Source organism: Hippocampus guttulatus, chromosome 11 (assembly GCF_054856545.1).
Source record: "Hippocampus guttulatus isolate MCC_2025c chromosome 11, RoL_Hgut_1.0, whole genome shotgun sequence".
NCBI lineage: Eukaryota > Metazoa > Chordata > Actinopteri > Syngnathiformes > Syngnathidae > Hippocampus > Hippocampus guttulatus.
This window is the reverse complement of record NC_141271.1, coordinates 6,332,550-6,547,461: the sequence shown is the minus strand read 5'-3', so window position 1 is coordinate 6,547,461 and position 214,912 is coordinate 6,332,550. Positions and strand designations below refer to the sequence as shown.

The 214,912-nt window shown below is 42.6% G+C and overlaps 16 protein-coding genes and 1 long non-coding RNA gene across 33 annotated transcripts; 8 read left to right on the top strand and 9 right to left on the bottom strand.

Moving 5' to 3' along the window:
• Nucleotides 1–4,373: 4,373 nt before the first annotated feature.
• nyx (nyctalopin) lies at nt 4,374–8,353 on the bottom strand. Of its 2 annotated transcripts, none has more exons than XM_086123863.1 (5): nt 8,100–8,353; nt 7,941–8,005; nt 6,428–6,714; nt 5,893–6,197; nt 4,374–5,402 (listed from the first exon to the last, which is right to left on the bottom strand). In XM_086123863.1, the coding sequence occupies exons 2-5, from the start codon at nt 7,960–7,962 to the stop codon at nt 4,595–4,597; spliced, it is 1,422 nt and encodes a 473-aa protein (XP_085979989.1). In that variant the 5' UTR covers nt 7,963–8,005; nt 8,100–8,353; the 3' UTR covers nt 4,374–4,594. The 2 variants fall into 2 exon arrangements, with proteins under 2 accessions (XP_085979989.1, XP_085979988.1); XM_086123862.1 differs by having other exon boundaries at nt 8,163–8,353.
• A 1,928-nt stretch (nt 8,354–10,281) lies between these two features.
• Nucleotides 10,282–33,971, bottom strand: ddx3xa (DEAD-box helicase 3 X-linked a). 3 transcript variants are annotated; one of them, XM_086124561.1, is made up of 22 exons: nt 33,653–33,971; nt 32,947–32,998; nt 32,650–32,697; nt 32,097–32,156; nt 31,147–31,230; nt 30,975–31,046; nt 21,387–21,494; nt 20,157–20,292; nt 19,745–19,846; nt 19,552–19,651; nt 19,344–19,479; nt 19,159–19,256; nt 18,624–18,722; nt 18,381–18,541; nt 18,128–18,272; nt 16,781–16,925; nt 16,535–16,585; nt 15,847–16,028; nt 15,655–15,772; nt 15,194–15,347; nt 13,957–14,078; nt 10,282–13,194 (listed from the first exon to the last, which is right to left on the bottom strand). In XM_086124561.1, exons 1-22 carry the CDS (start codon nt 33,695–33,697, stop codon nt 13,109–13,111), a joined length of 2,304 nt encoding a protein of 767 aa, XP_085980687.1. In that variant the 5' UTR covers nt 33,698–33,971; the 3' UTR covers nt 10,282–13,108. The 3 variants fall into 3 exon arrangements, with proteins under 3 accessions (XP_085980687.1, XP_085980685.1, XP_085980686.1); XM_086124559.1 differs by lacking the exons at nt 30,975–31,046; nt 31,147–31,230; XM_086124560.1 differs by lacking the exons at nt 16,535–16,585; nt 30,975–31,046; nt 31,147–31,230.
• Nucleotides 33,972–38,719: 4,748 nt separating this feature from the next.
• On the bottom strand, nt 38,720–44,057 carry LOC147197909 (uncharacterized). The gene is made up of 2 exons (XM_086124391.1): nt 42,632–44,057; nt 38,720–40,170 (listed from the first exon to the last, which is right to left on the bottom strand). The coding sequence occupies exons 1-2, from the start codon at nt 44,055–44,057 to the stop codon at nt 39,968–39,970; spliced, it is 1,629 nt and encodes a 542-aa protein (XP_085980517.1). The 3' UTR covers nt 38,720–39,967.
• Nucleotides 44,058–45,399: 1,342 nt separating this feature from the next.
• LOC147197908 (uncharacterized) lies at nt 45,400–46,140 on the top strand. The gene is made up of 3 exons (XR_015102343.1): nt 45,400–45,461; nt 45,711–45,725; nt 46,028–46,140. It is a non-coding gene; the product is annotated as an uncharacterized LOC147197908 (long non-coding RNA).
• A 6,662-nt stretch (nt 46,141–52,802) lies between these two features.
• On the top strand, nt 52,803–70,809 carry sf3b1 (splicing factor 3b, subunit 1). Of its 2 annotated transcripts, XM_086123990.1 has the most exons (24): nt 52,803–52,956; nt 53,461–53,636; nt 53,776–53,877; nt 56,220–56,334; nt 59,661–59,740; nt 59,817–60,029; nt 60,107–60,569; nt 60,928–61,049; nt 61,204–61,401; nt 61,487–61,588; nt 62,393–62,572; nt 62,661–62,747; nt 63,366–63,636; nt 63,729–63,874; nt 64,003–64,149; nt 64,382–64,507; nt 65,735–65,956; nt 66,030–66,212; nt 66,289–66,400; nt 66,519–66,639; nt 66,722–66,853; nt 67,542–67,814; nt 68,612–68,828; nt 70,258–70,809. In XM_086123990.1, exons 1-24 carry the CDS (start codon nt 52,929–52,931, stop codon nt 70,414–70,416), a joined length of 3,975 nt encoding a protein of 1,324 aa, XP_085980116.1. In that variant the 5' UTR covers nt 52,803–52,928; the 3' UTR covers nt 70,417–70,809. The 2 variants fall into 2 exon arrangements, with proteins under 2 accessions (XP_085980116.1, XP_085980117.1); XM_086123991.1 differs by lacking the exons at nt 52,803–52,956; nt 53,461–53,636 and having other exon boundaries at nt 53,835–53,877; nt 56,220–59,322.
• Nucleotides 70,810–72,784: 1,975 nt separating this feature from the next.
• On the top strand, nt 72,785–102,737 carry ankrd44 (ankyrin repeat domain 44). Of its 3 annotated transcripts, none has more exons than XM_086123994.1 (28): nt 72,785–73,258; nt 80,298–80,381; nt 80,816–80,894; nt 80,970–81,040; nt 83,516–83,716; nt 84,372–84,459; nt 85,556–85,698; nt 85,774–85,986; nt 86,651–86,729; nt 87,987–88,101; nt 88,187–88,269; nt 90,024–90,087; nt 91,946–92,014; nt 92,309–92,449; nt 93,395–93,460; nt 93,642–93,753; nt 93,873–93,944; nt 94,106–94,307; nt 94,388–94,475; nt 94,540–94,657; nt 95,362–95,584; nt 95,654–95,741; nt 96,481–96,564; nt 96,729–96,874; nt 96,964–97,046; nt 97,587–97,669; nt 97,751–97,842; nt 98,828–102,737. In XM_086123994.1, exons 1-28 carry the CDS (start codon nt 73,232–73,234, stop codon nt 99,091–99,093), a joined length of 3,180 nt encoding a protein of 1,059 aa, XP_085980120.1. In that variant the 5' UTR covers nt 72,785–73,231; the 3' UTR covers nt 99,094–102,737. The 3 variants fall into 3 exon arrangements, with proteins under 3 accessions (XP_085980120.1, XP_085980121.1, XP_085980119.1); XM_086123995.1 differs by having other exon boundaries at nt 89,979–90,087; nt 98,925–102,737; XM_086123993.1 differs by having other exon boundaries at nt 89,979–90,087.
• A 1,796-nt stretch (nt 102,738–104,533) lies between these two features.
• On the bottom strand, nt 104,534–134,757 carry pikfyve (phosphoinositide kinase, FYVE finger containing). Of its 3 annotated transcripts, none has more exons than XM_086123631.1 (43): nt 134,611–134,757; nt 131,602–131,798; nt 129,121–129,288; nt 127,637–127,746; nt 125,683–125,854; nt 125,398–125,605; nt 124,199–124,225; nt 123,851–123,940; nt 123,103–123,256; nt 122,865–123,022; nt 121,760–121,871; nt 121,543–121,690; nt 121,295–121,459; nt 121,102–121,164; nt 120,872–121,001; nt 120,560–120,740; nt 120,395–120,469; nt 119,736–119,843; nt 119,516–119,656; nt 118,190–118,316; nt 117,266–118,101; nt 116,143–116,556; nt 115,968–116,068; nt 115,807–115,878; nt 113,991–114,162; nt 113,738–113,916; nt 113,551–113,664; nt 112,205–112,313; nt 111,970–112,124; nt 111,795–111,891; nt 111,665–111,722; nt 111,462–111,596; nt 111,254–111,374; nt 110,670–110,765; nt 110,518–110,598; nt 110,334–110,419; nt 110,195–110,254; nt 109,927–110,103; nt 107,556–107,659; nt 107,362–107,490; nt 106,091–106,352; nt 105,942–106,016; nt 104,534–104,935 (listed from the first exon to the last, which is right to left on the bottom strand). In XM_086123631.1, the coding sequence occupies exons 2-43, from the start codon at nt 131,783–131,785 to the stop codon at nt 104,820–104,822; spliced, it is 6,270 nt and encodes a 2,089-aa protein (XP_085979757.1). In that variant the 5' UTR covers nt 131,786–131,798; nt 134,611–134,757; the 3' UTR covers nt 104,534–104,819. The 3 variants fall into 3 exon arrangements, with proteins under 3 accessions (XP_085979757.1, XP_085979755.1, XP_085979756.1); XM_086123629.1 differs by lacking the exon at nt 134,611–134,757 and adding an exon at nt 134,117–134,256; XM_086123630.1 differs by lacking the exons at nt 124,199–124,225; nt 134,611–134,757 and adding an exon at nt 134,117–134,256.
• A 471-nt stretch (nt 134,758–135,228) lies between these two features.
• On the top strand, nt 135,229–144,697 carry LOC147197904 (uncharacterized). 2 transcript variants are annotated; one of them, XM_086123184.1, is made up of 9 exons: nt 135,229–135,369; nt 135,868–135,996; nt 136,099–136,274; nt 136,766–136,840; nt 139,179–139,246; nt 139,330–139,460; nt 140,890–142,359; nt 143,947–144,061; nt 144,149–144,697. In XM_086123184.1, the coding sequence occupies exons 2-9, from the start codon at nt 135,912–135,914 to the stop codon at nt 144,270–144,272; spliced, it is 2,244 nt and encodes a 747-aa protein (XP_085979310.1). In that variant the 5' UTR covers nt 135,229–135,369; nt 135,868–135,911; the 3' UTR covers nt 144,273–144,697. The 2 variants fall into 2 exon arrangements, with proteins under 2 accessions (XP_085979310.1, XP_085979309.1); XM_086123183.1 differs by having other exon boundaries at nt 143,947–144,697.
• A 165-nt stretch (nt 144,698–144,862) lies between these two features.
• On the top strand, nt 144,863–152,739 carry LOC147197903 (gamma-crystallin B-like). 2 transcript variants are annotated; one of them, XM_086123186.1, is made up of 4 exons: nt 144,863–147,610; nt 147,684–147,895; nt 147,979–148,221; nt 152,380–152,739. In XM_086123186.1, the coding sequence occupies exons 2-4, from the start codon at nt 147,887–147,889 to the stop codon at nt 152,650–152,652; spliced, it is 525 nt and encodes a 174-aa protein (XP_085979312.1). In that variant the 5' UTR covers nt 144,863–147,610; nt 147,684–147,886; the 3' UTR covers nt 152,653–152,739. The 2 variants fall into 2 exon arrangements, with proteins under 2 accessions (XP_085979312.1, XP_085979311.1); XM_086123185.1 differs by lacking the exons at nt 144,863–147,610; nt 147,684–147,895 and having other exon boundaries at nt 147,961–148,221.
• Nucleotides 152,740–157,263: 4,524 nt separating this feature from the next.
• On the top strand, nt 157,264–158,820 carry LOC147197902 (gamma-crystallin M2-like). The gene is made up of 3 exons (XM_086123187.1): nt 157,264–157,391; nt 157,469–157,711; nt 158,483–158,820. Exons 1-3 carry the CDS (start codon nt 157,383–157,385, stop codon nt 158,753–158,755), a joined length of 525 nt encoding a protein of 174 aa, XP_085979313.1. The 5' UTR covers nt 157,264–157,382; the 3' UTR covers nt 158,756–158,820.
• Nucleotides 158,821–160,633: 1,813 nt separating this feature from the next.
• Nucleotides 160,634–161,428, top strand: LOC147197901 (gamma-crystallin M1-like). Its single transcript, XM_086123468.1, has 3 exons — nt 160,634–160,704; nt 160,770–161,021; nt 161,106–161,428. The coding sequence occupies exons 1-3, from the start codon at nt 160,696–160,698 to the stop codon at nt 161,379–161,381; spliced, it is 537 nt and encodes a 178-aa protein (XP_085979594.1). The 5' UTR covers nt 160,634–160,695; the 3' UTR covers nt 161,382–161,428.
• A 2,175-nt stretch (nt 161,429–163,603) lies between these two features.
• LOC147197900 (gamma-crystallin M3-like) lies at nt 163,604–164,771 on the bottom strand. 2 transcript variants are annotated; one of them, XM_086123463.1, is made up of 3 exons: nt 164,727–164,771; nt 164,399–164,638; nt 163,604–163,934 (listed from the first exon to the last, which is right to left on the bottom strand). In XM_086123463.1, the coding sequence occupies exons 1-3, from the start codon at nt 164,739–164,741 to the stop codon at nt 163,656–163,658; spliced, it is 534 nt and encodes a 177-aa protein (XP_085979589.1). In that variant the 5' UTR covers nt 164,742–164,771; the 3' UTR covers nt 163,604–163,655. The 2 variants fall into 2 exon arrangements, with proteins under 2 accessions (XP_085979589.1, XP_085979588.1); XM_086123462.1 differs by having other exon boundaries at nt 164,399–164,659; nt 164,727–164,765.
• Nucleotides 164,772–167,529: 2,758 nt separating this feature from the next.
• Nucleotides 167,530–170,974, bottom strand: LOC147197899 (gamma-crystallin M3-like). Its single transcript, XM_086123465.1, has 3 exons — nt 170,885–170,974; nt 168,724–168,966; nt 167,530–167,849 (listed from the first exon to the last, which is right to left on the bottom strand). Exons 1-3 carry the CDS (start codon nt 170,912–170,914, stop codon nt 167,574–167,576), a joined length of 549 nt encoding a protein of 182 aa, XP_085979591.1. The 5' UTR covers nt 170,915–170,974; the 3' UTR covers nt 167,530–167,573.
• Nucleotides 170,975–175,241: 4,267 nt separating this feature from the next.
• On the bottom strand, nt 175,242–176,056 carry LOC147197898 (gamma-crystallin M2-like). The gene is made up of 3 exons (XM_086123470.1): nt 175,917–176,056; nt 175,601–175,843; nt 175,242–175,517 (listed from the first exon to the last, which is right to left on the bottom strand). The coding sequence occupies exons 1-3, from the start codon at nt 175,923–175,925 to the stop codon at nt 175,242–175,244; spliced, it is 528 nt and encodes a 175-aa protein (XP_085979596.1). The 5' UTR covers nt 175,926–176,056.
• A 2,946-nt stretch (nt 176,057–179,002) lies between these two features.
• Nucleotides 179,003–179,744, bottom strand: LOC147197897 (gamma-crystallin M3-like). Its single transcript, XM_086123469.1, has 3 exons — nt 179,695–179,744; nt 179,376–179,618; nt 179,003–179,285 (listed from the first exon to the last, which is right to left on the bottom strand). The coding sequence occupies exons 1-3, from the start codon at nt 179,701–179,703 to the stop codon at nt 179,007–179,009; spliced, it is 531 nt and encodes a 176-aa protein (XP_085979595.1). The 5' UTR covers nt 179,704–179,744; the 3' UTR covers nt 179,003–179,006.
• Nucleotides 179,745–185,162: 5,418 nt separating this feature from the next.
• LOC147197896 (gamma-crystallin M3-like) lies at nt 185,163–185,932 on the bottom strand. Of its 2 annotated transcripts, XM_086123467.1 has the most exons (3): nt 185,906–185,932; nt 185,577–185,825; nt 185,163–185,458 (listed from the first exon to the last, which is right to left on the bottom strand). In XM_086123467.1, exons 1-3 carry the CDS (start codon nt 185,912–185,914, stop codon nt 185,177–185,179), a joined length of 540 nt encoding a protein of 179 aa, XP_085979593.1. In that variant the 5' UTR covers nt 185,915–185,932; the 3' UTR covers nt 185,163–185,176. The 2 variants fall into 2 exon arrangements, with proteins under 2 accessions (XP_085979593.1, XP_085979592.1); XM_086123466.1 differs by lacking the exon at nt 185,906–185,932 and having other exon boundaries at nt 185,577–185,837.
• A 10,416-nt stretch (nt 185,933–196,348) lies between these two features.
• Nucleotides 196,349–208,309, top strand: LOC147197895 (gamma-crystallin M2-like). Of its 5 annotated transcripts, none has more exons than XR_015102229.1 (4): nt 196,349–196,428; nt 205,250–206,366; nt 207,381–207,487; nt 207,636–208,309. XR_015102229.1 is itself a non-coding variant. In XM_086123460.1 (4 exons), exons 1-3 carry the CDS (start codon nt 203,939–203,941, stop codon nt 207,446–207,448), a joined length of 639 nt encoding a protein of 212 aa, XP_085979586.1. In that variant the 5' UTR covers nt 202,155–203,938; the 3' UTR covers nt 207,449–207,487; nt 207,636–208,309. The 5 variants fall into 5 exon arrangements, 3 of the variants coding, with proteins under 3 accessions (XP_085979586.1, XP_085979585.1, XP_085979587.1); XM_086123460.1 differs by lacking the exon at nt 196,349–196,428 and adding an exon at nt 202,155–204,295 and having other exon boundaries at nt 206,153–206,366; XR_015102228.1 differs by lacking the exon at nt 196,349–196,428 and having other exon boundaries at nt 204,153–205,375; nt 206,153–206,366.
• The last annotated feature ends 6,603 nt before the right edge of the window (nt 208,310–214,912 follow it).

The window sequence follows — 214,912 nt, the reverse complement described above, 5'->3', positions numbered from 1 at the left end:
GAAGGGCCTATTTTTTTAAATGACAGTTTCAAATTACGGTATTAAAAGAATTAACGTAATGGGCCGGAAAAATCCAGAAAAAAAAGGTTGACCGTGTTTATTAAATCTTTGCACAACTATGTTCAAATACCAGGTTTTGGGGATATGAAAAATTTGGCTGATGATTACAAAACTTTTTCCACCAATAATGTGACCTAAAATGTGTTTTTCTGTAATCTATTTTTTGGCGCGGGCGTCAGGAAGAATATATGAATTTAAAGTAACTGGATAATGTACGAAACTGATGAACTTTATTTGGATTAATCAAAGGCACTAAAAAAATAGTGTGTTGACTTGCATTTAACATGAGTTTGATTAATTATAAGCACAGCCACACGCACGCAGGCCTAGTTACGGGAGGGAGTGCACACTTGTGCAACCACATTATGTCAGATTAGTTTTACTCCCCTTCTCGTGTTTTTATTGAGTTGTACAAGTTGTATGTTGCTTTTATGGTGGAACATGTTTCCACTTATCTCGATCACATTGTTAATATAAGAAAAACCTGGCATTTGAACAGGGGTGTGTACACTTTTTATTGCCACTGTACAAGTGAATTAAAAGCATTTTTTGAGAGAAAAGTAACTTTAAGAATAAGTTTTGAAACCGTATTATAAAGGGCAAAAATGGGAGGGGGGGGGGTATTTCTTTCCCCAAATAAATATTTTTTTTTTAAATCGCATGAATAATAATAATGACAGTGTTTTATACAGTGCGTTTCTGGACACAAACAAACTTGATAAGACAAAGGTCGCATGCATCCATATTCTGGTGTGCTTTTCTTCATGAGGTTGACGAATGTGGAGTAGCCTCACCCAGCTGACTTTCATCAACAGTCAGAGTACGCCAAAGACTGGAAGCCAGCCAATCAATCACAAGCCACATAATGACAGGTCTCGGCTGGCACCAAAAAAAAAAAAATTGCCCTACCATTTTCACTTTAGAGCAAAAAAGATGGAACGAATATCAGAATTGGAATTGTAAATGGAGGTCAGTACTTCTGATGATCTTCAGGCCAGTGAGATAAGGCCTTGGCAATCCCGTTCTGTGATAACTGCAATGAGAAGGTAAACAGCCTGCGCTGTGCTGGGAAGATTGGTTGCGGTTAAGCTCAATGACACACACGGGTAACTCTGCAGTGTTGCATCACTGCATGCAACTGATGTAACATGGCGGATGATATCCTGCCTTTACCGTGGATGCTCTTAGTCCCGTTCTAATCCCTCATTAAAAGGGGTCAGCGTGCAGATTTGTCCACCCGTGAAGGTCAAGTCGTCAAGCAGCCGCATGAAACATCCCCCTTTTTTTTTAATTATTATAATTACTGTATTTTCGGAAAAATATGTCAAGTGAGAGCACAGATGAAGTAGATCACATGACATGAGGAGGAACTAGCTAATGAGCTCAAAAACAGCAAGCAAGCTATCAAGTTGTAATCTGAGAAAAAAAAAAGCAATAGAGTCCCTGATGTTATCAATCAAGCAGTATGACACACCCATGCCAAGGTTCAATGAAAAAGTCAAATCAAATAAATTCAAAGATGAATACAAGGATAAAGTCACATTGCCATAAAAGATGTTACTTGACTTACTTTTTGGTTCTTCTGTTCCTTCTTTTTACTGTTGCAATGTGAATTTTTATTTTTTGTGAATAAAGTCATAATATGAGGAATAATTAAATATTTTTCAAGAATACAGTTTTAATATGAGAAAACAAATGTAAATCTTATGACTAACTTTCAGGTTTTAAAAAGGTAACTACATTTTTTTCTTCCTATGCATTATTAGCACAAAGAAATAATTACAATGCAATCAGTCGTCATTTTACAAAAATAAAAGTCTAGCATTAGCTACAAGAAACACTATTTTAAAAAATAATTTTAGGACTATAAAGTTGTAGTTGTACACCAATGAACGTTTTGTTGTAATATATTGAGAGAGAAAAAAGTCAAAAATCAAGTCAAATTGTTACAATCACATTTTATGAGGAAAACATAATGTATTACGATTATTACTATTTTACTGAATAAAATTGTAATATAAGAAAAGCCTGAATTTTATGTGAATACATTTGACTAATGCGAATGTTCGGGGGTAAAAATGCAATTTTATGACAGTAGAGACTATATGACTATTCCAAGAATGAATGAGAATGAAGTCCGAATCTAACAGGTATGAAATTAATATGGTATTATTAAATAAATTAAGTGGTTATACTTTGAGCAAAAGAAAAAATGTACAACTTGTTTTATTATTTTAATATGACAGGGGAGAAATATGACATTTCCATGGAAAGAAAGTTGTAATACAAGACGGTCAGTCAGCAATATATAATAAGAAAATACAAAATGTATTGTTTCAAATATGTGTAACTAAGGCAATAAATTCAAAATAAGAGTATAAAAAGTTGTGACCAAATGGCGCAAAAAACACTGACCTATTATGATGAAAAAACAATATTGTATGAAAAGTGACAAGAAGAATAAAATTGTACAATTTGTTACCAAGAAAATTATTCTATTCGTAATAACAGTGAAAATAATGTGCTTATATTAAATTTACTCCAAGACTATCGTATGAATGTAAATTAAAAATGCGATATCACGAGAAAATGTAATATTATGATGTTATAGCATATGTTGACATAAAAGCTACAGGAAAACAACAAAGAAGCACTTACCTTCCAACAGTCGCAATATTACGAGAACAAAACATCTAATAAATGTAATCAAAAAGAAAAAAAAATCAAAATTCTACTGTTGTAATTTTAATAGGAGGTGGTGTGAAAAAAAATCATATGTATCATTTTTACAAGAATGACATTGTTATGAAAAAACAAATTTAATTTGCTGACTATAAAGCCACACTATGGGTCCTGTGATTTTTCAAAATAAATGGCATTATGAGAATAAACAAGCGGCACACCACAGTCAGTGTCTTTGAGTTTATTAGGAGAGCGGCAAAGGAATATTCAGCGGTCTTTCCACGCGATTCCCCCGAATTCTCATTCATAATCATGTGCCAGTGACATTCGGCGGGGTCGTGTGTAGCGTGATCCCATCCATGCGTGGTGAAATCGGTAAGGGTCCACCCATAGGAGGAGGCACAGGCAAGTTGTCAACGACTCACAAGCGAAAAGAGGATTAATGCATTTCTGCAGAGAGAAAAAACGCGACAGAGAAATGGACATCTGTTTCACTTCATCAGCCTTTAACCTACAAAAAGAGCACTTGTAGGGTGCTATGAATATTACGTCATGTTCATTGAAATGCCGCAATTTTGCAACGAAATGTGTTCATTCTGATCAACATCTACACCGCGGCTTTAAAGTGAGAACGGATTATTTGATGTAATGACGTCATCTATCGCTGTAGATTATGATACGTGAAGCCGTCGTGCCGATCAGTTGTCAAACGTTTGAAAAATTTTCACGCGTTTGTGAATCTCATGTGTACGGAGCCCCTAAGGGGACATGGAAGGAAAAAAAAAAACTTTGCGAGATCTCGCAATACTTTGGAAGACTTTGCGAGATCTCGCATTACTTTGTGAGGTCTCGCAAAGTTTTTTTTTTCCTTCCATGTCCCCTTAGGGGCTCCGTACATGTGCAACACAGTTTGCCATTTGTCTCAGAGCAAGCCACAAGGAAATAGAGAACCCTAAGCAGAACGAGGATGATAAAACTGACCCTCACCATAAAGTGCCTATCCCATATTGCAGTATAACCCCCAGCCCAAACTATAAACTTGATCTTCGAGCCTTTAGCGCTAACACTGACATTTAGAAGATCTTGATTTCATTAGCTGCGATTGGCTGGCAACTGATTCAGGGTGTCCCCCGCCTGCTGCCCGGAGATGGCTGGGATAGGCTCCAGCACCCCCCGCGACCCTAGTGAGGATCAAGCGGTTCGGAAAATGGATGGATGGATGATTTCATTAGTAGGATTAAACCCTAATCCTACTAATGAAATCAAGATCTTCCTCGTGGCTTTTAGAGGACGACTTCCCTTGTGTAAAGAGTTTATCTATCCTATAGACCGCCGAGCCACGGAAAAAAAAATGAGTAAAAACAAACGTTTTGGGGAAAGGGAAAAGGCCCAGCCAGGAGACAGAAGAGAAGCCCAAGTCTTTCATGAAAAAGAAGGCTACATTTAATAGACAGTATCAGGGATCCTACTTAAAATACGGATTTATCTCAATGGGAGATTCCCACGCACCAAGCCGATGGTGAGTCGTATTATTCATGCACTTTGTATTTGCAGTGTATCTTATTTTGAAGGCACGTTTAAACGTTACCATCGCGACCAGAGAGCATTGCGTTCAGATAGGACGTTCCTCGTGTCATGATTCGTGTTTATTATTATGTTATGAAAATACCACAGTTTCCATGCAGGTCATATCATATTATTTTGTTGTATTTATCCGTCACACCTTAAAGGCCAGTCCCTGAAAATATTGTCTGACATTAAACCGTAGGGCAAAAAAACATTGGGGACCACTGATATAGATTATGATACATGAAGCTTCGTGTCAATTGCAGTTACAAAAGCTTCCACCCGTTCATGTAAAATAACATTCATCCAAACTGAAAATGAGCCAAGCCACAAGAAAATAGAAAGCCGGTATCTGCGTTTGACAGTGTTGCCCTCTGACCCCGGCACTGAGCTGTCCGTCCTCGGCTTCCGGCAGCGTCCCGTTGCGAGCACCGTCCGTCCCGTTGACCGCCTCTTCCCGGAGTTCCTGCTGCAGCAGTCTGGAAATGAGGCTGTTGAAGCGGTTCTCTGTGGTGGAGGCCACCTCTGAGGACACCGTGGTCAAGTTCAGTTCGGCGGGGTCTACGCACGTGCCGTTCACTTTGGCAAAGAGCACCTCGCCCAGATCAAGTCCTGCCACCGACGACGGTGACGAGCACGGGATGTCCCGCACCAGGTTGTAGTTCTCCATCCACTCCTTCAGCCATTCCAAGGAGCAGTCACATTCCCAGGGGTTCCTAAAGAGGTAGAGGCGACCCAGGAAGTAGATAGGCTGGAACACCGGGAAGGGGAGAGTGCTGAGGTTGTTGCTGTTCAAATGGAGCGTGATCAGGCTGGTTAAGTTCTCGAAGGTTCCTTCTTCAATGTACACCAGCTGGTTCCTGTCCAGGTACAGGATCTCCAGCTCCACCAGGTCGCTGAACCAGGTTTTGGAGACATTGGTCAGCTGGTTCCCACCGAGGTTGAGCATCTTGAGGCGGCTGAGGCCCTTGAAGGCGAGCCGCGGCAGATCGGACAGCAGGTTGTCGTTGAGGTAGAAGTTCTCCAGCCGCACAAGGTCCTGGAAGGCCTGGTCGTGGATGACATTGATGCGGTTCTCTTGGAGGTTCAAGTACCTGCAATGACAGGGGAACATAAGTCAAAAACTTCAAGGACTAAAAGAGTCACACCCCATGTCTGAGGTCATACACAAATATGGGGAAAATTGTTACAAAATTCAGAACGTGTGCAAAAAATACAAGATCTGCATGAGTTTCAAGAAAAATTAATTTGTAGAAATCAGAATGGTTCGCGTGACTTTTATATCCACCCAGTTAGGTTCGGATCTGAAGTTTAGTTTAGAATCCCCAAATGTCCAATCGCAATTCATTAGTGGGAAACACCCTCAACCATAATCCAGGGGTCTCCGGGTCTGGTCCTCGTGAACCCCTACCCAGCTGCTTCTCATTCAGAATTCTGCAGCTGAAGCCAAATGGTGGAAGAGGTTTTTAATTCCTCGACCTGGATTTGCCACGTCCGACTATGGCGAAGTCAAGACAGTTGGTAAAGTAGTTGCACTGTTTGTGATCCCAACCATGACATGAGCCTGTTCCAAGCCAGACTTACTTGAGGCTGCCCAGGCCCAGCAGTGAATTGTAGGCCACCGCCTCGATCTTGCTCCTCTCCAGGTAGATGTGGGTCAGGTTTTCCATACCCCGGATGGCGCCGGGGATCCTGCGGAACTTGTTGTGGAAGCACAGCAACTCCTTGAGCGCCGTCTGCTCGATGAAGATGCGGTCCGGGATGTTGAAGAGGTTGCAGTCGGACAGGTCAAGGCGCACCAGCTTCTTGAGGCCTGTGAAGGTCCGAGTGTGAAGGTAGCTGATGTACTCGTTGTGCGCCATTTTCAGTTCCACCAGGTTGGAGAGACCCTGAGCAAAAAAAGGTTTGGAATCGTTCCACAACGATTGAGAGCAGGCCCAAGGCAAAATTTAATTAGGGACCCTGTGACCGCAATAGGAGGTCTTCAAGAGCAATTAACAGTCAAATGAGTCTGGAGTAGTATGTTTTGTGAGGCAGAGCTGTGCTAAGTAAGCTAGCTGATGACAGGGTTTCATACTGCAAAGTGGGCAAATAATCATTTTGAACGGTCCATGCTGACCTTGAAGGCTCCAGGGGTGATGAAGGAGATGTTGTTGTGGTCCAGCGAGAGGGACTTGAGGGATGGAAGGGTACCAAAGGCCCGTTCCGACAGGAACTTGAGTCTGTTCTTGTCCAGGTTGATGGCTGAGGCCTCGCAGGGAAACTCTCTGGGCAGCTCAGAGAGGCCCGAGCGGTCGCACAGCACGCTGCAGCTCTTCTCTTGTGTGCAGGAACAGGACTGCGGACAGGCTCGAGGGCACGCCCAGCGGGTCAGTGCCGCCGGAGGCAGCAGGATCAGCAGTGAGACTGAGGATGACACCAATGTCAAATCCGCAATGTTACCTCAAATGCTGCACACATAAAATTACTTTTAGTATGAAAGTCTTAACTTCTAAGAAAAATGACACTGTTAAAAACATGGTCTGTGTTTTATGGAAATTTGTGGAATTAGTGGCCAGAATGTTCCACTGGATCAATAGTAGCTAGCGGCCTACATGCAGTAGGTAGGTTTAAGGAAGTCCTCTGCGATTGGCTGGCAACCAGTTCAGGGCATACCCCGCCTACACTGCCCGAAGACAGCTGGGATAGGCTGCAGCGCGCCCGCGACCCTCGCGAAGATAAAGCCAATCAGATCATGGATGGATGGACAAGTAAGTGAGAATTCTGACCTGCATTTACAATAAGTCACCCATATACAAGATTGTAGAAAACACTGCAGTTCCCTGCTCTATAAAATGTTAAGCGAATTACAAAACCCTCAAAGCAATTCTTATTGATGTTTTTAAGTACCGGTAAATCTTCCCTCCATCCATTTTCTGAACCGCTTTATCCGCACAAGGGTCGCAGGGGGTGCTGGAGCCTATTCCAGCCGTCTTCGGGCAGTAGGTGTGGGACACCCTGAATCGGTTGCCAGCCAATCACAGGGCACACAGAGACGAACAACCATACACGCCCTCACTCACACCGAGGGACAATTTCGAGTGCTCCATCAGCCTGTCATGCATGTTTTTGGAATGTGGGAGGAAACCGGAGCACCCAGAGAAAACCCACGCAGGCCCGGGGAGAAAATGCAAACTCCACACAGGGAGGCCAGAGCTGGAATTGAACCTCCGCACTGTGAGGTTGACGCGCTAACCACTGGACCAATGGGCCGCCCTCTGTAAATCTTTTACCCTTGAAAAGTCTAAAAAGTGCAAATGATGTCACTGACAGCTCTCTCGTGTCCAAAAGTGTGTTGATGTAATGGTGACGGTTATTAAAAACAAAAATCTGAGTTTGATATTAGCCACACCACAATAGCGACTGTCACTGTATGTATCAACGGGGATTTCATTCTGTTCCACCTCTTAGCTTAATCACGCGCTGTGGAATGAAGGCAAACGTTCTTCATCACTGGTGGGAAACCTACAGCCCGTGGGCCAAATGCGGCCCGCCATGCAATTTCAAAAACAAATCAAGCCTCGAAAAATATAGAACCCCATAAATGTGTAAAATTCTGTGCACTATAAATGAATCATTTTCATTAAACTGACCAGTGAAAGCAATGAACGTCATTACTGTTGGCTGTCATCAGGGAGATGCCAGGATTAATGCAGCTCTGAAATCACATGGAAGAAAGACAACAATCAACTGGAATGACCACAAATTAAAAACAAAAAAAACAAAAACAATGACAACAAAAGTAGCTGCACCTTCCTACTTTGCAGGAAAAATCTGACATCATGAAGGATTTCAAGACACGCAGGCGATGCTACCTGTAGATCTTTTCTGACGGTTGCATCCATGTCGCCATCCATACAAACATCTGCGCTTCCATGTTGTGCATCCCTTGTGCATCTTCAGCTTGCCGGTCTGCCGCCAGCCTCTGTCAATTTCCCAGTAAAAGCCTTTCAGCATTCTGAGCCTCCCACTCTTGCAATGTGTGTCTGGGACACACATACACACACACACACACACACAACAAAAAGCCATCTCTTAATGGCAACCAAATCCCCCTGGATGTTCTGATGCAGAGAGATGGAGATGGGAGGCTGGCAGCGGGATTAACCAAGTAAAGCTAGCTAGGCAGAACGATAACTTTAGGAACATGCGCGCACGCACGCGCGCGCACACACACACACACATGCACTAAATAAACAAAAAATATATATTCAAAGCATAATATGAGATGGAAGGGGCGGTGCCCACAAAGCTAGAAGGACAACACACGTGTACACAAGTGGGTGAAGTTGGAAACCTAAAAGGCACAGATGCTAAAAGTGGATTCAAGGGTGAGCATTGCAGATGTGTGGGAACTGATGGGAACGGTAATCAATAGTTCAAAATGAGGGTATGTCAGTGTGTGTACATAGAGTCTATTTATCTATCAACGGTATCTATGGGAGATCAACAGGGGGATCAGTGCAGCATCTGCTGTGTGTGAGATAGGGTGAGATGTTGGGTCATCCGGGAGGGACTCAAGAGTTGAGCCACTGCCTCCATGTTGAGAAGACCCAGGTGGGGTGGCTTGAGCATCTGGTTCCTGGACGCCTCCATGGTGAGGTGTTCTGGGCATGTCCCACCGGCAGAAGGCTCCCGGGAATGTCCGAGGACATGCTGGAGAGACAAAGTCTCGCGGCTAGCCTGGGAACGCCTCTGGAAGAGTTAGAATTGGCTGGGGAGATGGAAGTATGGACTTCCCTACTGAAGCTGCCGCATGTGACCTCTCTTCTCGCACTCCCCTGCCCCCAGAGTGAAACCAATAAAAGCTGCCAAAATTGGGGCAGGCCGGGTGTAACACAAGTGGATGTACCCTGTTTAATGTGCCGTGCTTTGCTGCCCTAAAAAGCTGCCGCAGGTCCTACACTGCGAAGGCAAATGCAGGTCAGCTTGAGGGGTGGGGGGGATTTGAGATTTGCGGCTTACTGCTCATGTGCTTTCCCACGGCAATAAACAAGACTAACTGGGACAAGGGTAGGACAGGCTTCGTGTCATTGATTTTTCACTTTCATTTTCCAGATGAGTGTCTTCCTTTACAACTGAAAAATGTCACTCACATATCCCATACTCAACTTTTGTCATTGCAACCGAAATCTGCTCCACGCTCCGTTGAAAGTTATTTCACATGGGAAAAGATTGCAGCATAATGAATCTCCAAATGAGCAAATTGTGAAGTTAGTTTGAGTTAAAAGGAAATCTGTGTGTGAATATTTGTTTTTAGGGAATTTCTTTGTGACCATGGGAAGGTTTTGTGCAAATTTCAACTTTGCAGTAGCCTATGAAGTAACATTTAACCATGTCATGGGTACATCAGTGCCAACATTTTCTTTATGCTCTATGCATAGAATTGTTTGTGGAATATGATTAAGCAGCAGAAGCCATCCATTTTAATCAATCTCAGGGTCAGCCATTTTGCTATTTGTTAAGGGGCTCAGGTAATGACCCCATCATGGCTTACCTGTTTTCCAAGTTTGCCTTTGTGAAGTTGGCAAGCTGAGCCATGATTGCTCATTACCCGTGTCCATCGCAACTGCGATTTCATTTTTAAACTTACAATTTTGTGTGTTCAGTTTTACAGTTATCTCCAATTGGGGTGTCCAACTGTGTAAAAGCTCAGGGAGGGCACAATCACACACACTGCACGCTTGAAGCTTGAGCAGCGTAGTACATTCAGGGTGCGTTTCGAAAATGGGAACTTTGTTCAGCACAATCGTTTCTCTTCGTTTTCAAGGTCGTGAGCAGCCAACACTGAAATCACAATTAAATTACAATTACGTTCCCAGCACTACAGGGGCGTGAATAACAAGAGTCGTAATGGCAAATGGTGAGGGTGCAACATTCAAAGGAAATGAGTGAAATTCCGTTTTAGGGAAATGAGACCAGACACAGAAGCGATTACAAATGAAATCTTTATAGAATTTCCTCAAAAGAAATGAAGCCCATCCAATCAATACCAATTACAAAGTTGGCTTGCCCCCATTGGCAAGGGGCAGCATTGCTACAGGCAACTCTCACACCCTTACTACTACAGTAAACGTGCTGGAAATTTGCTTTCCAGAAACTTTTGCATTCAAACATATTTATTCTGATAAAATCATACAAATGTGCAGCAGTTATTTCCCAAGCTGCGCATTAGCCTGGAAGCTAATACAGAAAACAAAGTCTACATCTAAAGAGCTCTGCGGTTCGACAGTTGGAAGGTAGAAACACGACCGGAAGCTTCCGGCGCATGATGTTTTCCACTTCCATGGAACTAGAGAGCAGTAATATATAATGCAAATACAACAATGACAATAAACCACATGTTCGTTTCTTTAAGGATTGCCATGTGCCAGACATTCACTGGAGAAAAAGAATCGGACCAAATCAAGAGTTATGCACACAGTAGGAGAATCAGAACACTTCAACGCTACGCTTAGGAAATAGATTTGCTCTTTGACAGCTTAATTCCAAACCTTGGCATGTTTTTTTTTCTTCAATTACATTTGCAATTTTTATTATTTTTTTTCTTTTGCAGACCAATAGGGAGAATTTTAATAAATCAGATGACCGGCCCCGCAGAGGCCCTGAACACAGCTGTGGATTTTGTTATCAAGTAGGTACTGAGTCAGATGTATCGAACATTAAAAAGCTCACACTACCCGGAATATAGAAATTTCACGCATACAGGTGACATTCAACATTCAAGTGCCAGTGTTTTTTTTTTGTACTGTCTTTTGGTCAAGTTTTCTTAAACTTTCAAAGAATCACTTTTGAGGCTTACAAAAATAAATATTTGTCAAAAATGCTTAATAAATTACACAAAAACTAGCAGCAAAAGTAGAATCTAGAAATCTGTGCAAATGGCTAAATTTCCCACCCGCCGACTGCTAAATCCACCCCCCCCCCCCACTGGTCCCAAATAAATCCTGGTTTTTAACATTGAGAACCCACACCCCTTTGTAAACAAGCTGCGTTTTTTGTGTGCGTTTGTTTTACTCTCCAACCCCCACCGATCTCCTCACACACCGTAGTTGGAAGCCTAAGGACACATAAGCCAGACATCTATATAAAACTCTGGATGTGCAATAAAAGAATGTTAGTAAAACTTGATGGGCACAAACATGCAAGCGCGCACGCACACGCGAGGGTCTCGACGCGGCGAAATCAAGTAGCACCATTCGACGTCGGCTTCTCAACGCGATCAGTGCATCTGCTTTAATTCGCAGAAGTAGTTTTATTAGAAAACGTTTTCAAGGCACAACACACCTGATGAGAGCATCCGTGCATGGCCACACATGTGTGGCCATGCAGACAGTACTTTAAATGACCCCCTCCACAGGGGAGGACACGAATCCCTCCCCCATCCAGTGGTTACACCAATGACAACCGCGCCCCGTTTCACTTAGCCCCGGCCTCCTCACTTCCTGGTTAAATTGATACCCCGTCATCTTTTAAAGCAAGGGTGGGGAACCTTTTTCTAATCCTCAGCGAGCACACGTGAGGTAACGACTGAAAAATTTGTTTGCTTCTTAAGTGTTGCCCTGTTGGCCAACCCCTGCTTTAAAGCGATGAAAGGTGGCCCCCAACCCCCAAAACGCAGCTTGAAAAAAAGAAAATGTTGAAGCCTGCGACTCACGTGACCTTTCACCTTGACCAAAAAACATAACACTTGCACATGCGGACCGTCGCAGTGCGAGATGGGGTCGACGCTGAAATACGCCCTCCCGATGCGGTGGTCCTTTTAATGCAGCCTACTTTCACGATTTACGCAGGTGTTTTTTGTTTAGATGCGAACGCAAACCAAAAAACGGACTCAGTTTTTTTTCTTCTACAATTTGCACATCGAAAAAAAAGTGAACCACAAACACACGGTCCACTTTGTGTAGCTAGCGCTCGGTAACGTGGTAGCTGCCGTAACACTGTCAAGTCAATTGAAATAAGAAGGAAAACAAAATGGTGGAGTAACAAGTTCGTTGAAACATTCGCCATTGTTGGCACTGAACTGGATGACGTGCATTTAACGGGCGTGGTTAATTCAAAGAACAACCACTGACTTCACGGTAAAATCAAAAGGAGCCAGTTCAGGATAGAGTGAGCAAAAAATACAAAAAAATTCAAATGCGGATAATTCAGAGCGGCACAGTGGGCCCGTCAGCTGTTTGGTAGAGAATTTGAGGTTCAAATGGAATCGTGACTAAAGGAGCCACAACACTCCAGTTTTTGCCAAGGTTTGATTACATATGAGCTTTTCTCTCTCTTTTTTTTTTCTTTTTCTGATATTAGCCACCAACCTTAACAGTCAAAACTAAAATTTGAGCTCTTGGCCATTTGTCAGGAGAAATAAGAACACAGATTTAACCTGTTTCAATTCCAAAAGGCAGAGAAGATGAATACACAAGTGCTCCTCCGGTTGTTGGTTTGGCTATTTCAGGGGCGGTGAGGGGTTTCTCCCCCAAAATGCTTCTAATAACTGTGCATATGTCAGCGTCCATGCTCACACTCAGAGGTGCGCTCGTCGCTGCAGTGCACATGCGTGTGCACGTGCTGCTGCCGACTTTCCTTAGCGTCACGCTGCGCTCGTGTGATTGTTTTGAGACGAGCGCCCGGCCGAGAACCAGGCTGGCTAATGTACTGTGTCCGTGAAGCTACACAGGGAGGGTTGTTACGGTCTGGCGTTTTTTTTTCTTTTGAAACATGTGGTTTCCCATCAGGGTGGCATGGCAACCTACTCCTCTAGCGACTAGTTGCCCCACCAGTCCACACTTCCCGAGTGGCTGTAGTTTCCTCCGTAGCCGTCGTTGCCGTAAAAGTTGCCTCCGAAGCCACCTGGAGGAAGGACGGCAAACACACTTTGGATCAGCTCGTGACCACCAAAATGTATCTCAACAGGTATACTCCAAGTATTTGAAACAAAGCAGTACAATAAATGGTAAAGTGTTGCAACAAAAGCATGCTAATTAGTGGGTTTAAAAGCAAACAACTTTCCGGGGAAGCAAATTGAGCGCATCTTCAATAGAAACTGCAATACGTTAAATGTTTTTGTAAATAGCTTGCAATGCCAGGCTTTGCTGAAGGTCTCTTGACTTTCATTTGAACATGTCCACAACTTATTAGTGTCCGGTAAAAGTTCATAAATTCAACCCTGAACCGACCCTATCATGGAATGGGCTAAAATGTTAGCAGGCTGCTGAATTCAATTTCAACAAAGGCTGTTTTGACCGTTTTTTTTAAATTCCTGCCTTAAGTTTTGGGAAAAACAAGTTTGAACAGAAATGTATAATATTTCTTTTATTTTTGTTTGATATCACCTAACTGGAAATTTTTCTAGAAAATAAAACCCTTTTCTAATGTGCAGATGCATTTAAGAAAACCAAAAACCATAAAAAGGAAATCCAAAGCAAAATTATTACTTTAACCAAATACTTGATTTATTGATTGAATTTTCCATATTTTTGAATACTAAAATATTTCCTTAGCTGTGGGCCGAATGTGGTTGTATGTTTTTAGGCTAGTGAAAATTTCCCCTCTTTTACATCAATCAATTCAAAAAGTTTGGATGTTAAAAAACAGAAGAGGCACACGACCAACCTCCACCGAAGCCACGGTTCCCTCCATGTCCACCAGAAGTTCGGCCTGTGCGGTTGCCACCAAAGCCTCCAGATCCTCCTGGTGTCTGTCGGTAATCGCGAGCGCCAAAACCACCAGAAAACCTATAGGAGATTCGAGGTGTCAAAATTAATCCCCTAATCAATCATCAAATAATCAACACATCTTTAATCGGTATTTTTTTTAATAATTTGATGAATCTTTTAAAGCCGTTCGGTTTTCCCAGTCACTTATCCTCGCAAGGCCTCACAGGGGTGCTGGAGCTCTTTAATTTAAAATGAACCACATCCCCTGATTTCAACTTCTCAAAAGTAAATGCGCATCAACGCTAATTGAAGGTTAACTTTAAGGCTAATATATATCAATTTTGAAGATATTTATAAGTTATTTTATAAGTATGATTTCACCAATTTGGTGGAATTGCTCATGTAAGCTTTCACATGTAACGAGGGCATCCTCTTAGAGTGCATTTGATTTGTTCGATGCCAAACAATACACTTCCATCCATCCATTTTCCGAACCGCTTGATCCTCACTAGGGCCGCGGGGGGTGCTGGAGCCCATCCCAGCCGTCTTCGGGCAGTAGGCGGGGGACACCCTGAATCAGTTGCCAGCCAATCGCAGGGCACACAGAGACGAACAACCATCCACGCCCACACTCACACCGAGGGACAATTTAGAGCGCCCAATCAGCCTGCCATGCATGTTTTTGGAATGTGGGAGGAAACCGGAGCACCCGGAGAAAACCCACGCAGGCCCGGGGAGAACATGCAAACTCCACACAGGGAGGCCGGAGCTGGAATCGAACCCGGTACCTCTGCACTGTGAAGCCGACGTGCTAACCACTGGACTACCGGGCTGCAACAATACACTTAATATGGTTATTTATAGGCTTAAAAGGCACACATTAAGAGTCCACACAGCTAGTTGTTGGGTATGTGGTTGACTTCTGTCATCTCGAAACAACATTATTGATTAGTAACCTTTTTTAAAATACAACCAGTGGGGTACAAGCCTACTCGTCACCAAATCATTTGCACTCAGTTGGACGCGACACACCTGTCACTAACGCGTCTGACGCTTTCTCAACTCCATTTGAAGAGGAGGCTTTCTTTATTTCAAGCAATGTATTTAGGAGAATCTTTTGTCTTGCCTCTTATAGTATGGGATGGACTTTTTGGGGATTGTCGTTATGCTCCTTTCAGATCTGTGCGATTTACCTCTTGGAGCGGCCGCGACTACTGCTCTTGTGCTGGTGCTCGTAGGCCAGGCTCTCCAGCCAGGACGGGACCTCCTGCTTGGCCTCCACCAAAATGTCCAGTAAGTCTTTGGTTATGTTGCTGTTTTTGTCGTTAAAGAACGACGTGGCCAGACCTGTGGGTGAAAAAGCCAATACAAACGTGACAGAACCTGCAATGTTGGTGTGCAAAGGAAGCAAAAGATAATCCAACAATTCAAAATGGATTTCATCATCGATTTGTCGTGTCATACAATCATGTCAGTCACCCCCCCGCATCGCGCAATGCGCTGCGCCTTTTACAATACACAGATAGCATGAGTATTGTGCAACAGGTAGTGGTGATGTTTAACACTTAAGCGCAGTCCCCCTCCCCCCAACAAATCGCACCCATTCATACACAGCCCTATTATGTATATGTGAATATAATCAATTGATTCATACCAAGGTTGCCCACACGTCCCGTACGGCCGATACGGTGAACGTATTCTTCAATGTCACTGGGCAGGTCGAAGTTAATGACATGCTTCACATTGGAGATGTCCAGACCTCTTGCAGCCACCTTGTAAACCAAGACCACCATTTTGTCATCTACTTGACATCGAGCATTTAAGTTTTTTTTCATGCATGACTTACAGCTGTGGCCACCAAGATTGGGCAGCGCCCTGAGCGGAATTGGTGGAGAGCTTCCTCGCGGTCTCTCTGAGACCGATCACCGTGGATGCTGGTGCAGGCGTAGCCCTCATGATACAGGAAGTCCTCCAAAGCATCCGCACCTTTCTTGGTCTCCACAAAGACAAGAGTCAGCGAGTCTTTGCCTGCATTAAGAGCGGGGGAGAGGGGGGAGGTTGAACGACAATGTACGAACAGAACTAGTTGTATGAACTCTTCTCGGTCATGACAAAAGAAAATTAAAATGACAACATTGAAAGAATAAAAGGGCTATCACTTAATTTGCATTTATTTTGAGTTAAAGAAAAAAATAACAGATGGGAGCAATAATGGCTTTTGGGGTAAAATCTTTGAATACAAGTACAATGGCAGGGTTTGATGGAAAGGAAAGGTCATTCCACATCACATTTACAGCCAACCTCCACTGCGACAGAAGGGAGAACAAAAACCTTGCCATTCCTCAAGCATGAGCAGATTTTAATTAACAGGACCTCGTCAGCCATAACGACTGGCAGGAAACATTGAGCGTAAAAGCTATTTGAAACAGTTTACATCCACACTGCAAAGGGCCCCCCAAAAACCCCAGGGATGGGGGGGTGGGGGGGTGTGATCTGTGAGATGTCATGTTTCTTTTTTTGGTTCTCATACTCACCTGGCTTTTCTGGGGCATCTGTCCCACTTTCCTGAATCTCATTTGGAATAACTAAGATAAAAACCAAAAGCAGGCCAGAGTGTAAGCCTGCGTGGTACACAGCATTCAGACTTTATCCAGACTCCCCACTAAACACTAAACAAATTCTACAGCCGCCGTTTAGCTCGGCATGGGGGTACCACACAAAGCACCATAAGAATTTACACCAGTGAGGAAAAAAACTAAAACAAAGGGGTCCTCTCTCACCTGTGGCATTAAGAAGGTCTAAGAGGAAGGACCTCTTGTCGGTGTCCTCGACCCAGACCACCTTCTGGGTGATGTTTTCTGAGGTGGACCCAACGCGGCCGACTGCCAGGAAAATGTAGTCCTCAAGGAAATCGCGCGCCAGGATCTGAATGAAAGAAAACCACAGTTGTTGCGACTTGCAAACTCTCGAGGTAGTAGGGCTGAACTATTAATCAAAATGTAATCGTGATTTCTCACGATCACAAAAAGGTTATAATCCAGGAAAATCACTGCGCCGAATGCACCCTTGCTTGCAGCAAGCTTGTGACGCGTGTTACTCTGCCATTCTTCAGCGTGCATTTCAGTTTTTCGGGTGGCCAAATGTTACCAATCGCCCGTATTTTGTTGCAGAAATGATTGACCGTTAACTTGTTTCACGCGCAACGCTGATTGTTGGCGGGATGCGAGCATGGCTCAATATGATGCAGTGCTCCGGGAACTAATCATTTGCTTTCCTTTCAGTTCACACAGCGCAATGAATTAATTATCACCGACACTGCAGCGAAACAGCAGTGAACAGTTTTGATTCATAGTGTTCAATCCATATGTGTTGCACTAAGGCAGTGGGATTCAGGAGTGTTTATTCCAACTCTGTTGTGTCGTCGTGTGCCCCTGCCAAGCTGCCCCCCCCCCCCTCCAGCAGTCAATAGAAAACATCACATGAGAGGCTAACAAAAGTAGCATTAAAAGTTACACACTGCCTCTCAAAGGCCATGGATTGCACAGCAGAGACGGTAGTTGTATTGGTTTCATATTTCCATTATTTAAGCATCATGGATTTGCTAAAAATTCATTTTGTCGTTATTTTTTTAAGTTTCTGTACATTTTAATTAAGGTTTTAGAAGTTGAATAAATACTAAGTTTTGAACTCAATGAATCACATTTATTAATGCTGATTTCACAATGAAAATATTGCTTAGCACATCCGCCTCACAGTGCAGAGGTCATGGGTTTCAATTCGACCCAAGCCTTCCTGTGTGGAGTTTTCATGTTCTCCCCACACTTGCGTAGAGTTTCTCCAGGTACTTTGGTTTCCTCCCCCATTCCTAGAACATGCATTGCAGGTTGATTGGAAATTCGAAATTGTCCATTGGTGTGACTGTGTATGGACGGTTGTTTGTCTATTCGCGCCCCGAGATTGACTGGTGACCAGTTCAGGATGAATCTTGCCTCTCGCCCGAAAGAAAGCTGCTGTAGGCTCCAGCATGTTTGCAACCCAAGTGAGGAGAAGCGGGTCAAAGAATGAAGACATGGATAATATTGTTCTGATAACCAAACAGCCCTATGAGGTTGTATTGTTATACAGACCTGGATCTCCTTGGGGAAGGTGGCGCTAAACATCATGGTCTGACGGATGCCTTTTGGCGGCATGGTGTCTTGCTCCACAATACGTCTTATCTGTGGCTCAAAGCCCATGTCTAACATGCGGTCAGCCTCATCCAGCACCAAGTAGCTACACATTTTAATAAATAAAGAGATAAACACATAAATACACATCTTTTTTAAGACACATATCCCAGGAGCGCTCCCAGGTCAAAGTGCACCACAATGCGATACCGACTTGCAGTAATCAAGACCAATCTTGCCCCTCTCCATCATGTCAACCAGGCGGCCTGGAGTGGCAACCAGCAAGTGACAGCCTCTCTCCAATTCCCTGATTTGCTGGCCAATGTCAGCGCCGCCGTATACCACACAGGGGCGCACACGTGAGCGATAGGCAAACTGGAACGGGAGACGGAAACACATTCTTATTATTGTTACTAATACTATTTAAATCGTCACAGTGCTGTGCTTAGAAGCTCACCTTTCTGGCCTCATCATAGATCTGAAGTGCCAGCTCTCTGGTAGGAGCAAGGACGAGGGAGATTGGGTACTGCTTACGACGCCCGTATCTTCCATTCTCCTATTGGATTCATACAAATATGAGACTGAATATATTTTTCGAAGCAGGAAGCAAAGATACAGTGCCGAGAAAAAGTATTTGCCCTCTTCCTCTGAAAGATTCTATTTGTGATTTCTTGATTCAACAAATGTGGTCGTAATGAGGTTGGGTGTTGCTCATGAAATTCAACTCAGCTTTGCCAAAACTGTCGCGAGTCACAGTTACTTTGTGATTTAACAAAGACGGGGCAATTTTTCCACAAAGGGCCAGATAGGTTATAATAGAATAAATTAAATCGTCATATTGAAACGGTATTTTATATTTCCTTGGGTTGTGTCTGTGTGATATTAAAATTGGTTTGATGAACTGAAACGTGTGTGTGATAAATAAGCAGAACACAGAAATCCGTGAGTGGGCAAAGACTTTCACAGCACTGTATGTTTTCTCCAGGGGTTACCTGTCCACCATTCTTGGCTGCCTGCAGAGCGTCTCCTGGCCCCTCTGTGTAGATCTGGCTCAGCACAGGAAGCAGGAAAGCCGCAGTCTTTCCGGATCCTAAAATACAGCACATTGCAAAGATTATGAAACACTGCATCAAATGATCCAGCCATTCTCTGCCTGTGTGAGTTGAACAAATCTTACCAGTCTGGGCACAGGCCATGAGGTCTCTCTTGGACTTGATAATAGGAATGGCATGCTTCTGGACTGGAGTGGGACGGGTGTAGCGAGTCAGGGTGATGTTGCCCATGATAATCTCCCCCATGTCCACGTCATGGAACTACAACAAATGAATCAAGTCATTCGTGCAAGAACATGAGCGGATCCATACAACTGTTGATGACAAACTCACGCTTTCAATGTGAGGTGGGCAGTTGCTTCCCGTGGCCTCTACGGGGATATCATCATACTTCTCAAAATTAATCCCCGTATTGCTGCCGGAGAAGAGCTCACTAGACAGAAAATGAGATAAATACATGTTTAAGAAGGGCACAGACACGAGCTGACAGCATGTTGTTTGCTATTTCAGTTCATATGTGGCTTACTGTTCCAGACGCTCATTCGGGGCAGTAGGCTTGGACCAATCCTCGTCTCTGGATTCTTCGGCCCAACGACTGTTTCCACCAGAAAAGCCGCCACGTTCGTACCTGAACACACCGAACACTTAAATACTGTGCTCTAAACAACTTTTTACTCAAATACAATGAATACAGCAAGGTCGTTTAATGGTGGCAATCAGGCCCTTGGAAGAGCAGATTAAAGATTACTATAACTAAAGCCTTCATTTTGAAAAGTCTCATTTTGAATACATTTCTTTTTTAAAGCCATGTGCAGGTTAATTCAAGTTTGAGGTTTTATCTTGTTTCCCCAAAATGCATTGTGGGCCAAATCAAATGCTCTCACTATTGATAACCCTATAAAAAGACCAAACGGGGAGTCAAAATGCACAAGTCTCACCTTCCCCTTGAGCCTGCTCCGCGGTCATTAAAGAAGGCAGACTTTGACCGGTCATTACGTCCTCCAAAGCTGTTGAAAGCATTGTCTCTTGCCTGTCCACCCCAATTGCCATCCTTGCTCTCGTAACCGCCAAATCCTAGAAGGAGCAAACAAAGAATCTATCGGACATTTCCTGAAAATCTGCTTTCCAGCAGGTGGCCTCCACTTATTGCTCAAGTATATCCCTTCATGATATCCATCTATCCATTATCCAAACCACTGTTCCTCACAAGGGTCACGGACATCCTCATGCTGGAGGCTATCCCTGAACTTGTTGCCACCTTTGATTAAAATTTTAATCCAACTACTAACTGGTAATAGTTTAGAAAGGTTAGTGTGAGGTTTCAGGGCTCATCTTTCAAAGTAAACCAGATTTTGCCTACCTAAGAGTGAATTCACATCAGAAAAGTTCCAATGTCTGCTTGTTGGTCCAAACAAAAAGCAGACCTTTTTTTTTTTGTTTGTTTAGTGCGGTTCACATTTGCACAGTACCTTTTGCATGTGAGCTCTATTCTATAAACACATCACTACGTGTGACGATTTGTGCTCCCATAGGACAGCAACGAGGGCTGCACACAAACCTAAAATTTCTACATGCTGCAGTCTTGCTCTGCATATTTGTGTTGTGATTAGAGCTGCTAAATAATTTGGAGTGTCAAGAGTAGCTCATTCAACGCAGGTTTCGCGACACTAAATTTCGGAACGGTGTCAAGCGAATGTGTGCAGTATCCCACAAGACTGATGTGCTCTGACCCATAATATGCTGGGAGCAAAGAAGCTAAAGACGAAGGATCATCTTTGATCAACATTAACGAAGAGCTCCTATTTCCCACACTGCCATGCAAAGTTGGCTTGTTAAGCCCCAAAAGTCACACAAATCCAGTGCTTGGTTTGTATTCAGACCTGAAGAAAACGCTACCATTTGCGTTCAGAAGTGCACAGAGACCACCAAAAATATAAATGGGTCTCCACCCGGTTGTTTTATCGAAGCCAGGATTTATGTGTGTGAATTCACACCTGCATAAAAGGTCCGGACCACCTAGTGTGTTCCAAGTGGACCAAACACTACAGTTGAATGCAGTGAATACTTAATTCTATTTGGAACATGATAATGAGACATTTGTTATGGTAAAATGCGGTCCCCCAATCCGCATAAAGTAATGGCTAATTTAAGGGAGTCATCATACCCACCTCTATCATGGCGAGGAGGTCCACGCCCCCCAAATCCCCCGTTTGAGCGGTTGTCATGGTAACCATTCACAAATCCATTACTGCGGCCACCATCCCACCCAGAGGAATCTTGGGAGGTACAAAAACATAAAAACACTGGATTAACCTTGCTCAGAGCCAACTACAATGTTGCAAATTTTGATTTGCAAAGAACTAACATTCAGCCCCTCTATAATTTAACATTCAAAAGACAGATGGATACCGGCAACTATTCAGAAAACTGGCAGAATTCACAGAAGTTTTTTTAAGCAGGAAAAAAGGCAAGCATTGTCTAGAGTAGTGGGTTTCAAATGGAGGTACATGAAGGCACTTCAGGAGGTACTGTATGTGAGCTACAGATAATTGTGTTCCCACCATTATTAAAACCGTTATCTACCTATGCCACTAGCATAGTGGTAGGCATTTCCTGTTCGTAATTCCGTTAAAGGGCCAATTTGTCCGTCAAAATTGCCCCCCCCCCCCCCCCAAGACCCCATCAAAAGTCATGGCTACACAGTACAAATGTCCGTACGCAAATGCCATATTTTAGTTTGCGGCCAGTTTCATAGTTATTAACATAACATCCAAGCATCACCAAAGCCGCTTATCCTTACACTGCTTGACATATAAAGTTTTTAAAAAATTTATAATTTGTCAATCTGATGACGCAATGTTTACATATGCGGGCAGCGGGCCCACGGCATAGGAGCAAGGGCTAGCAAGCCAGCCAATGAGGTGGGACCCTTCCGGACGGCTTGAAGGAAATTCTGGTCCACGCTCTGGTGTTTCAGGAGGGGAAACCTCGACACAGGAGGTTGTGGATCAATGGGGAAAATACTTCGAACACCTCAATTCCACCAACACGCATTCCACCGAGGAAGCAGAGTTTGAAGACCCTGAGAAGGGCTCTCTCCCACCACTGAGATTGAAGTCATCAAGGTGGTTAAAAAGTTCCTGGAGGTCGATAAGATCCTCTCGGAGTTCTTGAGGCTCTGGATGTTGTTGGACTGTCCTGGTTGATAAGATTTTACAACATGCTGTGGACTTGGAAAAACAGCTCAACCATGTCCCTCTGAGTTCTGTGGGGGGGGGGGGGGGGGGGGGGGGGGGGGGATACTTTGGCCGTGCAGGGAACCGAAAACCCTGATATGGGCAATGCGGTCCCTGTGCCACTGATGCCATAGTTTGGTCCACATTGCAGGCAGTAAGTAGGATTTGTCTCCATTGGGGGTTGGAGTCACCGGTTCTGTTCACAATTTATGGACAGGATTTGTAGGCGGGATGAAAATCAGCACCTCCTAATCTGAGACCATGGTCCTCAGTCAGAAAAGGGTAGAATGCCCTCTCCATGTCAGGTATTCCCCCCCATGCAGAGGAGTTAAAGTATCTTTTGGACTTGTTCACGTGTGATGGCAGGATGGAGTTATCTTAAGTCAACAGTCTCAAACTTGGGCCTTAACTCATTTACACCCTTTGACGTATAAATACGTCAATTAGCGCATAGCCGCTCACTCCCCATGACGTGAAAATACGTCAATCACGTTTTTTCATGGGGGAGGGTGCAAGAGAGTCTGATGCAACTTCTCACCAAAGGATTAGGCTTGACGGCAATGTGAAATAGCAAAAAAATGGCCATCGGGTGGCAGTGGTGCAAAAGTCCACCGAGATCACGCTGCAGAAGTAGTAGAAAGGGCGTATCGTGGAATAGGGGCGTATGTGGATAGTGGATTGGAACATTAGCACTAGCAACGATGGAGAAAAGGAAACAACTAACACTTGGGGATTGTTTTTTTTTCGGTATAAAAGCGCCCCCGAAACAAAACAAAGGAGATGGTGTTTGTGTGGAAGAGAAGATGACGCTTCGGTCACGTAATCAAAAGCAGCACCCGTCAAACGAACGTCAGCCTGCGCAAACATCGCGTGCTACACGCGGCCCGCATAGCTCACGCCGAGTTTCGAGTTCATCTGATGAAGATGAACATGCTCCATGTCCCGGACCATCGCTTGGCAGAGCATTTTGTGCCTCCCGTGGCGCACATCGCCCACAAATCGTCTCCCCAGCGACTTCCAGCGATGACGGCAAAAAGGCTGCATTGCTTCGCATGGCCGACGCCGGGCACACGTCAGCGATTCGGTGGAATAGTCTCGTAATGACGACGGCGAAGACAATGAATTGGATCCCGATCTGTCGAACGAATACGTGCCTTCGGACATAACGGAAAGCAGCTGAGAGTTCTCGCCAGAGCCGCTGGAACGAGGAGGTAACTGCTGACTAGCTTGCAAGTTCCCATTCAAAACTTCATCACTTCTTATGCCTCATCAGTGACTTTTATGCACCGCTACATTCCCCGCTATACTAAAAGGTTGCCAGTAACACTAATCATTTATGTACGGTTGATGCGTCTCGTAGATGTGGATGATTTATGCGCCATAAATGTGCTGACTTGCGAGTCGCCAAAGGTTTTAAAAAAACAAAACAAAAAAAAACAGGACACACTTGGTCCGCTCAGGTAAAACCACTAGTGTTAAATTCATATTCCATTTCAAATTGGATGCTGAGCAACGTGCAATGAATGGTATAAATAGCAGTGTGCGAGCATGTATGCATGTGTCAAATGTAAGTGGAAAGAAACAATAAAAAAATAGAAAAATAAAAGTGTGGTAATTGTACAGGTACATACTTCTATAAATTACAGAGATGAAAGTGGACTTTTCTGAAAATTCCGGAAATGTATATATACTGTTTATATATATTATATGTACACACACACGCACGCGCACACACACCTGGCCGATCACGCATGAATTAGTTTACACAAAACGCTATTCAAATACTCGACATTCAATGATTAATCTTCCTTTTGTGTGCACACGTGTACCCTTTGTGGCTTACGTTCTCAACGAAATTTCGAAATCTCCGAGATATAGCGAGGCCATGAGAATGCGAGGCGAGGGTATTATTGTTGTGGCGACGTCACTCAAGCTAAGCGAGCCCCAGCAGTAGATAGTCCGCTGCTCTCTGCTGTGCGTGCTTCAGCGCGAACATGTACGCAAGCGCGTCTTGATTTCAACCAATCAGCGCCGACGCAACGACGTCACACAAGACAACAGCTAAGCTAGCCTAGACGACACTCGAAGTCGGACGGCCACGTTTTTCTGCCAATCTGTGCGTTTCCCTTTTTGTCCAAATATATTTTTTACGACAACTGTCTTGTCCACGGTGTCTTTTATTCGTTCCACTGGGGTTTAGCAAGTGCATTTATAAAGAGACAAAAATCTCTTTACTGTTACTTGTATTAGTGTCTCAACATGGCTACGCTCGTGAAAGCAAAACAACGAACACAAACGCGTCTTCGTTCAATGTTTTCAACTAATATCCGGATGAAATTTTTGGCAAATTTTCCTCAATTCTCCGGAGAGATTTTCATAAAAATGTGAAAAACCCGGAATTCCGGAGGACTTTCATCTCTGAAATTACAGATTGTCCAGCCAGAAGCCAAAAGATGATGACTCCTTGCTTTGGTGGTGGAAAGAAAGGTAAATAAAATTGTTGTACCTCACTCTGCAATACATATTTGCAACGTTTTATGTTTCTATTTGTAGGTCGTGCATCTGGACGTGGTGGGATGAATCGATGTGGTGACAAACTGGATGGAAGCCAAAAAGCATCCTCTTGACAGCTGCACTTTCGTTCATTTTGCACTTTTGTTCATAGTTCAATAGTTTTGTTGTGTGCAAATCAATTATTTTGCTATAAAAACATTTGTAATGTTCTTCTGTAGGAGGAACACATTATTGAGGTATTTGAGCTGTCACAAAAGCAAAAAATAGTGTCAAACTTGAAATGATCCTTGAAATGCATGCTTTTACAAAAAGCTAATTTTCTCTGGATTTCTGCAGAAAATTGGCCTTTTCCATAAAACTTAGCAGTTTTCTAATGCTGATTGCCAACGAACGGAGAAAGAAACAAACTTTTTTTCTGCTGAAAGAGAGTCACCTTTGTTTTGACAGGTTGCATGTTTATATAGCCATAGAACAGAAAATTCTGTGGGCCTTGCAAATCAGTCAAAATTCTGTAAAATGTGAGGGATTGAGGGGGTTGCTCCAGTGAAAAGGGGTGGTATTCAATGAGTTAAACTGGACAGTGATTTCAAACTTGACCGGCAAATTGGTGCCGTTGTTAAATCCAGCTTCTGTCACCTGAGACAACTGGCCAAAGTAAAACCTCTCCTCTCTCATGAACACTTTGAGCTGGGATGTGACAAAGGCATGACTTACTGTCTCAATTACTGCAATGCCCTTTTACTTTGGAGTCAACCAGTCCTCCATTAAGCGTCGCCAGCTGGTCCAGAATGCCGCTGCTCGCCTCTTGACTGGTACTCGTAAGAGGGAGCACATAATTCCTACTCTGGCATCCCTTCACTGGCTCCCCATACATTTTGGAGTTATTTTCAAGATCCTCTTATTTGTTTTCAAATCTCTAAATGACCTCGCGCCACCTTACTTCTCTGAGCTCATTCGCCCCTACACACCATCAGATTTACCGGTCAATCTATAGGGGTGTTCACACGGCACACATTTGCTCCGGCGCTGCACCGATGTATTTTGTTGCGATATATTTTGCACCGCAGCAAATTGTGTGGAGCATTCACACGTACAAAGCCGCTGAGCGTGTCTGCACCGGCAGCGTCGGTGCAGCCCCACTTGCGTTCACACGGCAGTTTCTGCAGCGGAGCAAAACGACAGAAAACAAATGAGCTGTCGTGTTGGTTCTTTTTAAAACGTATACACAACTCAAGCGACTACTGGACAGGCACGTCCTTCTCCTTCTCGGTCTGCGTGCCTTCTGCTCGAGAGTGACCGCCCCCGAAAACGTAAATCAACGATGACTTCAATGACACTCAGAAAAGCAAACACGTAATGCGTCAAACAGAAAATCAAGAGAGGAAATCACAAAATAAATTATATTGGGGGGGGGGGGGGGGGGGGGTTGTGAACACACAACAAAGGAACAAACTACACAAACAACTCCGAGACTCAGTCTCCTACAAAAGGAAAGATGTTACCAGCCAAGTCCAGCCAAAATTAAACAAACACATGACGGAAGTCCGACAGAGCGCGAAAGCAACGCATTCTCGCCGTACGTAAACTCTTCACAAGCATTTGCTCTGGAGCAAATTTAACCCAGTTGCGTTCACACGTGCAAATTTACACCGGTGCTGCTTCACAAACAAGCATTTGCTCCGGAGCAAATTTTTAAACCACCTCCCTGAGGTGGATCAAATTTGGTCCGGTGTAAGCTGTTTTCCGGGGCTACGCCGGGGCTAATTTGCATGTGTGAACGCTCTACTGGGGCAGCCCCGGCGTAGCACCGGACCAAATCTTGCCGTGTGAACACCCCTTATGTTTCTACCCTCACCATGGTCATGAGCTGTGGGTGATTGCTAGAACATGATCCTGGATACAAGCAGCCAAAATGAGTTTCCTTTGCAAGCTGTCCGGGCTCTACCTTTTGGGATAGGGTGAGATGCTGGGTCATTGGGAGTCACTCAAAGTTGAGTCACTGCTGCACCACATTGAGAGGAGACAAACTAGTTCTTCTGCTGACAACAGTCATACGTCTCGCAGCAGTATGTGTGTGTTTCCACAAAACCAGCAAGCCTTTGGTCACTTTATCTTTACAGTTTACAACAGCGCTTAAGTAAGCCGTTACAGTCAGTGGTTTGATCAAAGGTCTGAATATACTCATGTTATGTTTTTTCAAAAGCAAACTTGTGTACGTGGAAGTTTCCAAGACCCCGGAACTATGCTAATTAGGTTTCATGAATGCAAAATATGTAATTACAGTATTATGTCATGCTATGCCTCGGCATGGGCTCATAACCGGTTTGACAATCTAACCGTGGTTTAAAGAACTTCTATTCAACCACGAATGATATTTTGGATTACACAACTTCCGAACTCCACTATTCCCGCTAAAGATAAGTAAAGCTGAGAAAGACACTCATAAAACGCTCGCCAAGTTCGGAAAACATGCACTTCCACACTCGTACTACGCATCATCGCTCCATTTGCGACCATAGCACATGTGTAGTATGTGCAGGAACATTTCGGACAGTGTTTGTCAAAAGATCACAGCTGCATTTTTTTCAAATGTATATGCAATAACGGCGCAAACAGCTCTACCTACCATGTGTGTTAAGGACCATCCAGAAAATCACATTGAATTATTGCAAATTATGGTGGAAAATGATTTTGGTCAACCTCAAACAAGCAAGACTTCAGACACTCACAAGAGCTGTAAGTTGTGTGAGAGGCTCCTTCGTCCTCCACTTTTTACCCGTCTTAATTACACCTGTTTGAACTTGTTTAACAGTATGAAAGACACCTATCCACAACCCCAAAACAGTCACACTCTACTCCACTATGGCCAAAACCAGAGAGTTGTCAAAGGACATCAGAAACAAAAGTAGAGACTTGAACCAGGCTGGGAGGACTGACTCCACAATAGGTCAGCAGCTTGGTGTGAAGAAATTAACTGTGGGCACAAGTTTTAGAAAATTCAAGACATACAAGACCGCCGGTAAGCTCCCTCGAACTGGGGCTCCGTGCAAGATCTCAGCCCAAAATGTTCACAAGAACATTGAGCAAAAATCCCAGAATCACATGAGGGATCTAGTAATTGACCTGCAGAGAGCTGGGACCAAAGTAACAAAGGCCATCATCGGCAACACAGTACGCCACCAGGACCTCAAATCTCTGCAGTCCCAGACGTGCCCCCCCCCCCAACCCCTGCTTAAGACAGTACATGTCCAGGACGGTTGAAGTTTGCAATAGAGCATTTGGGTTTCTGCAGTTAGCCTAACAGCAGATATGTGGACATCCATGAACACAGACTCATGATTGGCTGTGACCTGCCATTTTATTGATGAACATACATCATTGCGCAGTGTTGTTATGGGGATAGTCCATTTCCATGAGACGCATACTGGTAAATATCTTGTTCGGGTAAAAACTGCACTCATGTCTGACTGGAGATTCAGTGACAAGGTTACTTGCCTTGTGGAGCAGCTGACACGGGTGCAATGGGCTGGCCAGCACTAAAAAGCTCATTCAAGTAGTCGAGACAAGAGGGAACAGCACGTTTTTAATGTGCCCTGTGAAAGAATATTTTCTAAAGCTGGTGAAATGCTTTCCAAAAAAACAAACTGTTTAAAGCCAAACACTGTGGGAAAGCTATTATTTCTAAATAAAAATGAACAACAAATTATCCTTATAGCACTTGTTGCATTTTGTTCATATAGTAGCACAAGCACATTCATATCATTTTCTTAAACAAACACCCATAGAATTCTCAACACTGTTGACCTCTTGTGCTTCTAGATGGCGCCATAGAGCAAATGAAGCACTGTGAAGCTTTGAACCATGTGCACCCTTAAGGGGGACCAACTCCCATCATACTACCGGAGACAAATTCCTTGTGTGTTATACATACTTGGCCAATAAAGATGATTCTGATCACACATGGTTAATGAGAACACAATGTAGAATGAGTAGAAGCAACACACACCAATGCTTAGAAAATTGAGACTTTCCCGTTGGGCACTCATTGTCTGATGGCTGCAGACTGCATGGCACTCTGCCCGTATTACCACGACTTTCAGACCTTTATCTCTGTATTTGACTATTTAACCAAGTGGTCCCCAAACTACGGCCCATGGGCCGCACCCGACCCGCCTCCACATTTGGTCCGGCCCCCCTGAACAACACCAGACAGTATTTTGATTTATTTCTCATCTGTGTATTTGTATTTGATCATAAAGTTGGGCTTTTGCAATAAACTGTTCCTTAGTTCTGAACTATTTTCACTATTAACTATTATTTAGTAACTATTTCATAAACACATATAATGCAACATTTGTTCATCCATCTGCGGTCTGTGCCTTTTAACTGGCAACCGCCCCAAAAACAAAATCCAAAACCCGCCCCCCTCAAAGAGAACGTAATCATGGCGAAACGGTTAGGTAAGAGAAAAAATTATTCAGAATGCAGGGTATTTAACCAAAAGGGAACAAAATATTTTTTTAAATGCCAAGAAAAGGCTGTCTGTCATCTGTCAAGAGGCGGTATCCAAAGAATACAATGTGCGGAGACACTATGAATCCCGTCACAAAGACAATTATGATAGCTTGCATGGCCAGATGTGAGCAGACAAACTGTCAAAGCTAAAAAGTGGAATGTTAGCCGAGCAAAATACATTCGTACGCCAAGCTCAGCCAAACCAGCAATCTGTTCAGGCTAGCTTTCGAGTTGCTCGACTAATAGCAAGCAGCGGTAAACCTTTTACTGATGGAGAGTTTGCCAAGAAATGCATGAATGCTGTCGCGGAGGAGGTGTGTCCTGAGAAGAAAGACGTCTAATACCGCAAGTCTATCAGCAAGTACAATCACCAGATGTAAAGAAGAAATCGCGGGTAATGTATATGCCCGGCTGCAGCGGAAGATGAAAGAATTTGAATTATTTTCATGAGCACGGGATGAGATCACGGATGTGCAGGACACAGCGCAACTGCTAACTTTTATTGGTGGAGTTAGTGAAAACTGAGATGTGCGAGGAGCTGGCAGCCCTCCAAAGTCTCAAAGGGACGACGATGGTGGAGGATATTTTTCAGCTAAGTGCACTAAACTATTGTAAGAGTTAGACCTGGACTAGTCAAAGCTAGCTCTGAGTATGGTGGGCGCATCTCTCGGGGGTCTAATAGGACGCATGAAGCGGGAGATGGAAGAACTCTGTTTCAAATTGACTGTCTAATTCACCAGCAAGCACCGTGCTGCAAAATACTGACGTGGGATTCTGTCATGAAGGTTGTAGTGTCGTGCATAAACTTCATCAGAGCAAAGTTGATTATTATTTATTTCATAAATGGTATAATTTATTTCCTGGCTTTTTTTTCCCTGTAAGAACTCGGAGAGGGTTATTTCATTAACAGTGTTATTTATTTCCTGACTTTTGTTCTGTGAAGAATGTAGAAAAGGTTATTTGATTTTGTGTGGGTTTCTGGAAAATATATATATATTTTTGTTTAGGTACTCTTGCAGTCACACTTTCTGTTACAAACTGACGCCCATCGGAGAAGCGAAAAGTTATATGGACCTCACAGGAAAAGGTTTGGGGACCACTGATTTAGCCTATGCTTGTGTTCAAATTAAGTAAAAAATAGAACTAAAATACAGCAAAGGTACTGTTTATCCAGCACCTAATCAAATCAAAGCTTTGAGCCTAAATCTTTTGTCTACGCATGATCAGGATTGTTTTTGCCACGCAATTATGTGAAAGCCAAGGCTACCATTTGTGAAAAAAAGTAATTATTTTATATTCAAGTCTTGATTGTGCTAAAGGTGGGATCATATAAAGGATTATGCTTGAGGGCTTTATATCACGTATTAGTAGGAACAGCCAGTGATGCAGTGCATTCATTTATCAAAAGCACCAGCACCATGCTCCTGTGGTTTTTGCTCAAAAGGCCAAGACACACCGACTATAGAGTCGAGAGGGCATGCCAGGGTGTACCACATGTGTTTCTCCAGCCCCCGCTGTAGGCATGGTAAAGGGCAACCTCTTCAGAGGCCAGTCTTGGGTAACCTGAGCAAAGGTAGGGAAGCAGGCTATAAAATGACTCACGTGGAGTGACCGACTCATGTGATACGAGCGGGTGAGGCCTCGACTCAGCACTAATAGTTACCAATCTCGGGGTCAGCCCATCCTGACGCAGAGGAGTTATTTCTTTGGGTCGCTTGGCTCTCTGCCTGCCATGGCTTTGGGGGAACTTGGGAAACATTGCAAGTGACAAATGGCCTTGAGGGTAGAATGGAATAACTAGGGAGTTCGACCATATCATCTGGGAAAATGCCCCAAAGAAAACACTCTGTGATTAGTTGCAAGAGAGTTTTTTTCAATTTTGAGATACTACCGCAGGAAGGTACCAGTGATTGAAGCAGGAAATTGTGGTCAACCACACAAATGGTAATGGTAACTCATGAAGATGTCCGGCTGCTTTGTGCTTTTAACATTTCAATTAACACACAATTTTGAACTACTAGTTGGACAATTTTGTACCAAAAAATAGTCAACTTTAATTTTGTGTTTAATTGGAATAACTAATACAATTCAATTCCGATTGCATCCACACTTTTAAAAGGTTTGACAATGCAAATTGTATTTTGCAGAAGGTGTAATGGCTAATGATAAGCAAGAAAAGGACGAGTGAAGGTTTAAAAGTCTGGTAAAACTAATGTAGTCTTCAAATGGTGGGAGTTTCACTTTAATACCACAGTTTACTATGCATAAAACGTAACGAGTAATCACTTGCAAATAGCCTCTTTCAAGCAGATGCTAATATATGCAATATGATTAGATTATTGTAAAAAAAAAATTGCCACGCAGATGCTAATAAATTATCATGGCTAATACCATTGGCATGGGGAAAAAGAATACACGAGAATATTCTAAGTGCTTTTGCATGATTGGGAAAGATGCAGAAATAAGGAATATCCCATGGTTAAAATTAAAGTGAAGAGCACCCATCTTCACCAAAGCTTGCCCCACCCCCCTTCACACTGGCTTTGCTACGGCTACTTCATGCATGTGGATATGCAGATTTGCCCTCAGCAAAAGCAGACAGAAGGGACTTACAGAGATTTACTGGTGCCACTGAATAACCGCACTGTCTAGCAGCGGAATAAGCATTTCCTGCTGTGGAATAAGAGCACAGTAAAAAAACGGGGGGGGGGGGGGGGGGTCGTCAAGCGTGTTACACAAGAAGACTTCAAAGATGCAGTCAAGTGTAAAATGAAGTGAACTAGCTGTGCCTGGCACATGACGTCATTAAGGCCACCGTTGCAGCTGGGGAAATTGAACACCTTTGTGCAAATGAACATGTATGGGTGAAAAATTTATCAAATGTGTGCAAAATTGAATCCATTGAGACACTGTGGAAGTTCGGGGTGAAAATTTGATCCCAATTACATTTTGTGACTCATTAGCGTAACTGTACCCAATATCAAATGACACAGTGGTCACTTCTTCGCAAAACAAACTACCATAGTGAAAATTGTCACAGTATAACTGAATGTTTAGGAAACAATCAAGTAGACGGCTATAAGCCTCAGTGTGTTTTCCATCATTTTGGCTCTCTTCACCATGATTTCGGTAACTTAAAACGGAGAGTGCATGGCTGAAAACTCACCATTTTTGGGACCATCTTTGTTCCTCAAGTGAGGTGGAATGTAACGTCCTGGAAAAGGGAGAGTAAGAGAGCCCGTTTCAAAATTCAAAAGGTAACTATTGATCAATAAAAGTTGAAGAGCAATTTACAGAAAGGACAACATGTGAATAAACCACATCAAGTAGATACACCCACAAATTCAGTCATAGGGGGATCACAGTGTACCCCACCACTCACATCCTTCAAATCTGTCTCATCATTCCACCTCATGTTGCATTTAAAAGACAGAAGAAATCAAATGGTGAATCAAATACTTACTGCCAGTTCCTCCGCCTTGTCCCTCAACAGAGTTCAAGTCTAGGGCAGCAAGCTACAAAGAAAATAGAAATGAGATTACGTAATGAAATGTGACGGAAAATAATTGCATGTAAACTTGAATGGATGACAATGTGCAAGTATTTAATGTTAAGATGCGATTGAGACGTAACTATGTGATAATATTCGTCCGAACTAAAAAAAGTAATATTGCGACACGTACTTTGAGTTAAGTATTCGCGACACTATTCGAGTACCAACTGTGAATGTTAGTGTCGTAAGACTGGTTAGTGTGTGCCTTTTAGACCCGCTGCCAACGGTTCTCTTTTTTTTTTCCTCCTGCGCCACGTTTCAGGTCGAGAAGGCCCAATGTTAGCTAGCCCACTATACCGGCCGGTAAATGGTTTTAAATAGCCGTACACCGCAGATGGACGCTTGACAGCCTGCGTATGATGATTCATAAGATTTTTTTTAAAACACCTAAAGACGTTAAACCGAGTGGTTTGGAGAAGAACTGATGGCACCGGGTTATTAAGAGGGATCCGCCATCACAACTTTCCTTAACAAGCGAAATCGTCGCCTCCATTTTGCTAGTCGCCATATTAGCTTTAGCCCGAGCTAGCGAATAGGCTCGACACCAGACGCACTTGACGGCAAACCGCGACATAACACAAAAACTCGGAAGTACACAACGGGAAAACAGACTTACCTGCTGATCTAGACCGTGTGGATTGTCAACGACCACATGACTCATAACTAGAGAGTAGTGGGGGATTCTTTTTTTTAGGAGAAAGGATTTTTTTCTTTGTTAGCGCGACCGGGCTACACAGCAAGCAACTTTGTTTCCTCGTCTGTTTCGACAAAATTAGAGTAGAGCTGGTTTAAAGGGATGACGAGACAAAAAATGTTCACTTAAAAATAAATAAAAGTGCCGACACTTATGTTTAAATCTAAACTTAAGTTTCGAAAAGAAGCGGCCGCTGTTGCTGCTGCCGGCGGGGTTGACCGTGCTGGAATGAGACGCTCGACGTTCAGGTACCGCGAGATATCGCCTCTACTGACTGTCGAAGGGGGACGGCAATATCGCGAGACTCTTCTTACATCTCATCGGTGGAATTACAGCGTTGTGTAATTCGATCAAAATGAATACCGTAATATGATCGGCGTTTCTGTGTCATGGAAAAAAAACGACGTTTATTACGCAATATAAAACATTTCACAATCCATGAACCATGCCTTTGAAACCTTAAAAATAACTACAATGTTCCATCCATCCATCTTCAACACTGCTTGTCCTGAACAGGGTCGCGGGGAGTTGCTGGAGCCTATCCAAGGAAGGCAGTACATCGAACTGGTCGCCAATCAGTTACATAGAGAGACAAACGAACATTCACACCACCAACAAAAATGTTAATTTTGTTAAATGATCATCACCCACGGTGTCAAATATGGCACCTAGAAATTCTGCTACTCAAATGCCACCCTTAAATCCCAAAGGGTCAAATTTGGCCCTAATCCCAAATTAGGATTAAAGCATTGAATATTTGAAAAAACATATATTTCGGTGTTCAGTGAGCATATAGCAGTCATTTAATGTCTAATTCATCATTTTCCAAGGAAGAAAAGGGTTCTTGGGTTCTCCAGGGTTTTAATATTGACTCAGGATTATTTAATCACAATTATTCCTCATGTTAAAAAAAAAAACATCAGTATTTTTAATGTACTCCGTCCTCCGCAGATTACACACAGTGAGTCGGGTGCCACCGTTGGTGGCCCAATTTCCGCGACAGGGGCGACACATCCCGGTCAGATTCATGACTATGTGCCCCTTATTTTCGTCATGTTATAATGTACAGGTGCCTGCCAAAAATTTGAATATCGAGGGAGAGGTCAATTTATTTTAATATTGTAATTTTAGATCACACCTTTTAAATATTTCAAGCATTTATGTTTCAATTTTGATAGGTATAGCAGAAAGTCACACAAATTAAAAATAAATAAATTTTAAAAAACAATGTTTCACAAAATATCATGACAAAGTTCAACATTGTAGGCTCCCTGAACAGGTATCCCAATCTTATCAGCGAGTTAACGCAACACAACTACACACGTTTTTGTCAGCCTTTAAATGGTCTCAGTCAGGTTTAGTTTAGGGAAGACTGCTGACTTGAAAACTATTAATGACACGCTACATAAGAAGAAAAAAGAAATTGCAAAAGAAGCTGGATACTGCAAGAGCACTGTATCAAAGAGCATGAACAGAATGTTAAAACATAGAAGAAAAATTGGCCAGAAGGTGTGGGGATTATGTCAAGCAATGGCAATCCAAAAATCTGGGGTGCTTCATAGTAGACTGAGGCTGGTGTCAGTGCAACAAAAACCACCACAAATGTCTGTATGACATCGGCTACATCTGAAAAATGTAGCCGATGAAAAAAAAAATGTAGAATCGCCTGAGGTACGTTGAGGAAAAAAAGTACAGGTCTGTTGCCAAGTGGTCTACCCAAGTCTTTTCAGATAGGAGTCAATTTTGCATTTCATTTGAAAATGAAGGTCTCAGAGTGTAAACAAAAATCAAACTGTTGAAAACCCACTGTGAAGTTTCCAGGAATGGAATTGGGAACCATAATATTTGCTGGTGTGGATCGATTGTCTTTTGTAAAGTCAGCACAGCTTTCTATCAGGAAATTTTACAGCACTCAATGCTTCCAACTGCCACCGATCTTCATAGAAACTCATGGGAATCATTTTTGCATAAAAACATGACTGTTTAGATATGCAGCAATGCTCACATTTTAAATGTAAACACAGAAGATGAATTGTGATCACAATTATCCATCCAACCATCTATTTTCTGATCCGATTTATCTTCACAAGGGTCGCAGGGCGTGCTGAAGCCTATCCCAGCTGTCTTCAGGCATGTTTTGGAATGTGCGAGGAAACTGGAGTACTCAGAGAAAACCCATGCAGGCACAGGGAGAACATGCAAACTCCACATAGGAAGGGCGCAGCTGGAATTGAACCCGGAACCTCTGTACTGTGAGGTCGACGCGCTAACCACTCGACTCCTGGGCCGCCCATGATCCCAATTAAAATGTGATTAATTGTGCAGCTCTATGACATCTCCAATGAAGTTGGATGATTCGATGTGTTTAAAGTGCTTTTAAAATGTAGTGTTTTTTTATACATTTATTTATATGGGCTGACAGACAGACAAATTCAAACCAGTAATCAATGTAGAGATTTTTCTTGTCCTATCAGTTATCTTTCTGTTCAGAGTTAAAGCTGGCTGATATAACTTGAACTGCATGAGCAATGGGTCTGGGTTTTTTTTATATGTAGATTTCAAATTTGTGTGTTGTATATACAGTACATATATTCAAATGTAATTTTAGAGTTTTAAGTGCATAGCACTTTGAGTTGTATTTTTATGTATGAAAAGTGCTATATAAAGTTTGATTGATTTATTGATAGATATTGAGTTGAAAAGAAATTCCAAATCGTTGTATTCTGTTTAAATTTAAATTTTAAACAAAGTCCCAAAGCTTTGCATGTTCTCCTCCATGATCTATGAATGGACTTTGAGAGCTCATGTACGAAGTATGATATGATGATATTAATTGACAGACAGAAACAAAGGACATTTTTGCTGTAATTATAGCTAGTTTTAGAAAGGAAGTTGGGCCTTGTTTAGTTTTCAGCAATCTTTGTTTTTATTTCATTTGGTTAACTAAAGTGTTGTTGTTTTAGGTTTTGCTTTCCATTTTCGTGTTAGTTCTTTCATTCGTTTTTGATTAGTGAATGGCAATATTACCAACAATTATTCAGGAATGTTGAAAGCAACATCCAAGAAATCTGGAATGTCATAACGAAGATGTTTACGGACCAGCATAGTTGGGGAAATGTCTAACAATCTGTTAACCGAACAATATGGTCAGAAATACCCTGAGATTGAATTCTCTCTCATTTAATTACAGGGGAGATACTAATTCATCCATCCATTATCTGAACCACTTATCCTCATGAGGATTGCGGCTGTGTTGGAGCCTATCCCAGCCATACATGGACAGTAAGAGACATATACCCTGAACTGGATGCCATGCAATCACAGGGCACGCACATAGACGACCAACCATCCGAACTCACAATCACACCTCGGGACAATTTCAATTGTCCTGAGGTGTGATTGTGTTCAATTAACCTATCAGGCATGTTTTTGGAATGTGGGAAGAAACCGGAATACCCAGAGAAAACCCACCCAGGCACGAGGACAACATAAAAAGTCCACTCAGGAAGGCCGGAGCCCGAATTCCAACCCTTGACTTCTGCACTGTGAGGCGGATGTATGGGATACTAATTGATCTTGAAAAATCATTTGATCCAGTCTAGTACACAATGATATCTTGCCTCAAGAGTTGGAGCATTTTGGAATTAGCCAATGGTGGGATTAGAAGGAACCGGACTCAGTATTTAGAAGTAACACTGATTTCAATAAATTACCAATGGATCACCATCTTTCGGAGTTAAAGATTTTGTAGGGAGTGTAGCAACAGCAATGGATGAGAGGGAGAATTCTATTGGTGTATTATTGTCTTACGGGAAACATTTGATACCATTAAACACTTGTTGTAATTACAAATTTGTGGGAAATGTGGAATAAGAGGTCTGTTACTGTGTTGGTAACAATAGATTTAAACATTACATTACAACATGTGGAAATTCATTTATTGAACACATCAATGATGTTGATTTGTGGACTTCCACCAAGGCTCAGTTTTTGTGGCCGAAATTATTTATCATTTCTTTAAATGATATCTGCAATGTGTCATGCATTCCGAAGCTTTTCTGATAGTTCAAATACTTCACTGCTCTGGTCATGATAGTATTAACTTAATCTTAATAGTGGGGAATGAATTGAATAAATGGTTTTATGAAAGTAAACTTTCACTAAATGAGGAGGCATGAGAATGGATTTGTTGTGGATCTGACATATTAATTAGCTATGTAGAATTGTGTTCTTATGCGGTTGGAATTCAGGTCTTTGGAACTATATTCTTTGGCTTTAACATATAGGCAGTGAACTTTGTTGGAGGACTGAGAAAGAAAATACGAAGAAATAGAACGTGCCAGAAACTATTGTAGACCTATTAATTACAGCAGTGTTGAGTTGAGACACTGTGAAGGTAGAATGAGAATGATGTGTAACATGGATTTTTTGAAGATCAACTTTTATTAGATCTGGCATTAATATTAACTAACATACACATGGAAACTATGGATATGTTGTTGTACTTTCGTAATTGGATTAACAGTGTGAACAGCAGGATTAGCAACAAAACAAATATCAAGACGAGACGTTTTACTGTTTTTGGAGTTAATACCGTCTCTCCATATTTCAGACATTCAGAATCAAAATTTACTTCCCAGTTACAAGCCGTTCAGAGGAACATAAAGAAGACAGCAATTACCAACAGCGCCCCAATACTTTACATGTGAAAGGAAAACAGTCGGCAAGAGGAGGGCGAATAAACCAATAGACTCCAACCATTCTCTTGAAATGGTCGGGGAAAAAAAACTCAGCACATGTCGCGTACATTTAAAAACATAGCACAACAATTCCTGAAACTTATGTTGGAGGATGATCAAACAGGTCGAAGCGTGTTGTTGTCGACACGGCGGGATCCCTTGACCGTTCTCCACTTCCCCAGGTCCTCCGCGTGTTCGTTTGATTCGGGCTGAGTTGATGTGCAAAAGTCAGAGGCTGGAAATGGAGAAGTTCTTGCAAGATGTTTTACTGAACGTTCAGGGCACAACACGAATCGATTCGGGCTCCTGTGAGTCTCAGATTTCATCAGGAAGCCCCGAGCAACTACAGTCACACGTACATATAGGCATAGTATGTTAATTATATTAATTAGGGGCGGGCAGTCCTTCCCCTCATGTAAAAATCAGAAACAAAGAAAGGTCAATGCAGTTCGATCTTGGCATTTTGACAAAGTACAGACCATATCTGCTGGTCCACAAATCTTGAGATTAGGGTTCCTCTTCGAAGGCACTTGACAGCCTTCAGGGACTTTTACGAGGTGGAGGAGGCAAGAAAACCCTCGGGGGGCTGTTAATTAATCAAGTGAAAATAGAATCTAAACTTCACACTACATTCTTTGTTTCAAGTACTTCAGCAGATGTTCAGGACAGAGACTAGTGTCAAAGTCGACCTGTCTATGATACAAAGTTTTAAGCTAAACATATAACATATATAGGTGATATCTTCAATCCCTCTCTCGGGCTTGAAAGAGTCCGAAAACTTGCTCGAAAAAGCTTTCCCTCTCTCGGACTCGTAAGAGTCCGAAAACTTGTTCGAAAAAGCTTTCCCTCTCTCGGACTCGTAAGAGTCCGAAACCCTTAAATGCATCTGAAAACATTATGTAAAGGTGATGTTTCAACAGCAAATACATTGGTGAGATAAATTCAAAACGATATGAAATGTGATAATAATAACGTAAACGTCAAAAATACTAATGTGTAATTCCAGCATGCAAAAATGGCGGTGATCATGAAAACATGGTGCATGCCTCAAATTCAAAAGTCATTTGGGTGTTTCCTATCATATGCAAGCAGATGCCCTCTCTGGTGGAGGCTGAGGAGGAGAGTATTCCTCCGTATGCCAAGGTGGTGTGAGTGGTAGCTTTGGGAGTGGGGCAGCGTTCGTTCGACGAGAGGGGAGTTTCTCGCCTGGTGGATGCGAGTTGCACAAGCAACAAACCGATCAAATACTTGGCGATCATCGTCGGTGGATACTTTGAGTGTGATGACAATTTTAGGGCAGACTACTTGAATTCAGGGTGAGTCGCTGGGATTGCTGTGTGTGTTTTTTTTTTATTTTTATTTTTCCAAAGATGTGAGCTCAGCTGCTGTTGGATTGCAGTTTTCCTGGGTGGAAGTTGCTCCTGCGTTGTCTGTTGCCGGGTTCAATCTGGAATCGTCTGGCTCTGTTCGGGATTCGTCGAGCGTTGTTTCGAAGTCGTCAGGCGTTGTAGTCGTCCCAGGCTGGTCTCCCTGGCTGTTGATGTGATGGAAGCTGATCCCTGTGGGGCCTCGAGCTGGTCTGGTAGACGTCAAGTGGAACCACGTGTCTCCCTTTCCTTGCAGGCGAACCGCAGATGAAGTCCTCTCCGTCACCTTGTATGGACCCGTCCACCTGGGTTCCGACCACTTCCTTTTCAGAACCTTTAACCACAAAAGTTCACAAACATTCATTAGCGGTGGAGCATCGGCCTGTTTTTCGGTCAGGCTGGAGAACGTAAAGGTCAACTGTCGCAGCCCAGGCGGTCCCTCCACCTGCGATTCCTCCAGTGGAGCTGTTGGTGCCGGAAACGGTCTGTTGGTAAGACATTCAAATGGTGTCCACCCTTTGGCTGAATTTAGTGACATCCTTACATTCATTAAGGCAATTGGGAGAGCCTGTACCCAATTTAGCTTAGACGATGCTAATGCTTTTGCTAATTTTTCTTTGATGTTCCTGTTCATTCTTTCAACTTGACCTTGGGACTGTGGGTGGTACACTGAACCAAAAGAGTGTTTTAAACCCAGGGCCTTCTCTACTTCTTGTAGATGTTTGTTTTTGAAATGAGTTCCGTTATCGGACCTGATTTTCTTTGGGAACCCATGAGTTGGAATGTAATGATTGATCAAGTGTTTAGCCACAACGTTCGCTGTTTCCGTTTTGCATGGATAGGCTTCTGGCCATCCTGAAAAAGAATCCACCATTACCAACAAATACCTGTATCCTGACACTGGTTTGATCATGTCAGTGAAATCCATCGAAACCACTTGACCAGGAGCAGTCACGTCCGGATCGTGAGTGCCCTGTGGTGGCTTCGTCGTAGGCATGCTGTTGTACCTGCTACAAACACTACAGTCCTGTAGTTCACTTTTTACAATCGTTCTCATGAAAGGGTGCCACCAGGTGTGGAGTCGTCTCAGTGTTTCATCCACGCCTACATGGCACACTCCATGGGCTTCACTTATCAACTGTTTCAACTGTTTTTGTGGTGGGATGCATCTCCCATCCTTTTTCCATATTCCATTATCACTCTTTGCACCCCCTTTCGACTTCCACACACTCTTTTCTTCTGGACTGGCTTGCTCTTGCCACAACTTGACTGTATCCTCATTCACCTCTTCCCTATCGGTTGATTCATTCTCACTGATCATTAGGTGCAATGTGGGAAGATGATAGCCTGCTGCCTCTTTTGCCGCCTTATCAGCCGAATCATTTCCTTTTGCTACAAAGTCTGAGCGTTTGGAATGTCCTTTGCATTTAATGATGGCCACTGCTTTGGGCAGCATTAAGGCATCTCGCAATGCTAGAATGTCTTGATGATGCTTAATTGGCGTTCCTACAGCAGTCACAAAATCATTTCGTTGCCACTCAGCCAGAGCCGTGTGTATTACCACGTGCACATATGCTGAGTCAGTGTAAATGTTGGCAGTTTTTCCCTGGGCTAGCATTAAAGCTGTTTGAACCGCAATCAGTTCAGCTCTCTGTGCTGATTGAGGACCTGTTAGTCTTTTTGCTACTACCGTCGTGAAGTCGTCATCCGTCATTCGTGTCACAGCGAATCCCGACTGGAGTCCTTTTTCTCCTTTGAAGCAACAGCCATCTGTAAACAGTATCATGTCTGGATTATTCAATGGTGTCTCATACAGTTCTTCTCTGAGCGTGTTTTCGTCCACTATCCGCTGTGTGCAGCAGTGTGGTTTTCCTTCCATCATTCCTTCCGCCATGTTGACGCCTTCGTGCGTAAACAAGATGTGGGGTTGGGTTAGTATTGTCTCGATTTTTCTTTGTCTCCCTCCTGTCATGGTGAATGCCTGGCTTGTGACATATTGTACAGTGCTGTGCGGATAGTGAGTGGATGATGTAAAACTATGTGCGATGTTTTCTGAACGAGCCGAGCAAGAGCTGAGGCAAAAGCCGCACATAAAGGATGTCGTTGTTCATATTTGTCAAGTGGAGTGGATGCATACAAGCAAGTGTATCGTTTACCAACTCCCCATTTCTGAAAAAGCACAGCAGACACACTGCTTGATTTTTCAGACACATCAAGAAAGAACATTTTGGTGTAGTCTGGAATGGCCAATGAGGCCGCAGAGGAAAGAAACTGTTTCAAGCTGATAAACGATTGGTCTGCATCAGAAGTCCAGGTAAGAGAGTGAGTTAAGTTTTGCATGCCTTGGTCATTAACCATGGCGCGCAAAGGACGTGTGAGTTCAGCGAAGTCTGGAACATGGTGTCGAGAATAATTACAAAGTCCCAGGAAGGCAAGCATTTGCTTGACATTGGTGGGTTTGGGATGGTGCAAGATGTCATCCTTGTGTGAAGGTGACATGCCTGTCCCGTGTATCGAAATGAGCCACCCAAGGAACGAAACTTGAGGGCGTGCGATTTGAAGTTTGCTCTTCGAGCATTTCAAGCCAATCGTTGCCAAGTGAGCAAGCAGAGATCGTGTGGCTTCAACACACACAGTTTCAGAAGGAGCAGCCAGCAGAATGTCATCAACATATTGGATCAATAGTACTCCGGCTGGGAGAATTAGTGGCGCCAAAAGTTGCTTCAAATAGGCATTGAACAGGCCTGGAGAGAGAACAAAGCCTTGTGGCAGTCGGTTGTACGAATAGCACTCACCATTCCATGTGAATGCGAAATACTCCATCATGGAGTCATCAAGCGGGATGCAAAAGAAAGCATTCGCCAAGTCTATACAAGCGAAATGAGTGTGGGATGGTGCAAGTTGAGATAAGGTAGAATGCGGGTTGGGAACAGGCAAGGTAGGTGTCAAGACAGCAGCATTGATGGCGCGTAGATCGTGAACCATGCGGTATTTTCCGGTATTCTTTTTTTCTACGGGTAGGATGGGAGTGTTATATCGCGAACGCGGAATTTTGCATAGAACACCCGCTTTCAGCAACCCATTTATTGTGTCTGTTATACCGAGACGCCCCGATTCTTTAGTTGGATACTGTGGAATATAAATCGGCTCGGGTTTTATTTGAAAAATGACTGGAGTGACGTCGCATCGTCCCACGTCTGTTGAGTCGGTGGCCCACAAGTGCTGTGGAAGTTGTTCGAGCATGGATGCAGCGAGATCACTATCGGTCATTTCTCTGCCATGATGCCTGTCCAAAAGATTATGTTCAAGAACTGAAAAGGGATAAAATGCATCAGATTGGATCCAGTAGGCATCGAGAGATTTGGAATACAACAAGTTTTCGTGTATTGTTTCATACCAATCAGTCGCCGTTGTACACTCCCTCACGAATGGACCAAGATCCTTGGCTGTGCGTTGTGGAGAAACCATCAGCGAGACATGTGGATGGCAGGGTGGCATATACGGGTCGGATGGATCTGCCATCATGTACCATTTTTGTTGTTCGTCTGTTAGAGAAACCGAAAAGGCTACTCCTGGCTTTCCTACAAACAAATCGCCCATGTTCAATTGCCACGTGTTTCCCTCAACTTCCTTAAATGCTTCACTGTACACTTCATCACTTTTTCTGTCATAGTAGAGTGTGCAATGCATGCAGTCCGACACCATATCATAAGTGCGAAGGTTGCGAACCCAAGGCGACCATTTCGTCCAGAAACTCTCCGCCTTCCTCCAATCAGTTGAATCTGTGTCCACTCTCGCCCAGTAGACGTCAGCTGTGGCACAGGCAACTGCAGGTGAGGTGACTTGTCCCTCGAATATCTGTAATAGTTGAGCGTCCGTGTAGACAGATTGAGTAGAGCAGTGGCAGGAGTTCCCATCAGGGAACTCCAAAGTGAGTCCATCAGGGCTGCATTTTATGATCGGGGCCGTCTTGATGAGGAGCTCACGACCCAACAGGTTCACTGGACAATTTGGTGCAAAGACAAAAGAGTGCATCAACGTTTGTGAGTAACATTGAGTGCGGACAGGGGTAGTCATGTGCAGGGTGGTTTCCTCTCCCTTGAATCCAACTAATGAGATGCCGCCGGTAGTAAGGGAACTTTCTGGTGGTAAGGTCATGACGGTGGAATGACGCGCTCCAGTGTCGACCCTGAAAGGTAGTCCTATCGTCAAGTTGATCATCGGTTCCTGCAGACCGCGGCTAGTGGATCCAGGGCCCCATCATTGCGAATATTGACCGGCAGTCGGTGGCAGGTATTGTTGGTTTGGTGGTTGAGGAGGGCCAGGTCGCAGAGGTGGCATGACAGTCTGTTGTGGTGGCTCGTTATAGGATTGTTGGTTGTAGTCTCCCCTGCCACGTGACTGTGCGTAGCCTCCTCTGTCGTAGCTCCTTTGTTGTCCTCTGCCTCTGCCCCCCCCCATCTTTGTCCTTGTGGTCTGGCTCGGCAGTCACGTGCCCAGTGGCCCATTTTGCCACAGTTAAAACATTGTCCTTGGTCACCAGGGGGCGCTCTCCGACCCCTGAATCCATCCATCCATTTTCCGAACCGCTTGATCCTCACTAGGGTCGCGGGGGGTGCTGGAGCCCATCCCAGCCATCTCCGGGCAGTAGGCGGGGGACACCCTGAATCAGTTGCCAGCCAATCGCAGGGCACACAGAGACGAACAACCATCCACGCCCACACTCACACCTAGGGACAATTTCGAGCATCCAATCAACCTGCCATGCACGTTTTTGGAATGTGGGAGGAAACCGGAGCACCCGGAGAAAACCCACGCAGGCCCGGGGAGAACATGCAAACTCCACACAGGGAGGCCGGAGCTGGAATCGAACCCGGTACCTCTGCACTGTGAAGCCGACATGCTAACCACTGGACTACCGGGCCGCCGACCCCTGAATGGTCCCGACTGATACATCATGCACTCAGAAAAGACAGAAGGTGATGAGGTGTTAGCAGCTGGTGGAGTCACGGGCTCCTCCTTTTTCTGCAAGCTTTGGAGCTGCATTATAGTCAATTGGGATTCAACGTTCTTTCGCTTTTCATTTTTTGTTTCGTTATCTTTACTATGTCTCCGTAGATGGTGCTTCAGGTGAGACAGCCAGCGAGCGTGGTCAGCGCCAGGGAGATCAGGGTTTGATTCCATGGACTGGACTACGGATTTGGGAACCCCTTTTAGCACAGCCGCCCGAAATACTTGGGAATAAAGAGAGGAGTCAGTGGGTTGATGACCTGTTTTTAGCGCAAAATCGACTTGAGCGCGATCAATAAATACTGCTGCATCCTCATCCGACTTTGGAGCAAACATCAAGTCAGAGATAACGACCTCGGGTATGGGGAACAAAGCATCTAATGCTGTCAGTATTTTCATAAACTGTGTGCTAGTAAGTGCGATGTTGTCCATAATGTCTGTAAGTCCCGATTGTTTCAAAAGAGTCTCTAACTGAGACAGCGGGCACGATTGCGTCATCAATGCTCTTACGTCACCTGCTGTGAGAATTTGACCTGTCGTGGCGCGCTGGACAGCTTTCAGCCAGCTCTCTCCACCATTCTGCATGGGAGGAAGTTTCTGCAACATCAGACTGAGGTCAGAGGGGGTGAATGGTTTATAATACATTGCTTGACATCCCGACACAGGGTCCACCTTGGATATCATGGGAGCTTGGAAAGCAATCCCTCCCATAGAACGAGTGTACATGCCTCGCGGGCTCTGTGAAGCATCTGCATGTAATTAGGTGTCGATTTCAGTGTGTCGCGATGTACTCAGTGGTGAGTCTGGATGTGTATCTTTAAGGCTCTGTAACTCGCTTTTCATGTCAGTCATCTCCTTCTGCAGCTGGGACATGTATAGGTGTGTATTCACAGTCGCCATATCCTGTCGTCGTTCCCCCTCCTCTATCTCCTTCTGTCTCTCTTCAAAAATAACATCTCTAGCCTCACGGCTGCGTCTCACCTCTTCCTCTTCCTGTCTGTGTGCTTTCTCCTCTGCTTCTTTTAAGAGTGCGAGTAGCTTGTCACTAACATTCCTCGGCACTTCCTGATGTCTTGTCAACAAACTTTTAAATTTTATAGCTCTGTCTAGCAATTGTCGCGGCTCACGCCTGTATTTCATTAGTTCGTCAAATTCTTTTTGTATCATGTCGATTGAAGCAGTGACTCCTGCAGCCAGCGAGTCCGCAGCTGTCTGTCTGGTCGGATCAGAAGGTGGTCGACCCGCAGCGCCAACTCCATCCCAGTCCACTTGTAGGCTGCCTCCATAAACTGACAAAATAGGACAAACTGGTACAGATGTATCTTTAAGCATTTGTTTTACGTTTGCATAAGGTGAGTCGGTGAAAGGGTTAATAGGCACGCTCTGTCGCCCCACGGCAGACTCACAATAGGATGGCGGCGCAGAGGGCAGCTGCTTGACTCCCACACTTTCTGTCTGAGATTCTTTTCTTGACTGTTTTACAGCATAGCCCATTGCCAACAGTCTGGCATTTTTTTTGTCCATTTTTCAACTTTCTTTAGACTTCCTCTCACCTTCCTGCCTCTCGGAGACAACTTGTTTGTTCTTTTCACATCTTCCTCCAATTTTTCCTTTTTATTCAAACATGCTTTTTCTACTTCTTTCATCAGAGTCACCAATCACACAGCCGAAGACATCGGCGGGAACCAGCCCTTGTCACAACATTCTCTCACCCACTCTCTCAGTTCATCCCTTTTTCCTTCTCTACTTTTCTCTGGCAAAGCGCCCACACACACACTACATGCACTTCTCACTTGATCACTTAGTAGCACACTACGGCCATGGTTTGGAATAACACGGGTATCGAACCACTCCAACTCCCTATCGAATTCCCCATCCATCTTTATACTTTAACAACACAAAACAAATTACAAACAAGGACACGACACACAGATTACAAATAAAGACACGACGCACAGATTACAAACTCCTCTTCTCCCCTCCTCTTTTTATTTTCTTAGCGGCCTTATTTATTTAATTAACGTCACACAAATTGAGGTCAATTCTTTCCCTATCAAGCTCGCCCTACCTTTTGCTGTAAATTGAAATGTGTGACTCCCTTTATTCTTTTTCCCGGGAACCCCTTTTATTCGCGAACTGCAGTATTTAATATCCGTGAACTTCGTTGTCCACAAACTTCTGACTCACGAACCTCTTTATTCGCGAACCTCTTTATTCGCGAATCTCTGTACAAGTGAATTCTCCTGTATTCTCTTTATGATCTTATTAAATTTGAGGAATTCCTGTTTCTAAGATTCTTGACAGAACGAAACAACCCCGCCTAAAATAAGATCAGTCTTAAAATCAACTCGTCTTCCTCGAGGAATTCTAGTCTCTAGGATTCTTAACAGAACGAGACAACCTCCCTGAAGACGAGTTTTTCCTTTCCCTTTTTCCTTATTCTCTTGTACTTCACTTGTATTTCTCTTATTCTCTTATTCTCTTGTACTTCACTTGTATTTCTCTTATTCTCTTATTCTCTTGTACTTCTCTTCTTTACCGATTATTTTAGGCCTTTGGTTTAAGCCGCAAAACGAGGAATTATTACTCCTATAACTCGATAATTCGAGCGGAGTACACCCAGTAATACGTTTAAACGGGTTTAAACCGTAAAACGAGGAATTATTATTTCTAGAACTCAGAATTAGAGCGAAATACACCTAGTAATACGTTTAAACAGGTTTTCTCAATTACCAGCCCCAAACTAATTTGGTCTCAAATCAAACGTGAATCATCACATCATATCAGTCAACAGGGCAGAAAATCAATCGAGAGGATAAATGTCCTCTTACCTTATCAATTATGGCGCGCCGAAATTCTGCCTGTTGACCGACAATCAGCTCGAATCACGTCGGGGTCACCAATTGTTGGAGGATGATCAAACAGGGGGAAGCGTGTTGTTGTCGACACGGCGGGATCCCTTGACCGTTCTCCACTTCCCCAGGTCCTCCGCGTGTTCGTTTGATTCGGGCTGAGTTGATGTGCAAAAGTCAGAGGCTGGAAATGGAGAAGTTCTTGCAAGATGTTTTACTGAACGTTCAGGGCACAACACGAATCGATTCGGGCTCCTGTGAGTCTCAGATTTCATCAGGAAGCCCCGAGCAACTACAGTCACACGTACATATAGGCATAGTATGTTAATTATATTAATTAGGGGCGGGCAGTCCTTCCCCTCATGTAAAAATCAGAAACAAAGAAAGGTCAATGCAGTTCGATCTTGGCATTTTGACAAAGTACAGACCATATCTGCTGGTCCACAAATCTTGAGATTAGGGTTCCTCTTCGAAGGCACTTGACAGCCTTCAGGGACTTTTACGAGGTGGAGGAGGCAAGAAAACCCTCGGGGGGCTGTTAATTAATCAAGTGAAAATAGAATCTAAACTTCACACTACATTCTTTGTTTCAAGTACTTCAGCAGATGTTCAGGACAGAGACTAGTGTCAAAGTCGACCTGTCTATGATACAAAGTTTTAAGCTAAACATATAACATATATAGGTGATATCTTCACTTAACATGGAATGAACAGGGTGGGGAGGGAGGGCAGGGTCATTATCTGTGAAACGAGCTGCACAAAGTCGCGCGCCAAGTCTTTCCAGTTGTGACGGGGGAGGGAGCGGAGTGAATAGGAATCCGGCGAAGATTTTGATGTTGCACCTGCAGCTGCAAGGCCAAGCAAGACCTTATCAGTCACAGGCTCGAGGAGGAGTTATGGAGAGGAGGAAATAGGAATAATACTTGTGTTTTTTCCCATCCAAATCATTAAGAGGGCAAATACTTAGCAATTATTGAGAGGTTTACCAAAAATAAAGCGCCATTTAAGTGTAAGTTGAGGGGTCCGTTGTTTTTCAGTGGATGGCTCTTCTTTACGAATGACAGATGGAGAGATGGAATCCTTTAATGCAGTTTATTAAAAAGGAGAAAGAAAAAAAAAAGTCTGCACCTCCGAACGGATGAACGAGAACACAACCCCCTTTCAGGAATGAAAACACTTCCTGCTTCTCTTTAGCCAATAAGACGCAAGCAACATAATAAATGTTTCAACAATTATTAAACAGAATATAATTTAGATAACTATAACATAAAAGAATATAATGTTCAAATATAAAATGAAAATAATTAATAATTTAACATTAGCTTACATTCTTCCCCCTCCCACTAGAGAAGTGTCCTCATTTCTAATTCGATTACTTAACTGTAAAATCCAGGTTATAACAAATGAACAACATTAGGGGGGGGGGCAGGGGGGGGGCATCAGGAACATGTCAGAACAAAGTCTTTGAAATTAACATGGCGGTGGCCTGGGCGTGTAAAGGAACTGGGACTTGAGGCCAATGCTGCAGGCAGAGCTGAAGACCTTCTGTCCACAGCAGCAGATCCGAAGGCAGATTGCAGCTTTTGGGTCACTTGTATTGTCTTGTCAGCTGGAGTGTGTGGAGATTGACGACTGGACTTTAGAGAGGAACAGGACATCAGCGGGCATCCGTGCCTCTCGACCATGTGTCAGGAAAAAGTGGGTGAATCCCGTGGAGGAGTGAGAGCTGGTGTTATAGGCCAGGGCCACCAGATTGAGGCAGTCGTCCCACTCTCCTTTAAAAACTGGTGATGAATCAACGTTGAGGCGTCCAGGTGGAGTAACATTTGCAGCAGCCACAGAAGTAGTAGCAGAATGAGCCATCTCAGTGGGTTGACAAATGGAAGCCCCAGTATCGGACATGGTGAGCTCAAAAAGGTTGAATAATGACGGTAATAATGTCCAAAAAGAAAGTCGGGAAAAAATAATAATAAAACTGCAGGAAACCTCAAAATCTCATCCAAAATCCTGACTAGCAGCAGCCATTCAGTAGAGCGCAAAAATCCACATGGCTAGCAAGATAACAATTAGCAACAAAAAAAAAATCGTTGCATAAAAAGAGTCAAAAAGCCACACAAAACATACCAACACCGTTGCCACCAATGTAAGTTGAGGGGTTCGTTGTTTTTCAGTGGATGGCTCTTCTTTATTAAACAGAATATAATTTAAATAACTATAACATAAAAGAATATAATGTTCAAATATAAAATGAAAATAAATAATAATTTAACATAAGCTTACATAAGTATTAATGGATTAAACAGTTATTTATTTATTTGTCAACTAATTTACTACTAAATGTAACTAGACTGGACTATAGATGCTTTGGGAATTTATGTCGACCCGGCTTGCAGCTCTGACTTGACCACCTTTAAGGAACAGCAAGATAACATTTCATAATATACCATATAGCGACCATCGTCATCTAGAAACAGTTTGACGTCACAGGTCAAGGATTGTCCACGTCCAAATACAGTACCAAAATACATCAGGCGAGGACCAGTAACGTGCATTTAAGTGCAGCAAGTGAGGCAGAGCCCCACTAGCACTAACTATTGGACGTTCTCTGCATGTGAATGGTTAAAAAAAAGTAAATTAAAATTTGATTAAATCATGTTCAATTTTAGTTATATGATCCATGCTTTTAATTTATCTTACTTTTCAATCGAATAATTGTCACTTATTTTTCCATTAAAATAGCATAACCAAACCAATGCATAGTAGGAGCCCATCGACATAGGTAACCACTAAAGCACACCTGGTTGGAGACGTGCAAACTTAGTCGCCAACATGAAGTCAGCGGCGGCGATCGCTTCCATTCGCGTATGCTAAGATGACTTGGGTCGTGTCCAAATTCACACATTTTTTTAAGTACCCCTAAATATTTTATTGTCTATAGTTCCCCTCCACGCCAGGGGGTTAAGAAATAACTTAAAATGTAAAGAGTTATTCTTATTTACTAAACAGGTCAAATCTGACTTTTGTTTTTAACCAGGAGTCCCATTAGCAGTGGAATCAATTTTGGGAGGAGTCATTCTGGAAATCGATTTGTGTTTTTTTTTTCACGGGACAGAAAGTGACACATTACACACAAAAACAGATTCAAATTGACATTTACTCTTTCAGATTGTGAGCTATATAAGAAATCTACAGTAATTATGACTGAATGTATGTGTACATTTATATTTCACAAAATGTTCAATTACTGCGATTGGCTGGCAACCGATTCAGGGTGTCCCCCGCCTACTGCCCGAAGACAGCTGGCATAGGCTCCAGCACCCCCCGTGACCCTAGTGAGGTTCAAGCGGTTTGGAAAATGAATGAATGAATGAATGTTCAATTATTCTTTGACATAGATATTATACTTTTGGTTATATTTGGTTATCTATATTTCCAAAACTCACAAATTATTGTTGGCGGGGATTTCAATGCAATTCGCAGTCCTACTGTTCACAGATGGCCACCTGCTATTAATAACAGAATCTCATATCTCAAGCTTTTTATGGAGAGATTTACCTGTTATCTAATACATATTTGAAGAGACAAATTCCCAGAGACCACAGCATTCACTTGGAGTAACCTCTCCTGTATAGACTTTTATGTTATCTCCAGTACTTTTAATAAGCAACACGTCTCACTTAGCATTTTTCCACACCACGCCACTGATCACAAAGCCACTTAAAAAACCCTAATTAATTACACATTATTATGTAAAGCAAAGATTAAAAAGTAATTTGGCCCATACTGGGAACTATTCAAACATGACTCAGGCAAGTATTTAATGAATTATAGAAACAAGCTTGCTAAAATTAGTATAATGGATTACAAAAAATACTATCTCCTTGCTCACTCAACATTCCCCCAATAAATGGACAGAAGATGATAAGACTAAAATGGCTGAGTTGCAAGAGAAATTAGGACTTATAAAAAGAGGGCAGGAGGACCTTTTGTTAGATAACATAAGCAAATGGGTATAAGAAGGAGAACAGAGCTCTTCTTACTTCTTTAAATTAGAAAAACATCACGCTAAAACTGTCACGTCCTGTGTTTTTGCTTGTTGTGTTCTCTCTGTCCACAGTCGATCTATGTGTTTCCTATAATTAATTTCTGTCAGGCGGCTCGATGATCAAGTAGTTAGTGCGTCGACCTCACAGTGCAGAGGTCGTGGGTTCAATCCCGGCTCTGGCCTTCCTGTGTGGAGTTTGCATGTTCTCCCGTGCCTGCGTGGATTTACTCCGGTTTCCGCCCATATTCCAAAAGCATGCATGGCAGGCTGATAGAACACTCTGAATTGTCCCTAGGTGTGAGTGTGAGCGTGGATGGTTGTTCATCTCTGTGTGCCCTGTTGTTGGCTGGCAACCGTTTCGGGGTGTCCCCTGCCTACTGCCCGAAGACAGCTGGGATAGGATTGGAAATTGGGTGGATGGATAGTCCATCCATCCATTTTCCGATCCGATTTATCATTACAAGGGTTGCGGGGCGGGTGCTGGAGCCAATCCCAGGTGTCTTCGGGCAGTAGGCGGGGGACACCCTGAACCAGTTGCCAGCCAATCGCAGGGCACACAGAGATGAACAACCATCCGCGCTCACATTCGCACCGAGGGACAATTTAAAGTGTTCAATCAGCCTGCCATGCATGTTTTTGGAATGTGTCATAATTCTTGTCTGCTCTGTCAGCTGAATTATTCAATAAAAAGACCATTCAGTATGAGGTCTGCGGCATGCTCCTTGTCACTGTTTTCATTTTGTATTTATGTGTTGTTCCACTGTTTGTAACGCTCAACAAAGCGTGTGACGGAAAAGTGGTCAGGACTGCACGACTGTCCGTGTTTTATGTTATGTGTTGTGTGTATTATTTTACTTTATGTTAACTGTTTTGTTAAGCGCTTTATTAAAGCTGCCGCTGTTGTGAAAGCGCTATATAAATCAGCATGTATTGTATTGTATTTAATAAAAAGGAAAAGTGCAAAAAAAGATGACAGGATCAAAACACGGCGCATGCCGGTGACGACATTCCATCCGATTGGTCAGCACAAAAGTTTGGTAGACTTGCAGAAGTCGCTATATCGCCCAACCAGCTCGAAGGATTGTACTGAATGTCCCGCCTTTCGTAAACAGTTTTCGTCGGAGCAGGACCGGATTGAGAGTGACCGACTTCCTGTTTCACTAACGAACAACCACCACCACCAAAATGGCGAAGATCGCCAAAACCCACGACGGTAAAATGTTTTTTAAAATTAATCTCTTCGCCGTAGTTTTGCAGATAACCAACAGCTTTATATTACGACAAATGTTCTGCATCGAATAATCCTTGTATTGTAGCATTTAAATGCACATGTTTTATATGTATAAAACGACAAAAGCAACGGGCCGGGATGCGACGCAACGCGGTCAGATTTAGATAATGGCGCTGGTTGCTGTCTTGTTAGCATGCTAGCCCTCACACCGTCCACATCATTCGGCGTTTATTATTGACAGTGTCGATCCGTCGACATTCAAGAAGCAAATCCTTTGGTTCAGCCCAAGTAGTTGAAAACAAAAGATCTTGTAGCTATTTTGAAGCGTTTAATACTAACTTTAACATCGAGGCTAACTAACGCAGCGCGACAGTTACCGCAACACGTTGTATGCAGTTCGTATCCTGCGACTAAAGAATAATTACTATTTGGTGCCACAATTTCCTGCACACATTTTCAATTCTGCATTTTATTTATTTTGTGTAGATATCGAGGCCCAGATCCTGGAGATCCAGGGGATGAAGGCCAATCTGGTGGAGGAAGGAGATGAGCAGGGAGTCGGGCTTGTTTCAACTGGCTTTTTTGATCAAGAAATCTACGGAGGAAGCGACAGCCGTTTTGCTGGCTATGTCACATCCATCGCCGCCAACGAGCAGGAAGACGTAAGATGCCCCCCCCCCCCCCCCCATTATATTTACACCCACAAATATGTTTCTACTTGCTGCGTTGTTTGGTTGTTAAGCTGCTTACCACATTGGCACGCTGTGTTTGCCAATGCCATTGTTTTTTTTCCGCCTTCAGGATGATGAAGAGGAAACTGCGACGAGTTTGTTGGGTCAGAAAAAGCAAGGGTACCACGCTCCAGTGGCCATTCTCAATGCCATTCCTCAGTCAGACGAACAAGTATGTGATAACTAATGATGTACACTGTGAAGCGGTGTAAGAATACCTTAGCACAAAAATACTCAGTCAGTTACCGTTATACTTACTGTTTTTCATTTGATTGTTTTATATTTATGGTCTACAAGTATTGTTCATACAAATGTTTAGGGCTGTGGCACATTATATTTAAAATATATCGGCATAGCAATAATGGCACATGAAATATCTGTACCACAAAGTAAATGGTAAATGGGCTGCCATTTTTATATCTTTTGTACTTGGAGTGCTTCACACTGTTACCTAATTTAGTTACTCATGAAAGCATCATCAGTGATTGGGGGTTTCAGTACCTTGGTCGGGGAGACTTTGACATGGTTGCAATGGGTGGGATTTAACCACCCCCAACCTCCGTGTTTGGAGACGACCACTCTGTCATTGAGCCATGGGATAAATTCATATGGAATTATAGGCTTTTACCAATCAAATGCAACCTTACATGAGCATGGCCATCTAATGAAAGAACAGCATCGAGAGGCATGACTAAGTCTAAATGGCCTAAGAGTTATTAATGAATTGCATAAGAATACATTGAGCCTGTTTATTTTTCCACATTATTGTTTTTCTTTCATTTGATAATAAAAATGTAATTTCTTTAGGTACATGTTAAATATCGCAGTAATATTGCTATTCCAATATTCAACATCCATATCATATATATCATGCTTTTCTAATAGTGCAGCCTTGCAAATGTTTACCATAAGCATGACTCAAGTACTGCATTTCTGTAGGTTACAAATAAGACTGTTTCATTTCAATGGTGATGGCCAAATTGAATTCTGTTGGAAATGAGTACCGTATTTTCACGACCATTCGACGCACCGTATGGTTGGGCGCAGTCTCATTAATGGGTGCTATTTCTGTATTTTACACATAGACAAAACGCACTGTATTATTGGGCGCAATTTTAAAGTGTTAAAACATACGCCAGCTTAAACATACGGCATGCATGCGCGCACGCTAAAAACACGTTAGCTTGTAGCATACGGTAGCATGCCAAGACATACAGATACAAGCTAAAAACACGTTTTTAAAAAGGCAACGGAAAACTGAGTTCCGTTGTATTTTATTTAGCCATCGTACAATGTACTCACGTTTTTCGATCAATCATCACCCAGAAATCCATCAAAGTCCTCATCCTCTGTATCAGAATTGAACAATTGTGCAAGTACCGGTAATCCATCAAAAACGCCGTGTTCCCTCTCGTTGTCAGTCACTCTCATTGCCATGTGGCTCCACAGAAATGATGCCGGCTTTGCCAAAAACTCGAACAACAGTGCAAGCAGACACGTTCGTCCAAGCAGCCACAATCCATTCGCAAATTGTGGCGTAACTCGCCCGGCGCTGCCTCTCACTCTTTGTAAAGTTGTGTTTGCCATCGATCATTCATTGTTCCCATGCCGCTCGCAACTTTACTTTGAACGCCCGGTTGATGCCGATGTCCAGCGGTTGGAGTTCTTTAGTCAAGCCTCCGGGAATAACGGCAAGCTCAGAGTTCATTTGCTTGACTTGGTTTTTCACCGCTGCTGTGAGATGGGCACGCATGCCAAAAGCATAACCGATGGCTTGAAGTTTGAACTGAGCTTCGTAGGCGTGTCTCTTTGTAGAATTTATTTTCGGGGGTTCTTAGAAACCAAAAACCGAAGTTGTTTTGCAACAATGCACATAGCCACACTCTATACAGGTGTTGGTACCTGCTTGTCGCGTCCCTTTAGCGTCCACTTACACGCCCACCCTTCACTGATTGGCGGACTTCTTCCCCGCATGCCTGTCACTCACGTCTGCCTTTTCTCGCTCTTTCTCTCCATATATGTATATATACACGCCCACCCTTCACTGATTGGCCGACTTCTTTGCCGCATGCCTGTCCACAGTCACTTCCGCCTTTTCTCTATATAAACAGCGTGTCGGCTGTCAGTCAGGTTTTGGAACTCAGCGCATAGACAAGACGCTCCGCATCATAAGGCGTCCTGTCCATTTTGGAGAAAATTTTAGACTTTTAATGGCGCCTTATAGTCGTGAAAATACGGTAACCCCCCGAAAATATACATATCCAGTTCAGATCCACATACGAAAGGGGCCTGGATCAGGTTAGAAGAAAATCTGAATTGTACTGTTCATATTGTAAGAAAAAAATTCAGATACATGTCATGTATGGGCAAAAAAATTGGAATTGACCTATAGTGTAGCTTAAGTGATTCTACTGTGTATCATAGAATGTCTGATCATTTTAGTCGATCAATATCATTGTTTTTGCTTTATCAAATATGAAAAATAGTCATGTATGCTGCATTTTGTTTTTACAGTATGATCCATTTGCGGAGCATCGTCCGCAGAAGATTGCAGACCGGGAGGACGAGTACAAAACTCGGCGCATGCAGATGATTATCTCGCCGGAGCGCCTCGACCCCTTTGCAGATGGTAAATTTGGCCTTTTTCCTCATCCCCGTTATTCCACGGTCCTTCATAATATTCCCCTGCCTTGGTTTTTTCTGTTTATCACGAAGTGTGGTAGCTGTTCAACCCTTCGACTACAATGCAGTTGCTTGCCTCCCAGACTCTATGCCTTCCCTGTGGTCAATCCTTTGTTGTCTTTTGTCTTTCTAAAATGCAATCATTTGGACAAGTGATATCAAGTTTTTTGGGGCGGGTAGGTGGGTGGATTAGGATCCCTGGTTTGCAAAGAAAAAAAAGAAGCTAAACAACGAATAGGATTACCATGCCTTTGAGTGGGAGAGGTGGTTAGGTGCCAGAATGCCGAATCAGATAACTTACCTAACAAACGTGGGTAGCAGATGGGTTGTGTGTGTGAGTCGAAGGGTTAACAATGCTGTGCGCCCGCCATGTACAGTATATTAAGTGCAGCGACCTTTGAGGTTCGTAATTCTCCTGAAGAATGTTCAGCCACTCCGCTCAAAGTAATGGATAGGCCGCTCTTCAGAAAGAGGGAACCGTCTGTGTAGGCCTCAGCAGTCGCCGGAGAACATCGGCACGTTTTTTATTTTTATTTTTTTGGTGCAAAACCAGTTTTAATTTCAATGGATTTATCGCCATTGATGGCGTTTTGGTCGTAGGAAATAGAGTAGCATAATGTTATTCTTAACCTCTGTGATGCATTTGACACTTCATTGTTTGCAGCTACTAGGGGTGGGCATTATAAACGTTTTTGTCTTGATCGACGAAGGGGAAATTAACATTTTCAATTTTTGTTTTGTTCATTTTTGATGGCCAAAATTGCCAAGGTACTAAAGGAAGCCTGTTTCAGCACGGTTATCATGTTTCCTCATATAGTGTGCTTGAGTGTATTTATCTACTCAAATACAGATCTACAGGTCAAACATAGGTAAATGATAATAATCAACATAGATGCACAAAGCATAGTGGAGTTGCTAGCTGTTACTCCAAGATAATGAATTGGTTTACATGAAATGTATTCTTCTTTTTTTTTTTTTTTTTTTGTCCATTTACATGCCTTGATTGGTGATGCTTTCTCGTTGTGCAACAGAGTGAAATGGGATTAGCAGTTTACTCTGCATTTTTATCCCCAGAGGCTAAAGAGGTCTTTATTTGCAGCAGGTTTATATTGGTCTTAAGTGGATCCCTCACCCGGGGGCGAGTTGAGGGACAGCCGTTATTTCAAAACAGACGAGTTTAGTTAAATTAACACTGGATTTGAACCCCTGCAGTGTACTTTATTCAAGATAAATCAGCCATTCATTCTATACAATCAATAGAATACTTACATTTAAATCGATCAGTTATGCCCATCCCTAGTAGCAACATGCAAGCAAAAATGGAATGCTTTCCAACCACAGAGCGAGTCGAACCGTTTCATAAAAGCATTGGCATTACCAATAGTGTGAGGGTGAGGCTTATTTGGAGCCTGCATGTAGAAAGAGCAAAGAGAGCTCTGTGTACAAACATTGTTGTTGTAAAAATATATTTTTATTTTACAAGGCTCTCTGTAAAATAGAAATATGTTCACAAAGCAAATTGTGTGCCACCATACCACAGGCCCATACTAACTGTCCTTAATTTCTCTCCTACAGCAGTACTGCTTTGCCAGTCCTGTACTGCACTCTGTTAAGGGCGCAGCAACTCATCCTGTGTAGGTTATGGGGGACACAGAGAGAACTGTGCACTTGTCAGTTTTGGTCAGGGTCCACTTACTCCTAGTCGTTGAACCCAGCTGAAGCTTGTTTTGATTCTCTAAAACGGGGGTCCCCAACCTTTTTTGCCCCACGGACCGGTTTATGTCAGACAATATTTTCAGGGACCGGCATTTAAGATGTGGCGGGTTAATACAACAAAATAATATGGTATGAGCTGCATGAAAACTGTGGTATTTTCGAAATATAATAATAAACACAAGGAGCGTCTAATCTGGCCGCAACACTGATTGCTATGGAAATGTTTAATGCCTTCAAAATACGATACAACGCAAATTCAAAGTGCATGAAAATGACAACTCACCACAGCCCCGAGCTTGATTTTCTGCAACTAGACGATCCCATCTTGTGGTAATAGGAGACAATGACACCTTAAGTGTGTGGTTTATGTCCAGTCTACTTCGAAATTTTGTTTTAGTCGCCGTTGCTGCAGAAACCCCCCACCTCACACAGGTAGGATGTCGGAAATAGCAACAGTGCTATTGTGGCGATCTCAGAGTATTCAGCCATAACTTTAATCCAGTTGTCTCGAACGTACTTTTAAGGCCGCCGTCATTTGCGATCTCCAGCAGTTTTTTAAACTCATTTTGCGACCTCCAGCGTTTTCTTTTTTTAGCGTAATCGGCCACGTGACGGAGAAGCGTGGCTTGACGTGAGTCAAGCGTGACACAGACGGATGTAACGGAGAATCCGGTAATTTTTCAAAATAAAACATCTTTCGTATTCCGAAATAAATAAAACGGAATTAAGGCAAGTTCTTTCTGTGCGGCCCGGTACGAAATGCCATGCGGTTGGGGACCCCTGCTCTAAAAGACCCTTAAATTTTTTATTGCCTACTAAATAAGCTCTGTGTCTTGGCTATAATATTTCACTTGCTAGCTTTTTATCAGAAAGGAAGTCAAGATGAAATTTTACTTGTATAAATACTGAAGTAAAGCAAACGTGGCTCCGGAAGTTGACCTCATTTTTTAGGCAAATTTAAGATAAGCTTCAAAATTAAGTCTTCATTTATATTGACTTCAGAATTTTTGTCCCCCTCGAAGATGCTTTGATTTCTTTTTTTTTTCTTTTTTTTTCCTTGTTTCTTTGAGTGTCACAAATCAATGCAAAACAGGTGGTATACTGTTGTGTGTGAGTTCAAACCCTTTTCCAAAGTGTTACTAATGGTAAAGAAAAATTTTCTAGGCTGCTTTTCTGCTGGTTGAAGTCTGACTGCAGAAGGACCCTTGGCACTGAAAGTGTACGTATTCTGAAGAGCGCAGCCCAGGACCCCCTCTGCATCAGTGATGGCTATATCTACTTAAAAGAAAGCACCACAAACTTAAGCTCTGCTCTCCATATATCTGCTTGTTTTTTTCCTATGATGCTATGTCTATGTAAGAGAGGGTAAACATGTATATTTCATATTAACTCAGTAGGATATGCAGTGATTTCACAGTTTTTAAAAAAAGGAACATAATTTGTAAAGAGAGCCAGGGTTAGCTGGCTATGTTTGTGCTTGGTGTGAATAACATAAGCAGGTCCCAAGAGCATGCACTAATGATTGTCCTTTTTTCTTGTTGGTGCTCTTTCGCGCAGGAGGCAAAACGCCGGATCCCAAGCTTCAGGTCAGGTCTTATGTGGACGTCATGAGAGAGCAGAATCTGTCCAAGGAAGAGGTATGGAAAAGAAATCCCCAATTTGCCAAGAAAATGCTTTTATTGGTTTAGCTTATTTGTTGCTTTGCATTTGCAGAGAGAGATTCGTCTGCAGCTCGCAGAGAAGGCCAAGTCAGGTGACCTGAAAGTTGTCAATGGGTCCGCTGCCAGCCAAGCTGCTGCTGCCGCCGCCGCCGCCGCCGCTGCTGCTAAACGCAAGCGCCGCTGGGACCAGACGGCTGACCAAACCCCTACCAATTCTACCCCCAAAAAGATGTCCAGCTGGGACCAGGCTGATGCCAATGCTGAGGTGTGTTTTGCCACACAAACATGATTGTTGGGTTGTCTCTGGAAAGTCACGTTATCGATGTTTTTCATGCTTTAAAGACTCCGGGACACACGCCAGCGCACACACCATCAAACAGCCGTTGGGACGAAACCCCCGGCCGTCCCAAAGGCAGCGAGACCCCCGGGGCAACACCCAGCTCGCGCATGTGGGACCCGACACCCAGTCACACGCCGGCCGGCGCAGCCACGCCAGGCAGGGACACACCAGGACATGCCACACCGGGCCACGGCGGAGCGACGGGAAGCGTCCGGAAGAACCGCTGGGACGAAACCCCAAAGACGGAAAGGGAGACGCCCGGACACGGGAGCGGCTGGGCTGAAACCCCGCGTACAGACAGGGGGGATGAGTCTGTGGGTGAGACTCCCACTCCAGGAGCCAGCAAGAGGAAATCTCGCTGGGATGAAACACCGGCTAGTCAAATGGGCTCCTCAACACCACTGCTGACTCCTGGAAAGACCCCTATTGGGACCCCTGCCATGAATATGGCAACTCCAACACCCGGTAAAGAGGCGTTGCGTTCTAAATGTCTAATATCTTGCTTTCCACTCATCTCTTGGGTGTAATATGAATAAGCTTATTCAGCCCCTTTTACAGGAAATTGTCACATTAGAGCTTAACATAAGATCCAATAGTATATACCGGTAATAAGTCTGAGACTCAAATCCACGCTAAGGGGAAATATTGCCATACCCGTGTACGCTTTCGCACGGCAACATGCTATATCGTAGTGAGATGATTTGCTGACGTCGGTGTCTGGTGTTCAATTTAAAGGACTTGTCAGACGACGACTATTGCTGTCAACACAATTGGGCGTGAAAAGTTGAGCCTTCAACTTCACACCGTTGTCCTGGCATTGCAGGTCACCTGATGAGCATGACTCCAGAGCAGCTGCAAGCGTGGAGGTGGGAGCGGGAGATCGACGAGAGAAACCGGCCTCTCACAGACGACGAGCTTGATGCCATGTTTCCTGAAGGATACAAGGTCCGTGCACCATTCGGCTGCGTGCAACATGCTATTTCATTTTTGTAAAATGAGCACATCCTTGCTCCTGCTCTTAATAATTTAGCCCCACGGCCAGTTTAGTACCGGTGCTCAATACCTGTTCCTCATGCTCCCTATTTGCCCTTCCATACAGGTGTTGCCTCCACCAGCTGGCTATGTGCCAATCCGCACGCCAGCCCGCAAGCTCTCGGCAACGCCTACCCCAATTGGTGGCATGACAGGCTTCCACATGCAAGTGGAGGACCGCACCACCAAGCAGATGAATGACCAACCCTCTGGAAACCTCCCCTTCCTCAAACCGGATGATATCCAGTATTTTGACAAACTGCTGGTGAGAACTGCGCCACATGCTCATAAAATGTAGTCCACCCGGGTTGTCTGATAATTCAACATTTGCGAATGTGTCTTTGTGTTAGGTTGAGGTGGATGAGTCCACATTGAGCCCTGAAGAACAGAAGGAAAGAAAGATCATGAAGCTGCTGTTGAAGATTAAAAATGGAACTCCACCCATGAGAAAGGTTGGTACCTGTCGCTTTCATCCCTCTCAAACTATTGAAGTGGATGACAACTAAAAAAGTGCTGTTCTTGTACAATTACCTACCAAGTTGACCACAAACCATTCTGTTATGCAAGTTGACTTGCATGTTGTTCAAATTTCAAAATGAGAACACATATTTGCATAAATGAAAAATGCTCCCAAAACATGGAATTAGAAACTCATCTTTACAACATTAGCCTTAAAACAAAAGGGCTGATAGATGACTTGATTTTGAAGATATTTACTCAGTGAGAGTAAAACAAAGTACTCACGTGCCACCTAAATAACACAGTCAAAATCGATCACTTCAACATGCTTCTTTGACAAAATTGCTACATTCCTACGAACAAGGGGTTTGGCGTCATCCCAGGGTATCTTGGGGCATTAGAGAGAGTGTCAAAACACCAACGCTGGAGTTTTCACCAAATAGCTGAGTTTAAGTTCTACAGGAAAACGCACAAATAGGTTAATTCTTTTGCACTTCAAATGATATCTTACAAATCCCGCTGGGTCCTCTTGTTTGCTCTCGCCCTCATTTTTTGAATCTCAGGGACAAGCTGCAAAAAGCATAAAGGAAGAGGTTGCAGGGTCAATACCTAGCTTTCCGCCCACATGTTGGGATGGTGTGAATGAGTTATGTAAAAGCCATCTGCTGTTTTCAGTGTTGGTGCCTGTGTGTGGACTGTCATGTTCTGCTCGGAGTAGCAGGCAATAATCGTGTCAGCTGTGAAGAAAACATCTCCTGACACAAACAGTCATTTGATCCCGTCTCCCTCTGTTTCAGGCGGCCCTTCGTCAGATCACTGACAAAGCTCGCGAGTTCGGAGCAGGACCTCTGTTCAACCAGATCCTCCCACTGCTCATGTCCCCCACCCTTGAGGACCAAGAACGCCACTTGCTGGTGAAAGTCATCGACCGTATTCTCTACAAACTTGACGACCTTGTTCGACCCTACGTACACAAGGTAGAGACACACACACACACACACACACACCAAGTGGCGTTCCCAGTAAATTATGCAAAAGTGATGAACTATCTCTTTTTGTGCCAAGATCCTAGTGGTGATTGAGCCCTTGCTCATTGATGAGGACTACTACGCCAGAGTTGAAGGCAGAGAGATCATTTCCAACTTGGCAAAGGTAACATGGAGCGTATTTTGGAACGTTTCGCCGCCTCCTGCGAACCATTCTCGCCTGTTCGACCTATCGGTGGTCAGATGAGGGCTAGCCGTTCGCTAGATTCACACCAGCACGAGAGCTAGCAGACCTGACTTCAATGCCTCGTCTGTTCTCACCCTGCTCCGCTGGATACAATCAAGCATTTTACGGATGCATGTTTACCTCCTTATGGAAACGTGTTTTTTTTCTTCTTTCTACCCACAATCTTGCTGCTGTAGACTGTAAATTTCCCCAGTGTGGGACAAATAAAGGATATCTTAATGTTGATGGACCGAAATCAGGCTTGGTCGAACATCGGAGATGAATTTTTCCTGCTTGATGTGTTGAAAACAATGCAAGCACACTTTATTGTGTTTATAGAGACTTGACTTTTATATGCAAGAGCGATACTATAAAATAGGTGGAAAATGGCTAATTTTGCAGTCAGTGAAGGGCTTTAGCAACTATGCCCTTTCTGGGAATTATTTCTTCAGGCCTGCAATAGGAAACAATTACTTATAGTTAAGGGTGTGTGAAAAAGATGCTTTTGATTGAGATCCTGAAGCCTTCCTGATTGCATAACCTCCCATGTGTTCCCAGGCGGCTGGATTGGCAACCATGATCTCCACCATGCGTCCCGACATCGACAACATGGATGAGTACGTGAGAAACACCACTGCAAGGGCCTTCGCCGTGGTGGCATCTGCCCTCGGCATCCCCTCCCTGCTGCCCTTCCTCAAAGCCGTGTGTAAAAGTAAGAAGTCTTGGCAGGCCCGGCACACGGGCATCAAGATCGTGCAACAGATCGCCATCCTAATGGGCTGCGCTATCCTGCCTCACCTGCGCAGTTTGGTTGAAATCATTGAGCACGGTCAGTGGCGTTAAAAAGCATGATTGGTGCTATTGCAGGACGCACTGCAGTGTTGCTCTTCTTGCCTAACTGCTTTGTCTGTGGTGATGCAGGTCTGGTGGATGAGCAACAGAAAGTGAGGACCATCAGCGCCTTGGCCATTGCTGCGTTGGCCGAAGCCGCTACACCCTATGGTATCGAATCCTTTGATTCAGTGCTCAAGCCTCTCTGGAAGGGTATCCGACAGCACAGAGGAAAGGTGCGCTATTTGGGTTGATTGCTACCAGCGATTTCTACACTGGCAGCCCGAGATGCCACTGACTAACAAATAAGTGCGAGTGAGTTAATTTTGAATTAATGATGATTGTCTTCTACTTTTGACGGCAGGGTTTGGCTGCCTTCCTCAAAGCTATTGGCTACCTGATCCCTTTGATGGATGCCGAGTACGCAAACTACTATACCCGAGAAGTGATGCTTATCCTCATCAGAGAGTTCCAATCACCAGATGAGGAAATGAAAAAGATTGTTCTAAAGGTAAGAGGCAAGAGTCTCAAAAATATTTCAGACCACCGTGCGACTAATTCTCGCCTGTTCTACCTGTGCGTGGTTGAATCGGGGCTAGTAGGTCGCTAGATGAACTCCCAACATGAGAACTAACAGAGTCGACATGTGTCCTCTCTTTTCTCACCCTGCAACCTGTTGGGGACAACCTCAAGTTTTCCCAAATGTTGCCCCTTCTGATCAGCGCCTCCGTCTCATCTTGTAGGTGGTCAAGCAATGCTGCGGCACCGATGGTGTGGAGGCCAACTACATCAAGACTGAGATCCTGCCCCCATTCTTCAAGCACTTCTGGCAGCACAGGATGGCTTTGGACAGACGCAACTACAGACAGGTTGGCACTCACATGAACATCCATCCATCCATTTTCCGAACCGCTTAATCCTCACGAGGGTCGCCTATCCCAGGCGTCATCGGGCAGTAAGCGGGGGACACCCTGAACCGGTTGCCAGCCAATCGCAGGGCACACAGAGACGAACAATCATGCGCGCTCACACACACACACACCTAGGGACAATTTAGTGTGTTCAATCAGCCTGCCATGCATGTTTTTGGAACGTGGGAGGAAACTGGAGCACCCGGAGAAAACCCACGCAGGCCCGGGAGAACATACAAACTTCACACAGGGAGGCCGGAGCTACCTCTGCACTGTGAAGTCGACGTGCTAACCACTGGACAACCGGCCTTCACATGAACATAAGCCATCAAGTAGTATTAAAGCCACGTTTGCACTGAGGCATGGCTGTGATAGAGTAACCTCAAGGCCTTTTCACATTGCACTTGGTTGTCTTGGTCTTCACACAGCACAGTGTGCAAGGACGACAACGACCTGGTGTGAGTTTACCCAAATTTGGAAGTACTAACGCAGTGGCCTGCCAGAAAGGGGCAGGGAATCTTTTCCTGATGGTCTAAATGAAAAGTAGACTGCACCTCAGCAATATGCATTTATCATTTGCTGAAATTGAGGAGGAGGAGGACATGAGCTGCACTACACCACCACATTTATTATTACTTCCTCCATTTTCCCAATGGCATTTACTGTACAGATCTGCAAAAATAATACTCCGAAATCACTCCACCAGTCTTTGGGTGCATTTTTGGATGACATCCTGACACCGCTCTAAATTAGAATTGTTTTTTGTTTTGGGGTGCGCTGCAATATGACCACATTGCATGTTGTACTGTGACGTGACGAGGGATTCTATCCTTGCACCCTTGAATCCCACACACAATGAATGAATTTGATGGCGGTGTCGCAAACTGCAGCATCAAAGGGCCTAATTTTCATCAAATACATTTTTTAAATACAGTAAACCACCACAATTCGCTGGATTAAGGGAAGAGCCCTGGTGCGAATGGTGAAAATCTGCAAATAACTAATGACCCTCCCTAAGAATTTGCAATTGGATATCGATGCCACAAGATAGCAGAAAGGCACTTAAAGTAGCAAATAAAGGAAAATCTGCAAATTCACTTGGGCTGAACCAACAGCATGCGGAGGTTCACTATCTCAACTAGCTTTCTAAAGCTAAACATAATCTAAACTTTGCACTCAACACAGTTGGTGGACACCACAGTAGAGCTGGCCAACAAGGTGGGAGCCGCAGAAATCATCTCTCGCATCGTGGATGACCTCAAAGACGAGGCGGAGCAGTATCGTAAAATGGTGATGGAAACAATCGAGAAGATTATGGGCAACTTGGGCGCCGCAGACATCGACCACAAGCTGGAGGAGCAGTTGATTGACGGCATCCTGTACGCCTTCCAGGAGCAGACCACAGAGGTCAGTGCAACAGTGATTTAGTATTTACTGACATGTATATAAATCTACTCAGGAAATATAATTTCCTTCTCAGGATTCTGTGATGCTAAACGGCTTTGGCACAGTGGTGAACGCCCTCGGCAAGCGCGTCAAGCCCTACCTGCCTCAGATCTGCGGTACGGTGCTGTGGCGTCTCAACAACAAGTCGGCCAAAGTGCGTCAGCAGGCTGCTGACCTCATCTCACGTACCGCTGTGGTCATGAAGACGTGTCAGGAGGTATGTTGAAAAGTCTCATAGATATTATTGTTTTCATGTCCCAAAAAGTCATTACTCCTTTATCTTACATCTACAGGAGAAGCTCATGGGTCACTTGGGTGTGGTGCTGTACGAATACCTCGGTGAAGAATACCCTGAAGTACTGGGCAGCATCTTGGGAGCACTGAAGGCTATTGTAAATGTTATTGGTATGTCACAACATGTTGGCCACAGTTACTCGTGTTTAAAAAAAAAAAAAAAAATCCTTCTCCCCTCATTTGTTGAAACCATGTACAAATTCACTATTATTATTCATCCTCTTTGCAGGTATGCACAAGATGACTCCACCCATCAAAGACCTGCTCCCTCGTTTGACTCCCATCTTAAAGAACAGACATGAGAAAGTGCAGGAGAATTGCATCGACCTGGTGGGCAGGATAGCAGACAGGTTAGCATTCTGTACCCCAAAAGTAAACACCCACGGCGACATGACTGCACATCATCTTGTGATTTCTATAAATTTATTCCAGGGGTGCCGAGTATGTGTCAGCCAGAGAGTGGATGAGGATTTGTTTTGAGTTGCTGGAGCTTCTCAAGGCTCACAAAAAGGCCATCCGCAGAGCCACTGTCAACACATTTGGCTACATCGCGAAGGCTATTGGGTGAGTGTCTACAAGTTAGGTCATTGTGTTCACTTTGTCCACACCGAAACATTGAAATAATGCTTGCACAACAAAACGCATGTTTTCAAACAAAGTATTTTCAAAGTATTCAAACACGCAAAAAAATAAGCGCAACATTTATAGAAAATACTATACAGTATTGAGAGGTGCTTTGAATGTCCTTAGGCCTGGGCGATATGGCTGATAACACGTTCATGGTGGAATTGGGAATGAATAGCACACGTGATTATAACGACCGAATCAACAAAATAACAACAAATACAAAACCTTTTCCCGGCTAAAACTAATCGAAAACGTTTTCCAAAAAATTTACAACACCTTAAAATGTACCGAGATGCTTAAAAATCTTGACTCTGTTAAGTTTGTTGCATTCAATTTGTTATAACAGTAACCCTTGGTAATGCTAGTTCTACCTATGCGTGATATACATTTTTTTTTCATGAATCGGTTACTGTAGCCCAACATTTATAACAGTCCCTGCTTAAGAACACAAGAGAATCTCATTGCTACAAAATGTCAAAAGTCATCATAGAGCATTTTAGCCATGCATATGTTCAGAGATAACATCCATATCAATTTTGACTCTTCTTATGGCTTGACATATTGAATGATCAAATATTTGACTAATTTGTTTGACTAATTGCGTTGCCATCCTTCCACTCCTTAGCCCACACGACGTCTTGGCCACTTTGCTCAACAACTTGAAGGTCCAGGAGCGTCAGAACCGCGTCTGCACTACGGTGGCCATCGCCATTGTGGCCGAGACATGTTCGCCCTTCACCGTCCTACCCGCGCTCATGAACGAGTACCGCGTGCCTGAGCTCAACGTCCAGAACGGCGTGCTCAAGTCGCTGTCCTTCCTGTTCGAGTACATCGGAGAAATGGGCAAAGACTATATCTATGCCGTCACGCCGCTCCTGGAGGACGCACTTATGGACAGGTAACTAGTAACCTTAACCCTAACATATGATCAGGGTCAAATTGGATCCATGTGTTAGAAGCTTTTTCTTAGATTTGCCAGTGTGTTAAGTAAAGGCAAATTAAATTGGACTTGCCATACATTTGTGTATTTTCTATGTGACAGAGTTCAAAAAGGAGCTTGAAACAGTCCAGACAACTGTTTGTGTTTAGGGATGATCATACTACACTACTGTAAACATAAATTTTTCCCCTATATGTTTTTTTTAAGAAACAGTGTTGTACAACTTGAAAAAAAATCCCCTTTTGGCTGAATCATTAATCTATTAATGTCACATAGGCTAGGAATATTTTGGGAGAAAGAGATTACCGTATTTTCACGACCATTCGACGCACCGTATGGTTGGGCGCAGTCTCATTAATGGGTGCTATTTCTGTATTTTACACATAGACAAAACGCACTGTATTATTGGGCGCAATTTTAAAGTGTTAAAACATACGCCAGCTTAAACATACGGCATGAATGCGCGCACGCTAAAAACACGTTAGCTTGTAGCATACGGTAGCATGCCAAGACATACAGATACAAGCGCATACACGCCTTATGATGCGGAGCGCATAGACAAGACGCTCCGCATCATAAGGCGTCCTGTCCATTTTGGAGAAAATTTTAGACTTTTAATGGCGCCTTATAGTCGTGAAAATACGGTACATACAGCTAATTATTGTGAGAATCTTCTTGGCGCCAGGTCATAATTGACCTGGAACATAGAAAATGAACAGTTTGTAAGGGTTAACCTGTGTACTGCATTCCTGCAGAGATCTGGTCCACAGGCAAACTGCCAGCGCCGTGGTCCAGCACATGTCCCTGGGCGTTTACGGATTTGGTTGCGAGGATTCCCTCAACCACTTGCTCAACTACGTGTGGCCCAACGTGTTTGAGACGTCGCCTCATGTCATCCAGGCTGTCATGGGCGCCCTGGAAGGCCTGAGGGTAGCCATCGGGCCCTGCCGCATGCTGCAGTACTGCTTACAGGTAAACAGCTTGACATTACAGTCAACCCCCATTTATGTTCCAGACTTAGCTGTCATAGGCCAAGATACCATATTTTAAAAAAAAAAGGGGGGGGGTTGACTTCTCTCACATGAAATAAACACATTTCAATGTATTCAGTCACACAAAGTGCGCTTGCTTCAAGCTGTTTTTGTCACTGTTCGTTGAAGTTTACAGTTTAATTGACACATTAAACAAAACTGATTAAAGCATTGTATATTTAAACACCAAAAATGTTCACCGTAACCGTGCAATTTGGTTTTAAGACCACCCTAGTGAGACATCAGCTAGCCTAATGCTAACATATGATGTGAATAGCGACAGACTGGCGAAATAAGATCAGATTTACAGGGATTCTAAACCTTCGGACACCTACTTAACATATACAGGGATGGCAATTTTCCGCGGAAATCCGCCGTTTTATTTCTTAAATTGATCATTTTTGTGAATCGTCTAAATCCGTTGAGAGAATTTTAGGGGGGATCAGGTACCTTATCGTTGAGTTTTCACAAGCTCTCCCGAACAGTCTTTCCATCTTCCGATTGTAAACAGCCCTGCGATTGGACGTGTATGATGTCTTACTTGTTATGATTGGTCGCCCCGTCCAGGCCACGCCCCTTTCCGCATTTTTTCATCACTAGCCATTGCCATCCCTGCATATATAGAGCAGCAACACATACAACAATAGTCATTGGCAAGCATTCTCTGATTTGTGAGAGAACAAGTAGTATTGAAACTATAGTGTTAGTTGGGGACTACATCTCTTTCAATAAAGTGCAGTGCTGCCTGGCAAGTTGTGGCACAACATGGTACTGCACTGAAGGCGCGCAAAAGGATATTCACACTTGACTATACTGTGTCAAAACCCACATATCTACGATATAATGAGTTCGCAAATGATAAACTGCAATATAGTATCCAAGGATTTAAATTAGGGTGGGATTTATATGTATGAGCCTCTTTTCCACAGATTCCTCAAAATAGAGGCATCGGAACCCAGCATGGATCCCAACAAAGCAGAATATTGTCTCAGTTGTGCACAGCGCTATCTGCTACCAACATGGCATTTTGCAATCTAACAATAAGATGACGTCAACGCCACTGTCTGATGTTACATCCCCTGTTTAAATATGGCCAAGTCGTCTTTGTTCCCCCACATTCCCTGTGACACAACAAAAGGCCGGGCAAAAATTATGGGCAGTTTGAAAGGGGTGAAGCGACGCTCGAACTACAACACCTTTTACACGACCCTGACAAAGGCGGATTTGTCACGGCCGCTGTTCTATTTGACCATGCCTACTAAACATGAGCTTATCTAACTGTTTACCAAATTCCTCATTCCTGACTAGCTAATTCTTAGATCCCGTTGATCAAGAAAAATCAAGCCTTCTCTCGTGTCCTATGGTTTCAGGGTCTGTTCCACCCGGCACGGAAGGTGCGCGACGTCTACTGGAAGATTTACAACTCCATCTATATCGGCTCCCAGGATGCCCTCATTGCCCACTACCCTCAAGTGTACAACGAGGAGAAGAACATGTACATCCGCTACGAGCTGGACTATGTCTTGTAAATACCCCCTCCTCATTCCCCTGCTTTTTTTGTTTTAGCTCGTGTTTGCTGCTCGAATTTTATTTTATCAGACCTTCTCTTGTCCTCGAAGCCCACACTTGCAGTGGAAACTGAGCATTGAAGTAGATAAAATCTGGCAAAGAACATTTAGAGTCTGTATGTACTTTTCCTATGATCCGCACGCCCACCCTCCTTTATTTTCCCCCATCAGTGTTCAAAATGAGTGAAAGCAATTGATCCTTGGAATTGTTTTAAATATTTGGATATTTCATATGCATTGATAGACATTGGGATTAGTCTTTCCCGCTTTGTACCTTTTCCCCCATTTCACATCTCCTCTGTTGTTACGATTTGATTGTTTTTATTTAACCAAATAAAAGATCTCTGTACACTTGTTTGCACATACACCTTGGGAATATGTATTCATGAAGGAAAAGTCATGGGAACTCTTAAAAAAAAAAAAAAAAAAAAAAAACTAATAGAAATCTGTGCCACAGTCAAACCATCCCAAGACTTTATAGCGCCTTCCCAAATGGGACATCAGGACATCTTTGCTGCATGAAGTTCATGCTGCTCAGACACAACAAGCAGACGAATGAAGTTCTGCAATGGGGGCTCTGCGGGCGACCTTTAGCGATGATGTCATCGCGCACAAGCCACACTCTCAAAAGCTTCTTTCTTGCAAGTTAAAATGAACTTATAATGGTTAAAATCCTCATTCCGCTCAAAAAAATTCAGCAGCTTCATTTCACGCAGTTTCTGCAACGATGGTGCGTCGCAGCTCAAACAGAAGACATGAAATTTATCTTCCTATACACGCAGTCCAGCAAGGGCACAATAATGCAGGGATTGCATCTGCTTATGCATCTCCGTGGTAGAGTGGTCGTTTCCATCCCCAGCCATTGCGACCATGTCAAAGTGTCTGAGCAAGATGGTGAACCCCCATTTGCTGAGGTAACACTAAAGTGCTTTGAGTACCCGAAGTAGAAAAGCACCAACACCCCATTTACCATTTTTAATTTTTTTAAATCGATATATTTCTGCACAACAGGTATATATATTTTTTAAACTGCCATGTTTGTGTCAGCGTTTGGCATTGGGTCAGAACACTAATGTGTAAACTGGCAAATGCATGAATGAACAATCACTAACACACAGCAAAAGGGTAAAAAAAAACCCCTCCCCCACTCCAACCCCTTGTTCCAGTTCACTTTTAATGTGACCCACATTCCTCCTGCAGCACACACACCATCCGATTCTGCTCAAGGGAGGAGGAGCGTTTGTTTTCCACGCTGTCCCCTTCCGAGTGCCAAGATGGTGCACTGTACTGTACTTGGATAAACTTCATGTTATAACACGCTTGGAACATTTGATTTGCTTTGAGGCTCATTTTTTTTGTAGCAAGTGGAAGCATGCTCTCATACACCGACAGGCCACAACATTAGGTGCACCCACACAATCGAATGCTAATATGACAAACCTGCCTTTATAAAGATACCAGTGCTCAGTTTTGATTGACACTTTCAACCGTCTCATATCACTGAATGAACATTTTTGGAACAGTTGTCATTATGATGCTCTGCACTGCACTCAACTCTGCTCGCATTATGTTAATGATTGCCTATGCAGTATAAGGGTTCGCAATGTGAGCATTTCGTTATTACAGCTGTTTATGACTAGTATCTAAATTACATTGCACATTTTTGGTTGTTGCATTGCCAAAACATAAAAAATGGTCAGTTATGAATACAAGAGGTTGGTAAGTCATCAATATTTACGCTCACTCACTGGGCCTCTGTACGAAGCACACTTGGATACATTAAAAAGGCACATTAAGATAGAGCATCTGATCGTAAAGTAGAATTTAAATCTACATAAAAAAAGATCCCCTATTGCCACAAATGTAATATTGGAATTGATTAATTAAACTTGTGGCTTTACAACTGAATCAGAGCTCTTCCTACTATTGTCGTTGATTTTTCCTTGCGTGCAATTAGAAGCACACAGAACATCTGTTAGTGAAGTAAAGAATATCTGTGACTCTTGAAACGCTTGAAAAAGAATCACCCTCCCCCCCTCAAATCATTCATAAAAAGCGGATAAACATCCAGTGCGTTTTCGACGGAAAACGTGGGTTGTTTCCCTAGTAAAACATTACAAAAAACCCCAATAAATACTGGAAATTGTTTTTTTAGAGTCCGTTAATAGTGCCGAACCGCGAGTGTATGTGTGTGTAGGGGGGGAGGGGGGGGGCACTGTTCCTAATAAAGTGGCCACTGTTCACTGTATTGAGTTCTTTTTCTTGCCGGTTGATGGCAGCAGCAAGAAGTGCGTGCGTTTGTGTACGCGTGTTTGTTATAGTGCATGCGCGCGTGCAGTAGGTTTGTCGATGCTGAGGGAGCCCCTCTTATAATGTACAGAGGAAGCAAGAGACAACCTCCAACTTCCTCCGCCTCGACTCGACTCGCCTGACCGCCTTGAGGTTCCTGCACGCCGGGGAGGAGCAAGGCTCTCCGGACGCACACACTCTCGAGCCCTCCGCCCTCCATGAGGATTGTTCCCGGTTGCTGCCTGCCTGGTGGAGCGAGCGAGAGTTTCGGGGGTTGCCGACGCCGGGCCTCGGCGGTGGCTTGCACCGGGTTCGGCCTTTTCCCATCACCGTCAACCCGGGAGACGGTTCGGTCGCGGAGAGGAGAAGGAGGAGGACGAGGAGGGGGAGGAGGAGGAGGAGGAGGAGCGGTCCTCGCAGCCGGCGTCGCCCCGAGGTTGCAGCGCTGTCTGAAGGCTTTGGATGAGCCGCCGTAGCCTCGGCAGAGATGGCTGTTCTCAAACTGGCCGACCAGGTAGAGCCGCTAGCCGCCGCTAGCTTTAGCATGCCCGCATCTCGCGAGCTCCGCGCTTCCCTTTAACACGCAACCGCAATGCAATTAGAATCACATTTGTATTTCGAACAATTCGGCGCTTCACGGTTGCGGTGGAAAGAACGACTGATGTCACATTTAACCAGCATTCTGCAAACGAATTACAAAAAGGGGGACCTGGAAGTGGAGGCGTTTATGTCCTGAATTGTCCATGGACTTCTTTAATGAAGTCCATTAAGAACCACATTAATACTGACACATCGAAACAAACCTTCGAAACAAGAATTCAATAATCCCCTTTTCTTATAACACGTAAAATTGTTTAGCTGAATATTCAGACTGTCTGTCTTAAACAATTCTTAAAAATATCAAAATTTTGTTAGAATGTCTGCGCAATTGCTCTATCTATAAAGGGTTTATTATTGGGAGAGACGTTTATTTAACTAATACATTTGTGTTACAAAATTCTTTACTATACAGTATATTGTCCTTTATAACAACGTTTTACAGAAATAAAATATATTATAAAAATATCTATTGAAAAATCACATGTATTACAGTATACTAAAAAGCCTACAGCAAATAAAATAATGATAGTTTTCCTTTATTATTTTCAAGAGGAGAAAACATTTTATTAAGTGGACAATGCACCTGCTGAACAATGACCAAAAATGTTTTCCTACAGTTTCTTGGAGTAGGACAAGAACACTTGTTTGTCGATGACCACATATAGCAGTCCCTTATACAATGCAAATATGCCTCTAGAGCAGTGGTTCTTAACCTGGGTTCGATCGAACCATAGGGGTTCGGTGAATCAGTCTCAGGGGTTCGACAGAGTCTCTGCAATGGAGGTTAAGACCACTGGACTCAACATGTCAATTACCGGTAGTTATGACACGCCCGCTTGGCCATCACTGATTTTGTGCACAATTAAAAAAATTGTACTTTATTCTTCTACTAGTTGTGTTTACTTTTTTTCTGTTTTTAATGAACGCGTTTGTAAAAAAATCTTATTTTTATTTTTCACGACTGAAGGGTTCGGTGAATGTGCATATGAACTGGTTGGGTTCAGTACCTCGAACAAGGTTAAGAACCACTGCTCAAGAGGCTGTGGGCAGTGTCAGGAAAAGATCAATAAGCAATCTGATTGGACACTTAGTAAATGCGCAGGACTTCTTGATTCAAATGAATTGTTATTCATCAATTTGTTGTAATAATCTTACCAATCCCACACTAGGCGGCCCGGTAGTCCGGTGGTTAGCACGTCGGCTTCACAGTGCAGGGGTACCGGGTTCAATTCCAGCTCCGGCCTCCCTGTGTGGAGTTTGCATGTTCTCCCCGGGCCTGTGTGGGTTTTCTCCGGGTGCTCCGGTTTCCTCCCGCGTTCCAAGAACATGCATGGCAGGCTGATTGAACACTCTAAATTGTCCCTAGGTGTGTGTGTGCGCGTGCATGGTTGTTCGTCTCTGTGTGCCCTGCGATTGGCTGGCAACTGGTTCAGGGTGTCCCCCGCCTACTGCCCGAAGACGGCTGGGATAGGCTCCAGCACCCCCCGCGACCCTAGTGAGGATTAAGCGGTTCGGAAAATGGATGGATGGAATCCCACACTAACTAAATATTGCTGTGAGGCATTGTTGCAAAGGCCTTTTAGCCTGTAATAATTTGTGTCTGTTGCCATCCAATTAAAAGCATTGTCACGATCCCCAACATTTTTGCGAGATAGTTCCTTTTAGGGTTGAATATTCAACATTGTAATTGCGATTTATGATGCAATAGATTAATCTGTATTTCATCCATCCATTATCCGTACCACTTAGCCTCACAAGGGTCACACTTGTGCTGAACTTTTGGCGGGCGGTAAGCGGGGGTACACCTTGAACTGGTCGCCAGCCAATCGCAGGGCACACACACGGACAATCGTGCTCGTTCACAATCACACCTGTGGACGTAAATGTGTTGGTATTTTAGGGTAATTAATATGACGGTAATTATAAGACGCTATTTCGATAAATAAATCAATAAAATGAAGCAGTGTGTCCAAAATTGCAGCCTTTGTGATATGAAAATTGCATTCCACTGCACTGCGATGTCCATTTGAATTCAATGATTCAGCCCTGTTTCCTTTCATCTGAAATGCATGTTCAAATGTCTCCCCCCCTGTTAAAGATAGAAAAAAACGATCACAATTGTGGAAATACGCACTTCTTACTGCCCAATGCATAAGTGTGAATCCGTAATACGCTCAGTAAATGTACAGAGATGTGTGTGAGGTTTGTTTTCACGTCATCACATGATTCTCTTTAGCACTTATAAGTACTTAAGCACCTTAAGACCCCCCACGCACCCCTTCAAAAAAAAAAAAAAAACCAACATCTTTCGAACATTATTTTGCACTCCAGAACAGAAGCTTGAGACCCCCAAACACTGCACAACAGGTTTTGGAATGATCTTCATCAAATTGGTTTCTTCAAGTCTCCTCTAGATTTGTTAAATATCTGCTGACACAGATTTTTTTTTCGCCCCCCTAAGCCGAGTGAGTATATCCGGCTTGCCTAAAAGAAATGTACTACCCAAAGCCTGGCTTATGCAGCACACAGCCCTTTCTTTTTCCACCTCCATATATATACTACATATGTCCACTGCCTATGTAATTAGCTACACCCGCACTTTCTAATAGCATTTCCAATGTGGTTATCATTGTACTTCCAGATATTTCAGCATTTTTTTTCCCTCGCTGATCACTATGATCATCGACAAATGGCTTGCTGCATGACAGTCACCCCGTTTTGGAACCCCTCACCCCCTCCCCCGAAGTAGTGCAATCATAATGTTACAATACCTGTAATACAAGTATTTTTTACAATCCTAATCAGATGTGCAACAATTATTGTATTAATAGGCAACACATCGCTACAGATGCTCCAGATAAATAAAATTGAAGTATGAGCAACATTATTTGGACCAATTATCCGTCCATTATTTAAAACCTCTTAATCCTCATGAGGGTCCCAGGTATGCTGGAGCCAGCTGACTTCGGGCAGTCGGCGGGGTACACCCTGAACTGGTCGCCAGCCAATTGCAGGGCACACATAAACGAACAACCATTCACGTTCACATTCATGGATGTTTTTGCAACGTGGGAGGAAACCAGAGTACCCAGAGAAAACCCACACAGGCACAGGAAGAACATGCAAACCTCCAAACGGGAAGGCCTGGGCTGGAATCAAACCCTGCACTTCTGCACTTGTGAAGTCGACGTGCTAACCAGCTAACCACCGTATCGCTCTATTTGGACAAATGAAAAAAACAGAATTATGATAATAATACATTCAATAAAAAAAGCAATGGCCTCCAAATAGGAGCAAAAGTATTTGGATTGTCAGATTAAAAAAAAAAAAAGATTTAAGAATGAGCAAAAAGTATTTGGACAACCAGATGCTAATAACTACAAATGATGCAAAACAAACAATGGCTTATACATAAAAATAAAAATGATTAGAAATACAGATGAATAGAAAGATCACTCTTACGGTGCAAGTGTACCTAATGAAGTGGCTGCTGTGTGTCATTCCCAAAAGGCTTCAGGCTCGTGTTTTCACGATAGCAGAAATTCCTGACGTGGTGTAGTGTCATCCTTCTGCAGCCGGGCAGGAATAACTTGATTTTTTTTTTCTTCTTTTACGTAACTCCAAGCTGTGGGACTTCCTGTTTTTTTACAAGACAAAGTTGCAGTCTCTGATAACGGGATTCCTCAGCTGGAAAGATTTTTCTGCGGTTTTATTGGTGGATTGACAGATAGATTCCTTCCATTGCAATATGATGATCCACGTTTAAAAAGTCAGGGTCAATGGTTTGTGCCAGCATTTTCCCATAATCGGGGCTATAGCAGGAAGCTCAGGAAATCATTGGCCCGAGAGCTGTGGAGAGACGAGGGCCAACACAAGTGTGTTGTTGACCCGAGGGGAGAAAAAAAAAATGCATGAGCCAGCTAGGCCCTTCCTCGGGGCCTTTGAAGAAATGTGGACTAGACGCTTTGTTTTATGTCGCAAAATGGGCCAGACTTTGTGAGCTGCGCAACCATTTCAGTGTTTGCATGCATGTTTACATTTTAAGACTTGTATAACTTTTGGAAGACAGCACCACAAAGTAACAGTTGGCACATCTGCCTCCCAGTCTTGAGGATCTCGGTTCAAATCTGGATGAAGTTTTCTTGTTCCGCCCAAAGTCAGTTGGGACAGACTCAAGTGAGGAGAAGTGCGACAGAAACCGGGTGGATGGAGAGCTCTTATAGAGTGCAGTGTGATTCGGCAAACGTAAAGTAATGTTACATGACGAGAAAGGTGACGATGATGATGATGGCGGTGGCAACGGGGAACGGCAGCGTAGAACAAGGTGAGGAGAAGAGGAAGCGGTTTGTTGTTGCGTTTGAAAGCAGAAGTGAAACGCTCCGCTGCGCTTCCTCTCTTTCGTTTCTCAGAAGGACGGGGTGAGCGAACAGGAAGTAAGGCAGGAAATACACTTTGGCTGCAAGATTATATTTCTTGCCTCCAGGTCAGGAGTCAACATTCATTTGGGTTATGAGTTAATATGCACTTGCACGGATTCAACATTTAATATTGTCAAAGTGAAAGACTGCAATTCCAAAAAACAAATGCAACCTTTGAAGACCAAATATAAATAATGTTTCAAATAGCAATAAAAACATGTTTAAATTGGAGATATGCCAGATTTTTAGAGGGTTAACATTTTTGAAGGATTTGTGAATTCGTGAAAAAAAAGAATGTTGGATTCTGTATATATAAATATTCACAGATATAGATATAGAGTCGGGTAGTATTTTGTATTATTATTATTATTATTATTATTATTGTTCAAGATTTATAAAAAGTACAATGTGAAAGATGGATTTTACTCCATAAATATATTTTTAAAATAGCTTAAAAAGAAATTCAGAAACCCCCTTTTAAAAATCGGCTTACAAAAATATAACCCTTTTATTAGCCACTCATTAAAATGCTTTTATTACCACCTACATTTGTGACTACTTACTCTTATTACTGTAATAAGTGTTTCAATGAGTCGGTATATTAGTATATTACTCTACTTTTGTATTGTACAATCATAATTAGGGCCTAACCAATATGGCCAATGCCAATTCCGATATTCGGCAAAAAAATAAAATTTGACTAACCGTTTAATCGGCTGATTCCATCCATCCATCCATGTTCCCATCCGCTTTATCCTCACAAGGGTCATGAGGGGATGCTGGAGCCTATCCCAGCCGTCTTTGGGCAGCGGGACACCCTGAACTGGTTGTCAGCCAATTGCAGGGCACACAGAGACGAACAACCATCCGCGCTCACACTCACACTTAGGGACAATTCGGAGTGTTCAATCAGCCTGCCATGCATGTTTTTGAAATGTGGGAGGAAACCGGAGTACCCGGAGTAAACCCACGCAGGCCCGGGGAGAACATGCAAACTCCACACAGGAAGACCGGAACTGGGATCGAACCCACAACCTCTGCACTATGAGGTCGACGCGCTAACCACTGGATCACCGGTCCGCCCTCAATCGGCTGATTTAAAAACAAAAAAAAAAATCAATAGTTTTCCATCGGTCTTGATCCCTCAGCGCTTACAACAATAAAGATATGCATTATGGGAAGAACATTAAACTGTTAAAATACTTTGTCCTTAGTATTTGTTCAACATTACAACAAAGGGAAAAATTCGCAGATTTATTTGAAGCCGATTTTTTTTTGGGGGGGGGGGGGGTGCAATGTTGGAATGACATTATCTTTGACTTACGGTATGTTCTAATGTGACCCTGCCACCACCACCACCACCACCACCCCCAAAAAAGGTAAAACATTTTTCTGTTGATTTGTGCCGATAGATACCAGTATATTCATTATTTATACATTAAAAAAAGAATTTAAAATAGATTTTTAAAAGAGCTAATATTGGCTGATTAACCCATTGGGTTACCACAGCGGTTTCTACAGCGGACAGCTTATCATGTTATCAGGTTACACGGTGCATGAAAGAATTAAATTCGCCAACTGTTTAATTGGCCCTAATCATAACACAGTGGAAGTGGAGCACAATTGCTGGTTGACTTCATATTTTGTTTCAAAATAATTTCTCTCATAGGAAATAAATAAATCAAATAAATACATCAAATATTCAATTTCAGAGTCACTATAGCCATCTTAAAGACTTTATTAACAGACATCAGAAGGCAATGTTTGAACAACAATTATAAAATATTCGTTTAACTTTCCTACAATTGCAAAAACAAATAAACAAAAAACACAACAACAGTGAATAATAAATTAAAATGTTAAAAAACTCCTTCCCTTAGCAGTGGAAAGTGAAGAAAAAGGTGTTTGCGAAAAGATACGTTACCTTCGTGGCATTATATACAGGAAGTATTGCTGGAATTAAAAGCCTTGTAATATTTATGACATAGTTGGTTTGCTCATCTTTACTGAGCAGTCAGACTCTTTCAAGATGTTTTAACTTTCCTGGTACCTGATGAAAAACGAACCGAAAAAGCAAACCACAGCTCCCAATCTTTCTGAGTCAAAGTCTCACAAGATTTGCTGAGATCATGCCTGATGAAGGTTCCAATTTGGTAACTTGCCCAATGACTTCCAGTATATGCGTGTCAGAAACATACTGAAAATGACACAAAAGACCATTGCAGTGCTAACAGCCACTATTTACTTCATATCTGACATCCAGGAACGAAAATAAGGGCTTCAGGGACAAAGGGCCCCCGTGACACGCACGCACCGACGTACACACGCACGATTGGGATTGACAAAAATGTGTCTCATTGCAAATATTCCCGACATGACAAGCTATCTGTTGTATCTGCGAAGGACATTTTCGACGTCCTGGAAGGTCACACACAGCACAATTTGTGGTTTCACTAATGTCGTCGCACTCTCTTTTGTCCTTCACGTGAACGTGTGCGCATGTCACGATATGTCCATTGTTTGTCATCTCCGCAGCCTCCTCTCATCCAGGCCATCTTCAGCGGAGATCCAGAGGAGATCCGAATGCTCATATACAAGTCTGAAGACATCAACGCTCTGGTGAGGACACTTAACGGTCTGCACTTTATCAATTAACTACTTCAACGGAGGTTGAACTAGATCTTTTCATTTGGCACAATTGTGTGCTGTCACTTTTTTGGTAACAGGTGAGGGGAAACCCTTCCAAAAATTCAACGTCATTGAAATGTTCATGTTTCGCATTTCTATTTGTTTAAAAAGAAAAAAAAAAACGTTTATCCCCGCAGCTACCGGGCCAGAGAAATGAACATCCATCAACACGGCTGTCACTTCTGTCCGTTGCTTTTTGTGGGTGTTCTGTCGTTCTTGTGTGATGTATATGCAGTGTGCTGTGGCAGCAGAAAAAGTGCCATTTTTGCTGAACTCCAAATGCTGTACCCTAATTAAATACTGGAAATCATTCATAAAAATCAATGTCATTGTGTTTTTGATGAATCTGCCTTGCGGGTCTCCAGGATGCTGAGAAGCGCACTCCGCTTCACGCGGCGGCTTTCCTTCGCGATGCCGAAATCACTGAGCTCCTCATCCTTTCTGGTACGAACGCACATTTCTCTCACCCTTCACCTCCACCTCACATTCACCCGTCACCTCTTTCCCCCATATGTGCAGGCGCCCGTGTCAACGCCAAGGACAACATGTGGCTCACACCGCTGCATCGCGCCGTGGCGTCACGCAGCGAGGTAACCATCCCCCCCTCACCCACACACACAAAACGCTTGGAGGCCTCGACCCCTCCAAGCAATTTCACCGCGGTGCACATGTGAAGTGAGGAACCGGTGCAACCAGTTCGTGGAGAGGATGTCTGAATCAATGACAGTATATTGACAAAGCTAATTAACCCCACGCATGGACTATTGTTTAAAAGGTGAGGTGCACTCTCGTTTGAAGTTTGGTGCGTACAACACAGCACGCGCGCTAAAGGAAGCCGTACTTGTGTCATGAATAGCTCCAAATAAGTAAATAATGATTCAATAAAAACTGGTCTTCCTATGTTCCTGCTCTATATTGGTTTTCTGTTTGATTTCAGTAATGTCGACGCTCCCTTGTCAAAATTGCTGAATTTGCATATTTCCTATTCAAATACATTGGCGAGCAGCTTCGAGCTCAGATTGCGCAGTCCCTCGCTCAGCTGGGTTGAGGCTTGTATTTGGCAAGTGCCTCTTTCCATTGCTCTTCATGTCTCCACTAAAAACAAAGGGGTTTCAGACATTTTTTAAATTCACTACGGTTTTTCCGTTCCCTCAACGATGTATTTATTTCTTCAAATATGTTAACAAGGTGTGAAGTTGCGCACAACCAAAACCTTATGCAATTCAACTCAAGTCATATAAAAGTAGGTAACCGTAATTCGTGAAACAGATTTTTGTAGATGTAGTTGTAGTGAAGAAATATCGATTTAGCCTACTCATGAGTCGAATTGGGATCAGGTTCGAATTACAACCACTCACGTCGCCCCCTCGTGGCCAACATAAAAAATGCAGGTTTCAGGTCTCCCAATGTGAGTGACTCAGGAACAAGGCCGGAATGTGACAAATATGTCACCCTGGCCTAACCCACTTTGGTCTTCGTGGCAACCTTTGTTTAAATGACACGTTGCACCAAGCATTCAATGATTTTTTGTTGTTTTTCACATTCTTATGTTAGCTTATCTGATGTGGCAGACAACTTTATCTGTGCTCACAAGGTGAATGTCACTGCAACGTGACATGGGACATAACTATTTTATTTAGGAAAGAGAGCGCAGTCCTCCACCAATACTTAAATACTTCAATAAAATTAAATACATGACTGAATGACTACATGTAATGAGATTATACATGCCATGCAAACATACATACAGGTTTGGGGAGTAAAGGTTGACGTCACGCATCGTCATAACCATCGTATCATAATGAGAGTGAATGTTCATTGCACCCGAAGCATCCTATCAGTTTCACTTTCACACAAACGTATTCAAAAAATAAAATAAAAAAAGCAGGTCACCTTTAACCTACGGTGGCGCGTGTCCTGCATCATCGGAAGTTGTTAGCGGTCAGCGGTCTACAATTGCAGCTTGCGATCAGAGCTGTTTCGATATGGTTCGCCGGGCCACCTAAATATATATACACGGTATCGAAATTCACAATCTGGATCAGATCCATATTCAAAATGATTTATAAATTTCACAAAAATTGAACAGGAACATCCAAGAAAGGCAATCTATTATTTTTTTGTAACCAGCATCTTTATTATTTCAACCACACATAGGACCATACAAATCTGAACATATGAATAACGAGGACGTCGTACATTTCCACCCGTGTTTAGTTTCCACAACAACGTCCATACATGGCTGTGACGGCTCTTTAACATAGGAAACAACAAATGACGTACAAACATATTTGGGGAAAAAAAGAAAAAGAAAGAAAAAAACAACACACCTACAAATAAAAATAGCAGAATATTGTGATCAACAGTGACAAGTGTCCCTTTTATTGGATTTATAACCGTAATCTATAGTGACCTCTCCCGATTTGTGGTGTCATTCCCTCTTTCATTTGTTTTTGTACTCCTCCCATTTTTCCCATCTCGTTTTAAACTTCCCTACTTGGACCCTTAATATGTATGTGAATCTTTCCAACTCAAATATTTCTCCCACTATTTCCAGCCATAGGTTCTTTGTTGGCGGGTCAGTTTTAAACCATGTTCTTGTTATGGCTTTCTTGCTGGCACCCAGCAACACTTTTACCAAGTACTCGTCACTCGTCAGTACATTTCCTTGATTTATATCGCCCAGATACATCACTAAGCCGGTCTTTGGTATTTCATAACCGATTATCTTCTTCAGTTCTCTCCAAACCTCTTCCCAATAACATTTCAGCCTTCGACATTTCCAAAATATGTGTGCATGATCTACAGATCTGTCCTGTCCACATAACCGCCAGCACTCACTCTGCCCTTGTTTGTATTTCCCGGTCATCTCTGGGGTTATAAAAAATCTCATGATATTTTTCCAACCAAACTCCCGCCAACGTCTCAAAGCGGTTGTTGATTGTTGTATCCTGCACATATTCAAGCATTCTTCTTCCGTTATCTCGAGGCAATCTATTATTATAATCATATAAGTGTCTTTCCACTTGAAAAAAATGAATAGCACGTTGGTGTTTTCCCTGCAGGAAGCAGTGCGAGTGTTGATCCGCCACTCGGCCGACGTCAACGCCCGCGACAAGAACTGGCAGACGCCGCTCCATGTGGCCGCTGCCAATAACGCGCTGCGCTGCGCTGAGATCATTATCCCAATGTTGAGCAGTGTGAACGTGTCGGACCGCGGTGGACGCACCGCTTTGCACCACGCTGCCCTCAATGGCCACATGGAGGTACTACACACTTGATCTGGTTTTGTTCTTCAGCCATTCAAATGCACCCAGGGCAGCCTTCAGCACACATATTTATGCATTTCATCAATTTTAAGAATAGGTTTACACACTGTACTTTCGACAAAAGGATGTACTGTATCTTATTTTTTACATTGTAGTGTTTCTTTAATTAAGCAACGAATGTACTTTTGGTGAAACATCAAAATCACATCAAAATAGCAGTCCACGCATGTTGTTGTCCACTGCCTACATATAATATATTCACCCAATTACAGATGGCAGAAGCAGCCTTCTGTCAATTGAAAACCCTCGCTGGTGACACCATGAGCAAGCACTCAAAAAATTATTTTAATAAAATGGACAAAATTTAAAAAAAAAAGCTTTTAAATAACTACGTGAGGTCCCACTTTATGATTTTTTGGGGACAGAAAATGTGGACATTTTTTTAAACCGCACATTGGTTAAAAAATATGTATCTATCACTTAGTTTTGGCCTGGAATGGATGAATTGGATTACCATTCATTTCAAAGGAAAACATGATCTTGATTTATGAACATTTGAGGTTACAAACGGGATCACAGAATCACCAATTAAGTTAATAACTTGAGGTTCCACTACAAAAAGAATGTGTGTGTGTGCGTGTCTGTGTTTCAGATGGTGAATCTCCTCCTTGCCAAAGGAGCCAACATCAACGCTTTTGACAAGAAGGATGGGCGAGCGCTGCACTGGGCAGCCTTTATGGGTAAGATATTACACTGCTCAAAACATTAAAGTTCCTTTCGAGTTTTGTTTCTCATTACATTATACGTTTTTGAGATAATTGCTGAAAATGTGCAAAGACTGAGGACTATGTTGTACTCACTTGTGGAGATATAGCATTACATTTTACCATTCGTTTTTCCTGATTTTTGCTGCTTGCTAAAATTGGTCTAGTAATGCACTTGAGCCCCAGCATGAGTCTCCCCTCTCCCACGATGTAAAGGTTTGAGCCCCTTGTTTCACACCAGCAGTTATCCGGCATAATTGTTAAGTGCCGTTAGCAAGCTAGCTATGCCTATAGGCTGAAAATGCATCTTCTATTGGCTCGTGCGCTGGCCTGGCTGCTTTAGAGCGCCCCATTGTCGAATGAGAGTGTGCGCACGTCATGCTGACACTGGTGGAAAGATTTTTATTTATTTTGAAGGCATAGTAGGTTACAGTGACAAAAGCATGGAGAAACACAACAAGACGCACAACGAAATACAGTTCAAAAAAACAACAACAACAGAACAAAACACATACACACAGCGTAGCGAAATAAAAGCAATATGGGGTAATGACTGTGGTCTGTGGGATCGAAAGATAGCCAGCCAGCTTCCTTCACCGCCCAGGACGACCTAAAATGAGCAAACTTGGAGAATGGGAATCGAGATTTAGCACTACCACAGGTCACAATGATGTTCAGGCTACTTTTTTTTCTGTCGGCGGATGGGGAGAACTTCCTCTGCCCGGTTCGAAACAAAGAATTTAGGTTGTAAATGTGGGCTTTTGGTAGTGTTAAGGCCAGAAGACTAGAGTGGTTAGCGCGTCGACCTCACAGTGCAGAGGTACCGGTTTCCTCCCACATTCCAAAAAGCATGCATGACAGGCTGATTGAACACTCCAAATTGTCCCGAGGTGTGAGTGTGAGCATGGATGGTTGTTCGTCTCTGTGTGTCCTGCGATTGGCTGGCAACCGGTTCAGGGTGTCCCCCGCCTACTGCCCGAAGACAGCTGGGATAGGCTCACCCTTGTGAGGATAAAGCGGATCAGAAAATGGATGGATGGATGGATTATTTATGTGTTGTGTTCCCCTGCAGGTCATTTGGATGTGGTGTCGCTGTTGGTGAGTCAGGGGGCGGAGCTCTGCTGTAAGGACAAACGAGGGTACACGCCCCTGCACACGGCGGCATCTAGTGGACAGATGGCAGTGGTGAAGCATTTGCTCAACCTCGCCGTGGAGGTACTGACCCTCTATTTCGGCAGTACTTATCATCAGGTCGGCTGAAATCATCTTTGTTTCTTTTGTTGGGGACAGATCGACGAGTCCAACGCCTTCGGCAACACGCCGCTGCATGTGGCATGTTTCAATGGCCAGGACGCTGTCGTCAGCGAGCTCATCGACTACGGCGCCAACGTCAGCCAGCCTAACAACAAAGGCTTCACGCCGCTGCACTTTGCGGCCGCTTCTACGCACGGAGCCCTCTGTCTGGAATTTCTAGTTAACAACGGCGCCGAAGTCAACGTGCAGGTACGACGGAAAAGCATACCTGTCAACTTGTACGTTTTGCCCGTATTTTATATGTTTTTTTTATCATTTCAAATCATGTACGGCGTATTACAACTTTTATACGGGGGGGGGGGGGACAATTGTGAACCAATCTCACAAAAACCATTTTGGCTCAAATCCAGATCGTCTCACCTGCTGGTAGCCAACGACAATGCCGTCGTCGATCCCTCCTATTGTCATGGCAAACCAGCAAAAGTAATCCTCAATCGTATATTTTTTTTCATCGCCGGGTACGGTCGGATTGATAAAGCATGATGTGCGCATGCGCGGTAAGCCGTTGGACGGGTTTTTGTTGCTTTGTAAGGGGAATCATAATCATTTATAAGGGCAGCTATTAGCCAAGGTTGACAGGTATGGAAAAGTAACTTTTTTTCCCTCCAATTTCTTTTCCAATGACTGTGCAGAGATGTGAATTTCACTTTAAGTTGATAAAAAAATATGTGGAGTATAATAGGAATAGAAAAACAACAACCCATCCCAAAGAAATATCTGGATTGATACAGACAACACACATGATTACGGGTTTCTCACAGGCGCACGCTAAAGTAGAACAGATTTTTTTTTCTAACATGATTATTTTTGACCTGTGGATGTTTTTCATGACGGGATTCTTTCCTTCCTACAGAGTCGAGACGGGAAGAGTCCTCTCCATATGACGGCAGTGCATGGTCGCTTTACTCGCTCTCAGACTCTCATCCAGAATGGTGAGTCGTCCGCTTGATGTGTGTGTGTTTTTTTTTTTTTTTCAGAGCAGAACACAGGTTGTATTTAAATTTGGATGGGGTTCAAATTTTTGTAACAGTGATTGATGTTTCAACCTGGTCAAAAAGTTTTCTCTTTCTTCAGTATTGTACCAGTACTGTGAATTTTAGAGGGCAAAAATTATGCAATACCATAATTTTCATCCATCCATTCTCTGATCCGCTTTATCCTCACAAGGGGTGCGGGGACTGCCGGAGCCTATCCAAGCAGTCTTCAGGCAGTAGGCGGGAGACACCCTGAACCGGTTGCCAGCCAATCGCGGGGCACACAGAGACGAACAACCATTTGCACACACACACTCACATCTGGGGCCAATTTAGAGTGTTCAATCAGCCTGCCATGCATGTTTTTGGAATGTGGGAGGAAACCGGAGTACCCGGAGAAAACCCACGCAGGCACAGGGAGAACATGCAAACTCTACTCAAATCCTGCACCTTGGCACTATGAGGCGGATGTGCTCACCAGTTAACCACCGTGCCGCCCACCATAATTTCCTAATCCTGATATTTAGAGGGAAAAAAAGGCAGTGAAACCGTGCCCAATTCTGTGCCAGATGGGGCTGGATGATTACTTTTCCACAATCTCGACCTTACGTTATAACTAAACGAGCACTATGTGTGTGCACATTTTGAGCCAGCATCCTTGATCACCCCTTTCACTGAAGTGTGGCTTGACCTGCTCGGTACGTTTTGCCAATGGAGATTGCGTGCTTATCTATTTCTTCCAGTGGTACATGTGAAGTTATAAATACTATTTGTTAAATACTATTTTCAAATACAGTATGTATTAGTTGGGTCTTGAACTAAAAAGCAATCGCACGCTTAAACCCACAAACATAGCATAATTGTTGTGTGTCTTAAAGCCAAAATCGGTATGTCACTCATGGGTCATCTTAATACACTCAACTTTTGTGGTTCATGGAAGTAAACAATGATGTCACTCATGTTTGGCACAAGACTGGATTCAAAGGCTGATTACACAGTAGGACATTTCAAACTCAGACGAACTAAACTCCATCAGTGCATAATGCGAAAACAGTATAGCTGATGATTATTATCGTTGGAGCAAGTGCTTAAGGCGCATGGAGCAACAACACACACAAACAGAGAAAACTACACCCTCAGGCAAAACAGGGTTCATTCCATGCCTTTCAAGTGTGCAATTTGATCTTCGCTAACGTCAGGCGTTGTGTGTGTCAGGCGGAGAGATCGACAGCGTGGACAAGGACGGCAACACGCCGCTGCACATCGCTGCTCGCTATGGCCACGAGCTGCTTATCAACACGCTCATTACCAGCGGAGCAGACTGTACCAGGTATTGCGTCGTCCCCGCTGACAAAAAGCAACAATTGCACCCAAGGTGAAACGTAGCTCACTGTTGTCCGTCTGCTTCCTGAAAGGCGAGGCGTCCACGGCATGTTCCCCCTGCACATGGCTGCCTTGAACGCTCACTCGGACTGCTGCCGCAAGTTACTATCCTCAGGTAATATGCGGGACGTTTTGTCATGTGACTTGAGTTGTGACATTGGCTGCTGTTGTGGCATTGTTTTAACCCTTGCATGCACCAATAATGATAACCTGATAACATGATAAGCTGTTCACTGTAATAACCGCTGTACCTGAAAGGGTTACCGGTAATTTAAATGGATGCATAGAAAAAGGGCTGATTTACTGTACTAAAGGCATGAGCGAAAACAAGCACTGGGCGCACCTTGGATTGCACCAAATAGTTGTGCTGTTCATTTTACAGATTCTGAGAGGCGTAGATACAAATCGTGCAGATGAATTTAGCATGTACAACATAATTTAACGAACCTAAGATGAAAGGAGATTGCTGAATTTTCATTTGTAAATAGCATGAGAGGTAGGCGCAAACGGCACTGCTCTGAGTCACCATGACAAGGAGGCCCAGGCAAAACCTGGGTCAACCTTTGAAATGCCAGAAACAAAAATTGTTGCCGCATGCCCCTCTATTTGACAAGGCAATTCGGGAGCTTCTGAATGATGAAAGTCTGATTATAGACAATCACAATTGGGAGTCATGCTAGATCACTAATGACAACACTCCTTTCAGGTCTGTGTTTTTCTTGCGCCTCTGATTTCAGAACACTGTAACAATTGTCTCCCTCTCCCAGAGCAGTTTTTGACCGCAGTGTTACGCAGACTGAGCACATACAGTCAATATTCATGCACTTGGGACAAGTTGAATCAGACAAAACATGACTTTCCCAAAAATGATCAGAATGCACGATTTCTATTCTGCTGCTTAGTAATTTACTTTTCCAGTTCTATCGCTTTAAATTTTATTTTGCGCTGTGAGGCTCTCATATTTTCCATGGTAAAAAAATGGCACAGCTGTCTCAAGAGCAAGCGGTTTTTGGATACTTTACAAGATAACAGCGTGCCTTTGGAAATTGTGTTGTTCCAAAATATTTCGGTTTCTAAGCCCAACTGAGAAAAACAACACTACATATTGAGAGCAGTCAGAGAGCTTCTAACTGTCGTTATTTCTGCCATCTGTTTTTTTAATCCCAGCAGGTATGGATTTTTTTTTCCATTTCCCAATATACATATGACACTTTGGCTACAACCAATTGTGAATATTTACATCCCAAACTAATTTAGACATACAGTGAAAATATTCTCTGTAAAAAAATGAGACTTGAACTCGTTCTACTAAATACCGGTACTTTCTGCACAAGAAACCCACTTTTTAGAACTTGACACCTCCAGTGAGAGTTGAAAGATCCTCCCCACTGCACATGTGAGAAGGAGAGGGAGAGGGATAGAGAGAGACAGAGAGCGACCCTACCCCCCGTCATGGAATACATTGAAATCATACAAATTTACCACAGTAGCTCACAAATCCTGAACATTTTGTTCTTTAAATTCGAAAATGGATGGCTGCATGCGTGGATGGATAGAATGGCGGCTAACTGTTAGCATTTTTTTCTTTTTTTTGTTATCTTTCAGTGTTTGTGCTTCGTTAAGTGATCCTGCACCCGAATGCACTCTCACCTAACCCGTTTCCTTACCACCTGTCTCACTAATTCCTGTCTCTCCTTCTCTGTCTCTCTTTGTCCCACCCCTTCCTGTCCCTTTCACTACCGCTTCCTGTCCTTCTCTCTTTGTGGCGGCCGCTGCTGTTTGTCCTGCCCCGCTCCTTCTGTGTCCCTGCGCCGCCCTCTTCAGGCCGGAGATTTAGCATAATGTGTAACGACTCGGTCCTGTGTGCAGGCTTTCAGATTGACACCCCCGACAGTCAGGGAAGGACGTGCCTGCACGCCGCCGCCGCCGGAGGGTGAGGGTTGTGTTACGAAAATGTCCACTTTCCAATAAAGTTTGAGGAATGTTGGCCAACAGAACACAAATGAATCCAAAAACGAAGCAAGGTTGGATTTATACTTTTGGTCCCAGTGCCCATGAGATTTTTTTCTTTGCATGCACATGTCAAAGTGAAACGTGTCCGCTACAGATGTGTAAAAAAACCAAAAGACATTTTAAATAATAATAATAATAATACATTTTATTCATAAGCGCCTTTCAAAATACCCAATGACACTTTACAATAAAAAAAAGAGCAATAAAACCACATGTCTTTAAATTTGAATGAAAAATGTAATTAAAATAATCTGCAGCTAATATGGCACAAACTTGTAAATCTTTACAGTACGTTGCCATATTGTTATTTTAGGCCTTTTATATGTTTGAGTGAACCAGCGAAACACGCTGTTTGCCCATCTTTGCAATAACAGGTTTTATGCGAGCCCATTAGTCTAAACACGTTTTTTATCCATCTCGGGGGGCTGAGATTTAGACACGACACCGCCCTGTGCTGTCGACTGAAATTTACATCAAATTGCCTAGGGCTGCAACTATCCACTATTTTGCTATTCGGATATCCTACTGAAAATTCTATTGAATAATTGGGTATTCGGATGAAGATAAAACAAAAAAAAATTTTTTTCTTTGTTATAAGTACTGAAGACAAAAGAACATATTTCCACTTAATGGTAAACATCTGCCTGGTTTTCATTTTTAGATTTGTAACATTTTATACTTAAATTTAAATTGTGCAGAGCAGCACACTATTTTCCTCTCATGAAACATGAGTGAGATATTAGACAAATCTCTCCCTATAGTTTTAGTGACGTCAGAAGCCCAAGAACAATTTTACAGGCTGAAACAGCGAGTGTTAGGTACTGGGTACTAGCAAGCGCCAACAGCGCCCAAGTCCTCCATATAAGAGAGCCGACGGATTATTTTTCAAAAGGAGTAGATATAAATGACTCCACACACTTGGATGCTGAGCCTGACACAGTAGCCATTCCAACTGATCACTTTTTAACAAACCAGGCATACGGTATTCAAGTGTGTTGTTTTAGCCGAGCAAAACCGCTTCTGACGTCACTTCGTCTTGCTAGCGCTAGCTAGCGCTGGACCCGTCACTCATCACTGGCAACAGGCGCCATACAATACAACGTCTGTAAAATCAAGTTGTTTTTATTAGAGCCCTTAATTGGAGATTGAACGTTATTTTAGGGAGCTGTTGCGTTGGTAACAACAGATTGTGATGGCAAATGCTCCAAATGCAGTTTGGAAGACAAGTCAAGTCAGCCATGACATGCTGCCGCGAACAACTTCAAACTAAAAGCATGCCTAGGCATGGGTGTCCACATATTATTGTTAAGATAAGGTTTATTTTGAAGTTGGCCTTATTACTGTGTTGGCAGCATGTTACTGTCATGTATACCATAAACAATTGTAGCTGGGGTGATCTTGGCTTCTTCTTGGCAATGTACACGTAAATAAGTGGATACCCGAAAATGCCTCAGGCCCGCATTACGAATGTCATGATTCACCTGTTTCTGGATTTGGTCACGTGACATTCGCACGAGTGCATTTTGACGTTAGTTTCCATTGACAGCAGGGGGTTAAAATGAGAGCCCCCTGTGATGAATGAAAACGGGTGGATTAATCAGCTTGATTCTTATTCCACAAACACAATATTAATTTGAATTATCTGTTTAAACGAGTGGGAGTACACGTAACATATTGCCAAAAAACACTTGAGTTCCCCTATAGGTAGTGAAAACGTGATCAAATAAATGTGTTGTTTTGTGCCTCATACGATGCTGGTGTTTCTTATATGAGTGCAGTAACGTGGAGTGTGTCAAGCTGCTCCTGACAAGTGGCGGTGACCACAACAGGAGAGACAACTGCGGCAGGTGGGGTGCTTTGTATGAACAAGAACAGAAACTAGAATCGGGAAATATTTTTGTTGGCTAAAATAAAGACAAAACCAAGAGTTAAAAAAAAAAAACTGCACAGTAAAGGCAAAACCATTTTTTTTCAACGATTATAACCGTAGTGTACACAAACTGCACATGTCAGTTATTTGAATTGGGTAGTTTGTTGTGCCTTGGCGGAGGTCTGCGCTCTACTGAGTAACATCCCAGCGACTGCTGTTGACATACAGTAGACCCATATTTGGGCATTTTCCACTTATGTGTCTCCTTCAGGACTTCTCTGCACTATGCTGCCGCCAGTCGACACTATCAGTGTCTGGAGACGCTGGTGGTTTGCGGGACGGCAATCAATGCCACCGACAAGTGGGGGCGCTCTGCTCTGCATTATGCTGCAGCTTCCGACTTGGACAGAAGGTAAGAGGACAACTGGACACTTCATTCATTGGTTACTCTTACTGTGCCATTTCATGAAATCTAAATAAAATAAAGTGGCAAAACACACTGAAAACCATCGGTGCTCAAGTCCCATCCTCGAAAGCCCCTTTCCATCCTGGTTTTGATGACTCATAACTGTCACGCTTGCAAGGTAGTGGTGGACCCCAAAAAGCAGGCAGGGGGAGGAGCAGGGTGTACTTGAAAGATTGAATTAAAACTCAGAAAACTAAATCCAAAACAAACAAAGTACAAAGTAACAAACAAAAAACCATGACTGAAACAAAAACTATCAATAACCAAAACACTACCAGAACAAACATGACAGCAGCATACAAACAACCACAAACAATGAGTAGTCGGCCGGGAGTCCTTTTATAGCCACTAGTTACCGAACAACCAACAGGTGTGCAGCTGCAGGGAAAAGCCCCACAGTGCCACCTGTTGGTCACAAACCAAAACATGACAATAACGTTCACATTCCTGTGACTGTCTCACAATGTTTCAGTTCATTGCCGTCTTTGTGTTTTTTTACAACATCTGCTTTGGCAATTTTAGTGCTTCTGCTTTCTTGTTTTGATAGGCGACTCTTGCGTAGTGAGATCTTACGTGTTACAAGAGTCACATGAATTTATGGCAAAACGATCTGTTAAAAGGACTGATTAATAGTTTCATGAATCGATATCAGGTGATGAAAAGGATACTCGATTCCATTCGATTAATCGATATTTTAAAAGCAGTCCTCTTTGAGAAATACCGATGCTATTACATGCTATCATAACGGTCAAAACACCCCCCATAATTCATTTTTGTGTCGCGCTCACAATCTAATAAATGGTAATAAAAGTTCAACCAGGACACATCTCATTCCTGCCTGTTGCATGAGTCAGTGTTGTGCAATAATGTGTTATTAATACTGTCTTTCAGGCGACGTGTTGCTCTGGAGCCTGAAAGTGAAGGAGTTCAGGCAGAGAGGGAGAAAGAAGCAGCACTGTAAGTTCGCTTTTCTGACTTTTTCTGTTTAAAAAAAAGCAAAAAAAAATAACCCTGCTACAGGATCAGGTGGGGGAACGCGTCACCTGGACAGATTCAGAGAAGCAAGATTCTTCTTTCAAAGAATTGTTTTGATGCCTCTTTTCCTCTGACTTTCTTCAGGCTTGTGATTGTTTTTCAGATGTTTGGAATTTCTGCTTCAGAGCGGAGCGACAGCCTCGCTCAAAGACAAACAAGGATATAGTCCTGTTCACTATGCCGCAGCCTACGGACACAAACACTGCCTGGAGCTGGTCAGTCCACACACATACACACACACACACGCACACACACAGACACACACGCACACACACACACACACAAAGTGTGCAGTTTGACAGGTTGCATGCACTGACAACATGTGACCTTGTAGCTCCTGGACAGAGATGACGGTTACCATGACGACCTTGAATCTCCCAATGCCAGGAGCCCCCTGCACCTCGCTGTGAGTCTAAATACAGAGCAACTTCCTGTCTACTCACTCACTCGAATGACTTCTTTTACATCATGTGAAATGAATACAACTCCATATGTATGACCTGTCGATAAAAAATTGCTCTTGAGAGATTGATGTCTTTTAAAAATGATTGTGTTGGCTGTGCGCAGGCGTACCACGGTCACTCCCAGGCCCTTGAGGTGCTCCTGCAGGGGGAGAGGGAGGTGGACCGGGCGGACGAAGCCGGCCGCACCCCCTTGGCCATGGCGGCGCTGCGGGGCCACGCCGACTGCGTTCACGTTCTCCTCGGGCAGGGGGCGTCGCCGCACACTTGTGACACGCGGCACAGGCGCACCCCCGTACACTTAGCAGGTGGGGGTAAACGTTTCATGTTGTAGTTAAGCGACGAGTTCACTGTGTGCTAACATTTATGTTTATGCGCCGTTGTGTAGTGATGAACGGTCATACGACATGTTTGCGCCTCCTGCTGGATGAATCGGGGAACGCGGAGCTAGCTGACATCGCCGACTGTCAGGGACAGTAAGTCACGTCTTTGTACGCACACCGATGCACACACGCATTCGCATGCTGTCTATGTGTGCAGGACACCTCTGATGCTCGCTGTGGCGGGGGGTCACGTCGACGCCGTCTCGTTGCTGCTTGAGCGGGAGGTGGATGTCAACATGGCCGACAAGCACGGCTTGACTGCGCTGCACCTCGGGGTGAGTGAGCTTCACATCACTTGATGAGTGGGAAATGGTCGAGGCCAGCAAATCCGATCAGAGGCACTGACCTAAATTTTCAACCTAAATTAGAATATTTGTTTCATGATTTTTTTATTATTTTTTTCCTAAAAGCTTTAAGTACCCTGTGTGGATTTAAAATGTTTTTTGTCTCATCAGATTTCAGCCTGGAAAAAAAAAATTGCCAACCCTCTTTTAATGAAAGAAAAACCCACGGCGGTCACAGAAATAACTTGAATCTGACAAAAGTAACAATAAATACAAATTTTATGAAAGTTAAAAAATGAAAATCAGACAGTGTTTATGGATTGAGGTTCAACGGAATGATTTTGAAAAACAAATTCAGGAAACAGGCCTGGACAAAAATGATGGTACCCTTAGAAATTAAATTGGCCTATTTAAAGGGTGACAAGTGGTCACCGTGCTCTTTGAAGTAGACCACACTCAACATGGACCAGAGGAAGCGGAGGAGAAAGTGCTCTCAAAGATTAGAAAGAAAACTTTAGATAAGCAGGGTAAAAGTAAAGGCGGTAAGACCATCTCCAAGCAGTTTATGTACAGTATGAGCTGCAATGTCAATCTAATCCTCCCAGGGCCTTGAGAATCAGTCGTGCTCGATTACATACAATCCGTTCAACTGCATTACATTTATTAGCGATGGGTTTTTACACCAATATTTGCAGCTACTATGTGGCCAGGAGGAGTGCGTCCAGTGCCTGCTGGAGCAAGAGGCGTCCATCTTGTTGGGCGATGCTCAGGGTCGCACTGCCATTCACCTCGCGGCGGCAAGAGGCCACGCCTCCTGGCTGAGCGAGCTGCTCGGCATGACCTGCCCCGAGCTCGATTCGATGCCTCCACTCAGAGACCACCAAGGCTATACGCCGCTGCACTGGGCCTGCTACCACGGTTGGTGTTTGGACGTCGAGGCCAGTGGGCGTAGCCGCATCTTTCTAATGTGCGTTTGTGTGTGATTAGGTCACGAGGGCTGTGTGGAGGTTCTTTTGGAGCAGAAAGGTTGTCGCTGCATTGATGGGAACCCTTTCACGCCTCTGCACTGCGCTGTGTAAGTACGCAGCAATTCAGGCACCGTTCTTATGTGAATCTTGATGTGTTCTCATATTTTTTTTCTTCATGGCTCTATAGGGTGACATTTAGAATGTGTTCCTGTAAAGGTTCCCAATTGTAACAGAAGAAAGAAACAGAAAAAGGCAAATAACGAAAGATTGACTTGGTGATTTCAATTTCACACTTGTGCCAGTAATTGTCGAAGTTTACATGCAGTCAGTACTCAGGCTAAGGTCAAAATGTCAGTTTCTGTTTTTTTGCACGCGTTCACACGGCCTTTCGAAATTGGTATACTGCCAGTATTCATTTTTTGAAAGCGTTATTGACAGGGTAGTCGCTGACGTCACCCCAAAAGTTTGCTTCTACGTAGTTGCCACAAGGGGAGTGGCAACGCACAAGTTCAGTCTCAATGAATCTCTTCAGCTCACTTCAGCATAGTTCCTTGAGACTGAGATGCCACAAGATGCCACCAAAGCACTAGTTTTGTCCAAATGAAAGTCTTGAACTCACTTCAACATAGTTCTTTTATACCAAGATAACACTAAATGGTGAAAGTATTACTTAGGTTTCTTTGGAAAGTACAAGGTAGGTGAGTTTTTCCCCAAAACTCTGCAACTAGGGGAATTTGTGAATACTGGACTGTGAATATGCGGGGGTTCACTGTACGCAAGTCGTAAAAAGTGATTCTTCTCATGTTTCCCATGAGGCCAAGTTCAACGAGTTTGCCGTCTTAACAGGCTGAATGACCATGAGGCTTGCGCATCATTGCTGCTGGAGGCAATGGGATCTGACATCGCCGGCTGCAAAGATGCTAAGGACAGGTGTGTGTGTGTGTGCGCGCGCGCGTGCATGTTCTTCTCCTCCAGTTTGCTTAGTGCAGTGCTCTTTTTCTTTATTAAAACACATAACAAAAATGTTTTTGTGGGTCCTGGAATAGATGAATATTAATGGAATTTCAATGGGCTCTTCCTCTTTCGTCCTTCAGGACACCTCTCCATGCGGCGGCCTTCTCGGGTCACGTAGACTGCGTCCAGCTGCTCCTTTCCCATGACGCGCCAGTTGACGCTGTGGACCAATTGGGTCGCACGGCGCTGATGATGGCGGCCGAGAAGGGTCGCGTCGGGGCCCTTGGTATGCGTTGGACTTCCCGTTGTGTTGGATGTGTTAACAAAAGCGCATTTTTTTTCTTGAATTGTTTTGCGTGTGTGTGTCCTGTCCAGAGGTTCTGTTGAACAGCACCAACAACTGCCTCCATTACACCGATAAAGACAGCAACACTGCCCTGCATCTAGCGTGTAAAAATGTAAGTGTCCACTAGGGGGTCTATCGGACACCTCATCAAAACACATTGAATTGCTAATCGACTTTATGAAACGTCATAGCTATAAATTACAACGCATGGTAATATCCACATGATGCAAATAGTATGGGTCAGAATTAAAACGAATGCATTAAAATCTCAAAAATATGATGTGCTCTAAAAAAACTAAAACAAAGACATTTCTTGAAATCAGCATAAACACTACATTCATGGATACATAAATAAGAATAATAATAAGAAAGTCTTTATTCATCTCACAATGGAGAAATTCCCAATTCACAGCAGCAAAGTTATGAAAGGAAGAATGTAGAAAAACAAAAAGTATAGGAGCTGCTGTAAATGCAGCCACTAAAGCTTGATAGTGGACATTTTTATCCCGTGTTTTGAACTCTTGTAAAGTGTCTTTGAGTACGATGAAAAGCGTTTTCAAAATTAAATGTATAATTATTTCTTATAAAGCCATCTGTGATTAAAATTTGCTCTTAACCTGTCTAACTCATTAGCGTATTTGATCACTTCTAGGGAAAGGAAGACTGTGTCCTGCTTATTCTGGAGAAATTGCCCGATTCTGCACAAATCAACGCCACAAACGCTGCGCTACAAACGTGAGTTTCTTGCGGGCGAAACGGGGGAAAACAGCCACACACAAAATTGACACTGCCTCTAACAGTATCAAACCTCATCAGGCCTCTCCACTTGGCGGCTCGGAGTGGACTAAAACAGGCAGTCCAGCAGCTTCTGTCCCGAGGAGCCAACATTCAGACGGTGGACGAAAATGGTAGGATGGACCTGGCTGGCCCGGCAAGACGCATCTGCCTTTGTGTGCCTGCTAGTTTCCCCGTCAATGTTCACTTTAGCTTTTACGCACGCATTTACTTTTTTTATGGGGGTCCCCACTCAGCTTTTCGGAATTGTTCACTCAAAGTACAGCTGTAGTCGCGCTCACGGTGTGGAGGTCGTGAGTTCGATTCTGGCTCGGGCCTCCCTGTGTGGAGTTTGCATGTTCTCCCCGGGCCAGCGTGGGTTTTCTCCGGGTATTCGGTTTCCTCCCGCATTCCAAAAAAACATGCATGGCAGGCTGATTGAACACTCTAAATTGTCCCTAGGCGTGAATGTGAGCGTGGATGAATATTTTTCTCTATGTGCCCGGCTGGCAACCGGTTCTGCCCGAAGACAGCTGGAATAGGCTCCAGCACGCCCCCGCGGCCCTTGTGAGAATAAAGCAGATTAGAAAATGGATGGATGGATGAAAAAAAAAAAATCTTGTTAATAATTATTAAATACACACCCTGCAATACGGTACTTGAATTATCACAAAAATGATTACTAATTGTAATGAATGCAAAATTATTCATGAGCCATTGTTGAAATCTTCAATGTCAATCGAGTCGAAGGTGCTGGTTTGCGTCTTTTGAGTTGACCAAGTGCAAGTTGCGTTACAAATGGTGGACAAAAGTTCTTCCACAGCAAACTCATCCAGGCGTGTCATTAAGGAGCGTCGCATAAAGTAGGACACATACAAACGTCTTGCTAAGATGATCAACTGGGAACTAAGCGGTCCTCGTTGATTAAGAAGTGACCTAATATTTTTGCCCATCTATTGCATGCCTGAACTGTGCAGCCCCACCTTTTTATGTTTGTGCGCCGCTGAAACACTAACACGAATGCCGCCTCGTCCCTCTTTTTGTCTCTCGCTTCGCCATCTCTGCTTCCCGGCCATTTTGTGCCCCCCCCCCCCCCCCCCTTCTGTCTCTGTGACGCAGGTTTGACCCCCGCTCTGGCTTGCGCGCCCAGCCGCGAGGTGGCCGACTGCCTGGCGCTCATTCTGGCTACCATGATGCCTTTCTGCTCCCCTTGCAGCTCCGGCGCCCCCTCCCCTGGCGCCCTACTGAGGCTGCTGCCCCCTAAGGTGCACAAAGACCGTGCCGCGGCCGCCGCCCCGCGGGACCAGCGCCGCGCCAGGAATCCCTCCGGACCTTCCAGTGAGGGCACCACAGAGAACGACTCTGAGGATTCGGAAACTTTCTGACCCTTGCCGGTTGGCGGGATTCTTCTCTTTGCCCACTTTCCGAGGAGAAGAAGTTGAGGCGTGTCATTTGCATGTTGCAGTTTCTCCTTTCTACACACGGGTGCTCAAATCCAAATTGACCTCGGTACTCGGCCCCGGGGCGGTGGCACGACTCGCCACCCGGTCGGTTCTGTCTTTACAAGCGAGAAGAAGCCATTTTTGATGGTCTTTATTTTGTACAAAACAAAGTGAAAAGGTCAATGTGATTTTAGCTGTTTTAGTTGATATTTTTGTTTCATGTGCTAAATAATCAGCTTTTTACACAATAATCATCATAATGTTGATACTTAATATTCACTGGAAAGACGTGGCGAAGGCACTGGGTCCATTAACGTTTTATTACAAAAAGAGGTTTAGTCGACTCGTTCCTTGAAACAAAAATCTGAGTGGTTATAATATTTCAAAACACAGAAAAGGTAGTGGTCATTTACCAAGAATATTTTTTTATGCAACAAGTTGGCGTATTATGCCAAAAGTCACAACTTCATGACAAAGTTGAAGATAATGAAGAACGTCAAAAATCACTTGCCAGAAGCAAGTCAAACAGTTCATCACTTTATAAGGTCATGAAATTATGAGGAGAAAAAAAATTGCTCATTATAATTGTTTTTATTAGATTCTACAAAGTCCTACTTTTACAGAAAGAAAAATCGTAACTCTGTAATTTTACAAACATTTGATTGGGATTTAAAAATTCACTCAAGTTGAAATATTACAACAAAAAAAAAAAGCAATCTTGATTTTGCAAGAATAAATGTAATTATAGTGAGAAAGCTGTCATTTACAAGAAAAAGTCTTACGCCAAAAAGAACAAAGTCATAATTTTACAAAAAGTTGAAAAATGAGAAAGTTAGAAATGGCGAGATAAAAAAACGTTGGCGGAAATATCGTTACGAGTGTACGTTGCTTTTATTTATTTTATTGTTACTTGAAGCACAAACGGTGACCGGTTGTGTCGGAAAGATTCCCAAAATGTGTGCACACATTCTTGCTTTGACATTTGCGAATCAGGGTTAGCCGAGGTTAGCCTCTTGAAACAAGACAAAAACTTTGCCGAAAAACATTCCCGACATCGCGCAGGTTCTCCTGACATTTCGAAATGCATTTCTTTTGACACGATGGTACACACAAATTGCCAGCACTTGAATGGAAAGCCTCCGCGTGACGACCTACCAGCAATGTGCCATTAAATGTGTGCCTTGATGTCTGCTTTTTTTTTTTTTTTTTAAATCAACAATTTTTACTGGAAAAAAAGATAAATAGTACATAAACGTTCAAATGTCACCCCAATCACAACTAGCACATTTCATTGTCGTTATTGATGTGATGGGTGTTGGGACTCTTACCAAGGAGCATTACGGACACACACACACAAAAAAAAAGCCGTAAAATCCTGTGAACGGCGCAGAGCAGTGAATAATGTGGCCCCTCCCCCAGTCACCCTAAAAAGATTTTTTTTTTCGAGTGAATAAGAATGATGAAAGATATACCAATCAAGTGTAATTGGTTGTCAATCCAGGTTAAAAACTCTCGTTTGCCATACCTCTGATTAAGGTCGTTCAAAAATCATGTTTTCGAAAATCTTGCACTTCACGCACTTTGGAGTAATTTAAGTAAGGTGTATTTTTAAAATGGCTTTACTTTGCTTTTCAGTCTGTTTAACGCTAGAACTGATTTTAAATGGACCGTATTTTCCGCACTAGAAGGTGCTTCGGAGTGTAAGGCGGACCTTCTTCAAAGAACGCCCAGTTTTAAAACTGTTTTCATATATAGGACGCAGGGCATTACAAGGTGCATAGAATAGAAGCTACAATAGTGGTTGCGGTTGCGCAGTGCTAAATACTTGATGGAGCTATGCTAAAGGGAATAGAATACAATACAGCTTTATTTATGTCGAGCTTTCACAACCGCTGCAGCTGTAACAAAGCCCTTTACATAACATTTAAAATACTAAAAAAATGTGAATATTTATCCATGTATAAGGCGCATCGGATTATAAGGTGCACCGTCGGCTTTTGAGAAAATTGAATGCCTTTAGGTGCGCCTTACAGTGCGCAAAATACGGTACTTTTAATTACAATATGTGAAGAAAATGTGTTTATATAATGCGCTATAAATCAGTGATTTTATTATTATTATTTTTTTTTAAACCCGAGGTACTGTCAAGCTTCTGTTCATTAATGTGAACATTTTTTATTTATACAGCACTGTATAATTACCCTCCAAATTTGGGATCTTTTTAAATTATTTTTAAATAAGTGTTATTCACAGGATTTTCTAGTAATTAAAAAAAATGTAATGTGAAAAAAAAGAGTCTGAATATTATACATAATATTTTTCCTTAGCGGCTAGGCAGTACCTGAGACATCTACCAGTAGCTAGGCTCTAGCTACTGGTAGATGTCTCGACAATGAGAACATTTTTCATTTATACAGGACTGTATAAATGTCGCGCTCTCGTTTACGCCAACATCATGGTTGGGATCAAATTTTTTGTGTTTTGTTTGCAAAAATAATATTTTATACATGCATGGCAGGCTGATTGAACACTCCAAATTGTCCCTAGGTGTGACTGTAAGCGCGAATGGTTGTTCGTCTCTGTGTGCCCTGCGATTGGCTGGCAACTAGTTCAGGGTGTCCCCCACCTACTGCCCGAAGACAGCTGGGATAGGCTCCAGCACCCCCCGCAAACCTAGTGAGGATTCAGCGGTTAGGAAGATGAATGATGAATTAATATATATACTGTATATATATATATAGATAGATAGATAGATAGATATTTTGTATGAGATTTTAATTCGTTAATTTTACCAAAACATTAGATTTTTGAACTGTTTTTTTTTTCTTTCCTTTTCAGTGTGGCCCTAATGCTCCTTCGTACACCTTCCAAATCTGTTACTGCAATTCCTTCTTGGAAAGTCTTGAGTATGATACTTGCGTGTGTTTTTGTCCATTGTTTTGACAAAGACGACAAACAGACTCAGCCTGACCCGCAGGGTTTCGAAAGCAAGCATTCGCTATCCGATCAAGTAAAGCCAAACAACTACTAGAATAAACCAAATGTTCCTTCCTTGGAGATTTGAACAGCAACATGATGTAAATGACTGTCGAAATAGCTCCAATTGTTGTGAGTTTTATCAGTCATTTTTATGTGAATTAAAAAACAACTCAATTGTCATTTGACAGTGACAATACAGTATTTCAATTTAAATTCAGAATTTTTTTTCTGGGCTATGAGCTGATGGACATATTTGTTGGTCGTAAAATTTGTGAAGGCGAAACTGCTGATATGAGTACTGCGCTCTTTTGTATCACGTTGATTTCCAAGCTTTGTATAACTCTTGGCCATACGGACACATTTGTTTTGTTTTTTTGAAGAAGAACCTAATTTAATGCATAATACATGTTGAAGTGTGTGAAATGTGTGGTTTTAATACAAATAGGAGCTTCACGAGTCGGGACAATCGTCACTCTGGGTGATTTTCAAAGCAGTTCCTGATGCAGTACGACCACCCTTCGCCATTTTTATATATGAATGGTACACTTTGGAAAAACAAATTAAATAAATGTGCTGCAGTTTTGCTTTTGTCTTTTTCTCACTTAAAATGTCTCTTTGTGATTTTTTTTCCATATATTTTAAAAGGATCTTTGTCCGCAATGGTAGTCTATTTTTAAAAAGTAGTTAAATCTTGCAAATTACTCTAGATTGATTTTCTTGTAATTTCCCGCTTAGTTGTAGAAATTTGTGAAACGTTATATACTCACTTATTCGCTGATTTATTTCAGTCACCAATAATTGTATTCAGTTTTTTTTGGGTGTGGGGGGGTTTATTTGTTTTTTTGTTTTTTTTTGGGGGGGTGTAACTTTTTTTTTCAAATGAATTTCAGTGGGCATACAATTTCATTATTTGCGGACCCTATCATTGTACAGTATATATTTTAAAATTACTTCTTTACTTCAGCTGTGAGTACTATTAAATTTATTATTATTATTACTATTTACTATTAAATTTACTATTTACTATTATATTTATCTTCAATTGTAATTGTCACACTCCAACTTTAACATTTTGAGGCTTTATTCGGTAATTTCAAATTTCAACTAGAAGTGTACATAAAACAGAAACTCATTTGGGTACCATTAAAAAAACGCATTTGGCAAAACATTTATTGTATTACTTTCCTCAATTAAATAGATATCCATCACTACTTTCTGAACTGTTTATTCTCACGAGGGTCGTGAGTATGCTGGAGCCTATTCCAGCTGTCTTTGGGCGGTAGGCTGAACTGGTCACCAGCCAATCGCCGTGGACAAATGTATAAATGAATCTAAATTTATGTACTCATTTTAGGAAAATATGATGCTTCATGCAGCATGTAAAAATATTTAATTGAAATACTTCCTGATTTTTCTAACTACATTTCAATTAGAATTTCTGAACCAATAATTAAAAAAACAAAAACAAACAAACAAACTTAAATGTACAGTCCTTGCCCAAAGTAAAGGAACAGACAATATTAAAAGAAGACTACTGCATTCTTCATTGGAAATACTTTTTTCCAGGCCTTTACTACAGCCTCTTTCAGTTCTTGTTTGTTTCTGGGGGGGGGGGGGGGGGGGGGGTTCCCTCTTCATTGTCCTCTTCAGGAGATTAAAAGTATGCTCTATAAGGTTCATGTTCAGTGATTGACTTGGCCAGTCTTGACCTTCCACTTTTGATGAAGTTCTTTGTTGTGTTGATAACGAGGGCCTTCACCGGCAGTGTCACTGACTTGTTGCATAATGAAACCTTTCCTGATTTGTTTGAATGCATTTTTCTGTAAATTGCCCGACAAAATGGGTTTGTCGACTTCAGAATTCATTCTGCTGCTATCATGATGAGTTACATCCTAAATAAAGACGAGTGAGCCCGTTCCAGAAGCAGCCATGCAAACCCAAGCCATGCCATGACCGCCATCATGCTTCACGGATGAGCTTGTGTGCTTTGAAGCCATTCATAGTTTGGCCTTTGCATCCATTTTGAAGCGGGTTAATCAGTCCATACAACTTTGGTACAAAACTTGTGTGGCTCATCTCTTCTTTGTAAAATCCAAGCTGGCATTCCGATTCTTCTTGCTGATGAGTGGTTTGCATCTTGTGGTATGGCCTCTATATTTTTTCTGCCCCAGGTCTGAATGTATATACTTAGCATTTTAATAAATCAATTTTAGGGGCGGGGGGGAACACTGCCTAATAAATGCGACAAATATTACAGGACACTTTATGTAAATGCTTGGTGGGCTGGATTAAAGAATGCAGTGTACCATTTTTATGTTCCTTTGGCCGTTCTTTGCCAAGACTGCTCAAACATAAATTATTGCCACCCCCCCCCCCCCCCAAAGAAATCATACGTACTTATAAATCAATGTTAACAATGTTTTAATAGTTACATCATCTCTGTACATATTCAAACTTTAAATTACAGTAGCAAACTATAATGACAGCATCATCAACGGTCCACAAGATAAAATAATGACTGATTTCCACAAAAGTGCACTCATAAAAAAAAAAAAAAAATCTGGAATATCGCTTGTGTTGTACGGAATGGTGACATGCTTGTCTGTTGGTAAATACAATTTTATAAAATGCTCTCAGTTTACATGAAATATTGAACCTTGTTTTTCAAGCATCTCAGGGGTGTGTCCTGCTCAACAGTTGACACCCAATCCAGTCCAGTGGTCGGGCACCATGAGGAAGTATTTGTCCATGGCCTCGCAGAATCGGGCGCGGTACAGCTCGGGCGACACCACTGTAGGCATCTTCCCTGCAGAATGACATTGTGGTGATTAGTTACAGTTGCTCGAAAAAGAATGTGAACACTTTGGAATTAGAGAGATTTCTGCATAAATCAGTCATTGAAAGGCCAACTCATATTGCAAGTAACAAGATTAGACAAACACAAAGACAAATAAATAAAAAATTAGTGAGGCATCCAGGCCCTGAGTAAGCAAAGCAGTCCCAAACTATGAAACTTCATGGTTGGGATCAAGTTTTGATGTTGGTGTGCTGTTCCTATTTTCTTCTACACAGTGTAGTGTGTTTGCTTTCCTCTATCCACACAATCATTTGCAATTACCACTGTGGAGCATCTGGGTGCTTTTTTGCTAAATTCAGATATTTTATCTGTAAGTCTTCAGCCTACATCAGGGCTGCCCAACCAGTCTATCACGATCAAGCGGACTGGTCCCAAGTCGATCGCAAGGGGTGTAGGGAGAAATGGGAAAAAAATTAAAAGATTTATGTGTCTGTGTTATGAATATTATATATTGTTGTGTTACTGTATACTGCACCCAAAGCATCATTCAGTTTCAATTTCACAAAAGGTCACCTTTAACCTACAGTGGCACATGACCTGCATCACCGAAAGTTGTTAGCGGTCAGCAGTCTGCAATTGCAGCTTGCGATCAGAACTGTTGCGATGCATCTTTTTTAAATTATTCTCATTCCAAGTTTCATCTGCAATTCACCGATGGCACTGGCAAAGAACGGGAATCTGAAGCGGCAGGAGAAGTATTTTACAACAGTACACGTGAGCTACAATAATGATGTTCTGCACTAGACACACTGCAAAAGTGCATCCCATGCCTCCGTGTCAGGTCTGTACTCGGGTAGGCAGTCATTTCCTCGTCACAAACTGTAAAACTTTTGGATCTACTTTATTTTTCTGTGTCATCCCGAGATTGGTGACCACCTCTGTTTGATCTTCATTCAACGCGAAAAATGAGCTTAGGTTTGAGTAGCGCACCGGTTTAATACAAAGCGAGCCCTACCTTGACCTCCCAGAATTCCAGTGGATTTCACGACCATCTCCAGCTTTTTATCCCAAGTGAAAGTCCTGATGTAATCTGTGAAAGGAGACACCATCTGAGAATGCGACAAAAATGACTTTAGCGCGGCCGTTACGAGTTCTTTTTTTTACCGATGATCCCGACCACGAGCTGATCGGTAGTGTCGTCGCGTCCCACCAGCAGCGAGTAGTCGATGATGAGGTGGCTGGACAGGAAGTAGGCGTCGCTGTGAATGGCGGCGCGCAGCACCGACTTGCAATGCGAGCGGATGTACAGCGGGTTGTCGTAGATGAGCTTGAGCAGGTTCTCGTCCAGCAGCACCACCTCGCAGCTCTCCTTGCCCGAGTCCGTCTTCACGTTGCGGTTTCGCAATGAGCCCTTTAGATCGAATACCTTGCAAGGGGCAAGGAGGACATCTTAAGTTCTCATTCATTTGTACTGCGCCAAAACGAGAACTCGATTTACTTTGACAGAGCGGCCGACAATTGGCATTTGTGATAACCAACATTGGTAGGCAGCCGCAGTAAATATTCAATCCTGACATTATCAAGGACTTATTTAGTTTATTATTATGTGTAAATAAGAATTATATTGATTTCAAAGAACACCAGAACCAACGGTGTACCGTATTGGCCCGAATATAAGACGGCCCTGATTATAAGACGACCCCCTCTTTTTCAAGACTCAAGTTTGAAAAATGACTTTTTGAACACCAAATTAATTTTTATACAGAAAATAATTACAGTACATCTGAAACAAATGATTCTAACAATATATTTGAGAGAAAAAGTATGTTATTTTGCCTCATTTAAATCTTAATATCTGAACATTTAAATATGTAAACCAAAGTGCAATCACATTCGTAAATGAATGGCTTCTGGTTTTTGAAATGTAAATCACATCATAACTTCTCAGCTGCCGGTTAACCTGGCCGATCTTCGACCCACTTTTCTCTAGATTGTCGCTACGTTTCTCCATTTTCTGTTATCTCTTCTATTATTTTCTTCTCTTTTCTTTCTTTCCGCTATTTTTCTTCTTCGTGCTACTGCTATTTTTATTTTTATTCTTATTCTTCGTGACGGGTTCACTTTGGCCTGGGGAGTCAAGTTCAGCATTCGCTTCATTGATATCTGGCGCCATCTAGCGTCGTGAATGGGTATCATGTCTAGACCGCGAATATAAAACGACCCCCACTTTTTCAGTCTTATTTCAATGCAAAAAACACCGTCTTATATACGGGCCAATACGGTATATCGATTTCAAAGAACACCAGAACCAACTTTGTCATTTTGAATTTCACACCAATGTCCATCGCGTTCAACTATTTGAACGCTAAGGGGCTACCATGAGGTAGCCCCATGAAAATAAGATTTTCCAGGACATTTATCCAGACTTGACTTACCTGAGCCATCTTGCGTCCATAAAAAAGGTTTTCCATCACAAGCAGGTCCAGTTTCTTCTCAGTGTTGTTCTGAGAGTTCTTGTAACCGATGCGATAAACGCCGAGAATCTTCGCCAGAGCAGTCGGCCTCTGTGACACAAACGTATTGGTCAACAGAGAGAATACGTGCATATTTGCTAGCTTGTGATGCACACCTTCTGCTGCACAGCGCCGGTGATGTAGGTAAAGTAGTGGGGAGCAAAGTCCAGGAAGGATTGGACTTCCAGTCTGGGCATCTGCTTCAGGATGAAGCGGTCATCTGAAACAGAGAAGGACACCAAATTACACCAAATTAGAATAAATCCCAATTTTGTTTCAGATGTGTCCCACTATTAATTTAATGTATGAAGCATTAATTGGTCTTATTCAAAAAGCTGCTATTTATGTATTGCATATATTGTTAGAAATAGGGAATACATGTTTTAAACAAACTTAGAAGCATTTAAACAGATTAAAATGATATCACTATTACTCAACAGCGGCGGAAAGGATATCTCAAATCGCATTATTTTTCTACATGAGCAAAGTCTGGTGATATTTTGGCAACAAGTGACAAATGATATTGGTACAACATGAACATTGCAAAGGCGAGTCAGAGTCTGCAATCGAACCAAATAAACCATGGACTACTTGACACATGCTCTTTATTACAAAATGATAAGTTATTTTTGTGTGTCTTCACCCATTTTGGAAATGACCAATCTACTGCCTTGTGTCTTCACCCTTTCAGGGACAGCGGTTACCGTATTGGCCCGAATATAAGACAGCCCTGATTAAAAGACGACCCCCTCTTTTTCAAGACTCAAGTTTGAAAAAAGACTTTTTGAACCCCAAATTAATTTTTATACAGAAAATAATTACAGTACATCTGAAACAAATAATTATGACAATATATTTGAAAGAAAGAGCATGTTATTTTGCCTCATTCAAATCTAAAGTGCAATCACATTTGTAAATGAATGGCTTCGGGTTTTTGAAATGTAAATTACATCATAACTTCTCCTCAGCTGCCGGTTAACCTGGCCGATCTTCGACCCACTTTTCTCCAGATTGTCACTACGTTTCTCCATTTTCTGTTATCTCTTCTATTATTTTCTTCTCTTATCCTTGTTACCGCTATTTTCTATTTTTCTTCTTCGTGCAACCGCTATTTTTATTTTTATTCTTCGTGACAGGGGTTCACTTTGGCCTGGGAAGTCAAATTCAGCAGCTATCTGGGGCAATCTAATATCGTGAATGGGTATAATGTCTAGACCGCGAATATAAGACGACTCCCACCTTTTCAGTCTTATTTCAATGCAAAAAACACCGTCTTATATTCAGGCCAATACGGTACTACAACGGACAGTTTATCAGGTTACAGGTTGTATGAAAGGGTTCATGTCTCTATTTCGGTACCCTAACAATGTGGTACACATAATGGCTGCTAAAATAAACAAATAAAAGGGTAATTGTCTTGGTCCATAGACAACATAAAATGTCCACAAGTAAATGCCATGACTCTCAAATTAATTAAAGTATGGAGTTTTACAACATTTTGTAAACAGGTTCCTTGCACAGTATTAAAAAAAATCATCTTGCAAGATGTGGAAAGGTTGTCTAATGCTCATTAACATTCCAGTCGACCAAGGGTGTCAAACTCATTTTCGCTCAGGGGCTGGACCGTTAAAATCATGATATACAGTATAATTTAAAAGAACTGCTGTCAATATTGCCCATTGAGAGTCAAGTTTATGATAAAAGCGCAGTAAAATAAGTTTAGAGACGCATTTTACTTGTGTCGTGTGTACAACTAACACCGGCCATTTGGCGACTCTGTTTATTCAGTTGGACTGTACTATTTTTGTACTTTACCAAATCATCCCGCGGGCCGGATTAAACTCGCTTGCGGGCTGGGCCGGCCGTACCTTTGATACCCCTGCAGGTAGACCCTGATGTGGTTGTGTGGACGTTAGTTAGCTGTCGAGCCAGCCTTGTTTTTTCCCTTTTCTCTTGATATAAATTTTCATTCAGCGCTTATTTTTTATTAATTGATAACCAGTTAACCTCTCCTACATCGTGGTTCATCTTTCAGACCTCTGCTACAGTATGTGGCTGTTTCTAAGCAACCATTTTTAAAAATTGGGTTTTTACAGGCAAGTCCGAATTTAGAGTTGCGCGCTTTCGGTGTAGCAGACTTTTGTGCCACAACATGCCATGCAGCACTGAGCTCTCCTGGATGTACAGTAGATGCAGCGTAATCAAGCAATGAGAAGAAGCAGAGAGGTCCACTACTAAAAGAGAGAATATAAGCCTGTGGAGTATACAGTATTATTTGGGTGTTCAAATATACAAAATGTAATTCTCTTCTGTCGTTTGTGATGTTGATAAAACTACCTATGCTAGCTATGCATCGATGTTGTTATGGTAGCATTAAACTAGTGGACTTCGTTCAAACAAATTATATGGTTTGACTTTGTTTTTAATTCACTCGTTTTATTTGTCAGTTCTTTTCCTGGAAGGAATTATCATAGTCAGTGGTCCGACCTTCCGTGGCATAGAAGACCGCTCCAGACTTTCCGCCACGTGCCTGCCAGTTGACACAATGAGACAGCGAGCGGACGAAATCCTCCTCAGCACTCTCCAAGATCTCTTCCCGCATCCGGTGGAACTCGTCCGCGTAGTATATCCGGCAGTAGAACTTGGCGTTGGCGTCTGAGAACTCTAAACAGAGGGAGCGGGAATGACTTCAGCTTGAAATGAGAAAATTGCAACAAGTGCGAATAGCGAAAAAGCAACAAAACACCAAACTTACGCAGCTCGATATGGGGATTCTGAGATTGCTTCTTTTGATTATCGGCCACATCAGCATCCTCTGCAGGTAAGACAAGTGAGCAAAGATGAGATCACACGCAAGTGGCTGCTGATGAACGCATGCAGACATCAGCACTCACTGGACGGGTCGGCTTCTGTGCTGTTGCGGCTCTGCATGGATGAATCGCCGAGCCTGGCGGGGCTGCCCTTGGCTCGGCTCTCTCCGCTACTCGACAGAAGTTAGTAAGTTGATGAGTTGATGAACACTTCCTTCTTTGAAGGGATCATTACACCAGTTTTCACAGAACAGCAAATGGGACAAACCTGTTGGCTTGTGACGCCTCGTCCGCTCCTGCGTTGGACATCTTGGATAACTCATCGAGAGCTGTTTTGTATTCCTTGCAGCTATGGCCAGGAACAACAATACTCAGGTATTTAAATATATATGCATATATACAGTATATAAGAGTGGTCACCTGAGCGCAAAGGCGATGATGGAGCTTGGCTCCTTCTCGCACACGGCAATGGGTACCCGTTCATGTTCATACATCAGGTAATGCTTGTCTGGGTCACTGCGACACAAAAAAGTGATGTCACACCTCAGTATTTTACATGACTGAAGCAGGTATTGATTATGTTCAGCGCATTAATTGATCAGATCGCTATTTGGTTCCTTATCATCCAATTATTTGTGTTCAGCATCAGCGAGGAATGCATATTTGGAGACAGCCATGATGCATCTATGCACTGGACCAGACCAAAAAAAAAAAGACAACCTTGACATTGCAGAAATTCACCAAATGTATCGTCCACAAAAGTGAGGGAACACTAATTTCTTTTTAAAAAATTATACGTGTTCATGATACATGACCGAGTTTAGATATAAATATGCTAAATAATTCACTTCAACCTACAAATTCCCACTAGACCTCAGCTGGATTTTTTTGATGCATTCCAATACAGTTTAATCAAAACTTCAACACATTCACCCACAGAGAATATTCCAAATAAAATTGTAACTTTTTTTTGGTGGCACCAAGTGGTGATTTGCAATACTCACAATGGGAAGGGAATAGAGTTGTAGCTATTGCCCGGCAGAAAATTTGCCAGAATAGCTTTCATTGTGGACTTCTCCTTCACCTGACTGTCAGTGGAACCCAGCAAGTGTCCGTCAAACACGTCTAGTGACCCCGGAAAATGCAGAACATTTTTAGCATAAAGTCATTTCCGAAACGGGAATTGTAAGTTGTCTTGCGTATCGCAGACACCTTCTGGGATGCTGACAGAGTCCGGCTCGATGATGGAGGGACCGGGTGTGTTCGGCTCGGCTCCAGGTTCGCCGGGCGACAGCAACGCAGTAGAGGAGGAGGATGTGGAGGGCAGTGTGCTGAGGAGACGGTCCTCTGTTCAAAAAGAAATCTTCCAAGGTTGGCTTTGTTGAACAGGATTTCACACAAGATGGAAGGCTTACCTTTGTCGCCATTCTGCACCACCGGCGAGGGGTTACGTGGTGAGGAGTCCAGGGTGCTCTGTCATTCAAACAAAAAAAGGGCATCAAGTCATGAAAACATTTTGTCAGTAACTCAACATAGCACACTGACCTTGCTGTCATCAGCAGTGGTCTGCCGGTGACGGCCTGGGCTCGGGGGGACTGACAGACGTTTGCGGCCTTTCTCCTGCTGGAACAAGTCTTGCAGCCTGAGGAGGGCACGAGTGGAGGAACTCAGCGACATGCTCGGTAATGTGACATTGGTCAAGATCAGCCACGACTACGACCTGCTGTTCCACGACTGTAGCATCTCACAGAGGCTCTGCTTCTTCATCACTAGAGTCTCGAGCACTGTCTGGAGCTGCTGCGGAGAATCCAAACCACAGACCTGAAATCGCGCTTGGAGCTTCTCAATCCAACTGCGCAGCTCAGCCTCCTCCATCTGTACACAGAAAAATGTCAGTGGCAACATTAAAAAGCAGTGGGGAGAGGGAATAAACAAGGAAGGGACAAATGGCTTACGTCTTTTTGGGCAAAGAGGTCCTCCATCTTCTCCTCTCGAGTCTTACTGAAGGTCTCAGTCTTCAAGGAAGTGAGGCGATCGTCAATGGCCAAGTAGACCTGCGTCACTCTGAGATCAGAGACACAAGAAACTAGTGGATAACGCATTCAAAATGATTTGGTACAGTCGAAGACATGTACGGGGGAACCGCTAAGGCCCAGTGATGCCAACTTCTATCATCACCTCTCAGGAACATTCTGGATATTTTGTCAGGAAAATTTGCATCTCAGCCAAAATAATAAAAACTTGCCACCAGAAAGTCTCTGACCGATATAATAATTTGCATATTATTTTTCTTTGAATTGTTTCAAGTGACAAAATACTGACATTTTTGTGGTTTTGATTTCTTGACACGATTGCTAACTATTCGAGATTTACTGACAGTGTGACAGAATGACACCTTAGAACAGGGGTGCCCATTACGTCGATCCTGATCTACCGGTAGATCTAAGACAGGTCCCAAGTAGATCCGAGGAGAAAAACAAACAAACAACCATTTGTGTGTCTTTGTACATGTTAGTAATATATATTTTTCTGTTAATGTACGCTGCACCCTGATCATCCTATCAGTCTCATTTTCACAAAAAAAAAAATTAAAAATAAAATAAAGCAGGTAAATTGAATTTACTGTGGCGCGTGATTACGTCACCGGAGGTTGTTAGCGCTCAGCAGTCTGCAATCAGAGCTGTTGCGCTCTTTTATCGTCATTATTCTCATTCAGAGTTTGCTTCGTGTACAATTCACCGAGGGCACGGGCAAAGAATAGAAATCTAGGAGGGCCCAGGGAAGCACTTTAAAACGGTACGTGTGAGCTACGATAGTTAACAGGTGTGCATCGCATGCCTCAGTTTCAGGCTGTTTCTCATCGTGTGTGTGTGTGTGTGTGTGTGTGTGTGTGTGTGTGTGTGTGTGTGTGTGTGTGTGTGTGTGTGTGTGTGTGCGTGTGCGCGCCGGTAAGGGTAGATCCCGGGAGGTTAGTTGATTGAAAAGTAGATCTTAGGTCCAAAACGTTTGGGCACCCCTGCCTTAGAAGGTATATTAGGTCGTGTGGTTAATTAGCAAAGCTGAAAGGGTTAAAAAAACAAAACAACAACAAACAAGTAATATAGCTGGCCACCATGTTCATTTAAACATGTTGCTCGTAATGAAATGCATCTTCAGTTACTCCTTTGATGTTTTGACAGGTTTGTTGACAACTGATGGCTGAAATGCTTTCGTGATACTACTGAATCAAGTTTGTATTGATTTCAGCTTGTTTTTTATGATAAATATCCACACTATGTTGCAGACTGGAGGGTTGATTTACTTGAGGGAAAAGTCTTTAAGGTCCTGCTGTAAGATGGCTTTGGAAGGCCCCAGGTTCCTGATCAAAATTTTGGGACGGGGAAGACAGATCTCCAACAGCCTCACAGATGTGTAGCTGAAAGCAGATGTTTCACTGAATTACTGGATGGAAGGCATTAAGTTGGACCGAGTGAAGGCTTGTGACCTACCTGAAGGAGGCCACCATCTGGTTGTAGGAGAAGTACTGGTGGTAGTCTTTGTGGATGGAGTGCCCGCAGGGCTCAGCGTTGGCCCGCCTGGTGTACTGGTGGCCATAGAAGTGTAGCTCCAGGTATTTGGCAAAAGACATTGACCATGAGTCATTGGACAGCGGCACCACAGGGGTCACCTGAAAATGGGAGGCATGATTAGAACACACAAGGGAAAGTTATTCTTACTCTTATTTTTATTATTATTCGTGACCTGTTTGCAGATTCGGCACCAGGAGTAGTTGAGAATGGTGTGCTGGTAACCGGGAACAGGAGAGTCGAGTTCCTTCAGCACAATCTGCACACAGCCATTGCCGTGCACAAAACGGCGGATGTGGTGCACCATGGGAGTCTCACAGAATATGCTGGGACACTGGTAAGACGACCTGAAGTGAAGCACAATCCCAAATTGTGTTGGGAAAGCATAGAGGTTGAAATTGCACCTATATTAGCTAAGCTAAGCTAAAAGCTATGATGGACAGTCCCTCCCACCCCCTCCAGCCCACCCTGACTTCACTGGGTAGCTCCTTCAGCCAGAGACTGTTACAAAAGCGCTGCAAGAACGAGAGATACCCCCGCTCATTCCTACTGACTGCTGCCAGGCTGCTAAATAAAAAATAAAATACGTGAAAAACCAGTAACAATTGTAAATAGCACAGCCACCTTTTACCAGTTGCATATATGCTTATATGTATCTATATTTATATTGCACTTATATTGATTATATATATATATATATTGAACAGTCTTTATCTACATTTATTTTTGTGCAAACACTTTGTTTTTCTTCTTTCTACCCCCCAAATCTGCTGCTGTAGACTGTAAATATCCCCAGTGTGGGACAAATAAAGGATATCTTATCTTATTAACACAAGAAAATGTCTGGTTGCTCAGCAAAATATAGACATATTTCCATCCCTCCATCCATTTTCCGATCCGCCTTATCCTCACAATGGTTGCGGGAGGTGCTGGAGCCTATCCCAGCTGTGTTCGGGGAGTAGGCGGGGGACACCCTGAACCGGTTGCCAGCCAATCATAGGGCACACACAGACGAACAACCATCCACGCTCACACTCACACCTAGGGACAATTTAGAGTGTTCAATCAGTCTGCCATGTATGTTTTTGGAATGTGAGAGGAAACCAGAGTACCCGGAGAAAACCCACGCAGGCCTGGGGAGAGCAAGCAAACTCCACAAAGGGAGGCCAGAGCTGGAATTAAACCTGGTACCTCTGCACTGTGAGGACAATGCACGAACCGCTGGACACCCTTATAGAAATATTTAATTAACAAAAGTTTTTCAGCGATATTTTTGGGTGGGGATTCATTCCTTTTTGTTTCCCCCTCACCATTTGTAGCAGGGCTCAGCCCCTACCCTCAGTGGCTATCATAGGATTACTGATTTTTTTGTTGAATGAATCTATTGGTAATTTATTTGTACATTTATAAGACAGCACATTTCCTGTGCCATCATGGCAACAGTTTGAATTTTCTCAAATGGGAATTTGTTTTAAAAATACACATCAATCAGTGTCAACCTTTTATGGACATCCCTTTTCGCCTTTTTTGTTTTGCTGACTTTTTGCTTTTGTTTTTGAGGAAGGGATGGTGTCATCTCCGGATTACAATTGGCCACGGCGAACAAGACCAACCCCTTTCGAGGGGAGGAGCAAACGAACAAAGTATATATGGAAATGGAAAGACACAGACGATAGTTGCAGCCAGGACCGGCAGCAACTAGGTAATGCCAAAAAGAAAGATGGATAGCGAATATGCTGTTCCTTCGAAAATAACAGCAAAAAGACCAAATCTGGACAGCATGGAGCCTGCACCACAGGCGACAGGAGAACAACCTTTGGGAAACGAATATGAAAACCTGAAGGAACCACTCTATGAGAACCTGGAGGAACCAATTTACGACCCAACTGCATTTCATTTAATAAGGCGGCGCTATCGCACATCTGCTGAAATTGGAAAAAAAATATGATTTTGTTTAGTTTCCGTTTATATACACATTACAATCGTTTTACCTGAAACAGTATCTCTCCAAGAATACACCAAGTGAGAGGTCATTCTTTCCGTAGAACTCCATGGTGACGATCCTGTTGTCGACAAATTTTGTTTACTACTAAACTCATTAAAACACAACTTTGAGTACTTGCAGTGGTTATGATCCAGTCCAGGAGTTTACCAGGGGCTGACGCAGGGGTTTGGAGCGTTGCTAGACTGAGCCGAGGAGCTGCTGAAGAGCACGCACAGTCGCTGATGATTGACAGGTGTTAGACAGTCCATCTAGAACGAAACCAATAACATTTATCGACAAGATAACACAAAACCAAAAGAACTCCGGAACCACAGAGCCTTACCTTAGGGGCCAAGCTCATCTCACTCTGCTTGCTTGGTTTGTCATCTTCACTATCGGCCTTCACAGGGCCCTTGATAGATGGTGAGGGCGTCTCCTCAGTCCTGTTGTGGCCGTTCACAAGACCGATTGCGCTGACAGCATTGAAGGGGTCACTGGCTTCCCTCTGTCGAATTCGCCCCCCCTTTGCTCTGTACTCTGCCAGCATATTAGCGAGATCCTGGCTGCTGCTCAGTTGCTCAACGATACGGGTGCTAGTGAGGCCGTGGCACGGAAGGACGTCGATGGGCTTCAATGGAGTGACGCCGTTTGTCTGACTGCCGACCAGCGAGGAGGACACAGAATCTTTGAGGAGCTGGCGCTTCCGGCGCCCATCCAGTTCTTTAAAGTCCTTGTTGATGAGGGGGGAATGGTAAACCTGTTGTATGGAAGGCGCAAGTGAGCATGATCACACACAAAGTTTATTTACATGTTGACACAGGAATGATCACCACCAATGCAATATTCATTTAAGTTGGACAAACCATTTTTGGTGTAGCGTATTGGCCCGAATATAAGATGGCCCTGATTATAAGATGACCCCCTCTTTTTCAAGACTCAAGTTTGAAAAAAGACTTTAAACACCAAATTAATTTTTATACAGAAAATAATTACAGTACATCTGAAACAAATGATTATAACAATATATTTGAGAGAAAAAGCATCTTATTTTGCCTCATTCAAATCTAAAGTGCAATCACATTCGTAAATGAATGGCTTCGGGTTTTTGAAATGTAAATTACATCATAACTTCTCCTCAGCTGCCGTTTAACCTGGCCGATCTTCGACCCACTTTTCTCCAGATTGTCACTACGTTTCTCCATTTTCTGTTGTCTCTTCTATTATTTTCTTCTCTTTTCCTTCTCACCGCTATTTTTTATTTTTCTTCTTCGTGCTACCGCTATTTTTATTTTTATTCTTTGTGACAGGGGTTCACTTTGGCCTGGGGAGTCAAGTTCAGCATTCGCTTCAATGATATCTGGCGCCATCTAGGCATCTTATTTCAATGCAAAAAAACACAGTCTTATATTCGGGCCAATACGGTACTTTTGTGAAATATATTGCTGTGATACACAAAATTTAGATACCTTTTCGGGGAAGTAATCCCTGCTGGGGCAGTGCATGCCAGCAGTCGTAAGGAGGAACGGTTCTCGAAATGTAATGAAGGGTGAGATACACAAGATGATGTCCTTCAGCTCCTGCTTGAAGACGGCAGAGATGGACTTCAGGTGGTCATCGGTCGACGTCACCTGCTCTGCCACAAACAGGCCCGTGTCGTCCTGCAGGGGGTCTCGGAACAACCTGAGTGTCGATATTTCTGACCCCTTATCCTCAGTGCTTTCCATCTCTTCCTTTTCCTGGTTTTCTCGCTCCGATGTTTCATCATCGGCTGTCCTCCCAAATGAGTTTGTTGTCAGCTGCTGATCTTCTTCCATTAGAAAGGGCGGGGATACTGACAAAGGAGGAACAGGAGGACTGGAAAAAGGTGAAGAAGTTATAGTCTCTTTGATTCCAGCTTCTTCACTTTCAAGAGAGGAAGCAGATGTCCTTGGATGGTCCTGGCTAATTTCCAATCCACGGGGAAATGTCTCATCCTCTGGATTTCCAGATGTTGCACCATTATCATCAGTTCTCACAGTTGTGTCGTGTCTCTCCTCATCCGTCTGCTCGGCATTCGCCTCACCCTTTGGGGACATGCCATCCAGCAGGCAGGGGAAGGAGGCACTTTGGGCCAAGCTGGGTGGCATGGCAAACTCATCCATGAGGAAGGAGATCTCCAGCTGTGAGTGATAGGCCACGCACACCATCATCATGATGATCTCCTTCACGCGGGCCAGCTCGTATTCGGAGGCGCCGCGGAGCTTGATAGAGCAGCCCAAGTGGGCAGCGCAGCCTTCAAAGAACATCAACGTCTTGACATCATCTGTGAGCAAGCACACACACAAACCGACCAATATCTCACGCTGGCTGAATGAAGGACATTTACCTTGACTGAAAGAGAGAACACTCACCGTTGGCCAGGCTGAAGGGCTGCATGAAGAATTTATGGCAGGTGCCCAGCCGAGGCTTGGTAAGGAGCTGATCCATGGACATCACTAGGTCACCTTGGGTCATTCGACTCACTCTGTCCAACACTTGCTGAATTGAAGAGAAAAAGAAAATAACATATGAGTGAAACCCCACCAATTTGCGGTCTGCTCTTCACAAATTCACATACACATGTGGTCAAAATATTTTGCTACTGCTCTGTTAATGAAAGAAAAATAATAAAAAGAAAAAGAAAAATCATGATAACAATTGGATAAATAAAAAATGGAATGAAAATCAAGTAATGAAAAACAATTATTTCATTTGAATTATGGTTCAAGGCGGCCCCAGTGGTCCAGTGGTTAGTGTGTCAACCTCACAGTGCAGAGGTACTAGGTTCGATACCATCTCCGGCCTTCTTGTGTGGAGTTTGCATGTTCACCCCGGGCCTGCGTGGGTTTTCTCCGGGTACTCCGGTTTCTTCCCACATTCAAAAAACATGCATGGCAGGCTGACTGAACACTCTAAATTGTCCCTAGGCGTGAGTGTGAGTGCGGATGGTTGTTCATGTCTGTGTGCCCTGCGATTGGCGTTCAGGGCGTACCTCGCCTACTGCACGAAGGCAGCTGCGATAGGCTCCAGCAGGTCCCGCGACTCTTGTCAGGATAAAGCGGTTCAGAAAATGGATGGATGGGTGGATGGAATTATGGCTCAACAAATTTATCGGAGGAAAAAAAAAAAACCTCATGAAACAGGCCTGGACAAAAATGATGGTACATTTTACCACAACTTTTGAGTCAATTACTGCAATCAAATAATTGGATCATTTACACTCGTGTACCGATGACAAAGGCAGCTCGGAGCCACTCCAAATACCATTCATACGCATTTCAAGGTAATATGCTTCAAATGGACATAGACATTCTTACTCAGCACCTGGGTTCTTTTCACCTATCGCTTATTGAGGCGATTGGTGGGATGGCGAGTGGACAGCATGAACGCTGGACAATATTGTGTCTGCAATTGACGTGCTGTCAAACATATCGCAATTATCTACCAATTATTTTTGTCTATTTTCAACCTGTTTGAGCTATTTCACTTGTAATGTTTTGGTGGTCGATTCATTTATTTATAATCTGGAACACTAAGTGTTCCGGGCGTTAGCGTATACTGCATGTCACTATGGTAAGCCACAAACTGACTGTGTTATAACTAACAGAGACCAAGCCCTCCACAGAGCGGAGAACAGACACACAGCCAAATAAATAATAGGAGGGGTAACGGTATGATCTCATGAATGTGTAACTGACCGGTTTGACATTAATCACCAAGGTGATTCCATGCTCCAGCAGCATGTCCTGAGCAATACGAGACACGGTTTTCTCCACCAGTACTAGGTTTGGCCGGACGTCCACTATGCGTTGAACGTAATTCTTCAAAAACTCTCGTTCCTGAAACAAAGAAAAATCTTCTGTGGATCTGGGAAAGTACAGCAACAAAAAAAAAAAGTTGCAACAAACAAATACTGACCTGCAGCACAATGGGCTCAATGCAAGTAAACTTGGTTTCTTCCCTGTAAAGATACTCAATGGAGCACTTCAGCAGGAGGATCTTGGGATTCTTAATGTAGGAATTCATCTAAAACACACAAACAACCAAACAAAAAAACCCACAACCGATAAAGGTCAGGTATTGATAGTAAGGACAATTTTGTACAATCAAAACATGTTGCCAAAATGACATTTTTCATAGGCTTCGACTCCTCCGCAACCCTGAGTATTGATGAATTGCGACAAGTGGGAAGCAGACAAGGTAAGCCTACTGTATTGCATGGACTCCTCAGTTTAGGACAGTCCTGATGTTACACATGGTGCGCAGTTATGAACTACTTTACGCAAACATGCAACTATATGTTATCAAAGAGCACAAGAAGGCATGCTCAGTTACTGCCATACTTACTGTTTTGTTTTTTTAAATCCATGGCCTGGGACTGTCTTTCTTGCATATATTTACTATAATGACTTCATGGCTGTGTAAGCACAGGTTAGTGTTGATCCGAATGTTTGAACTTTGGTACAAATTCAGATTAAATTACTCCCATAGGAGTAGAATTTCATTGAAAACCAAACCACCCTTTCTTTATAATGTTTTACAAAACGAAATTTGAAATGAAAACAAACCTGACCTACCTTTTTGTGCGCGATGTTCTTGGTGCATACAAAGCCATTTACCACAGTTGAATCAAACTTTCTCCCTCCAGGAATCTAAACACCAACATAGAGATCAGGTTTTATTCCCCCTTGGGCACACTGAAATGTCCGAAATGGCCTTCCGTCACCCACATGCTCCTGTACCTTCTTAATGTGAACCAACTGTCTGATGTCCATGTCATCGTCGCAGTTCCGGACATCTGGCCGCACTGTCTGGACCACCTGGCGGACGACCGGCACAATGATGTCGCGCCAGGAAAGCGACAGTGACTCACTGTAGAGCAGCTGCTGCAGCAGTGCCATCATGTGACTGTGATTGGCGGACCTAAGAAAGGGGCGTATGAATTTGGTTTTAAAATAGCTACACCTGAACACAATAATTGATATCTACAGTATATCTTGTTTCGGCTTTTATTTTATTGCTCAGGTGGATTTTCTTGGTGCATCTCCACTCACAGGAGCCTCTCCATGGCCTTCTTCTCTCCGTTCTCCTCTCTGAGCTGGTCCAGCGAGCTGTGGTGCCAACCGAGAGGTGTGAACAACATCTCTTTCGCCTTCTCCTCCACACGCCGGTTGAACAAGGACTCTACAGGAAATATCAAGTCACGCTGGAACGGGAAAACTAGCAAATGACTTTGCTAGTTTTGTAGCTTGCTTTAACTAATATGTGTGTTGAAGGATACTACCTTTAATAAAGGCATCACTGATCACGATGTTCTGTCCTCCCTCCTCTGACATGAGAAATTCAGCTAAAAAAAACACAGAAAGTTTTAAGTGATGGGAACAACATGTATGCAAGATTGGCTCAGCCAGTCATGCTTAACTGTTTGTGAAATGTATCTCAATTGAACAGCCTTAGGCATGGTAATTTGAACACACCTTTCTGGTCAGCGGTGGGAGGCACATGGGGATACTTGGACTGCTTCTTAATGTGGAAGTTGACATTGTTGTGCTCCATGTTGAGGCTGATGGAGGCAGCCGAGTCGCTGTCCACCACGGACTGAGAGCTGCTGACGGACGTCCTCTTGCTGAGGTTGGCAGAGCCTGGACAGAAAGACAGAGAGTCACAGAGTTGAAAGTGGACCAACAAAATTTATCACTTAACCGAAAGAACGAGTGACACATACTTGATATGTTGTAGTCCGACTCGTCTGCAAGTTGCTCTGTGTCACTGTCATCAAACTTGATGTCCTTAAACCAAGATGGCTCAGAATGCCCCTCCACCGAGTTAACGCTGTCGCTGTCCGGAGACGGTGTTTCTGAGAACTCTGTGCTCTGGGGACCAGATAGGCCTCATCAGTATGATAAACCATCTGAGACAAACACCAAAGGAGTTTTACTCACTTGCAGAGGGCGGTAAAGGGCATACTCGTCTCTGAACAGCTGGTCATTGTGCGTGATGCAGTCCAGCCAGCGGCCGTCAACCAAGGCCTGGCCGATGGCGATTGCCTGTGCCCTGAAGATTTTTTTATTATTATTATTTTTTTTTTAACGGGATTCTAGTTAAGGTAAGCCATTTTAAACCGATAAGAACTTTTCTGAAAATAGCAGCTTAACTTTCATCCAACCAGAACTCATTTGCTGCTCTTAACACAGTGTGCGTTCAGGAATTCACCCTAACACCACAACACCACCCGTTAATTTCCAAATGCGGCTGAGTTGATCAATGACATCACTCTTCAGTAGCTATAAAATGACACAAAATGTGCAATATGATTTTTCGTCATCAGGCTCCTCCTCTGAACAGCCTTTAGAGCAAGGGTGTCAAACTCATTTTTGTCGCGGGCCACTTTGAAGTTACACCTTCCTTCGGAGGGCCGTTACGACAGTGAAACCAAATAAATGTTTAATCGTCACATCGTATTATTACTTGTGTACAAAAAAATTATGGCTCACTAGTTTTGAAATCAGTCAGGTATTTGTTCAATTATTGCTCAAGTGAGTGTAAACAGGGTAACAAACTTATTGCAAAATGTTACCGTTATTTATTACGTATGACAATTTGAGATTTCGGTACAGGAAGTTGACACAGATGATTTGCTTTCACGGGCCACATAAAATGACGTGGCGGGCCGGATCTGGCCCCCGGGCCTCGGCTTTTACACTTTGCTCTAGGGCATGGAAGAAAAAAAACATACTTGAGTCTCTGAGAGAATGTGCATCTTGACAGATTTGTCAGGAAAAATCCTGATTTTAAAGTCACGCCACCCAAAATGTGTACATTCCATGAAGTCAATGCTTTCCAGCGAACATGGCTGGAACACACTGTATATATCCAACTTCGGTGTGTAATTTTACATGACACGTTGTAGGACTGTGTATGAGAAAGTGTGTTAATATTGTATTAACATCTGTTTCCGTGGACATAGATAGAGCTTATGTTTATCTTGACTATTTGAACGAAGGGAGTAAAAAGTTGTGTAACTTGACGTTTCAGTTGACTTGGTACCTGTTGAAGATGGTGCCGTTCCTTAGTAGCCAATTGACCAGCTCCTTTCCCACAATACAGTTAGAGTAGGTCCTCAGCCAGTACCTGTGGTCCTGGAATTCCATGCCTGTGTTGTTGTGGCAGATTTTCTTCCACAGGTCCTTTAGTTGTGATGAGTCCTGGAAGAAAGGCAAGCCCATAGGACATCAGTGATGTCTGCACCCAGGGAACAAACTGTGCAGCAGTAAGAAGAAACCACCAAAATGTTCTTCCTCTCCTCCTCGCTATGGTCCAGTTTGGTGACACTCTTGGCGCCCGACAAGGCTCGTGTGGTAGGCGGGCTGACCGAGCTGTCGTATGACGGCGCCATGGATCCAGAGCGGTCCAGAGACAGGTTCGAGACGCTGGCAGACCTGACAGAGGATCATCGGGAGAAAAAAAAATAGGTCATGTTAGTATGTGTTTATTTTTTTTACTTCTAGCCTGACTAGATACTAGAAATAGTACTTTTGCCAGTGAAGAAGTCACACTGAGATAGCAAATAGAATGCGCGCAGCCAAAATGGACATCAGAAGTCTCACAATAAGGAAATATCACCCTGTCAGCGAAAAAAGCTAATGACTAAAAACTCAAATTCATTGTTGTAGATGACTTCACTGTATCCCACCTGGCTTCCTACAAATCACTATGCTGCTATATACTGTATGTACCGGTACTTGTAAGGTTGAGGGCCACAATATATCATTACACCAATCCCACATACAGCTCAAAATAAATAAATACATGAATAAATAAATATATGAAGAAAATATTGTTAATAATAAATATTGAATACACACCGTACAATATTTGAATTACGAAATGATTTCAAATTCTAATGAATGCGAAATTATTCATCAGCTGTTGGTGGAATCTTTCAATGTTAGTCTATAATCAATATCCGAAGCCCCTCATTGAACTCCCATTTTTTAATAATTCAAATATAGACCGGAAGACCACTGACCCACCTCTTCCTCGTGGGAGATTTACCCACATCTTCTTGCAGTGTGGCGAGTCTGGAAGGGAGAATGCTCTTCTGTGGCTCTTGATGGATCATGCTAACACACACACACACACACACACACACACACACACACACACACACACACACACACACACACACACACACACACACACACACACACACACACACACACACACACACACACACACATTTTATTGTCAGGTTTTTTGCCCTCATCATCTTCCCTCCCAAGTGCTCTTAGGCCATTTAGCGTGAGCATGAAAAAGAATTTACTCCTCTAAAGAGAGCACTGGGCTGAAATGAAATGAAGAAAACAAATGGTGACACTCACGTTTTTCTCATCCCAATGGGAGTTTTTCTAGGCCAGAAGAGAGGAGGAGGGAAGCGAGAAAGAGAGAGGGAGAGAAAGAGAGATGAAGACAGAGAAACATTTTCTTTTGAGGAAGGTTGATAGTAGAGAGGGGAAAAAAAGCCGCTGAAAGTACGCCGACTCAATGCGAGCAAAGCACGACAAGCGTGGTGAAGGAAAATGAATGCATTGTTGGACTAAGACAAGGTCTTTCTTGTTCAGTACTTGGCAACTGAAACCTTTAAATCTGCCAATCAACAAAGTGGTTAAGAATGCACAATTTAACAAAAATATGATTTCCTGAAGTTGTCACATCCCTTCCTCCTTTTATAAATTTAATGATGAGCAAGGCAGGAGCAGGGGACATTCGGTCAGGCCAGGAAGTGGAGGCAGGGCCTCCAGATCCCCTCCCCTCATGTGAAGAGTTTAAAAAACAAACAAACTTCCTCCATATTTTTTGGACCATAAGTCACACTTCTTTTCATAGTTTGGCTGGTCCTGTGACTGATAGTCAGTTGCGAATTGTACATATTAAAATTAGGGCTTGGACTGGACCCCAAAATCCCTGTTACCTAATTAGGTAAACGGTCGGGTTCTGTACACGACATCTTCTTTCCACCAGTGGCAATGTACCAAAATTAGGTACCAACCGATCAAACAAAAGAAGAAATGGAAGAAGTAGTAGACATGCATTACTGCTGGCAGCCAACTTCTGCATAGCATGTCAAAGAAGGAGGTACACCAAAAGTTGTCAACCACCAAAAGGAAGTGGATGGAGGAACGGAAGAAGAAGTAGTGATGAAAACTAAGGTGTGACGTAAATTGGCTTCTGCTGCTTGCAAGGATTTACTATTTAGAGCAGCAAAAGGTGCACTAAATGACCTTTGGTCACAATAAGATGTGGGATTATATCAACTAGTTCAAGTATGCCATTTTACACTAACAAGGAAAAAACTTTACTGCAGTTAAAAGCGCACGTTTTGAATGCAACCGGGATTCGTTCAGTGCCGTCAATATGGGGTGAGCTCGGAAATTCACTCTGACGCCCTAACACCACTCTGACAGCGTTTGTGCTTGTGGAGGCTGAGCCGTCCCCTTCCATTAATTTCCAAATATCGCCTGTTATGAGAAAGCAATCAGCTGGTCGTGCTTGAAGTGAAAGGACTTCACAATGGTTTCACCTCTGCCAGGTGAGGTCTTCCTCCAGGAAGATATTCCTGCTTGCCTTGCGTCCGCCCGCGGGCGTCCGCGGCTCGCTGGGTTCCAACACACACATAGAGCATGAAGAGTCAGACAGGACGTTCAGGTCCTCGCCGATGGAGCCTGACTCCGCCGAGTAGGCATAGTTGAGCGCTATTTTTCGACAGTACGTACAGGCACGCAAGTCTCCTAGAAAATGGTACAGGAAGGTGTACAAATGATGCTGGATGACGTGGGTCTTTTCCTTCATCTGTCGCGCCGCTTACCTGTGTAGCCCATGAACTTTCCAGGTATCTCCTGGTTGCAGCAGCGACTACAAAAAATCTGGCCGCACAGTCTGCAGTGATGGCGCCGACGGAATGTGGTAAACTTCTCGTTGCAGTCATAGCACTGCTTACACTGGCTGTCGGGCATCCAGTACTGCTTCAGGTCGCTGTCCTGAAAGGGTGACAAACAGTGGCGACACACTTGGTCAAGGCTGGATTTGGGACATACAAATCAAGGACAAGTAAACCATACGTGATGAGTAACTCTGGGTTAGACATTTGTGTCCAACTCCTTTTCTTTTTGTCTTTTTTTTTTTTAAACAATTGCAGCAGTGCTAATTCAAAGGTAATGAAACTTCCCAGGATTAGGGATTTTTGTATGATTTTTTAATATCCAACTATAGCCCTTTCAATAAAATTATCTTGACACCAAATCATACCTTTTGATTATATTTTCCTTTTCCATTGGATTGATGTCTGGATGTTTAGATTTTTTTTCCCCCATCCAAAAACATTTGTTTTCATCCGCTTCAGCCGAACACATCACTGCGTACAACATACAGTAAGTCTGACGCTTTGCTGCTGAGCCATTAGGAACACATGGCGATAAAATGACTGGCCAAACCTATTTATTTGTCACTACTATCATGAATCATCTGAATTAATTATCAATATTATGAGCTTTTTTTAAAAAGAATATTATGTGTTTTTTATACAGTATCGTGATAATTATCCTATCATCAGATTTGGATGTCATTACATCCCTACTCCTCATTACTATAAACAACTCCTATGACCTCGCGAACTCCTTGAGCTGAACCCTCACTTGTGCTCCGTTACTACAACTTTCGGTATAGTACCGAGCCACTCCCATCACACTACAATTACCCAACCAAGACTACTATGTCTGTCCTGCAGTCTACCTCGGGTGTAGCACGACTGCCACATAGAACTCGACTCCTACGTGACAATGAAGGATACATATCATTTGTATTGTTTTTTTCCCCGACAGTTGGTGTCATGTCTTGTTCATTTTTCAGACAGTTCTCTCTTTTCGGCTCTTCTGTCACTCCCCTCTGAAACCTTGTTCTGTCTGACTGAAAATTTTAATACATACTCCTGTACATACCGCATTGGCCCGAATATAAGACGGCCCTGATTATAAGACTTTTTCAAGACTCAAGTTTGAAAAAAGACTTTTTGAACACCAAATTAATTTTTATACAGAAAATAATTACAGTACATCTGAAAGAAATGATTATAACAATATATTTGAGAGAAAAAGCATGTTATTTTGCCTCATTCAAATCTTAATATCTGAACATTTAAATATGTAAACTAAAGTGCAATCACATATGTAAATGAATGGCTTCTGGTTTTTGAAATGAAAATTACATCATAACTTCTCCTCAGCTGCCGGTTAACCTGGCCGATCTTCGACCCACTTTTCTCCAGATTGTCACTACATTTCTCCATTTTCTGTTATCTCATCTATTATTTTCTTCTCTTCTCTTTCTTACCGCTATTTTTTATTTTTCATCTTCATGCTACCGCTATTCTTATTTTTATTCTTCGTGACAGGGGTTCACTTTGGCCTGGGGAGCCAAGTTCAGCATTCGCTTCATTGATATCTGGCGCCATCTAGCGTTGTGAATGGGTATAATGTCTAGACCCCGAATATAAGACGACCCCCACTTTTTCAGTCTTATTTCAATGCAAAAAACACAGTCTTATATTCGGGCCAATACAGTAATACAAACATGGGTAGTAAAATGCATGAGTGTTAATATTTGTATTTGGTATTGTTTGCCTTAGTCTTTTCACTTCCCAATGTTGACACTTAAGTTTGGTTGCTCACATGAATGTTGTGCATGCAGGGGTTTTTTCATGTGTTAAGTGACCAGAGAATACTTGGGTATTAAATGAGATTTTTGGGGAGGATGATGAAAAATACCTGACTCTTTCCATCCATAATTTCCTTGAGTCGTTTCAGTGCTGTGCGAAGTTGCACAGCTGTGCGAGGGTCATGATTGCTCAGTGGGGTATCGGACTTTCTGCTGCTATCTGGAAGGAGGATTTACACACACACGCACACGCACATGCACACACACACACACACACACACACACACACACACACACACACACACACACACACACACACACATAAAATATATTTTAAATGTATGAAAGGTTTGCTCACGAATAAGTCATGTTATCTTTATAAATGCAAATGAGTAATGTTATCCAAAAACTAAACAAAATCAAACCAGAAAAAAACAAACCAGCACGTTGAAGCAAAAAATCCAAACTTTAGCTTCAATAATTTATTCATTCGTATTATTCAAGGTTCCTTTAAGTTCACCCAATACCGGATCAAATGAAAAAAAAAATTGATGTGATCGGAAATCAGGACGTCCTAGTTTTTTATTATTGTGTTGGTTTAAGCATGCTACAAATTAAGTTCACATTCCTTCAAATTGTCAAAATTGTTCTTAAAAGTCAACCAGTGCAACGGATTGTGTTTCACAGTGGAGGTCCAAAGCCAGCCAATAACTCAGGAAATGCAGTATATTTACTGCATTGAACATTTTCAAGCACTTTTCGAACCTTGAAAAATGAAGCACTTTTCAAGAAATGGAAGCAACTCTGAACATTAGTAGCAGGTTAGTGAACAAACCAAACTCTAGTAGATTGTGATACAAATGCAGATATCACACACACACACACTTGCATGCACAAATAGAACCCCGTGTGTGTGTCTGTGTGCGTGTGTGTGTAAAAGTGTTACAGTCAAGCAAAGTGTACACAACAGCCCTCACCTGGCCAATCCACTGGAATCAGAAAAGACACGAGATCCCATGTTACAGCCTGTCATACAACTGTCACTTATATTTAACACAAATACATGAAATAACGCATTTTATGAAAAATAAATGTTAAGTTTGACAGCTTTTGGAACATATGGATATTAAAAGTTCAGCGATCAGGTTTGAGGAAAAAAAATTATCGTTCCGATCAGAAAATGGACCAATATATTTATTAAAACAAACACATGAACATCGCCAGTGATTCAAGTGGGCGAGTTTTTTTTTTTGCGAAAGCTATCCTGGTTCAACAGCTGTAAATAAGTCCATCCACTTACAGTACTTACCAGCTTTCATTTGTGTAAAATAAAATAAGAGTTTCCCACAGCAGATGATGGAGGGTATCAAATGTTAGAAAGTTGTAATCGATTCTAGAGAGTCTCGTCTACATATGCACATATACGCTTGCAACAAGTTGTAAAGATTGATTATGAAGCAGTATCGCAGTTGTTTCGAGTGAGCACAGTTAAACGCAGTGAATTAAAAATAGTGAAATAAAACCACCCCAAAGTGACCAATTTCATTCAGCCACAAGCATTATTGACACCATCTACGTTTTTTGTGTGTTTTACCAGAGGCGGTGGAGGTGCGTCTGAAGTGTTCGGAGTGTGATTTTCGCTGCGTGCGTGAGCCATAGCTGGAGTGGGAAGGGCTGGACGACCAGCTCCGACTTTCCGACTGTGGGGAAGGGGGCGGTTCGTCCAGTTTTTCAGAGCCCGTGGTGGCAGGTCGGCCATCCTCTGTGAAAACACAAGTGACACAAACACAGTTGAGACGACAAATAATATTCTACTTCCTTTACGAGTAAAGGAGAACATTTTAAAGTCATCTGAATTATGAAAAGAAAAAAACGTGAAAATTGAAATATCTTTTTTTCCACTAAATCCAATAAAAACAAGGATGTGACTCACGGTAGTTATTGAAGACACTTCTGATATTAAGTGTATTTATGCTTGAGGTCATGCTACCGTATGTTCCATTTCTAGTTCTACGGTTATCGTCACACTTTTCCTAACTGCGACTGGTACCTTTCTGTGGTAGCATTGCAAGAAACAAAACGAACCAGGGAAAAAGCAAAAAACACTTGTGGTGTTAATTCTTTGAATGTGTTTGACTTTTAAGCCTAATTTTTTTTTTTACAGATTTTGGGGGCAGAGGGCTTTGACTCTGTAAATATAAAATAATCAATATTTTGTGTATTTCATAGTATTTCACATACACGCAAGAGGGAACACCATAATTGAAAAATATGTGATTCCTGTTCAAGTGTTGACAAATGTTACTTTCCGCTTTACCCAAGAGGATGTTAATTGCATGACCACTTCACAGCGAATGATAATTGACAGCGAGAGTTCTGTGAGCCACATAGCAACATTATTTATTGCTATTCAGTAACCTATTTATAACCTTGCAAAGTAATTGTTGTCAGAATAATGAGAAGTAACACGTTACATTAGTCGTTACAGGGGGAAAAAAAAAGTACACAAAGTAATGCTTTATTTTCTAAAGAGTTACCGGCATCACTGACAATAACAGAGGAATACATCACGAGGATGGTGAGTGTGGGGGTGTTATGTCATGTGACCTGCCACATGACCTCACAAGACTGAGAGAGGTTGCACGAGGGTTCTAATAACACACACAGATGCATGAGGCTCATTGAGGTTTACAGTAATGTCGAACACACTGAGTCTAATTTAAAAAGAGATTTAAAAATATTAACCCACCCTTGATTTTCAGGTGTTAACAACAACTTGCATGCCAAAAACAACAATAATAGGGAGAAAAAAAACTGAAAAATAAATCCAGGCATCACACATTGATGAAAGACAGTAGTTCAAGCATTTTTTGGCTTGTGTACCCCCAAACATTTTTTTCATACCATCAGACCTGTCACTCATATATTTTTCTGATTCTCCAAAAGAAAAACATAACACAACTGATTATTCAATGAAACACATTTTTTTTCATTCATTTTCGGAACCGTTTTATCCTCACTTGGGTCGCAGGGGATGCTGGAGCCTATCCCAGCTGTCTTCGGGCAGTAGGCGGGGGACACCCTGAACCGGTTGCCAGCCAATCGCAGGGCACACACAGACAGAGAACTATCCACGCTCACATTCACACCTAGGGACAATTTGGAGTGTTCAATCAGCCTGCCATGCATGTTTTGGGTTTATTTTGTATTATTAACTCTTTCATTCCACAAGACGTATTTGTACGTCTTTTTAAAATTAGGCCCCGCCTACCAAAGACGTACTTGTACGTCTAAGTCCTTTTTTTGCGTCATTGAGGGGGTTGCTCCAGTGAAAATGGCTGTGATTGAATGAGTTAATTTGAAATTGTAATTATTAGCCATTCTTCCTTTGAATGCAAATTAACCACAAAAAATAAATGTGTTGCCTTTTATTTTAAACAAATTTAAACTTTAACTGGGCGGCCCGGTAGTCCAGTGGTTAGCACGTCGACTTCACAGTGCAGAGGTACCGGGTTAAATTCCAGCTCCGGCCTCCCTGTGTGGTGTTTGCATGTTCTCCCCAGGCCTGAGTGGGTTTTCTCCGGGTGCTCCGGTTTCCTCCCACATTCCAAAAACATGCATGGCAGGCTGATTGAACACTCTAAATTGTCCCTAGGTGTGTGTGTGGGCATGCATGGTTGTTTGTCTCTGTGTGCCCTGCGATTGGCTGGCAACCAATTCGGGGTGTCCCCCGCCTACTGCCCGAAGACAGCTGGGATAGGCTCCAGCACCCCCCGCGACCCGGCTCAAGTGGCTCGATAACTCAGAGGCTTCATTTCACGAAACTAAGGCCAGGTACACATTAACTCATTCAATACCAGCCAATTCTGGACCAAGTCTGAAAAGACGCTTAAAAACGTCTTTGGGAGTGAATGAGTTAAAAAAATGTGTATCTTAAAAGATGTATGGTATAGGTTTGCAATTAGTATTCCTTACCGTTGCACTTAGTACAATTTAGCTATGCATAGAGCAATATCTGTCATGGAGCACAAATGACTGTCGTGCAGATGGTGGGGCAGAGATGTGTGCTCACTACCTTTGTTGTTGAAGCGAAACAAGTTGACAAAGGAACTGTACGCCGACCGCAGCGGCGGCTCATCCTGCTCCGGCGTGAGCGGCTTGAAGTGGGTTAGGTGGGAAGGGCTGGTGGGCGAGATGACCGGCGGCTCGACGCTCCAGTTTGATGACGACGACGGCACGAATTTGTCCCCGGATGCCATCTCCTGTAGTCTCCTTTTAGGGTGGACGGGACAGTTTGATTAGACACTTTTTGAATAAAACATTTGCTCCAATTACCTTTATATGTTATTATCAATCTTTCATGACAATTTATGGGTAGACACTGTTTATGTCCATCCATCCATCCATTTTCTAATCCGCTTATCCTCACAAGGGTTGTGGGCGTGCTGCAGCCTATCCCAGCTGTCTTCGGGCAGCAGGCGGAGTACACCCTGCATTGGTTGCCAGTCAATCGCAGGGCATACATAGACTAACAACCATTTGCACTCACACTCACGTGTAGGGACAATTTAGAGTGTTCAATCAGCCTGCCATGCATGTTTTTAAAATGTGGGAGGAAACCGGAGCACCCGGAGAAAACCCACGCAGGCCTGAGGAGAACATGCAAACTTAACACAGGAAGGCCGGAGCTGGAATCAAACCCGGTACTTCTGCACTGTGAGGTTGACGTGCTAACCACAGGATCTGCTGCTCCACTGTTTATGTAGCGTGTGTCGAGGGAACAGCCAGCATCATGCTGTAGAACAAGTAGAAGTAGACAGGGGAGGGATGCATGGGCGAAGTTGTCTAGTTGCGTTGAGTTGGGTGAAGTAGCGTGTAGTTATTAGAGAGTGCATTCAAACCAGTAGTAATGGAGAAATGAAAACAATTACCCAGAGAGCATTGCTTTTGGGGAAGAATATCTTCCACTATGGAGAGGATGGAGGAGTTTCTGTCAGCAGCAAGGTGCTTTTCTCCGCCCAAAAGTAAGAAGCAGCGATCAAAAGAGGCGCCATGCATGAACACCATCTGCCTCATGCAAATGCCATACCGTGGCGAAAGTGCCTTCACAAAAGCAAGCAAAGTGAAACCAGAATGCGGTGTAAGACATTTACCCTGGCATCCGGGAAATTGCTTTATATTGTATCATGCACAATATATATACTGTGTATATATATATATATATATATATATATATGTATATGCATAAATTGCAGGGTGAGGGGGACAGACACATGCACGAAATTGCACAATGGAGGGGAAACACACACGTGCTTCCACATGCAAACAGATGTGCACACACTCACTGAACTCATTGTTTCACTTCTGTTCATAGTTCATTTCATCAGTTCAATAGAGTGCAGATAAATATTTTTGCGAATGGTTGTTCGACTATGTGTGCCTTTGCGACAGGCTGGCATCCAGTTCAGGGTGTGCACAGCCTGCTGTCCGAAGGCAGCTGGGAGAGGCTCCGGTATGCCCACAACCCTTGTGAGGATAAGCAGATCAGATGTATGCAAGGATTTCTCACAAGAACAAGTAAATAGATAAATAGATGCACCACTTTATTTCTATAAATCTCTGCCACTGTTTATATTTTCAAAAATCACTTCTACAACATTTGAAGAAAATCACAATGTCCCATCATTGGTGAGCTATTTTTAGAACAGAGCACCGCGTTGGTGACCCCTGGAGGGGAGAGTGATCTGCATCACCGAAAAAAAAAAACACACTCAGGGTAGTGCACGGGTGTTGGAGTGTATTTCCGAACACGACCCTAACGTTCATGGTCTTGGTTTTTGTAAAACAAATTCCCCTTAAAAATAAATAAATATGAATAAAATAAAAACTACAAAATAAATGGAAATGTCTTAACTGGTCCTGACTTAGGAAGAAAAATAGCAATAGCACGAAATTGCACAATGGAGGGAAACACACACAATAGCTGCAATTTAGCGAGGTAAAATTGCAAACGATGGAATTACAGTCACACATGAAAATCTGCAGTCGAGTGAATCCGCAATAATCGAAATACCAAAGTAGCAAGGGGACTTTGTAATTCCCCGAGAGAACCTCAGTGAATTGTCTATTTGATTACATTGTTCAGTTCAGTGGTTTAAGAGTTCCTCGAACTTCAAACACAGCTAACATGGCATTACAGAGCTGTACAAACATTTACTACATGATGTAGTGAGATACAGAACAAGCGATTTACAGGTGAGAACAAGTGACTACTACAAACTAAAAGTGACCACAGTCTGTTGTTATACAGCACATTTTACAACAAAAACGGCATCTTCTACGTATACCATGACATCTGAACGACTCTAAAGTGGCCAAAGTGGCACACACCCTTGAAAACTACACAATAACTCGGTGATAAAGCAGTTGAACGGAAATTCACCCTCACGTTGACGCTTACTACTAAGGGACGATCGATTAGTTGGGCTTTAGAAGCGTTACATTTCTAGTACTGTACTGATCCATTTTCTCCCACGTAACCTTAAAGTACAAATGTGACATAACGCAACACAAACAACTGTTTAACTTACTCTTTGAAGAACTGTCCGAACATTATACGTCAAGCCATTTGCGATCATCAAATGTCGACAAAATTGCAGAAGTGCTCGCATCAAGTTATCCGCCTTGTCATGAGACCATAACAGGCCGCAGCGTGGCTGACGTTATGGAGTACTGTACCAAGTCGAGGTTTGACACCTCAGCTGGAACTTGAGACCCAGCCAAATATTAACACGCATGTCAAATAGAGTCCCCGTGTCTTGTTCGGGACATTAACGCGATGGCAAAGAAACTTCCTTCCGTGGTATTTTCAGGAAATGCTACGAATCGGCGCAGTTTACGTGCCACAAAAATGCTCATTTTTGTAATCATTGAAATCACGTCTTTAGTTTCTCCCACAGCGCAAATGTCAAGTTGGCTACATAGCCACTTGTACGGTACATGCTAGCTCACGTTAGCGTCCTATGTTAACCAGCCGGTTTCTCGCAACCTTTTTTGCCACATTCTGAACCTGCCTTCGACTTACCCATTCACTTAGAGGTTCGACATCGTTGGTTGAAGACCTCAAATGAGCCAGGCATCCAAAAATTCAATTACATTGAGCATTTTGGCCGTCCTCAACACACAGATCAGTGGCTTTCAGACATACTTCACGTCCCACTTAACTACTGAGAGGTAAATAGGTTGGTAGACATTACAAGTCGAGCCAGCACAATTGAGAAGTCGATTGGATACGGTTGTTTTGAATTGATTTCATACAGTGAACCATTGTTGACATAAGTATATAAGCAGCATTATGCAATGAATCCACAAGGTGAAGTGGATAAACCACAAGCTGCAGAATTCACTCATGATGTGTAGCTATATGAATCTTAACTACGGTTGTCATCTCTCATCGGTGCTTTAGCGGGCATACTTTGGGGTCAAGTATATGCTGTACATTGCATCATAGTTAGAGTGTGGTAAAAGTATTTTCTACATTCATTAATCCGTAGAAGTGAACTGGTTAAACTAGTGACATAAAACGGGAGGCCAGCATCTGCCTACCAAACAAACTCTGGAATCAGCCCAAATTAACCGACTGTAGTCGTTTCTGATTGGTTGCTCGCAGACTCTAAGCGGAAGTACAGTGAAGTTTGTTTATGTTCAAAACGGAAGCGGTTGTGTTTTCGAAATGTTCTCCAATGTAATTGTTTCAGCTGTCGCTGAGTTTCTGTTTTCGTTTCTTGTGTGACATCGAAAAGGATCTACTCGACAAAGTCGCATTCCGTGTAACTCCATTTGCGTGAGTTAAAGAATTCAGAATCGCTAAAACAACAACAAAAATGTTGATGGCAAATGCTAACGGCACCGTCGTCTGACTAACAATCAGATTATATCACTATACTTTTAAATATTACTGTACTGTACATGTAAGTGTACTTAAATATTTAGCTTTAACCCAATGTACTGTACGAGCACCGAAGTTTTTGTTTTTTGTTTGCTATTTAGCTACCCAGATACAGCGATGTAATTGTAATGTAAATCCAGATACGTTGATGGATATATAAATTTTTAACGTGTATGTTAAGAATTTACAAATACATTTCTGTACATGTAAATATCCACTTGTTAATGAGTATTTTTTTCCCAAAAAGACACTTTACCAGACAGCTGAACATTCAGACCAATAACAATAACCTTAAGACTAAAACCAGCAAATTTGACCTGCAAGCTGCGTGGGTAATTCTGCAACTGAGTGTACCATTTTATTTTAATTTCTTTATATTTTTTGTCTTTCAAGTGACTGCATTTCTCAGTGTAAAACAACGTGATATTTCTCCAATTATGATGCAATTAAAAACAATGAAACCTACCAAGGATTCCAAGAAGGAATTTGCTTCAGCATCCAAGATCAAAAATAAAATGCACAGTGAGTCTCTCCGATTTCTTGAATGACATTTATAAGATTAAGTCTGCTAAATGTTAATATTTTTTCCCTTCTCTCTCATTTTTCTGCCGTTCCTCATACCAGACACCTCCTCCTTCTTTAAGGTCTCATTGAAGACCAACAACAAAGCCCTAGCTCTCGCCGTACAGGCCGAGAAGCAGAAGTCCATGCTGCTACAGAAAGAGAACCTGCACCTGAGAAGGGAAGCACAGTCTGCATGCTTTGATTTGGCCACCAAGAAGCACAAGTACAGGAAAGTGGTGAGATTCCCATGTGCAGATTTCAACTCAACTCAACTGTATTTATAGAGCACTTTCAAACAGCCATCGCTGCATACAAAGTGCTGTACATGGAGCAACTAACATATTCAACAAGAAAGCAACAAATCTGTAACAAAGACGGTAGAAAGCACCGAACAGCAAAACCAAGAAAAAATCTGTGTCATGCCGAGTCAAATGCCAAAGAATATAAATAATAATTTTAAAAAATAAGAAAGGATGCACTCATAGATGGATTTAAATCGTTTTAATTGTCTATCTCTGCAGCTGACTCGAGTCAGAGAGTTCCCTTTCTGCTCCTATAGTTCATTATTGCACTTGTCTCTCTGCCTTCATTTGTATTTTTCAGTGCTGGCTTCACAGAAGACATACTAATCTGATTTCTTGTATGACATGTACGAAAGCAGTTACCTTTTTGAAGCATTCAACTTGAGATGTGCAAACAAGCTCACAATTATGTCGTTCTTTCACAGCTCCTCATCTTGAAAAACCTTTATCGCAGTACTCTCCAACATATGAACATGGTAGCTGAATTATTCCCTGACAGCGTAAGTAGAAATCTTGAAATGTTTTTTGTTGGTATTTAGTGGTGTGTATGTGTGTGTATGAAAACTTTCCTTAGATCAGTGGTTCTCAATTATTTTCTATCATGCCCCCCCAAGGAAGAGGAAAACATCTCGCGCCCCCCCCCCCAGCACGACTATAAATAGTATCATTTGTCTATAAAATTGTTATAAGTACACCTTTGCATAACACTGTATCCTTATTAACGTATAAGAGAATAGAAAAAAGAAAGAAATATGGACCAACTTACAACCAAGAATAGCTTTAGTAACTAGAACAGAAAAGATCTGTTCTGAGCATCTGAAATTCAAAAATAACATGAAATCCTTAATTTAACAATAAATATTTTTTGACTGACCATGTCAAACCATACGATACTGAAAAATAAAATTGCATAAAATCAATAACTAATAATGCATTCAAACTAATCACCAACATTATCTCAGGAGCACAATATAAAAAAAACCTTAACCAGCAAAACAAAAATAGATAAAGAATTTGTGCTTCTTTTTTTTTTAAATCAAAGATGATGTCTGGATTAATGGCTACAATGAGCACGTTTTGCAATGCACACCTTTTCGAAGCGAGGTTTGAAGCAGGACACAGCAACTCTCAACTCCTGCTCAATGTGTAGCCGGGACCTGTATTTTAGTTTACTTAAGTAGCAGTCACAAAGCGTCATGACTGTTGGCAATATTCGGCACGTTTTTGCTGAAAAAAACTCAAGCAGCTTATCAGCGTGATTGGGGTGCAATGTCTTTAAGTGACGGCTTAATTTATTTGGCTTCATGCTGTCCGCTACCAAAATTTTTAGACACAGTAAGCACATGGATCTTTCCTCGTTTGCCACCGCAGTCACATTGAAGCCAAGCGCTACATACCCCTTGTCATATTTCCTCCCTGAGAATGCCCCCTGCGCAAACTCTGCCAATGAGAGCGCCACTGCCCCCAACGTAGTGGAGGTGCAACTGCACATTATTTTAGGACAGTAAAAAAAATAAAAAAGCACGTTCCCCGAGGTCAATCCCTTGACGGAGCCTCGCGCCCCCACTATTTGAGAAAGACTGCCTGAGATTAATAGGGTATTGATTCATGGTTGTGTTCACAGTGACCTTCAGGACAGCTTAAAAGAGCCTAATTCTACCATGAGAAAACAAACAAAAAGCCACCCGAATGTTTAAATATGACTGCTTAAAATCAGGTCGTGTGACAAGACTATCAGGTTTTGACGTCTTGCCCAATATTTGTGCATTTGGTACTGTGGCTCTTGGGGTCTAAGCTTTAAGAGGAGGTAATATTGGGGATTTTTAGGAGTCAGGGTTTTAAACAAATATTAAAGTATCCGTATGTTTTTTTTTTTTTTTTTGTGAGTCGTGATCATATTTGTTTTCATTCACCAAGAAGTGGTTGAAGCGCCTTCAGCTGGTCCAGAATGCCGCTGCTCGCCTCTTGACTGGTACTCGTAAGAGGGAGCACATAACTCTTACTCTGGCATCCCTTCACTGGCTCCCCATACATTTTAGAGCAATTTTCAAGATCCTCTTATTTGTTTTCAAATCTCTAAATGACCTCGCGCCACCTTGCCTCTGAGCTCATCCGCCCCTACACACCTGCCCGGCGCCTCAGGTCTGCGGACCAGACATTATTAGAAGTACCAAGAACTAAACTGAGGCTCAGAGGAGATCGAGCCTTTTCCGTTGCTGGTCCCTCTCTCTGGAATGACCTCCCACTGAACATTCGGCAAGCCTCCTCGCTGCCCATCAAAACCCTCCTCAAAACTCACTTGTATTCTTTGGCATTCGACTCAGCATGACTTGGATTTGTTCTTGGTTTTTCTGTTCGGTGCTTTCTACCATCTTTATCACTGATTTGTTTTACTGTTTGTTGTATGTTAAATTGCTCCACGTACAGCACTTTGTATGCAGCGATGGCTGTTTGAAAGTGCTCTATGAATACAGTTGAGTTGATACAAGCTATTTTCCAAAGTTAAAGGAGACATCTGCATTTGGTGCATGCAGTTCTGAGGTGTCCTATTGACATGGCTATGGTATGGTTTTGACGCATTTTACATAGCGTATGTTTTTGTCTTGCTGATATTAGTCAGTTGTCAGGAGGTGGCCCAGTCTCATGCAAAATGAGCCAGCACCCATCCTAATCCTCATCCCCCTCACCCTAAAGTCACCCATGATGATGAGGTGGCTCACAATGAAAACAAGTTTGACAGCCCTCTTCTAAAGGGACTTAATACGGAATACTCTGCATGTTTTGAGCTCTTGATGTGCATTTTCGGTAATTTTAAGATAGTCTTTTTTGATCCCCCAGGGACTCTTTGAACCATCCGAGGACGACAACGTCCTCCCAACTGATCCTGACAAACCTTCAATTAAAAAGTGAGGTTGATTTTTCATTATAATCTGTCATCCTGTATAATATTTAACTTCACTCTAACTGATTGTTCTGACAACCTTCAAAGTGTGGCACCAGATCCTCCGGAAGTTTCAAAGGATTCAGCAGAACTCAGTCCAGAAATGCAACCAGGCAGTCTTAAAAACAACATGCCTGCAGTCTTACCCACCCTGAGCAGAAATGTGTCTACTGGCAACGGTACATGGGCAGAATTGTTGGGACACCTCTTAATCAATCAATGAATCAAATCATCAGAGATTGGACTGAACACCTTTTTCCATCCTGTCTCTTAATTCTTCATTTTGTGAGAACACGCTGCACAGTTACACTGTCTTGCTTGTCTATTCTAGCATAGTAGAGATGGTTTTATCCATTAATCAATTCTATCTATTGTATCGAATTGTTAGTGTCTTGAATCATCCATACGGCAAACCTGGGTGTAATACTTGATTTCAACCAATAGAGGGACTCAACTATTCTTAATACTGTAGTAGAAATCCTCTACAATGAAATCCTGTTTGCAGCCAAATATTTTCACAACAGGGGACTTTTCACTGTCACAAATTTTATCTCAGACATAAACACACACACACACTCACACACACACACACAAAACGTACACGTTTACTCTTTATTTTTATTCCAATAGTGCGTATGAGTATAAGTATGAGCATACACTTATTTGATTTTGTTTAGCACTAGTGAAATTTCTAACCACGTGCTAACAGTAACAAACACTTCCTGTACTACTGCGCAAGCCGCTGGTGGTTGCTGTAGCCGTTTTCTAGCTAAGCAGTAGCATTGGCTATGGCAGGGTGAGGTTGGATTAGACTTTTGCGGTAGGCTTGTTTTCGTTGTAGTGAACCTCATTGCGAGGCAAGGGTGGAAAAAAGGATTTCATATTACTCAACAGGGGGACTTTTCATTGTAGGGGGAAGCAGAAAAGAGGAAATGGCTTGAATGAATGAAGATTTCTTCACACTAGGGGGTATTTTTGAACATCTAGGTTTAGTTGTAGAGGAGTTTTACTGTAGTCTAAAATAGTGGTGCAGAGTACAAGACAGTAAATTCATTTTGATACGTTTGTTAATTACGATGTTTGGGATCTGATTAATCTTGAATAGAACCCCCACATTGTTTTTCCTGTGAAACCTATCCGTGGCTATATAGGGGTGATCAAAACTATGCAGACTGTCCAGGACCCCCAAAAATCTGTGAACCATTGCTTTACTTGACTACAGCCATGACCGCAAGACCATCATAGCCTTTGGAATGAACTACACTGTTGTTAGTGTAGTGGTTCACACAAGGCTAATTTCGAGCAAGGGGAATTTACCCTGGAACTCGGAACTTTATGTATCTCATGAATTAGGTAGTACTTTCTTGATGTTCAAGAACCTTTGAGATAGTGTCTGCAATACCGAACATAGCTGATGCGAAATTTCTGGTACCAGGGCTACAAATATCAAAACCTAAAACATCCTGGAAACTTAGGTGGGCATGTTTATTTTCTTTAACTGGTAGGGAGAGTGTTGCAATACTTTTGTCTATCCTGAAAGCATGTGTTTGTAGCTGCTTTGTTAGGTCACTGAGGGATTGATTTGTGTTCCTTTCCACAACTCCACAGCAAAAACAGATGACGGGAAAAGGAATTCAAACAAGCAGACACTCCAGATGGAGTCAGCGCGCCAGTTCAACAAGTTAAGGGAGGAAGTGACTAGGCAGTCAGCTAGGTTCTCCCGGTCTGGTTACGACAGCAACTCTCTGCCGTGTCGACTGAGCAGCCCAACATCTGCTGAAACACCGTCTTCCTCTGCTGGAGTCAACGCTCCTTGTGACCAGGCACCAGAAAGTTTGGACAAGCATCCTAAAGCGGCGTCTCAAAGTAAGCTCACATCGCATAGTCCCAAAAGGGTGAAATCCAGAGTTGGCGGCCATCAAAAGGAAAGAAGCACCAAGTCAACAGTGGATTCTGCTGATTTTGTCTGTCCTGCCTTGGATGATGCCGTCCTTTCCTTTGCATCCAACCAGAATGAGAAGTTACCCGTAGAGAAGGATTCCTCGAAAAAAACAAGGTCAAACATTACATACAGGAAGTACACAAAGAAAAGTCAACGGGGGTCCTCGATCAGTGTGACGTCAATGTTGCCACCTCATGACCGAGAGACTGGAGGCTCCATGGTGGACCACAATGAGAGGACAGACAGTTTTGCAACTGCAGAGTTGGAGGAACCAAGCCATTCTACAGGTGGATATGAACCACAGGTAAACGATGAGTCTGCCCCAACCTCTCAAGGACATCCCAACTCAAGGTGCAGAAAGACATTTGTTATCCACCATGACGTAGAAGAAACCACAGATGGACGTTCTGTCACACCAAAGCCAAGCTCCTGTAAGCATCCTTGGGAGTCCACTCGGAATCAAGGAAGCCTCCCGGTAAACTTGTCTGACAGTGATGACAGGGACAACATACTGCCACGGGAGGAATCCTCGGCTGATTATGAATTCCAGAAGCCCAAAAAAGCAAGGAAGGAGGTCTCGATGAGATCCAACAGGGAAAAATCACATGTCAATAATGACTCGAGTGATCATGCAAAGAACAAGAACAACAAAAAACAACGCCATGACAAAGGTGTTTGTCCAGAGGAAGATGTGATTTATCTTCCGGATCCTCCTGACTCCCCTTTCTATAATGTGTTTGCATTCTTGGATGATCCTTATGCACACAGTGAAGACATACTTAAGTCAAAGTCCTGGGCAGATAGGAATTCTAAACGGTACCGGAATACATCCAAATACACTCCACTAGACAACAGCGCCAGAAATCTAAGAGAGACATTTGTCGTTTCCGAGCTGAAAACACCTCCCATCAACACAATGACCATGTTGTCCAAAGAAATGGCTGTGGATACGGGTGAAGGTGAAGCACCTCGTCAGCATTTGGGTGACCTGCTCACTGATGAGACGCCACCATGGATGAACATCTCAGTTGCAGACATGGAGCCTGGCTCTTTAACTTGTAGTCCGAAACAACGCGCCTCAAAGGGGCGACAAGTGGTGGAGGAGACTGCCTTGATCACGCAAGTCTCTTCTCCAGGTGAGTTGGCAATATAGTTTAGGCCACATAAACGGTGGTATTTTTTTTGTACAGTTGATCCATTGAGCCGAAACACACACTGTTCCTGGAGGATGTTCGACCTTTTGACTTTTTTTTTTTTTTGTGGGTTCGAATGAGCCATGGGCTGATATTAAATTCTCATGGTATGATACGTGTGAGCAAAAATGAACATGGTATTCAAATTGCAGCTCTAAAATGTCCCATTTTTGAAATATTTGGGTAAATAGAAACAGCTTTCTTTCTATTTGACACAATCTATTTGATTTTTAAACAAAACATGGAATATTTGGTGCATTAAGAAATGTAACATAAGTTGAAATGAATCACCGTTCCATTTTTCTTCTGTTTTAACTCTTCTAAGCAACTCACAGTGTCCCATCACTGGTAAGCTATTTTGAGGACAGACCTGTAGACTACTTATGTTTTCCTTGAGGATAACTGCTACTCCCTGGCACTACATTTTATATATAGTTTACCTAGTCTGAGAATCCCTTTGCGGGTTCCCCTGGTGGCACTGAAGGAGAAAACTAGGACAAACGTACTGGACTATATTTTATAGTACAGCTGGGTATGCTGCAGTTGGTACATTGTTCTAGCAGATTTGTCACAGCCGCGTTTACCGACATTTCCCTTTCGTTTGTGGATGCACAGGTAGAAATGATGCTAACAATGGTTTACACTGTCGCTACACTTGAACTCTGGACGTTGTCGTATGCCACTCCACCCCGCTTTGCTGGAATGCTCCCTACTATTTGTCCTAAATTTAATACAGGAGACCATTGTTTGTTTGCTTGTCTCATTTCCACGAATGTGTTCTCTGGTTTTTGTAATGACAGGTTCAGTCAACTTAGAACATAAAATAAACAACATACAAGGAAGGAAGACAAGAGGCTTGGATTCAATTTGCTTGCAAGGAGAACGGAGAGGTTTACTCAGTTACATCTCAAACCCGTTCTGAAGTACACCCCCCGAACCCTCTCTATTTATTGAGAATTGAAGGGGTCCCTATTTACATAAACGTCAAAGGAATGGGGAGTAGTTTTACATTTCACAACAGTTTCAGTGGAGGAGGCTTTCAATGAGAACACACAGTTCATTCCCGAGATGTCATCAAACGGCTCCTGCTGGGTATCGGTGGTCCACGAACACAGCTTGGGATGGCCCTCTCGTGGTGTCCTGGGTTGATGTTATCTTCTCAAAAGCAGCAGTCACTTTGATCAGAAGCCGTTAACTTAACAAAAGGATGTTATCTTAGAAACCAGAACAGGAGCGACTGAGCACTCCCGGTCCAACAAGTCTCCCCCTGTCAACCTACCCCATTGTAAATGAAGTATTTGCGAGGTTTCACTCTGAAACAAAACTTTAAAGTTAGACTGAAAGTAAATATGGGATAACAAAATTACATTTATTCCAACAGTAATTCCCCACAGTTGTGGTCATGAAGTGTCAGGAGTACTGTAGTTCAAAGGGAAAAACCACAACCCTGCAAACTTGGTATATATACTTGACATAAAGCAGTTAAGCAGTGGCTGTGTTTGAGTGAGAAAACTGTGTTGTGTGTTGCAGCAAGTCGAGCCTTCATGCCAATGACCAACATCATTGGTAACTCAGAGAAAGAGAACCAAGGGAGAGGCAGGAGATGCAAGGGCGTCGTCAGTTACAAGGAGCCATCCCTGAACAGGCGAGTGTATGTTCAGCGTGAAGTCCATTGGCTTAAAAAAAAAAAAAGACGAAACAACGGCTTACATTTTGTTTTTTTGGGGGGCAGAAAAATACGCCGTGGAGATAGATTTACGGACACCGCGTTACTAGACTCTCCAGTTTTTAAAGGCTGTCAGAAGAAGAAGAAGAAAAAGAAGTCTACGTTGCAAGTGGCCATTTGCAAAGACTGATTTTTGCTTCTTCTTTACTTCATTTTTTTTTTAAAGTTTTATGTTGGTTTTAATGCACATTTAGTGTATTTAATAAACATATTTTACTGACTGTTTGCATTAAACATTACCATAGTGATCAGAGTGTTGCAGCCAGATTAGATGCTCCTTGTGTTTATTATTATATTTTGAAAACACCACAGTTTTCATGCAGCTCATACCATATTATTTTGTTGTATTATTTCCGCCACACCTTAAATGACGGTACCTGAAAATATTTTCTGACATAAACCGGTCCATGGGGCAAAAAAGGTTGGGGACCCTTGGTGTACAGCATGACTACAGAGTCGCGGGACGACTACCTCACGGTGTGCGTCGAGAGAGTGACTGGAGAGAAACATACACTTATTGGAAAAGTTAAATAAAAGTTATCCACGTTAACATGACAGCTGGACTCACGTGTGCCTCATTTGATAACACGACAGGGTGTCAGAAGTCCTGTAGTTGACGTGGAGTGCGCGAAGAGGATCTGTAGCGACGCCACTCGAGTGAAGCGCGACTCAGCAGTCGATAGTCCGCTGCTCTCTGCTGTACTTGCATCAGCTCGGACGTGTACGCACGCACGTCTTTTGGCTTCAACCAATCAGTGCTGACGCAACGGACGTTACACATCAAAAGGGGTGTTCACACGGTAACATTTGCTCCAGTGCTACGCCGGCGCTGCGCCAGTAGAGTGTTCACACGCGCAAAGTTACACCGGTGTTGCACCGGAAAACAGCTTACTCCGGATCAAATTTAACCCACCTCAGGGAGGTGGTTTAAAAATTTGCTCCGGAGCAAATGCTCGTTTGCGGGGCAGCACCAATGTAAAATGGTACGTGTGAACGCTACAATTTGCTCCGGAGCAAATGCTCGTTTGCGGGAGGGGGGAGTAGCCTCGCTACGCATGAGAAGAGTTGATTACATACGGCGAGAATGCGTTGCTTTCGTGCTCTGTTGTACTTCCGTCATGTGTTTTGGCACAATCAAAAGAAACCTAAACACTTGGGGTCACTGTCTGTAAAAGCCAAAAAACAAGTCCTAAACCTTGGTGTGTTGGTTGATTCAGATCTGACTTTCAACAGTCACATTAAATCAGTGGTTCTCAATCATTTTCTATCATGCCCCCCCAAGAAGAAGAAAACATCTCGCGCCCCCCTCATGACTATAAATATCTGTAGTATCATTTGTCTATAAAATTGTTCGAAGTACACCTCTGCATAACACTGTATCCTTATTAACGTATAAGAGAATAAAAAAAAAACTATGGATCCACATCAAGTACAACTTTGTCAAATGTGCTGTGCTGTATGTGCAACATACAGCTTTATTAACTGTAACAGAAAAGATTGAAAGTGCATCTGAAATTCAAAAGTAAAATGAAATCCTTAATTTGACTATATTTTTTGACGGACCATGTCAAACCATTCGATACTGAAAAATAAAATCAATAAATAATGCATTCAAACTGATCACCATCATTAACTCAGGAGCACAATCTTAAAAAACCTTTAACCTGCAAAACAAAAATATATCAAATAATTTGTGATGATTTTTTTAATCAAATATGATGTCTGGATTAACGGTTACAAGTAGCAGTCACAAAACAGGATGTTTGTTGGCAATATTCGGCACGTTTTCTCTGAAAAAAAAAAACTATTTTCAACGGGATTGGGGTGTAATGTTTTTCAGTGACGCCTTAATTCATTTGGCTTCATGCTGTCCGCTGTCTTTCCTCCTACCGTAGTCACAGTGAAGCCAAGCGCTACATACCCTTCGTCATATTTACTCGTTTTCGCTTTCGGTAGACCTCTTTTTTTCTCTGTTTCTCTCTCTCCGTCTGTCGACTTCGTGTCTACACTTCATACCCATACTCTGTGCCGTATGCAAAGTGCGTATGCTCAGTGCGAACAAAACACTGAGTGAATGCTCCCTGCGCACTCTGCCAAGGAGAGTGCCACTGCCCCCGAATGTCGTCGAGGTGCAATTGCACTTTATTCTAGGGCAGTAAAAAAAAAATTAATAAAAGCATGTTCCCCGAGGCCAAACGCGCCCCCCTTGACTGAGCCTCCCGCCCTCCCAGGGGGGCGCGCCCCACTATTTGAGAACCACTGGACTAAGTGGACCTCGTAGTCTGAAAAATATGTTATGTGCATTTTGGGCACTTCAATATTTCATCCACAAACAGGCCTACATATAGAATTATACATTTCACGAAGTAAACAGCTGAAGTTGGATCTAGTTCAAGCCTTTATTGAGCTCCACAAAAAAACAAAAACAAAAAAAAAACAGTCGAATCCTGTGCTTTGCAAAGACAAGCCTTGACCGCCTGCCCACAACACTTCGGCATGGATAAGCAAGGTTTCATAAATAATTTTTTTTAAATTACCGGTAGTTCATTCTTTCTTACCTACCCAAAGTTGACTGAGTGGCTAAAAAAGAAAGAGTTGGTTTCTTGAACAAAGTGACTACCTTTGTTGTGCGCAACACTTTTTCCTTTTCATAGAAAAGTACAGCTATTTACTGTACATAAGAGACAGATAGATACTGATTGGGCACTGTAGTTTCAGCCTTGTAAAGCTGTTGGGCCATCATCATTTTCTCTTTTTGATTTCTGTTTATCATGTTTGAGGTATTCCCACTGAAGTTATCACTTACATATGTTATATGTTTAGTTTAAAACTTTGTATCATAGACAGGTCGACTTTGACTATTAGGTCTCTGTCCTGAACATCCGCTACTTAAAACAAAGAATGTAGTGTGGAGTTGGGGTCCTATTTCCCCTTGAGTGATTAACAGCCCCCAGGTGTCTTCTTTTGCGTCTCCCACCTCGGGAAAGTTCCTGAAGGCTGTCAAGCTCCCTTGGGGAGGAACTCTCATCTCGAGATTTGTGCACAGCAGATGTGGTCTGTACTTTGTCAAAATGCCAAGATCGAACTTTGCCCAACTTTCTTTGTCTCCGATTTTTACATAAGGGGAAGGACTGCCCGCCCCTAATTAATATAATTAACATACTATGCCTATGTATACGTGTGACTGTAGTTGCTCGGGGCTTCCTGATGAAATCTGAGACTCACAGGAGCCCGAATGGATTCGTGTTGTTTCACACTTGTGCCCTGAACGTTCAGTAAAACATCTTGCAAGAACTTCTCCATTTCCAGCCTCTGATTTTCGCACATCAACTCAGCCCGAATCAAACGAACACGCGGAGGACCTGGGGAAGTGGAGAACGGTGAAGGGACCCCGCCGTGTCCACAACAACACGCTTCCCCCTGTTTGATCTCTTCCAACACCACATACAGAGAGTACCAGCCTTGACGGTAATGTTGCTGAGTGTCCTGTTTTTCTCGAGCTCTATTACATGTATGGATGACAATCCTTCCACCGTGATAGGATGAATCCTATTGACACAACCAACAAGAGGAGCGCCACGTTGGCTTTTCCGGGGAGTCATGCTTGTTTTGTGGCAGCGGCACAATGAGAGGAGAGAAGACTCCTGCGGAATCTCTGCTGACAGCGGGCTTGGTTTCTATAATAAGCATGGTATATAAGCATTGTGCTCCGCCAACAAACTACCACCAATTGACACCACCAACATGGGGAAGGTCCGATTCATTTTTATTTTTTAAATTTCATTCCACAGATAATATTCTGTTTCGAATTTGTTTCGATGTGTTTTTCACTCCAGATCATCTTCTACGAGGAGAGGAACTTCAGAGGCCCCCACTACGAGTGCACTGGCGACTGCACCGACCTGCAGGCCATGCTCGAGCGCTGCCACTCAATCCGCGTGGAGAGTGGCATGTTCATGCTCTACGACCGTCCTGGCTACATGGGCAACCAGTGTTTCCTGAACACAGGCGACAACCCTGACGATATGGGAATTACATGTATGAACGACAGCGTGCGCTCGTGTCGCCTCATCCCTATGGTAAGGCCTCTAACACATCTCTAGACCTCTGTACCTCTAAAAAAATAATGCTCAGTTTTAAGATATATTATGAATGTCTTAGATTATACTTTGTATTCCAAAATCATTGCAAGCACCATAATTATAGGGGTGTTCACACGGCACACATTTGCTCCGGCGCTGCACCGATGTATTTTGTTGCGATATATTTTGCACTGCAGCAAATTGTGTGGAGTGTTCACACGTACAAAGCCGCTGAGCGTGTCTGCACCGGCACAGCGTCGGTGCAGCCCCACTTGCGTTCACACGGCAGTTTCTGCAGCGGAGCAAAACGACAGAAAAAAAAACGAGCTGTCGTGTTGGTTCTTTTTAAAACGTATACACAACTCAAGCGACTACTGGACAGGCACGTCCTTCTCCTTCTCGGTCTCCGTGCCTTCTGCTCGAGAGTGACCGCCCCCGAAAACGTAAATCAACGATGACTTCAATGACACTCAGAAAAGCAAATACGTAATGCGCCAAACAGAAAATCAAGAGAGGAAATCACAAAATAAATTAGATGGGGGGGGGGCGTGTGGACACACAACAAAGGAACAAACTACACAAACAACTCCGAGACAGTCCAGTCTCCTACAAAAGGAAATATGTTACCAGCCAAGTCTTGTGTCGTTATTAAACAAACACATGACGGAAGTCCGACAGAGCGCGAAAGCAACGCATTCTCGCCGTACGTAAACTCTTCACAAGCATTTGCTCTGGAGCAAATTTAACCCATTTGCGTTCACACGTGCAAATTTACATCGGTGCTGCTTCGCTAACAAGCATTTGCTCTGGAGCAAATTTTTAAACCACCTCCCTGAGGTGGATCAAATTTGGTCCGGTGTAAGCTGTTTTCCGGGGCTACGCCGGAGCTAATTTGCACGTGTGAACGCTCTACTGGGGCAGCCCCGGCATAGCACCGGACCAAATCTTGCCGTGTGAACACCCCTAAACTTTCATCCATCCATCCATTTTCCGATCCGCTTATCCTCACAAGGGTCACGGGGGGGTGGGGGGGGGGGGCTGGGGCCAATCCCAGCTGTCTTCGGGCAGTAGGCGGGGGACACTCTGAACCGGTTGCGAGCCAATCGCAAGGCACACAGAGACGAACAACCATCCACGCTCACACTCACACCTAGGGACAATTTTGAGTGTTCAATCAGCCGAAGTACCCGGAGAAAACCCACGCAGGCCCGGGTAGAACATGCAAATTCCACACAGGGAAGCCAGAGCTGGAATTGAACCCGATACCTTTGCACTGTGAGGTTGACGCGCTGACCACTGGACCACCGCACCGCCATCATAATAAACTTGTTACAGTGAAATAGGACAAAAATGTGTCATTCTTGATACAGCGCTTGTGTTAGATCACCTTAGATCGTGTATGTTTATGGCATGAGGTGTCCAGGGAATATGCAACTTCTTTATAGGACTAGCTGTTAAAGTCCCTAAATGTTCAGCACAATAGATGGAAGAGTTGGAAATGTGATCTTGGGTGGAGTGGGATTTGGCACTGATGTGGCGCACCCCGCCCGGCACATGATCAGTTGCGTGCCTCAACGTCATTGGGTGCTTTGGCCATTTTTCACAAGGCACCCCCTGCCGAGGTTGGCCCACCATAGGCTGATCAGACCCGGTTGTGCGTTGCACAGTGGCGCCACGTGGTCATTTGACAGCCCACGTGCCCCTGCGTTTCAGCCACAGCCGTTGACTTCTGCGCTCTGCTTCAAGTTCTTTTATTGCCCTCCTTTGGACCTACCATCCGACGCCCACTTCCGTCAGGAGCTTTGTGGTGGACCTGGCTACAAAGCCTCTGCAGCCCACCTCCACTGGCCACACCTTCACCTTCCAGCCCTACCCCTCTCCTTAAGGTGCTAGCCTGGCATATCGTAGCATCTTCTGTTCGTATGCCTCATCGATCGCATCCTCCCATGGGATTGACATGGGTTCTCGCTTTTTAGCCTGAATTTCTCTGCCCCATAATTGTAAATTACCTCTCCAATCTTGTCCAACTTCTCCACGCGTCCCTGTCAGACCTACTAGGACAGACATGTCCAGCTCCGGGCCTGGAGGGCCACTGTCCTGCCTGTTTTCCGGCTCTCCCGCCTGCAACACACCTGATTCAGATGATAAGCTCATCAGCCAGCTCTGAAGCAGCATTAGAACGATCTTGATGATTTGAATCAGGTGTGTTGCTCCTGAGAGAGCTAGAAAACAGGCAGGACAGCGGCCCTTGAGGACCGACTTTGGACACCCCTGTACTAGGAGGTGGAGAAGCTCTTTCCCACTCCTTTTTCTGGCAGGTTTAGGCCACAAAATTTGAGGCCTTCACCCATTAGTCTTCCTCTCTACTGCTGTCCATGGGCTCTGGAATTATGAAAGTTGGTAGATCCATGCCTGGTTGAGCTTCGGCTGGAGTTCTGATACTCTTTAGGCTGTGGTGATTGTCCTGCCGCTGGGCTTCAATCAACTGGTTTGCTTTACCTCTGAGGAAGTAGTGGTCAATGCGAGGCCCCTCGCTAAGATCCCTCAGGCACTTTTTCTTGCCCTGATGGAACTTGAAACCCCTCTCTGAAGTTATCTTTTCCCAGCCACTGATGCGGCTTTGTAGCTTGTGTCCTGCCAGTGCTGTTGCTCCGTCAATCACCGCGCTGATCACTTGATTCGTTGTCATTTCCGTTGCAACGTCCGTTACTTGTATATACGTAAAGGTTTTGATAACTATCTATACAAGCAAGCCCTTTCACATCAAAATTACTCAAAATGTTTTCCTTCTGGTGGAAGCACAGTGCTGCCATGACAAGAAAAAAAAAGTTCAATATCACATTAAAATGTGATAAATTTCACGTTTTAACATAAGTTTCAATGGTTTCATCAGTTTCATGTCACAATATGATTAGTTTCACACCGACTCGCACCAAATATGAAAATTCTCATGTTACGTAAATGTGAAAATTATTGTTAATTTTTCAAAATGATCACATTAAAGCATCAACGTTATCTTGTTAAAACTTAAAAAGTTGATCCGTTATCACGTTTTAACCAGTGACGTGTGATGAGGTTCATGAGCAGCTGACTGCCTTGAAGTTGGAAATCAAAATATGAATACCAAATAAAAGATTCGCCTGTGTTTCAATTTTGACCTTAATTGAAACATGTTTTCAAAGCTTTTAATTATGTTTTAATCAATTCCACACTACTCAACGACATGACAGCAAAAAACAAAGGGTATTTATTATATAGGGTGTTTTAGGAGTTAAAACAGGGGCAGGCAGCCACCAGCGTGGTCCCGCTGTACAGCTCAATAGATTCAGTTTGCAAATAAGATAAGATAAGAAAACCTTTATTAGTGTCGCAATGGAGAAATTCCCAATTCACAGCAGCAAAGTTATGAAACTTTGTGATGTGAAAATAAGTGTATGTGAAATGTGTCTGCAAAACTCTTTGGGCTGCCACCGCATAATATAGATTTAATGCAATACATCTTTATTTATATAGTGCTTTCACAACAGCCGCAGCTGTAACAAAGCGATTTACAGAACAGTTAATGTAAGATAACAAATATAACCAACACATAACATAAGACATGGACAGTGATGCAATCATAAACACTATTTCATGCTCAAAACCTGCATGACGTCCCACACGTCTGCTACAAGCCAACTTTGTCGTACCCCCACACATTTCCACATTTTACAGTACGAATAACGATACCCGATTTCCCTGCTTTTCCCAATAAGTCCCAAGAATTGTGAGAATAAAAATAGAAATAAAATGATATAAAACAAATATGATTAAGTGACGAGGAAGATGCTTCTTCACACTTTGGATGTGTGTGAAGATGGAATGTCTTGAATTTAAAAAAACATGCTTGTTTTGTACTTGACAAAAAGAAGAGAGTGTTCAACACTCAGGGATGAATCGGCATGGATTTACGATGCTAGTTTTGAGTAGTTGAATTAATGTTATAAATATGAAATAAAAGAAACAAAGTAAAAATAATTGATATGAGGTAAAACAGAAAATATCTCAACAAAGGGTACCAGTTGTTGGGTAGTGGGGCTCAAGGTAAATGCTGCCCAAAAAGAAAAAAAAAATTAACTTTTAAACTAACAATTGAAATTCTTACCTCCTTATTAGCATCACGGCACCTTCAGGATAAAGCTGTATGAGAACTTTGACATGGCGGGCCAGATGATGGAGCTGACCGATGACTGCCCCAACCTCCCAGAACGCTTCCGGGTGTCTAACTTTAACTCGTGCAACGTCGCTGACGGCCACTGGCTAATGTACGAGCAGCCCAACTACAGGGGCCGCCACTACTACCTGCGGCCCGGCTCCTACCGTAATTTCACCGAATGGAACGGTTCCACTTCCCGCGTGGGCTCCGTCAAGCGTCTCTTGGACCTATAAGAAGAACACAAAGATTCTCGTCAAGTGTCTGCTCTTTGCACTTTCTCACACGCTAAATAAAATGGCATCAGTGCTTAAACATGTGGACTTTGGTTCCTGTCATGTGTAGTATTGCGAGTCTCGAACAGGAGTGCTATTACTTTCTAAGAACCAGAAACGTATGCTCAAGGTCAGGACAAGCCTGCCAGACTGTTTTCATTGGCAATCTATGGCTATCCTGATCCCTGCAAGAAGTAACTTTTATGACATGGTGCCTTAAGTTAAAAAAAAAAAAAATGGAGCAACTCAACCCACCAAGCAGTATATGTCTCAAAGGAAATCTGGCGCAATCTGGAAAATGTGGATCCAAATATTTGAGCTGTACCTGATTGGGAGCGGGATCTCCTAGAAGACGCAAAGGATTAAATGTGCACCCTTCCTACGTGTGGCCGGAGTCATAATCGTGTTTAACACACTGGTGTTTGGTGAAGATGAAAAGAAAAATTGTGTGCATGCTGTGATCCGCGAAAAATGTCACGTATGGAAGACACATGTTCTTCACAAGGGCTGAGTGTTGAGATCTGCGCTTTGACCGGGATGCATTTGGGAAAATAATGACGAAAGATCAATTTTCTTGTTTAGCTCAAACACGTGGCATGGTTATTTGCCGACTGCACAGACCTCTTCTCATCACCACTGAACCATAAGTAAGACATTCCGCGCCGGGTACAGACCGGATATGGCGTTGTATCTTGGGTTGCCAGATCCGTTCAAAATAAACAAATATTATGTCCCAATGACACATTTTTATCATAAAGAACATATTACAGCATTACAGAAATGAGGATATAAAATACTGTTTCTTAACACTGAGGGTTAAAATGAAACAATTGACGCAAATGTGAAGGCAAAAGATTGCGAGTTCATGCAAAACACTAACTTCCTTATAGGAGATCGGATTAATTAGGGCTGCATTGCAAAAATCGATTAATTGAATTAAATTCATTTTCCTTTTCATAGCCCGACATTGATTCAAAAATCGATCATTTGAACACGTATTCTTTCCATGAATTGTGACATCTCGCGTCGCCCAAGATCTTGTCGCTCCACGAGAGGAACGTATCAACGCAATTTGGTGGAAGCACTGAAATCAACACCGACAAGCTCGGAGGCAGCAGACTGGAACTTTCTGGGTTAAAAAAACAAAACACGAAGACAGAAATGAATTGAAACTTCATTGAGACAGTCTGGAATGTGAATGTCGTACGTTTACAGTCTGTTTTCGCCACTTGATTTACACTTTGTTTTGAGAAGGTCATGTTCAATAAAACATACGTGCTTGTGGGGATATGTATCTGTGTAACTTTTTAGGTTGTCATTTTGAAGTTTTAATTGCACACCAAAAGCCTCACCAAGACGACAAAGGATGCTACACTGCAGGCATTTGACCTGCAGGTGTCCTACGAGCCCGCCAAAGACTTGTCCATCGCTGACACCCTCAGCAAAGCATTTCTAACAGAACACTCCTGTCAGGGTGGAATGAAGATATGCAACAGATTTCCCCTGAATTAAATAAATGCTGAACATTCGAAGAAAAAAGAAAGCTCCGTCAGAGGCCTTTTGATAAAACACAACGTTGATTGTTCCATCCACAGCATGAAAGCTGACATGATACAAAAGTACAAGAAGCCCATCTAGGCATTGCCAAACGCAAAGAAACAGCAAGAAACATTCAATTTTGGCCATTGGCGTCAAAGCAGAATGAGAACGTTGGGATGAAATGTTCTATTTGCAACACATACGAACACAACATGTCAAAGAGCCCCTTATGTGTCCTGAAATACCAGACAGAGCTTGGACAAAAGTTGGACTAGATTTGTTCCACTTCAGCAGGAATATCTGTTATGACTTCCACAGACAACAAGCAAACAGGTGATCATTGCCCTCAAGTTGATGTTTACGCAACATGGAATCCCACATATGTCATGTCTGACATGGGACATAAGTCATTTGTTGGACTGAGGCAGCTTTAATGCAACAAACAAAATGACAGAAAGCATGAGAAAGGCTTGTCTATCCACAAGTGAAGCCTTAGCACAAAAACCTGCATTTGGTTGGGGTGACCAGGTCAGGGTGTACCACGCTTCTCATCCAAAGTCAGCTGGGAAAGGCTTTTGCTCATTCGTGACAAGATAAAGCCAGGAATGAGCAATTTAATTGATGGAGGGGGCCACAAAGATTTGCCATCAAAAGATTTGAAAACAAATAATAGGATCTTAAAAAGAACTCCAAAATGTATAGGAAACCCAGTGAAGGGGCCCAGAGGAGGAGTTATGTGCTCCCTCTTACGAGTATGCAGAGTAGCAGTATGAAATGATCTTCTTACCGGAGTTCCTTGGCCACTTCTAAGGGTGTGACAAAATTTCTGACTGGAAAGGGGCATTTTGAGAGTAGTTAGGTCCAAAGTCGGTCCTCAAGGGCCGCTGTCCTGCCTGCTTTACAGCTCTCGCAAGAGCAACGCACCTGATTGAAATAATCGGGATCATTCTCATGCTGCTTCAGAGGTGGCTGTTGAGTCGATCATCATAATCAGGTGTGTTGCAGCCGGGAAAGCTGGAAAACAGGCAGGCCAGTGGCCCTTCAGGCCCGGAGCTGGACATGCCTGAGTTAGGTATTTAATGATTTCACCAAAACATTGAAAATTCAAACTAATATAATTTTCCTGATCAAATAAATACATCAAGAGTGTTTTTGAATGAAAAATGGGACAGCCCGGTAGGATGATTCATTCAAGAAACATCAGCAGTGTTTGTTACTGTAGTCTTTGCTAGTTACTTGCATGCAAAAAAAGTGGTTCAACCCTTTCAAGGACAGTAGTTACTATAGTGGACAGCTTATCATGTTATTGGGTTACAGGGTGCATGAAAGGGTTAAAATGGGAAACAAATTTCCTACACTTCCCTGGGGGTCCAAAGTCTGCTTTGTGTTGTACTGATGTAGTACCATCTGTAGCTATCTTGCCCCCCAAAAACTGTTGTTGTTAATTAAGGAACTTCATTTAGACTAAAGTACTGTAGTCCTTTGCCACCATCTTATGGCATCTATAGTTAATTACAATACAGGAAAACACCTGTCGGGAAGAATTATTTATGGCATGGCGTGATCTTGATCAATAGTTGAATTTTTCAGCCAACAGTGGATAAGAGGTTCCCCATAAAATAGTCAAATTTCTGCCTAATTGACAAATACGCAGTAATTTGCTGTATATTGTAAAGAGGGGTTCATTGTTGTAATTGAGTTTATTGTCTCGCACCATGTTTTCAGGACTTTCTCATGCCAATTTACATCAAGCCCATAAAGAAAAATATCATACATGACCATAAAATTTAGAGTGTGATTTTTTTTGGGGGGTGCTGATAGAATGTAAATGTAGTCCAAACCAAATGTGGCAGATCAACACTCGTCATCAACAACCACACCTCCACAGCACCCCAGCCCACTGCCGACACATATGTTTGGGGTATGAGAAACGGCCGTTTGGGTGGCACGCAAATGAAATTGTGTGTCTGGCCCCAATTTGGTTAGCAACAGCCCTGCTTATTAGGATACACCACAGCAATTCAGTGTTTACTGAATCCTGCTAGTAGTTCCATTACTTCAGTTATTCCGAACCTTGATTGAGCCAAGGCACATATTTAAAAAAAATACCACCAAATAAAATTGACACAAAAAGAGCACACATATGTCAATTTCATACTCTTCGCCATCTAATAGAAGATCGTATATTTGTTCTTTCTGTCGCTATAAGTTGCTGGCATAGATAGAGGGACAAAGATACATTAGTTGTTCTTCATAAATAATTTTCACGGCAATTAAGTGATATTTGATCATTTCCCGTGGCACACCGTTAGAGCTCTCACAGCACACTAATGGTTGGGAAAAACTGCATTACCTGAGCTCATTACTGGAAATTTATAAGTATAATGAATTATGAAATTTGAATTAAAGATGCCTAAGATCGTTTGTATTTTTATACTAAGCTCCCATATGTTCCGGTACATTTAAAAAAAAAAAGATTCATTACAATTTAATGCTACAGGTCCAAGCTATATTTTATGTCAAAATTTGTGCTATCCCAACTAGAGGAGCTGAATGCATTATTTTCCCAACTCCACTTTTCTTTTTGACAATTCTGGATCAAATCAAAACTAAAGTCTAATTCTAAGCAGTGTTAGGATTGTGACTTGAACCTTATGGGGGGATTGCTTCAAATATGTACGTATAGAAAATTGCAGTCTGTTAAGATGCCACTTAAACTTACCCATTCAGACTATTAAAAAAAATGGTGTGTAAATTTTGCAAAGCTGATTAAATCCTTAGCATCCTGTGTATTAGCACACACGAAGTACCTGCGGTGGGAGCAGAGAGCGGCGCCACGCACTGTTATGCAACACATTAGGCGTGAACAGCGCTTTTCCATATTGTTCTGCCTCCATTGTCCGCAGGATGTGTGGATACCATACTCGTCCTTTCCCTTGTCCATCAACGTCAAACCCTGTTAATTATTTATTCTCTTTTTGTGTGAAATACAAATCTATATTTCTCACCCCATGTCACGGTCCAACAAAAAGGTGCACATGTGCCAGTAGCGTTCATTTATAACTAGCAGAGCATTTGAATAACAATGCTTTGTTTGTGTGGAGCTGCTATAAAAAGCCCTGGAAACATGAGAAATCTCTCCAATAGACACCATGGGCAAGGTAGGCTCTGCTCCGCTGGCATCAAATCACATTTTAGATCTTCGTCTGTCGTCACGCAACCTCCCGTCTCCCGACAGATCATCTTCTTCGAGGACAAGAACTTCCAGGGCCGCAGCTATGAGTGCAGCAATGACTGCACGGACCTCCACTCCTTCTTTAACCGCTGCAACTCCATCCGGGTGGAGAGCGGCTGTTTCATGATCTACGAACGAGCCAACTTCATGGGCCACCAGTACTTCATGAGGAGGGGAGACTATCCCGACTACCAGAGATGGATGGGTTTCAGCAGCTGCATCCGCTCGTGCAGGATGATTCCCGCAGTAAGGGCTGGAATGCTTGTGGTTCTGCCTTGTTCTTCAAGCTTGAGCAGACATTCCGATGTTCTTCATTCGGCTTGACAACTCGACAAGTCATTGTGATTGTCCATTGTTTTGCTTCCAGAATCCGAGCTTAAGCTCGATAACAATCATTCCAATGTCCATGATGTCCCGATACAAAAACTAGATGGATTGTTCTGACCGGCACAATTCTGCTTGTTTTCGATTCTTAATAGTTGCACCACTCTTTCTAGTGTTTGATATCAGACTCTGGTTTCTGTTTTGAAAAGCTGTGCCTGTAATTCCGATGTCTACAAATCCATCTTTGTTTTTTGTACCTAATGCTACACTAATCATTTCGATGGCTGTGATGCTGCCCGGTTTCTTTCTATTCCTAAAAGCTAGATGGGTCGTTTCAATATTTGCGATTCTGCCTTCTTTTCCCACACTTAAATGCTCGACATAGCTTTCATATTGCTGCCTGTGATTCTGCGGTGCGTTTCTGTACTTAAAGCCAGACCGGTCATCTCAAGATCTGCATTTCTCATTTAGGTTCCCATACTTCAAGATAGGCTATTTGTTTTGATGTCTGCGACTCTGCTTCTGGTTTATGATATCAATATCTGTGATTCCATTTCTGGTATTGGGTACGTCATATAGTTTCCGTTTTTCCCATGTCCACGATCCCGCCCTTCATTAAGATGAACTTAAAATGAGATGAGTCATTTTGATGCGCACGCAAACCCAACTGTGCCTTCTGATGTGATCCCGCAGTACCGAGGCTCGTACAGATTGCGCATCTATGAGAAGCCTGACTTCAGCGGTCACACGATGGAGTTCATGGACGACTGTACCTGTGTATCCGACCGTTTCCACCACCGCCATATCTACTCCTGTAACGTCATGAATGGCTACTGGATCTTCTACGAGTACCCCAACTTTCGAGGGCGCCAGTACTTCCTCAGGCCTGGCGAATACCGGCGGTACCGCGATTGGTGCGCAACCTGCGCTATCGTCGGCTCCTTCAGGAGGGTCACAGAATTTTAGCCATCAAAGGAAAACCTTGCTGTAAATATCAAACGCTTTGTTTATTAAAGATGTCGGATTTTTAACTTGGCTTTGTCATTGCTTTCTCCTTGACAGACATATTGTGTATGTGTGTGTGTGGTTGTTTACAGTCAATTGGCATACAGCCTCACAATAGATGATTTGATGATTATTTATTTAGCTATACATCCTGACATCCTGTCTTTTAATATTGAAGATTTTTCAGACATATTGAAACCTGTATAATTACAGACCATATTAGCAATTAAAAAAAAACTCTTCACTCAAGTCTTCTTCACTCATAATATTAATTAGGATTTTATTGTGGTTAGTGTCTTTTTTTCACATCAATGAACCTGAACCCTAATTTTTTTTTCAGATTTATTAAAAAAAAATCTGATTCGGGGGCTTAGGGTTGACTTAACAATATGTATTAATAAAGCAATCTGTCTCTCTGTATTTGTGCATATTTGTATCTATCTATCTATCTATCTATCTATCTATCTATATCTATATCTATATCTATATATATATATATATATATATATATACATCCGCTTCACAGTGTGGAGGTGCAGGGTTCGATTCCGGCTCCGGCCTTCCTGATTGGAGTTTGCATGTTCTCCCCGTACTGCGTGGGGTTTCTTCAGGGACTCTAGTTTCCTCCCACATTCACAAAAACATGCACGATAGGTTAATTGATCACTCTAAATTGTCCGCAGGTCTGACTGTCAGTACGAATGGTTGTTCGTATATGTGTGCCCTGCGACTGGCTGGCAATCATTTCAAGGTGTACCCCGTCGACTGCCCGAAGACGGCTGGGATAGGCTCCAGCATGACCGTGCCCCTCGTGAAGATAAGCGGATTAGTGTTTTGTAGTTTTCCTGCCTGCGGTGTGTGCTAAATACATTATACTTCCATCTGTATTGTGCAGTGACCACTGCAACTAACAGATATGCTCTGTTCCTTTTATGTAGATATAGGAAACAAATCGTTCTTAATTTTGCTATTGGTATATTGAAAAAAAAAAGTACGACGAAAAAATGTATACATTTATTCATTTGATACAATAGTATCATAATAAAATGAATTCTGAAAACAAATCTGTTTCCGGTATCATTACCACCTTATGAATAAACACACGGATTTTAGTTTAAAAATGGCAAATTGTTTTTACATGTTATGTTGCAGTTGGACAATGAGGGTCATTCCTTGGATAAATAATGAGTCATTAATTTAATACGTTTTGGCGCAGTATCTTTTTACATGAATAGCAAGTTATTCTTACGACTTGCTATGCTGCTATATTGATTCCCAAGCTTTTTCCTCGCTCGGCCGGTGGGGTCTGTTACATTAACCCTCCTTCCCACTGTGTGATTTGTTTTTGTTCACAAAATAAAAAGACAATATGAACAATTTGAAAGAGAAAAATTAACCATCAATTTGAATGGACCTTTATTTTCTTGCGTCTGGCAATTCTGTTGGCATGTTGAAAGGAGCGTGTGAGGGAAACAAAGTTTTCATAACCGTTTGAGGATAAAGCATATTTACGTTGATATGATGAGACATTAAAGATGTCCAGTAACTAGTGAATTTTCTATTCTGGTTCTGTGAGTTCACCCTTGAGGCACTGGATGCTGCGCTCTCCCCAATGGCCGTGATCACACCATATGTGCAGAAGCTTCTGACTGAGCGAACACGCACAAAGCCTTTGTGCACACATAATGCAGGTGATTCGCAGCCAGAAATGTATGGACGGAGAAGCATTGTTACGCATTTATAGGCCCTGTTCAGCAAAAAGTCAGTCTGCCAAATCATCAGCTTTGCGCATTTGAATAACAACGCATCATGTCCCCCGGGTTTTGTATAAAAAGGCCTTGCAATCATGGGGTTAGCAGAGCAAGTTGAATCCTCCACTGGGAACAACCTAAACCATCACCATGGGCAAGGTAAAAACACATTGTTGCATTTCTTTCATGGGCAATGCAAAAACGTCTCTGTTTTCACTTTTCAGATCATCCTTTTCGAGGAGAAGAACCTCCAGGGCCGCTCCTACGAGTGCCTGAACGACTGCCCCGAGCTGACCACTGTTCTGGGTCGCTGCCAGTCCTGCCGGGTGGAGAGTGGCTGCTTCATGGTCTATGAGCGCTCCAACTTCCTGGGCAACCAGTTGTTCCTCAAGAGAGGAGAGTACCAAGACCTGCAGCGCATGACGACTCTGGGAGTGACCCTGGACTCCATCAAATCCTGCAGAATGATCCCCTTGGTGAGCAACCAACCAAAACCTGAATGTTACGAGTGTGAACACGGCAGACATTGACATGATTGACATTTGGAATTTGAATTACAGCACAGAGGCCAATTCAAGATTAAGATCTTTGAGCGAGAGAACCTGACTGGCCAGTCCAACGAACTGCAGGAGGACTGCGAGAACATCATGGAGCGCCTCCGCATGAACGACATCCTGTCCTGCCAGGTGCTGGAGGGTCACTGGCTGCTGTTCGAGCAGCCCCATTTCCGCGGCAGGATGATCTACGTGAAGCCCGGTGAACACCGCAGCCTCAAGGAGATGGGCATTAGCGGCATCAGGATCATCAGTTTGAGACGTATCACTGACATGTGCTAGAACTCTGTGCTCGGCTTGAATAAATAAAAACAATGTCTTCTTCATAAGCATCTTTGCCTATTTGGTGTTGATTCAGGAGTTACGATCTCACTGCAGACGGACAAACACACATGATTCAACCTGTATACATCCATTTGTTCTTGAGGACGATATCAAAATCGATCGATCAATCAATCCAACAAACTTTATTTATGTAGGACTTTTCATAGATCAGAAAATGTTGTGCAATTAAAACATCAACATAAAAAGAGGACCCTTCCCCTACCCCCAACATACACAGATACATATCCCCACAACCATTACACACACACACACACACACGAAATTTAAAAAACGACATGACAAACGACATGAAGAAAAGAGCACCCAAGGGGAGCTCATCCACTCTGACAAGAATGACAGCTGCCACACCTCCCAGCGTGGAGGACCCCCATGAGGAAACGCTGGAGCTTATTAAAAAAAAAAAAAAAAAAAAGAGAAAGAAAAAAGGATTCAATTATAGGGATTTTAATCAATACATAAATAAGTTATTCAAAAGCCAAGCTAAAAAGATGTGCCTTAACGCTCGTCTTAAAAAAAATCAGTCACTGCAGACCTGACGTCCTCAGGAAGGCTTTTCCATAGCTGCGGACCGAAATGGCTAATGCAGCCTCACCACGTATTCTGGTTTTCACGCTAGGAATAATTAAAAGGCCAGTGCCAGAGGACCTCAGGATACGCGAGGGCTGATATGATAAAAGCAGGTCAGATGAATAAGATGGTCCAAGACCATTGAGACATTTACCAACGAATAAAAGCACTTTAAAATCGATTCTGAAACACACGGGGAGGCAATGCGGCGATTTCAAAACTGATGCAACTTGTTCCCACCCTCTGGTCCTTGTCAGGATTCAATCGGCTGCGTTCTGGAGTAGTTGTAAGCTTGAAATTCTCTTTTTAGGGGGATCAGAGAGCAGGGCATTACACTAATCACCTCGAAAGGAAATAAGTGTCATGATTCTGTTGTTGTTGAGATGAAATTGGGTTGTTTTTTTTCAGTTTACTGTCATGGTTCTGTTCCGTTGTTTTATTACTTTGGTTTATTGGTATTTTCAGGGCCCTGCGATTGGCTGGCAACTGATTCAGGGTGTCCCCGCCTACTGCCCGAAGACGGCTGGGATAGGCTCCAGCACCCCCCGCGACCCTAGTGAGGATCAAGCGGTTCGGAAAATGGATGGATGGATGGTATTTTCAGGACTTTGTTTGTGTCATTGATTTGAGTTTTTCCAGAGTGCCCCCTGCAAGTGTTTTTGTTTGTAAATTTTGTTCATTACATTCTGTTGCTCCTGCCTCCCTCCTTTTTGGGTCCTCTACCATCACGCACCTCATGACAAAAATCATGCATCAGCACTTCCGTGTTAGCCTGACAGACAAATGGGCGGACTCTCAAAAGGCCCTCTGTTGTCAGGAGACACGGAAATATACAGCTGTGTGTCATCAGCATCGCTGTGGAAGCTGATACCGTGTCTCCTGATGACGTCCGTAAGGGGAAGAATATGAAGAATTGAACCATGGGGAACCCCACATTTCATTTCATGGACTCTGGAGGAACAAGTATCAATATTTACATAAGAAACATATTTCTGTGAGATAGCAATAGGTTGAAATTGTCAATAAAAGCAAAATCAAGATGATCACAGATGGAGGAGTCTTCCACGTCTTCAGGTTTAAAAGGCGACTGAAACGCTAGATGCCGCGGGATAGCATTGGTAAAATGCCGCTTATCCAGACCGAAGAAGGCATGACGAGTCTCTCTTCGTCTGCTCCGAGTATCGACGTAATGTGCAATACTGCATAATCAATTCCAAGGTGAGACGCAGACCACCCAAAAGTGTGAGCAAAATAGTTCAAATCATCAGTTTTCGTCTTTATTGTCTGTGTGTGAAGAACCGCATTTAAGAACTGAGATAATTCCACTAACTATCCTTTTTGTCCTGATGGTAAAAGAAACTGACACCACTCAAGGAAATGTGATCATTTGAAGACAAATTGTCATTTTCTTTCTTCCTTTTCATGAACACAAAATCACATCGTGATATAGCGAATGTTATCAAGACATCAAGGATATGACATTGCAATGACAGTTGCCCTCACTTAAAATTTGCACACTGCACCGGCATCATCTGGATGCGCTTCTGCCATATATAGTGTAAGAGTTGCGTTGCAGATGAGACACCAGGAAGTAAATTCTAAAGTGATTTTTATTTCAAATCTTGTTTTGCTTCACAGTTGCTTCTAAGAGCAGGATTCCATGATGCGCTTCATGCTCATGACGCGAGTGCCGTTTATGCCCATGTCCTTGAAGCTCCTGTACTCGCCTGGCCTCAGGTATATCATCTTGCCCCTGAAGCTGGGCTGCTCAAACAGCAGCCAGTGGCCATCTAACACGCTGCAGGACAAGCATTCACTCATGCGAAGGCGTTCTGGGATGTTCTCGCAGTCCTCCTGCAGCTCGTTGGACTGGCCGCTCATGTTCTCCTGCTCAAAAATCTTGATCCTGAACTGGCCTCTGTGCTGTTGGTTGAAATGAAAGCAGGAAAAAGTCAGCAACTCGCACCATTTCGAATTGATTTTTAATTTTTTTTTAACGGAAAGGTGACAGTTTGTGGCATGCTAGTGCACGGGACAAGACAAAGGTTCTGGGTTCGAATCTTGGCATGTCCTCCCTGTGCTTGTATGGATTTTCATCAGGTTGCATCCCACGTTACGGAAACATGGATACTAGGTAACTCACTGTCAAAGTAAATGTGGCAAGGCAGTATCTTCTTCAAGGATACATCAACATGGTCAAAGGACTGAGGATTAAATTGAAAACCATCGGATCGAGAAAAGACTCCTATGCAACCTAAGCGAAGCCATACCTTCCCTGCGAGTGAATGATTGTTGTCTCCATGTGCTCTGTGATTGACTTGTGACCAATCTCACTCATGACCCTGAACAGACTAAGTGGTAGGCATTGGGTGGCTGTCGTACAGTACCATGGGGATCATGCGGCAAGACCTGATGCAGTCACTCATGCCCATGCGCTGATAATCTGAGTAGTCCCCTCTCCTGACAAAGAACTGGTTTCCCATGTAGTTTGTGCGGTCGTAGACCATGAAGCAGCCGCTCTCCACCCGGCAAGAGAGACACCTGCTCAGGTAAGAGGACATGTCAGCGCAGTCGCTGCTGGTCTCATAGGAACGGCCCTGGAAGTTCCTATCCTCATAGAAGATGATCTGCAACCCAAGCAGTTTTAACTGATTACGTTGATTGATTAGCCAATAAAACTAATTTCACCCCCCACCCCCTAAAGGCGAGATTTACCTTGCCCATGGTCATAGCTGCGGTGATAACGTGTGGAAGAGCAAACAGACTGCTTAGTTTTCTCCATGTCACCCAGTTGCTTTTATACCTGACCTCGCGACTGAAGCATACGTGACCTCATTGTGCAAAGTCCTGACTGGGCAACATGCAGTGGAGGCCCCACCGCGTGCACGGCCGCAATTCAAAGAGACCTTCATACAGATCGTGATTTGCGGTGGTAGCAATTGTAGCGAAGAGGCCACCTGCATTGTCTACACCAGGGGTGGGCAAACTTTTTGGCTCGGGGGCCGCATTGACTTTTAAAATTTGACAGAAGGGCCAGGTCAGCACGAGCTATGGTACATTTAAAAAAAATAAACTGCATTTGTTGACAGTCCATATCAAACATCAACAGAACAAAAGCATGAAAGTACTGTATTAATATACTTTTTTAAAATGACGACAGTGTTGTTGATGACCTATTTTAGCCTGTGCATTTCTGCAGATGGGTTGTGATCAGACCAGTAGAAGTAGAGCGATACAGAGGTCCTAGGTGGTCGAAAAGATCCCGCCCCCCCCTCCCTGTGTTCTGCAACTTCAAGTCAATGCGCCACCTGGCGGTGAAATGCCTGTCATTACAAGTCCAATTGAAATGAATGCAATCATTCACATCGAACCTTAATTGTGGACCGACCTTCGGTGGGCCGGATTAAAAAGACCAACGGGCCGGATTCGGCCCGCAGGCCGTAGTTTGCCGACTTCTGGTCTACACCGTTCAAAGGCAGAAAACAGTTTTTCCACAAACACATTTTCCCCAAGGATCACTCCATAAATACATGATTATTAACAAACATTCTACAAAAAAAGAAATTTAATCTAAATTTTGAAATAATTTAAGTACTGCACACAATTTTAATGGACATGCAGCAGTGTTTTGCAACTTACTTCCAAAATGCACTATAGCATATATCAGTGTATTCGTACTTGTACTCCTCTGATCGTAATCAGTTACCATAATATTACTGCCTCTGAAATGTAATGCATTTCACTAGTTGTATTACTCGCCAAAAATGACATGGGAATTATGAAGTGTCAGTGATGATATGGTTGAGGGATGTTCACACATTTTTGTCTTTGTCAGAGAAGGCGTGGCATGAATGAATCAGCAATGATCGTGTCCTGAAAGAAATGTGGGGCGAAGTGACGTTTCGTCTCGTGATGCAAAATAGCGTCAGATGAGAAAAACTGTAACCTTCACAATATTCTGACTTTGAAAGAGTACATTTTCATTTCGTTAAGTTAAAAATATATACTGTAGGTCAGGGCTGCCCAATATGTCGATCGCGATCGACCGATAGCTCGCGGACTGGTCCCAAGTCGATCGCGAGGAGTGTAGAGGGGCAAAAAACCCCAACCTAAAACATTTGTGTGTCTGCGTGTGTGATATAAATATGATATATTTTTGTATTAGTGCACACTGCACCCTTAGCATCCTATCAGTCTCACTTTCACAAGAAGTATTTAAAAAATAAAATAAAAAAAGCACATCAGGGCGGCCCGGTGGTCCAATGGTTAGCGCGTTGACCTCACAGTGCAGAGGTCGTGGGTTCAATCCCAGCTCCGGCCTTCCTGTGTGGAGTTTGCATGTTCTCCCCGGGCCTGCGTGGGTTTTCTCCAGGTACTCCGGTTTCCTCGCGCATTCCAAAAACATGCATGGCAGGCTGATTGAACACTCTAAATTGTCCCTAAGTGTGAGTGTGAGCGCTGATGGTTGTTCGTCTCTGTGTGCCCTGAGATTGGCTGGCAACCGGTTCAAGGTGTCCCCCGCCTACTGCCCGAAGACGGCTGGGATAGGCTCCAGCACCCCCTGTGACCCTTGTGAGGATTAAGCGGATAGGAAAATGGATGGATGGAAAAAAGCAGATCACCTTTAACCTATGGTGGCGCGTGACCTGCATCACCGGAAGTTGTTAGCGGTCAGCAGTCTGGAATTGCACCTTGCGATCAGAGCTGTTGTGCTATATCTTCTATTATTATTATTCTCATTCAGAGTTTGTTTCATATACAATTCACCGAGGGCACTGGCGAAGAATGGGAATCTGGAGGGTCGAGAGAAGCATTTTAAAACGGTACATGTGAGCTACGTTCGTTAACACGCTACAAAAGTGTGTCCCATTCCTCCGTGTCAGGTCTCAATGAAGGTAGGCAGTGATTTGCTTTTCCACAAACTCACAAATTCTTGTGTTTATTTTTCAGTTTCGTTCATTTTAGGGGGCGTTATGGCTGTTGCTCATTATGGCATGCGTGTGTAGGTGTGTGTGTATGCGGGCATGCGCAATCACGGCTCGATCGCGGTAGGTTGGTTGATCGAAAAGTAGATCTTTGCTCAAAAAAGGTTGGGCACCACTGCTGTAGGTTCTGCATCCCTTTGTTTTCCCTTCCCTCATCATGCCACCACCATGTAGTTATTATATAATGAGCGAGATATTTAGCTTGTCAGCTAGCTAATTTCGAGGCACCTAACGAGCTTGTGTAACTATGTATAATTATAATTGAACTTTTAGTTGTGAGCTTGATTGTTTGAATTACCTGGTGAAAATGTAGCTTAGTATGGTTAACCAGCTGATCATTTGCCAACTAATGAGCTTGATTTTTAGCTTGTTAAGATTATCGTATTTAGTTATTTAGCACCCTAATGAGGTACTTAAAGGATATTAAGATTGATTTTGAGTCATTATTACATGTTGCATATTATTATTATTAGCATCATTACATACTGTATAAAAACAAAGAGTATCAAAGGACAGAAAGGGACACAGGAAGGTAATCTGATATGTTTGTGTTGCTTTAATTTGAAAAATTGAACATCTAGCATATGTCCACGATACGTTTCATGCTCAAGAAGCGAGTGCTGCTTATGCCCATCTCCTTGAAGCTGCGGTGCTCGCCAGGCCTCACATACACCATCTTGCCACGAAAGTTGGGATGCTCGAACAGCAGCCAGTGGCCCTCCATCACCTGGCAGGACATGCAGTCGTTCATGCGGAGGCGCTCCATGATGTTGTCGCAGTCCTCCTGCAGCTCGTTGGACTGGCCGCTCATGTTCTCCCGCTCAAAGATCCTAATCCTGAACTGGCCTCTGTGCTGTTGGTTGAAACGAAAGCAGGAAAAAGTCAGCAACTCGCACCATTTCGAATTGATTTATTTATTTATTTTTAACGGAAAGGTGACAGTTTGTGGCATGCTAGTGCATAGGACAAGACAAAGGTTCTGGGTTCGAATATTGGCACGTCCTCCCTGTGCTTGTATGGATTTTCATCAGGTTGCATCCCATATTATGGAAACATGGATACTAGGTAACTCACTGTCAAAGTAAATGTGGCAAGGCAGTATCTTCTTCAAGGATACATCAACATGGTCAAAGTACTGAGGATTAAATTGAAAACCATCGGATCGAGAAAAGACCCCGATGCAACCTAAGCGAAGCCATACCTTCCCTGCGAGTGAATGATTGATTTGAGGGGAGTAAAAAAGAAAAAAAATTAACATTTCCAAAGGTTTATGAAAAGGTGCTTTCATTCATGTTGTTCTTATTCTGCCATCCATATCAATTGAAATGTTTTTGTCTATCACACACAAACCCCCCGATGTGTATATCTATTATCTATCTGTCTGTCATTTATCCTCATGAGGGTCGTGGGCATGCTGGAACATATCCCACTGACTTTGGGCAGTCGGACTCTGAGCTGGTTGTCAGCCAATCACAGGGCACACATTTGATGGACAACCATTCACATTCACCACATGTAGGGACAATCTATAGTTCAATTACCTACCATGCATGTTTTTTGGAATGTGGGAGGAAATCGTTGTATCAGGAGAAAAATAAATACATTTAGGAGAAAACAGCTACCCGTAAACTAATTCAACTGAGGGCGCTAGATAATGTAAAACCATAATTTACTCACCCCTGAACTAAAAGGAATGAATATAAAACCCTCGACCCATTTTTACCCACCATGGGGATGAGGCGACAGGACTTGATGCCGCTACTCATGCCCATCACACTCATGGAGTCGGCATGTTCGCCCTTCTTCATGAAGTGTTGGTTGCCCAAGAAGTTGGGACGCTCATAGATCATGAAGCAGCCACTCTCCACCCGACAGGACTGGCACTTGTTCAGGTAGGAGGACACGTCGGCGCAGTCGCTCATGCACTCATAGGAGCGACCCTGCAAGTTTTTCTCCTCATAGAAGATAATCTGTGAAAGTAAAAAAGGGATTCAGTAACATTCCATGAACTTGTTTAGCCCTGCACCCCTTTTCAAATACAGAGCAGAGATGATTCAACCCCTCTCAGTGTGCGGGCATGGGCCCGATCATCCCTGATCCAAACATACTGTCGATGACACATCCACTGTCAACCTTGTGTTACACTCCTGCATGCGGTATAACTAAAATTCATATGGACTGAAATCAGTGGCGGACCCTCAGGGCCAGCAAGGCCTTCTCTGCTGGCCTAAACATTCATACAATAACATAAATTTAATTCATGTTATTTTATTTTCATAAATATCTAAACAAAATTATTCTCTATATTCTTTACGTCATATTATTTCCACTAGTCGAGTGGCTTTCAATGTTATTTTAAATAACATTGAAAGCCACTCGATAAATAACTTATTTATTATGGTAGAGTTTTTAACCAATCATACTTCAGCTATCTTGTGTTGCCAGGTAAATTAAATTTGCTCGGGGCCTTCAGATTAAACAGAGCAGGCTCCTGTGCGCTGTAAATGAACCGGCACAGTCAGGTTGCAATAGCCAATCAGATCACGAGTCTGCGCACCGGGCCAGCGAGAATGCCTTACGTCGAGACTGGACGTGCGCGTTCGGTGATTGGATTAGCGCCTGCTCGAGCTATCACTGCATTTTAACCCAAAATGGCCGAAGAAGAAGACGTTGATCTGGTTGCAGAACTACTTTCCACACAATTTTCAAGACGGACCTTCCACGAAAAGCTGGATATTGTGCGAAGAGGTCGCCCAACTCCTGCGCTAGCTAGCCTGTCCCAGCAAGAAAAAGGGTTTGTCCGTCATTTTCAGACGAGCAATTATGAACGGTACCCGTGGCTCACAGCCTCTGAGAAACGCTGCAAATTGTACTGCTGGGAATGCCTATTGCTTGCAACGGACCGATTTGGTGTTTGGAGCCACACTAGATTTACCCATTCAAGTTGTTTTACCAAGGCAGCAAGGAAACATCAGAGCACGGCTGGGCACTTACAAACTACGGTGCCTTTGGGGACACTCGCGTAGATGTGCCGCTCAGTGAACAGGCACTACATTGGTGAGTAAATGAATTTTATTTGACATTTCTTCTTGTCATTTTATTTCGTTAGTATTAAATTAATGGTAACGAAATAAAATGACAAAGCTACAAAAATGTATCAAATAAATCTGCTCACCTGCAATTTATAATGGTGCATTGTAGTCACCTTCGTGCACTAAAGTTTGTTCAATCTTGGCTACTCAACATTTGCTGTTGTGTAGCCGATTCTCAAAATGCAAATGATCTGTTTACTTTATTTTCAAAGAATAGTTTGTTTTGCTATTGTTTGGTTGGTGTCTTAAATGAAACTGCGACATTGCGCAATTTATTGGACAGACTTGTTTAAGATCACACAGCGTGATTTGGGTGCCATTTTATTTAGTATTTTTAAATCATCTTTTTATTTTTGACAATATCTATATATTTAGTTTCCTGCTCTTAATTGTGAATGCATACTTGATGGTTTTAAATGCTCCTGAAATTAAGTGCTGCTTGACGAGCCTATACTGTATTGTGGTCATGTATGTGACGTCACTGAAGGCCTAAGGTTGAAATGCACGGCCCGCCACTGACTGAAATACATTTCTGAGTCAGGGTATTACATTTAAGGCCACTGTGATCAAATGTAAATCCTGTCAAACCTTTCCTTCCTTAAATATTTGGTTTTTCTCTCCCGGAGCTGAAGAAAATATTTAACAAATATATTTTAAAATATAAACACAACGCTGGAGGCTCTTAACTGGGGCTACACTGATTTCTGATGAGGTTATAGCCCCTCCCCCCCGGCCCTGGTGTTGCGCCATTCTTGCTGTGAATTAAAGGGATAGAAAAGCGATATGAATTGCTTACCTTGCCCATGCTCATGTCAGTGGTGGTCATGGTTGTCAGGTGAGCTGCTGCTGCTAGCACTGAACTGCTGCTGTCCCCCTTCCATTTAACCCTCGCTTTTATACCTGAGTGCGCCCCACGGCGTCAGCGGGTCTCCATTGTGTAAAGCCCTGAGCCAGCAACTTGCTATGGAGTGCGGCAGGGGCCCGTGTCACATGTCAAACATGGTGGTCTTGTGGCTAGGCCCTTGAAGACCAGGTAACACAAAACCCTTTGTGTTTGAAATGAATAAAATGGCTGATTTCATTGTGCTGTATGTGGAGTTAGAGCTGATGAAAACAAAGAAAAGGAATGTCGGCAATAATACTGTAGCTGCTGTACATTCTCATTTACAGCTGCATTTAATTCAATCTGACATCAACCTGGAAATGAAAAGAGGCTCGGCAACAATGAAGTATTCAAACCCTCAACATATTCTTGTTTCAGTAGTCCACTGTGGTTGATTTGGTAAATTGTCCATTGTTTATTCATGTGTTAATATTTTCAAAGAATTTGACTTCTTCAAAAAATTATTTTTTGTCATATTTTGCTTGAAACTTGAACGCTTTTATTGCTGTCTGTTTTATTTATTTGGATGCATTTAACTAGTTAGTGAGCTTCTCAATTAGCTTGTTAGCAGGGGTGTAGCTAGAAAACTTTCAGTGGGGTGGGCAGAGTTACACAACACATCTGTAATGGTGACGAGGGGTTTCCGTGAATGCGTGTGTGCGTCATTCTTTATCATAACATCCACAGTCACTGTTTCATGAAATAAAATTTATACATACAGGTATGCCTAACAATGACCATCACACCCATAATCGGTCTTTGCCCTTACTGTACTTTGCTTTTACTTTCTCATAGTCTACTTGTCAGAGATTTTCTCGGACAAAGTTAAAGAAATGACTCGGCACACAGGAAAATTGTCTTCAATATCGGCGGAAGCGGATCTCTGAGAGCGAACGACGGTTAGTTGCTCCGCGATCACACTCAAAGTCCCGCCACCGCGAGTTCGACATTTTATTGTAACATATGCAAAATACAAGAAAAACACTGCCCCCGATGTTTGCATGCCGCACCCCCGGTAGTGATTGGTTACTTGCTTTTCAAACTTGAACCACCAGTACATTGGTGCCTTTTCTGGCTGGTCTACATCGAATTAGCATGTTGTAGACAATGTCAATATGTTTGTGTTGCTTTAATTTAGTCATGTCAATGACAAGGTCAATGTCGTCTGGGCGCGACGGGTGTTCTCAACTCGTCTTGTGTTGCTCAACCGCTGTTCCCGAATTATTCATTCCCCTTTTGTGACCGAGTGTCGCCTTCTCCCCTGTGGTTGTCCACCTGTATTGACGTGCTAATTGTGGACTTCAACAGTCCCCCGGCCAGATGGCTGGCGCCTTTGTGTGCAGGCATTTGGGGGTGCTGGATACGCACCCAAACGCTTCGATGTGCCCAAATAAATGAAACTTTAAACACGATACAATTTTGCTCATAGATTACTCTAACACTACTTCTATATTATGTAGTCATTTACTACAAAAGCCTTTTCAGGTGTGAGGTAAACATGGCCAACAATCGTTTGAGTAATACTTAAAATGCTAAAACAATTTCAAAAATGCTTTTCCCACCCAGGTTCATAGTTAGACCAATAGCAATGCGATGAACAACTGAAATGCCTTTCTTTGGCAATCTCTGGTGAGTGATATCATTTACAGAATGCCGAGTCGCCGGTTGGCCATTGTAATACATTGTTGATTGTCCCGTTAACTGCTTTTTGCCATTAATAGAGTTATTTGGCGAAATGCCTCGGCGTTGTGTAACAATGCACTGTTCACATTCAGACAATGAATGGCCAAAAGAAAAGAATAGGGCATGTAAATGGACCAGAAAATTGGAATGATCTAGTTTCGTTCTCGCAAAGCGAATGGATTTCATGCCTGTGTCTACGAGCATTATTTGTTACAAGCACCTTGAAATCCTCTAGGGGTGTTCACACGGCACACATTTGCTCCGGCGCTGCACCGATGTATTTTGTTGCGATATATTTTGCACCGCAGCAAATTGTGTGGAGCGTTCACACGTACAAAGCCGCTGAGCGTGTCTGCACCGGCACAGCGTCGGTGCAGCCCCACTTGCGTTCACACGGCAGTTTCTGCAGCGGAGCAAAACGACAGAAAACAAACGAGCTGTCGTGTTGGTTCTTTTTAAAACGTATACGCAACTCAAGCGACTACTGGACAGGCACGTCCTTCTCCTTCTCGGTCTCCGTGCCTTCTGCTCGAGAGTGACCGCCCCCGAAAACGTAAATCAACGATGACTTCAATGACACTCAGAAAAGCAAACGCGTAATGCGCCAAACAGAAAATCAAGAGAGGAAATCACAAAATAAATTATATTGGGGGGGGGGGGGTTGTGAACACACAACAAAGGAACAAACTACACAAACAACTCCGAGACAGTCCAGTCTCCTACAAAAGGAAATATGATACCAGCCAAGTCTTGTGTCGTTATTAAACAAACACATGACGGAAGTCCGACAGAGCGCGAAAGCAACGCATTCTCGCCGTACGTAAACTCTTCACAAGCATTTGCTCTGGAGCAAATTTAACCCAGTTGCGTTCACACGTGCAAATTTACACCGGTGCTGCTTCACAAACAAGCATTTGCTCCGGAGCAAATTTTTAAACCACCTCCCTGAGGTGGATCAAATTTGGGTTGTTTTCCGGGGCTACGCCAGAGCTAATTTGCACGTGTGAACGCTCTACTGGGGCAGCCCCGGCGTAGCACCGGACCAAATCTTGCCGTGTGAACACCCCTTCTGTTTTCTCAACCGAATTTCCAAAAAAGCTAATTGTGATAGTCAATGAATAACTCTGGCTGCTGTTTATCAAAATATTTGATTCAAAGTATGATACGTGTACATGGATGTAATCCTGAACGAAAACATTCATACTATATGAGTGCTTGGATCCTCTGTAATGTTTTGCAACTAGCAATGCTGCCCATATAATGTGTGCAGTGGCCGACAACGCAACAAAACTACCGTAGCAATGGCAATGTAGGACACCAACCCACTATAACATGTGCTCTCAGCATTAGCGGGAAAACATGGACCAAGTAGGTAATCCCACTGAGTGCAATTTACAGCACGGCACAGCATCGAAGTGCAAACAATAACGCTAGGCTAATAACTGCAGCCTATATAGTTTACCATTCTTCCAGTCTCGATGGGTCTCTTCCCCATTCCATGTCCGGCCGTTCGGGCACAACATTTTCCACATCCTGAGTTTCTGGCTTATATACTGTATGTATGGTCCAACATACATCTTTCTAACAACCTCCCTTCCTTCAACTCTTCAGATAAGTGTGGAACGTCACTTTCTGAATCGATTTCGGACTGGCTTTGCACAATTTCCATTGTCAGCCCCACTATTGTTGTCTTGAAGTGACACACTTTTGGGTTTGTCGCTCATTTTAGGAAAACCATTACTTGGTCAAATTTACAAAATCATTTTTTCCCCCATTCTTTATTTAATGTATTTTGTTTAATTACTTGAAATCAAAATATTTCGTTTGGGATCTTCTAAAATGACTTCACATTTAACCTTTAACAATAGGAAGCATTTTTGGCCATGTTATTCACAAGTGAATGGGTTCAACCAGTTGGTTGACAACCATTGTGATGGCTGGTATAGTTGAGAATTATCTGTGGTCTTTTAGATGGGTTCCAGAGATAAATCCCTCAGTAAAAACTTCCACATCGCTTTAAGACACTAAAACCAAACAATCTATTTCCTTCTGAAAAATTACTGCATTGTAATTTTTTACAGTACAACAGTTTAACTTGGGGCTGGGTGATATGGCCTAAAATTCATATCATGCTTAAAATTGAAGTCGGACGGTGTCGACTGGTTAGCACGTTGGCCTTACAGTGCAGAGGTGCAGGGTTCGATTCTGGCTCCGGCCTTCTCTTGTGGAGTTTGCATGTTCTCCCCATGCCTGCGTGGGCTCTGCGGTTTCCTCCCACATTCCAAAAACATGCATGGCAGGTTAACGGAACACTCTATTGTCCCTAGGTGTGAGTGTGAGCGCGGATGGTTGTTCATCTCTGTGTGCCCTGCGATTGGCTGGCAACTGGTTCCGGGCGTCCCCCACCTACTGCCCGAAGACAGCTTGGATAGGCATTGTGACCATAAATGACGCAGGTGTCTCAAACAGAATGAACATACACTGATTTCCTAGTTCCCCTATTCTGAAAAATATGTTAAAAACAGCATAATTTTTGAAAAAAGTTTTATTTCTGGTCTTTTGAGAGAAACGTACCACAGAACAACTTTCATATGTCTAAGATGCGCCTCATGCTCATGAGCCTCATGCTGCTCAGGCCCATCTCCCTGAAGCTACGGTATTCGCCGGGCCTCACGTACATCATCTTGCCATGGAACTGGGGGTGCTCAAACAACAGCCAGTGGCCATCCATCACTTGGCAGGACATACAGTCACTCATATGGAAACGGTCCATGATGTTGTCGCAGTCTTCCTGCAGCTCATGGGACTGGCCTCTGAAGTTCTCCCTTTCGAAGATCTTCATCCTGAACTGGCCTCTGTGCTGCTTTGGGACAAACGTTGCACATTTTAATATCCCTTGTCATTCTTCCTGAAAGAAATGTGATCTGTGAACATTATCTCGCTTACCATGGGGATAGCACGGCATGACTTGATGCAGTCCCTCATGCCCATCAGGCTCATGGAGTCGGCGTAGTCGCCCTTCCTCATGAAGTACTGGTTACCCAGGAAGTTGGGCCGCTCATAGACCATGAAGCAGCCGTTCTCAACCCGGCAGGACTGGCACATGCTCAGGTAGGATGACATGTCGGAGCAATCACTCAAGCACTCATAGGAACGTCCTTGGAAGTTCCTCTCCTCAAAGAAGGTGATCTGGGAAACGGATGATTGAGTTTAAAAAGGATTTCAAAAACAGATTGCTTAAAGTATGGATTTGTGCGCTTACCCTTCCCATGCTTGTCTTTGCTGTGTGGGTCCCTCCTCCACCTGTGATGCCACTTTGGTGACGACGCCACAATGTCTTTTATACCTGACCAAACCCAAATACTCTATAGCCACGATTGTGTGTGAAGCCCTGACACAGCAACACGCTATGGAGGCCCTATGCAGTCCTGAGTGGTATTTGTCCCATTTCCACTTTGACTGCATCCGAGGGAAGACTTTAAATTCATGTTTTCCTACACGGAAACAAAACAATGAGCAACTTTTTGGGGGCTTCCAACAGTGAGTGGAACATTGCCATCTGATTCACTCAAAACACGGCGCATGACGCTCTGATCCGCAAACTGGCGATTTATAGGTATGCGTATCCTTTTGTACGCCAACAACAATAGTCCGACACATCTGTATACAAAGCACTAGCCGACAAACAAAAGTGGTTTTTTTTTTCTGGTGGATTGTGCGGGCATGTGGGTATCTATGCCTGGACATGTGAAACAAATGAGTGAGCACTGAGACTTTTAATCTTTTCTGTTAATCAGGTCTCAACTCATCTGTGATGGCATCAACCCGATGTGGATAGCGGATTCTCAAATTTGAGCTGTTTCCATGTTAATTTTATTTTGCATTGACAGCCAGAGGAAAAAAAAGGGTTGGGATCTGAATTATTAGCTAAGATTTTTCTAATCTGCAGGATATGGTATTGAAAATTACCGGCCATGTAGTGATGGACAAGCTCAAAAGTGAATACTATCCATCCAGCCATTTTCAACACCATTTATCCTAAACAGGGTCGCACGGGGATGGAGGGGGGGGGGGGGGGTGGTGGGGGGGGGGGGGTGCTGCTGGAGCCTATTCCAGCTGACGTCAGGTGGAAGGCGGACTACACCCTGAACTGGTCACCAGTCACTTGCGGGGCACATATAGAGAAAAACAACCATTCACATCCACACTGCCATTGAGTGGAAACCGATGCCACACTGCCCACCCACAAGTCAGGCGAGTGTATCACTACACTATCAGCGACCTGAAGTGAATACCCTTCCATCGAATTTTTAAAACCTGCTATCCTGTTCAGGATTACAGAGAGTTGGGTTGATCAAACTTGATCACAGTTCTGGATGGATACAAATTTGAATGGACTACCATCTTAATTGTCCTTATTACCGTATTGGCCTGAATATAAGACGGCGCTGATTATAAGACGACCCCCTCTTTTTCAAGACTCAAGTTTGAAAAGACTTTTTGAACACCAAATTAATTTTTATACAGAAAATAATTACAGTACATCTGAAACAAATGATTTTAACAATATATTTCAGAGAGAAAGGATGTTATTTTGCCTCATTCAAATCTTAATATCTGAACATTTAAATATGTAAACTAAAGTGCAATCACATTCGTAAATGAATGGCTTCTGGTTTTTGAAATGTAAATTGTACATCATAACTTCTTCTCAGCTGCAGGTTAACCTGGCCGATCTTTGACCCACTTTTCTCCAGATTGTCGCTACATTTCTCCATTTTCTGTTATCTCTTCTATTATTTTCTTCTCTTTTGTTTCTTACCGCTATTTTTTATTTTTCTTCTTCGTGCTACCGCTATTTTTATTTTTATTCTTCATGACAGGGGTTCACTTTGGCCTGGGGAGTCAAGTTCGTCGTGAATGGGTATAATGTCTAGATCCCAATATAAGATGACCCCCACTTTTTCAGTCTTATTTCAATGCAAAAAACACCGTTTTATATTCGGGCCAATACGGTAATTTGTATATACCTATTTTACAATATGAGGGAGGGAGCGTTGGAAGACAAAGTGACCCGAATGCAGGAAAGTAGCCAACAAGTGCTGGCATGATATATTTATTATTCATATTATCCAAACAGAAATCGAATTAGACACTCTTTTTGTTTGCAAAGATATATGACAATGAACGCACTAGAGTACTTAAAAAGTCACATGAGATGACAATTGAACTTACTGTACAAGGGTAGTCGAGGAACTGACTGGTAAGTGAAGTGAACTACATCAGGTAAGATCCGGAAGTCCTTCACATTGTAATGAATTTGTAAACTTTAAGCATCATCTTAAAATTGTTCTCTTTCTTGAACTCTTCAAAAGTTTTTCGAAATTTATGTAATGTATACAATTGAAAGAAGTGAAGAGGAATGTAAAATTCAAATGAATAAAAAAAGACAAACCATTAGGTGTCAATGAACATAAACAAGGGAGATCCCTGATGACTCCATTAAGGACTTATTTTCGAATCTGAACTCTAAATCAATACACAACAAAGGTTGTCCCTTTTTCTTTGTCTTGTTTTTTTTTTTTTTTTTTTGGTGTCTTGCTCATTTGATCACATGAGCTCGCCGAAATTTATGTTCTATATTTTGATTGCGACGTTCATGTTTTAATTGCAGCTTCTGGTTTGCTCGGGACACCTCAGAGTGAAAAATGTCAACAACACAGCCTACACCTCATGATCCCACCACATCTGTGGTAAATTTTTGTCTGGGAGTCCTGCTTATAACACGATGCAACGATGACAAATCAAGACAGTAGTCAGTACAAGCATGAGTCATCCATTCAGAATTGTTGTTGAACGCTGCAGACAGCACTCCAAAGCCAGAAATTCCTGGGCCATTTTGAAACACTGAGCGCTCTGTTCAGACATGAAGAATTTCCAGGAACTTTAAATTTGAACCGTTCCTGTGGTGTGAACATGCCAGGGAGGTTTCTGCAAAGGTTGTTGGTTCCGTGGTCCATTCCCTGTGCTGTGAATTGCTGTGTCCTTTTGTGTGAATTGTGGCTGTGCAATTGTTTCTGCATCTACTGGAATGCTAAAGTTTCATTTTAGGTGAGATTTTATATACAGTATATATATATTTTTTAATCTTGAATGACTTGAGTTGTCTGTATGATTTAAACCATGACCATTTGAATTAATAAAAGGACTGTAGATTACCTAGTATGAAGTCAACAAAAGCAGTTGCGGCCCCAACAATTTGTTTCCATTTCAAAACACCACATTGGCTGATGACAAAGTGCGGCAGAAACAGAATTTAGAAATTCATAGCGTTTATTTGGGCAGCAATGTATTATTGGCATGAATCGGTGATGCGTTTCATGCTCATGAAACGAGTGTTGCTCAGGCCCATCTCTCTGAAGCTCCGGTGTTCACCGGGCCTCACGAAGAGCATCTTGCCCCGGAGGTTTGGCTGCTCAAACAGCAGCCAGTTGCCCTCCATCACTTGGCAGGACAAGCATTCGGTCATTCCGAAGCGCTCCGTGATGTTGTCGCAGTCATCGATCAGATCGTTCATCTGACCGCTCAGATTCTCCCTCTCAAAGATCTTGATCCTGAACTGACCTTTGTGCTTTTTTTGGGAGATGACACCAAAATCAGGAATTAGAGAAAACAACAGGAAAATTCATTCGTTCAACATTTTTTGTGTTTTTAGAATTACCATGGAGATCATCCGGCAAGACTTAATACCGCTGCTCAGGCCAATCAGATTCAGGTAGTCGGGGTACTCGCCCCTCCTCAAAAAGTGCTGGTTGCCCATGAAGTTAGGACGCTCGTAGATCATGAAGCAGCCGCTCTCCACTCGGCAGGACTGGCACCGGCTCAGGTAGGAGGACATGTCGGCGCAGTCGCTCATGCATTCGTAAGAGCGACCCTGGAAGTTCCTCTCCTCAAACAAGATGATCTTGGTGGGGGAGAGGCATTATTTTAATTTGCAGTGATAACAAAGTGAACTCACCAGTGGTGGTGGTTTTACCTACCTTGCCCATGTTGATAGTAGTGGTCTACTGGATCGCTCAAAGAACTGTGCTTGAACTGATACCTCTCTGTCTGAACATGCATCATTTATACCTGACAAGAGACAAAGACTGCATGCTCCCTATTGTCTAAAGTCCTGAGCAAGCACCCGACTTTAAAAGCCTATAGAGTGTTGAGTTGCTTACACATAGTATACCCACAGGGTCATACTGTCCACGCAGAATTTTCCTTTGACAGGAGTCATGCCTTGATTTTTTTTCCCATCAATTTTATGTTACTATATTTAGCTCGGGGTGTACCCCGCCTACCGTCCCAAGACAGCTGAGCAACCCAAGTGAGGATAATCGGTTTGGGAAAATCGATGGATGGATAGATGCAGAGTAAATAAAGAATACAAAGCAAACAACTGCTATTGGGCTCATTAGATGCACCCAGGATGATAGGTATAGCATACGGTAGAGCTTCACATTTTCTAGATGATGCAAGTAAACCTTGCTAATTCTCGAGCGTATGACCTCGGGTGGCAGGGGGTTCAGTAGAGAGGGCAGAGGTTATAACCCCCAACACACACATGAATGCACACGCACAAACATAAGCCTGGCATGGACACCTACGTTTTAAATTCAGGTTTCATTTTCCACATTCCCTTGTTTTTTTTTATAGTTTTATGCATATCATGAATAAGATGAATGCTGAGCACTAAATGAGTCGGTGTAGGCTATGCAACAACAACTGCTCTTGTGTAACCGCCATAAGTTACAGCCCTATTAAGGTATATACAGATGAATAATAAAGACAATTAAGATGATAGAACATTCAAATTTAAATAGTGCAACTGAAACTGAAGGCAATACTGTGCCCTTTGCATTTTTAGCTGTAAATGTTGAGCATGATTTAGAATGGAACTAACAGCTACTCTATAAACTATGCACACATGCACTAAGAATACTATGAAAGTATCTACAAATACAAAAATAAGACATTTCACTCTTGTCGTGATCAAGGTTTTTTTTTTAAATGCAGAAGACAGTGACGTCAGATGAAAAAAATCGGAAAAAACGCTGTGCGAAAGAAAAGTAAAGTAAACACGTGTATTGTTTTTTTGTTTTTCTGTAACTTTGCTTTGCTTCACTGGAATGTTTAATTGATTTTTTAAGCACTGTAATAACACAATGTATTAACTGGGTTATGGATGTTTTGTTGTTCCGTGTTGATGTGGCGTGGAGGGGTTCCGACCATCATGTTATGTTCTGTTACTCTGAGTACTTGAATTTACAAGTTCGTCGCTATACCTCTGCTGCAAATGAGAGAGAAGGAGAGAGAGGGATGACTATGAGATTATGAAAGAAAAGCCACTACAAAGAAAAAGGCATTCTCTAGTAAATTAAGATGTTGCTTTTTTTTTTAAACTTAGATTTAATCCTGCTTTCTTATGAGTGTGATGAGCATTGTTCTGGTTATGTAATGAATTGTATTTCCTGAAACCCTAACTGTGCCACAACTGTGGCACAACTGTGCATCTGTCATTCTTTGTGTGACAAAGAATGACAGATGCACACACTGCCACCCCTCACTAAGGTGTTGCGTCACCCTAGCCCGGGGGTCAGCGACCCACGGCTCCAGAGCCTCTTTAGCGCCACCCTAGTGGCTCCCTGGAGCTTTTTCAAAAGTTTTTGAAAATGGAAAAAGGTGGGGGAGGGAAATACATTTTTTTGTTTTAGTATGGTTTCTGTGAGAGGAAAAACATGACATAAACATTCTTAATGTTTTCCAATGCTGTAAAAATGTGTAGAATAAATATTATATTTCAACGATTCTGTCAACGAAGATTTGCGTCACAGCCTGCGACACGTTTCTATTAGCAACGCGGGATGCCAGGCAGGTGGCTGTTGCAAAAAGAAAAACAGCGTTTCATGTACAATTCACTGAGTGTACTGGCAAAGAATGAGAATGTGGAGGGCCGAGAGAAGCATTTTAAAACGGTACACGTGAACTACGATAGTGAACACGCTGCAAAAGTGTGTCTCATGCCTCCGCGTCAGGTCTCGGCGAAGGTAGGTTGGCATGCGTTGGTAAGTGCGTGCAATAACAGGTCGATCGCAGTAGGTTGGTTGATCGAAAAGTAGATCTTCAGTCAAAAAAGGTTGGGCACCCCTGCTCTACAGGATGCAGTGCAGGGGAAAAAAAAATTAATCATCAAGGCTCATTGTGAATTTGTAGCCAACTTAGTCATTTGATAGTAGGCTAATATAGCTCATATAGATACATACAGCATGTGTTTCCTTCCTTTCTAAGGCCTTTATTTATTTATTTATTTATTTTTTTTTTTGCGGCTCCGGACAGTTTTGTTTTTTTTGGTCCTATATGGCTCTTTCAACATTTTGGGTTGCCGACCCCTGCCCTAGCCATTCCAATGAAACTTTTCTGGCTATGCCTATGCCTTTACCTATGCCTGTACCTGTACCTGTGCCTTTGCATCTGGTTGAAAGAAATTGCAAGGGCTACGTCCAAATTCATAGACTGCATCCTCCAAAAGCTGCATTTTTGGCCACATGGTCTCACTTCCAGCGCAACTCGACCGCACTTGGTTTCCAAATTGTAGGAAGGCAATTCGCAAGCTGGGTCCTTTGATGCAATCAAAGGTTCTTCCTCATGTTGCGTCTGTGGACGTGCGGCCCAGCTCTTCAATAGGCCCACAGCTATCCCAAAATACTACTGATAACTAATATTTTACATAAGTTGGCACACTTGACAGACCCTTTACACGTATTATCTAAAAAAGACGAGAGCCGGGACGCCCACACTTTTTCAGCTTGCAAGATGACCAAGTCCAAGAGATCTACTGTATGTACTATATATGTATGTATGTATTTAAAATATACTTATAGAATTCTTTATAAGAACAATATATATTGGCAATGTGGAGCAGGGAAGATAAGTGCAAAATCCTGTTTGGCCACCTATACACCCATGTGTTGTTTTGTATTATTTTGTCATTTTTTTGTTAACATTTCTTTTGATAGCGGCGCGGACACCCGCAGCGGCTCCTTGTTTTATGTTGAGAGGGAAGAAATTTCATCTGTGCTGTATGTTACACATACAGTACATTTGACAATAAAGCTTATCCAATCCAATCCAATACCCACTGCCCTGCATCAGCCACCTCAAAAACCCTAAGAAAGAACAGTGATCCCTCGCTCTAACGCGGTCCACTTTCCGCGGCTTTGCTGCTGTTAGTGGAGTTTTTTTTAATGCTTTTAAACAGTGAATTGCGTTCTGCATCCTGATTGGATAAGGCACTGACCGACGTGAACAGTCTCCGCACCTCGTCTCTGTACAGCTTGCCAAATTTACCTTTGCAAATTTTTGGTCTTTGGTTTCATTGTATCAGTGGCGGATGCTGGTCTGTCAAGGAGTGGAAGCTCAATTTCGGCTTACATTATAAAATGTGTCCGTTTATTTATACCTGAATTCTACTCTCCGTTCCTTTTTTAAAAAAATGGTAAGGTTGCCTTCACCATAAGATCGGTGATTGGCTCATTTCACTGTCAATCAAAAAGAGACAGATTATCCAATTATCATGCAGAAAAGCTGAGCTTCCTGGCCAGCCGATAAACGCCCACTGTCCATAGACTCCCAGGACGCTGGACGTCCAATGGGTGGGACAAAACCAGCATTTAGTTTAAAGCGCGGTGAAGCTGCGGAAATGAATGAGAAGAGAGTCGTGTCGTAACCAGTAATAAGAAGCTGATTCGGAACAAAAGTTGAGCGCGTTGTCGCGCATATTTAGTCAATGACATGACCACACAATTGTACGTACACACATATATTTGATCACTTACTTTTTGACATTTTAGGGGAAGCTGAGCTTCCCTTGCAGTCTTAGAGCAATCGCCTCTGTATTGTATACATAGTTCAGTATTGTATAATAACTGTAAAAAAATAAAGCTGGCTATCAAGTACCAAGTACAACTTTATTGTCAAGTGTGTTGAAATGTCATCCCTCTCACATTATTTTGCTTTTTAAATTTTTTTTTTTAAATTTTAAATAAATCCTACTTCACGGATTTCATTTATCACTGGTTCTTTTTGGAACCTAACCCCCGCGATAAACGAGGGTTGACTGCATGCCAGAAGAAACTAGTGAAAATATTTAAAGTGTGCGGCATGAAAGTATTCAGAGTATTTTGTTTTCAAAGTATTCTGTTCCCTGCAGAATGTTCGAGGATTGTTTTTGGAATTTCAAATGGAATGGAATCAAATGTATTGTGATTGCACATGCACGAGTACAGAGCAACGGAATTCAATCAACAGTTACAACCTGTCCCAGAGACATGAAAACAATCACCAACAGATTGAGACAGAATGGAGAAGCCTGAGACATTGCCCTGATTTTCTTAGATGAAAAAGAAAAACATAGGAAAGGGGAGTGAAAAAAACCAGTCCCAAGCTTTGCTCCTATAAGGGAGGGGCACAGTATGCGATTGGAAAAAAACACAAAATACACCACATGAAATGAATTGGAGACATTAACAAGAAAGACTCAAAATACTTGCACATGTGGAAGGGGAGGCGCTATTCAGGTGGGGAATACGCATACCTGTCAACTTTTTGGAGCGCCAACCTGCATAAACTACCAAAAAAATCCTTATAAAGAGCAAAAAATCCTTATAACATACCAAAGCATTTTATATGTCAAAATAACGGCAGAAAAAACCCACGAAATTTTCAATGATATTTATTGTAGATCTCCATAAAACAATGTCTGGTTAATGTCTAATCATCATTCTACTTAGTGGCATTACTGTGTTCAGAGTTGTATTCCTGCGTTACTTTTTTCACCAACTCCAAAACATTTGGAGTTGGTGAAAAAAAACCCGGAAATGTTCAGAATCCGTATGATTTGTGCGATACGGCCATATACGTAAGATTCACCACAAAATCCGTATGAACTATGGCTAAACCGTATGAGTTGACAGGTATGAATACGTAACAGCCCAGAACCACTGGGTGGCGACTTCAGCCTTTCAAGGTGCTCCACACCTCTTCATTGCACCTGGACTATCACTGAGGGAAGGAGATGGGTTGGAGGAGCCGACGGAAAGCGTTTTTGTGTGTTTACCAGCTTTATCTGTTGTGTGTAGGTATGTACAGTATGCATGTATTGTCAAAATGACTGATGCGTAATATATCATTAAAGCAACAATGATTATTTGATCATAAAGATAATTTATTTGGAGCATGGTGTGGCTACAAAAAGAAATACAACTACTATTTTCTATTTTTTCCAAATACAACATCTTCCTAATAGATTACACACCATCTTCATTAAAAGACAAACCATTAACACAAGTCAATTGTCTTACATATACTGTACATACAGGACCAGATTGACGTGGATAACCAACAATAACCATATAGTCATGTTATAAGTTATGAACCATTTATTGATATGAATTGTTACATTTTCAAAGTAGGAGCCTCTTAACATGTTTCCACGATACGTCTGATAGACGCAATCCTCATGTCAACCGGACCCGTGCCCATTTCTCTCACGCTCCTGTACTCCCCTGGTCTAAGGTAGAGCATTCTGCCCCTGAATTGGGGCTGCTCATACAGCAGCCAGTGGCCCTCCAACACCTGAGCAGACAGGCAGTCTGACATGCGCAGGGTGTCCAGGATGTTGTCGCAATCATCTAGCAGCTCGTTCATCTGACCTCCAAAATTCTCTCTCTCAAATATCTTCATCCTGAATGGACCTCGGTGCTGTAAAGCGAGGAACATAGCTTAGAAGGGGTTTAGCTTTGTGAAACATTTTGCTTCCCAGTTGGGAGCTTCCAAAAAAAAAAAAAAGACGCGCCAATAGCAAACTTGACGATTTTACCATGGGGATCATACGGCAGGAACGGATGCAGTCGCTCATGCTGATTCCCATCAACCGCTGGTTGTCGGGGTACTCTCCTCTGCGGACCAGCATCTGGTGGCCTATAAAATTAGAACGCTCATAGACCATGAAGCAACCGCTCTCCACCCGGCATGAGTTGCAGCGGCTCAGGAAGGAGGTCAACTCGGCGCAGTCGCTGCTGGTTTCATAGGAGCGACCTTGGAAGTTTCTGTCCTCATAGAAGATGATCTGCAAAAACATTTAAAATAAACCATTCAGAATCTCAACAACCATGTTACATAAAAAGAAAAAAAAATCATTTCACATACTCTGCCCATGCTGATGTCTAATCCTATCCCTGATTGCAGTGCTGCTTGTGCCCAGCTGCTGAAACCTTTTATAGTTTGACATGATAGCCAAATGGATCTATGGAGCCTTTGTGTGGAACATCTTACTCAGCAGCGCAGCATACAGGCCTATGTTTGTTCAATCGCTCTGCAAATAGTTATTATTCCTGACTGTATGCCTCTGGTTGAGTGCCAATTGTGGCCACCTTTCCTATGGGTGAGAACGTGTCGGCTAGGCCTCTTTGTGTACTGTACTCTCTGTGGGCACGAGCACTTTGTTTGCTCCTATTCTTATTGCAGGGTGAAAAAATGGCTTTGTGTAATAATTCACTGGTGCGGATTCAAATGTTTTTTGGTGCCTCTGGACTTTCTTCAGTTTTTCAAACGGTAGGTGTACTTTTGGGAAACATGAAAAATATGTTCTTGGGGAAGGTTATGCCGAGGCAAAAAGCTCTACTGGGGCACAGGCTGCCTAATACTGTAGTTTGGTCTGCAACCACTGCATGCAAACATTGGCGTATTTGTCACGTACATATATTGAACAAGGACATATTTTAGACCTTGTCTTTGCTTATGGTCTACCGGTGTCAAATCTGGAAGTCCTTGAAAATGGGATTTCTGATCACATGGCAGTTTTATTTGACGTAGTCTTATCGCATGCTGCTGTGAAATCTGCCGCTCCTAGTTTTAAACGCTGAATTTTTAACCCTCGCACTGCTAGTCGTTTCTCTGATGCCTTTAATAACCTTTGCGTACCCTCGTCTAACACAGAGGAACTCACCTCTTGGTTCAACTCATCATGCCGTGCCATCCTGGATTTGGTGGCTCCTTCAAAAACTGTGCTCCCAAAACCTAAACCCGAGCCATGGTTTAACGACATTACCCGCGCAGCTAGGCAGGGGTGTCGCAAAGCTGAACGCAAGTGGAAAAATGACAAATTGCATGTCTCTTATCAAATTTGGAAAGACTGCTGGCGTAACTACCAGCTCACAGTAAAAGAGGCCAAAAGAGCATATCTGTCGGACCTTATTCAAGCTAACCGTCACAACCCACGCGCACTATTTAAAACGATAGATTCTGTACTCAAACCCCCTCTGCCTACTTGCTCGGATTCTTCACCCGAGATGTGCAACAGATTCCTTCAGTTTTTCATTGATAAGGTCTCTACAGCTAGGACTCCGGTCTCAAATACCGCATCTGACCCCTCTGTCCATGTTCCATGTTCAGCTGTGCTAAATTCTTTTGAAACTGTGTCCTTGGCGCTTTTGGAGGATGTAGTTCGCCAGACGAAGCCATCTGGCTCCCCTTGCGACTCTCTTCCCCGCACTTCTTTCAGGAGGTTCTCCCGAGTGTTGGCGCATCAGTCTTGGATATCATCAACAGCAGCCTCTCTTCTGGTGTAGTTCCCCAACAGTTTAAACATGCTGTGGTCCAACCCTTGATCAAGAAACCTGGTCTTGATCCAGATGTGCTGTCAAGTTTCAGGCCCATTTCCAAACTGCCTTTCATTTCCAAAATTCTGGAAAAAGTGGTGCACATGCAGTTGAAATTTTTCTTGGATGAACATAACATCTTGGAGGTCTTCCAGTCAGGTTTCAAGACGATGCATAGCACGGAGTCAGCCCTGTTACGCGTTTCTAATGACACCCTCCTGGCAAATGACTCTGGAGACCACGTGTGTCTAGTTTTATTGGACTTAACTGCAGCATTTGATACAGTGGATCACAGTATTCTGCTGACTCGTTTGCAGCACTTGGTGGGCATTGGTGGCAGTGCTCTTGAGTGGTTTAGGTCCTATTTAGCTGACAGAACCTTCTGTGTCAGCCTTGGCTGCTCTGAGTCACGCACTGCTCCCCTGTCATGTGGTGTTCCACAGGGCTCAATTCTGGGGCCTCTGCTGTTCTCGCTGTATCTGCTCCCATTGGGTTCCATCTTAAGGAAACATGGTATTCCCTTCCACTGCTATGCAGATGACTGCCAGATCTATGTCCCACTGAGCAAGAAAGACGCCTTCTCATTAAGGCCACTCCTATCCTGTCTGGAAGAAATCAAAACCTGGATGGCACAAAATTTCTTGAGATTCAATGAAAAGAAGACAGAGGTGATATTGTTTGGTCCCAGTGGCCCTTGTACATTCCATCCTGTAGACTTGGGCCCCCTGTCTCCTTATCTTAAGTCAACAGTCTCAAACTTGGGCCTTAAACTGGACAGTGATTTCAAACTCGATCGGCAAATTGGTGCCGTTGTTAAATCCAGCTTCTTTCACCTTAGACAGCTGGCCAAAATAAAACCTCTCCTCTCACATGAACACTTTGAGACAGTAATTCATGCCTTTGTCACATCCCGGCTCGATTACTGCAATGCCCTTTACTTTGCAGTCAGCCAGTCCTCCATTAAGCGCCTTCAGCTGGTCCAGAATGCCGCTGCTCGCCTCTTGACTGGTACTCGTAAGAGGGAGCACATAACTCCTACTCTGGCATCCCTTCACTGGCTCCCCATTCATTTTAGAGTTATTTTCAAGATCCTCTTATTTGTTTTCAAATCTCTGAATAATCTCGCGCCACCTTACCTCTCTGAGCTCATCCGTCCCTACACACCTGCCCGGCGCCTCAGGTCTGTGGACCAGACCTTATTAGAAGTACCAAGAACTAAACTGAGGCTCAGAGGCGATCGAGCCTTTTCTGTTGCTGGTCCCTCTCTCTGGAATGACCTCCCACTGAACATTCGGCAAGCCTCCTCGCTGCCCATCTTCAAAACCCTCCTCAAAACTCACTTGTATTCTTTGGCATTCGACTCAGCATGACTTAGATTTGTTCTTGGTTTTACTGTTTGGTGCTTTCTACCGCCTTTATTACCGATTTGTCTTACTGTTTATTGTGCATGTTAAATTGCTCCATGTACAGCACTTTGTATGCAGCGATGGCTGTTTGAAAGTGCTCTATAAATACTGTTGACTTGACTTGACTTGACGTATATGCCTGCGTAACTAACATTATTTTCAGTAAGGCTTTAAGTAACTGTTGCAGATAAGACCGGGCGTCAAGCTCAAGGAACCAGACACTTTTTCACCATGCTGTTATGTCACATTTTTCTCATGGACAGTGAAACTGCTCCTGCTTTGGAAGCTACTGTTGCCCTTGAAGTTTACAATTTATAAGTTACACGCTGCCACCTATTGGTGTGACATAAGTCATTGATGGGCGTTTAAAAAAAAATGTGCATGAGCTGATACCACTCCATGTTTTTATTCATTCTGTTTCAGACTGTTTTGTGTCAGCCATGCATTTGTCACATTTCTTCCTCAAGGACAGTGATCGAGAGATAGATTGTCTATCTAACTGATGACTTTCAGAGAGCACAAGATGTGTTCAAAGATACTGTGAAAACCAGACATCCTGGGTCAAGGGCAGGGCGTTTGACTTTTTTTTTTTATATGAAGCCATCACACGTGCACAAAGGGAAATCAGACTTGACCATTTTGCTGATATGCAAATGACCAAATTTAGATGATAATAGCTTCCCCTCGTCTGCACATTCTGCATGTCAATATAAACCAGTGCAGAGGCGCACCAGGCAGGGGGGGAGCAGCAATATGATGGAAAATGGGGACAGTTGGGAGCACGAATGTTCACATTCTTTTGGTAAAATTTTGTATTTATGACACATGGACTGAAAATAGCCAGCTTTCATCCAGATTGTGTTCTTCGAGGTTGCAAACTTCTACAGCAGCTTGTATGAGTGCAACACTGACATCCTGGATCTTAGCTCCTACTTAAGTTCATGCAAATCCATCAAAGTGGAGAATGACTGCTGGATGCTCTTCGAGCTCCTAATACACCCCGAGCTCGGCCGACTACCCCAATTGCAAGTGAATGGGACGCGACGACCATCAAGTCATGTTGCTACGTCAAGAACGTGAGCCAACTGGAAAGGATGATGGAAGTTTCTGTAGTGGCTGTGGGATTTTGCTGCACTCCATCCAAATACCAGCATTGCTGTGCAGTGAGGAAGCAGTAATCAGCAGACAAAAAGGTGGGACTTTCCATTTGCAGCAGGTGGGCGGACACTCATGCACATGGCCTTCTTACAAACAGAATAGGGATGCTTAAACCAGTGTACACACATATCGGCAATCAAGTCAAATTGGAGTTTTTTTTAACCATTCATTTGTGGTGAAAGTCAGAAAAGGCCCAATTATCGGATATCTGAATGATTATCCAGTTGTGTCAGGTGTTGGGGCTGACAATGGGAAATGTTAAACCTGTTCACTTTTTGCAGTTGCAGATCCTTACAGATGTGGTCAACTGATTATTCTCGGGATGTACCAAAGTGATAGCTGATTGGGAAGGCATCTGAAATTCATGCTGTTGCCAGACGCAAATAGGGGAGCAATCATTTGTAAAATGTGTCTCTCAAAACTTTCACCACAATATATATGACGAGGAGATGAATTTGCAGCCACGCTGTATATTCCAGACAAACTAAAAATTGGCCTTGGTTTTTTTATTTCTTTGTCTAGCGGTAAGCTATCTGGTTTGTGTTTTTCAGGATTGTGGCTGCCTTTTGGCTCTAAGCTATCTCTCGCATGCCGGTCTTGGTACTGGCACGATGACAAGATGTTTTGTGTGTGGCGTGGTGTGTTGAAGCGGGGGCCTCTCTCACATTCAAACAATTGGTTAATGTGTAAAAAAATAAATGTATGCAACCAGCTTAAAGCTGCAGTGTGTAACAATGACGTAACCAGAAAAACTCCTATGTAAATTTAGAATGGAGGGCTAACTTTCATGTCCAAAACCTGCATTTGTTAAGGGTTCATTGCAAATTGGGGATACCTTGTACAACTATTTTAACCTTGGCCTCAACGAAAAGGAAAATCCTACAATGGTCCATTTTTAAAATGAGTGTTGCTAAAATGCAAACATACTGTATAGCAAGAAGAATGCAACCTGAGTGCGAAGACACATTGATAGGAATGCCCACCTCTGGTTAGCATGGTAGCTTTGTCGGTTTCACTGGCTTGTTGTCACATTGTTGTGATTTACCAGCCAAATAATGTATATTTACAATATTAGATATTTAAATATTACATATTTGTGGAACAATCCCTGTGCTGTGTTTGCATTAGCATAAGTACTAATGTTGGTTTTATAACAAGCAGCACTTTGGGGAGGGTCAGTTGGCTGAGTGTGTCGAGAAGTGCCCGTTGGTCTATGAGAGTAGTGATGGCTGGCGCGGGGGTCATGTACGAGTGGGCTCCTTCCACAAGATCATTTTGTTCTAAGGCAATGATAAACACTGAAAAGTCAAAAATGAAAATGAAACATCTTTTTTGGCCAAATAAGTGTATGCTCTCAACAAAAAAAACAACCAAGTAGGCTACTTTACATTTGCAAATATTCTATTTTTATAGTGTTAGATTAGTGCTGCATTCAAGCAACACAAAATCAAAACACTTTATGGCTTTTGGATTGGGGCACTGACCCTCAAAGATTATTGGACTGCACATTGGCCACGACATTCATCAAGGAGGAGACTCTGTGCTTGGTGGTTGCGCCTTCTCCGCAGCATGGGTATACCAGCACTGTTTTTGACTGGCAGGAATGTCGGCACCATTTGACTGTCGTTGCTGGACAGTCCGGGGCGCTTGTGTCTTGCGCCTGTAATGGGCAGCATTTTTCACAGCCCCGCTTTGTTCAGCGGAGAGATTGGTGCTGTTGAACGGTCTGCGGCTGGATGGATGTAAGGCTTGAGGAGCCGACGATGAGAAGAAAGGAGCTTTAGCGCGGAGGGCCGATGCGGATTTGGAACTGGGAGTCGCGGCTTGGAGTTTGAAGCGGATTACGTGGGACAGGAGAAGGGAACTAATCTCTTTTCGTCAATGGACACTACAGCTTTGTGTTTGCTTTCAAAACTTAGCTTATAGCAGACGTGTGCACATTCTCAGTATGACGTCTCTGACCCACTGGTGAAAGGACACTTTGATCCTCTCCTCTTTCATCTATAACTGCTTCAGACAACAAAGTGTATGCAGAAAAATGGTGAAGATTGCACGACTTTCTGTGTCCTATGTGTTGTGTTGTGTTATTTTTGTTATTTTGACTTCAAAATGGCGCCGCGAGAGTGGCTGCCTTTCCAGCAGCTCCTATATTTTGTTGTTCTACTTCTTTCCCTTTCGTAACTTTGCTACTGTGAATTGGGAATTTCTCCATTGCGAGACTAATAAAGGTTTTCTTATCTTATAGGCTTTTAAATAGCAAAAACTGGACTGGACAGTGCTTAGTCAATATGATGTGGTCATTAATCTAGGTACGTATGTAGGTTTTCTGTAGTTACAGCACTGATGCATCGAGTATCAAACACATCATCGTGCCATTCAGGTACTGTGCCAGCTAATGCACTAGAGCACAGGTGTCAAAGTCAAGGCCCGGGGGCCAGATCTGGCCCGCCACATCATTTTATGTGGCCCGCAAGCATGTCAAGTTCCGTGATGCTTGCTAAAGTCTGAACCAAAATTTCAAATTGTCATATGTAATCCGCAATAAGAGTCATTATTCTTGACTTCTGATTTTAAAACTAGTCATCCATAAATTTGTTGTGTGCTGTGTATGTAATATGTGGAGGAGATTAAACATTTATATGGTTTCCCAAAATTCATAGCGGCCATCCAAGGGAAACCGTAACGACATTGTGGCCTGCGACAAAACTGAGCTTGGCACCCCTGCTCTAGAGGGTGCAGTTTTAACTATGAACATTTTTGGAAGCAAAAGTACAATATAACTTTAGGCAGAGCTCAGGAATGTTTCTGGGAGCATTATTCTCTTTTCTTTTCAATTCTTTTTTTTATTATGCATTCACAGATCCATACAGTCAATGACAGAACAAAGCATACAAGTCCTTTATACATCTGATCTTACATAAGATTAGCTCAATTTAAAATAACCACAACTGAGTAAGCAATACATAACGTGTAAGGATTATAACTATTTTATTTATAACTAATAAGGAGTATAACTATATCACAATTTTTTTATAATAGTAAAATGAAAAACAACAACAACAACAAACAAACATACAGACAAAACGTAGTGGGGTAATCTTCTGACTCATTACGCCTTCTATTGTAGGAAATCTAAAATACAGACTCAAATAATAGAGTAGAAAGAGTAAAGGGCAGCCACAGAGGTCGACTCTAAACAAATGATGGTCGTACTGACATGATATACTTCATCTTTCCCACAAAACAGTTTCCTGTTTCAATGTCAAAGTAAAGGTAATCCTCTCCATTTTAAACATATCATAGATTATGACGATCCATTCTTCAACAGTAGGTTTTTCTGGTGGTAACCACTTTCTTGTCATAGCCTTTCTGCTAGCGGCAGTTAGGATCTGAAATAAATATTTAACATTATTAGAAACTAGAGCTGTCAGTTTGGCGCGTTTTTATTGGCATTAATTTAAATGAATTTTAACAGGATGAAATTTTTTCTCGCAAGATTAACGCGGCACACGTCACAGCGGATGTTACGTTGTTCTATAAATAAACCAGAAACGAAACCAGCGCGCTGCACAGGTCCATACACATTTGTTTTGCCAGCCACGGCAGCGCGAGACACCGAAAACGGATACTTAAAGAGTTTATGAATGGAAAGTTTACTTTTAAAAAGTTGCCAGATTGTTCCACTGACAAGACCAAAGTTACCTGTATTTTTGCAGTCGTAAAAGTCGACTAATGCAGTCATAAAATGCTATGATGATACATAAAAGTCGTATCATCATAGCACGTCGAGCAGTGGCGGTTCTGGATCAATTTCACTGAGGGGGTTTTGATGGGGCGGCACATTCAACCCAGGGCTAAAAAGACAGATTCGAAATCTTATTTGACTTTTTATTTCTTCAGACTTTGAAATTGTAGTCATAACATTACAGTGATGAGAAAAACAGTATTAATATATATATATATATATATATAATATTATATATATATATTATATTATATTATAATATATAAAACAGTATTAGGAGGGCTAAAATGTCTGCAAGCGTAACAATACGCCGTGTCCATCTGTTGAGAATATTCAAGCCAGGGGATGATATGGTACTAGCCTGCCGCGGACAAAAATTGCAAATACACTGAAGCTAGATGTTTTACATGCATATAATCATCCAAATTTTAAAAGGCAATGTCTTATATATTGATCCTGTTAAAGTAAAATAAAAAGGGAGACTAAAAAAGTTACACACACACACGCGCACACACACACACACACGCAAATAGCACTCGTGTCGTGGTAATTTCCTTCTCTGCGGACTGCTTCTCATTTTCCCGCTCATTTTTAAGTGGTGCAGCGCACTAAAGGGTCCGACTAGAATGTTAAATCACGCACTTTGGTTCCACCTTTCGCGTCGGCGACTCGGCGCGACTGCGTAATCTACGCTCGGGGGGGGGGCACAGGGGGGGCCAGAATCAGTGCTACAGGGGCATTGCCCCCCCCCCCCCCCCCGAGAACCGCCACTGACGTCGAGTCTGAAATACCACTTAATGGCCACGCACACAGCTGACGTGAGTACTCCGCCCCCTCGTCTCAGACAGACAGCTATGGATCATTTCAAAGTGAGGAAAATGGATGACATGACGAAGAACAAATTTGCTGAAGCCATAGCTAAATGTATGGCTACTGCATGCAAGCCTGTCAACATTGTCCACAGCTCGACTCAAGCTGAAATCATTCGCATTGCATCTCACGACTCCACTACGGATTGCCAGCGAGAGCCTCCATTACAAGCTGTGTACAGAGATTTTACGTAGCGGAGAAGGCTAAGGTACACCAAGCGGGAGAAGACACTGCTTCGGGAGAGAAGTAAGAGACTAGGTTGATGAGCCTCTGGTGAATAAAGAGCAGGTAGCCTGTCGAATACGATGTATGCCACTGATGCAATTGTTACTTGTTTGGAACTATTTTGTGTGGAAGGTTACAGTGTTCCGTGTCCATATAAATAAAGCGGCTGGAGCTTCTCTGTGTTCGTCTGACTGAGGGTGCGCTTCGCCGCTTAGGCACGTCGAGAGTTCAGTGGTGCAGTCGTAGCGACCATACTGAAAATAAAACGTTGTCGGTGTTGTCATCGAACCAAGTGTAGTCATCCGAAATGATGTCTACAGAAAACCGTACAAAGACTTCTCTGCAAGAAGGACCAACAGAATCAACATAGCCTGACTGCTGTGTTCAAAGCAAACTTGAGAAAAACGAAATATGCAACCATGGCTTAAATCCACTGTAGGCTGAGTACTTGTTTACCTTAGATGTGCACTTTATAATGTTATATTGCTTTGTTTTGATTCCATTAAAGGAGCTGTTGTGTGACAAAATATTTTTTTTCACTGTTGTTGATGGACAGTAACATTGTGTGAGAGGCTAAGTGTGAATAACTGCTCCAATCATGTAAAATTGAAAATCGAAATTGTTATTTCAGTAAATATTTGCATTTTGCACATAGAAAACTGATTCATGATTCCATGTTGATGAGAGCATTAAAATGGGGAAAAATAGGACAAAAAATATATAAAAGAAAATTCAGAAACGATAAAAAATGCGTGAGTAATCACGATTAATTTTTAGTGAATTTGAGTTAATTATGACAGTTGCATTTTTAATTCGATTAAATATTTTAACCGTTTGACAGCTCTATTAGAAACGTTTTCTGATTCAATGGCCCCTAAGTGTCACGACTCAAATTTAAATTGGAAATCTCTCTGAAAAACACTCTGTAGAACCTTATGTACCGCCCGCCAAAACGGCACCAATGATGTACAGCTCCAAAATATCTGAAAATGGTTTGCTTCAAGGCACCCACATTGAAGCCAGCATGCGGAAGAATTTGTGTAGTGCCTCTTTTGAGCTGGGGTGACAAAAAATCGTATTCGCGTTTTCCAGCAAAACTCTCGCCAAACACGTGAGCTTGAAGTTTTCCATTTTATCTCAGAGATTTTCCCAAACTTCTTCCTTTAAGACCATATTACCATCCCGCTCCCATTTTTGTTTTATGTGCAGTGAGCTTTGCTTTATTTGTTATAGCCCCTTGTAAATTTTTGAGATGAGTTGCTGGTTAGAACCGTTACTATAAGCATCCATAAACACTTTTAACAGAATATTATCCCAGCCCGTTTGTGCACATCCCCTCTGTATTTGGTTAATATAATGCCTGAGCTGGAGTCTCTTTATATACTTTTCATTAGGCTTAGACAGTGGCTCATTTTTGATGACGCTACTGTTGGATTATCTAGTGTGGAGATCAGCAGTAAATGCTGCAGGCACTGTCGTGACAATGCTGCAGGCACTGTCGTGACAATGCTGCAGGCACTGTCGTGACAATGCTGCAGGCATTGTCATGTCAATGCTGCGCACTGCCGAGTGGATGTATAAATCCACAACGGGCTTGTGGAGAACATTCTGACATACAAACTGTTGGTAAAAATTGTGTGAAGCCCAAACATGGAGCAAGTGGGAAAGGTAGGAAGATTTTGTCAGAATTAGCCACCATATCATGTCTAATTGTTTTGAATTTACTTTGAATGACTTTCATTCCATCAATCCATATACAGTGCTACCTTGACTTTTGAGTTTAATTTGCCGCTCTCAAATCAACGTTTCCCAATGAAATGAATGTAAATAGCATTAATATATACAAGCCCCCACTACCAAGAAACATCCCAACATTTTTTTTTGGGCGGGGGAGGCTTTTTTGTAATAAGAAAAATAGTGTAGTGCGTGTACTATTGTACTACATAAAACATGTGGTTATAAGTTTAGAATAAAATAGAATGTAAAGAAATGTTTTAAAATGAAAGAAATGTTTCCATATTTTTCGTACTGAGGTTTCACTGAACTTAATTACATACGTATTGGAGAATTGCAGAAGATGGAGCGATAAATCTATTTGAACAAGTTGCATATTTACTCTACAATCAATCAGCGCCACAGCGAAAATTGGATTTTGGATTGGATTGGATAAGCTTTATTGTCAAATGTACTGTATGTGTAACATACAGCACAGATGAAATTTCTTCCCTCTCAACATAAAACAAGAGGAGCCGCTGTGGGTGTCCGCGCTGCTATCAAAAGAAAAGTTAACAAAAAATGTTTGTTTGTTTGTTTGTTTGTTTGTTTGTTTGTTTATTGAACATAAAACATATATACAGTAATAATTTGACAGAAAATAAGGTAGATAAAAAAAGTAAAAAGAAAGAAATCAATCTTCATTCAACACAGTTATTATGTTCAAGGGAGTAGGAAGAAGTAAAAAACTTATCTAGTCCTACCCCGTTATGTGATTGTATCTAATAAATCATTTTTATATCAATCAGAAAAGTAAGAAGAAAGAAGTCTCCATTAAGGCTCATACTTTACCCTTAACCGTGATATTTTTACAACTTTTGGTTTGTATCGGGATTATATACTTCCACACCCTGACACTCTTGTGTCAATTTTCTCTTAAATTCATAATGGATATTTATATACCTTTCTCTATTTATCAACTTAGTTCTGATTTATCATTATATTTAATGTTTTGAATTTATCATTTTAACTCTGATTGATGTAGGTTGTTTGTACTATTTTTTTGAATTTGTTTTTTAACTCAGCAAGCGATTTACTCATTTTCAGGTCCGTTTCGAGATTATTCCACAGATTAACACCTTTGATAGATACACTTCTTTGCTTGATGTTTGTTCTTGTTTTGAGTTTTTTGAATAAGTTGGTACCTCTTAAATCATAGCTGCTTTCTCGAATTTCGAAAAACTTCTGAATGTTTTGGCAGAGCAGGTTATTGTGTGCTTTGTACATTAATTGGGCGATTTTAAAGTCAACCAGGTCATAAAATTTCATCGTATTTAATTTGATAAATAGTGGATTTGTGGGTTCCGTATATTTTGATCTATTAATAATTCGAATTGCTTTTTTTTGTAGGTTGAGAATAGGGAGTGTGTTTGTTTTGCAGGCATTTCCCCATATTTCCACACAGTAGGTCATATATGGTAATAATAATGAAGTGTACAATGTGTACAAAGATCTCTTATTTAGCACTTCCTTGGTTTTGTAGAGGATCCCTACGGTTTTGGCTATTTTTCTTTTTACGTTATCGATATGTGGCTTCCAACATAGTTTTGAGTCTATTACTAATCCGAGAAACTTGGTTTCATACGCTCTTTCTATCTCAATTGAGTTTACCATAATTTTAGCTTGGTGTTTGATTGGTCTTGTGCCAAAAACAATTAACTTCGATTTTTTCAGGTTAAGTGACAATTTATTTCTGTCGAACCAGTTTTTTAATTTGTTTAATTCGTTTTCTACGGTTGTCAGGAGCTGTTTCAGATTTATTCCAGAACAGTAGAAAGTTGTATCATCAGCAAATAGGACACATTTAAATTGTTTTGAGACCTTGCAGATATCATTTATATATAAGATGAATAGTTTTGGACCAAGCACTGACCCCTGAGGAACTCCGTGAGTGATTTTTAGTTGATTCGTTTTTTTATTGTTGAGTTGCACGTACTGATATCTGTTTTCTAAATAACTTTTTATCCATTTATAAGCTACACCTCTAATGCCATATCTTTCTAGTTTTTTCAATAATATACTGTGATCTATTGTGTCAAAAGCTTTTTTTAGATCTAGGAAAACCCCAACAGTAAATTCTTTGTTGTCTATATTAGTGGCTATTGCTTCCACAAACTCCATAACTGCCATTGAGGTGGTCCGCTTTTCCCTGAAGCCATATTGATTCTCACTTAACAGCGCATGCTTTTGTATAAAGCTATCAAGTCTGCGAGAAAATAGTTTTTCTAATATTTTTGAAAATTGTGGTACTAGTGATATTGGTCTATAATTTGTAAACCGATGTCTTTCTCCACTTTTATAGATTGGAATAACTTTAGCAATTTTCATTTTTGATGGAAAGATACCAGCTTTGAATGACAGGTTGCATATGTGCGTGAAAGGTCGCACTACATATTCTATAATCTGCTTTATTATTGTCATGTCAATATTAAAGCAATCAGTTGACTTTTTATTTTTAAAAGTTTTTATAATATTTGATACTTCTTCTTGTTTTACAGCAGTAAGGAACATCGTGGAGGAGTTTTTTTCTACATATCTATCTATTTCAAACAAGTTTGTTGGATCAGGAATTTGTTTTGCTAGGTTACTGCCGATGTTGACAAAATACTCATTAAATTCAGTTGCTATTTCTGCAGTTTTTTCCAAAATAGTATTTTTGCCTTTGATAAAATACTCTGGATAATCCATTTTTTTAGGACTATTTCTGATTACTTGGTTAAGTATCTTCCATATTTCTTGTGTGTTACTTTTATTCTGCTCTAATAGTGCATGATAATGATCTCTTTTACTGGTTCTTATAATATTTACTAGTTTATTTTTATAGGTCTTATATTTTTTTTCTGCTTCTTCAGTTCTCAATTTTAAAAACAATTTATATAAATTGTTTTTCTTTTTACATGCGTTTTCTATGCCTTTCGTTATCCATGGCTTACTTGGGTCTTTATACTTTTTGGAGACTTTAGTTAATGGAAAATGTTTATCATATAAGGAGATTATGGTAGACTGAAATACTTCAAACGCTGTATTTGGGTCTTCGTTTGAATAGACCTCGGTCCAGTTTTGTTTTTCTAGGTCTTGCTTAAAGGCGTCGGTGGAGCGTTGGGTTCTTAGTCTTATTTCTGTTATGCGAGTTGTTGATTTAGCTTTTCTATCAAAATAATTATGAAAAACTGCAAAAACAGGTAGGTGGTCACTTATGTCATTAATGAGAAGTCCACTTTCCATTTTATGGTCAATCTTATTTATAAATATGTTATCTATTAATGTGGCCGTGTCAACTGTTATTCTGCTAGGTTTCAGGATTACTGGGAAAAAGCTGTTGCTGTACATAGTATTTATGAAGTCGGTTGTTTTTTTGTGTCCATTTGGGTTTAATAAGTCAATGTTAAAGTCACCACATATTATTCGTGTTTTCTTATCGTTGTTGTAACTGAGCATATCTGTTAGTTTTTTATTGAATGTGTCAATACATGATCCTGGTGTCCTATAGATGCAACTTATGATGATATTTGATGCCTTTTTATTATGTATTTCAATGGTTAGACATTCCATTAGGTTTTCTATTGTGTTTGTCAATCTCTCGATTTTACTGCATTTAAGTGCTTTGTCTACATATATTGCAACCCCCCCTCCTTTTTTGTTTTCCCTATTAGTTGCAAACATTTCATAACCTTCTATTTCCATTTCAGTTGTTTTATCTTCATCAAGCCAAGTTTCTGATATGGCAATTATTTTGAATTTATTGAATTTAGTCAGGTATTCTTTGATTTTTGTGAAGTTTTTATAGAGACTTCTACTGTTTAAGTGTATTACTGAAAGTGCATTTTCCAATTTTATATTAGTGTTGAATTGTTCATCCAGGTAATAGTCAGAGTTTGTTACCCTTTGTTTGTTCTGGAAGAAGTTGTTGTCTGGGTCCAAATTGTTCTCGGGATCGAATGGCTTATAGTCAATATCTTCAAAGGGTTGGAAGTCCATGTTTTTGGGATGTGAATTTCCCGCTCCCACGCGGTCGTCGCTGGCTCCCTCGCGGTCGTCGTTGGTTCTCTCGCTGTCGTCGCTCGCTCTCTCGCCGTCATCACTGGCTCCCTCGCGGTTGCTGGCTGGACGTCTCCTGGGTCCCTCGTGGTCGCTGGCTCCCTTGCGGTCGTCGCCGACTCCCTCACGCTCGCTGGCTGGCTGCCTCCTGGCTCTCTCACGCGCGCTGGCTGGTTGTCTCCCGGCTCCCTCAGGCTCGCTGTCTCCCGGCTCCCTCGCGGTCACTGGCTCCCCTGCTGTCGTCGCTGGTTTCCTCTCGGTCGTCTCTGGCTCCCTCGCGGTGGTCGCTGGCTGGTTGTCTCCCGGCTTCCTCGCGGTCGCTGGCTTCCCTGCAGTCGTCGCTGGCTTCCTCGCGGTCATCACTGGCCCCCTCACGGTCGGTCGTCGCTGGCTCCCTCGCGGTCGGTCGGTCTTGAAAAAGTTATTGTCCGGGTCCAAGTTGTTCTCAGGGTCAAATGTCTTGTGGTCAGTAGGGTTGGAAGTCATCAAAGGGTTGGAAGGGTCATCAAAGGGTTCGAAGTCCATGTTTTTGGTATGTGAATTTCCTGCTTCAGTAGGGTCAGAGTTTTTATCTTCGGGTGGTGAATAATTCTCAGTATGCTGCTTGATGGTGTTGAACTCGAGCCTGTTGTGTTGGAGTACTGGTGCGGGGGTGGACGATAAGTTTGTCATGTCTTAAGTAGGCAGTTTCCCCTCTGTCACGTGCAGCTTTTAATTTTGGGAGGAGCTCTTTTCTTTTTTGTCGTACGGCATCTGTAAAGTCTTCGTTGATGTAGATATTGGAGCCTTTTAAGTATTTTGCTTTTTGTAGGATCCTTGATCTGTCCTTGTATTTGAGAAATTTCACCACAACTGGCCTCGGACGAGGTCTTCCAGGTTCTTGTCTTCCTGTGCGGTGAGCTCTCTCCACCTCAATTTGCCCCTGTATCAGCAGCTTCTCCTTGAGGATTTTTTGAACTTTTTCCTCTGTTTCAGTCCACGTTTCTCCCGGTTTTTCCTCAATTCCATCAATTACCAAGTTGTTTCTTCTTGACTGTCCTTCCAAGTAGTCCATCTTGTCTGTTAATACAAGCATGCCGTCACATATTTTGTAGAATTCTGTTTGCATGTCTTTGGAATGGCCAGTTTGACAGATTAGATTTTTTTTAATGTCGTCTACCTCTTTTTGGGTAAAGTTGATGCTGGTTTTTATTTCTTGGACTTCCCTGGTAAAAGTGTCAAGTCGTGAGTTTGTTGAGTCTATTATCATCTTGACAAATCCTTTGAAGTTTTCCTGTTGTTGTTGCAAGAGCGCCGTAAAAAGCTCTTTTTGTTGCTGGAGTAATTCGTTTACTTGAGTGAGGGTCAGGAAATCCTCATCCTGCTTTGTGTCTTGCTTCTGTTTGGGTGGCATTTTGTCGGGTCTCGTTGCTAGCCAGTTGTATGCTAGTTTGTGACGTGTCCAGTGGGCTTGCTGCTGGGTGTTTCTAACGTGGCAAGTGGGGTTGCCGGCTCCCTCACGCTCGCTGGCGTTCGGCTGGTTGGTCTCTGGTGGTGGGTGACACGATAATACAAAACACGATAATACAAAACAACACATGAGACACAAACAATCGTGCACTCTTAACCACTTTCCTGAAATGAAAATGATTGGAAAAAATAATTACTTCAATCCCCACAAATTCTTTAAAAATAAAAAAAGCTGACAAATATTAAACATACCGTAATGTTTACGGGTGCAACGATGGACAACAATGTCACTGATCGCACAAATTCTGTCATTCCAGTCATTTGATCACCAACTTTGCATAAAATCCAAAACATTGACTGGCGTCGATACACTTGACCAGATTTGTGTAACGTCTCTAGTCCTTACCTGAGCCCTTCGGCTCTGTGATGTAATTTTCAGTCAACAATCAGAGGCAAAATGGCTGCTCCCTGAAATGGATGAAAATGGTTGGATATTGCTGCTTAAATCTTATTCCATAAAGGCAATATTAATCAGAATACCGTTATTTATAAAAGTGGCAAATGCAACAAAATTATTGTCACAAAATGTTTTTTTACTTGACTTTCCCTTAAACTATTCGACCCCTGGTCGGTTAAACATGAACAAATCCAAGAAACGTTTCTGAACATTTAATAATTTGTGGTGGATGGGCGTCATTCTCAAACATGGCCATTTATATTGGCATTCAATTATGAACGTGTACTGCGGGAAACGCATCACCAGCTTTAACCAATGCTAAGCTAGCATTAGCACTGTAAAGAAGCCGACATAAGCCACAGCTGCAAGGTTGATAGCATTAGCCTCCAGAATCGTAATGGAGTGTTACTACAACACTAAATGTTATCATATTTAAGTGTTGTTTTTTTTTTGGAATGTACAATCAATTTTAAAATGATGAATTTACCTGTCAAGCAGAAATATTACGAATTTTGCATTGGCTTCTGAATTCTCTCACCTGCCTGAGCTCCCTCCATCTCTCAAAGATGTTGTCCCCCCCTTGTTTTGTCTTCTGTCCGATTCCTTCTTTTATGATTTTCTTTTTTAGTTGCCAAGTTGTTGGCATAAGGGATATTTTTTTTGTATATTGTCGTTTTACAACAGTGGATATTCCACAGGATTTTCAGTAGAGCTATTGAAACCCAACCTAACAGGTCAACATAAGGCTGTGTTAGTGTGCCGGTAATTGCATGTGTTCTGTCTGGTTGGTTTTTCCTCAGGTGTGGTGGTTTGTTGCAAATCAAACTAAAGATCCAAGATTGGGGGCTAGAGATATTTTTCCATAGCTCATCATTATCATGCTCTACTGAAAGGTCATACGGACAATTTTAATAAATATGACAAAACATGACTTTTGGTAAATTGTAAATTCACCCTTATTTTCCCCCACTTCACAAACTTAATTTGTTTGTCACATTCTTTTCTCATTGTGTTTTTATTTGTATTTTACTGGCTGCTGTTTTTTTTCCCTACATACTGCACAGATATACATTTAGTATGTGTTAAAAAGTGTGTTACAGTATATTTACTAATTTTTTAATGAATATAAATGTTAAGAGTCTGTGGGAGGGGTTAAACTGGAACAATTATTTTGTAAATGTTCTTTCATCCTGCATGGGTACACTGCATACAGCACAGGAGTCAAACTCAAGGACCGCCCCATAATTTGTGCCTCCAAATGCAAATTATGTCTGTCAACTTTCTTTCCTAAATCTCCACCAAAATGTAAAATATTTATGTGTAGGGAATAATCAAATTTTCCTTACCCTTTTTACAGCGACTTGAACAATAATTCACCATCCTATTATCTTTGACATCTAATTTCAAAATGAGTAAGCCATCAATTCAACATTTATTTGGTTCTGCCGTCATAACGGCCCAATGAGGAAAACTAACTACCCTACTAAACGTAATTACAAAGTGGCCGACGACTTGTGTCTGAGTTTGATGCCCCTGGTATACAGCAACAACAACATCCTCATTTTTGGTGGCCAGATCATCTTTTACCAAGAGCAGAACTTCCAGGGTGACTATTACGAGTGCAGCAGTGACTGTCCAGAGCTGAGTAGTCACTTGAATCGCTGCAGCTCGGTGCGTGTCAAGAATGGGGCCTGGGTTCTGTTCGAGAGGCCAAACTACCTGGGCCGCCAGTACGTCATCACCAGGGGGGAATACCCAGACTACCACCACTGGAAGGGCAACACTGCCAGCGTCCGCTCCTGCCACGTTGTCCCCTATGTATGTTTCGTTGAGACGCTCTGAAAAAAATTTCTCAAAAGCAAAGTTATGATCATTAATTTTACAGTCATAAAATGACTGTAAAAAGTGAAAAAAGTTTAACTTTACAGTTTATTGCATATTTATGAACAAAAAGGTATATATTGAGCTGAAAATGTCATGGGAATGAATGCAAGGATATAGTCAGAATTTGACAAGACATTTGTAATATGAATGATAATCTAGGGGAACAGTCACACATTTATGAGATTAAAATTGGGACGTTATGATAAATTCAATTCCATGACAAATTTGTGAAATATAGTCCAAGTTTCAGGAAGAAAGTCACAGTAGTGCAGGAAAAGTAGTTTACTATTCTTTAAATGAAATTGAAAAATATTTTTGTCTCAAAAAATCGTAATGTAAATTTGCATTTTACCTGAATAAAGTCATAATATCACTGAAACAGTAACAACAATGTTTTGACAATCATAAAAAGCGCAATGAAAAAGAAATTTGAAGAGAACCTTATACAAGAAAAACAATAAATCCGGCACCAGATGTGTCAGAAAAGTTCCAGGACTACTGTCACAATACATATGTCAAACCCAAAACACAAAGTTCAAATTTTCAAGACTTCATTGTGGTCCAGAGAATTCCCCAGCAGGTCTATAAATACATCCTGCAGTACTTGCTTCATTCAGTGCTTGAGAAGAGGTAACCAATGTGGCAGGACAACTAGTGGGTGTTTTAATTCAACTCATTTTTATGTATAAATGCATAAACGCATAAACACACACACACATGGTTTAACAAAGTGCTGTACGTAAAATTCAACATAAAACCACTCATTGTGACAAGGCGTCACAAGGCTCACAACACTTTATAAAAGAACATCATCTTGCCGGAGCAACCCTACTCGCCCGATCTGGCTGTGTGTGTGTGTCCCCCCCCCCCCCTTTTTTTTTTCCCAAGCTCAAGGGCTCACCATGGGGCAAATTTTGAAGATGTGAATGACATTGAGATGGTGACCGAGCTGCGGAGAATCCCAGAAGAAGCCTTCTTGGAGTGCATCAAGGCGTGGCACAGATGCTTAGGAAAGTGTGTTAGATTCCAAGGCATTATTTCAAAGGAAAAAAATGGATTTGACATATGTATTGACAACAGTCCTGAAACATTTCAAACACAGCTTATAGGTCGTGTTGTGTTTGTGTGTTTCATCATAATGGGCCCTATTTTGGTCGATTGGCGCCCGTGCTGAACTTCATTTTCATGCTAGCGCAAGTCTAGTCTCGCGTGTCTGGGGCAGTGTTGCGGGTGTGCCGGCACACGAAGCAGCTTCGATGCACCATTAATTGTAGAAATCAATTAACTTCACGAATTCTGATCATTATCATCTCAAAATATTTTAATAGCAGCCTCGCCACTATTGGGGAGATGGGGGTCTCCAATTACATGTCACACACACGGCTGACTACCAAAGGGGAGATATTGCAGTTTGCATCCCAATCTCATGCACAAACTCCAGCGAGTCTTATTTCTGTTTTTGCAACGTTCAAGCATAGTGCACTTGACCGTGTGCTCCCTACTGCCCTGATTTTGATGCAAATGAGGGATGCCGCCAGGATTGGCCGGGAAAACACCGTGTTCCATCCCACAATGGTGCACAAAGGCATAAATGCCCAGTTATAGCCATTTTTACCGGTGCAAAGTCTAGCAAAACACCAAAAGAAAGAAAACTCCACCAATGCTCACAGTTAGACTGAGCTTTGCACTACACCTGAGCCCGGAACAAAAAATAGGGCCCAATATGAAAAATGCAGTTTCAAACACATGTTCACTACAGAAAAGACATCAAGTTCCTTGTTTGTTTTCCAGTTTTCTGGCACGTTTCGAATCCGCATTTTTGAGAAACCTGACTTCAGTGGTCAGATGCTGGAGTGCATCCAAGATATCAATCAACTATCAGATGTTTGGTCTCCGGGGGGCGTACACTCTGCCCAAGTGCAAGATGGCGCCTGGATCTTTTATGAGCTTCCCGACTATCACGGACAACAATATTTGCTGGAGAGAGGCCATTACCGCCGCTTCGGTGAGTGGGCCGCCATGGTGCCCACAGTTGGATCCCTCCGGCGTGTCTGCGACATTTAGATGCAACTTTATTTTGAAAACAAAATAAAAATAAGATGCAACAAATCAGGAAGTGTGACTTTTTAAAAAGATAGATACATGTAATTTTAATACTACGAGAATAAAGTCAACTGGGATCATTTCAAGATAAAGTGGAATTCTTACAAAAATAAGGTCATCTTTACAAAAATATAGTTCAGAGGTGGGCAATTAATTTTGCAAAGGGGCCACTCGAGAAACTGGAACGCTTGCCAGGGATGAGTTCGCTCTATGTACCCGTAGGAGCATTAAAACATGCAATCATGCTGTGCGACCGGATGAAATATTTACTAGCACACAAAAAAAAATGGGTGCATTTGTGAGCATAAAGATCGCACTTTCAAGCCCTGGCTTAATCCGAATATTGACTGCATGTTAATGTGCTCACAGTGGGAGGGCCAAATGTAGTTGCAAATGATAATATATCAGGAGGAAGTCATTGTGGTACACCACTTAAGTTGTCATAGGTGAAAAGTACAACGCGGAATGAAAAAAAAAGATTTAAAGTTGTAAAATTAAGGGGGAAAAGGGCGTGTTTTACAAGAACAAAGGAAAAAAGTCTAAATTTGACATAAGTCATACAATTTGTGTTAGCAAGTTGAAAGAGTTAGGGTAAGACTGAGGTTGTTACCAATTGAGGGGGAAATTTAGAAGAGCAAAGTCATCATAAAAGAAAAAGAAAGTGGAAAGGGTATTTTGCAAGAATAAAGTTGAACCAATCCACTGAAAAGAAGTTCTTGTATATCCTTTGCAAATGATTAAAATGTGTTCAATGGATGTAATTTCACGTTTCTCTCTCTCCAAAAAAAAAATGAGGCTGTCATTGATGTTTTAACTTTTTAGTTTAAAATGAATTTAATTTATTGGCATATTACATGCACATTATTTCCGATTTTGTTGCTCAATCATGGAATGATTTCTGTTTTCATTTAAAAAGCAACTACCACCAACATGAATTTAGAAATGGAGAGCAACAAACCTCAAGACTTGAGTCAACGCGGGTGACACACACAGCGTCAGCCGTAGCTATGTCTGGGCACAACGGTGATATCAAATTAATTCACTTTGTTTCTATTTAACTGTTTATATTCATTTCAATTTATTCATGTTTCCTTTTGGCTTGAAATGTAGAGTAAATAGAAATAATAATGGAGTTTGAGTATAATTCAGTGAATTTTCCTCTGATTTCCAGCGCCCCCTACAGTCCACTGCGCCCTCAGCATCTGCCTATTTGGAGAACACTTGCTGGACAATTTACAGTTTTCAATTAACCGAACATGGCTGAATCAGGGAGGAAGAAGGAAACACCCTTATTCCCGTAACATTACAATTTCTTCTCGTGACATTATGGGTGCTGAAGAGGCCACGTCGCATTGAGCACAAAGGCGTGATTACTCAGCGGGATTTGTCAGGCAAAGCGCGGATATGCCAGATGGTGTTAAAAGCTGACTCTGCGGAATTTGCTGGTCCAGGGCGTTGGTGAATGCCAGCTGCTTTTAGTGCTGATGCGCAACTCGCTGGAACAACACCGAAAACAACTACAATTCAAAGGAGGCATGGCTCCCGAGTTGTCACCCCCTCCCTGCAGCTGTACCGACACACATTTCCACACGATATGTTCGTTGGTTAACCAGTAAGTTCCAAGACTTGTTAAAATAAAAACAGAACAACAACATCAGGTCAAATATATATATGAAGAAGATAAAGGGGGTTGTTAAGGTTGTATGATTGCCTTTTTGCAATTGAGCCAGCAGAGGGCAATGTAACTCTACTCTGCATTGTTCGAGGTGAATGACGTGTTCAGACATGTAAAACGGGCACGCTGTTTTTTTTCCCTTCCATTTCTCTCTCTCTTTGCCTGTTGAAATAAATATGCCGGTGTATGGCTGAAGAAAACGCCTATCATGTCATTCTTAGGATGGTAGACAAAAGGATGTCAGTCGACAAGCGCTGTGAAATAACCCTGCGAACGGGTGAATTCCATATGATTGTTGGAAAGCCATTTTGTACTTGACAAGAAATAAAGCGTTCGAGAGCCAAGTGGTCACCGTGGAAGGATAAAAAGGCATGAGGGGGGCAGTCTGTGCTTATTTTGTGGCTACTAAACACCGTTTGTGTTTAACAGTCGAAAAGCTTCTGGAAAGATGTTCCTTTATCTGGTAGTACTGCTTTGGGTGCTCCGTAGCCTCCTGCTTGAGAGGAGGGAATGGAAGAGTGGGTGTAAGCTTCCGCTACAAATCCTGGGACTGATGTTGGGATGTTTCTTTAAACTGAGCTTTTAAATGTCCAAACTGTGTAGTTCAGTTTATATCCACTAAATGGCAGCATTATTGCGTTACAAGGATCGTGCTGAACCAGTCGACCCTTTTGCAATCGAATGATGTCGACTTTGATGTCCAACTATTTCAATCCTGTTTAAGAAGAATGGATTCAAATGAAATGCAAGGGATGAAATTCTTCTCTGATTATAATACCAACAAATTGACTACTGTATTCTAGTTATTTTGCAAATGGTCTTGCAGTTTTCAAGTAAGACCTTGGTGACGGGCGTCACGCTGCGGAGGCAACTAGAAACAGCATTGCTATGGAACCCAATGTGTGCGCCACTTATCTGTATTCCATCATCCATGCTGGATGTCACACCGGGAAAGCATGGCCCAGCTCAAAAAAAAAAAAAAAAGAACTTGCTAGTTAACTTTAGCAAAGCATTGAAGCACTCTATTCATTATTAGTTCTCTTGTCATGGTCCTTTTTTCCACAATCCACGTGAGTTGAACACAAGGTATCTTGTGTTCAACTCACGTGGATTTGTTAAAGCCGGTGTGAACTCAGTATGCTTTGCTGTGCTGACGTCTTCTCGCACAACTCATTTGCATGGGAGAGAAACCGCCTGATGACCCAAAACTCTTCCCTTTGCATCATTTAGTCCCAAACGTTTGCTAGCACAGTCAATAAATTGCACAGTAAATCATAATTTTATGGAAGGATGTCATCCATCATATCATTTCCTATCACTAGTATACAGTCATGGTATACATGCTAATTGATAGTTGTGAGGACCATAGTATCGCTATGGTCCTAATTAGCATCTCCTCCTTCTAAAGTTCTATGTACTTATAATACTTCCACCATTTGGTACTAATATACAGATAGATATGCTACGGCTATGACTACTACGAATACTGGATATTCTACCAATATTACAGTACCACTGGTAATATACGACAAGACCAGTACGTCTACTACCACTATTACTACTAGAGAGAGAGAGAGAGAGAGAGAGAGCTGCCAACCTCACTTCCAGAGCAAGTTGTTTGAATTTCCTTTTTTTCTTTTGCATTTTGGTTGTTTTTGTGTCACTGGGCTTTCCGCGCATGCTGCCTGTCAAGTCTGCCTGCTGACACATCAAGTGCTTGCAAATGTCTCTGAAGTAGGTGAATGCTGATCACCGAAATTGCGCAAGGTCTGAAGAAAGAAGTTGTGTTGTCGGGAGGCAAAATAACAAGGCCAGAGTGTTTTCTTAACAGGCTATGAACAGCACAACACTAGTTCGTACAATTCATGATAGTCACCATGACAGAACTGTTCTCCTGCGTTATTCATGTCGACAGTATTTTTATAGCAACACTGCCACCTAGTGTACAGTCAGAGATCATAACAGAAGTGATTCACGTTTTTGAGACAAATAAGACACTTCAATCGAACACTTATAATTTATTTTCCCAAGCCATGCAGAGCCGCAACACAAGGATGAAAGAGCCGCGTGCAGCTCCCGAGCCGTGGGTTGACGACCACTCATCTAGAGCAATCAATGTTAGGGCATAATGAGTTTCTTTCTTTCAATTAATTCCGGATCAAAATACAGTAAAGATGATCCTTAATATTTGACAATTCTGAATACTTTATGCAATTGTATCATAAGACTGTGTGTGTGTGTGTGTTTGTGTGTGAGACTTCAGCTCCATGAACTTCCTTAGCTCAGAATATAGTGGAAAAATCAATAAGATTATTGCATTGACATAGGCATTTAGTAAAACGATTATTTTAAAATTGTTATTATTCGTAATTAACTAATTAATGAATTAATTAAGTACTTAATTAATTAATTTTTACAATGTGTGCTTCTTTTTTTAAAATCCAAAGTACCACTTTTTTTCAACTGACTACAGCTGACAGGTTGGTGTCTTCAGTTTCTCATGAGAGGCTTTTAACTTGCACAAGCAAGCACCACAGATGGCTTTCATTGCACACACACGCTAGCTAAAGCAAACACTCCTTTATGAGCAAGGAACAGAGGGACTCAAACCTCCCCAACACGCACACACAAGCTTGGTGGTGAATGTGAGTGTTTACAGTGGCATATGAGGGGGATCCTGGGAGGCGGCTATTTTTAGCTCTGGTTTCATCATTCCTCTCCTCTGCTGGAGCTCTCTGCTGCATTCTAATGAAGAGACCTTGTGTTTGCAGCTCGCTCACAAGACAGGCGCAAGAACGGCCTGACTTTCACACACATTTCCCCCCCACCTTTCTGGAATCCAGAGTCCTTGACAATGTTGCATTTGCATAAGGAATGACCTCTGTGTGTGTGTGTGAGTGTGTGTGTGTGTGTGTGTGTCTCACCTGACAATGCCAACTGCAGTGTTCATGAAAGCTGCAACACAACACACAATATATGAATAAAGCATGACAGGAAGTGAAGGTTCCCACTGGCGCACCAAGGTCGTATGGTAACTAGCAGGCGAGGCTTTATTTTTTTGTGTCCGTGTAGCTTCCTGTCTGCATGTTTTTTTAGCCAATAGTCTGAACTTTTTTGATACCAAGGTTGCCATTATATTTAGAGGGTATCCCACACATTGATGACATCATACAAAGGACCAGTTATCGGTAAGACCCGCAAAATTTATTGCTACTTCAGTTGACCCCCAAAATATTGATCTATTGTTCGTTCAAATAATCATATATTCATGTTTTTGAAGTCTTTGAAGTCAAGATGGCGCCCGAGTGGCAGCCGTTGGCAAGTGCTCTCATGAGCCTTGCTTTTATTTGTTGTTTTTGTGTTTGTTTTGTCACTTTGTGTTTGTTGTTACGTTGAGTGGACCTGATGTGGACTTAATTCAGCATTTTTTGGCCACGACATTCATCAAGGAGGAGACTGTGCTCGGTGGTTGCGCCTTCTCGGCAGCATGGGCATACCAGCACTGTTTTTGACTGGGAGGAATGTCGGCGCCATTTGACTGTCGTTGCTGGACAGTCCCGGGGCGCTTGTGTGTTGCGCCTGTAATGGGCAGCATTTTTCACAGCCCCGCTTTGTTCAGCGGAGAGATCGGCTCTGTTGAACGGTCTGCGGCAGGAGCCGACGATGAGAAGAAAGGAGTGTTAGCGCGGAGCGCTGATGCGGATTTGGAACTGGGAGTCGCGGCTTGGAGTTTGAAGCGGATTACGTGGGACAGGAGAAGTGAACTAATCTCTTTTTGTCAATGGACGCTACAGCTTCGTGTTTGGTTTCAAAACTTAGCTTGTAGCAGACGTGTGCACATTCTCAGTATGACGTCTCTGACCCACTGGTGAAAGGACACTTTGATCCTCTTTCATCTATAACTGCTTCAGACAACAAAGTGTATGCAGAAAAGTGGTGAAGATTGCACGACTGTCTGTGTCCTATGTGTTGTGTTGTGTTATTTTTGTTATTTTGACTTCCAGCAGCTCCTATATTTTGTTGTTCTACTTCTTCCTTTCATAACTTTGCTGCTGTGAATTTGGGAATTTCTCCATTGCGAGACTAATAAAGGTTTTCTTATGTTTTAATTGTCCTCATGCCAAAGCAATACAAATACTATTTCTTGTGGCATCTTGGTGGTAACGATGTTGAAATTTAAATGAAATGAAATGTACTAATGAAATTAAATGAAATGTAATGCTTAATTTAAAACAAAGGTATGCTTTGCCACCATCTCATTGTTAAACGGAGTTGAGGAGTTTCATTCAGACATACTGTATATAATGCTTTGCTACCAATGTGAGGCATCTGTTGGCAATTACTTACAGATTTTCATTATTTGCAGCAGGGCCCTATACACCATCCACCCATTTTCTGAACCGCTTTATCCTCACAAGGGTCGTGGGGCGTGCTGGAGCCTATCCCAGCTGTCTTCGGGCAGGAGGCGGGGGACACCCTGAACCGGTTGCCAGCCAATCACAGGGCACACATCGACGAGCAACCACCCACACTCACATTCACACCTAGGGACAATTTTTTTTGAGTATTCAATCAGCCTGCCACGCATGTTTTTGGAATGTGGGAGGAAACCGGAGTACCCGGAGAAAACCCACGCAGGCACGGGGAGAACATGCAAACTCCACACAGGAAAACTGGAGCTGGAATCGAACCCGATGTGAGGTCGATGCACTAACCACTGGACCACAGGGCCACCGGCCCTATACACTTTTCCTAGTAATATACTATAAATACTACTTATACAACTATACTACGACGGAGGTCCAAGTAGACCATTACACACTTGACTCACAGTGCCAACTCATCAGTTATGTGTGATGGTTTTGCTTTCATGATGTGGGCATGTATGGCTGCGTTGGCATTGGTTAAATTGTACTGAATGATGATGTGACTTCTAACAAAAGCAGGAAGATTATTTCTGTTGTGTTTTGGGCAATATTATATGTTCCTATTCAGACAAATATTCCTGAACTCATTGGATAGCACTTCACAGTGCAGATGGACAATAACCCAAGTAATCTATGAAAGTAACCGAAGAACTTAAAAAAAAGTGGAATGTTCCACGATGGCCAAGTCAGTCAGCTGACTTGAGTCCGATTGAGCATGCATTTCACCTGCTCAAGACAAAACTGAAGGTGAAATGCCCCAAAAAACAAGTAGGAACTAAAGACAATTGTGGGAGAGGCTCGGCAGAGCATCACAAGGGATGAAATCCAGCAACTTCAGGTTGTAACTGCAAACGATTTGCAAGCAAGTATAAAAAGGGACAATTTGATTTATGATTCTCACTTTGTCCCTTTCCTTTTAGTCACTTAAAAAGTGTGAGGCACATATACACCGTTCAACTGATTTTGATATAATCACCGTCAAATTCAAAAAGTGGATTGTTAAGAAGAATATCTCTTATTCGATTCCTTTGAAAATCCTTTATGGTGGTGTTTGGAGCCAAAAAGATGAGAATTGTGTCAATGTCAGAATATTGATGCAACCGACTGTTCGTGGTACCGTCGAAGATTAATAATATAACCCACTGTTTTTACAAATACACCACTACCATGACTTGTATGGTAGAATATACCACATACCACTACCACAACATTCTGGACTCCGAAGTGATCTCCTCAAAGAGCAATTGTCACGATCATCTTTAATACTTAAGCAGAGAGCAGCTTTGTTTCAATTGTATTCCCCACCACAGAAGAAAATGATTCATTCATTCCAAGGGTGCTTTCAGAGTCTATTTTGGGGAAAGTGTTGTCTTTGAAAATTCAGGGGGGTGGCCAACTGACGCAACGAGAATTCCCAAAGCAGGCTCTATTGATAGAACTCTCGGCAAGCAGGGGGGAAAAGGGACACATCTGGCAAGAAGCGCCGTGTTTTCCTTGCTGCCACTGCTGCTCTTTAACGCCACACACACATATTTATTCCTCTTGCTGTCGCTGACCACTTGTGTTCTTGGAAACAAAAAGTAAAATATGTTCCAAAGTAGATCACAAAGATTTGCCGTCAAAACTGAAAGAGAGAGACAAAGCTGTGATGTGACAATGTAGTATTTTTGTCGTACATGGTAATAAAGTTTCATTTGGAATTTTTGTTGCCTTTTATAAAATCCACGCCGGCGCACTATTCATCTCGCCCAGGTTGATCTCCTCACACAATGATGTATGTTTCAGTGCATAAAAATAACATATGCAAATAAATATATTATTTTCTGAACACAAAATAAAACCCACTCCAGGGTATTCATGGTTACAAAAAAAATGCTCGCGAATTGCTCACCGGCTGTGCCACCTCCATTATTTAACCCCCCCCCCCCCCAAATCATCCTAGAAGGGATTACATTCCACCCTGATGTTGTTTCTTGCTCCTATTGACATTTTGTAAAGGTTTTTACGAGGTTATTTGTACACTAACGCTTGAGGGGTAATTAAATGCTTCTTAAGCGACAGCACGCAGTAATGCACTGACTGCTGTTTTGATTTGAGGCAGCACGGAAGGGGGCAAAAGGCGCGTAGGAATGGTGGCGTGAAACAAGCGTTTTAATTAAAAACTGCAGAGACACAGCGACCCTGGAAGAAGCACAGAATGCTCGCGGTTCCAACGGTGCCCTTCGAGGAAATGTAATCACGCCGAACCAATTAGTTCCATGGCAGGGGGCCATACCTCTCTACGAGCTTCCATTTTCAGATTTTCGCATACAGAAAAATGGAATCATGAAAGGGCCACTTTAACCC

Coding starts and splice junctions, on each gene's coding strand:
- nyx (XM_086123863.1), bottom strand. CDS start 7,962: ATGACGTTCATTGCTTTCACTG. Junction 6,198..6,427: donor TCACCCCTGGAGCCTTCAAG/GTCAGCATGGAC, acceptor TTTTTTGCTCAG/GGTCTCTCCAACCTGGTGGA. Junction 5,403..5,892: donor CTGGGCCTGGGCAGCCTCAA/GTAAGTCTGGCT, acceptor CTGTCATTGCAG/GTACTTGAACCTCCAAGAGA.
- ddx3xa (XM_086124561.1), bottom strand. CDS start 33,697: ATGAGTCATGTGGTCGTTGACAATCCACACGGTCTAGATCAGCAG. Junction 31,047..31,146: donor ATGGGCTGACCCCGAGATTG/GTAACTATTAGT, acceptor ACCTTTGCTCAG/GTTACCCAAGACTGGCCTCT. Junction 19,480..19,551: donor GCCCACCTCACATTGAAAGC/GTGAGTTTGTCA, acceptor CATTTGTTGTAG/TTCCATGACGTGGACATGGG.
- LOC147197909 (XM_086124391.1), bottom strand. CDS start 44,057: ATGATCAACTTGACGATAGGACTACCTTTCAGGGTCGACACTGGAGCG. Junction 40,171..42,631: donor TTTCGCATTCACATGGAATG/GTGAGTGCTATT, acceptor TTGTGGTTAAAG/GTTCTGAAAAGGAAGTGGTC.
- sf3b1 (XM_086123990.1), top strand. CDS start 52,929: ATGGCGAAGATCGCCAAAACCCACGACG. Junction 61,589..62,392: donor GAACTCCACCCATGAGAAAG/GTTGGTACCTGT, acceptor CCTCTGTTTCAG/GCGGCCCTTCGTCAGATCAC. Junction 66,854..67,541: donor TACATCGCGAAGGCTATTGG/GTGAGTGTCTAC, acceptor TCCACTCCTTAG/CCCACACGACGTCTTGGCCA.
- ankrd44 (XM_086123993.1), top strand. CDS start 73,232: ATGGCTGTTCTCAAACTGGCCGACCAG. Junction 80,895..80,969: donor TGAGCTCCTCATCCTTTCTG/GTACGAACGCAC, acceptor CCATATGTGCAG/GCGCCCGTGTCAACGCCAAG. Junction 96,565..96,728: donor TGCAAAGATGCTAAGGACAG/GTGTGTGTGTGT, acceptor TTCGTCCTTCAG/GACACCTCTCCATGCGGCGG.
- pikfyve (XM_086123629.1), bottom strand. CDS start 134,139: ATGTTCGGACAGTTCTTCAAAGA. Junction 121,002..121,101: donor CAGTGATGCCTTTATTAAAG/GTAGTATCCTTC, acceptor TATTTCCTGTAG/AGTCCTTGTTCAACCGGCGT. Junction 113,665..113,737: donor CAGATGGTGGCCTCCTTCAG/GTAGGTCACAAG, acceptor ATCTGCTTTCAG/CTACACATCTGTGAGGCTGT.
- LOC147197904 (XM_086123183.1), top strand. CDS start 135,912: ATGATGCAATTAAAAACAATGAAACCTACCAAGGATTCCAAGAAGGAA. Junction 136,275..136,765: donor AGCACAAGTACAGGAAAGTG/GTGAGATTCCCA, acceptor GTTCTTTCACAG/CTCCTCATCTTGAAAAACCT. Junction 136,841..139,178: donor CTGAATTATTCCCTGACAGC/GTAAGTAGAAAT, acceptor TTGATCCCCCAG/GGACTCTTTGAACCATCCGA.
- LOC147197903 (XM_086123185.1), top strand. CDS start 147,961: ATGTGTTTTTCACTCCAGATCATCTTCTACGAGGAGAGGAACTTCAGA. Junction 148,222..152,379: donor CGTGTCGCCTCATCCCTATG/GTAAGGCCTCTA, acceptor CCTCCTTATTAG/CATCACGGCACCTTCAGGAT.
- LOC147197902 (XM_086123187.1), top strand. Junction 157,712..158,482: donor CGTGCAGGATGATTCCCGCA/GTAAGGGCTGGA, acceptor GTGATCCCGCAG/TACCGAGGCTCGTACAGATT.
- LOC147197901 (XM_086123468.1), top strand. Junction 161,022..161,105: donor CCTGCAGAATGATCCCCTTG/GTGAGCAACCAA, acceptor TTTGAATTACAG/CACAGAGGCCAATTCAAGAT.
- LOC147197900 (XM_086123462.1), bottom strand. Junction 163,935..164,398: donor CTTGCCGCATGATCCCCATG/GTACTGTACGAC, acceptor TTCAACCAACAG/CACAGAGGCCAGTTCAGGAT.
- LOC147197899 (XM_086123465.1), bottom strand. CDS start 170,914: ATGACCACCACTGACATGAGCATGGGCAAG. Junction 168,967..170,884: donor CTGACATGAGCATGGGCAAG/GTAAGCAATTCA, acceptor TTACTTTCACAG/ATTATCTTCTATGAGGAGAA. Junction 167,850..168,723: donor CCTGTCGCCTCATCCCCATG/GTGGGTAAAAAT, acceptor TTCAACCAACAG/CACAGAGGCCAGTTCAGGAT.
- LOC147197898 (XM_086123470.1), bottom strand. Junction 175,518..175,600: donor CATGCCGTGCTATCCCCATG/GTAAGCGAGATA, acceptor TTTGTCCCAAAG/CAGCACAGAGGCCAGTTCAG.
- LOC147197897 (XM_086123469.1), bottom strand. Junction 179,286..179,375: donor CTTGCCGGATGATCTCCATG/GTAATTCTAAAA, acceptor TCCCAAAAAAAG/CACAAAGGTCAGTTCAGGAT.
- LOC147197896 (XM_086123466.1), bottom strand. CDS start 185,837: ATGTTTTTGCAGATCATCTTCTATGAGGACAGAAACTTCCAAGGTCGC. Junction 185,459..185,576: donor CCTGCCGTATGATCCCCATG/GTAAAATCGTCA, acceptor CTCGCTTTACAG/CACCGAGGTCCATTCAGGAT.
- LOC147197895 (XM_086123459.1), top strand. CDS start 203,939: ATGAGGAAAACTAACTACCCTACTAAACGTAATTACAAAGTGGCCGAC. Junction 204,296..206,152: donor CCTGCCACGTTGTCCCCTAT/GTATGTTTCGTT, acceptor TTTGTTTTCCAG/TTTTCTGGCACGTTTCGAAT. Junction 206,367..207,635: donor AGGCCATTACCGCCGCTTCG/GTGAGTGGGCCG, acceptor TCTGATTTCCAG/CGCCCCCTACAGTCCACTGC.